The sequence below is a fragment of the Puma concolor genome, chromosome F2 (assembly GCF_028749965.1).
Source record: "Puma concolor isolate L17-30 chromosome F2, mPumCon1.1.hap2, whole genome shotgun sequence".
Lineage (NCBI taxonomy): Eukaryota > Metazoa > Chordata > Mammalia > Carnivora > Felidae > Puma > Puma concolor.
This window is the reverse complement of record NC_141684.1, coordinates 58,933,474-59,215,122: the sequence shown is the minus strand read 5'-3', so window position 1 is coordinate 59,215,122 and position 281,649 is coordinate 58,933,474. Positions and strand designations below refer to the sequence as shown.

General features: G+C 36.1%; 1 protein-coding gene and 1 non-coding gene across 4 annotated transcripts; both read left to right on the top strand.

Annotated features, from left to right (window-relative positions):
• Positions 1-97,937: 97,937 nt before the first annotated feature.
• On the top strand, positions 97,938-98,077 carry LOC112859807 (U4 spliceosomal RNA). The gene has a single exon (XR_003223544.2). It is a non-coding gene; the product is annotated as a U4 spliceosomal RNA (small nuclear RNA).
• Positions 98,078-124,054: 25,977 nt separating this feature from the next.
• On the top strand, positions 124,055-252,663 carry HNF4G (hepatocyte nuclear factor 4 gamma). 3 transcript variants are annotated; one of them, XM_086696002.1, is made up of 11 exons: positions 124,055-124,779; positions 172,663-172,882; positions 226,570-226,741; positions 232,502-232,596; positions 235,429-235,535; positions 237,092-237,247; positions 240,238-240,325; positions 245,164-245,316; positions 245,445-245,681; positions 246,741-246,863; positions 251,238-252,663. In XM_086696002.1, the coding sequence occupies exons 3-11, from the start codon at positions 226,596-226,598 to the stop codon at positions 251,357-251,359; spliced, it is 1,227 nt and encodes a 408-aa protein (XP_086552128.1). In that variant the 5' UTR covers positions 124,055-124,779; positions 172,663-172,882; positions 226,570-226,595; the 3' UTR covers positions 251,360-252,663. The 3 variants fall into 3 exon arrangements, with proteins under 3 accessions (XP_086552128.1, XP_086552129.1, XP_025778476.1); XM_086696003.1 differs by lacking the exon at positions 124,055-124,779 and adding an exon at positions 172,025-172,057; XM_025922691.2 differs by lacking the exons at positions 124,055-124,779; positions 172,663-172,882 and adding an exon at positions 223,458-223,665.
• The last annotated feature ends 28,986 nt before the right edge of the window (positions 252,664-281,649 follow it).

Genomic DNA, 281,649 nt, shown 5'->3' with positions numbered 1-281,649 from the left:
GTTAAAGAAGATAGATCAGGTTGGTCCCAGAGTGGAAAGTGGGGTGCCATCAGTAGCAGGGTATCCAAGACCTTTTGCATTGGTGTGAGTGAAATGTCGTGGGCGCGATGGAGAAATTTTATCAGAATTGTTCTATATGGCTTATAGTTTACTGTCATACCTAAACCTGCTAGTAAAAAGCAAAAAGGCAACATAATTAAGTTATGGGGATGTGGTAAATTTTATGGCTTGAAGTAGAAATTTATGAACAAAGATTATTTATGGTTGTGTATCAACTTTACCAGAATGTATTATTCGAATATATGTGACATTTGAATGGGAGGAAAGGAAAGCTCTTCCTTTACTCAAACAATTAGATAAAATGGGGCGCCTGGGTGGCGCAGTCGGTTAAGCGTCCGACTTCAGCCAGGTCACGATCTCACGGTCCGTGAGTTCGAGCCCCGCGTCGGGCTCTGGGCTGATGGCTCAGAGCCTGGAGCCTGTTTCCGATTCTGTGTCTCCCTCTCTCTCTGCCCCTCCCCCGTTCATACTCTGTCTCTCTCTGCCCCAAAAATAAATAAACGTTGAAAAAAAAAATTAAAAAAAAAAAAACAATTAGATAAAGAGATGTTGTAAAAATCTGCTCTATATACCGTTTTAATTGGGTGTACTAAATGGAAATCCTTAGAAAGATCTTACCCATTCTAGTGGTTAATTTAAAACAATATAGTATACCTGAGGGCCATCAATAAATTCTTGATTTGGTTAAGGATATGTTAGACACAAGTATAATATCACCCACAAAATACTCTTTACTAATCAAATATTACTTGTAAGAAAAGTTGAGGAATCCTGGAAGTTAATTGTAGACTATGGAAGACTGAAAAAAAAATGGCTCCTCCAACAGCATCAGCCATGCCTAATAGTATAACACCTCACATTTGCAACAAGCTAAGGAGGATTGGTATTCTGTGATTGATTTATCTAATGGTTTCTTTTTAAATTTCAATGATGGAAGAGAGCCAGAATCATTGTGCATTCCTACTGGCAGAAATGTAAAATTGCAGCCACTGTGGAAAACAGTAGTTATGTTCTTTAAAAAAAATAAAAATAGAAATACCCTATTATCCACTAATTCCACAATTAGGCATTTACTCAAAGAAAATGAAAACACTAATTTGAAAAGATATATCCACCCCTAAGGTTATTGCAGCATTACTTACAATAGCCAAGGTAAGGAAGCAATCCAAGTGTCCATCAATATATGAATGGATAAAGATGTGATATATATATGATATATATATATATCATATATATATACACACATATATGTATATATATGATATACATATGATAAGTATATATCATTATATGTATCATGATATATATATCATGATATATATATATATACATATTGCATATATATATATCATTATCAATATTACTCAGCCCTAAAAAAGAAGGAGATCTTGCCATTTGCAACAATATGAGTGGATCTAGAGGCCATTATGCTAAATGAAATATGAGGAAAACAAATGCTATATTATTTCACTTATATGTGGAATCTAAAAAAAAAACAAATGAATAAACAAACAAAAGCAGAAACAGACCTATAAATACAGAAAACAAGCTGGTAGTTGCCATAGGGAAAGGGGATTGGAGGGATGGACAAAAAGGGCAAGGGGAGTGGGAGGTATAGGCTTCTAGTTATGGAATGAGATAAAAGGTACACCATAGGGAATAGAGTCAATGGTATTATAATAGCATTTTATGGTGACAGATAGTAGCTATATTTGTGGAAAGTATAACATAGTTATTGAAGCATTATGTCCTGTACCGGAAACTAATGTAACATTGTGTGTCACTTGTGCTTAAATTAAAAACAAACCTTTGTCTATTCATATTGGACAGAATCCAATACAGGTTTACTGAGTTTCCATTAGGGATAATTAAATTCTACTTAGTGCCATAACTAGTTCAATTTGATTCAGTTGAAATGTGCTGTTACACATTTTATTGATGATATAATGCTGATCTCCATCTGAAGATCAAGTTAAGATAATTAAAAATGCTGATTAATCATATCACTACCAGAGACCAGGTAAAAATGCAGGTTCAAGAATACATGGTAACATTCATGGGAATTATGTGGCCCAGAGACATTAGCAACATTCCTCAAACAATGGAAAATAAGCTACTGTTTCTACCAGCTCAAAACTTGAAACAAAAATTAATTGGTTTGTTTTGCTTCATAAATTTAGTACCCACTCACAAAGTTACCAGAAAAAGAAAAGCTGAATGTGAATGGGACTCTGAACAATAGTAGCCTACCATGGAGTGTCAAAAAGCCATTACATAATGGATACTTCTGGAGTCCTACAACCTCAAAGATGATCAAATGATAAAAGTGCCAGCAACTCCAACCATACTTGCTGAGCCCTTGGCCAAAAGCTTGTTACTGCCTTCCAGTAGTAACCACTAAGATTTTTTACTTGAAATTTTCCTAATGTAATTCCCAGCTCTAGTCTCTGACGATTGTTCACTTGTTATTGTGCTTTAGTTAAACCTGCTTCTATTAGAAGGGTGTAAAATTATTTTGAGATCTGAAATACACATCATGGCATGCATCATGTAAAAACAACATTCTAACAGGGAAAGAAATCCAACAGATACTCATCAAATGGAAATGGACCACTGCAATACATAAAAATGTGGCTTCCATGCCTTTGGGCCCTTTGTTAGATTCCCCCCCCCCCCCACCTCAAATGACAACATTCAGTCTGGAAGGCATTGTGACAGGTAATTGGTTATACTTTGAATAAAGAAGGTAAAGATAAGTCTGCTTAATGCATGGAATTAAAAATTATGTTCCTTGTGGCATCAGAGGAACTAGATCATAAAAATAAGGATATGATATGGAGTTTTATACATTTTTGGATAAAAGCCAATGAACTGAAAGTATGAAAGGACTGGAACATAAGAGGCATTTTACTCTAGAGTGCTACATTATAAAAAACCTTATTAAGGAGGAAAGTCCAAGTTGAAGCCCATCAAAAACAAAAACACCTACAAATTTATAAACAAACACTACACAACTAAAGCCATAAATTGTACACCCACCTTTGGTCTTTGGATGGCTTCTTTGTTATAATAGATGAGCAGCCATGGAAGAATTTGAGCAATGCAATGATGGGCAGTAAAAAATGTATCCTACTATAGCCTGTCTGATGGGAAAGGATCCTGGGAGCTGCACCGGGACATCTCAGACCTCTTTAATGTTTGCCAATGCTTTGTTCCTACTGCTATATCATATTATTTAGCTTTATTTAAAGCTTAACATATATAATCTCTGAAGTCTTGAGATCCTGTCATCTGGCTCTGTATACTTAATTTAATCACACAAATCAAATTTTAAAGCAGGCTCAAACAATATTTCTGTTTTTTTAAGGACCATGATTATCTAATCTTGTTATGGTTGAGTCTTCTAAATCTTATATATGATAGACTTTCCTTCATGTGTTTATTTATTATAGGCTTTGAAGTGTGTGATAAACTTTAGTGGGCTTTATATTGAGTAATTTTGTAGAGCTAAGGTGGAGATCCCTCTAGAATGCTTTTGTGTTTGCTTTTGTAAGGTACCCCTGGCATTCCACCTCCAGAGGTTGGCGTTTTATATTAATTTCAAATTTTTCCTGATATTTTGAATTTTAAAAATTTATTTTTTATGTGCTGGCTGGCTTTCTTTTTTTTCTAAGTTTTTACTTAAATTCCAGTTAGTTAACATGTAGTGTAATATTTGTTTCAAGTGCACAACAGACTGATTCATCCCTTACATACAATACCCAGTGCTCATCACAAGTACATTCCTTAATCCCCATCACCTATTTAACCCATCTCCCCTCTGGTAACCATCAGTTTGTTCTCTATAGTTAAGAATATGTTTCTTGACCTTTGAAAATTTAAATATAAAATGCTTAACATGATAGAATATAAAACACAGCAAGAGTGAAGTCAGCATAAATTGAATAGCACGAACTCCAGGGGCCTGTTCCTGACCAGAAACACTGAAAAACTGGCAAATCTGTCAGACTCAACCTTATATGGAATTCTGGAAGATAGTCAAAGGTTTAAAGCAAACAAGTGACTGTTTAACTGGGAGGAAAGCCACTGAAACGTGTTAGGAGAGGTTTTGGGCATTTTAACTTACCTTGGTTCTACCCTACTCTCCAGGATGTTAGCAATCTTGAAGACTTCAGCCCATTTTGGTGGCATGGGTACTTGGCTCCAGAAGGAGCAGAATGGACTTTGTTCCCAAGGAATCGTGTCTGTCTGTTTTGACCTGTCTGTGGGTTTGCTGGAGGACAGATGCAAGGATCTAATCTTAATTTCATCTAACTTGGCACTAAGTACAGAGAAGTGCCTGTGTGGAGTATGCTCATCAAAGACACAAGTGAAAGGCAAATGAACAACTGTTCTTCCTGGAGAATAAAATAACAGTTGTGGAAAACAATAGACATGCTGAAAGCCTGGGTGGAAAAGCTGGAGAATGTGATATTTTGGGGCATCAAGATTTTAAAAGTTTCTGCATACACTGGGGAATCTAGAAAGCCATGTGCATGCACAGGGCAGTGTGCGTGCTTAGTAAATACCTGAGAAGAGCATATGCTTTCACTTCTGGCTGATCTTTATGGTCATTAAAAATAAGAAGTAAAGGATCAAATGGATAATTAAGAGCACTCTGCCATCTTTTCCCTAAGAGCATTGATTTTTACCATCATCCAAGTTTGAAGGTGCCTTTGTGAAAATCCGGCAGTTCAGCAGAGAACTTTTAGCATACTATTAGAGGGAAAAAATCCAAAATTAAATGCAGTGAAGAGGGGCACCTTGGTGGCTCAGTCAGTTAAGCTTCCGACTTTGGCTCAGGTCATGATCTCACATCTCTTGAGTTTGAGCGCCACATCAGGCTCTGTGCTGACAGCTCAGAGCCTGGAGGCTACTTCAAATTCTGTCTCCCTCTCTCTCTGCCCCACTCCTGCTTGCGCTCTGTCTCTGGTTCTCAAAAATAAATAAACGCCAACTAATCTTTGACAAAGCAGGAAGGAATATCCAATGGAATAAAGACAGTCTCTTCAACAAGTGGTGCTGGGAAAAATGGACAGCGACATGCAGAAGAATGAATCTGGACCACTTTCTTACACCATACACAAAAATAAACTCAAAATGGATGAAAGACCTAAATGTAAGACAGGAAGCCATCAAAATCCTCGAGGAGAAAGCAGGCAAAAACCTCTTTGATCTTGGCTGCAGCAGCTTCTTACTCAACACGTCTCTGAGGCAAGGGAAACAAAAGCAAAAATGAACTACTGGGACCTCATCAAAATAAAAAGCTTCTGCACAGCGAAGGAAACAATCAGCAAAACCAAAAGGCAACTGACAGAATGGGAGAAGATATTTGCAAACGACATATCAGATAAAGGGTTAGTATCCAAAATCTATAAAGAACTTTTCAAACTCAACACCCAAAAACCAAGTAATCCAGTGAAGAAATGGGCAAAAGACATGAATAGATACTTCTCTGTAGAAGACATCCAGATGGCCAACCGACACATGAAAACATGCTCAACATCACTCATCACCAGGGAAATACAAATCAAAACCACAATGAGATACCACCTTACACCTGTCAGAATGGCTAACATGAACAACTCAGGCAACAACAGATGTTGGCGAGGAAGATGAGGAGAAAGAGGATCTCTTTTGCATTGTTGGTGGGAATACAAGCTGGTGCAGCCACTCTGGAAAACAGTATGGAGGTTCCTCAAAAAACTAAAAATAGAACTACCCTACGACCCAGCAATTGCACTACGAGGAATTTATCCACAAGATACAGGTGTGCTGTTTCAAAGGGACACACGCACCCCTATGTTTGTAGCAGCACTATCAACAATAGCCAAAGTATGGAAAGAGCCCAAATGTCCATCAATGGATGAATGGATAAAGAAGATGTAGTATGGGGCGCCTGGATGGCACAGTCGGTTAAGCGTCCGACTTCAGCCAGGTCACGATCTCGCACTCCGTGAGTTCGAGCCCCGCGTGGGGCTCTGGGCTGATGGCTCAGAGCCTGGAGCCTGTTTCAGATTCTGTGTCTCCCTCTCTCTCTGCCCCTCCCCCGTTCATGCTCTGTCTCTCTCTGTCCCAAAAATAAATAAACGTTGAAAAAAAAAATTAAAAAAAAAAAAAAAAGAAGATGTGGTATATATATACAATGGAGTATTACTCGGCAATCAAAAAGAATGAAATGTTGCCATTTGCAACTATGTGGGTGGAACTGGAGGGTATTATGCTAAGTGAAATTAGTCAGTCAGAGAAAGACAGAAATCATATGACTTCACTCATATGAAGACTTTAAGAGACAAAACAGATGAACATAAGGGAAGGGAAACAAAAATAATATAAAAACAGGGAGGGGGGACAAAACAGAAGAGACTCATAAATATGGAGAACAAACTGAGGGTTACTGGAGGGGTTGTGTGGGGGGGATGGGCTAAATGGGTAAGGGGCACTGAGGAATCTACTCCTGAAATCATTGTTGCACTATATGCTAACTAATTTGGATGTAAATTAAAAAAATAAAAAATGAAACAAGTTAAAAAAAAAGAACCATGAAAATCACTAAAAAAATTGAATAAAAATTAAAAAAATAAAAAAATTAGCAAATGCAATGAAGAGGCTAAGAGGAACAGTTTCACTTTCCCTGCATCACCCCTTCCCTTGATGATACAGCCCAGTGCCAAGAGAAACTCCCTGAGGCCCACGGTTTCTCTCACATAGAAAAATGAGAGCATGTGACTGAGCACCTTGCTTCCCAGCTGTGTGGGACACTGGGAAGAGATCCATTTCCATTCAGAATACTGAGGTATGCAGATGACTGGAAGGTAGGAGCCATTGAAATCGTACCAAGTATCTTTGCTGAGCACAGTGGGATGAAACAGTAATAGCAGGTGGAAAACTGGAAAATTCACAAAATCTGAAAATTAAACAACATACTACTGAACAACCAGTGGGTCAAGGAAGAAATAAAATAAAATAAAAATTTTAAAGGCATCTTGAAGCAAGTAAAACTGGAAACAACATTCCAAAACTTAGTGGGTGCATCAAAAGTAGTTTTAACAGGATACTTTTGAGTGATAAGCACCTACATTAAGAAAAAAGATCTCATAAGGAAAACCTTATACCCAAAGGAACCACAAAAAGAACAAATGAAGCCCTGAGTTAGCAGAAGGAAGAAATAACAAACGTCAGAGAAGAAATAAAAGAAATAGAAAACAGATAAATAATAGAAAATAAGAATGAAAATAAAAAGTAAAATTGACAAACCTTCAGCTAGACTGACAAACAACAAAGACTCAAAATCAGAAATGAAAGAAGAGGCATTACAACTGATATCACAGAAATACAAAGGATCATAACAGAATACTGTGAACAATTATACATCAAAATAAATAACATAACTTAGAAGAAATGGACAAATTCCTAGAAACATACAATCTAACAGGGCTTGATGAAGAAATGGAAAATCTGAACAGAGCAACAATGAGTAAGGTGATTTAATCAGCAATTCAAAACCTTCCAACAAAGAAAGGTTAGGAAAATATGGTTTCACTGGTAAATTCTACCAAACATTTAAAGAAAAATTAATACCTATCCTTCTTAAAGTATCCCAAAAATTTGAAGAGGAGGAAATATTCTCAAACTCATTTTGTAAGGACAGCATTACCCTGATGCCAAACCCAGATAAGAACACTACAAGGAAAGAAAACTCTAAGCCTGTATCCTTGATGAATACAGATGCAAAAATTCTCAACAAAATACTAACAAACTAGGAAGGAAAAATAAGATAAAAACAGAGAGGAGGCAAACTATAAGAGACTCTTAAAGACAGAAAACGAACTGAGGGTTGCCGGAAGGGACGTGGGTGGAGGGGATGGGCCAAATGGGTGATGGACATTAAGGAGGGCACTTGTTGGGATGAGCAGTGGGTGTTATATGTAAATGATGAATCACTGGGTTCAACCCCTGAAACCAATACTACACTGTTTGTTAACTAACTTGAATAGAAATAAATGAACACATAAATACGTAAATAAAATACTAACGAGTCAAATTCAACAGCACGTTGCAAGGATCATACACTAGGATGCTGGGTGGCTCAGTCAGTTAAGCATCTGTCTCTTGATCTCGGCTCAGGTCATTATCTCATGGTTTGTGAGTTCAAGCTCTGCATCAGGCTTTGAACTGAAAGCACAGAGCCTGCTTGGGACTCTGTCTCTCCCTCTGTGCCCCTCCCCTACTCACTCACTCTCTGTCTCTCTCTGAAAATAACTTAAAAAAAAAAAGACAATCATACACCAGAATCAAGTAGGATATATGTTTTGAATGCAAGGATGGTTGAGCATATGCAAATCAATAAATGTGGTAATCACATTAATAAAATAAAGAATAAAAATCATATAAACATCTCATAGATGCAGAAAAAGGATTTGATAAGTTTCAACATCATTTCATGATAAAAACTCTCAACAAATCAGGTATAGAGGGAACATAACTCACCATAATATGACTGTATGACAAGCCCACAGCTAACATCATATTCATCAGTGAAAGGTTGAAACCTTTCCCTCTATAATCAGGAATATAACAAGGGTGTCCAATTTCACCACTCCTATTCAACATAGCACTGTCAGTTTTAGTCAGAACAGTCAGGCAAGAAAAATAAATAAGAGACATCCAATTTGGAAAGGAAAAGTAAAATTGCTTCTATTTGCAGATGATGTGATCTTATATATTGAAGGTTCTAAGGTGTCCAGCAAAAAGTTGTTAGAACTAGTAAATGAAGTTGCAGGACACAAAATCAACATAGAAAAATCAGTTGTGTTTTTATACACTAACAGTAAACTATCTGAAAAAGAAAAAAAAGAAAACAATTACAGTTACAGCATCATCAGAAATTTAAAGAAATACTTAGAAGTAAATTTAATCAAGGAAGTGAAAGATCTGTACAGTGAAAACTATAAGACATTGAAGAAGGAAACTGAAGAAGACACAAATAAGTGGAAATGTATCCCATGATTGTGGATAAGAAAAATTAATATTGTTAAAATGCCCTTCCTACCCAAAACTACCTACACATTCAATGCAATGTCTACTAAAATTTCAATGGCATTTTTCACAGAAATAGAAAAAAAAATCCTAAAATGTTTGTGGAATTATAAAACCCCAAGTAGCTAAAAATTCCTAAGAAAGAAGAACAAAGCTGGAGACACCATACTTGCTGATTTAAAACTTTATTACAAAGCTATAATAATCAAAACAGTATATAATTGGCATAAAAGCCAATACACAGACAAATAGAACAGAACTAAGAGCCTAAACACAATCCCATGTGTAAATAATCAACTAATATTTGATAAGAGAGCCAAGAATACTCAATGAGAAAAACATAGTTTCTTCCATAAATGTTGGGAAAACTGGATATTCATATGCAAAGGAATGATATTGGGCCCCTAATTTACCTTGCTCACAAAAAATAATTTGAAATGGATTAGCCTTAAATGTAAAATCTAAAACCATAAAACTCCTTGAATAAAACATAGGGAAAAAGCTCTCTGACATTGGTCTTGGCAACAGTTTTTTGGATAAGATATCAAAAGCACAAGCAACAAAAATAAAAATAAACTACCTTCTGAACACTAAAATAAAGAATCAACCGAATTAAAAAACAACATATGGAAAGGGAGAAAATATTTGCTAAACCATCTGAGGAGGAGTTAATATCCAAAATATATAGTAAACTCGCAGCTCAGTGGTTAGAAAAAAAAAAGGAAAAGAAAGAAAAAACTGATGAAAAAATTTGCATCGAATCTGAATAGATCTTTTCTAAAGGAGACCTGCAAATGGCCAATAGGTGAAATGTTCAACATCTCTAATCATCAGAGAAATGCAAATCAAAACCATGATAACTTCTCATACATGTGATAATGGCTGTTATCAAAAACCAAAAGAAAATAAATGTTGGCAACTATGTTGAAAAAACGAGAACCCTTGTGCACTTTTGAAGGGAATTTAAATTGGGACGCTACAGAAATCAGTTTGAAGATTCCTCAAAAAATTAAAAAAAGCTCTGCTGTGTGATGTAACAGTCCCACTTCTGGGTATATATCTGAAGGAAATGAATATACTATCTTGAAGAGATATCTGCATCCCCATTATCTCGCTCATATTTGGAATCTAAAGCCAAATTCATAGAAACAGGGCAGAGTAGTGGTTGCCAAGGACTGTAAGGTGAGTAAATGGAGAGATGTTGCTCAAAGGGTACAAACTACCAGTTATAAGTTGAATAAGTTTTGAGGGTCTACTGTATAGCATGGTGACTATAACAACACTGAATTATATACTTGAAAATTGCTAACAGACTAGATCTTAAATGTTCTCGCTGCAAAGCGTGTGTGTGTGTGCGCGCGCGCACACACACACACACACACACACACACACTTTTATTATGTCAGGCAATGGATGTAATAACTTTATTGTGGTAATCATTTTGCAATATATGTGTATCAAATCAATATGTTGTACACAAACTTGCACAATGTTATATGGCAATTATATCTTGGTAAAGCTGGAAAAATAAAGAAGCTAAGGCAGAGTTGTAAATTACCTTGCTATATGCTGAAGGAATGTTTCAACAAGAAGGATTTTTAAATTTTCTTATTTCCTTTTTTTTTTTTTTTGACTCAAGGCATTTATGGAAATCTATATTAAACCAATAGCTAGCGACTAAGCCAAAAGAAAAGAGACCAGAAACCACACATGATAAAAAAAAATCCAATGTGGCCCCAAGAAAGTTTAGAAAAGTTACTAAACAAATAATTACAACCCTACATAAACCATAAACAAAAAATTCTGGTACAATGTAGAACCTGATTTCCAGTGTTTTCTTCATATCATAACATTCAAAATGTCCAGTTTTCAACAATACATTAAGATGCATTCCAAGAAATAAGAAAGTATGACCCATTCACAGGAAATAAAAAGGAGGAGGAGGATTAACAGAAACTGTCCCTGATGTAACATAAACATTGGGTTTACAAGGCAGAGACGTTAAATCAATTATCTTAAATATGCTCAGGCAAATAAAGTAAACCATGGACAGAAAGCTAAAGGGAAGCCAGAGAACAACATCTCAACAAATAGAGAATATCAATAAGGAGAGAAAAATTATAATAAAGAGCCAAACAGAAATTTTGGAGCTGAAAAGCATGATAACTGAAATGGAACATTCATTGTGGGAGTTCAAAAGCAAATATGAACAAGCCACAGAAGCAGCCAACAAATTTAAAGTTAGGTCAATTAATTTGTCTACTCTGAAGTGTCAGGAAAAAAAAAGTAATGAAAATAATTGAACACAGCCTAAGACACTGTGGGACACCATCAAATACACAAACATACACATAGTAGAAATTCCACAAGAAAAGGAGATGAATGAGAATATTTGAAGAAATAAGGTACAGAAGCTTTCCGAAGTTGATGAAAATTATGGTTCTGGACATCCAAGAAACTCAATGCGTTCCAAGTAGGATGAACTAACAGACTTACACATATAGGCACATTATAATCAAACTGTCAAAAGATAAAGGCGAAGAGAATTTTGAAAGCCTCATACGAGAACCAAATCATAACATAAAAGGAAATCTACAAGAATAACATTTTATTTTTTTATCATTAACTATGGAGACCAGAAGGCAGTAGGATAATATATTTCAGGCACTGAAAGAAAATAAAAGAAAAAAAACTGTGAAAAAGGAATTTTATATCTGGCATAGTATCCTGCAAAATGGAAGAAGATTTGAAACATTCCTAGAGAAACAATAGTTGAGGGACATCATTCCTAGTAGCCCTGCCTTACAAGCATGCTACTGAGAGTCCTTCAATATTTGTACCTTTAGATACAAATAAAGGTAACTAAATATGTAAATATAAAAACCAGTATTATTGTATTTTTGGTTTGTAACTTCTCTTTTTGTTTCTGTATAATTTAAAAGACAAATAAATAAGATAATAATTATAAACCTATGTTAACAGGCACATGTCATGATGTAATTTGTGAAGATGACACTATAAAGGGAAAGGAATGGAGATGTAGAGCAACAGGGGAATTGAATACTATGGAAGCTAAGTTGCTATAACTTCAAACTAGGTTGTTACAAGTTGGAGATGTTAATTATAATTTCAAATGTAACCACTAAGAATATCACTTTAAAATATTCACAAAAATAACTGAGAAGGAATAAAAATGGTATGTGACAAGAAGAAATAAATACGGGTGCCTGGGTGGTTCAGTTGGTTAAGTGTCTGACCCTTGATTTCGGCTCAGGTCATGATCTCGCGGTTCCTGAGTTCAAGCCCTGCGTTAGGCTCTCTATGCTAAGGATGTGGAGCCTGCTTGGGATTCTGTCTCCCCCTATCTCTCTGCTTGCTCGCCATCTCTCTCAAAATAAATTTTAAAAATAAAAATAATTAATTAAAAATAAGTCATTAATGGAAGAATCCAGAACAACAGAAAAAGACATATACCATATTGAAAATAACTAGCAAAATGCAGAAGTAAGTTCTTGACTCTGTTATTAACTTACAATATAAATGGATAAAGTTTTTAGTTAAAAGACAGAAATTAGAAGAATGGTTAAATAAATAGGCCCCATCTATATGATTTTTACAAGAGACTTACTTAAGAGTCAAAGAATCTAATAGGTTAAAAAGAAAGAGATAGGAAAATATATTCCCTGCAAACCACAACCAAAAGAGCTAGGGTGGCTGTACTAATATTAAACCAAATAGACTTTAAGTAAAACATTGTTACAAGAGGCAATGAAGGACATTATATATTGATAAAAGGATCAATCTGTCAAAAATACATAATTATATACATATATGTACTTAGTAATAGGGCCTTAAAACATATGAAGCAAAACTTGACAAAATCAAAATAGACAGTTCTTAAATAAATAACAGTTGAACATTTCAATACACCACTTTCAATAATGAATAGAAAAATTAGATAGGAGATCAGTAAAGAAACAGAGGACTTCAACAGCACCAAAAACTAATTTTATCTAACAGTCATGTACAAAACACTCTACCCAACAATAGCAAATATACATACTCTTAAGTGCACATGGACCAGTCTTAGGATAGACTGTATGCTAAACCACAAAACAAGTCTCAATACATTTAAAAAGACTTAAATCACACAAAATATCTTCTCCAGACATAGTGGAATTAAACTAGAAATCAATCACAGAAAAAACATTGGGATGTTTATTGTAGCATTATCAACAATTACCAAACTATGGATAGAGCCCAAATGTCCATGGACTGATGAATGGATAAAGAAGATATGGTATATATTTATAATAAATACTATTCAGCCATCAAAACTAATGGAATTGACATTTGCAACAATGTGCATGGAGCCAGAATGTGTTATGCCAAGTGAAATAAGTTGGTCAGAGAAAGATAAATATATTATTTCACTCAGAGGTAGAATTTAAGAAACAAAACAGATGAACAAATGGGAAGCAGGGGGAGAGAAGAAAGAGAAACAAACTGCAAGAGACTCTTAACAATAGAGAACAAACTGAGGGTTGATGAAGGGAGGTGGGTGGGAGATGGGCTTAGATGAGTGATGGGTACTAAGGAGAGCACTTGTGATCAGCACTGGGTGTTGTGTGTAAGTGATGAGTCATTGAATTCTACTCCTGAAACCAATCGTGCACTATATATTAGCTAACTAAAATTCAAATAAAAAATAATAAATAAAAACAAATTCTCAGTATTAGAAATAAAAAAGGACTACCCTGAGGTAATTTTGTGGCTATATCTGATTATGTTTTTTTAATGTTTATTTATTTATTTTGAGAGAGAGAGAGATATGCTCAAGCAGGGGAGGGTCAGAGAGAGAGAGAGAGAGAGAGAGAGAGAGAGAGAGAGAGAGAATCCCAAGCAGACTCCCATGCAGGGCTTGGTTTCACAAACTATGAGATCATGACCTGGGCCAAAATCAAGTCTGACACTTAACCAACTGAACCACCCAGGCATCCCTATCCCTGTTTCTGTTAAAAAGAAGAATGATCCCAAATCAAAAACCAAAGTTAAACTGTAAATAACAAGAAAAACAGGAGTAAGCTAAAGTCAAAGCTAGCAGATGGAAAAAAAATAATACAAATTAGAGTGGAGATAAAAGAAGTAGAATAGAAAAACAATAGAACAAAAAGTTGGTTTCTTGCAAAAAATCAAGAAAATTGACAAATTTTTAGCTAGACCAGAGACAGAAAGAGAACTGGCATCAGAAATGAAAGTGGATGCATTATTAATACAAAAAGGCTATCACAAAGGACCACATATTACATTATTTCATTTCTATGAAAAGTCCAGAATAGGCAAATCTATAGACAGAAAATAGATTAACAGTTGCCTAGGGCTGGGGGGGAAGTAGGTTTGAGAGTGATGGCTAAGAGGTATTACATTTCTTTTCGAAGTGATGAAAATCTTCTAAAAATAGAGTGTGGTGATGGACATACACATCTGAATATTCTAAAAGCCATTGAATCATACACTTCAATAGGTGAAATGTATGTATATGAATTATATCTCAATAAAACTATTAAATACTTCTGAAATGGGGCGCCTGGGTGGCGCAGTCGGTTAAGCGTCCAACTTCAGCCAGGTCACGATCTCGCGGTCCGTGAGTTCGAGCCCCGCGTCAGGCTCTGGGCTGATGGCTCGGAGCCTGGAGCCTGTTTCTGATTCTGTGTGTCCCTCTCTCTCTGCCCCTCCCCCGTTCATGCTCTGTCTCTCTCTGTCCCAAAAATAAATAAACGTTGAAAAAATAAATAAATAAATAAATAAATACTTCTGAACTAAAATATATTAAAAAGAGTTTGACCCTTTACATTGGAATCTGGGGATGAAATGGTGACTAGAACTGAGCAAATGAAGAAATCAAAAAGAGATCTTTGTTACTTCCAGGGCCAACACAATTTTGTGCAAGAAAGGACATGATATAAAGTAAATATTACTTAGCTATGAATTGTGATTCACAAATAATTATAATGAGAGGGAAAATAAAGGATGTGGTATAGTGGAGGACAGAATGGGAGAGAGTGAAATCCTTTTCTTTGATTAGGGAATTTAATTAATAATATCTAAAAGAGAAAAAAACATCAAGATGTAAAAGTATATGTACATTAGTTAGATCTATAAATGTAAATACCATCAGTCTGAAAAAGTTAAATACCTCTCAGAGAGGGAATTAGAGAACACAGATAGGGACTCCTGTTTTTCATATGTATTTTTAATTTTATTTAATCACACTTAATTTTGATTAAAAGTTTAAATTTAAGGAATGCAGTAATGTGTACACTTAACATATACCTAACCAAAACTGTCTTAATGAATAGCAACACACACACACACAGATATATATCATCATAGCTAAGAAAGTAGTTTCCTTTGTATTCTCTAACATTTCTATTATTTTTTAATGTAAATAGACCAGATCTATGTCTAAGTAAAAGAAAATTAGGCCCCAGTAATTTGATTCTGCCTCCTGCCATCATAGCTTGCACCGTAAAATATAAAAGAGGCAAAGAAAGGGTAAGAAATTAACAAAGAGACTATTGTAGATGGTAATTAATCAAGAACACAAAAATAGAATTCTAATGACTTTATACTAATTTAGGAAATGGCATGCTGGGAATAATTGCAAGTAGATTGCCCTATGCTGACACCTAATGTTCACAGAGAACTGTAAGAAAATTTTGAGTGTGGACCTGGGCAGAAAGTCAAGTTGGATCATCCAGCTGTGTGGATGTTCTTACTCAGAAGTTCCTTAAAAAAAATTAAAAATAAAACAATGGGTCACATACTCAGCTAATACACATAAGCCATAACAATTAAACCCTAAGAATGCCACTTGTTTGTATGAATGAGTCTGTTTTTAAAAGTAACTTTTCCACAAGTCAGTAATACAAAGTATGGGAAAATGTAAAAATTAATCATTCTACTTAGTCTCACTGAGTGCACAATGAACAATTGGTACAGCAGACATGGATATGGCAATTAAAACACTTTATAGATAAACTTAGGTTTAGATACAGATATATCTTCCTTACAATGTATCATTAGGTCATTTCCACAGGGAATGGGAACGGACACAGCCTTCTAAGTTGTCTCTTAGTGCTAAAAAGCAATACAGGGGCATTAAGCTTCCATTCAAACATTTATCCCTGTAAAAAGGCTTTGCACATATTGTCTTTTGTTCAATATATAACCTAGTCAAAACTTATTTATCTTGAAGTGGCAAGTTTTTTGTTTTTAATTCTCTGCTAATAGAGTGACATATCACCGTGTAAACTGCTGATTAAGGTTAATATATGACTAGGCATTAAAGGAGATAAAAAGGAAACACAAACCCCCTGGACTTAAGGTACTTAGATGTCTCAGCTCTTGATTAGCACATCAGATACAGTGCTGCTGGACTCTTACTAAAAAGACATTGTCATCAGTCCTTCTCCCATTTCCATGGCAATAATATTAGACTTAGAAAAAAATGAAAAATCTTCAAATACCAGTTCTGTTCAGTCTGTGTTTCAACATCAACCTCAATTTTTCCAGTGATGTTGCAAATACTACTCCCTGTGGTAGACTCAGCTGGAATTTAATCAAATAGAACTGGAAAAATTGTTGAATATTCAGATGGGACTAGGAATATATTATATTTTCTCTGTAAGTAAAGACTTAAAGGGAACTCATTACATTGTATTTCTCTTCAGGGGTCTTCTAAAATACTGTTAATGGTAATAGATCATCATTGCAATGTTAAAGGATTTTGTTGTTTATCAGGAGCAAATCAGGAAACATTAGCACTTTTATACACTTTCACCATATAAAAAGAGATATTGTGTGTTAGTTAAAGGCTTGTATTTGAGTATAGAATTACCTAAAATGTATTGATTCCTAAAAGCTTTACACATATTTAATATTTGGAGCAAGTGAATCTCTATTATTAATGCTACTATTTGAAAAGGCAAGGCTGTTTAAGAGTATGAAGATATTGGCTTTTAAACATACAGTTCTTCAAAGAAGAAATATTTTGGAAATAAAGAAAGTTTTTATTTTCAACAGCGACTTACAGGGTGTTGTTTTTTCCTCTTGAACCGAGAGCAGCAAGGGTGACTGAGTGCTGTAGGAAAAACCTAATAAAACCCTGTCTCATAACCCAACTTCTTCTTAGTTTTCAGATCTTGCTTTGCCTAGTTCAATATTTCCCTATCCATCAAAGAATAGCTTTAAATAACTTGATTTATGAGCATTATGGAAGATTATTCTTTTCCTTTCCCCTCCTTTTTAATTTACACTAAGAATAGTGAAGGAAATCACTGTTTAATTCCTTTGAAAAGAAATGTCATTATTTCTTTTCAAAATATTCTATATAGTTTATGACTGAACCATAAATCATCATGCCCAGTGAACAGAGAAGCATTATTGTGGATAATAAAGAATAGTTGCAGATCCAAAAATTACAAAAAATATATGTATAAAGTCTATGTTACAGCAATCATAGATAAGAAGGTATCATTGATTTTCATTTCTTCCTCAACATCTGAAAAAATCCTACTCTAACCCCACTCAAGGAACATAATTGTTTGAGAAGCTGACCTTATTCTTCTAGTTAATTGTTCCCTGTTCTATGATTATTTCATATTACTTTGTAGATTACTTTGTACTATTTATGTCTGATTTATTTTAACTCCTGTCTAGACAATAAGCTCCTTCAGATTACTGTTCCTATTTTACTCTTATGTGCGTTCTTAGCAGGCATTAATTGGTTCTTTCATTAAACATCATTTGTTGAGTATTCATTATGTAGTGTTGAAGGTGAAAGTAGTGTTGAATAATTGTTACCTTCTTTCCAAAGCTTCAGTCTAGTGGAGAAGACAAACAACATTTATTTGTTTGATTCTTAATAACAACTGAAATGGTATAATGGTATACCATTATTATATATGGTATATAAATTGTATATATGGTATACCATATAAATGGTATAATGTTATAATGGTTATAAACAGAGATATATAAAGCTAGCAAAAGGGTTATAGCCTCAGCTGACATCTGTAGCATGATAATATGGTAATTAATCAAAACAATGGCAGGGGTGAGGTAGGGAAAAGTTTTAGGAATTGAGAAAGTGCAGGGAAATCCTATGTGGTGAGAGGGAACATGGCCAGCACAAGGCAGTTCCCAGAGTAATTAGAACAAAAACAGAGGTTTAGGGATGAGGAGAAGCTGAAAAGGAAGGTAAAGCCAAGCCAATTAAGGGTCTTGCTGGCCATATTAATGGTCTTGTATTTTACCCTCAGAGCAATAATAAATCAATGAAGGGACTAAATGAGGTGATGTTTTAATAAATTGTGCCATCACTCTCAATTTTACATATATTAATAGTTGCAGTATGGAAACCAGATTGGAGCAGAGTAAGAATAGATGATGGAAGCCAATGAATATAGGTCTTAGTCCAGTGCTGACATGATCAATGGATTGTTACCTCATCCGCAAATACATCTGGGTGGCTTACCCTCAAAAATTTTTATAACCCAATGAGAAAAATCTCAGAAACAGAAAGGATTGCATTGAGGATTTTTTTTTTTTAATTCCAGCCTAAAAGTAATTCACTGAGATTCTGGAAGTCTAGAGAATTTGAAGTGATAATGGTTGTTAAAAAAGAATATTTAGGGGCGCCTGGGTGGCGCAGTCGGTTGAGCGTCCGACTTCAGCCAGGTCACCATCTCGCGGTCCGTGAGTTCGAGCCCCGCGTCAGGCTCTGGGCTGATGGCTCAGAGCCTGGAGCCTGTTTCCGATTCTGTGTCTCCCTCTCTCTCTGACCCTCCCCCGTTCATGCTCTGTCTCTCTCTGTCCCAAAAGTAAATAAATGTTGAAAAAAAAATTTTTAAAAAGAATATTTAGAGGCTATTTAGATAGGTACTGTTTTCCCATCTTTTAAACACTGCTCTGTCCATTTGTTTTATATACAGTGAGACATAAAATATAAATGGGCAACAGTAAAATTATATACAATATAGAACTCTGACCCAAAGCCTACAGCAACGGCTGAGGAAACCAATCCATTATCTACAGTAACCAGCCCTTCAGGAACGCAGCCTGCTATTTGTAAGTCAAGCTTGTAAGAAGTCCGACTGCAATCTGTTGTAACAATCCAAGAGCCAAATAGTAACACTTAAGCCAAAAATACCAGACTTGATTAATACTGGAAGTTTCCATGATTTTTGTCTGACTTACTACCAACCAGAGAAAGCAAATATGTACCCCCAAATAATCACATAAAATGTCCCATTTCTTGTTAACTCATCTCCAGCTTCTGCCTACTAATAGCTTCCACTCAGGGCAGAATCCTTCCCTTTTTTTTTCTACTCCTCTGCCTGCCTTTGACTCTGCCAGCCTTTGACTCTGCCAAACCCATGAGTGATGATGGCTGACTTCCTTGCTAAAACTCTGAATAAGTACTTTTTGCTTCTGCTCATTTGGTTGGTCTTCATTTATTTCCACAATAGACTCTCTGCAGTAGTGAGTTCTGTTGTGGAGCGAAGTATCCATTTGCTACTTCTAGCTGAGATATTGAATGGAAGAGCTACTGTGTCTTTGAGTTAATATGTATGTGACTGTACATGTGTAAGAGAGAGAAAGAAAGAAACATAGAGAGGAATAAAGAAACAGAGAATGAGCAGGATATTTAGGAGTGGAAGGTTGTTATATTCATTTGTTCAGCTCATTTATATTGAGTGTCCACAATGTGTCAGGCACCATTTAAGGCCTTTTTGATACATAGAGGACAAGCCAACGATCCTTGTCCTCATGGAGCTTATATTGTAGAAAAGAAAAAGACAATAGGCAATGAACATAATTAAAAAGTAAATTTTAGGGGCACCTGGGTGGCTCAGTCAGTTGAGTGTCCGACTTCAGCTCAGGTCATGATCTCGCAGCTCCTGAGTTCGAGCCCTGCGTCGGGCTCTGTGATGACAGCTCGGAGCCTGGAGCCTTATTTGAATTCCATGTCTCCCTCTCTCTCTGCCCCTAACCTGCTCACATTCTGTCTCTGTCTCTCTCAAAAACAAATAGACATTTAAAAAATTTTTAAGTAAATTTTATAGCATTTTAGAAGATGGTAAGTTGTATTTAAAAAATAAAGGCAAGGTAAAGAGGTTGTCAGGGGTGTGGGTGGAGAGTAATTTAATAGGTTGTCAGAGAAAGCCACATTATGAAGCCGATAGTTGAACAGAAAGTTGAGGAAGAGGATGAAGAGTGAAATAAGTACATTTATCTGGGGCAAAACTCTTTTAGGCTGAGAAGAGCTAAACAAGGGCCTAAAGATAGAAAGATGCCGTGTATGTTCAAATAATAGCAGAGAGGTGAATGTGGCTTGGGTGAGTCATAAAGAAGAAAGGAAATGAGGCCAAGAGGTGGTAGGGTTTATATGGGGGAGAGAGAGAGAAAGCTGAGAGGCCATTGCAACTACTGTTGCTTTTTATCTGAGTGAAGTGGGGAGTGGTTGCCGACGGATGGGTGGTGGGCAGACGAATGGCATGACAGATTTTGAACAGACCCTCTGCAGCTGCACTGAAAATAGACTAGAGGGGACAAGAGTGGCTTTATGGTACACACTATACATTTTAATATTTACATTTAAATATTAGTGTGTTTAATAATATAAATATTCACAAAGCAACTAAAAATACAACTAGACAGTTCTGGAAACACCAATTCCAGAGGTGTTAGGGACTTGGGATTCTTTCAGTTTTCTCTTCCTCTTCACCTCCTCCCTGTTCCATCCAACTACTGTAGACTACTCTAGAAATTTCATAAGCCTGAAAGAGGACATATGGCCTCAAATAAAATTTCATTAGGACAAAACATTTTAGGGGTGCCTGGGTGGCTCAGTTGGTTAAGTGTCTGACTTCAGCTCAGGTAATGATCTTGCAGTTCATGGGTTTGAGCCCCACATCAGGCTTGATGGTGCAGAGCCTGCTTGGGATTCTCTTTCCTTCTCTGCCTCTCCCCAACTTGTGCACCTGTGCTCGCTCTCTCTCTCTTGCATGCTCTCTCTCTCTCAAAATAAATAAACTTCAAAAAGAAGAAGACAAAACATTACAATAACATCCCCTAAATTCAAGCCCAGTTTACAGATCACATGATGCCTGTGTCAACTGTATAATTTTCAGTCTCAGTGACAGTTATGTCCAATATCATTCCACCATAAGTAATTGAGCAAGATGCATTGGGAAAGAGTATGAACCATTAGAGGAATTTACAATATACACATTCTTAGACAAATTGTGATAACTTCTAATTTTTAGGAGGAGAAAAGTAGAACTGAAATAAATGTAATTTAAATCATAACATTAATATTGAAGCTCCAAGAAACTTGCTTCCTCAGAATCTTGCCCACGGCTCATGTCAGAAAATCCCTGCATTTTGATGTTAAAGCGATGCTGAAAAGTAAGATACTGGACTGATACCAAAAGAAAAACACATGCAGAGAAAGCTGTCATATGCCATAAAACAAAAGAAAATAAAACAACATCAACAACACAACAACAAAGAAAATGTGTGGTTCAGAGGAATTTATTACCTGAATATTCAATCTGTTTTCCAACTAATCATGTGAAGAGAAATTTGAGATGGAGGAATGTAAAATGTCTTACATTTTGGCATCAAGAAGCTATTCTGCCTTTTTTCTATTTTCATTGAAGAGAAAAATGTAGGAATCCAGAAAGAATGCATGTCCAGTTAACCTGGCTGTGGCCCACTGTCAAGTTATTCCTTTCCAACCATAATATTTTCTGATGGTTAAGGGATATTCCAAGAGTATAACTTATTTATATATTCAAATTAAATGAACAAAGAGCTATCTTCACTACTTTTTCTGAAGCCAGTTATCAATACACTTGCAGAATATCAAATTGCCGATTATCTTTTTTTCACATCCGCACATTTAGCGGCACTAAAATTATGTACTTAAATTTCAAATAATCATGAATTTCAACTAAAAACTGCATAAAAGTTAAAATAGATGTGCCTCTACCCATTAAATTCATGCAGTATGCAAATTAAAATATATTAAACTCCAAGGGACTAAAAATAGGTTTGTTGGAATTATTGTTTAAAATAATTAATTTTAGGGGCTCCTGGGTGGCTCAGTCGGTTGAGCATACGACTTTGACTCAGGTCATGATCTCATGGTTAGTGGGTTCGAGCGTCATGTTGGGCTCTGTGCTGAAAACTCAGAGCCTGGAGCCTGCTTCAGATTTTGTGTCTCCCCTCTCTACCCCTCCCTCACTCACGCTGTGTCTCTCAAGAATAATTAAATGTTTAAAAAAATTTTAAAAACTAATGATTTTATTTTATTGTTTAAAAATAATTTAATTTTAAAATGGAGTTTGCAACTCTTCTTTCCTTTCCATCTTTAAGACCTTTTACTGGAAATTGTATTAAATACACAAATGGGAACTCTTCAGACACCATTCAAAGAATCAAAAATTATTTCCCATTATATGACAAAGAATATCATAACCAGTTCTTAGGTCTTTTTTTGTTATTAACCTGTTATTGACTATGGCACATGGCCCCCAGAATGAAAGCTGTATTCCTAAACCTGGCTTACAATCAGGTGTGGCCATGAACTAAGTTTTTGCCAGTCTCTGAAACTTCTATTTTGGGTGTTTCTGTCTTCTAGGAGAAATTATGTTACCACTAACACACATTATAAACACATCTTATGTACCTGAGAGTACAGATATAAAAATTAATAAGTGTGGTATAGTGAAGGGCATATGGAATATGGATGGCGTCAGTGTATCTGAGTTCAAGTCCCACTTTGGTCAATTGCAATAGCTGTTTACTTCTGGCAAATCAGTTAATTTTCAGAGCTTTGGTTTTCTCATCAGTAAAGTTATGATAATAAAAGTGATCTTATAGTTTTGATGGAGTAAAAATGTCTTATAAAGTGAACCAGTCTATAGAAATTCTAGTTACAATAGTGATATGCCTATCTGAATATATAAATAAACGACTATATAAAAGTACAAATTCTCTTCACCTATGTACTGAAAGAATGCATATTACTAATGGTCTAAAACTAATAGTCTTTTTGGGGTTTGATTTTTTTCTAATTGATTAGCAAAAGATAGGTAATAAAGATGAGAAAAACTAGTGTGATTTTCCTTTTTGCATTTAGCCAACAGATAACTGGAAACATAGGTGTGTACTCAGCCTTTTATAATACGAATGTGAGGCAGTGGGAGAAATTTGATTGTGTTAAGTATGTGGTGAGATTCTTTTGTGCTGTTTCATTTACTGTTATAAGCAACCTACCTACAATTGTTGACCCATACATCTTGCTTTGATGTATAGAACATTCCTATAGAATATCAGATTGAGTTAAAACTCATTTAGCCAAGAGAACAGAATTTAATTAAAATCAAGAGAATTCCTTTAGTCCCTAGAGTCCTTAATAGGAGCACTGTCTCATGGAGGTAAGATCTAACCACACCCCACAAGCACTTGCTACTATATTTTCCTGCATACTATGGGCTTATTCCACTCTCATTAAAGACTGTAATAATTGAATGCTTCTATATAGGGAAACATTTGTTCTGAGTTCTGTTAGGTTTTGAAATAGGCACAGCATCAAAATATCTTGTCATTACTGGGTGAAAAGGGGAATAAGAATTAGTGCCCACGTAATCCTGAATAACATGTCTTCTTCCAGATTCCCAGCCTATTTTTCCCCATATGTGTGCATATTCTTACATGCATTAGTTGTGCAAACATTTTTTTGTGTAAATCTCTGTATATATTACCATAATTTTGCCAAATATGTCACTATTGGCTACGATCTTTAATGAAAACATTTCAACCTAATCTCATTTTCTTTCCATATATACACTTTCCACTATACACACATAGTCTACTTTGATGGATCCTAGTAGTTGAGTTGAGTTTCAGTAAAAAGTATAATTTAGTAGATTAGACCAGAAATACAATTGAATCCCTAAATCATCTCTCAATTGTCTGCAAAAATGGAGGTGGATAATTATATGAAAGTATAAAAGTATTTTCTCTGTGGGGCACCTGGATGGCTCAGTCCGTTAAGCATCTGACTTCGGCTCAGGTCATGATCTCACAGTTTGTGAGTTCAAGCCCCTCATTGGGCTCTGTGCTGGCAGCTTAGAGCCTGGAGCCTGCTTAAGATTCTGTCTACGTCTCTCTTCCCTTCCCTGCTTGTTCTCTCTCTCTCTCTCTCTCTCTCAAATATAAAATATAAAAAAGAAAAAAAAGAGGCATCATTAAAAGTATTTTGTCTGTGGGTTTGGAAGCCATTTTTTTGACCTATTATGCAAATATGCATGTTTTTAAAGACTCAGATATCATAGTACTTTATTTCATACTTCTTAACAAAAAGTAACTATTAAGGTCTAACGCAGAGAAACTTGGGATGGAGCACAATGCTACATTCTGACATTGGACATGAACTAAGTTCTGACTGTGTATAGCATCTCATTGTGGAGAGACAGGCAGCAAAGCACACATTAAATCAGTACAGTCACAGTGCCCACCACCCTTGGGTCATGAGGGAAGAGGTGTGGTATTCCCATGATTTTGACCTCTTTACATAGAGAAATTATTTAGGATTCTTGGATTAGTCAACAAAATCCTCCCCAAACAAGCTTAGCTGCAAATCCAAGCAAGTAGGCTAGAAAAATGCATTTAGATTAAGAAGCAAAAATAGAAAGGGCATATTAATTATCACTCTTCATAAAAATATTTAAAATATATATAAGAGATTAAAAAGATCCCGCTGTAAATTTACAATGTTTGGAATTCCAACCTTAGCATATTGGATGATGGAATGTCAATAAAGCTAATTAAATATTTCCATAAGCCGCAGAAGTAAAGGGACCTAGAGGAATCATCTGGTGACATTTAAATATCTACTGTGCAAAGTGGAAAGCAAGATTTGATCCAACAATGCCACCTGGTTAATCCAGCAGTTTTTATTACCTGGCAAATTGTTTTTGTGCAATAGTGCATTTTTATGAAATTAGCTGGATATTGTCAGTGTTCTAATCAACATTTTTTTCTCATCTCCCTTGCACTGGAGTAACTCCATTGTAACAGATGTTTCTCTCTTTAGTACTGGGGTAAAACTGCATGTATCTTGACATAGGCAGGCAGCACTTGGCTTTGGAACATTAAGTCTTCCATCAGGTTATTCCTTCAGTTTCAGTCATTGGCTTGAATAGGACTGTTTCGTCCAAGCTCAACAACATGGTATCCAAACACTGTTTCTCCATTAGTCACCTGGTTCCACACTCCAAAATGCAATTCAGACTTGGAAACAAGTGTGTATCCATGACCTTTTAGGTCTAACATGGTCTGGTGAAAGCATATTGGAAGAGTGTTAGTCTCACCAACTCACTTGGTGACCTTTGACAAATTACTTGACCCCAATGTGCTTCATTTTCCTTTCTACACAGGGAACAGGAGGTGATAATATATAGCTTCCTTCCTTATCTTTCAGGATTTTAAGGTTAAAATGAAATAGCTGTTACTTACATTTTGTTTTCACATGTTGATGCTGAAATGTCTTTTTCTGTGCTGGTAGAAACACGTCGCCACATTTATAAGAAAAATGTGGAAAAGGATTTAGTAGAAACACAATTTACTCCATTTTACTTCCTAGAACACATTTATTCCAGTAAATGATGATGCCTGGTATGTTTTAAAATGGTAAAAGCACAAGATTCAGAATTCAGAACTCGATTGAAATTCTGACACAGCTACTTTAAAGGTCTCTGCTTCATTTCCAGAGACTTTGCCAATACCTAGCTCCATACACTTGGGCATACTTAGCTCAATCAAATTTGAGATAAAATCTTGGCTGAGATGTAGAGCATTCTAATAGCAAGTTCTTACTCCCCAAATCCAGTGACTCATAAACATCTGCTGGCCTTCCACAGTGTTCAGCTTGTCTAGCTCCTTGCAAATAAGGTCCAGGAAACAGGATTACTACTTAGGATATCCAGGGAAGATGTGCTTCAAGTCACAGCTCTTCCAGACCTTGAGCCCCTTCTGTATGAGTAGTACAGTTTCCATTCAGGTCTAGAGTTCTAATGAAAACTCAACTCTGGCATATTTTCTGGAATACAGAATCATTTGTGAATGATAATGAGACTCTCTACCCTGCCTTTTTTTTTTCTGTCCTCCTACCTAAGACTGACTCCATTCCCTCATAAATTAAGGTCTGACAACTATTTATTCATGGGAAGACTGTTTCTGAGTTCTCTAAAGTTGTACTCCAAATTCCAAATGGAAATCTTTGTATCAGACCATTTACAGAGTCCTAATTTAGACTTTTAGGTCATCTGGACATGAATAGCCTAATCACTGAAAACTCTGAGGTAAAATTTTAAAGCTAGATCAATTCTCTTGTTTCTATTCCATTGTGATTTATGAATATCCTAGAAAGCAGGAACTTCTCCCAGACAGTCCACAACATGTATTGATTACGATGTGTCAAGCATAGTGTCTGGATGGAGTTATAATGAATTAACATTTATTTAATATGTGCTATGTATTAGGATTATTCTCAATGGCTTTTTTTCATCATCACAACAACATCATGAGTAGGTATTATTCCAATTTCCATTTTGGAACTTGAGGCACAGCAAGGTTAACTTATTTGCCTATGGTTACATACCTAGTTAGTGGTAGAGCTAGGATCTGAACGTGGACAGGCTGATTTCAGAATCCATGTTCGTAAGTGCTATGCTATCCTGAGTCCAGGGAAGTGATTAAATATTGTTTCCTGGGGAGGAGTTAAGATGGTGGGGAAGTAGGGGGACCCTGGGCTTTCCTGTCCCTCAAATACAGCTGTATTGAGGTCACATCACTTGGAACACCCAGGAAATCAATCTGCAGAATGGCAGAAGGATCTCCACAGTTGGAGGAAGACAGTTTGGCAGATGTAAGGGCATTGGAAGTGAATTGGGGGAGACAAAAATGGCAATGCTGTGGAGGGAGGGAAACCCTTTTTGTGGAGAGACAAAAGGGAGACAAAGAGGGAGGGGTTGAGAATGTACAGCATCAAGTGTGCACAAGAGGAAAACCATTGTGGACCACAGCGGAGAGAGAAGTACTGAGTGTCCCAGGTCTTTTTGTTTTGGTTTGGTTTTTGGTTTTGTTTGTTTGTTTTTGTTTTTGCAAACTGTTTGCAGCTCAAATTTGAGGTTTCAGAAGTATGCAACTTTCTTTAGAGTGGAGCTGTAGCATACACTCCTGGGGAGGAGGAAGCTGACCCCAGAGTGTATAGTGTGGTGTAGAGATCTCCAGGGTGCACTGGGAGAGAATATTCCCTTTCCTAGAGTCTTTTGGAAGCAGATTTATTGCCTCCCCAAGGACAAAAGACCCTGCAAGTGTCAGTAAAAGGCCTTTCGGCAGCAGGGGACAGAGGTGCACCCAGAGGGAATATAACCTTTACTGCTTAAATGGTGCTATACCATAGATTCTGTGCAATAATGTAGCTGTGGGCATGTTTTTCAGGGACAGAGGGCTAAAGACATAGCAAGGAAATGCTCTACTCTGGAGGAAGAGAGCAGATCTGCACAGTGCTTTGGGTTTTGTATCCCAGCCGCACACCGAAGGAAAAATGCAGGAGAGTTGTGTCGCAGGGCATACTGACTGTCCTCCCTACTCTGTGAGGGCTGCCTGAACAGCAGGGGGTGTGAGATCCCCTGTCTGGGGATGACTTATTAGGGTGGCACCATTTTTCATCCAACACCAGCATGGTGGTACTTCAGAGAGCAGCAGAGTGCCCCCCAGTGGAGTCAGGACCTGCTTACACTAATCCTGCCCCCCCACACGCATGCCTGGCAACTGCTTATTTACTGGGGCAAGACTGACTCTGAGCCAATGCAGCAAACCTCTTCTCCAGAAGACTAACACAGCCAGCACCCCCATGTACCAAGTGTACTGAAAACTGAGTGCTTCAAAATGACACCTACAGTTCTTTTTTTTTTTTTTAATTTCTAATTCTTTTTTTTTTTTCTTTTCGAACCGGGCTCATAGTTTCTTGTTTGTTTGTTTGTTTCATTTCCTTTTCTCTTTTTTTGAATCAGACTTTTTAAATTGTTCTTTTTACTTTTTTTTCTTTTATTTCCCCTTTCTTTTTCTTTGGACTCAACTTTATAGGTTTTTGATTCTCTGTTTGTTTTTTACTGTTGCTGTTGTTCCTGTTCCTCTTCTCTTTTTCTGGGTTCAGGCTTTTTCCCACCATTTTTTCTATGGTTACTTCAACAAACAATAAAAGCATAGCTAGTTAAAGGAGCAAATATTCCACCCCTGCAAAAAAAGAGGAACTCTGCATAGGACTGACCAGTGAGAAAGAGTAGCCCCAACACAAAAGAGTGTACACACAGCATACACCAGAAACACTTACGGAAGCTCCTGACCCCTTTTTAATATAGAAATGCTCCCAGATTTAGGGAACATAACAAGCTTTTAAAACACACAAAAGACAGAAACTTAACCAAACTGACAAGATAGAGGAATTCTCCCCAAAAGAAAAGTCAGGAAGAAATCATAACCAGGGACTTGCTCAAAATAGATATAAGCAATATATTTGAATAAGATTTTAGAACAACAGTCATAAGACTACTAGCTGGACTTGAAAAAAACATAGAAGACCCAAGAGAAATCCTTGCTGCAGAGATCAAAGACCTAAGAACTAGTCGGGATGAAATAAAAAGTGCTATAACTGAAATGCAAAACAAACTGGATACAGTGACAATGAAGATTGAAGAAGCAGAAGAGAGAATCGGTGATATAGAGGATAAAATTATGGAAAATAATGAAGTTAAAAAAAAAGAGGTAAAGGAAATTGTTAGATCATGAGGGGAGACTTAGAGAACTGATTCTATAAAATGAAAAAATATCTGTATCATAGAAATCCCAGAAGAAGAAGAGTGGGGAAAAGGGCAGAAGGTTTATTTGAACAAATTATAGTTGAGAGCTCCCCTAATATGGGGAAAGAAACAGGCATTCAAATCCAAGAGGCACAGAGAATAATCTTCAAAATCAACAAATCAGGTCAACACCATGACATATCATAGTGAAACTTGCAAAATACAAAGATAAAGAGAGAATTCTGAAAGCAGCTAGAGAAAGAAAGTCCTTAACCCACAAGGGTAGACAGATAAGGTTAGCAGCAGACCTATCCACTGAAACTTGACAGGCCAGAGGAACTGGCAGGAAATATTCAATGTGCTGAATGGGGGAAAAAATGTGCAGCCAAGAATTCTTTATCAGCAAAATTGTCATTCAGATAGAAGGAGAGATAGAGTTACCCAAAAAACAAAAACTAAAGGAGTTCATGACTATTAAATCAGCCCTGCAAGAAATTTTGAGAGGAAGTCTCACAGTGGAGGAAAAAGAAGACCAAAGCAACAAAGACTACAAAGGACCAGAGAACATCACCAGAAACACCAACTTTACAGGTAACACAATGACACTAAATTCATATCTTTTAGTAATCACTCTGAATGTAAATGGACTAAATGCTCTACTCAAAAGACATAAGGTATTACAATGTATATAAAAAAAATCGAGATCCATCTATATGCTGCCTATAAGAGACTCTCTTTGGACCTAAAGACCCTGGCAGATTGAAAGTGAGGAGATGGAGAACTGTCATGCTAATGGAGGTCAAAAAAACCATCTGTCATACTAATGGAGGCTAAAAGAGTAGCCATACATAGATCAGACAAATTAGACTTTAAAACAAAGACTGTAACAAGGATGAAGAAGGACATTATATCATAATTAAGGGGTATGTCCATCGAGATCTAACAATTGTAAATATTTATACCCACAACTTGAAAGCACACAAATATATAAATCAATTAATTAGAAACATAAAGGAATTCATTGCTAATAATACCATAATAAAAGGGGACTTTAATACCCCACTTACAACAATGGACAGATCATCTAAGAAAAAAATCAACAAGGAAACAATGGCTTTGAATGACACACTAGACCATATGAACTTAACAAATATAATCAGAACATTCCATTCTAGAGCAGCGGAATATACTTTCTTCTTGAGTGCACATGGACATTCTCCAGAATAGATCACATACTGGGTCACAAATCAGCCCTCAACAGGTATAAAAAAAATTAAGATCATACCATGAATATTTTCAGATCACAATGCTATGAAATTTGGAATTAACCACAAGAAAATATTTTTAAAGTCCTCAAATACTTGGAGGTTAAAGAATATCCAACTAAACAATGAGTGGGTTAAACAGAAAATTAATGAAGAAATGAAAAAATACATGGAAGCAAAGGAAAATGAAAACATGATAGTCCAAACCCTTGAGATGTAGCAAATGCAGTCTTAAGAGGAAAGTACATTGCAATCCAGTCCTATCTAAAGAAGCAAGGAAGGTCCCAATGCAAAACCTGACCTTACAGCTAAAGGAGCTAGAAAAAGAGCAGCAAATAAAGCCTAAAGCCAGCAGAAGAAGGGAAACAATAAAGATTAGAGCAGAAATAAATGATATAGAAACAAACAAAAAACCAAAAACAAATCAATGAAACTAAATGCTGGCTCTTTGAAAGAATAAACAAAATTGTTAAGACCCTAGACAGACTCATCAAAAAGAAGAGAGAAAGGACCCAAAGAGATAAAATCACGAATGCAAGAGGAAGAGATTACAACCAATACCACAGAAATAAAAACAATTATAAGAGAAAACTGTGAAAAATTATATGCCAACAAACTGGTCAATCTGGAAGAAATGGACAAATTTCTAGAAACTCAGACACTACCAAAACTGAAACAGAAAGAAATAGAAAACTTGAACAGGCCAATAGCCAGCAAAGAAATTTAATCAGTTATCAAAATTCTCCCAGCAAACAAGAATCTTGGGCTACATGGCTTCCCAGAAGTTAATCCTTTTCTTCTCAAACTGTTCCAAAAAATAGAAATGGAAGGAGAGCTTCCAAATTCATTCTATGGAGCAAGCATTACTTTGATTCCAAAATCAGACAAAGATCCCACTAAAAAGGAGAATTACAGGCCAATATCCCTGATGAACCTGGATGCAAAAATTCTCAACAAGATATTAGCAAATAGAATTCAACATTACATTAAAAAATCACTCACCATGATCAAGTATGATTTATTCATGGGCTGCAAGGATGCTTCAATATCTGCAAAACGATCAATGTGATACATCACATCAATAAAAGAAAGGACAAGAACCACATGATCCTCTCAATAGATACAGAAAAGCATTTGACAAAATACAGTATCCATTCTTGGTAAAAACCCTTAAGAAAGTAGAGATGAAAGGAACATACCTCAACATCACAAAGGCCACATATGAAAGACCCACAGCTAATATCATCCTCAATGGGGTAACACTGAAAGCTTTCCCCCTAATGTCAGGAACACAACAGGGTGTCCACTCTCACCACTGTTGTTCAACATAGAACTGGAAGTCCTAGCCTCAGCAATCATATATTAAAAATAAATAAAAGGCATACTAATTGGCAAAGAAGTTAAACTTTCACTCTACAGGTGACATGATACTCTACATGGAAAACTCAAAAGAATCCACAAAAACAAAAAACACTAGAACTGATACGTGAATTCAGCAGTCACAGGATATAAAATCAACATACAAGAATCAGTTGCATTTCTATATACCAATAATGAAACATCAGAAAGAGAAATCAAGGAGTCTTTCCCATTTATAATTGTACCAAATCCCATAAGATATCTAGAAATAAATCTAACCAAAGAGGTAAAAGATCTGTATGCTGAAAAATATAGAAAGCTTATGAAAGAAATTGAAGAGGACAGTAAGAAATGGAAAAACATTCCATTCTCACGGATTGGAAGAACAAATATTGTTCAAAATGTTGATACTACCCAAAGCAATCTATACCTTCAATGCAATTCCTAGCAAAATAATGCCAGCATTCTTCACAGAGCTGGAACAAACAATTCTAAAATTTGTATGGAACCACAAAAGCCAAAGTTATGTTAAAAAAGAAAACCAAAGCTGGAGACATCACAATTCCATACTTCAAGCTATATTACAAAGCTGTAATCATCAAGACAGTATGGGACTGGCACAAAAACAGACTCATAGAGCAATGGAATAGAATAGAGAACCCATAAACAGACCCACACATGTATGGCCAACTAATCTTGACAAAGCGGGAAAGAATATCAAATGGGGGGAAAAACAGTCTTTTCAGCAAATGGTGCTGGGAAAACTGGACAGCAACATACAGAAGAATGAACCTGGACCACATTATTACACCATACACAAAATAAATTCAAAATGGATGAAAAACCTAAATATGAGACAGGAAGCCATCAAAATCTTAGGGATAAAACAGGCAGAAAACTCTTTGACCTTGGCCACAGTACTTCTTACTAGACACCTCCAGAGGCAAGAGAAATAAAAGCAAAAATGAACTGTTGGGACCTCATCAAGATAAAAAGCTTCTGAACAGGAAGGAAACAATCAACAAAACTAAAAGACAGCTGATGGAATTGGAGAAGATATTTGCAAATGACATATTGTTAGTATCCAAAATCTATAAAGAATATAACAAACTCAACACCCAAAAACAAATAACCCAGTGAAGAAATAGGCAGAAGACATGCATAGAAGCTTTTCCAAAGAAGACATCCAGGTGGCTAATACACACATGAAAAGATGCTCAACATCACCCATCATCAGAGAAATAAAAATCAAAACTACAATGAGATACCACCTCACACCTGTCAGAATGGCTAAAATTAACAACCCAGGAAACAACAGATGTTGGCGAGTATGTGGAGAAAGGGGAACCCACTTGCACTACTGGTAGGAATGCAAGCTGGTGCAGCCACTCAGGAAAACAGTATGGAGGTTCCTCAAAATTCAGAAATAGAACTGCCCTAGGATCCACCAATTGCACTACCTGGTATTTATCTAAAGGAAAATATGCTAACTCAAAAGGGCACATGCACCCCAATGTTTATAGCAGTGCTGTCAACAATAGCGAAACTATGGAAAGAGCCAAAATGTCCATCAACTGACAAGTGAATAAAGAAGCCAAAGCATAAGAGACTCTTAAAAACTGAGAACAAACTGAGCGTTGATGGGGGGTGGGAGGGAGCGGAGGGTGGGTGATTGGGTATTGAGGAGGGTACCTTTTGGGATGAGCACTGGGTGTTGTATGGAAACAAATTTGACAATAAATTTCATATTTTAAAAAAAGCCAATTTAAATATGAAGACAGATTTAAAGGAAAAATATGAAAAAAATAAAGAAGATAAATAAAAGATGTGATACCACATCTTCTTTATGGAAGATGAAATCTTGCCATTTACAACAATGTGGATGGAACTAGAGTGTATTATGCTAAGCAAAAGAAGTCAGTCAGAGAAAGACAAATACTTAATGATTTTACTCATATGTGGAATTTAAGAACCACAACAGATGAACATAGGGGAAGGGAAGAAAAAATAAGATAGAAACAGAGAGGGGGCAAACCATTAGAGACTCTTTAGTACAGACAACAAACTGAGAGTTGCCGAATGGGGAGTGTGAAGGGGCCTGGGCTAAATGGATGATGGGCATCAGGGAGGCACTTGTTTGCATGAGCACAGGGTGTTATATGTAAGTGATGAATCACTGGGTTCTACTCCTGAAACCAATACTACACTGTATGTTAACTAACTTGAATTTAAATACATAAATTAAATTTTAAAAATATATATTATTTCCTGGGAAGAAGTGATGTTTGTTAAGAGATTTCAGGAGTAAGTAGAAATGGCCCTGGCAATAAATTTTGTAGAGAGCATTACCAAAAGACAAGACCATGGGCAGAGTATGTGAGTGTGAGAGTACCTAACTGGTTTGGGAAGTATGAGAAATTCAGCACAGAGCAAAGGTATGGATTGAAGGAACGATGGAAAGATGGGAAAGAGCACGAAGAGTCATGCCTAACATCTTAGCTGTTTGAGTTTTAGCATGATGTTAATGAGAAAAGATCATATCGTTCCAGCACAGGAGTGACATAGATACTACCACCCTTAGACATGGGCAAGACGGATCCCTGTGAATGGAATTTAGAAGAGAGATCTGAGTGATACATTTACAACTCTGTGTCATTAAAATTAGTAGGGATCAGTGTCACAAAGAAGAATGTTTATGCTATAGACTGTGATATGTCAGAGAGCAGGAAAGAGCTGGTTTTAAAAGAGAAGGGGAGCTAACCTATGTCAAATGCTCTAATATATCAGAAAAAAATAAAGAACTGAAACTTGTCAGCAAAGAGCATTGAGAGCAGAAAGCACATTGCCAGTGAAGATGAATAATTAGAAACTGTGAGATTAAACTGCTTTTCCCAGAAGTTTGGTAGTAGAGGACAGAAGGTTTTCTGCTGAGTGTCATTGTGACAGTGTGGCAGTGTTTGAGAGAAGCAAGAGTTCAAGAAAGAGAATGTTGTTTTCAAGGTTAGAGTGGTGAAGGATGTTTATGTTCTGAGTGAAAAGAGATAGAAGGTAAGGCTGAAGATATAGAGGAGAGAGTGTTGATAACTAACGGCATAAGAGAAGAGTGGATCCAGAGCACATATGGAAGGACTCACCCATGATAGAAGAAAAACTATTGTATGAAATTGGAGAGAAAGAGAATGAATTTCTACTTGCCTCAGTAGAAATTTTTTTGGTTGCAAGTAACTACAACCCATTCAAACTAGTGTAAACAAAGGGAGTGGGGGTAATATAAGCTTCAGAGGTATTTGCTAGGATCTCCAAGCAGAAGACACAAATCACCAGGGACTGGAAAGAGGAACCAGGGTCTCATTAAGATCCAAAATCAGTCTCTTCGGGGCTGTAGTTCCCTCATCTCAGCTTCCTTTGGTACCCCTGCTTCAATATTACTTTCTCTCTGCCTTTCCATGTGCACATGGCTCCTGAGTGTACATATGGCAGTTCAAAGCATCATCCAAAACTGCCTATGATCTCTGAAACCAAATTTCAAGTTCCCAGAAAAGATAATCTAATTGACCCAGCTTGAGTTATGGGCTGACACAGTCATCTGTGGTCAGGGAAACAGAGTTGTGTTTTTGAACAAAGAAGAACCCTTCAGCAGCAAAGAACCCATCTCTGAAAATTCTGAGTCTGCATCTGAAACCCCCGTCCCTGACTCAAATTATTTATTATTTACCATGTAGGCAAGTTTGTTAGTGAGGGAAGGACAAGAATTGAAAGAATTCCTGTCAGATGGCCTTTATTTATTGAGTTGGGAGGCAGAGTTTACTTAGTGTGATTATGGCAATGTTATATAAAATAATATTAATCAGAGTAAGAAAGGTTAAAAGTGGCTCTTTTGAGAAATAGGAGCTGGATTTCTATTGCAGCCTATGAAATTTCAGTAAGACACATTGGGTTTCCAGCTGAGACTAAAGACCATGAATCTATGATGGTGCCAATTCAAATTATGTGCGTATAGAAATTCTTGGCAGACAGGGTGTAAGAAGAAGCTGAATGAATGGACTAATCCTGGGTTAGAAAGTTTTTAGGGGGTATTGTAGAATTTTAAGTTTACTTAGAAGAAATAATAGACAAGGCAGTGAGATATGGGTGGCTTAGTGGTGTAAGTAATGAGGTTTTAGGGGACTGAGAGTCCGAGAGAGAGGGGGAGAGAGAGAGAGAATGGAGAAGAAAGGGGGGAAGGAGAAGAGAGGAAATCATGAACTTAGTAAATGATGTGTAAGCATAAAAATGTGAAACAGCTTGGTGGAAGTTGTGGTAGAGTTATGTATTTGGAATGTTGGATAATTCTTAGCAATGACTAGTTCCAAGTTACGACCATGGGTATAGTTGGCTGCAGTAAAGTTGAGGTGCAGGTGATTGACGTTAAGAAAGGCAGTAAATTGTGATACAAGGTTACTGGATAGATGAGCATAGATACTGAAACCGTCTTGGACGATAGTGTAATTTAGGGGTGTAAAAAGACTTGAGCCAGGTGCAGCAAATACAGTCTAACCATGAAGCCTTAGGTACCAGCATTGAGGTGGAAGGTAGAATAGCATAACACCATAAACCTAAAGAAGAAATTTTTATTTGAGTGTGGTGGGATACTGTCTTTGGAGAAAAGAGGTAGAATCCTAACACTCTTTCCTTCTAGCCTGCAAAGTATAGAATTTTGGATAATAAGCAATCCCCATTTAAAGATATAACAGGGGAAGCAGAAATTCTCACATGATCGGATTTTGACTTTAACAAAAGTCAGTAGCCTAGAATAGTTGGTTTCTTTGTCATGAAATTGAATTATATCTGGCTCAGTGGAATGGGATCAAATCAGGAAATTGTTAAGAGGTGGAAAGAGTATCAATAATAATGAAAATTAATATTTTAGATACTTCCTATTACCTAGACACTTCCAAGAATCTTAAATGTAATGCTATCTCATTTTTAATCATCACAAGAACCCATGCAATATATACTATTTTGCCTATTTTACAGAGAAGAGAACAGAGACATCAAAGGGTTAACAGCTTGCCCAAACTTGTGAAGACAGTAACAGGCAAAAACCAAATGATTCAAGCCAGAAAGGCTGATACCTGAGCATCCTCTTAACCGCTATGCTATAATGATGGAAAGATGCAGGCTAGTTGAGAGAGGAGGACAAATTTAGGAACTCAGCTATGGAAGTAAGGTGAAGACAGAAGGACTTGCATTTTGGCTAGTAGTACAAGATTACAGCAGTGCCAGGCACGGAAGGTTCATATGGTAATCACATTCCCTGAGAATGTAAGTGCCGTGTAACAGGTACAATGACTGCACCTCAAAACCTGCAGGCTGCAGAGTTTTCTCAGGGTTTCATAGAAACCTTTGATGAGAAAAACTCACATACCTCAGAAAGTAAGGGGTAAGGAACCCTAATTCTAGTCCAAGTATGTAAGTGGGACAATTAGTTGGTTAAGGAAACATTACCCTCTTTTCAAAGAGTCTCTAATCCCTTCTCCAAAGATGAGTTCACATATTGAAACACCTTTAAAAGAGCTCCAGTCTAATTGTGCATCTAACTAAATTAGTTGACTTACCTTTCCTACTCTTCCTTTCCTTAAATAGCTGCCAGACGTTTTTACATTTCATGAGGTGACCCTAGATTGGTTAAATCACATAATCTCTGTGAATATTAGTGCCCTCACTCATAAAATACAAAAAAAAAAAAATTACAAATATCAGAGTCATAAGGGAAAGTATCAAAACATACATATGAAAATTATTAGAAAAATCAAAAGCACTAAGTGAATAAATGTTGCTCCTGTTAATATATAATAGTGTCTTTCACATTTGGATCACTTGTGATATATCCAGCATTTTATTGTTTTTTATATTTATTATCTCATTAAACCCTCATCACAATTTTTAAACATGAGTATTACAGTATATCTACTTTATACATGGAGAAAATTATGCTTAAATACCAAACATTAAATCATGGAGTGGGATCCACTTTGACTTCAAAGCAATGTTCTTAATATATACTATCCTCTTAATATTAGTTCATACTTTAGGTAATCATCAGTGCTACATAACAGTAAGCATAATTATTATAGCCCTTTGTATAGCCATATCTCAAAATATAGAGCCCCTAGATATGTGGCTTAAATATAAACCATTTAGAGCAGAAAAGGGAAAAGTACTGTAAAACCTAGAATAGTCATTATTTCCAATATTATCTTTTGTTTCAGCCCCAACTGACTAAGCCTTCATGCAACAGACATATTTGGAGTTGTAGTTTGTGGGAGTATAGCTGTCAGCCCAAGTCAGTTTTTATCTGTGCTATTACCGTGGAATAATCAATTACCTTTTACTCCCCAAAGCTTCCTTGTTTGGACTTTGAATAATATGAACACCCTACTTGAATATTTCTCACTAAACCTGGAGGGCTAGACCCTGTCATTGCTGCTACAGGGACAGACTCTGCTTGTACTCATATAGACAGCACTGTCTCAGAGTCACTAGAATATCCATCCTGAGTATGATGCAACATTTACAAAATGCTTCCTGTATTCTACAACTCTTCTCGTAGGCACTTAGGTTAATTTACACTGGAAAAAGTCAGAAACCATGAAGTATAAAAAACTAATTCACATCCCTGTATTCTTACATAAATGTGATTTAAATATAATATTTTTATTTCTATCAAATGTCATTACATTAATTTTGAATTATATCACTAATATGGAGTAACCTATGGTAACCTATCTCTGGTGATACATTTTCTTTTTTTTTAATTTTTTTTTTCAGAGAAAGAGAAAGGGGGGGAGGGAAAGTGAGCAGGGGAGGGGCAAAGAGAGAGGGAGACCGAGGATCCACAGTGGGCGCTGCGCTGAGAGCAGTGAGCAGACGTGGGGCTCAAACTCATGAACCACAAGATTATGACCTGAGCCGAAGTTGGTCGCTGAACCGACTGAGCCACCCAGGCGCCCCTCTGGTGATACATTTTCTAACATAAAATATTATATTTTCTAAATTTTCACACTCAGAAAATTACTCTTTGTTTGACTTTATGCTGAATTTTGAACTTTTCCTTGTACTGTTCTTTGCATGGTTAGAATTGTAATCTCTCTTGCCTAACTGAATACAGTTCTCATTTTACAATGCTTAAAGTTTCATCATGTCACCTTAGAGATACTATTATATTTTCCTATTCTATAATTTTCATATATTTCAAATATATTGATACAAGGTTTTTAAGATGATGATTTCTGTCAACATAAAAGAATATAGATCAAGTGCCTTCAACAACACTGTTTTCTCCAAACAGAAAACGATAACAAGAATGTTAAGTTAACTCTTTAGACAAAGTACCTACGAACTGTTGAAATACAGATAAATTCCTAAGAAAAAGTTAAATGATATTTACCAATATAATAATTCACACTTAGATGGATTTTAAAAAGCAAAATACCTTTCTCTGAGTTTGATACACAGAGCTTTCCAGTAGAGGGCTCCACAAGACTGAAGGATGTTATATTCCACAAAAAATGAGGAGGTTCCTCTTATGAAGCCATTTTATGATTATACCCAACATAGTAAACTGTATTTTGAAACTCCACCCTTAGCATTTTCCACAACCCCCTACAGTAGATTGAGACTTTTTAAAATGGTAATCCAGTACTGATTACAGTGGGATCATTAGTTTGATTTTAACACTCTAAGGTATATGTGAACTAGCTGGCTTCTATGGACTCTTGTCTGGTGATACAAAGCAATCTACTGTCTGAACTGCAGGACGCTTGTGGACAAAAGAAGCTGTTTCCTTGGAAACGACTATGTGAAAGCTCTTGGAACATCTCCTCCCCAGGAGTTAATTTGTTTCAGATGGAGAAAGGTGATTACTTATGAGTCAGAGAGAGACAGAGAGAGAGAGGGAGAGGGAGGGAAGCTTCTAGGGGTTTATTTCCTATCATCACTCTTAACTTTTTCAAAAATGTAGAGTAGATGGCAACAGCAAGACTAAATATCAATGATCTTGTCACTATGTAAAATTATTCCTTTACAGCAATTTTTACCAATCTGTAAAAGAGACAGAGTAAGAATAGAAAAGGAAAATTTCCTAATTGAACAAAAGTAGTCCAAAGTGTGCTGCCTGCCCTTCCCAATTTCCCAACTTGCTGGAAGTTGTCCAATGCTCTGCTTCTAAATTTAATGTTGATCATTATAAAGCTCAGATGTTTACCACTTGGGTAGAATTACCTGTAAAAGATAACGACCTCATTTAATAAAGATGGGATTCCTGACTTCTTAGTTTTCCAGTCCACAGCTGACACTTTTATCTATTTGCCACAAAGAAGGACCTAAAATCTCAGTAATTGTCTTGCAAAGATACTTCCTTTTCAAAAATGCCATGTAACAAGTAGCTTAGTTCAGTTACTTAGGTCCACTTATAATTGGTTTGTTTTGGAAAGTACAATAAAAATTAACTGTAGCACACATGGAAATTCCATATTAAAATGTAGGGATTAAATGGCAGCTTTTCTGAAATTTCTTTTTGAATGGCTAAGAAGTAAGTTTGATTACACAGTTTTTGGCCTAAAACACTGGGTTTTGATCTCCTATTTGTATAAGGACTTATCTGCATCTACATTGATACCAACCACTTTCTTCTGCTAATGCACTGTTTTCTCTGGCTCTTTTATACTTTTTCATTCATGTTTAAATGTGGGCCTTTCCCATTCTCAAAGTTCTTTTGAGACTCTGACTTTGATCATTTCACACATCTTGAAGTATAACTGATATACAAATTTTATCCTAAAATGTTCACCAGTAGCTTTGATTTGTCACCACAATGTTTTGTTGATATCTTGCCTTGAAAGGTCAAAAATCAATCCTTGTCTTTTCATGCATCTCCTCTTGAATTCAGTATTTCTAAAGTTGTTTCGCTGTTTTTCCAGTATCCCAAGATTGAATCCTTGCAAGTGTCTTATCTCTCTCTTCAAGACTCCCACATAAAGTCAGTTGATAAAAGAAAAAAATTCTGTCACTTTTCTTTACCTTAGTCTCTCACATCTTTATTCTGTCACCTTTCCTCATGCTTTCTCTCCTGAACTTTTATATGGTCTTGCAGTAGTACATTTTATGTCTTTCCCTTTTCATTCATCTTATACGTTACTCTCAGCAAAACTTCCTAAAGTACTGCTTGGCTCCCTTCATGTACCTGATTTAACTAAATAAAATATAAATCTTAAACTTGACTTTCCAGACTATCTGTGATGTTGAGAACTTCAAAGTACTGTTCTGAATTCTCACCTCCATGCCACCTCCAAGCACAGTGTGCTCCAGAAAATTTACATAAGTGCTTTTCCTCAAAAACACCATGAAATTCCCTACCTCTCTGCATTTCCTATGCTATTCCTTTTGTTAAGAATACATTTTAATTTCCCTTCTTCTACTTAGGTCTATTTATCTGAAATTTTCTGCCCTTTCAGGGCCCTCGTTGTTGTTGTTAATTGTGATTGTATGACAAATTACTCCAAGACTTTGCAGCTGAAAACAACTAACAGTTATTATCTCATATGTTCTTTGCCTCAGGAACTCTGGGCATAATTTGGAGGATGTCTGTGTGTCAGTGTCTCCCTCTAAGCTGTAATCAAGGTGTCAGGCAGGGCCGCAGTTATCTCAAGGCTTGATCGGGAAGAGAATCACTTGCAGACTCACTCGTGTGGTTGTTGGCAAGATTCGGTCCGCCATGGACTGTTGACTGAGGCCCTAACATTCTTACTGGCTTTTGTTTTGTTCTGTTTTTCTTTTTTTAATACCTATTTTTATTTTTATTTTTATTTATTTTTTAATATAATTTATTGTCAAATTAGCTAACATACAGTGTATACAGTGTGCTCTTGGTTTTGGGGTAGATTCCCATGATTCATCGCTTCCATACAACACCCAGAGCTCATCCCAACAAGTGCCCTCCTCAATGCCCATCACCCATTTCCCCTCTTCCCCTGCCCCCAACAACCCTCAGTTTGTTCTTGGTATTTAAGAGTCTCTTATGGTTTGCTTCCTTCCCTCTCTGTTTGTAACTACTTTTCCCCTTGCCTTCCCCCATGGTCTTCTGTTAAGTTTCTGAAGTTCCACACATGAGTGAAAACATGATATCTGTCTTTCTATGACTGACTTACTTCACTTAGCATAATACCCTCCAGTTCCATCCACGTTGCTGCAAATGGCAGGATTTCATTCTTTTTCATTGTCAAGTAGTGTTTCATTGTATATACAAACTACGTCTTCTTTATCCATTCATCAGTTGATGAACATTTAGGCTCTTTCCATAATTTGGCTATTGTTGAAAGCACTGCTATAAACATTGGGATACATGTTTATGAATCATCACTCCTGTATCCTTTGGATAAATTCCTAGTAGTGCTATTTCTGGGTCGTAGGGTAGTTCTGTTTTTAATTATTTGAGGAACCTCCACACTGTTTTCCAGAGTGGCTGGACCAGTTTGCATTCCCACCAACAGTGCCAGAGGGTTCCTGTTTCTCCACATCCTCACCAGCATCTGTTGTTTCTTGAGTTGTTAATTTTAGCCACACTGACCAATGTGAGGTGTTATCTCAGTGTGGTTTTGATTTGTATTTCCCTGGTGATGAGTGATGTTGAGCATCTTTTCATGTGTCTGTTGGCCATCTTGATGTCTTCTTTGGAAAAGTGTCTATTCATATGTCTTCTGTATGGAGGCTGCCCTCAGTTCTTTGCCTCCGCATAGGTCCCCTCCCACTGTGGCAGCTTACTTCATGAGAGAAAGCAAGTGAGCGATCTAGAGAGACTGACCAAGGTGGAAGCCAGTGTCATTTTGCAATGTAATCTCAGAAGTGACATTCAGTCACCATTGTGGTATTCTGTCCATTAGCAGAAAGTGACTCAAGGGGAGGGGATTACATAAGGATGTGAATATCAGTAGGTAAGAATTATTAGATGCTGTCTACCAGTTTTCACTTCTTAATTGTCACCCTTTTCCTGTTTCTCTCAGGAAATATAAGCTTACTTTGTTGGTATTTGAATTCCTATACTAGTAGATTGGCTCCTTTTTAGTGCCACTAATCACTCTTCTGTTTTTATTAGAGTACATCCCTACATACTAGCTATTGACTGTAATATATTTAATTCTCAATTTATTTCTACCACTATGGCTTTTTTTATTATTTATTTATTTATTTACTTATTTTTAAAGTTTATTTATTTTGAGAGAATGAGAGCATGCACGTGAGCAGGGGAGAGTAAGAGGGGAGAAAGAAAGAATCCAAAGCAGGCTCCGGGCTGTCAGCGCAGAGTCCAATGTGGGGCTCCATCTCACAAACCATGAGAGATCATAACCTGAGCCAAAATCAAGAGTTGGCAGCTCAACTGACTGAGCCACCCAGGCGCCCCAATCAACCACTATCTATTATGTTTAGTATTTTTTGACTAAATATTGCTGAACGGTTCCTACCTCTGTCATCATCTCACTTAACAGGAGAATCAGTGCCTTGGTACCTTCCTGTTCAAACTCTTAACCTCAAATAGCATGAACACTCTAACCAGAAAAAGCAACATAAACTTCCAAAACACCCAGTGGAGGAAAACTGGTAAAATGATCCAAATTTTATTTTTACTTACAGGACTCTTGGTATGCCCTTGTGGTTTTTAAACAGTGGAATGTTTTTAAACAAAGTACTACTACAGCAAAATATTCTTGAAATCAAGAAATGGTTCTACTGGCACTTCATCTGTATTTGCATTACTTTCCACAGAAAGCACTTAGACATTGCTGATTAACACATGGTCCTGAGATAAGCACACCACAGGGTTCCTGTCTCTTGCCACATAGATGCAAACCTTGTACCCTGGAAAGTAATCTAAAACTCATAGTAATGAAGATTGGCTTATAAGGAAATGCTCATACTTTCTTACTGAAACTTCAATCCAGACAATAATTTCATAAAACATAGTCTAACAGTGAACAGATGTAACATCCTCACCTCGCAAAATAGGGAAAGGGAGTAATTACTTACCACACATTGTATTAGTCAAACAACACCCTACATTCTTTATTTCTATACATCATGCTGTATAATTCTTCATGCTTTTTAAAATATTTTACAAATACATTGCCTACATTAGCTTATACTATTCTCTTATCAGAAGTGCTTTACTTGCTTCAAGAGCATCCAATACTGGCCACTTACAAATGCGTGTATATTATAAACAAGTGCCAAATGCCAGTGATTTATTCTCTGCTTTGAATATAAATAATAAGTAGGCATGCAAATTGTGAATATATCATATTATTCAAGTATTTTTTACTATCAAAACATAGCACCATCATGCTTGATTTTAATCATTGATAATTTTTCCTTCAAAGACATGTTGTTTGGAAGGCCAGAGGAATTAGGTGATGCTCCAGAAACATTCAGAGAACAACATTGCCCCACATGATACACAGAAGTGTCATAAATTAAATGTACCATCTTCTGCTGTTTAAATGAACTAGCAATTTAAAGGCCCTACGAAACATACACAAAGTTCAGAAAACATTATGTGTTTTTCTACAAACGTAAGAACTGTAAAATTTGATTCCAGAGGTGGGGGGGGGGGGGAGGAGGAAACCACAAAATCCTTGAATTCCCTCTGAGATTAAGTTAGAATCCAGATCTTCCTGAATTCAATTCCTTTTAACATTTTGCATCAGATCTTTAGTTGATCTGGTTTCCCAAAAGATATAAGTTTCGCTTTCATAATTCATTCCCAGCTTGGCCTGGAATAAGATAGCTTACCTCCACATTCTTGGCAAGCGACATTTCTTTGCTGGAAGAAAAGTTCACCTCTTAACTGAATGTTTGGCTAGAGATCAGGAAAAAAGTAAGATCCGATTTCTTTTACACTTGACTTCCTTTTTCATGTGACCCTTGCACAGAATTGTCTTTATTCTTCACTCTGTCAGCTGAAATATAATAAATTATGCCAGTTCCTGTTGATCTAGCACTCTTAGGAATTCTTAAATATATTCCACAAATAATGTATCTTTCAGTTCATTGAAATTTAGCAGCTTGAGATTTCATTCATCTCAAACAAAGGATATGAAATGTGTCTTCTCTACTTCTTAAGAGGCCCAATGTACCAACTGCCTTTAAACTACTATTTGATTTTCCAGGCTTCTAACTAGAGCCAATGTTCCTTTACAATGTTGCTGACTCCTCCATTTTAACCTTCTCTCTTTTCACCTTCTGGACCGGCAAATTTTTCTCATCCAATTTTTAAACTGCTGCTACTTTCTATACACAAATTAACAATCCCCTACCAACTCTCCTTCTCTTACCTCCTCCCCCTGCCCCCTGCACAGCCTAGTCAAGAAGTGAAGGCATTCAGGGAAGAGGTAGAGAGAACTGTGCATTCTAAAACCACATTTGCATGAGTAGAGTGGTTATAATTGAACCATTTTAATATTAAATTCTTGCTATTCCAGTGTATATGTGAGGGAACCTAACTATCCATGTAAAATAAGTAAAAAATTAGATTATTTCAGTCTCAAATTAAAATAAAACAAACATGCCAAGAATAATGACATTCATTAAAATTTACCAAGTATTGAGACAATATAAGTGTTTTGTTGTTGTTGTTGTTGTTGTTGTTGTTGTTGTTGTTGTTATTTGGTTGATAAAGTATAATACAATATTGGAGGTCTTCTGTTATTGTTTAGATATCTATCTATGTACACATTGTTATACGTCTATATATATATTGTTGTATATATTGTTATCTATGTATATATTGTTGTATCTTTCAGTCATTCTCTCTGTCTCTCTGTCATCTATCAAGAGAACACTACTGCTCCACCATTGGTATTATGTACCCCTAATGGTGTCTTGTATAAGGTCTTGAACATTGGAGGCTCTCAGATTCTTGTGTAGTCATTTTGAAGTGCGTTTTTTTAAATGTTTATTTATTTTTGAGAAAGAGAGAGAGACAGAGCATGAGCAGGAGAGGAGCAGAAAGAGAGAGACACAGAATCAGAAGCAGGCTCCCGGCTCTGAGATGTTAGCACAGAGCCCGATGCGGGGCTCTAACTCACAAGCTATGAGATCATGATCTGAACTGAAGTTGGACGCTTAACCGACTGAGCCACCTAGGCACCCCTGAAGTGAGTTTTTAAGTAAAAATAAATAAATAAATAAATAAATAAATAAATAAATAAATAAAATAAAATAAAATAAAATAAAATATATATATATATATATATATATATATATATATATATACACACACACACACACACACACACACATAAAACAGAAGAATCTCTTGAAGTTTCAATAGGAACAAAGGCCCCTAAAGTGTTTTCGGCTGAATGTTTGAAGTGAGAAGGAAAATAAAGAAACCTATCAGAATCTAATCAAGAAAACAGCTTTTTGTGCCACCTATTAAAATTTAATAGAGGGGAATTACAAAGGCAACAAATGAACAAACAAAACTGAGTTAGCAGATAGTAACTTCAAGGGGCAGCCTTCGTCTGTAGGGCTAATGGAACAAAAAGGAACAACTGGTCTCAGACTCTAGAAGCTTGGAGCGGGCTTCAGAAGGGGTGGAGACCCACAGCTTCTAAAGAGAAGTGCTGTCCTGTTGATGCTGGCACCTCAGATATTCTGAAAAGGAACCCCAAGGAGCTGAATTCACACCTTTGAGAAGCCCAGCACCCGGAGGGTGCTAGTACCTCCTATATGGCTATTTAGGTTACAAAATAATTATATAAACAATGACTGAACCAACTGCTGCTGCCAGAGGGGGGAGGAAGAGCCATTCCTCAGGTGACACAAATGGGAATAGCAAACAAAACGGAGGGAGTATTTCCCTTCTTCCTCTAGCCTTCCAAGCTCCCTTCATTTGCAGAACCTAATAGGAAACAGCTGGTGAAGCAAAACTGTGGTTTGCTGAGTCCCAACCCCAGAATCACAAAACTGAACATGGAAGACTATGAGAGATGATAGCTTCATAACCAGTGCAAAAAAGTTAGAGGGAACCCACTGAACAAGAAAGATATGCAACATGACTGGAGCAAATTGTCTGAGTGTGTGTGATGATTGGAGGATATGGTAAGAAGGCTGGAGAAGGGTGCTAAGGTAATCTAAGCAGTCAGGAAATTTTTTGCCCATAGTAGAGCCTTGGCATCTGGTTCACATTTCTTTCTCCATGTCATGGATGCTACTCTCCTTACCTCAGGCCTTTGATGACTCCTTGTTGGCTGTAGACTGAAATTCAACTGTCTTACCCTGTGCTCATATCCCTTTATGGTCTGGCTCCTTCCTTCCTTTCCCATCTCATCTTCTCATCCTCACAAGGGCCCCTGCTCCAGTTACCTAAAATTATTTGCAATCTCCCAAATAGGACATGTTGACACATTGCACATGCTCTTCTCTCTTTCCAGTATGCTCTGTTTATCATTCAGAACAAAACTGAATTGTCTCCTCACACAGGCGAGCCCTGTCTGTGTAGCCAGGACCTCTAATAATTTATCTGTATCACTCTTTTTATTTTTCTGACCTCATGTCATGCTTCCCTCTCCCCAGCTCACTCTGTATCAGCCACACTTGCCTTTATGTTCTCAGGATTTTACACTAGCTTGTGCCCTCCTTGGAGGGCCCTTTCCCCACATTTCCATATGGTTCACCCCCTCACTTCTTTTAAATATTTGCTTAAATAGCTCCTTCTTGATGTTTACTTAACCTTAAGAAAATTGTGACTGCAAACCTATTTGCCCCACACTCTCTATTCCTTTCCTTGCTTTACTTTTCTACATAGTCTTTATCACTTTCCAATATACTATATAACTTATGTCATGACATCTCCTCAGTAAAGACAAAATTTGGTCTGTTTTGTTTACTGTTTGTCCACAGCACCTGGACAGGGTCAGCCACATGCTAGGTCTCAGAAAACATTATCAAGTTAATGAGTTGGGACTGAATAAGACATTACAGAGCACTAGGATGCTGGAAAATTTTAGCTGCTGTAGAAAGGTAATGAAACATGGGAGCAAAAGAGAGGTAGTGGATTTGGTGACTGTGGAAAAAGGAGAGTTGCAGAAAGCCTCTGAATGAACTAGAAAGTTAAACCATCTGCCCACAATGAGAAGGGACACGTGCTCTGCAGCACCAGCAGAAAGAGGACTTCCAAAGAGAGAGACAGAGAGAATGACAAGTGCCCAGAATACCTGTCTAGCTCTGTGAGGCCGTACTGGAGTACATTCACATGGTTCCTCCACTAGCTGTAGCTGCATTTCACAGAGCAAGCACACGATTAGTGGAAGGAGATTGGCATTTGTAAGCATTGTTTCTTAACTGAAGAAATGGCAGTGGTCTGAGAATAACTGATAGAAGAAGGCCGGTGTTGATTTGACCTTTTCTCTAGGACTTGGCAAGCAAGAAGTAGAAAAAAAAAAGAATAAGTGCCACTTGGTTAGATTTTCAAGGAACGTAGGATGTGTGGGTGAGAAAGGTCCACCTTTCATTTAACATAATGAGTCGAAAGAACGTTTGCAGCAACATTAATAAGAGATTGCCCTCCAGCTTGAGCCAACTCATACCACCCAAGCACACAGTGGAAAAAGATAGATAGCTGGCCTGCAAGGGGTGTTGGAAACAGGACTGGCCAAAGAGAATGAAAAGTGGACAGAGTAGAGTTGAAGTCAGTCATCTGGGGTGGTGATCGAGGTCATGATAATGAAGAAAAAAGTCTGTTGTGAGTAGTTTTGAGGGAATTTAGGAAAAAGATGATCTCAGAGTAATGCATTCAGATGATGTACTTGTGCAGTGTGGTGTTTCTTAGGTTTATTCATATTTATTCTGAATGTCTTATTATTCCCCACACTCACTGCTCAATTTACCTTGCAAGGCAGATTACTGATTCCGTAAAACTCAAGGGACAATGCCAAGACACCAGCCTGTTAAAATTTCTTGTTTTTGAGAGTAAGAGTTCCATTATTTAAAGTACATGATTTCTGTGATCATATGCTGATTGGTTTTTTTCAAACTAAGGTTTTAAATTATTTATGGGGGCACCTGGGTGGCTAAGTTGGTTGAGCATCCAACTTTGGCTCAGGTCATGATCTCAAGGTTCATGACTTCAAGCCCCGCATTGGGCTCTGTGCTGACAGCTCAGAGCCTAAAGCTTGCTTCAGATTCTGTATCTCTCTCTGGCCCTCCACTGTTCACACTCTGTTTCTCTCTCTCAAAAATAAATAAGCACTTAAAAAAATAAATTATTTACAAACAGTATTAAAGTGCTTAAACTCCTGAGGTCTGGGATATATACTTAATATGCAAGTAGCTTAATGTAATGTTGGGTATGGCAAGAAATAAGTAGAACTTTAGTTTGCATCTGTATTAACCCTTGAGTTATTTATCAGGCTTTTTATTTTTCTTTTAATATTAAATTCTGAGTATTTGAGACCACTAAATTCTGAGATTTGGTATTTTAAATGTGCTACTAATATATCTAATTTTCTCATTTATATCATTTCAACTTATTCAAAATGAAGTTTATCAAAAAAAATGGAATTTGTCCTTTTACAGATTGAGAGTATACAATTTTTTAAGAGGGATACAATTAAGAACTGTTGATAGGAAGCAGTATTAAATACACCTACAGATTTTTAAAAATATTATAAAACCTCTAAATTTTTGAAATCACTGTATTCTCACATATTAGGTTATTATGGGCTCAACTATTTCCAAAATTATACATTTGACCTGTTAATCCATTGGCCACATTTTTCCATGAACAGAATTTTATACAGTGAAAAAAAAACCATGCTATTCAAAAATGTACTCAACTTTAAGCCAGCCTTACAGTGCTTTTAAAAGTACTTTCTTTGACAATGGAAGAATCTACATAGCATGCCAGAGTACACATAGCCAGCACAGATATGCAAGATTTCGCTTGTTTGGTTATAATTTTTAAACTAGTCTAATTATCTACTTATCTGGTGTATGACCTGTATTGTCACCTAATATTTTCTCACCATATTCTGAATTTTAGAAAAACATTCTACCAGGATATAATATCGTCTATGGGGTAAACAATGATGTGCTCATTAAACTCCCCTACAGTATAACTACAAAGCATTCTTTGAAAACTTAGTACTTAATGTAATTAGATTATAAAGAAGCTCAATGTCACAAGGAAAGTTTTTGTAAATGTTGAAAGTACATATGGCTACAAAAAGAATGAAATGTATATAAAAGTATTGAATTCATAATGCATTTTTAGGTAAAACCTATCATATACTGGGAATGACCATAATTACTTGGATTTAAATCAAGAAGGACACCAATCCCTTCCGAAAATTTGATTCTCTCCTTAGGCATATAAATGTTATATCCATCTGTATATTTAACCAAAGACTCTCCCTCCCCAGAGAACATGCTCTGTAAGGGTAGATACTGTCTTTTTTTTTCTTTTGTGGCAATCTCATCCATTGTATCCCCAAGACTTATTACAGTGGTTGGCCCATACTAGGGGCTCAATATGTATTTGAGTGAATTAATAGAATAAATCTTATGAATCACCAAACATTTTAATGCCCACATGGCAAAGTTTATTATATTCTAGAATACATGGTTAGAATCAAAATTAGTTAAATATCTGAAGCCTGTTGAAAGAAAAATCTGGGGAAATTTATTTTATTGTTATCATTTTTTCAGTTTTTAAATCTTCTATTAACCCTAAACATCCATCCTCAGGGAAATGTTTTCCTAGGCTCTGGGTACATGACCACAGATGTATTGGATCAGTGTTGAAAAAGTAATTGAACAACTCAGCAAATCTGTTTTGCTAACGGCTGTTTAACATATCATGAGTTTCAGGGCCGGTACTTCTAGTTTCCTACTGATGAATGCAGGTTTATAGATGAGTCGTGATTCACTGTGCCAAGACAGTTTTCAGATTTTTCTGATTGTTAGTTTTAGCACTCAAACCATGATACATGATATTCATGATCATCTCACATTATTCACCAAAAATCTGAAAGTAACAGAAGTTACACTTAGAGATCTATCCAAGACCTTTGAACAATTACAGGACGAAAGAAAGTAGAAGAGCATTAGAGGCCAACAGAAGTGGCTTTCCTGGTATATTTTCTGACTTCAGACTTAGTTGCTCATGTTCAGTAGCTTTATGTATGTCCTAACACCTTTAAACAAATTTGTTGTCTTCTAGGGAAATTATTTATATCTAAATTTATTGGATACTTAGCCTGACCATAAAGCAAAAGAATCATAAAGAGGATTTGATTGTCATGTCCTAGTATGATCTACATAAAGCCAAACTGGTTTGTTTATGCCTAGAAGTCAGCCTGAAGACAGAGTTTTATTAAAATAACCAAGAGTCTGGCAATAGTAACAGATTAATGTAAAATAAACTATCTAATTGTCTTAGGTAGGATTCTGGAATAGAAAAAGCACATTGAGAAGAAACTAATGAATTTTGAATTAATTCTGTCGTTTAGTTAATAATAATGTATCAATATTGATTAATTAGGTGTAACAAATGTACTATAGTAATATAAGATGTCAATAAGAGAGGCAACTGGGTATGGGCCATTTAGCAACTCTCTGGACTATTATTATAAGTATTTTGTAAATCTAAACTTGGATTAAAGATTTTAATGTAAGACCTGAAACCATAAATCTTCTAGAAGGAAACCTAGGCAGTAAGTTCCTTGACATAGATGTTACCAATGATTTTTTAAATCTGACAGCAAAAGTTAAGAGTAATAAAGCAAAAATAAACAAGTGAGACAACATCAAACTAAAAGCATCTTCACAGCAAAGGAAACCATCTGCAAAATAAAAAGGCAACTTACTGAATGGGAGAAAATATTTGGGCTTCATATATCTGATGAAGAGTTAATAATATCCAAAATATATAGAGAACTCACACAACTCAGTAGCCAGACATACAAAAAAACACAAAAAAACAAAAAACAACAAAAAACAATCCTATTAAAAATGGGCAGTATATCTGAATAACATTTTTTCAAAGAAGACATGCAAATAGCTAACAGACACATGAAAAGATGCTCAACATTATTAATCATCAGAGAAATCCAAATCAAAACCACAATGAGATACAACTTCCTACCTTTAGAATGGCTACTATCAAAAAGACAAGAAATAGCAAATGTTAGCAAGGATGTGGAGAAGGGAATTCTTGCATACTGTTGGTGGGAATGTAAATTGATAGTCACTCTGAAAAACAGTATGGAGGTTCCTCAAAACACTAACAATAGAAGTACCATAGAGGTGCCTGGGTGGCTCAGTCACTTAAGCATCTGGCTCTTGATTTTAGCTCAGGTCATAGTCATGGGGATCTAGCCCTGTGTCAGGCTTTGTGCTGACAGTGCAGAACCTGTTTGGGATTCTCTCTCTTCCTCTCTCTCTTCCCCTTCTCCCCTCTCTCTCTCTCTCAAAATAAATAAACATTAAAAAAAATAGAAGTACCATACAATCCAATAATTCCTCTCTGTATATTTACCTGAAGAAAACAGAAACACTGATTTAAAAAGATTTATGTACTTCTGTGCTTGTTGTATTTACAACAAATAGCTATTTACAATAGCCAAGATAGGGGAATAACCTGAGTGTCCACTGATGAATAAATGGTAAATAAATTGTGTGTGTGTGTGTGTGTGTGTGTGTGTATGCATGTATGTATATATGTGTGAGAGTGTGTGTGTGTGTGTGTGTGTGTGTATACTCACACACACACTCTCACACATATATATATGCAGCTTTAGAATTTAAACTTTTTTTTAATGTTTATTTTTGAGAGAAAGACCATGAGCAGGGGAGGGACAGAGAGAGAGGGAGACAGAGGATCTTAAGCGGGCTCTGTGCTGACAGCAGTGAGCCCAATGTGGGGCTCAAACCCACGAATCACAAGATCATGACCTGAGTGGAAGTCAGATGCTCAACTAACTGAGCCAGCCAGGCATCCCTAGAAAAATTTAATGGAAAGAGGTACAATTTGAGATTGAGATTAGGCAAAACTGCAGTAAATACATACCATAACAACTGTAATTTAGTCCAAAAAGAGCGTGTCATCAAGTTTAATAGTAAGTGGGGGTGGAATGGGAAAGCTGGTAATCTGTGTTTTATCTTGTTTTTAATATAGGATGGATAATACATTCTTCAGGTTATACATATTTTTTAATTAAAACATTTTTTTAATGTTTATTTATTTTTGGAGGGAAAGAGAGTGAGAGCGGGGGAGGAGCAGAGAGAGAGGGAGACACAGGATCTGAAGCAGGCTCCAGGCTCTGAGCTGTCAGCACAGAGCCCAACTCGGGGCTGGAACCCACAGAACAGTGAGATCATGACCTGAGCCAAAGTTGGACGCCCAACCACCTGAGCCACCCAGGCGCCCCTAGGTTATCCATATTAATTAAATATGCTTTGGAAACAAAATTCCACTTCATATTTTGGCAAACCCACCCTACATTCCTTAGGTTAATATTTTTACACTATTAATTGTACTGCTATAGCTAAATCAACTAAATACCAGTTATGTAGTGTTGCTCGAAAGACCTACAGACAGCAAGGTCTATACTTACCTCAAAGGGAACTTTTTAAAATAAAGGAGGAAGCAATAATGTTCCATATGAGTGGTACTGGGCAAAATACATAATGAAATATTACTCAGCCATAAGAAAGAATGACATTTTGCCATTTGCAACAACGTGTGAATGGGCCTCAAGGGCATTATGCTAAGTGATATAAGTCAGACAAAGAAAGGCAAATACCATATGATTTCTCCTATATGTGGAATCTAAAACAAAACAAAACAAAACAAAACCAAGCTCATAGCTACAGAGAAAAGATTGGTGGTTGTCAGGGGCAGGGAGTGGGAAGATGGGGAAGAAATGGGTGGAGGAAATCAGAAGATTAAAAAAAAAAAAAGAAATTCAATCTTAAAAACCAACTTGAAACCACAGTTCTGTGACCCATCTTGACTGTTATTTTATAACATTAAAGTGGAAAAATGGAACGTAATATGATATTTTTAAAACCAAATAATAAATTGGTTAATTATAATTATACAGAATGCTTAAATGTACCTTAGTAAAGATAGATTATTTTGAATTATAAAAATGGTTTAATATTTATTATTTTTGGTCAATTTGTTTAAGTTTGGTAGGAAATTAAAATGGAAGAAAGAGATGTACAGAAAGATGATTCAATGCAATTTAAGTAGAATCAGTTCTAAACAAGTAACTCTGTGATACTTTAAAATAAAATTTTATTTTATTTTTTTAACATTTATTTATTTTTGAGACAGAGAGAGACAGAGCATGAATGGGGGGAGGGTCAGAGAGAGAGGGAGACACAGAATCCGAAGCAGGCTCCAGGCTCTGAGCTGTCAGCACAGAGCCCGACGCGGGGCTCGAACTCACGGACCACGAGATCACGACCTGAGCCGAAGTTGGACGCTTAACCGACTGAGCCACCCAGGCGCCCCTAAAATTTTATTTTTTAAAGCAAATTGCGTTGAAATCACTCTAAAAAAAACCACTAAAGATTCCATTAAACACACCAAAATGATTGAAATGCAGCATTTTTTATTCTTCTTTTCCTTAGTATTTTATGCATCATACCTGCCTCAAAAACTCTTTACACTGCCACATGAAGATTCCTAAATTCTTATCCCACAACAGACTGCTAGAGCTATTTAATTCATCCTCCTGTTTCTCATTTCTTCCCATCTATACCACAGTTTCTCTGTTATCTGCTTCATTTTTTTTCTTTTCTTTTTTCTCTTTTTTCTTTCTTTCTTTCTTTTTCTTTCTTTCTTTCTTTCTTTCTTTCTTTCTTTCTTTCTTTCTTTCTTTCTTTCTTTCTTTTTCTTTTTTCTTTCCTTCTATTAAAGTTTTGCCTCCCTCTGTTTTTATCTTTTTTTTTGCTTCCCTTCCCCTACATCTATTTGTTTTGTTTCTTAAATTCCACATATGAGTGAAATCATGATATTTGTCTTTCTCTGACCAACTTCTTTCACTTAGCATAATACACTTTAGTTCCATCCACATTTTTGCAAGTGACAAGATTTCATTCTTTTTGATCACTGACTAGTATTCCATTGCATATATACCACACCTTCTTTATCCATTCATCAGTCAATGGACATCTGATAGTGCTTCCATAAATATTGGGGTGTACATGCCCCTTTGAATCAGCATTTTTGTATCCTTTGGATAAATACCTAGTCGTGAAATTGCTGGGTTATAGGCTGTTCTATTTTGAATTTTTTGAGGGATTTCCGTACTGTTTTCCAGAGTAACTGAACCAGTTTGCATTCCCACCAACAGTGCAAAAGGGGGAAACCTGTTTCATTATTTCATCATATGCTCAGTCATACTTTTCTGCAATCATTGTGCAAGGCAAATTTTTGTATGTGTGTGAGAAAATGACTGTACATGTATTCATATTTTAGAAAGCTATAGATTATAGCACAAGAGGCTTTCAACAAAACAATATTTTATAAAATAGTTCAAATGAGGTTTGAAAAAATGTTTCTTTTATTTTTTTAATGTTTGTTTATTGATTTTGAGAGAGAGAAAGAGAGAGGCACAGAGAGAATCCCACACAGGCTCCACGCTGTCAGTACAGAGCCAAATATAGTGTTTGATCTCATGAATCGTGAGATTATGACCTGAACTGAAATCAAGAGTCAGACGCCCAATCAACTGAGCCACCCAGGCACCCCAACAATGCTTCCTTTACATAATCTAGCTGTCTTCCTTGACATGGAAATGAAAGCTTGATAGCATCATATTGCCAGTTCTCTACAAATTAATGTATGTAGTCATAGAAACTCTAAAGATATTCCTTCAAAATATTATGGAGCTTAAAAACTAATTCTAAAATCTGTATAGAATGGGATGGGTTCAGAAGTAGCCTAGGTAGTTCAGGAATGAGAATAAGGATAAAGAGCTGTCGTTGTAAGGTAAAGTTATCACCATCTGCTATACCTATATTTTATGGTTTTTTTCCTCTTTTTTCTACAAATAAAATATGTTTCTTGATGGAATATTGTCTCTCCATCCCATTGTTGTATCCCTTGTTTCTTCAGCAATGCCTAGCACATGATAGCACTTTATTAATATTTATGGAAAAAACTAATTATACACATATTATCTTTAGGTCAGTGTAGTGATTGTGGAAAGTAGCCAAATAGCAAAAGACCAAGAAACAAACACAAATATACTTGGGATCTTAGTATAAATCAAAGAAAGCATTAAAAGTCAGTTAGACTCAAAGGAATCAGGACTTTTTGGTCAATTTCATAACTGGGACAAGAAAAGAAAAAAAATGACATGAGCCTGAAACATCTTTTCTGCAAAAATAAGAGTAAGTAAAGATGTTAGGTAACTACATTAAAGACAGAACCAAAGAATGATGGGGACACCTGTAAAAGTCATAGAAGTCATCTTGAAGGGGCTGCCACTGGCCAAATTTGGGATAATTTACACATCAAAATAAATATGATATTAGGAGATAATATATTGAAGAAATTAAGAATCCATGAGTCAACATTGATATAAATGAATGAATGATGCTGAATGAATAAAGGAATGAATGAATAGTGAATGTTCTTCGTTGCAGGAGAATGCCATCTCATAAATGTAGAAGGAATGATAGAAATATAAAATTACCATTTGCCAACCATCATAAGGAATTAGATGCAAGAAGGGGTTGATGTAGGGGCGCCTGGGTGGCGCAGTCAGTTAAGCGTCCGACTTCAGCCAGGTCACGATCTCGCGGTCCGTGAGTTCGAGCCCCGCGTCCGGCTCTGGGCTGATGGCTCGGAGCCTGGAGCCTGTTTCCGATTCTGTGTCTCCCTCTCTCTCTGCCCCTCCCCCATTCATGCTCTGTCTCTCTCTGTCCCAAAAATAAATAAAAAACGTTGAAAAAAAAATTTAAAAAAAAAAAAAAGAAGGGGTTGATGTAAATATGTGTGTGAATCTAAATAAACATTGACTATATAAAATAATATAAATAAAATAATATAATCTAAAATAATAATATTATAGTCTAAATTGTTGGATTAAAATTTAATAAGACAGAACTAAAATGCTGGACAAGACCATAATATAACTTTGGACAGGTTGATTAGAGTTAAAGCATACTACACTCTTTGTATTAATCAGAAGGAGTAAGAATAAGGATTGGTTTTAGACCTTTAAAGTTAAATATGTTTTGTTGCAAAAATCTGCAAGAAATTTCGTTTGTCACTAACAGTTACAAACAAAATGTTGGTTGGGGTTATGGTAATCCAGACTAGGAAAACTGAAGAACTACTTGCAAAGCTCACTCATATGCCTGGCAAGTTAATGCTGACCATTGACAGGAGACCTCACTGCCTTGCCTCATGAACCTCTCTATAGGACTCCTTGGGTGTCCTTTCAAAGCAGCAGCTGGCTTCCTCCAGAACAAATTATCTAACAGAGAGAGAGATTGAGAGAGAGAGAGAAAGAGAGAGAAGCCCCAATGTTATTATGACCTAGCCTTGAAAATCATACTCTGTTTTTTCCATAATATTTTATTGGTTACATATGATAGCTTTATTACATATGGAAGGAACTGCACAAGGGCAGTGAATATCAAAAGGTAAGGATAATTGGGGGACATTTTCTAAGTTGACTTTTAAAAAATGTGTATTCTACAGTTGCTGGATATGATATTATAAATACACATTAGCCCAAGATTTTTATCTATATTAATTAAATCTTCTATATTCTTATTTTTTAATTAAAATAATGTATAGTATACTAATAATAAAGCATACAAATCTTGAAATTTGACAGATGTGTACATCTGTGTAACTAACATACATATCAAGAAGTAGGACATTACTGGGGCACCTGGGTGGCTCAGTCGGTTGAGCGACTGACTTCGGCTCAGGTCATGATTTCACAGTTTGTGAGTTCGAGCCCCATGTCGGCTCTGTGCTGACAGCTCAGAGCCTGGAGCCTGCTTCTGATTCTGTGTCTCCCTCTCTCTCTGCCCCTCCCCCACTCATGCTCTGTTTCTCTCTGTCTCAGAAATAAACATTAAAAAAAATTAAAAAAAAAAAGTAGGACATTACTAACACCCAGAAATCCCCTCCAGGCCTCCTCTGAGTAACTACTTCTCCAAAGAAGACTGGCTTTTGACACTGTAGTTTAGTTTTTCATGCCTTTTTAAAAAAGGTACATAAATATAATCATACAGTATACACTCTTTTGTGTCTACCTTCTCTTGCTCAGTTTTATGAATTTCAACCATGTGGTTTCATATAGCAATGGTTCATTCACCTTCAGTGCTATGTGGAATTAGACTATTTGATTACATGAAAACATTTCTATTGTAGCTATTAATGTTCATATAGGTTATTTCCAGTTTTCAGCTATTACAAAGAATGAACCTCTAAAAAGTTTTGTACTTGCATTTGGTGTACAGATGCTTATAATTCTATAAATGTATATAACTACAGTGAAACTGTGGAGTCAGAGTCCCAAGTGGTTTACCGAGTTATATTCCTTCCATAGGCATATGAAAGTTCAGTTGCTTCACATTCTCACCAATCCTTAATGTAAACTTTTTATATTTTAAAATTTTAGCCCTTCTAATGTATGCATAGTATAACTTGTTATAATTTTAATTTACATCTCCCTCCCTGACACTTAAAAAAAAGTTTGTGTATAATAAATATACATATCTATTAAATATAAACTTTTTTAATATAGAAGATATGTTATGCACAATTTAAAAATAAAAATTAAATATTTATTGTAAATTCTATATAAGCATTTGATTTTTATATGATGTTTTGGTGATTTGTATGGAACTCTTGTTTCTGTAGCTAATCTTTGGTTGTATTTCTTTTTTTTTTTAAGTTTACTAATTTATTTTTGAGAGAGACAGAGAGAGGGGAGGGACAAAGAGAGAGGAGGAGAATCCCAAGCAGGCTCTGAGTTGTCAGCACAGAACCCATTGTGGGGCTTGATCTCATGAACTGTGAGATCATGACCCAAACCAAAATCAAGAATCAGGCCTGGGGTGCCTGGGTAGCTCAGTTGGTTAAGCATCTGACTTTGATTCATGATCAAAGGTCATGATCTTATGGTTTGTGAGTTCAAGCCCTGCATTGGGCTCTGTGCTGACAGCTCACAGCCCAGAGCCTGCTTCAGACTCTGTGTCTCCCTCTTTCTCTGCCCCTCCCCTACTTGTGCTCTGTCTCCCAAAAATAAATAAATGTTAAAAAGTTTTTTAAAAAAAAGATAGGACACATGATATTTTTGTTTATTATAACATTATAAATGAATTGAAACTAATTGGAGATTAATCCTCCCCTCTTCATTTTTCTTTGTTTTTAAACGGTTAAGTTCATGGGGTGCCTGGGTGGCCCAGTTGAGGCATCCCTTTAGCTCAGGTCATTATCTCACAGTCTGTAAGGTCAAGCCCCATGTCAGGCTCTGCGCTGACAGCTCAGAGCCTGGAGCCTACTTCAGATTCTGTCTCCCTCTCTCTCTACCCCTCCCCCACTCACACGCTGTCTCTCTCTCTCAAAAATAAAATAAAAACATAAAAAAAAACTTTTAAAAAAGGTTAAATTCATCTTGTTATCAAGTTAAAAGAATTTAAAAATATATACAATAAAATATGAAAGATTCTTTTTATTTCACTTTCCTCACAGACAAAAGTAGTGAATTGTTTGGTTTGCATTATTCCAGAATGTTTTCCTGTAAATCCATTTCTAATTTATTTGGTGTATACATGGAATTATACACAGTACTCCACAACTATATATATTTTTTAATTGAAATAGTTTCATCAACATATATTCATGTCTGTACATTTGGGTCTCCTATATGCTTTTTATTTTTTTTTAAGTTTATTTATTTATTTATTATCCGACTGAGCCACACAGGCACCCTCATGTGTTCTATCTTATTCTTTAAATTTCAACCATATCTCCCACAAATTAGATATTTTATTTTACCTATTTATCTTTGTAAATAATTTTTTCACTTGTCCCAAAATAATCTTCTCTAATTCTCTTTTGTATTATATTTTTATTTTTTTTTTAGTTTTTATTTAAATTCCAGTTAGTTAACATACAGTGTAATATTCATTTCAGGCGTACTATATAATGATTCAACACTTCCATACAACACCTGCTGCTCATCACAAGTGCATTTCTTAATCTCTATCACCTATTTCACCCATCTCCCCAAAGTAAAAATTCTGCACAGTGAAGGAAACAATCAGCACAACTAAAAGACAACCTGTAGAATGGGAGAAGATATTTGCAAATGCCATATCTTATAAAGGATGAGTATCCAAAATATATAAAGAACTTATAAAACTCAATACCCAAAAAATGAATAATCCAATTAAAAATGGGCAGAAATGAATAGACATTTCTCCAAAGAAGACATCCAGATGGCCAACAGACACATGAAAAGATGCTCAACATCACTTATCATCAGGAAAATACAAATCAGAACTACAATGAACTATCACCTCACACCTGTCAGAATAGCTGAAATCAACAATACAAGAAACAAGTGTTGGGGAGGATGTGGAGAAAGTGAAACCCTCTTTCTTGTACTGTGGTGAGAATACAAACTGGAGCAGCCACTGTGGAAAACAGTATGGAGGTTCCTCAAAAAGTTAAAAATAGAACTGCCCTAGGTTCCAGTAGTTGCACTACTAAATATTTACCCAAAGAATACAAAAATACTAATTCAAAGGGATACAAGCATCTTGATATTTATGGCAGCATTATCAACAATAGCCAAATTATGAAAATAGCCCAAATGTCCATCAGTTGATGTATGTATACATATATACACACACACACACCACATCTTCTTTATACACACACACACACACACACACACACACACACACACACTAGAATTTTTACTCAGCCATGAAAAGGAATGAAATCTTGCCGTTTGCAATGATGTGGATGGAGCTAGAGAGTATTATGCTAAGCAAGATAAATCAGTAAGGGAAAGACAAATACCATTATGACTTCACTCACATGTGGAATTTAAGAAACAATATAAACATGCATAGGGAAAAAGAGAGATGCAAACCAAGAAGCAGACTGTTAACTATAGAGTATATTATATTTTTAAATTAAAAATAGAAAGACTTCACCACAAGGAAGATGCTAGGAAGACTAGGTATTCTGAATCATTGGAGGCTGTGATAATTTTTTTCAGTTATTTCTCTAAAGCCTTTTAATATGTCTAATTTCTTTATTACTGAATGGCAGCTAATGAGGAAGCCATTCTTTTTAATTGCATTCATTCTTACAGTCTGTTGTTCTCAACCCAATAATTGTTCTTCCAGATAATTCAACACAGACATATGTCAAATTTCTATTCTGGAAGAGCAAGGAAGGTATTTTTGAATATAGTACAGGAAAACTCCAGATGCATACTTATTTCTTGTGTATAGAAGAATTTATGTTAATTTATTAGGATGGGAGAATTAGGGAGATTTTGTTAAAGGGTACACATTTGTGACTAATAGATAAATTAGTTCTGACAGTCTAATCACAGCATAGTGATTATAGTCAACAATATATATTATAAACTTCAGAGTTGCTAAGAGACTAGATCTGAATTGTTTTCACTGCAAAAAAAAAAAAAAAAGATAATAATGTGACAAGATAGAAGCGGCAGCTAATGGTATGGTGGTAACCATATTGCAATATATACATATATCAAATCAACAAGTTGTAAAATTCAGTCTTACCCAATGTTATGTCAGTTATGTCCCAATAAAAATAAACTTTTAAAAATTTAAATAAACTGTTAGCTGTTAGATCAATTAAGAGTAAGAAAAACAAAAATCTTTATTTTACCTTCACTTACTCCTTCCTTTTCTAATTCTCTTCCTTTTTTTTTTTACATACATCTGAGTTTCTGACCTATATTATTCTCTCTCTTTCTGATGAATGTCTTTTAATATGTCTTGCAAGGTAGGTAGGTCTACTGGTAACAAATTCCTTTCATTTTGTTTGCCTGAGAAAGTCTTTATTTCTCCGCTTTTGAAGGATAATTTTATAAGGTACAGATTCTAGGTCTTTTTTTCCTTCTCTCAGCACTTTAAATATTTCACTCCACTATCTTCTTTCTTGCATGGTTTCTGAGAAGCTGGATATAATTCTTATCCTTGTTCCTCAATGGGTAAGGTGTTTTTTTTCCCTCTGGCTTCTTTCAGGATATTTTCCTTATTTTGTATTTACTGTAGTTTGAAAATAATATGCCTGGGTATAATTTTCTTGGCATTTATTCTGTTTGGTATTCTCTAAGCTTCCTGGATCTGCGGTTTGATGTCTGACATTAATTTGGGGGCGTTCTGTCTTTATTGCTTCAAATATTTTGTTTTTCATTTCTGTCTTCTCTTTCTGCTATTTCATTTTTCATATATTACACCTTTTATAGTTGTCCAGCAGTTCTTGTGTATTTTCTTCTTGTTTTTCAATCTTTGTTCTCTTTGCTTTTCAGTTTTGAGGTTTTCTATTGAGACACCCTCATACTCAGAAATTCTTTCTTTAGCTGTGTCCAGCTTTGATGAGCCTATCAAAGGATCTTCATTTTGTTACAGTGACAATGTTTTTGATCTCTAGTATTTGGTTTTTTTATTTGTTCTTAGAATTTCCATCTCTCTAGTTACATTGCCCATCTATTCTTACATGCTATCTACTTTATCCATTAGAGTTCTTATCATATTAAACATTGTTGGTTTATATTTCTGGTCTCATAATTCCAAATCCTTGCCATATGTAAATCTGATTCTGGTGCTTGTTTTGTTTCTTCACACTGTATTTTTTGCCTTTTAATATGCTTTGGAATTTTTTCTTGATAACCATACATAATTTTTAGAGTAAAAGGAAGTGTGATAAATAGGCCTTTAGTAAGGTGATGGTATGGTATGGTGGTGTGGGGAAGCATTTTACAGCCCTATAATTAGATCTCAGTCTTTTTATTTATTTAATTATTTTGAGAGAGAGAGTGGGGAAGGAGCAGAGAGAGAGGGAGAGAAAGAGAATCCCAAGAAGGCTCTGCACTCTCAGTGTGGAGCCCAACATGGAACTCAAATTCATGAACCATGAGATCATGACCTGAGCCAAAATCAAGAGTCAGATGCTTATCTGACTGAACCACCCAGGCACGCACCCTGCATCTCAGTCTTTTAATGAACTTGTGCCCCTTGACTGTGAACTTTCTTCCTCATCCTACCCCATTATATATGGGACATAATAGCTATGATGTGCTAGAGTTGTGTATTTCATTTCCCAGAATAGATTAGGCTGTGATGAAATCCCAGTAGTTTAGACCGTGATGGAATAATTTCTCCTGAGTATAAGCCTTGTTAAGAACCTGGAAGATATGCCAAGTGAATAAGCCAGACACAGAAAGGCAAATTTCATGATCTCACTTATATATGGAAACTTAGAAAGTTGAACTCAGCTATAGAATGGTGATTACTAAGGGTTGAGGATAAAGGAAATAGGGATATATTTGTCAAAGGGTACAAACTTTCGGTTTTAAGATGAATAAGTTCTGGAAACCTATGTACAGCATCATGATTATATACAATATACAATATATTCTATGTTATACTACATACAGTGTACTATATTAAATAATAATGATGTGCATTTGAAATTTGCTAAATGTCAAGTGTTCTCAGCACATACAAAAAATACAATATATTATATACTATATTATAAACAGCATACTTTAAACAACAGTAATAATAATATATTGTACACTTGAAAATTGCTAAGAGAGTAGATCTCAGTTTTTCTCACCCCAAAACAAAATGTGACTATATGAGGTGATGGATATGTTAATTAACTCGTTGTAGTAATCATTTCACAAAGTATACATATATCAAAATATCATGTTGTCTACCTTAAATATATACAATTTTATTTGTCTGTTATACCTCGATAAATCAGTGGAAAAAACAGAATGAACATGCATGGTCCTTACTCAGTTAGATGCAGATGTGATGGTGGGAGCTGAACTAGCCACTTTGGTAGTAGACACAGAAGCCAAGGGTGATAGTGACAGAGCTGCTCTGTCAGCCCAGGTCCACTGACATCTGGGCTCTTGTAAGTAAGAAATAAACTTCTATCTTATTTTTTTTTAAAGAACAAAATGCTACAGCATACATCCAAGTGGTTCCTTTTCCTCTCCTTCTGCTAGAAGCAGGCGGAGATTCTTCTCTGATACTCACTGTGAGAATCTGGTTAAATTCTTGAAGGTCAAACCCACGTAAGTATGGGAGCACCTTATGACTGCTCACCACTTGAGTTTTTAACTCTCAAACTAGTCCACTCTGAGCCTCCAGCAATTTGTAAAATTACAATGCACGGTTTCCTACCCCAGCATTGGTTCTTGTGGAGGTTCTTGCCCAGAAAGTTTCTGTTCTGGTAAGTTGTGCTTCTCTGTATTAACTAGTCTCTCTAATTATGAGGGCAGCAGTTTGTCCTGTGACCTCACTTCTCTGACAGACCTAAGAAGAGTTGTTCGTTTTTCAGTTTTTTCAGTTTTTACTTGGTGTTACAACGTAGTGATGACTTTTAAGCCACTTCCATGCTCTACCAGAATCTGGAAATCCCTCTGATTATGCTTTTCACTTCACTTTATCGGTCTGTGCTTCTACTCCAGACACACTAACCAAGATTTAGTTCTACTAATGTTCTTTGCTCTCGAATATGATTACATCAAAAGTGAGAAAACTCTTTCAAGAAAATTAGGTTTCCGTGGAAAAGAGAGTTATGATTAGTGGAGCGTTGATGGCGAGACTAGGGTCATGGTTCGATGAATTGGTTAAAGGGGATAAGGCAAATAGCAATTTTGAAGTCATTAGGCAAAGAGAACGTAAGTGATGGAGCAGGGCCCAGAAATGAAAATGAATTTGACACAACTTTCTTCCAAGGATGGCAGAAATTTAAATATCTCACTCTTGGGCAGCAATTACTGATTATGATTAGTGAGAAAGGAACTATAGTCTCAGAAAGTTTAAGTGACTCACTCAAAGTTACAGTGGCCAATTAGTGTAAGAAGATCCTGACATCCCAAACACACCAATGACTATCATAATATGATTTTAAATACTTTACCACCTCACAGAAATATGAAGCCAAAAATTTTATCTACCATGAGTTTTGTACCTTCGGATCATTGCTCTTTTTTTTTTTTTTTCCAAAAGTGAAGTTAATTTTGCAGCGTTGTTTTTAACAAAATTGACTCTGTCAGAAATATTTTTAAGAAAGCCATTAAGCCATCACATGTGTAGTACTATGGTTTCAGCTTGGGCCTTCATTCTACAAAACCATTTCTTCTGATTGTGAAAGGACTTCTATACTAAGCGCCATTTCATCTTGATTACTTTGGAAATGATATAAACACACATTTATATGCAGGAAAATAAGAGATGGCATTTTATTTCAAAATTATCATGATATAAAATGAAGTAGATACGAATAATGAGAAAACTGCATTTTAATACTAAAGGAGTAGCTGAAACCATAGCACTTATTCAGTAGATTGGCTTTTTCAGTATAATGATGAAATTGTGCAGGCACACAATGCAATACATTAAATAATATATCAACTAACTACTGTTAAATCACAATTTAAGTAGACTATCCTTGATTGCTGAAGTTCAGAGTATACACTAGGGAAATCAAGTTGTTTTGAACTAGTTATATGGTCCTTAAATAAGTTATGCTTTGCTAATGCATTTGCTTTTGTACAGAATTTTGTTCTAGACAAAAGAAGATTCTTATATAAATACCTAATATAAAATAAGATTACCAAAATATGCTCTTATCACAATGAGAAATGCAATCCTTCTCCAAGTCAGAAATTTGATCTTGGTAGTAGTCATAATGAAAGTGGCATTGTTTTAGAATCAAAAGGACATTAGATTTTGTTAAGAGAAGTGCATTATACAACAGTCTTTGTCATTAAGTAATCATACAGTTTGGGGATGGTCATCTAGCTTTGCCAGATTTCAGTTTCCTAACTGGAAAATGAGAGTTACATAAAAAAACTCAAAGATTTCTGGTTCTAATATTAAGTATCATTTGGAAAGAGCTTACCATGTGCTAAACAATTTATAAACCTTTTAATTTTGTGCATAACAATCTGTAAGGGAGATATTACTCTCATTTACAGATGAAAAGCCAGAAGTTCAGAAAGATTAAGTGTATTCACAATTAAATAGTTAATTAGTTGTAGAACCAGATTTTGAATCTCTCTTTCAGTCCCCAAAACCCACCTTATTCCCTTTCTGTCACGATAACTATTATTTTTGACTAATACTATTTGCTACCCATTTTTGAAATGACATTCTTTAAGGTTTGTAAAAAATAAAAGAAGCAAACACATTAATTCCTCTTGTCTTTTCTGAAGAAAAACAAACAAACAAAAAATTCTACAACACACAGTAGGAGGAAATCATCACTGAAGGGCTTGCAGTTGACAGACAAAGGCATGTCTCCCTCAGTCTCAGGAAGTATGTAACAATGTCGCTGTGAATATGCAAAACCTACAAACCAGAAAGTGACGACCTGTGCTGTTGGCACACTCAGCCAAGTCTACTCACAGTCGGACCTGCCCACAGTTATTTTCACATGCTAAAGTACGTCTGCAGGTGATTGATTTCTCCTTTTAATAATGGAGGAAAAGGAAAATTGACTTTGCAGTAACTGAGCACTCTATGTAGGGATTGTGGAGGTGATGTGGAACTATCCCATGAAGAAGGCAATAGTGAAAGGGAATGAAGGTATATACCTTCCTTGCCCTTCAGGTGGAAGCTGTTATGACAAGTTAAACAGATGACCTTGAATCTCTCTTGAGTTTTGCATCCAGTTTAAAATCAGAGAATATGGGGCCCCAGGTTGGCTCAGTCGGTTAAGTGTCCAACTCTTGATTTCGGCTCAGGTCATGATCTCACAGTTTATGAGTTCGAGCCTCACATCGGGCTCTGTGCTGACAGTGTGGAGGGATTCTCTCTCTCCCCACACCCCCTCACTCTGCCCCTACCCCACTCACACACACATTCTCTCTCTCTCTCAAAACAAACTTAAAAAAATTTTTTAAAAATTAAAATTTTATGAATAGAATACTCACAGGGTAAATTTTAATTGAGTGATTCTTATGATTCATATGAATATTTTTAAGAGATAGTCTTGGGCCTACCTGGCATGAATACATTTTTGCTACTGGGGGGCTGGACCCTCTGCTCTTCAGAGTCACCTGTTACCCAGTCAACCAGCCTCTGTTAACACTTCTGAACTAGAAGGAGACATTACACTACAGGTCATTTGATCTGGATTTCATGAAGCCTCCAAATGGCTCATCCCAGAGTGAGGTAAGAGCATGAACTACTCATAAGTTGAACTTTGACCAGTGGGAAAGCAAGAGTTAATGGAGCCATGCAGATAAAGTCCCCCCTTTAACCCACCTACCATGAATTACTCTGAGAGAGTATTGTCTGTATAGCCCATCCAGGAAAGTCCTGCATGCTGAGTGACATTGTGACTCTTCCCAGCCCATCATAAGATAGTAGTGAGCACAGTAATGTGCTTCACATGGCTTCACATCTTTCCTTGCCTCACTCCCCTTGTACTCACTCTTGCTTTTCTGGTTTTGTACTCTCCTCCAATAAAGCATCACCACTGGCATCCTTGCCTCTGATTCTGTTCACTGGGAAATGGTCTGTGACAATGGATCTGCTGAACTATAGAGATGATAGAATAATTTGTGAGAACCACAAAGAGTAACCTGGGTTCTGTCAGTTAGAAGGAGAAGTCAAAGTAAAACTAGTCTTTATAGATATTCAAGGTATGCTGGGCACAATGCCTCATTTTATCATATAATTCTCATTATAAAGATAAGGAAACAAAAACTTGGAGAGATCTGTTAACTTGCCCAAGCCACAGCTTTTATAGAAAAGTGCCAGGATTCAGAATTAGGGTTTTTTTTAATCCCTAAACTGTAAACTGTCTATAACTAATAAATGGAGGAGGTGAAAAAAGACACATTTTTGTATGCAGACATCCTAATTAAAATTTCAGTATGATAATTCACACATAAACAACTAAATTAGGAGTTCTTCCTTAGAAACAACAGGAGCTAAAGTAAAAATATTATAACCATCCTGCCATTGTGTTCCTTCTTCCAAGTTGTGTCAAATAAAGTAATTTCATTTAGGAAACATTTTGAAAAGAGTGCAAACTCTTAAAATATAACTAGTGTATAAAAAAATGACTCCAATAAAAAAGAATGAAAAATCCAAAGATTCATTGTACTGCCGGCATATTGTTGGCAGGTATTTTAAAATCCAAACTCCAGAACTGAATGTTCAAGCTACGTAAGGGAAATGCCCAGGGGCAGTTGGTCTGGGCCTGGACCACCACTCAGACCCGTACACTGGCAGCAGGTAGTCAGTGGTGAACTTTTCAGCACAGTTGAAGGCATTTACAGGAAAGCCAAGATTGAAGGTGAAGGGAAATGAAATGGAGGAAATGAAACAGCTGTATTATTCAAATATGCTGCAGACAAATCTTCAGCTCTGGAAAAATGCATTCTGTATTCCAGGTAAATGTATTAGGTTAACTGGTTCCAGGTGTTTTAAAGGATAATTGATTCATTCAAAAAACATTTTTTAAGTACCTACTGTGTGAAAAGCAGTGCCATTAAAAAGAATGTGTGAACAGCCTTCAGTCATTTCTGGAATTCTTCCCAAATCCAAATCATCAGTCTTTATTTTATTTTCATACACTCACAAAATCGGAATTTTCTCCAGTATAATTATTGCTTAAGGATCTGGGAGGTTAATATGCAGTCATTCTATTTACAATCTATACTTTACCTCAAAGGTTTTCTCTCCCTCTCACCCAATAACCTGAACGACATTTACTCTGGTATTTTTTGTGAAAAATTCCATATGTTTAAAATGCTTTGACTTTATTGTTTTCTACAGAGAATTCTCCAGATTTTACCTAGAGAATTCTAAGGTAAAGCACATTATGAATACTAAGAGAAAATTTCATTGTTTCCTGAAGTAGAAGATCTGGATAAAATAAAACCACAGAACATAGTATTATTCTTTGTCCTAGGTTTGTGGTGACTACAGGAAAATAATTAATACAACTGAAATAGAGTTGAAATTAAAACAACTGAGGATATTTATTATGATTACTTGCTTGTTACTTAAGCATATTTTACTATGAGAAAATTCTTTTGACAGAGGTATTGATCCTTTATAACTTCAGTTTCATTTCAATGTGCTGGAAGTGGAACATAATGTAGTGAGTTCATAATTGTAATATATATGAATATAGATGTCAGCCAAGATTCTTTGACCAAATTTTAGTCAGGCTTGTGAACCCTCTCCTAGGCTCATCTGTGCATTTTCTTGTAAAATCCAGTTTTAGTAAGAATTCTACTAACTTAAGTTAGCAGGAATCCCCCCACCATCAATATCTGATTGGGTTCCTCATCTTTCATGATCCCCAAGTGATGTCTGATTATACTGGTCTGTCTTCTGGGTAAGCCAGAATTCCTCTTACCACTGATGTTTTCTCTTAGTTCTTTTCCTTTTTTAAAGTGTTTATTAATTTTTGCAAGAGAGAGAGAGAGAGAGAAGGGGAGGGGCAGAGAGAGAGGGAGACAGACGATACGAAATGGGCTTTGCACTGACAGCAGTGAGCCTAATGCGGGGCTCCAACTCAATAACTATAAGATTGTGACCTGGGCGGAAGTCAGACACTCAACTGACTGAGCCACCCAGGCACCCCTCTCTTAGCAATTTTCTGCCCACTGAACTCCACCCTGCTTCTTGGCTATAAGTTCCAATTTGCCTATGCAGTATTTAGAGTTGAACCCAGACTGTCTCCTCCATTGCAAAATTGCATTGTAGTAGTCCCTATACCTATCACAGTGGTACCCCATCCCTTTAAATAAAGCCTTCGTTAATGTACTTAAGATGTATCATTAAACATTTATTCTTTGACATTCCTTAATTAATATTTAAAAAAATAATAATACTGTGATAAATATCCTGGAGGGCAAAACCTTAGGCACATCATTTATTCTTTTTATTCTTTTTTGCTACTCTGACAGGTTGAATTCTACTGCTCTGTCTTCGAGCTGACTGATTCTTTCTTTTGTTTCATCTAGTCTTACGTTGGACCCCTCTAGTGTTCAACTTTCATTTCCAGTTCAATTATCATTTTCTTCAGCTCTGTGACCTCTATTTGGTACTGTCTTATATTAAGAAGTTCTCACCGTGTTCATCCATTCTTCTCTCCAGTTCTTTATGACCATGACTTTGAACTCTTTATTAGGTACATTACTTATCTTCATTTTATTAAAGTTTTTTTTTCCTGAGGTTTTATCTTGTTCTTTCATTTAGAATGTATTCCTCTGTTTCTTCATTTTGCCTGACTCTCTATGTTGGCTCCTTTACAGTAGATGAAATAACCAATCTGTCTCTTACTATTGAAGGAGTGGCCTCATGTAGGAGATGAAACTTGTCTTTCAACCCTGCCTCAGTTCCTGGTTGTCTCACAAACTTCTGTGCTTATGCAAGCAACATATTACATTTTTTTTTTTAATTTTTTTTTCAATGTTTATTTTTATTTTTGGGACAGAGAGAGACAGAGCATGAACGGGGGAGGGGCAGAGAGAGAGGGAGATACAGAATCGGAAACAGGCTCCAGGCTCTGAGCCATCAGCCCAGAGCCCGACGCGGGGCTGGAACTCACGGACCGCGAGATCGTGACCTGGCTGAAGTCGGACGCTTAACCGACTGCGCCACCCAGGCGCCCGCAACATATTACATTTTTAATAACTCCTAGTAGTTGAGGATGTGCCAAGACTAATCAGTGTCCCACAGGGGAGGATGTAGCACCTAAATTCTGGCTGACAGGAAGCAGCATCAGCGTTTAAAAGTGTACACATACATACAGTCCTATGGGACTATAAGCATAAGCCCTACTGACCCCCAGAGCCTGGTGGTCTAGAGGCATCCCCTGAGCAGCAGTTACAGAAATTGTGGCTCCAAACTAGCGTATAGACTTTTTTTTAGTGATACTGGTGAACTGGAACAAGGCAGAGGGAGAGCACCAAGATGGCATCCATAGTCTATATTCCTTGAGAGCAGCTCCGTAGGCCACTAAATGTGTGCCAAACCTAAGGCCCGCCTGTCAGGCCAAAGTTCCAGGACAAAGTGGCTTCCTTCACAGAAAGACTGGGGAGGGTGCCTCAGCCCACTGTCTGTGCAGTGCCTGGGGGTGGTAACATGCCAAAAACTCTCTCTCCAATTTCCATAGTCCCATGGGACCCAAGAATGCAAGCCCCCATGAGCAGGCAATCAAGGGGTGTCCCCTCGGCAACAGCTGTGAAAACCACAGGAGCCAGACACAAACACCAGGGCACCAGACATGTGTAAAAACCCCCTTCTAGAGACACTGGAGCACTGGAGCACAGCAGAGGGTGAATGCTAAGATTAAGCATATAAATATATTGAGCAAAAGGTTTAACTCACATAAATATTCAAATATGCAGGAAATTAATGTAATAGCTTTTATTTAGTCTTTCAGTAATTGGGCTTTTTTTTTTCCTATGATTCTACTCACTTGCTAGCAGGAAGAAAATAAAAGGCCAATCTAAGTCATACGCTGTTCTGATCATTAAAATAATCCTAGGAAGAGTTCACTCTCCCCCAAGAAATAAACACATGTGGGGCAACTCTTAGGAGCTGCTTCCTTCTGTCTTCGCTAAATAATGCTATGTGGGGGTGGAAGATTACAGGAACTATGAGAAATTATCTTTCTAGGATGTAGTCTAGCTAGAAAATTCTATTTTGCTTATCAAAAAATGAACATAACTTCATGCCTTCTGTAGCGAAGTATAACTCTCTTCCATTTCCTCCTACTTCCACCAGATAGATGGACAAAAACACCTCTTGTTTACCAAGATGAAAGTCACCTCGAAGGAAAAAGAGAACTAGACTGAATGATTTTCATAATGTTACCACATGACAATGAAATTCCTAGGAATGCAATGCATTCCCTTAGCATGTGAGAGTGCCTTCATACTACTTTACTCTTTACATATTTCCACCTTTAAGACCAAATCATTTTTCTATTTTTTAAATTAATTAATTAATTAATTGTATTTATTTATCTTGAGAGAGTGAGCAAAGGAAGGGAGAGAGAAAGGGAGAAAGAGAATCCCAAGCAGGCTCTGCGCTGTCAGTGTAGAACCCAATGTAAGGCTCGATCTACTGGACCTTGACATAGTGTCCTGAGCGAAGATCAAGAGTCAGATGCTTAAAATAAATATTTTATTTATTATTTTTCTTTCTTTAACCCACCATTCCTTCTTCTGTGTAATGTCATAACATTTTTGCAAAATTTCCCACGAGATGCTACTTTGGAAATATTAATTTTTCCTTGCCATTTAATTTTAACTATGTTTGTATGTAAGTACTGTTTCTCCTTGTTACCATTGTTTGACTTGTACAAGGTAAAAATAAAGGGGGTTGAAGATAGGAAGGTGTGTGATAGAAACATAGATCCTCTTTGACTTATCAATCAAACTTAACTTACCATGGTATCAAAAGATGAGGACCTCTCATATAATCTGCTGGCTGCCCCCTGGCTTCCATTAACAGAGTCTTCTGCTTTTTAATGTATTTAAGTGATTAATGCCACATAATTTTTCTACTTTTGAAAGTACATTCACAGTTTTTGAAAACACCAATCCAAAATTATCTCAAAACCTAGTCTAAATTTAATATATCCATAAAATCAGGTTTACAAAAATCGAGACTTACCTTTCCTTCTGGTCTACCTAAAATATTTTACAATCACCACAACAAAAGGAAACATGAATACAGTACTTTTTTGAGCCAACTGTTAAACTTAATATATATTAATTTACTTAATCCTTAAAACAATCCCAAAAGATAAGTACTAAACTTTTACAGAACATACAGACGAAGAAACTGAGGCATGGTGAGTTTAGTTAACTTATCCATAGTTTTACAGTTAGTGCAACATCATTTTTTGTAGGATTTTGTAACCAGGATATATCTTAAATTTTGAAAGATCTCTGAATCCCATGAAATTCTATGAAAAATTTGGTTAGGTATTCAAATGTGGATTTTTCTAGGTAGAACATCTCTATCTTTGCAGTAGATTTTGAAAGTAGTCTGGGTTTCAAAAAATGGTTACAAACTAGCTAAAGAATTTCAAGTGTTATTCTCTAAGTTATCTAAAAGTATACTTTTTTGTAATTCTTCTCAATCTACATTGGAATTCAATAAATATTTTTTTTATTTGACAGAGCATCTGTCTTAACTTAGAAGTATTTAAATTGATAATAAGAGAACAAGTAAATTAACTGAGCAGAAATAAATGAAATCACAGTTCATTCATTAATCATCCTTACTAAATTATAATAATAAATGTAATCTAGAAATGGGTAGGCATATAGCAGTATTTATCTCAATATATGATTAAAATTATATTTCTCAAAGAACATAGCACAACAAAAATATATGTTATTAGATCAAGGTCAATATGTTTAGACAGTATATCATAAAAGTAGGTTTACTGAAATCCAAGATGATACTCTACCTTAAAATTGAAGATTTTTCTATAATTCTTGTAGAATACAGGTGATAATGAATATGTATTTGTTTTTGTTTTGAATTACAAAATTTTTTGAGTCTGTGATGTGGGGTTATTTGATATCCATTTCTTAATACTTATTTGACCTTATATTTGCTTGTCAACAAATATAATTTTGGCACTTGAGGTCATACGAGCTGTAATTATGACACAGGCACACACACACACACACACACACACACGAACATCTCTAATGTGTAATTTGTTTTTTAAGAAGCATATTTAGTAACGTCTTCTCTAGAATTTACTTATTTATATTCACATCAAAATGTGAACTCAAAAAGTATACTTTTAACAAAATCACTTTAATTCTTATCCAGTTGCTTTGATGGTTCATTCATAAATATCCAAACCTAGCATTCTGTGTTAGCATAATTTTATTCAATAGAGTAGATAAGAATAATATACATTTATTTTAGAAATGGCAGGATCTGATAACTAGACTGGTCAAGAATATCTAGAAATATGAAATGAGTCATTTAAAACAACTGAGGCTCAGGTGTGACATCTTTGGAGGACAAGATTACAGTCTTGAAATGGCAATGAGAATGGTTTATGTTTACAATTCTTCATGATTGCAGGCTTGTCATGAAAATAAATTGCCTGTAGTTCCTGCCATTTTCTATTCTTGTCTCATCATGATAATAAGGAATCAAGTTTTTTTTTATATTCAATATATTCTGAAATGCAATTTCATATAAAGATGTGTAGGGTACTAAAACGCTTGCTACCTATGTTTACTTGTAGATTTCACTTACATTCATATTTCTGAAGGTGTTTCCTGCTTTGCCTACTAATACATAAAAATTAAACCAAGATTCTGAAATATGGATACAAATGATAGTATCCCCCAATCTCACATTAATTTCTTAGACGTGAATTTTTTTTTTCTAAATTCAGAAATGCCCAAAATTTTATCCTGTAACCACTGGTAATTCATGAAGTAGAATGGGAAAAGGCAATATTATTGTCGTACTGTTTTTTGTTTGTTTTTTTTTTTCAAAGAAACATGAATGTTTTGTGTGGTTAGGTCACTTGCTATCTTATTATTGTTTCCTAAACTACTCCCATACATCGGTCTATGGTTGCAAGGTTCTGATTTTGATATGTAAGATAATTTTCCAGTCAATCTGAGCAAGACTGTAGTGCATAAATGCTGGAATTATCACCCTATTAAGAGAATACAATTGGAATAGAGCATGCTAGTATTTTTTAAACAAGAACGGGAAGCTGTTAGGTTCAAAATCTTAAGAACTATCATAAAGATCAATACTATGTGTTTACTCTCAACATGATCATGTGATTATATATTTGGGGACTAGAAGAATGTCAAAAAATGAGTAAAAAAAAAACGGGAATATTGTGGAGATTTAAAAAAACTCTTCGGAATCATAAATAAACAAAGGAATAAATAAATGTCAGGATAAAACTATCTTACAAAGTTTGAGTAAGAGCAAAATACCTGGTACTTTCTCTGTTATAAACCTTCTCGGAATTTAATCATTTAGTTAATTCTGTTGTATGTTACATCATTAGCTTCATGAGGACAGATATAGCATGGCTATATGTCTAGTCTCTGGGCACCTGTGTTCAACACATGGTGGACACTCAATAAATGTTCGCTAAACTTGTGAGTACTTATCTTGAATATCCAATTAAAAAAACTGAGTGGAGGCTATAGAAATATTAACAGGTTTTACAAGTAATAAGAATGCCAGCAATATTGTATCAAATATTGAGATAATTAGAGAAAAAATAAGAATGTATTGACAATACAAAAATATAAATACACGTATAGCTTATAGAATTGTGCCTCACTTTATTGTGCTTCAACAGGTAATTACATAATTGACAAAATTGAAGGTTTGTGGCAACTTCACATAGAATGGATCTATCAGTGCCATTTCTCCAACAGCATTTGCTCACATTTTGGTAATTCACACAATATTTCAAACTTTTGCATTATTATTATATTTGGTACAGTGATCTGTGATCAGTGATTATGACTTATGGAAGCTTAGATCATGGTTAGCATATTTTAGCAATAAAGTATTTTTAATTAAGGCATGTACATTCTTTTTGTTAGACATACTGCTATTGCACACCTTAGTATAATGTATACATAATTTTTAGTGTAAACATAACTTTTATATATGCATGGAGAAACAAAAAAATTCATTTGACTTGCTTTGGGATATTCACTTTATTGTGGTGGTCTACGATGGAAGCCATAATCTCTCTGAGGTATGCCTGTATAATATAAAAAATGGAAAATCTTATTGCCATTTGGGACGCCTATGTATCCTCCCACCCCTTAATATTATTATAAAAACTTTGTTTTAACTAAGCTGCTCTATTTTTGTTACCAATTTCCCTTATTACAAATTATATTTCCTTATTTAACTTTTGCACATATTTTCCTATCAGTGAAAATTGGCTTCACCCCTTATACCAATCATGATTGATTCGTATTGGCTGTGTTGAGGATTGCAGAGACTACTCTGTGTTTAGAGAGGAAGAATGCTTGACCCTATTAGCAATGTCTGCAGAGAGTAAAGGTATTAGTTGAGGCAGCCTGAACTCATATGTTTGCTGATGTTTAAAATCTTTGTGTACAATTGTTTCTCCCCTTCTTTTTTTTTTTTTTTTTTTTTTTTAAATTTTTTTTTTTTCAACGTTTATTTATTTTTGGGACAGAGAGAGACAAAGCATGAACGGGGGAGGGGCAGAGAGAGAGGGAGGCACAGAATCGGAAACAGGCTCCAGGCTCTGAGCCATCAGCCCAGAGCCCGACGCGGGGCTCGAACTCACGGACCGCGAGATCGTGACCTGGCTGAAGTCGGACGCTTAACCGACTGCGCCACCCAGGCGCCCCTCTCCCCTTCTTTATACTTACCCAAATGCCACCAAATCTTCAAGGCCTAGAATACATGCTATCTCTTCTATAATAGCTTTCATAAGCATTAATGCTAAATGATCTCATCTTTATAGGTATAAATATTTGCCTAATTTTATTGTTGATGTTGTTAATTATGTACCCTAATGATTTTTTGAACTATGAGATTGTAATCTCTTAAGACCAAAGGCTGTATTCCATGTAAAATCTCACTGTATCCCAATTGAAAGATAGTTTTATATGTAAAATTAATCAAGGCTGGTTTCTATATCGGTATACTGGTGTGTTCCCTTTTAAGGTTAATTATCAGCAATATATGCTTAAAATTAGTATGTAAGTTCCTACAGTTTTACATATTACTATAGTATTCTACTGTAAATGTGTTTTATTTTGTAAAACTGGTTTCAAGTTAAAACTTTTCCAATTAAACTTTGTCATAAAGTCTCATCTGCATCTTAATTCTTTTATTATTTTTATTGGCATCATGCTTGAGAATTTTCCCCAATCCCTATTTTTTTAAATATAACATATTTAAATATATTATAAAACAAAATTTCATTATTTTGAAACTCTGATATGTTTAGAATAATCCTTTGCATTGTGAAAAGTTTTCTCTATTCCAAAATTTGCTGTTGGTAGAACCAGTCTCTTTTAATAAACACAAAATTGTTCTTAGAGGAATGTTAGCATTAATATACTAAATGCAAAATGATCTTTCAAGTTCAGAGAGAGAGGGAGACACAAAATCTGAAGCAGGCTCCTGACTCCAAGCTGTTAGCACAGAGCCCAGCGTGGGGCTCAAACTCACAAACCATGAGATCATGACCTGAGCCAAAGTTGAACGGTTAACCAACTGAACCTCCCAGGTGCCCCCAAATTAATCCCAATTTCTAAGTTTGAGGTTGAAATGTCCTTCTGTGTATGCATCATCTTTGACAACAGGCATCACCTGACAATCTCATCCTCAACCTTAAGCTTAGCTGAAGCTTCAACTTCTTCTGGAATGTTTGATATAATCACCTAGATCCTCGTCCTGAGAAAAAGGTTCAAGCCTTTCCTCTCCATATTACCACAGCATATTCTAAGATCCTCCAGTTACTTCCATTAGTCTTTATCACCCACATTAAATTTGTTTGTTTACATGTATATCTACATCACAACTTGTATCTTTTTTGGAAAGCTATGCTTTTTGGCTTTTTTTTTTTTTTTTTTTTTTTTTTGCATTTTATATCCTCAGGGCTTGCTACTGATTAAATAATGAATAGAATAAATAAATACACAGAAAATTGATTCACTTGGTGCTAGTAGAACTTTCAATGCATCCTACAGTTAATGAATCCAGATCCAAAGCTATCACTGACACTTGAGAGCTTGGGAAAATTACTTAAGTTTTCTATACCTCAGACACTTCTTTGGGGAATGGAGATATATGAGATATATGGTTGTGAAGGTGAAATTGGGAAATGCACAAAACTTAATTGTAAGCACACAGTGTGTCAAACAAATAGTATGCTGTAAATAGGTAATTTGGGTTATTTTTCTTTGTTTTGATTTTGCTGTTATTGCTATTTAAATATAATAATTATACCACTAAGTGACTACTATAAACTAAGTATTATAAAGTATGTTTAAGGGGTATCCTGGTTAACACCCAAACTCTACATTCCCTAATCTCTCTTCTTGATCATGTATGAGGCAGAGAGATGAGGAAGCTCGTGGTGGGTTCCATGAGGTTTCGGAGTTAACTGCTTCTTATCCAGTATAGGGGAGAAAGGCCCTATATGGAAATGAGGCAGAAAGTCAAAGTCTAGAACAAGTTGGAAATCAAAGCAGATAAATCACAGAAACAAAATATGATCAGACAAATGTGGCCAACTGGAAAGAAGACTAAAGCACACAAATGAGAATTGACCCTACAGTAATACCAAGGATACATGGGTGTGCTATGGGTGGTGATTGTTTGCTTCTTTACTGGTATATTTTTAAATGTAGATTTTGGTTCAAATCATTTGGGGCATGACTACACGTTACACATGCATTTAAAAAGGTTGAAGCAGAATAGTATATTTGGGTTATTCTCTTGATCCAGCTAACATTTTAAAAATATTTTCAACCTACCTTTGAATGCTCAGGGCCCCTAATCAATCGAGAAATCAATAAAAAGTATATATTGATTACAAATATGTCCAGCCCGTGCTGGTCTTTTAGAAGTCTAACAGACACCATCAGGGACTATTTAGGTGATTGAGTGGGTAAGAACCTTACACACATAAAACAGATCTGAAAAATCTGACAGTAGAATTTCAGCATTTATTATTAATTAAACAACATTAATTGTATATCTTTCTTAAATGTATTGAACAATTTCCTAATTTCATAAAAAGAAGAAATTTAATATAAGTAAATGGCTCTTAATAATTAGCATCCCCAGTATAAACATTATTGACTATTCTCTAAGTATAGTACTCAGCAATTTTTTTTATATCAGAAGCAAAGCACTTATTTCTAAAGCACTCATTTGTAAAGCAAAGCACTCAATTCAGAATTGTTGAATTAAAGAATAAAGAATAAGGGCACCTGGGTGGCTCAGTCGGTTAAGCGTCTGACTTCAGCTCAGGTCATGATCTCACAGCTTGTGAGTTCGAGCCCTGCTTTGGACTCTGTGCTGACAGCTCAGAGCCTGGAGCCTGTTTTGGATTCTGTGTCCCCCTCTCTCTCTGCTCCTCCCCTGCTCATGCTCTGGCTGTCTCTCTCAAAAATAAATAAACATTAGCAAAAATTTTTTTAAAAGAATAAAGACTAAATTCTCAGGGTGCCTGGGTAGCTTAGTCGGTTGAGCATAGACTCTTGATTTTTGACTCAGGTCATGATCTCAAGGGTTTGTGGATTCAAGCCTTGCGTCTGACTCTGTGTAGACAGTCAGTGCAGAGCCTGCTTAGGATTCTTTCTCTCTCTTTGTTTCTCTCTCCTTTTCTCTCTGCCCCACCCCCACTCATGCATGCACGTACTCTTAAAACTAAACTTTAGGGCGCCTGGGTGGCGCAGTCGTTTAAGCGTCCGACTTCAGCCAGGTCACGATCTCACAGTCCGTGAGTTCGAGCCCCGCATCAGGCTCTGGGCTGATGGCTCAGAGCCTGGAGCCTGTTTCCGATTCTGTGTCTCCCTCTCTCTCTGCCCCTCCCCCATTCATGCTCTGTCTCTCTCTGTCCCCAAAAAAATAAACGTTGAAAAAAAAAATTAAAAAAAAAACTAAACTTTATTTAAAAAAAGAATAAATTACCTTATATTAAATATTCCTTATATAAAATATTTCATGTCTGAAGTGACATGTATACATTAAAGTGTATAATTAAATGCAACACTGTTGGATACAAGTTCCACAACTCAATCTCAAAAATAAAAATATCTATGAAGTCTGCTTAGTGAGGAAAACAATTAACACTCAGTAGTTATGTTTCTATTGTGTCTCCTTTGGCATGTGCTGCGTACTAAGGAAAGCCTGAAATACATATTTAACTGAAAGAAATCTGTGCAGCACTAAAGGCATTTCAGGCAGACTGAACTGTATGTACAAAGAAACAGATTCAAGGGGGAGAGAAAACTTGGTGAACTCAAGAGATGGCAAGGAATTTTGGTTTGACTTACATGAAGGGAAATAGAGGATAGGGCAGAGAAGAGAAGATGGATGGATCCAAATGGCCAAGAACATGGAATATTCTGCTTGGATTATGAATATGGTTCTTAAATATCAGTGTGTTTCATGACAGAAAGAGAAATTAAGGAATTGATCCCATTTATAGTTGCACAAAAAACCATAAAATACCTAGGGATAAATCTAACCAAGGAAATTAAAAATCTATACACTGAAAACTATAGAAAGCTTATGAAAGAAATTAAAGAAGACACAAAGAAATGGAAAAAGATTCCATGCTCCTGGATGGGAAGAACAAATATTGTTAAAATGTCGATATTAACCAAAGCAATCTACATATTCAATGCAATCCCTATCAAAGTAACACCAGCATTCTTCACAGAACTAGAACGAATAATCCTAAAATTTGTATGGAAGCATAAGAGACCCCGAATAGCCAAAGCAGTCTTGAAAAAGAAAAGCAAAGCAGGAGACATCATAATCCCAGACTTCAAGCTATACTGCAAAGCTGTAATCATCAAGACAGTATGGTACTGGCACAAAAACAGACACTCAGATCAATGGAACAGAATAGAGAACCCAGAAATGGACCCACAGATGTATGGCCAATTAATCTTTGACAAAGCAGGAAAGAATATCCAATGGAATAAAGACAGTCTCTTCAGCAAGTGGTGCTGGGAAAACTGGACAGCAACATGCAGAAGAATGAACCTGGACCACTTTCTTACACCATACACAAAAATAAACTCAAAATGGATGAAAGACCTCAATGTAAGACAGGAAGCCATCAAAATCCTCAAGGAGAAAGCAGGCAAAAACCTCTTTGGTCTTGGCCGCAGCAACTTCTTACTCAGCATGTCTCCTGAGGCAAGGGAAACAAAAGCAAAAATGAACTACTGGGACCTCATCAAAATAGAAAGCTTCTGCACAGAGAAGGAAACAATCAGCAAAACCAAAAGGCAACCGACAGAATGGGAGAAGATATTTGCAAATGACATATCAGATAAAGAGTTAGTATCCAAAATCTACAAAGAACTTATCAAACTCAACACCCAAAAAACAAATAATCCAGTGAAGAAATGGGTAGAAGACATGAATAGACACTTCTCCAAAGAAGACATCCAGATGGCCAACCAACACATGAAAAAATGCTCAACATCACTCATCATCAGGGAAATACAAATCAAAACCACCATGAGATACCACCTTACACCTGTCAGAAGGGCTAACATGAACAACTCAAGCAACCACAGATATTGGCGAGGATGTGGAGAAAGAGGATCTCTTTTGCATTGTTGGTGGGAAAGCAAGCTGGTGCAGCCACTCTGGAAAACAGTATGGAGGTTTCTGAAAAACTAAAAATAGAACTACCCTACGACCCAGCAATTGCACTACTAGGCATTTATCCACAGGATACAGGTGTGCTGGTTTGAAGGGACACATGCACCCCCATGTTTATAGCAGCACTATTAACAATAGCCAAAGTATGGAAAGAGTCCAAATGTCCATTGATGGATGAATGGATAAATAAAATGAGGTACACATATACAATGGAGTATTACTCGGCAATCAAAAAGAATGAAATCTTGCCATTTGCAACTACGTGGATGGAACTGAAGGGTATTATGCTAAGTAAAATTAGTGGGTCAGAGAAAGACAAAAATCATATGACTTCACTCATATGAGGACTTCAAGAGACAAAACAGATAAGCATAAGGGAAGGGAAACAAAAATAATATAAAAACAGGGAGGGTGACAAAACAGAAGAGACTCATAAATATGGAGAACAAACTGAGGGTTGCTGGAGGGGTTGTGGGAGGGGGGATGGGCTAAATGGGTAAGGGGCACTAAGGAATCTACTCCTGAAATCATTGCTTCAAAATATACTAATTTGGATGTAAATGTTAAAAAATAAAAAATAAAGTTTAATTACAAAGTTAAAAAAAAATATCAGTGTGTTTCAAAATCACCTGTGACATTGTTTAAAAATGCAACTGTAACCAAGGAGGTGAAAGACCTGTACTTTGAAAACTACAAAACACTGATGAAAGAAACTGAAGATGACACAAAAAGAAAATATCCCATGCTCGTGGATTGGAAAAATTAACATTGTTAAAGTGTCCATAGGGGCGCCTGGGTGGCGCAGTCGGTTAAGTGTCCGACTTCAGCCCGGTCACGATCTAGCGGTCCGTGAGTTCGAGCCCCGCGTCAGGCTCTGGGCTGATGGCTCGGAGCCTGGAGCCTGTTTCCGATTCTGTGTCTCCCTCTCTCTCTGCCCCTCCCCCGTTCATGCTCTGTCTCTCTCTGTCCCAAAAATAAATAAAAAACGTTGAAAAAAAAAAAAAGTGTCCATACTACCCAAAACAATTTATAGATTCAATGCAATCCCTATAAAAATACCAAAAGCATTTGTCACATAACTAGAACAAATACTAGTGAAATTTGTATAGAACCACAAAGACCCCAAAGAGCCAAAGCACCTCTCTCCTCCCACTTCTTTCTCTTTCTTTCTTTCCTTCTCTTTCTTCTTTTCTTTCTTTTCTCTTTTTCTTTCTTTCTTTCTTTCTTTCTTTCTTTCTTTCTTTCTTTCTTTCTTTCTTTCTTTCTTTCTTTCTTTCTCTTTCTTTCCTTTTTTTCTTTCTTTTTCTTCAGCTGCAATTTATTGAAGAGCTACTACCTACCAGTCATTTCCTTAGTGAAAAGATTCAATGTGAGCAAAACTGGGTACATTTCCTTGGAATGTCTTTGGTTTTGGCATTAGCACAATGCTGGATGGCCTCATAGAATAAGTAAGCAAGTATTCCTTCTGCTATCTTCTGATGGAGATTGTAGATAATTGGTATGATTTCTTCCTTAAATGTTTGATAGATTTCACCAGTGAGTATATTTGGGCTTTGTACTCTCTGTTTTGGAAGGTTATTAATTACTGATTCAATTTCTTTAATGGGTATAGGCATTTTCAGATTATCTGTGTCTTATATAAGTTTTGGCAAATTGTCTTCCAAAAACTTAGCTCTTTTTATCTATAGGTTATCACATTTGTGGGCATAGAGTTATTCACAATATTCCTTTATTATCCTTTTAATGTCTATGTGATCTGTTGTGATGTTACCTCTGTAATTTTTTCTTTTTTTTAAATGTTTATTTATTTTTGATAATAGAGAGAGAGTGAGCGGGAGAGGGGCAGAGAGAGAGGGAGATAAAGGATCTGAACCAGGCTCTGTGCTGACAGCAGCAAGCCCAATGCAGGGCTCAACCTCAGGAACCACAAGATCATGACCTGAGCCAAAGCCAAACACTCAACGGACACTGGGCTGATTGAGCCACCCAGGAGCCCGTACCTCTTTAATTTCTGATATTAGTAATTGATGTTTTCTCTCTCTTTTAGCTATCAAAAAGCCTTTTCAAGGCTTCTCAATTTTATTATTTTCAAAGAACCAGCTTTTGTTTTCTTTGATTTTCTCTTTTATGTCTTCAATTTCGTTGATTTATGCTCTAATTTTTATTCTTTCTTTTCTTCTGCTTACTTTAGATTTAATTTGTTCTTCTTTTCCTAGTTTGCAAATTGGAGAGTTAGATTATTGATTTTAGATTTTCAAAAATTTTCTAATGTATATGTCTTTTTATACTACAAAATTCCCTCTAAGTACCATTTACACTACAACTCACATTTTGGTAAGTTGTATTTTCATTTTCATACAGTTCAAGTTTTTAAAGAATTCCTCTAGAGATTTGTTCTCTGACATGTGTTATTTAAGAGTGAACTGATTCAACTCCATCTGTTTGGGGATTTTCCAGTTATCTTTCTGTTATTAGTTTCTAGTTTAATTCCATTGTGGTCTGACAACAGACATGGTATGATTTCTGTTCTTTCAAATTTGGTAAAAAGTGTTTTATGACCCAGAATCTGTTGTAAGTAAGTAGTCCTTGTGAGCTTGAGAACAATTCGTATTGTCCTGTTGTTGATTCAAGTAATCTGCTGATGTCAGTTATACCCACCTCACTGATGGTAGGTTGTTGAGTTCAACTATGTGCTTACTGATTTTCTGCCTGCCAGGTCTATCCATTTTTTTTTTAATTTAAAAAAAATGTTTATTCATTTTTTTTGGGGGGGGTGCCTGAGTGGAGGAGGGGCAGAGAGAGAGGGAGACCCAGAATCCAAAGCAGGCTCCTGGCTCTGAGCTGTCAGCACAGAGCCCGATGTGGGGCTCAAACTCACAAACCATGAGATCATGACCTGAGCCGAAGTCGGACGTCCAACCGACTGAGCCACCCAGGCACCCCTCTCTGTTTTTGATAGAGGAGTGTTGAAGTCTCCAGCTGTGATAGTGGATTCAAGTATTTCTTTCTGCTGTTTTATCAGTTTTTCCCGCACATATTCTGATGTTCTGTTGCTTTGAGCATTTAAATTAAGGATTGTTTTGTCTTCTTGGAAAATTGACCTTTTTATCATTATTTAATGCCCTTCTTGATCCCTGGTAACTTACCTTGCTTTGAAGCTTGCTCTGTCTAAAATTAATATACCTACTGTTGCTTTCTTTTGATTAGTGTTAGCATGGTATATTTTTCTCCATCCATTTACTTTTATTCTGTAGGTATCTTTATATTTAAAGAGGGTTTCTTATAAGAAAAATGTAATTGAGTTTTGTTTTTTTTATCCATTCTGACCATTTCTGTCTTTTAACTGGTCCATTTAGTATATTAACATTCAAACTATTAATATAGTTGGATTAATATCTATCATATTTGTTACTGTTTTTATTTGTTGTCTGTTCTTTATTCCTATTTTTGACTTCCACTCTTTTTTACCTTTTGTGGTTTTAATGGAGCATTTTATGATTCCATTTTTTCTCTTAACATATGTTATGCTATTTTTAATGCTTTTTATTGAATTCCTTTGACTTTGAAATATATATTTACAACTAATCCAAGCTCACTTTCGATTTTTTTAGTGTTTGTTTTTTTTTTAATTTTTTTAATGTTTATTTATTTTGAGAGACAGATACAGAGTGTGAGTGGGGGAGGGACAGAGAGAGAGGGAGACACAGAATCTGAAGCATGCTCCAGGCTCTGAGCTGTGAGCACAGAGCCTGATATGGGGCTTGAACCCACAAACCATGAGATCATGACCTGAGCCAAAATCAGACACTTAACTGACTGAGCTACCCAGGCACCCCAAGTCTACTTCCAAATAATATAATGTCACTTCACTGGAAGTGTGAATACCTTATAATGATAAAATAATTCCAATTCCCTGTACCTCTCTTTTGCTATCATTGCTGTCATTCATTTCACTTATATATAAGCTAAACATAAATATATATTTATACATAAGATATGCACATAAGCATATGTAATCTGTTAGATCAATTAAGAATAAGAAAAATAAAAGTTTTTATTTTATCTTCACTATTCTTTCTCTGATGCTCTTCCTTTATTTAGATCTGAGTTTATGACCTCTTCTTTTCGTGTCTGAAGACTTTTTTTTTTTTTTTTTTTTACTATTTCTTGCAAAATAGGTCTATCTGGAACAAATTCAAATTTTGCTCTGAGAAAATCTTTAATTTCCTTTATCTTTTAAGTCTTTTACAGGGTACACATTCTAGGTTGGTGGTGTTTTGTTTTGTTTTTTGTTTTCTCTTAATGCTTTAAATACTATGCTCTGCTCTTTTTGCCTGCATGGTTTCTGAGGAGAAGTTGGGTATAATTCTTACCTTTGTTCCTTCACAGGTAAGAAGATTTCTTCTTCTGGCTTCTTTCAGGAGTTTCCCTTATCTTTGATTTTCTATAATTTGAAATTTATATGCCTACATGTAGTTTTCTTGGCATTTATTCTGCTTGATTTTTCTTGAGCTTTCTGAATCTGTAGTTGGGTGTCTGACATTGATTTGGGGACGTTCTCAGCCATTTTTGTTTCAAATATGTCTTCTGTTCCTTTCTTTCTTCTTCTGGTATCCCATTAGGTATATGTTACACCTTTTGTGGTTGTTCCACATTTCTTGGATATTCTGTTCTGTTTTTTGTTTTTATTTGTTTTATGTTTTTGTTTTTTTTTTTTTTTCAGTATTCTCTTCTCTTTGCTTTTCAGTTTTGGAGGTGTCTATCAAGATACCTTAAGCTCAGAATTCTGTCCTTAGCCATGTTCAGTCTATTACTGAGCTCATCAAAGGCATCCTTTATTTTTGCTACAATGTTTTTGATCTCTAATATTTCTTTTTGGTACTTAGGATTTCCACCTCTCTGCTTATTTTGCTCATCTGTTTTTGCATGCTGACTACTTTATCCATTCAAGCACTTAGGATATATACCACAATTATCTTATATTCCTGGTCTGATAATTCCAGCATCCCTGTCATATCTGGCTCTGATGCTTGCTCTGTTTCTTCAAATTGTGGGTTTTGCCTTTTAGTAGGACTTTTAACTTTTTCTTGGTAGAGACACATGGTATACTGGGTAAAAGAAACTGCTGCAAATAGGCCTTTAGTACTGTGGTGGTGATGTGTGGGGGGGAAGAGTTCTATAGTCCTATAATTAAGTCCCAGTCTTTTAGAGTCTATGCCTCTGGGCTGTGAATTTCACAAGAGTTTCTCAGGCTTTCTCTCCTTCCCTTATGTAGAATAGAATGGCTAGAATAGGCTGGAATTGGACATTTTCCTTCCCTTGGGTCAGTTAGACTGATAATATCTCACAGGTTAGACTCTGGCTAACTAGTTTCCCCTGAGGGTAGGCTCTGATAAAAACAAAGAACTGTGGCATATATCAAAATGATTCTTTTTCTTCTCTTCTTGCCGGAAGCATGAGATGATTTTTCTCAGATTACTGTGATAGCCTGGTCAGGCTCCTGAAGTAAAAACTGACAAAAGTATGGGAGCCCTTTATAACTGCATCCCTCCAGACTTTTTTTTTAACTATGAGGGCTGTCCACATTGAGCCTCCAAAAACTTTTAGTGGCAGTTTGGGTTTTTTTTGTTTGTTTGTTTTACTCTGGTATTGGTCCAAAAAGCAGTTTCTGCTCATGAGTCTTTACTCTGGTTAAGTTTTTACTCCCTGTGTTTACATGTCTGCCTCCCCAATATTGGAAGCAGTGGTTTGCCCTGTGTCCTCCACTCTATCATGGATCAAGAAGAGTTGTTGATTTTTCATTTTGTTCATCTTTTTACTTATTGTTAGGGTGGAGTGGTGTCTTCTGGCTCTTTACATGTGGAACAGAAACTGGAAGTCTTCTAGATAGATATCCTATCTTGTAGTTTGCTCTTCCTACCTAGATGTCTTACAGGGGAGAAAACTAATGGGAAATTAATGGAAGTGGTTAAGGGCTAGGAAGAGGTGCATTAGAAACTAACCTCATCAAACCAATGTGATGTCTTGGTGGTGTGAATGTTGAGTGGGAAGAAAGAAGACACATTTATAGATAAGAATGATATGTTTCTACCAATGCAAAGAATTTTGAATCAGAAATCTTACATTCGAGTATAACCCCGTTCTTCCACCATTAACTTACATGAACTTTTTTAAGGTACTCAGTGCTCAAGACTTACTTATCTGTAAAGTGATAGCGTAAAAATGTTAAAAGGCCAGCCAGCCCACAGCATTAAAAGACCAAATAAGATGAAAGTGTTTTATAAATTATAACAGGCATGTTGATATTATGTGACACTATTAAACAAAGTACCATATGAAGAAATGCTTATGCTCTCTTAAGCTTAATCTATAAATACTCATTGGCGTTGATTTGTTTGCAAGTGTTTATTGTGACAAGAAGTGTAGCTATAAATTGCCCATCTCTTTGGCATTTAATTATCACAATAAAATGAGCAATGGTCGTAGAGTCTGCACCTTTAGAACTGATTTTTTTGGTGATTGTTGAAATTCCTTCTTTTAGCTTCTCACTGGAGGATTTTGAAGAACCAGCCAGTCTGAAATTCCTATACAAACAAATCTACCTTTAATGTAGTCACAGTTCCATACGTTAAGTTATGGAGTTAAACTCAGGTTTCCAAAAAAAAATCTTCCTTAACAAAAAACATAAATACTCTGGCTTTCCAACTTTTATAAACTGGGTCAAAATTAAATTTCAAGAGTGAGATGTTTCCTTAATGTTTCCTTAAATGAACTGTTGACAACTCTTTGGACCATTTCAGTATTAAATTTGGCTTCCCTCACAATAAGGCTTCTTCTGTACAGATTGTTAAAATCTAGTCACCACACAACCATAGATCCAGAATTCTCATTTTTGCTCCAAAATGTCACTGGAAGGGATTTTGTCCTTACAAACTGCATAAAATTTACAGTAGTATGTTTGTAAAAGCAGAATGCTGAAATAGATCTGCTTTGATTCCTTGGTAAAGAGAAAAGGGCAAGAAGCTTCAGCTTCTATTTACCCTGGCATTAGCTCAAGATAAGCCTTAAAATTGCTTTTTGGTGTACAAACAGTGTGGTTTCTCCATCAAAAGGTTATTTGTTATAAAAGGGCTTTATTCTGTAAGACATTGGGTACATTCACTTTTTAATTAGAGCTGCCAAACTCTAGGCCAGGGTGAGGTCAAAATCATCTTTTTATGACGCTCTTTTTCCTGATTATAAAAGTAATAAGTGCAACAGAACCAATTTCTTTCCCAGAGGATTCTCTCAAGTTAACTGCACCATGAAAAAAAAAAATTGACCACAAACTGATGCCCCAGTGTTGCCCTTTCATGTCTTGAAGACTTTTTTAAATGCTGCATTGTGGTACAGAGAAACTATGTTTGGGCTAAAAGTGGGGTTGTGTTGTTATTGTTATTTTTTCTGTACCTCTTTCTCGTAGTCCTCTGGCACTCAATGAATGAATAAATGAATATATGAATGAATAAGTGAATGAGCTTTTACATGAGACATTCTTTGTTTTCTCATGGCCTGCCAGATGGGCAAGCCACAAAATACAGTGGCAAATACAAATTTTATGCCACTTCAGTGTTTATTGCTGAGAATTATGGCGCAATATCAGGAACACAGTGACTAAACATGAGAATTTTTATCACTTAAGTCAGTAATGAAACAGTGACAGTATATTTGAGACATTAATTGGATTATTTGTGGAGTTTTTGTTTTGTTTTATTTTTGGTGATGAGTTTTTTTTAGTTCTTTATATATAGTTTTTTACATTAACCCCTTATTGGATATATTGTTTGCAAATATCTTCTCTAGTTCAGTAATTTGCCTCTTAGTTTTGTTGATGGTTTCTTATACTATGCAAAATCTTTTTTATTTTGGTGTAGTCCCAATATCTTATTTTTGCTTTTGTTTCTCTTGCCTGAGGAGACATATCTAGAAGAATGTCGCTAAGGCCAATGTCTAAGAGATTACTGCCTATGTTTTCTTTAAGGAGATTTATAGCTTTAGCCCTTGCATTTAGCTCTTTCTTTAGTTCATTTTGAGTTTATTTTTATGTATGGAGTAAGAAAGTGGTCCAGTTTCATTCTTTTGCATGTAGCTGTTCAGTTTCTCAACACCATTTGTTGAAGAGACTGTCTTTCCCCCATTGTATATTCATCCTCCTCTGTTGGAGATTAATTGACCATATAGCATGGGCTTGTTTCTGGGGTCTCTTTCCTGTTTTAGTGATCTATGTGTCTCTTTCTGTGCCGGTACCACACTAGTTTAATTGCTATAGCTTTGTAGTATATTTTGAAATCTCTGATTGTAATCCCTCTGCTTTGTTCTTCTTTCTCAAGATTGTTCTTGCTGTTTGGATTTTTTTTTTTTGTACAAATTTAGAATTATTTGTTATGATATATTTGAGATATGAAATCAATGTGGTTTTTTTTTCACTACAGATTCCTGTTTTTCACGTCCCCTTATCAATTTAATTCTTTAATTTCTCATTTTACACAAGTAGGGTGAACAGAGCTTAAAACAAAGACCATTCTTCAACTTTGAGTATCGAGCTTTTTAAGTATGCTTTCACAGATAAATGAAACTTTTGAAAAATAAAATCTTGTTTCAAAAATAAAAAAGAAAGAATATATTATTTCCAGTTCACAAAACACCCCTTTGCAAAGCCAGAGCAAAGCTTGAAAGTTTGAGCTTAGGGGTTTTCTATGAAAGACACAGAAGAGAGGCTGGAGCCATGTAAAAAATAAGTCCCTGCCATTCAAAGGGAAAGGACAGTCCTTTGGTGTTGGGATGGGATTGGAAAGATTTGGAAGAGAAGACATCATGTGCAGAATCAACTTTCCCTTCACTCAACCACTCAGCTAAACCCTGAAAGACAAGGTAGGATGTTCTGATAAATAATAAAGCCCAAAGAAGGTGATGGGGATTGAAAGTAAAGGCCCTTTCTGTGCCTGGCTTCCTATTTAAAAAGCTGAGTGGAAACAATGTTATAGGGCATATCATAGCATCATGGTTCTTCCAAAGCAGGATGAAAGTAGAAATTTCAAGCTTGGGCCAGTTCCCCATAGTCTGTGTGGCACACATATTGGTTCTTAAGGGATTAGAGAGGAAATATGGACATGATGAGAATCCTGGTGGACCATGACTTCCAGAGTAGCCCTATTGCAGGATACCAGTGATATGAAGTCACCAGGACATCAGCATGAGACAGCATGGACTGAACTAGAAGACTTTTCTTTCCCAACTCACAGGACAGGTACTGTTTGCCCTCCACTGTATCCTACAATATTCGTACAGAAAAGAGGAAGAAAAGACCCTTCCAGATCGGAAGAAATTTGAAATGTCCATCCAAAAGACACTGACAACAGGAATAAATATTGGCATACTCAGACTAAGGTTTGATTTTGCTTTTCTCTGTTTTTCTCTCCTTAATCAGTGAGAAAGAGTACTTCAGAGCAAGGTGAAATCAGATACAGAAAATAAATCATACCACATTTTAACATGTCTGAGTTGTATATAAATTCTGACCCCACTAAAATGGCATTACCCAGACTTTCCTAGGAACTCCTTAATCTCTGCTTCCATTTTTGGCTATGGGACTGTAGCAAGGTAATATTAACATTCCCAGGTTAATAGTTGCATATTTGGAGGAATAGGGCAACTTGTTCATTCTGAGGAAAATCCCATAATTGTGAATATGCACAACTATGCTGTCCCACACAAAATGATAGTAAAGGCTGATTATGGTAAATCGTTTCAGTATTATTGGTTACAATTTTAAATATAAAAATGTAAGTTATACTTAAAACCATAACCAAAACAAACTAACATAAATGGCTTGGAAATATTTCAGAAAAAAATATATCGAAATGAATGTTATTTTTGGAAAATAAAGGTGTGCTAAATTAATGTACCTTACACAAAGTTTTCTAAGAATCGATTATGTTAAAAACTAGTACTTGACACAGTTGTGGTACTCTTGGTTTAGTTATTTTCATTTAAAAAAATTTTTTTTTAAATTTTTTTTTTTAACGTTTATTTATTTTTTTGGGACAGAGAGAGACAGAGCATGAATGGGGGAGGGGCAGAGAGAGAGGGAGACACAGAATCAGAAACAGGCTCCAGGCTCTGAGCCATCAGCCCAGAGCCCGTAAAAAAATTTTTAATGCTCATTTATTTTTAACAGGGAGACAGAGTGAGAGTGAGGAAGGGACAGAAAGAGAGAGAGACACAGAATCCGAAGCAGGCACCAGGCTCTGAGCTGTCAGCACAGAGCCTGATGTGGGGCTCAAACTCACAAACCATGAGATTATGACCTGATCTGAAGTCTGTTTTGCCTAATTTTCCTTATGAATGCATTGACACAATGAAAGCAAAGTGAAATTTGATCATTTGGATAAATATAATTTCTTGAGTAACTTAAAGAAATAAGCCTCTTATTTTTTATTTTTAGAGTAGTGTTAGGGGTAGTCCTGATAACCTTTCCCCAATCCTGCATTTTAATTATCTGAATATTGTGCTTAGATTTTGCCAGTGAAAATAAAGCCCAAAGATGGAGAAATGTATATCACTTAGATCTCAAGTTCTTAACCTATAAAATCAAAAGTTTGGACCAGAAGAGAGTTAATATTTAAATGTTCAAAGTTTTGTGATTTGGACATTCTTTAAAATTCATCACATTAGTCTGATACTTACAATAAAATCAGAAGAAACAAACACACACACATAATTGCATTCATATCCATTATAGCATCACACTTAAGTTATTTCAAAACTCCATAAAAATTATGTAAGGAATTGCTTAAATCTTTGGTTTTGTAGAAGGAAAAAAAAAACCAAAACACTGAACTTTAAAATCAAGAAAGGCCCCACATAGCCATCTGGTGGCTTCTTAGGGAAATACATCTGAATCTTCCCATCAATATTTGAAAATTGTTATATTAAAGATAATAAATTATTCTAAGTATTTGTATGATAATATAATCTAAAACATTTTAATTACTTCTAAATTTATATTTGCTTTTATATTTTTCTTCAAAGCGTGAAGATTTTCCCATCCTAATATCATTGTTCTTTGCTATTTATTCTAAATTAGTTCATTGTTACATTGTTAAGATACAGCTTCTCTAAAACATCATCCCCACATAGACTAAGCACTTAAAGTTAGATAACTTTCTTCATTGTCTTTTTATAAATACCTATATGTATTACTTATATATATAGGATCTTTCAATCAATACAATATACTATTATACACACACACACACACACACACACACACACACACAAACTATACTTTTACTATTACTTATATTGCTTATACTTATACTTTATATATATATATATATATATATATATATATATATATATATATATATATATACTATTAAGTATCAGGCCTCATAATCATATGGAAGGCATAGCCCAAGTTTTATAAATAACACAAAAAAGTATCTGTGTAGTAATAGATAAACCTATGCTAACATTGTTAAGCTTCATGGAAGTATAAAAAAATCAGAGAAAGACCTCATGTAGCTCTAAATAAAGGTAATTACAGAAAAAAAAAGCCTATCTGTGTATTGCTTTCATATACTATATATCATTTACATAATTTTCAAAGATTCTGAATATGTGTTTTAAAAAAAAAGGCTTTGTTTTTAAGATAGTTGTTTCTAAGCAGTGACATAAAAAAAAGTTTATAATATAATATGAACATGATTAAATGAAGAAAAATTATAAATATTCTAACTGAGGTTTTGTAGGCAGAGACAAAAATATGTAAATTTATTAAAAGAATGTTTTGCTATATGCCTGTATAAAAAAGGAAAGAAAGAAAAATAAATTTAAAATTATGAAAAATAATCCATGTAGTATATTTTCCCAAAAGGCAACAATATTCTCAATATATTAAAATATAAGGACTGTTCAATAAAGCAAGTAGATGAGTTATCAGTTCATTTGCATAACACAATAATTCTATTGGTAACAGTGTTTTGCTAGGCTTTTATGGCATCATTCCTTATGAAGGTTAGTGTAATGTTCACTTAAATATGGAGGCTCATCTACACACATAACTGAGGTGAAAACTGCTTAGAATTGATTTTCAAATGTGTAATATCTTTATCCTGTATGATTTTATTGCCAATTTTATGAATAGTGAGTTTTTCAGTCAATAAAGCTTATAGAAGCAATATAGTGAGGTGAGGATACCAATTTAGAATACAATCACTCTGATAACTAAGGAAAACATTAAAACAGTCATCAGCACTTATTTTTCAATTCTAACATTTCAATCCAGAAATGTTAGTGTGAACAAGTTCTCATTAAAATTTGAGACTTTTAGGGTGCATCTGGGTGGCTCCGTCGGTTAACTGTCTGACGCTTGGTTTCAGCTCAGGTCATGAGCTCAGGGTTTCATGAGTTTAAGCCCCACATGGGGCTCTGTGCTGACAGTGTGGAGCCCGCTTGGGATTCTCTGTCTCCCTGCCTCTCTGCCCCTCCCCCATTCATGCTGTCTCTGTCTCTCTCAAAACAAATACAAGAAAAAAAAGCTTCCAAGGGTGAGTTAAAAAAAAAAAAAACACACACAAAACTAAAAAACTGTGACTTTTAAAATCATTGTAGTAGAAGTAGAACTTAGCTAAGATGATCAAGACTAGTTTCCTCAACGTCTGACTTCTCAGTGTAATTTGTCCTCCTCTCATCCTCAAGCCAAGAAAAATATGGAAACATTAATTTGTTTAGATTTTATTTTTTAGAGGTGTGTTAGGTCACAGAAAAGTTAAGAGGAAGGTACAGAGATTTCCCATATACCCTCTGCCTTCCCCCATTGTCAACATCCTCCACCAGAGTGGTACATTCATTAGGACTGAGGAACTTATATTGACACACACACCAAATCATTCAGTCTATAGTTTACCTAAGGGTTCACTTTCGGTATTGTACATTTAATGGTACATTTTATGGTTCTGACAAAGGTATAATGACATGTATCCATCATTATAATATCATACCAAATATTTTCCTTGCCATAAAGTCCTCTGTGCTCCACCTCTTTATCCTCCCAACCCCCACCCTCAACCACTGCCACCTCAACCACCGTCTCCACAAGGCTTGACTTTTCCAGAATGCCATATAGCTTGAGGCCTTTTCAGATTAGCTTCTTCCACTTAGTATTAAGTATTTAAACTTCCTCCATGTCTTTCATGGCTTGATAGTTCATTGCTTTTTACGGCTGAAATATATCCCATTGTCTGGATATACCACAATTTAATCCATTGACTGTTTTTGATTTTGACCATTCGAATAGGTGTGCAGTGGTATCTTGTTTTAATTTGCATTTCCCCGATGACATATGACATGAAGCATCTTTCTTCTTGATGCATCTGTGCATCTTCCTTGGTGATGTGTCTTCGGCTCATTTTTTAACTGGGTTGTTTGTTTCTTATTGTTGAGTTTTAAAAATTCATTGTATATTTTGGATAATAGTCTTATATCAAATATGTCTTTTGTGTATATTTTCTCCTATTTGTGGCTTATCTTCTCATTCTCTTGACAATATCTTTCCCACAGAGCAAACATTTTTAATTTCAGTGAAGTCCAACTTATCAATTCTTTCTTTCATGAATTGTGCCTTTGTTATTGTATCTAAAGTCATTGTCATACCCAAAGGCAGCCCTATAGATTTTCTCTTATGTTCTCTTCTAGGAGTTTTATAGTTTTGCATTTTATATTTAGGCCTATGATCCACTTTGCATTAACTTTTGTGATGGATGTAAGGTCTGTGTCTAGATTTTTGTTTTTTTTGCATTATGTTCATTTTGCATATGAGTCTCTGGTTATCCAGCGCTGTTGAAAAGACTATCACTGCTTCTTTGTGTCTTTGTCAAAGAACAGTTGACTATATATGTGTGTACCTATTCCTAAGTGCTCTATTGTGTTTCACTGATCTGTTTGTCTATTTTGCCAATACCACAGTGTCTTGATTCTTTAGTTTTAAAGTCTTGAAGTTGCTACCGTGTGTCCTCCAAATTTGGTCTTGTCTTTCAGTATTGTTGTTGGCTATTCTGGGTCTGTTTCCTCTCCATCTACACTTTAGAATAAGTTTGCTGATATCTACAAAATAACACTCTAAGATTCTAATTGGGATTGCATTGAATCTATAGTTCAAGTTAGGAAAAACCAACATATTGTAATATTGAATCTTCCTATCCATGAATGTGGAATGTGTATCCATTTATTCAGTTTTTTGTAGTCTCTTTATCAGAATTTTGTAGTTTTCCTCATATTGATCTTGTCCATGTTCTGTTAGCTTAATACCTAAGCATTTCTTTTTCTTTTCTTTTTTTTTTTTTTTTTTTTAGGTTCTAATGTGAATAGCACCATATGTTGATTTAAAACTAAAAAAATTTTTTTAATGTTTTACTTATTTTTGAGAGAGAGACAGAAATAGAGACAGAGACAGAGACAGAGAATGGGAGGAACAGAGAGAGGGAGACACAGAATCCAAAGACAGGCTCCAGGCTCTGAGCTAGCTGTCAGCACAGAGCCTGACACAGGGCTCGAACCCACAAACCGCAAGATCATGACTTGAGCCAAAGTTGGATGCTTAACTGACTGAGCCACCCAGGCGCCACAACCATATTTTGATTTTAAATCTCACTTCTTTATTGCTGGAATATATGAAAATGATTGACTTTTGTATATTAACCTTGTTACCTGTAACTTTGCTATACTTATTAGTTCTTGGAGTTTGTTATTATTGTTGTTATTGTTAATTCCTTAGGATTTTCTACATAAATGATGATGTTACCTGTAAACAAAAATAGATTTATGTCTTTCTTCCCAATATACATGCCTTTTATTTCCCTTTTTGTCTTATTGCATTATCTAACACTTACATTGCAGTGTTAGAAAGGAGTGGTATAAAGGGACTTCCTTGTCTTGTTCTTGATCATACCAGGAAACTTTTATTTTCTTAACATTAAGTATGATGTTAGCTGTAGGGTTTTTGTATATATTCTTTATTAAGTTAAGGAAGCCTCCTGCTATTCTACTTTGCTGACAGTATTTAATATGAATGGCTATTGGATTTTGTCAGATGCATTTTCTGCATCTGTTGATATGATCATGGGATTTATTTATTTTTATCCTGTTGATGGGATGGATTACATTTACTGATCTTTTTAAAAAATTTTTTTTCAATGTTTATTTATTTTTGAGAGACAAAGAGAGACAGAGCATTAACAGGGGAGAGGGGAGAGAGAGGAAGACACAGAATCCAAAGCAGGCTGCAGGCTCTGAACTGTCAGCACATGTCCCAACACAGGGCTCAAACCCACGAACCATGAGATCATGACCTGAGCCAAAGTCAGATGCTTAACCTACTGAGCCACCCAGGTGCCTCCACATTTATTGATTTTTTCATGTTGAAAACCAATCTTGCATACCTTGGATAAATCCTACTTGGTCATGGTGTATAATTATTTTTTGCATTAATGCGTTGAATTTACTAATATTTTGTTGAGGATTTTGCATCTATGTTCATGAGAGACATTGGGTCTGTAGTTTTCTCTTCTTGTAATGTCTTTGTCCAGTTTTGGTTTTAGGGTAATACTTGCCTCAGAGAATGAGTTAGGACGTATTTCTTCTGCTTCTATCTTATGAAATAGAATATAGGAAAATTGTATAATTTCTTCCTTAACTATGTGGTAGAATTCACCAGTGAACACATCTGGACCTGATGCTTTCTGTTTTAATTATTGATTCAATTCCTTTAATAGGTATAGACCTATTCAAATTGTCTATTTCCTTTGTCAGTTTTGGCAGATTGTGTTTTTCGAGGAAATGTTCCATTCATCTAGGTTAACAAATTTGTGGGCATAGAGTTATTCATAATATTCCTTTATTATTTTTTTCATATCCATAGGATCTATGGTGATGTCTTCTCTTTCATTAATATTGATATTGATATCTATGTGCTCTTTCTTCTTAATCTGGTTAGGGGGTTATCAGTTTAATTGATCTTTTCAATGAATAAGCTTTTGTTTTTACTCATTTTCTCTATTGATTTCCTGTTTTTAATTTCATTGATTCCTACTCTAATTCTTATACTTTATTTTCTTCTACTTACTGTGAATTTAACATTCCCCTCTTATTCTAGCTTCAAAGATGGAGAGTTAGATTATGACTTTAAATCTATTTTTCTAACATATTCATTAAATGCTATAAAGTTCTCTCTAAGCACTGCTTTTACTGCGTCCCACAAATGTTGGTAATCTGTGTTTTCACTTTTAAATAGTTCAAAATATTTTTAATTTCTCTTGAGATTTCTTCCTTAGAAGTATCAAATTCTGAAGATACAAAAAAAAATAAGCAAATACGTGTGGGAAGAACTGAAATCATATATATGATTCATATATATGAATCATATTGTTTTGTATTTGGGGGTTTTTCAGATTTGTTTCCTACACCTACCTAAGATTTTTGTCCAAGCTTTGCGGAGTGGCAGTATTGTAGCCAATGAGATTTACTGAGGCGTGATTATTGCTAATTGAAAGCTTTTCCCAATACCCCACCATGATGACTTGAAATATAGTACACACTGGCAATTTTTGATAGTCTCTAGGGAGACTGGGAAAAAAGAAAGATTTTTGTCCAAAATGTTGATATAAATGATCTATATCAAAAGGTTTATGCCTTTATTACTATCCTGAGAAACACGGGTTGCATTTGTTTTTGTGTGTGGTGTGTACTTTAAAAAAAAAAAAATGGGTGAGAGCGAATATTCTGGAGTAGATATTCCTAATCTAAATGCCCATTCTACTGCTTAGTAAATATCTCTTATTGAAAAATGTCTAGGGGCGCCTGGGTGGCGCAGTCGGTTAAGCGTCCGACTTCAGCCAGGTCACGATCTCGCGGTCTGTGAGTTCGAGCCCCGCGTCAGGCTCTGGGCTGATGGCTCGGAGCCTGGAGCCTGTTTCCCATTCTGTCTCCCTCTCTCTCTGCCCCTCCCCCGTTCATGCTCTGTCTCTCTCTGTCCCAAAAATAAATAAACGTTGAAAAAAAAAAATGTCTAAGAGTAGGGTAATATTGGTAATATTTTTTCATTGTGAAATAGGGATTGTTTTCATGTTTATAAGTCACATTTTTGTGCTTCTTTACTCTTGTTACTTTTGTTACTAGGCATTGTGTATAGAACAGTGGAGATTAAGATACAATTTTCTTTTATTTAGTTTTATGTATTTCTCAGAAAATTCAAGCATTTTTCTCTGCCTGACACTTAGGGTGAAGGGCTAATTATTTAGATACGTCCTAAAATTAAGTTGAATGGGGGTTGGGTTATACCTTTAAATTCAATTGACTTTGCCCATGATAAGAGTAATATCCAACCTTTCATGTTGCTACCATTTTGATCATATTATTATTGTTATTATTATTATTATCATTATTTTAAAGTTTATTTATTTATTTTGAGAGAGCGAGACAGAGAGAGAGCGAGAGCGAGAGCGAGAGAGAGAGAGAGAGAGAGAGAAAGCAAGTGGGGGAGGAGCAGAGAGAGAGGGAGGGAGGAAATCCCAAGCAGGCTCCACACTCAGGAGGGGCCCTATGTGGGGCTCTATCTCAATGCCAAGATCATAGCCCGAGCCAAAATCAAGTCGGTCGCTTAACCAAGTAAGCCACCCAGGGACCCCAATCATATTATTATTTGAGGCTGGAGTGCAGTTTCAGATATTTTTGAACCAAGTGGCTTTGGAAAAAAGCAGAATAAAATAAGCCTTGGCTTGGGTACACATGTAACAACCCATGACTGAACGTGGTTCTGTTATTTCATTCTGGTTTTTTCCAAAGCCACTTTTTTTCTTTTTTTTCTTTTTCCTTCCTTCCTTCCTTCCTTCCTTCCTTCCTTCCTTCCTTCCTTCCTTCCTTCCTTCCTTCCTTCCTTTCTCTTTTCTGTTTGTTTGTTGTGAGGGGTGAAATTTACATTTACATTGGAGGAGGCAGGGGACAATTGTTAGTGCTATTTGTTTTGTATTTGGGGGTTTTTCAGATTCTGTTTTGTCTTTCCAGCCCATCCTTTTTTCTAAGACCTAGATGATTCCTTCTCATCCTGCTCTCTTTTAATGACAGGGCCTTCCTCTGTCCATTCCTATCTAGACTAGATGCCCACTTCCAGTAATGGAAGCTGACACCATGGCTCTCTGCTTTCATATGGAGAGCTTATTTTGTCTGGAATTCAATTCATTGAATTCACTTTCCTTATATTCAATGTTCTTTACTAGTTGCATGGGACGCTGTTGTTGTTGTTGTTGTTGTTGTCGTTGTTGTTGTTAATTTTGTCTGTGTTTTATTGTTCTTGCTATAGAAGCAAGGGTTTCTCACAGCTCTACATGCTAAGAGGAATGCCATTTATCTGCATTCCATATTAGACACAACATCATGTAGATCCAAGTTTAAATGAGGTAAAATAAAAATTTAGAGAATTCTATTTATTAAAAATTTAAAAAGAATACATATGCTTAAATCAAGGCATTATTCCAAGTTGTCTGCTTATCTTTCTATGGCTGCACAAATATTTTCAGTGTCTCAATGTCTCAATGTAGCTTTAGGATAAGTATTGATAATTATTAGGGCAAGTTCTCCTTCCTTTTTCTTCCTCAAGACTGTCACGGTTTCTCTTGGCTTCTTGACACTTCATCAAAACACCCATTCCTTCAATTGTATTTTAAGAGGAATTGAAATAACCACATTAATATATGCCATAGTACAGTGACCAATAACCTTCTAAAAGCCTTAATGTCTTTTCAAAGACTTATTATCCCACATTAGACTCACATTAATGAATTTTCAGGTAATTTGATAAAATGAACTAACTTCTCAGCCAAAGGTTATGTATATAGTTGAAATGTGTATGTGTATTTTAAATAGTCTTTCTACCTCCATTTCTTTGCTTGTGTACTTACATAAGTACAGAATTCTCTTTCATTAAAAAGAGTTCTGTTTCATTTTACCATTAAAATCTTCTATTCAAAATTCTTAACAGGATTTAGTACTGCATGATTCCTTCTTTTATGGTTCTGTCCCACACATATCCCTTATTCATATGAACTTTTATTGAATTTTAATTGTAGAATTTTGTTATGTATTATTCTCATATTCTATAATCCTTTCACACATCTTGAATTCGGTATTATGAAACTTCTGGTTGCAAGTGACAGAAACCCAACTCAAAAAGCTTAAATATAGAAGTAAATGTATTGGCTCTACATAACTAAACCATAGAAAGACAGAGATAGAGCGTATTTCAGTAACACAGGCTGGAGCTTGGAATTCAAATAGCATTAGCACTCTCTCTTATTTTTCCTCCAGCTTTCTCCACCTGCAACCACCATCACTGGTCTAGACCCTATATATTTTTGACTCAGGTATTTCAGAGTAGTAGGTAACTTGTCTGGGTTTATATCTTAACCAGTTTATGATTCTAAAGGAAAGAGCTATTTTCCATCTACTGTAGAAATTTAAGGAAAGACTCGGATTGTCCCAGTTTGGATCACTTCCCCACCTCTTGCACACTATGACCAAGCGGATACAAAACTCTCATTAGCCCAGCCTGAGTTAGGTTCCTCTCTTCGACTGGAGAATGGGATAGGCTAGGGTAGAGTACTCTGACTGGCAACCCATCGTCACCTATCAGAACATGTAGGGTTCTGTGAAGTAGGCCCCAATGTCTGTATGTGTGTGTGGGAGTTAGGTGTGGGGATGTTCTGATATTACCCAGAAAAGAGGAGGATTTCTTGGCAGATGGAAATAACAACAAACTCTTGGAAAGCAGGAACTATAGCTTATCCTTTAGTGGCTTATTTTTCCTATTTCTCTTCTGAACAGAGAGATCATAGGAAATATGTATGGCCTAAGTTTATTGATTAACGCTATAGTTTTAAAAGATACTTATAAGAAATTTTGTTTTGTTTTGCAATTGTATTTGGACTGAATTGAAATGATCTTGTTTTTTATACCGTTTTTTTTTTAACATTGGTGAGGTATAATATTTATTTTTGAGAGAGAAACAAAGCATGAGTGGGGGAGGGGCAGAGACAGAGACAGAGACAGAGACAGAGACAGAATCTGAAGCAGGCTCCAGGCGCCAAGCTGTCAGCACAGAGCCCAATGCGGGGTTTGAACCACGAACCACAAGATCATGACCTGAGCCAAAAACAGACACTTTGCTGACTGAACCACCCAGGTGCCCCAAGAAAGAAAACCAGAGAATGATAGAATGTTTACAGGATGATGTAAAAATGTTGAATTCAAACAGTTTAAGATTCATATCAATCAGTGGTAGAGCATAGGAAAATATATTTATGTTAGTTGTAGAGCTGGAATAATTTTCGCTCTCTCCCCAAGTCTTATGCGTAATTCTAGGCATAACTTATAACCCTTCCTTCATAATCTTAGTGATCTGTGGAATACTAGCCTTTACTAGCCTCTCCTTTGACTGATCCTACTCTGCTTATTTGTTTTTGTACTGCTCCGAAGTAGAAATTTGATCATTAATTTGAAATCACAGAATAATGGGATGTTTATCTCCCTTAGGCACTTCTCACAAATATGTCTTAGCTGTTGGGGTGGCTCAGTCAGTTGAACGACTGACTTCGGCTCAGGTCATGATCTCAAGGTTTGTGAGTTCGAGCCCCGTGTCGGGCTGTATGCTGACAGCTCGGAGCCTGGAGCCTGCTTCCTTCGGATTCTGTGTCTCCCTCTCTCTCTGCCCCTCCTCCACTCATGCTCTGTCTCTCTCTGTCTCAGAAATAAATAAACATTTAAAAAAATTTTTACAAATATGTCTTAGCTGTCTCAATTAGGTTCTATATTTTTCTAAGAAAACAGCATGCCTTCTGCTTCTCTTTAAGTCTGTATAGTACTGATCATAGTTCTGAACGTACAGTCTTTCAGCTAATATTTGTGAACAGTAAGGAGTCAGAATAAATGTCAAGAACTTTCAATAGGATGTGTCTTGTTACTACTTTGAAAGTAGTTTGGGAACAAAGCATAATGCCTGCAAAGCATGCATTCTTATATTTACTGTTACAGATGCCAGATCTTTACCATCCTCCTAGAGATCTGGAAAAGAAGAGGATTAATGTCATAACCCTGGCTCCTTAATAGACAGGTGAATTTATGCCACTAGAAGTGTATAATCAGGAGAGGAGAGGATGGGAAACTCTGCTGGCTTCTGTAAATATATCTTCAATATAGGGGGACCAGATATTTCTCTTCTTACACCATTCAGGCTGGAACAACAATTTAGATCCTTCTGGAGTTCATCTTCAATTCTTTGGAGAAAATGACAGCGTATAAATAATTGAAAATAAAAGAATTCTTTCAAAAAATGACCAAAGTCTACCTTGCCTGTATTACCTGAAATAGAACAAAGAATATATCTATTTCCCTGAGAAAGCATCTGTGTTAGGGTCCTTTTCTCAATTAAACTTATTACCAGAGCCCATGAAAGTTATAAGGCAGGAGAGCCATTATTAGAGAGCCAATATTAGAGCAGCAGTACATAGCGGAGACTAGAACCCAGGTACTAGCCCTATGTAATGTGGTTTTAACTGGTCTGCCCTTACTGAGAGGAAGATGGAGACATAGGTTTTCTGTATTCATGAGAGCTATACCCTACGTCTGTGGCCTTGCTAATACACTGGATACACTTCCAACATGGCATAACTAAATCAAGCAAATCCATTTCTCACTAACTACCATGCATCACTCTCTTCTACACCTCATGATTTCAAATTTGGGTCACATGGGGCACCTGGCTGGCTCGGTTGGAAGAACATGCAACTCTTGATTTTAGGGTCATAAGTTTGAGCCCCATGTTGAGTGTAGAAATTATCAAAAACAAAGAAACCTTAAAAACAAACAAACAAACAGGGGCTCCTGGGTAGCTCAGTTGGTTAAGCACCCGACTTCGGCTCAGGTCATGATCTCATGGTTCCCAAGGTTGAGCCCCATGTCAGCCTCTGTGTTAACAGCTCAGAGCCCAGAGCCTGATTCAGATTCTGTCTCTCTCTTTCTCCCCTTCCCCTGCTTATATTCTCTCTCTTTTATCTCTCTCTGTCTCTCTCTCTCAGAAATAAGTAAACATTTACAAATTAAAAAATTGAGGCACCTGGGTGGCTCAGTCAGTTGAGCTTCCAACTTCAGCTCAGGTCATGATCTCACAGTTCATGGGTTTAAGCCCTGCGTCGGGCTCTGTGCTGACAGCTCAGAGCCTGGAGCCTGCTTCACATTCTGTGTCTCCCTCTCTCTCTGCCCTTCCCCTGCTCGTGCTTTGTCTGTCTCTCTCTCTCTCAAAATAAATAAACATTTAAAAAATTATTTAATTAAAAAATAAAAACAAATTCAGGTCACATAATTCTTCAGTCTGTAAATCACTTCTGTAAAAACTCAAATCAGTTAAGAAAAAGATAACATTTTTGTTTCCAAATATAGAGGAACAAGATCACAAAACAATATGACAGTGATAAAAGAACACAGTTGGCCTTATTCTTGAATTCCAGCACAGAAAACATTTAATTTCCTAAAACATAAAGACACACAGATAGTTAGCAGCTGTTTTTATTGTAATGCAGACTAGTAAAGTTTAGCCCGATTTCTAACTTAGAAGTATGGTTCTTCTTGAGGCCCAAGCATGGCCCCTGGTAGTGGCTTATTTCTCTTTGCACCATTTAGACCACAAGTTTTTTGGGTGGGGTGTATTGACTGGCCATATCTGATTCCCTTCAGGAAGATTTGAAACCCAGAATTTCCCTTGGTCAGTAGGGAGTAGAGGCAGAAGAAAAGGTCGTGTATCTATGCATATATGAGTCTGAGGCAGCCTTAGAGTGGCATGGCCCAGAGTGAGATCCAAATGGACCTTGTGCCCCTGAGAGAAGTGTGGAAGTAGCCAAGAGAAGTGATTCTAGAGAAAGCCTGCAGTCAGGACCCAGGAACAGTGACACAACAGCTGGTAGGTCAAGGACCAAGAATTTTCGGGGACCACAGGCAGCTTAGGAGAAGCCAGCAGGGACAGATGGATACTAGGTACTCTTTATTGTTCAACGTTTGGTGTTAAGAAAGCTACTGAGAATTTTGATGAGGTGAAGGTGAAGGATTGAGGAAGGATCCTGAATTAACTAAGATCACCTGGAGTTGACTAAGGCTAATTTTCTCTCACAGAGACTGGAAACTTAAAAACACATTGTTTGCTATCAAAATATAAATTTCCATTTCCAGTACAACTGGTTTTGTGGACTGAGAGTCACATCTAATACATTTGCAAAGCAAATTTGTTCCAAGAAAACAGATAATCAGTGGCAGTTACTTTAGGTTTTAAACTTTGTCTTTTGTGAGTTTCCATTATTGTGGGAAATGATTTAGGAACACAGCTGAAGAAAAGCAGACAGCAGCAGTTCCAGAGCAAGGCCCTAAGCTCTTCAAATGTGAAAGCAGACATGCCCAGGCCTGTAAGGACTGTAGGCAAGAGGAGCGTTGAGAGGCCTGTCTGCGTCGGGGGTGGAAATGCTTTGTGGGAGGAAATGGATATTAATGAAGTGGCGTTTTGTGACAAAATTTCTCAGTTTTGAAGAAGACAAAGGACAAAGTCTCCTCAGAAATTCAACCTAAATAGAGTCACAGGAATCTGGTTAAAGGATAGTTGAGGGACAGAGGCCCAGGGAGATTTGAGTATAACTTCTGCATGACACACAGATGGACACAAGTGGCTAAGAACAATTAATTCTTCTGGTCTTAGTGATGGTGGGTCCATCAGTTCACTTTTTCGTCCCCTCCTCTCCCTGGTGGCCACTTGATGTTCCAGCCAGTTGTTCCATAGGACACGAATCACTGTGGCCAGTGTGAAACAAGGGGGCTTATAGGTTAGGCCTACATGAAATGTGAAATAGAAGGTGAACAATAATGTTATAAAATATGTCATAAAATAAACTGTTTCCTTTTACAATAAACACTTTTGGCAACAAGAAAGCAAAAAAATCATAATTGTCAAAAAATTTAGTACTGAAATTTGTTTCTCAGGACAATTGATGATAAATATATAACTGGTCTAAAATATTTGCTGACCCTATCATCTACGGTGGGAGTATAATGATATTACTAACCACATAAAAAACAGAAGAAACAAACCTGATCAAAAAGCATTAACAACTATTTCAAAAAGCAGCAGTTAAGTTAAAAAGATTATGCTTGGGGCGCCTGGGTGGCGCAGTCGGTTAAGCGTCCGACTTCAGCCAGGTCACGATCTCGCGGTCCGTGAGTTCGAGCCCCGCGTCGGGCTCTGGGCTGATGGCTCAGAGCCTGGAGCCTGTTTCCGATTCTATGTCTCCCTCTCTCTCTGCCCCTCCCCCGTTCATGCTCTGTCTCTCTCTGTCCCAAAAATAAAATAAACGTTGAAAAAAAAAAATTTAAAAAAAAAAAAAAAAAAAGATTATGCTTGAAGACAAAGACTGAATGAGTGTGGCTGCAGAAGGTACATTTACCTGTCACACTGTGATACATGACTTTTCTTATGGATCAAAAATCTGGGAGCGCCTGGGTGGCTCAGTCCCTGGGTGCCTCAGTCGGTTAAGCATCCGACTTCAGCTCAGCTCATGATCTCATGGTGAGTGAGTTCAAGCCCCAGGTCTGGCTCTGTGCTAATGGCTCAGAGCCTGGAGCCTGCTTCAGATTCTGTGTCTCCCTCTCTCTGTCCCTCCCCAGCTTGCACTCTGTGTGTGTCTCTCTCTCTCTCAAAAAATAAACATTTAAAAAAAAATGTTATTCTGAATCAATTTCAACTCTTTTATATTGGAACTATGAGTAATCATTGTTTAAGCCAATTTTAATAATAACCATAATTCCTTCATACAATTTATAGAATCGGAGAGCTTTGAAAGTTTATTTTTTCTGAAGTGAAATATTTGATGTTGTTATGAATGCCACTGTGAATTCAACTAAGAAGATAAGGTTAAAGATAATTTTTTTGTATTGATAATGTAAACTAATATGTTTTCATGAGATTTGGAGTCATGATCAAACAATGTAATTTTTCAGTTAGAAACCTATGGACCAGAACTATACTTGGAATTAGTTGTACTGCAAATGTAATTCACAATTGCATCTGTATTAGTTTTCTATTCCTACTGTAACAAATTACCACAAACTTCCTGGCTTAAGCAACACACATTTACTCTCTTATAATTCAGTAGATTACAAGTCCAACACAGGTCTCACTGGGTCCAAATTGAGGTGCACCAGGGCTACATTCTTCTAAGGAAGCTCCAGAGGGGAATCTATTTTGTTGTCTTTTCCAGACTCTAGAGGCTGCCCACATTCCTGGTTTGTGTCCCTTTTTCTCCATCAGCAAAGTAGCATCCTTTGGACCTGCTTCTGTCACCACACCTCTTTCTCTGAGCAGAAAAGGTTATCCATTTTTAGGACTCATGGGATTAGATAGGGTCCATTCAATCCAAGATAATCTCCCCATCTCAAGGCCCTTAACTGACTTAATTTACACAGTCCATTTTGCTATATAAAATAACATGTTCGCAGCTTCCAGGTTAGGGCATAGAAGTCTTTGGGGGACCAATATTTTGCCTACTACAGCATCCAAATAAACTGTGATATCCTACCAACCCAAATATAAGCTTCTGTAAAGACTCTGAAGTTTAACAGTCTCACGGTTACAAATCTAGAAACAATAATAAGCACTATAAAACAAAATCAGAAGGGCCAGGAGAACATAGAGCAGAAAATATTTCCTTGAAGAAGTTTGAGCTGATACCTGAAGGATGAGTAGAAGATAAATAAGCCAAGATTGTTCAGCCATGTCGGCTATAGATCACAATGCTTTCAAGAAACTAAAAGAAACCCAATATAAAGGATGTCTAATGAGTAAGGGGAAGAGTGCCATAATCTAATACCCACACAAGAAGCAGAGAACAGATCAGACAGGCTTTTTAGGTTGTTAACTTTTTTTTTTTTTTTAAATCTTAAGTGCAGTGAGAAGTAATTTAAGAGTTTTAAGCAGGAGGAAAAGTGTGGTAATCAAATTTGGGATTTTATAAGATGGTTCTGGCTTCACTGTGGAAAATATGGGAAGACACAAAAGTAGATGCAAGTTACTCAGAGGGTAGACACAGGTGCTATGGACTCATAATCTACTCTTAGACATCTGAAGGTCACCTTGATCAATCTCAGGGCTTCTCACACAAACCTGGTTTTCTTTGGCATCCTCCATGTGAATAAAAAACTATCTAGTCCTGCAAGCCAAAACCTTGGAGACCTCTATGCTATTCCCTCTCCCCACTTCCCAATATCCAAGTCCCATTAGCTTTGTCTCCTAAATAGGTCTTGAATCTGTATCCATCTTTCTATCCCCACTGCCAGACCCTAGTAAAAACTGCTTTCATTTCTTGCCTGAAATCTTGCAATAGCCTTTTAACTGATATCCACATAGATTCTCGCCCTATCTGGTATTTGTACTGCAATTGGTGTGATTTTTCAAAAGCGCATATTTTATTAAAATCCTTCAATTATACTTTGCATTCCTCACTTCCCCCTCTTCACATTCACACAACACACACACACACACACACACACACACACACACACACACACACACACACCATACACACATTTAGAGCTCATAGGTATACTAGGCTCTCTCTGTCTCATGATAGGGCCTTTTCATGTGCAAGTTTCTCAGTCTTTCTTTCTAGAATGTTTTTCCCTATGCCTAGATCACTCTAATCTCTTTCATATCCAAATAACTCAGGGAAGCATTTCCTAATATTTTCTTTTTTTTTTTTTATGCTCTCATTAAACAGTAATGTGGACATCTGGACCCAAATCCAGCTGAATTTGATTCCTAAGCCCTTGTTTTTAATCGCTAAGATATACAACCCCCCTCTAGTATAAGTTCTCTTCTCCATTGTCCCATAGTTCAAGAAAGGCTACACTATTGAATATGTAATCGGTTTTCAATTTGATTTTCAATAAGGACATGAACCTAAAAAGCAAAAACCCGACCAACGTTGAATGAACTTTTTGTAAAAGTAATTTTTTAACTAATCTTTGTGCCCAACGTGGGGCTCAAGTTCACAACCCTAAGATTAACAGTCACACGCTCTACCTACTGAGCCAGCCAGACACCCCTTTTTTTCTTTTTCTTTTTTAATGTAAAGGTAATTTAATGTTTAGTAGTTTTTGTTAACACCTCAAGTAGACACTTAATAAATGAGAATTAATGATAAGGATTTCCAAAGTCATGCTTTAAGAACAGACATAGCAAGCGTATTCGTTAGTGCTTCCGTCTGGAAGCAGTACAAATGAACCAGTGCCACTGGGAGGGCTCTCACAGCCATTAACCTTCATGAAAAAAAAATTGCGAACTCAATAGGTAACTCTGCAAGTCGTCTTAGCAGGTAAAAGAATAAGTAAGAAATCCTCTGTTCTTAGAGAAAAGAGGTGAGATGTACTAATGAGGCTGCTTAGAGAGGTTTGCATTTTCACTATTTGTGCTGAGATAGATAAAAAGGGCTCCAGTCTCCAAGGCTGTCACTCCATCACCCTTCACAACACTAAATTCTCTTAATTCTCTTTTTTTACTTTAACAACTAAGGATGTTATCACTTACTCTGAGGTCACTGAGAGGGTAATACCACTCTTGGTGACGCTAATGAAAAGGTACAGTGGTGTCATGAGTTAATTGCATAGTTACCACACAATTACCAATTTATGCTCTATGGATGTTAACAGAGAATGGAAGGAGCTAACATTATGTGTACTGAATACTGCCTTATATATAAGAACAGTGCTTGGTAGCATGTGACATTTGCATGAACAGGTTTAACTCACATAAATAGAGAGGATTGAGAAAATGTATGCTTTCCCATATTATTGTTCTAAAGCCACTTAAAAAAAGACCTTATAACAATGATCTTTCTTTTAACTATCTCCTTCCAAATCATTCAGATTTCAACTACCTGGTTGCTACATTTAAAGAAATTAATATTCAGCGACAAAAGTAGTTGTTTCACTCCTGAATATAAGCTTCAATTCAACTTTGCTTTTCTGTAAGAAAAACATGTAAGTCATATGATGAGTAAGATGTACAGAAGGTAGAAATAGATTAGGCTACACAGACTCAGTTTCCACAACAGAAAACAATTCATTAAAATACCATTTTTGTTAGATGTAAGTAAATCTCTTTTTCCAGTATTTGGTTCGTTCTTTACTTCCACCTAATTTTCAGGATGTTTGTATGTGTTTTCCCTTTTGAATCAAGTTTATTGAGGTATAATAGGCATATGGTGGAATTAATTTATTTGAAACATACAATTCAGCAAAACCCACCAAATTTAAAACAAGGCTTGTTTGGTGACCCTCTGAAAGGTGGCTTCACTAAAAGCTAGGAACTGATTGCTTCTATAAAATGATCCATGGCATCTCTAGAGTGACCTCTTCAGAAATTTTACCTGAACACTAAGCAGAGTCCATATCTTACCTATAACCATACAGATGAAGAGTAAATATATGTAAAATTTCTATCAAAGAATGTCATGTTAAACAGTTTTCAGTTATACCCAACTTTAATCTACACGTTTGCTAATAATGAGGCACAATGAGCAGGGTGATAAGAGGCTGTGATAAAAGTTATGAATTCCTGACATTATTCAATCAAATATATGCATTAAGTATGAGGCACTTGTAGGAAGTAGAGATACAGTAGTGAACAGGACAGAAACAGTGCCTGTAATTTGTTTCTTCATCCTTCTTAACATTTTCATAAGCTATTCAGTACTGTGTACTAAATCAGTTCCCACTTAAACTGACTAGAGTAGATTCTGTTCTCTGAATGCTGACCATTACAACTACTAATGCTTTCTTTTATATTTGCATGGTCCCAAAGTCTTCTGTCTTTCACTGAATATGCCTTGACTGCTGACTCAGTATACTGCCCACACTGTAGAGTACATATGGGATTACTTCCCATTTCCATCGATGGGGAAAGCAATTTTCCAATTGTTTAGAGGTTGAATAGAATCTCCATTGTGCAGAAAAGTGACCCCCATTATGCTCGTCCTTAAACAGCTTCATGCTCATGGTTACATAGGCTGAAAAATAATGTTAAGGTTGATACTTGTACACATCAGGATCAAGATTGATTAGAACAGGTTCTCAAGTGTGGTCATTGGAGCAGCAGCAGCAACATCACCTGGGAATCTCTTAGAAATGCAGATTCTTGGTACAACCCCAGATCTAAGTCAGAAACTCAAAAGGTGAGGTCCCAAAATCTGTGCTTTAACAAATCTTCCAGGTAATTCTGGCACACACTTAGTTGGAGAAACTCTAGACTGAATTATGTTCAAATAATAAACTTGTAATAACTTAAAACACCAAAGGTTTATATCTTGCCCATGCAGGATACTGTGGGGTGTGTGTGTGTGTGTGTGTGTGTGTGTGTGTGTGTGTGTGTATCACCTGGGTGCTGTCTTCTATGATGTCCTTGCTTCAGAACCCAGGCTGAAGGGATGCTGCCGCCACCATTTTAGAGGGAAAAATATATCTGGCGATTAAATGTCCTGTCCTAAATTTATGCAAGTTGCTATCACTTACTTAGAACTCACTAGCTAGATGTGGTTACTTGGTCCCACACAATTATAAAAGCCTCAGGAATGCTATCTAACATATCCCTGGAAGCTTGGATTCAGAAATAGTTAGTGAAAAGCTTTTATGATGACCACAACCCATATCTGAGAATCAAATATTTGACTCATTCTCATTTATGTAGTCAAAACATACTCACCCTCTAACCAAGGGAAATAAAACAAAATTCCCATCCAACAGAGCATCAGGCTCAAAGTCTATATTCTTTGGGTGATGCCTCAGTTTTTAAAGTTGGGGGTGATGTGTGATAGTCTTTATAGCAGACCTGGATGTAGTTCTTCCTGATCTAGACACCTGTGCATAAAAGACAGAGTAACCTCACCCCAGTACCAATAGTGGGACCCTACACCCTATGAATAGTGTGTTCCTTCAGGCTCTCCAAGAAACAGATGCCAAGTTGCAAATAAACACATAATTATTTTGTAAGGGGTAACGCCTATGAAAGAGAATGGGGATAGATCCAGAGAAGGGGAGGAGAGATATCAGAATGAAATGTAAATCTGACCCTGAATGAAGGAGAAAGGAAAGAAGTGTTGGGTATAAGCATCCTAGATGGCTGTGCTGTCAAAAAAAAAAAAAAAAAAAAAATGCTCAACCTAGGCTTTTAGGAGTTTCTATAGCCAAAGTCAGCTGTCAGAGTAATTCTTTATCTCCTAGAAATGGGCTACCTTTGTATCCCTGGTAACTCAGTCACCAACTGTGAGAACACATGGGAAGAGTGATACAAAGGTAAACATGGAAACAGATATCAAAGTGGAGCGTGTGTTCAATCAAGATCCATGTAGTCAGAGGTCTGTAAGGCATAATCTCATGGACACCACAATCTTCAACCTGTGTCATACAAATACACTTCTCACACAGGTTCTAGGTACAGCTCTTCATGGTTCCTAGGGACCCCTTTTCCTGAATGGAACTTCAGGAGAGGGAGTTTAGTGAGATGAACTACACTCCTATTGTTGCATTTGATCCTGGGGACAGAACTGGTAAGCTACCTCTCCCTCCTCCACCCTCCATTCTAATAACCCTCACCTTTAGCTACCACTTTGGTATTTACAGGTGGAAAAGCAGCCTTACCTTCTCCTGATAATCCGGATTTGTCCAGCAGGATGATTCCTTTTATCTGCTGGCCCCTGGAAACAAGGAATCCCAGCTGCTCTGATAGCAGCCATGACTTGTAGTTCGAGAGGAACCTTGCTATGTCCTCTTCAAGAGTATACCTCTTTAGGTACTAGAACTTCCAAACCTACAGATACCAGAGTTGTGGGGATAGGAAACACTGTATTTCTTAGTGGGTCATTGGAATGATATAGAAGCCACTTTTGCTCTCATTTCCTGATTCCTGGACACAGGCATCTTTCCACGTGTAGACATAAGACCATGTAGAGTTCTCTGATTTGATAAATACTCCTTTCTTGAAGGATGGCACTCCAAGCTTGCAGCTGTTTCTTCTAACATGGTGTTTCAGTTGTGCCTTTGGAAGGCTGATACACCGTTCTATGAAGCTGGCTGCCTCCGAGTCATGCGGCATGTGACATGACCCATATATCTTCTGGTAATGGGTCTGCTCTCACACCTCTGGTTAGATAAGCTGGTGTGTGGGTTTTACTGGAATTTAATTCTAGTTACCAACCTGGCATACAGAAAGGAAATGTGGGAAGCTTCTAAACTAGAAGGAAAACATTTTTTCTCTTGATTGGGAAAGTTTTCTCCAGCATCTTCTAGCTCTTGCTAGAGAAGCCTGGGCCACTTCTGTAACCCCAAAGGGTCCAGGGGGTTTACAGAGACACCATCCTTAAGGCCATCCAACTAGTTGTGCTGTGTGTTCCAAGTATCATGTGTATCATGATTCAAGATTCAAGGTTTTTTTCCCTATAGTGTCCTGACCTTTATGTAACAGACTTGCCATGGCTGTGCATTCAAATGTGTTTGATGTCCTATAATTCTACCAGTTAAGTCTTCAGCCTTCCCTCAATTGTAACTGTATTTCTACTACAGGTAATAAGGGTCTTTTTGTAAGCTCTTTGACTTTCATACTCAATTTCTAACTGCTGGTTAAAAGCCCTCACTCCCTCATCATTCTTCTGCATGATGTGACTACAACTGAACAGAAATAAGTGACCTCGGCTGTCCTTTTAGGCATTGTTCCCTTCATATTTTTATGGATACCTGAATCATGATCATCTGTTCCATAACATTCCCCTACACTGGAAACTTTTTCCAGGTCACCTCTTGTGAAGTCTTGAGCAGTTGTTCAGCCATTTTGTGCCAGTGATTATCTCTATTCCATCCACCAACCAATATGGTGTCCTCCTCACCTGCCTGGTGATAGGTATACTAGTTTATCTTTTACTCTATGGAGTTAAGAAATATTTGAATCTTCCAAATTTACATGTCCCGAGGCATTTTTATTCTCTTTCAGTTCTTCTTATAAATCAGAAAAATCACCTTTTAGTCATCTTTTTTCTTGTGATAGTCAAACATATTTAACAGCAACAGGCATTGTACCTAACTACTACTTTCTGATCGTGTTTCCTAGCACTCAAGTTAACTAGGCATATAATCTGACTTCCAAGTTAATACAATCTAATTTACAAAATGCTTCACGGACACACTTCATGGATCCCAGTTTCTGAAACCAGTTTGCTCACCATAAATGTATGCCCAGCCCTTCAACTACTGCCACATATTTTACAGTCTTAGTTTCTCTGTAACGCAGCATCCTACCACTGGTGCCACCTTGTTTCAGTTAAAATTGGCAGATTATACCGCATTAACAAACAAACCTACAGATCTCAGCTTAAAAACAAGGATTTTTCTCTCACTTATACAAATATCCCCAGTGGAGCAGCTGCAGATGGTATTCTGCACTGTACTCCCTTTTGCAACCCAGGCTGATGGAAGATCCACTATCTGGATCATGAGTGAGAAAGAAAGCTCTTAAGGATGTCCTAGCACCAATTAAATGCATCAGCCCACAAGTGGCACTGCTTCTGCTCACGACTAGTTACATGGTCCCACCTACCTATGGACATACAGGAAGTGCAGAAAACAGAATAAGAAATATTCAGAAGGTATCATCAATAGCTATCATAGCACCAAAAGAATGACAGAGGAAAAAAAAATGTTTCTATAAGAATTTGAGAAAAATAGAAAACTCTTTGAATTATGGTGATTGGAATATTTTCTTCCCCCCGAATGTACAGAGCTTTTATTGTTATGCCTTAAAAGAGAATTGGAATAAATATTCCAGGAGAGTGAGACAACCAATACAAAGGGATGGATGGTTCCAAGCTTTATTTTTAAGAAGTGGCAAATACCATGAGTTTACTAAGTTCCATTTCATCTTTTTCTTTTCATCCCACACAACAATTACAATTCCTTGTTATTCACTGTTAGGTGGGGCCATGTAGCTATTTCTGGACAAAGGGATGTGTATCTGTCTGAGGCTGAGGCAGTGAAAAGCTCCTTAGTGATTCTCCAGTCTCTCCTAGTTCATGCTGTAGTGAATATGGAGGTATCTTGCTGAAATGGAGAGCCACAAGTTCTGAGTAGCACTGATAATTGTCATTTTTTTAGAGCACACCTTCGCTGAAGCAGCGTTTACATGGAAAGTATACTACTTTTTTTTTTTTTTTTGTAATTATGCCACTGAGATTTTGGCCTTTTGTGTTGCTGCCACCCAGCCTACCCTAATATAATTAATATAGGGGGAAAAGCTGTAGAAAAAGTTGGGACCAGATGTGAACATCCATGTGTGCTTCCGTTAGAAGTTTTAATAGTTCTTTTCAGTTATTCAGATATCATTTAAAATATTGGACACACAAAGCTTAATAAACAAAGTAAATTTTGTTGTAGGGAAAAAAATACATTTACAGCATGTTGGTTGGCTTGGGAAAGGCAGAAACTAAAGGCAAAGAAACCGGTTAATGTATGACTCCATTGATTTAATGGAAGGGGAAAAAGAGACACAAAAGCTTTTGTAAAGAAAAACACCAGAAGTTTGTGAGCAAATGGCCATGAAGAACAAGGATTAGGGAGATTACTCTGAGGTGTCATGCAAACATGCTAAGGAAAAGGGTGGCAACTTTCTCAGAAATAGGAATTTTGTGGGGAGAGGATATTTCAGTGAGTTTATTTGAGGTGATGGTAAGGGTACAATCGGATGAAGATTCCAAGCAGATAGAAATACAGAGTTGGAATTCAAGAAACGTAGGCCAATGAGATTTGGGGTATGGTTAAAGGTGAGTGAAGGCACAAATAATAAATAAATAAATAAATAAATAAATAAATAAATAAATATTTATATACACATATACATATATACACACACATATATGTATGTACATATATATGTACATATATACACACACATACACACATATATATGTGTGTGTATATATATATATATACATATACATATATGTGTGTATATATATATACACACACACAGATATATATATATATATATATATATATATATATATATATATATAAAACGGGGGTGCCTGGGTGGCTCAGTTGGTTAAGTGTCCCACTCTTGATTTTGGCTCAAGTCATGATCTTAGTGTTCGTGGGTTTTAGCTCCTTGTCAGGCTCCACGCTGGCAGCATAGAACCTGCTTGGGATTCTCTCTCCCTCTCTTTCTGCCCAATTTTTAATTAATGGTTATTGCCATTATTAGTAATTGTGGAGACATAGTAATAGTAGGGGTAGTATTTTTAGAGAATCACAAATGCATCTGCAAAACTTGACAAGCAGCCCCACAAAAATTCACTGGTTCCTTTTTTTTTTTTTTTTTTTTAATTTACCATGTCTGCAATGTGTAAATTGGAACATTGATAACCTTATGCATACGAGAAAGAGATAGACAGAAATATGGTTAAATTTAAGGGAAATCCCACTGCCCTGACTCTTGATGATGCCTGAAATTCCACCATTCAAGGTTTAGTTCCTCGATTTAAAATCTTTGCCTGGTGGAGCGCCTGGGTGGCGCAGTCGGTTGAGCGTCCGACTTCAGCCGGGTCATGATCTCGCGGTCTGTGAGTTCGAGCCCCGCGTCAGGCTCTGGGCTGATGGCTCAGAGCCTGGAGCCTGTTTCCGATTCTGTGCCTCCCTCTCTCTCTGCCCCTCCCCCGTTCATGCTCTGTCTCTCTCTGTCCCAAAAATAAATAAACGTTGAAAAAAAAAAAAATTAAAATCTTTGCCTGGTGGGGCGCCTGGGTGGCTCAGTTGGTTAAGTGTCCAACTTCAGCTCAGGTCATGATCTTGTGGTTTGTGAGTTTCAGCCCCGCATCTGGCTCCACGCTGACAGCTCAGAGCCCTGAGCCTGCTTCAGATTCTGTGTCTCCCTCTTCCTCTGCCCCTCCCGTGCTCATGCTCTGACTCTCTTTGTCTTTCAATAATAAATAAACGTTAACAAAAAATTAAAATCTTTGTCTGGTACTATTAAAATGCAGATGGTCTTGGAAGAAATAAATCATTAAACTATCAGTAATTATGAATTTGTTTCTCATAGTCCACCAATGGCTTATCTATATGGACTAAGATGAAGAAATTTAGAGCATGAAGTGCTTTCTGAGGTAAGGCTTTGGCAGCCAAAGGGCAAGCAACTACTACTACCTCCAAATTTTATTGAAAGGAAATGTAAAAGGAACCTCAAATACATATTACATAATAATAGAAGAATAAAACGTTCTAATAGGGAAAGCCAAATTTATTTGCTAATAGTCACAAAACCTGTTTTCAAGATTAAAGACATGTAAAAATTAACTTCAAGGGATGAAGAAATAAGATGAGTATGGTATATATAAGGAAACTGAGGTAGTGCAGAGGGGAAAACTGATAGACTGTTGGAGGGAGCTTGATAGGGGGCTACAGGAAAAGATTCATTTACAGAAAAGGCAATGTGCATAACAATGAGTGAATGCTCATCAGAAAGCAAATTCTGTTTTTCTTTCTCTTTCTTTCTTTCTCTCCTTTTTTCTTTCTTTCTCTCTCTCTTTCTTTCTTTCTTTCTTTCTTTCTTTCTTTCTTTCTTTCTTTCTTTCTTCTTTCTTTTTCTTTCCTTCCCTTCCTTCCTTCCCCTCCCTCTCTCTCCTTCCTTCCTTCCTTCTTTCCTTCCTTCCTTCCTTTTCTTTTTGTCATAGTTTTTAGTTTGTTGGTAAGACAAACATATTTATAGCCCTCAGGGAAGAAGCCACTGGAGAGACAGAGTTTGAAGATACAAGAAAAAGAAGTAATTGATAGAACAGGCCAGGCATAGACAGGAAGGGGTGGGATCAAGAACACAGGTGATGGGATTAACCTTAAACGAGAGCTGAATCTCTTCTTCCTGTGACAATATCAGTATTTATTCCTGGGAAGGGGAAGGTGCACTTAGATCTACATGGATACACAGGAGAAATACAAAGGGCCTGACTGCTGTAGTCTCCAGCTTTTATTTGTTGTCTGATCTTGATTGGAGGTATGCAAGAGATCAGGAAGGCAGAACTGGTGACTTCATTTGTGAGTTATTAAACCATGGCAGGAATCCCAAACCAGCTGCTATCAGCTTTTGAAAACATTCACTACTTTTAATTCATACCTAGGTAATACAGTGCTACTTAATAATTAATATTTCAAATCTTAGGGATTAAAACAAACAAACCAAAGCAGGACACACCTTGGATCAAAGACTAATCATTCATCTACAGTTTCTAAAATGACCAATATACCAACCTCGTTCTCATGTCACAGCCATATGCAGAGAATTTGAATACATTAATTGTGATGATTTAAGATTCTTGACTCCTGAACTAAGTCATACTTATAAAGTAGCTGCCCTGAAAAGAGGAGAATATTTTGCGTAATTAGAAAAAAGATAAAGTATGTTTGGAATGTATATACGTTTTGTTTAGGAAATGAAATTTGAAATTAGCATGAGGTAAGGAAGGAAGATAGTTGAGCTGACAACGCCAGTTAAATTCAGGGATAAATCTTTGGCAGTATGTTGGAGGGCTTTTCATGCAGTTTTGCTTAGCATTGGTAACTTCATTACTTGAAATTAAGGAACCTGTGGACATAAACTATAGGACAAATCTACAGAAAAGGTTTGCATATCTGTCAAAAATTATACTCAACAGATGAGGTGAATGAATATGTTATTTACTCACAACAATACGTTTTTTTGGTACTTGATGTTTGTGAGTGCTAATTTTTTTTTCTTTTCATTTGGATGTCCAATATTCTGCAGACCAAATTTTAGCATTCAAACAAATGTTTCTTTTGGATGTATTTCATATCCACTGCATCCCATAACATGAACTTCGATGGTCTCTTCTTGCCACTTTTCTCTATGGGAGGCAGTATGACCTGAAAGATGCCAGCCTTGACTCTGGAACCAGATCAGCTCTGCACTTACCAGCTTTATAATTCTGATCCTCAGCTTTCTCACCTATAAAATTGTGTTAATAATACAAATCTTCTAAGGTTGTTGTAAGCACTCAAGTGTTAACTGACTGAAAGCCCATAAAACTGTGCCTGGCACAATGTAAGCACACACACACACAAGTCAGCTATCATTAAAATATGATGATGATCTTTTAATGACTATTCTATTCAGCAAACTTTCTTTTTTTTTTTCAATAAACTTACTTGTCAAAAACTTTCAATGTAAAATTTTTTTTTCAATATTTTATAGTGCGAACCTCAAGAAAATATAAGTTGCCATAACCAAATAGATTTTAACCTGTCCTGTTTTTGATACTTTGTGAAGTCAGTTTTTAGAGAAGTATAATACTTGTAACAAGGCATCAAAAGCAAGTGTATAAATATAATTAACTTTATCTTCTCTATTTTTTTCTTTCCTTCCTTTCTTTTCTCTTATTGTCTTGCAAAATGGAAGATGTTAATTTAAGAATCCAAATAGGAAAGATATTAGCTTCCTTTTCATTTTTTTTAAAAATTTAAATATCAACTGAAACCAAAACTGATAGTGAGATTAATCCAAAAGAAAACAACATACAATCTATGTGAAGAGGATATGCAGAAGAAAAACGAGTATAATAATAAAATGATTATCTTAGCAAAGCTCAGTAACCTTAATGATTACTAAAAACAAAAGGAAATGGAGTTCAATTGAATGATTATGTTACAGACTCCCCAATATAATACAATTATTTATTTCCTTTCCTTCAGCTTTAAATTTTCTTGTTCATTTCTTAGACTTGTTTTGTTTACCATTAAGAAAACAGCTAGAGGAGACTTTAAAGGATGTCTTCAATCAGCATTTTCTTTTATGCCCACTAGATGGCAGGTATAGGATTCTGAATACCTTTCAGAAGCTATGTGTCTGCTATTCTTATTTGCAGCACTAGATGAGAAAACCGATTTGGTTCAAAGTACGAAATTTTAGAAATTAGACTCTTTTTTACTTTTCCCACTCATCTCCTACACATAGTCTTAAAAAAAAAAAAAAAAAGAACTGGTAAAACCTGTAAAGGGGTATAAAGCTTCTATCTACAGTTAGAGTAAAACAGCCCTCTTGCATGTTTGTTTTCTTTATTGAAAAACTATAAAACTAAAATATAACAACAAATCTGTACGTAACTAGACATGTATTCTCATGTAAAATGTTTGAGATTTTTTTCCCCTCCTTTGGGCACATACAACCTAAAAGAGTGTGTTGTCTCTCTATGATCTCAATCCTTTTATTTTCTCTCAGTGGAAGGATCCGTGGATCCCTGTTTTGCAAGGGGCAGTTAGAGATTATGTTATAACTTGGTAATTGATTTTTTTTTCTTTATGATAGGAGATAGTAGGGATGTAGGGAACGTTAAAAAAATTCTTTTTCTTTTTGCCCCACTGTTTTGATTAGAATTTTTTTCCCCTGGTTTAAAACGAAGTTGAAATAATCAAATTTTCTGGTTTGAACACGTGTGCCTTTCCACTGAGGGGTCAAGGCCTTGGAAATGTAAAGGGCCAATCTTTGTTACAGAGGGGTTCATTGCAGAGAAGGGCGTGTTCTGCAAAGACAAACAAGTCCCACAGATAGTTGCCAAGGGCACCAAATACATCTTTGCATTACACCTTGAACTAGCATGCTCATATCACTTCTTTTTTATTGCATGCACCATAAATGACTGTAAAAGTTTGCAAATCTTGCAGAGACCTTGGCAATCAATACTTCAGTAGGACATCTACAAAGAGAGGGGGTGGAGAAAAGAGATCCAGCCTAGCAGTTTGCTTTTTATTTTGGCAGGGGAAAAACGTTTGGAAGGTTGATGCTGAGAATCATTTAAGGTTGGATTTTCATAGTGTCTCAGCCAAATTAGTAACACAAGCAGTGCAGTTTCAATTTAGACATTATATCTGAAATGTTGGCTTTATTTATGTTCACAGGTGAGGTAGTCTGGAGACACTCCTGTGGCCTTACTTACAAGGGCTTACTCTGGGTGCTCCTGGTCTGTGACTTGAGCATAAAATAAAGACTAATTTTTATCTGGATCAGTGTGTGACCAAGCAGGGTGCCTAGCCCTGGAGGCCATGCCTTTTCCCAACTGTTTTTAAGCACCTGACTCCCCCAAAAGGGCCAGGCAAGGTTCTGGAAGTTGCTTTTTAGGATCTATCTGCACGGTATTGGTGTTGGTGCTGCTGGACAGATGCTGGACAGATGCTCATGAATCCCTCCTCCGTATTCAGTCTGCCTGTTCTACTGGTTTTGTTTTACCACGTTAAATTCAAGGCATTAAAGGTGGGTGTTCCATGAAAAGTCTGGCAAATCAGATAGCTGACGAGGGTACCAAAGCCCGGAATCCAAGTCACAATCCCCTACCGCTCTAGGCCCAAGGCGCAGACCTAGCTGGAGGCTAACTGCGCAGGGTCGGAGGAGATGAAATAGCTCAACATTCCCCTTCCTGGGGGCGGGAGCCTGCAGCTCTACAGCTCCGGAGATCTGTGCCCTCGCTTTGGGCTGCTCTAGGGAGCAAAAAGGCTGTTCTTTCCCTAAAAAGGACGGGGACAGCGAGCGGCCCTGCACCCGAGGCCTCGCTGGCTTCAGGGCTGTTCCCGCCTCCACCCCCACCCCCGACCTTGCTGACAGAGCCCTTCCCCCGCTCCCAGTCCCAGTGACCGGAATCCCGGCCTTCTCTTCTGATGCATAAAACATTCAGTGGCCTCCAGGGAGTTTTTGAAATTCTGGCGTAGGCTGCTTTACCGGTGCTTTCGCCCCCAGGGTCAAACACAACTCCAACGGTTTTGTTGGGGACGCGTTTAGCGCCTCTCCAGAGTCTTTAATTTCACCTGAGTCCCCGTGGCCACATCCCGCCCGCGGTCCTTTACATTACGAGGACCTTGGAAGGGGTCACTGGGCTTTGCCCAAATCCAGAAAGGACCAGCAGGTGGAGAATTGTATGAGTTTTTGATTTCTCCTTTTCTTTCTTTTTCCTTTTTCTTTTTCTTTTTTTTAATATCCTGGGTGCAAACGCGCGTGAGCGTGGTTGGTAATCCCCACTGATTGCGCCCGTGCGTGCGATGGCCGGCTGCAGTGTGGGTGTGACTGCGATCGTGGAGGGGCTGGTGCTTAACCAGGTCAGCAGAGGTGGAGAGGAAGAGGGCAGTTCCCGTTTGGGTCCTGTGATGGTGTTATGTGCAGGGCGAGGGGAGTGGAGCTGCCCTCCGAAATGGGGTCTCTGAGTGCTGAAATCTGGAGCACTTTTCCGCTCGAGGTTCCCCGCGCCTGCCGGCACTCTCCCCACCTCCTGAGAGCTCTGCCCGTGGCTTCTGCTTTAATTAATAGTATCAGAACCGCTCGTGGGAAAAAACCGGAGCTCTTATCAAGATGATCAGGTGCCGCTGGGAAAAAGAAACAAAACAAAACAAGACAACAGTCTAAAAAAGATGTTCCAAGCGGAAAAAGAACAGGCTAAATGAGACATTTAACAGGAAAGTGAAGTAAAGGGGTGTTGACTCTACATTTTCTGCTTAGTTTTAGGTTGAAAGAGTAGATGTGACAAATACACATGTGTATAGTCTCCTTCTAAACGCTAAATATTGAAACAGAACTTTGTCTTCTGAGAACCCTTCCCTTAACATTTATCCTTATCTCTTCTCTATCATTGTGTTCCTCCCACACCCTCCTCAATGCATCAGGGACAACTCTCTGTAGAACACATTTTTCATTTTCAGCATCATAAACCCATGCCATGAAAACTTGTAGTAAATTAGTTTCAGGGACAATATAAGTGATGCTCTAAAGTTTTGTCAGTTGGCATTGGCTGTTCTAGTAAAGACTGCTGAGCCAACTTCTCCTGCCTTCCTTTAGCTCTTAAGGTCCTTTTTTGTTTGTTTGTTTGTTTGTTTGTTTGTTTAGTCATCTGAAGCCACCCCCTTCTTGCAGTGGGCGAGGGAAGTTTGGCCGTGCTACAGAAACTCTTGGAGATTTTTCTAAATTAAACAAATGCAGTGCTTCCTTTAAATAATAACTAAGTCTTAACAGAGTTTATACTTCTTTAATTGCACTGTCATTTCTCTCACCGCTAGTCAAAATCCTTGTGACAAAATTCTCTGGCAAAGGTTCTACATGTTGTGTCAAAATAACTGTGAACACAGAACATGGTGATGATCATTTCCTGGTAGATCAGTGAATCTACTACACATCGATGATGAATCGATCACCCCAAACCGAACCCATTCACATCACAGATTGTTAGTAGTGAAGTAAACGGAGACTCTTGAACTAAAATATGGCTTCTCTGCTGGAAATAACGGATGGGATGTCAGGTAAGCATTAAAGCTTCCGTGAATGGGGACGGAGAATTTGTCTTCAGACTGTTAGCGTTTTGTGGGAACTATATTTATATTTTCACATGATATGACAATATTCACTAAGGAACTGGGAATAGTTTTAAGGAGAATGTCCACAGGTGATCTTTAAACAGCACACCTATGAAAGACTTGTGTAACAAGCATAAGCCGTTAATTGTTACCCTTCTGCCTCAACTGTCTCTGGACGGTTTCCTGGAGCCCACGTGGACAGAGGCCGCTTTGGTGACTCGGTTTGCACACGGCGTGGGCAACAAGGACCCAAAGAATGTGTTTTGCTCAAGAGGGTCGATTTAAAGAAAATAGTATATGATTTCTCTCCTTTGTTCTGATTTCTAAAACAACCAACTACTTGTTTTTAAAAGAGCCTTTGAGCAAGAGATTCAGAAGGAGGAAACTGAGAAAGTTTTGTAAGCCCGATCTAAAAAGAAAAAGAAAAAAATACCTAGCTCTTTGATCTCCTTGGCATTGTTATTACAGTCTTAAAATAACCGCCACCCCCCTGGTCGGAAAAGAAAAACCTTACGGATTAAGTAACTATTTATCTCATGAGGATAATTACTTGTTTGACCTGAAGTCATTCATTCCCGAAACCACCAAGTTAAATTGTTGAGATGTTTTTTAAAGCCGCAGCTTTTGGGCTATACTGCCTAGTGAACAAAAGCCTGACCCAGATGACCAGCAAGTGCCGAAAGGGTCTGAGCATCATTTCGTGAAGTCTAAAGCTTGAGAAGGCGCCTAGGGTTTGAGAGGGAGAAAGAAAGCTTTCCATCAGATACATATGTAAAGAGGTACTTAATGACTGAATCCACAGGTGGCTGGGTAGGCAGGGGAAGGGGAAACTAGTCTCCCACCTCTTCCCAGAACTCTTGCTGAGCAAGGTGGCCACAACCATCCGGGCAGAAGTTAACCCCAGCGGCCAAGGTGCAGATTAATGAAATGGTTGCGGCTTCCCCTAGTGGTGTGGCCGCAGTGCTGTCCCTAGGAACCTATTCAGTTCCCTTCAATAATACTTCCGGCCCTTTTCTGGACCTCATTGGCTCAGAATTATATCTGCATTCTGGGGTCAGCAGGCTTTCTCCACCAACGTCGGTCCAAACGCACTGCCTCAAGGTTGACACCGCCCTAGACTAGGCGTGACCGGGAGAGGACGGTGCCCGCGGTGCGGGCCGGGCGCGGAAGCTGGTGGGGCTCCCCCAGTGCGGGAGGCTGGCGAGGACTCCAAACGGTCAAGCGTTGGAGGGCCTCACCGTGATGGTGGGAATTTAGGCATGTGGCGTGTGGCAGTTACCTCCGGGCGGCCTCGGGGAGGCCCCGGTGAGCCACTACGGTCAACGGGAGGCCGGGGTTCGGGGCTTGCTGGCCCGCCCGCCGGTCACCCAGGGGCCTTGGGAACAGGGAAATGCGCGCGCCGAGGCGGTGGCGGCCTCGCCGCTTTCAGTTTTCATTGAGGCTGCTGGTTACTGTTTAACATCCCCACCCACGTTTCAGTTTGTTTAGTAAATCGATCGTTCGGTGAGAGTCAGGCCGCTGCCTTGTCGCCATTGAGCAAAACTAATATCCTTCAGCATACGGTCAAAAGTCTTTGCTAGAGATCAAGACAAACAAACAAACAAACAAACCACAAAATCCTTAAGCCTCCTCTCCCAGCTCCCCCCAGCCCCACCCCCACCTCCCACCTCCGCGCTTTCAGCCAACTTCCCAGGCTCGGAAAAGTGCGGCACGGGACGCCGCTGCTGGGGTGGGTGGGGGGAACGTGCCGCCGGGAGATGCGGCGGCTGCGGCGCAGCTGACTGCGACGCGGGAGCTCCGGGAGCGCCTCCGCGCAGGTAAGTTTCTCTGCCCGCGCCGCGCGCGCCGGGGGCCGAGCCCGAGTCCACCGCCCCCGGCCGGTGTCGGGCGGGAGGAGTCTCGGGGCCCCTCGGGCTGCTGAAGGAGGGGCGCCCGCCCGCGAGCGGCTGAGCCTTGGGCTTCCTACGCCAGGCAGGGATGAAAGGAGATACCTCGAGGCCTCCCCCAGCCTGCGGTGGAGGGAAGAAGAAAGGGTTGCAGGAGGGGCGGTGGGGGGCACGCGCAAGCCGCTCACCCAGAAAAAGTAAAAGAAAAGTTGGATTTGTTTGGGAGACAAAGCTTTGGTGTCGTCGGCGGGTCACATGGTTGCCAGGTCTCCGGGGGCTTCGGTGGAGTTTTGTTTTTGTTTCCCCCCCCCCCCCCCCCACCTTGGCCTGGGGCAAGGCCAGGGCAAATGGATATCTACGGGCCCCTGAGGTTTGTGGGGAGGTGCTTGGTCCTGGAGCATCATCCCAACGCCTTGCTCCAGTCTCACTCAGTTCTCCCATAGAGACGTTTGGGGAGTGGGCATCTTCCGGTGAGGCTGCTGGGAGATTATATGGGAAACATACATACATAGTTGTATATATAACTATAGATATAACTATAGATAATCTATAGATCTATAGATACAACTATAGATAATCTGTACATCTATAGTTATAGTTATCTGTAATATATATCAATAGTTGTAGTTAATATCTATCTATAACTATAGATAGGTATAACTATATATGCACATGAATATATAAAATTCTATCTAAACCAATTTTGCTTCCTTTGGGCAGAGATCCCTTGCAAGCTTGTTTGAACACTGCGCCATTTGAGTGTTTCCGTGTCTAAGGAGAATAAGCCAGCACGTGATGTGATCTTTGAATCGAATATAGTATGTGCTTCATACCTGATGAGCCTGTTACTAAGGCTTGCTCAAAAAGTCCAAGGACCCGTCTCCAACCTGCAGTCTTCAGTAAACTTTCATTTGACAACAAGGGCTGGAGAGCACAGAATACAGAAGCTCTAAACCTAAACGGTTGTCCTGAAAGTTTACCACCTCATAGACAGCAACATTTCCTGGTTTTGTTCTCTTCCTTTTCCCACTTTTCCATCCGTTTTATCTGTATCTTCTCCCTCTTCACAAACATTTACTCCTCATTAAAATACTCTTCCTCTCCTGCTATCCCTACTTTTACATAATAATCCCGCAGTTCCCACCCTCTCACCACACCTTTCTCTGTTTTTCCTCTTTTGTGGACACATCATCAAGCCACCTGATATATTATTGTGTGTTGAAGTCAGTGGCCCAGTAGGGTTGGCTCCTCCCTGGGGGAAGAGGAGACAGAGGTGTGAGTGTTGCTAAACTACTCAGTTTTCTCTTTTCAAAGTGGAGAAGAGGGGTTCTTGGCTGGCTCTGTTGGTGGAGCATGTGACTCTTGGTCTTGAGGGTCCTGAGTTCCATCCCCTCATTGGGTGTAAAGATTACTTTAAAAAAAAAAAAAAAAACTGGAATGGAAATTGAGAGCCATTGTTCTCTTTCCATTTCTCCTAAGCTCCATTTATGGGCCTGCAAATATGTAATTTTTCTCAACATGCTTTAGGAGGGTAGTACAATGCTTAAAGTACTATATGGGTCTATTAAGATCTTTTAAGCCTTTTACTCTGTAGTTGTTATCTAAGCATATGGGACAGTGCAAATTTTGGGGGGATTGCTAAGCTTTTTTTTTTAATACCGTCATGCAAATAATTTTGGTTTTGAGTGCCCCATTTCTTTGAAATTTTTTGTTATTTCTGTGAATTCTGAAAATAGTACTTGCTTATAAAGCAACATGAATATTATAGTAAAATATAAAGTGAACCCCCTTCCCTATTCCACTTCATATGTGTAACTGCCATTGATAGTTGGGTTTGTGTCCCTTCATGTGTGACCACAGGAATTTTTCTTTCATTATTGCAAAAGATTGGCTAATGGCTCATATCAATATCATACTAGTGTTTTGAAGTTTATTTTTCAGTTAATATTTATCAAATATTTCTCTGTCAATATATGAAGATTCTTCTTTTCTTAATGTATCTACCCAGTGTAGCCAGCCACCGTATCACAAAATATTCACTTGGTCGTAGGGTTGTTCACTGCGCAGAGGTGACCAGCTAAGGGGGAAGTGAGGACTGAAACCTTGATCTTACAAATAGTGATGCAGTGAATGTCTGTGTACATTATCTTTGGAAGGGTACTGCAGAAGATTTATTCTGAGAAGAGAATTGCTGGCTCTAGGGGGATGTTCACTTCAAATTCAATAGATATTGCAAGGAAACTTCTTAAGTACCCACAGCGTATTTGCTATGCTCTTGCCAACACTGGATAATATTGGTGTGCTTAAAATGTTGCCAATCTGATAGAAAAATTGATTTCTCCTTGTTGGAGTTTTAGAATTTGGAAATTATATAAACCAGTCTTGGAACATCTGACTTGGAGAGCTTGAGAATTTTGTTTTAAAAATATAAGCAAGTAGAAAAGGACTTGACTGCATTTCAAAATACCATCTCATTTTGAGCTTGTAAATGATACCACTGCATTTGCTACTATCTTTCCATTTACTAAATGGCTAGAGATGCTGATACATGGTAAGTAAGAATTCCTGGGTCACAAACATGTGGCTCTGGTGTGCCTTGTAGCTGCTGTTGGGATTTTTGGCTCTTGACTTACATGTTTGCCACCTTCGTTAAAGAGGTTTCACACTCCTGGAAATGAAAGCTCAATTTTAGACGAGATATCATAGCTTTAGATCCTTAAGCTATAGATGCAAACAAAATAACCAGATGTGCAATGATACCTTCAGGTAGAATCTGTTGTGTTCGCTCTCCACATAGGAACTGTCACCTGCTAATATTGATCAGCTCATACACAGACACAAGGAGTGTTTCAAAAATGGCTTACTCTTACAGCTGGACAACTTGTTTAGGAATATCAAGAATATATATAATATATACTTATATGTACGTGTAATATACATATTTAGCTAATACTGAATTCTTAGTATGTGCTATAAACTGTTATAAGTTATTTATATGCGTTTTTTTTCTTTCTCGTATATTCTTTAAACAAATTTCTGTAGTTCATACTAATATTGTCCCCATTTTCAAATGGGAAAAATGAAGCACAGAGACATTTAAAAACTCCACTAAAGTTACACATGTCCAGGTGATAAAACTGGGGATTCAAATCCAGTCTCCATGGCTCTAGGCCATGAGAGTAACAATGGCTGCTCTACGGGGTCATCGGGTTGCTCACTGCACAGGGATAACCAACTGAAGGGGACGTGAGCACTGAAACCTTGATCCCACCCTGCAGGCCAAACTATGTTCCTTTGCTTTCATCTGAGTGTTACCTAGGGAAGGTACTTTTCTGAGTCACAAGTCTGTAAGGGCTCATAGAAACCCTGCTCCTGATGTATTGGGAGCTGTATGTATACAGATGTGCTCGTGAAACTAAGTGCTTTTGTAACTCAATACTATTGTGCCCATTCATTATGGATACACCTTCAAGAACAGATCTGCCCTATTGCCTATACTTCTTAACTTATATTTAATACATAATGGCACAGTATGATCTCTGCATGGGAGAATTAGCTCATAGCCTCTGATGTTGTGTTGCCATGAAAACCATTGGTTTTATCAAGATGGTTTTCTGGAAAATGCATAAGGACTTCATTGTCTTTTTCTTTTTTTGTGATTTTTCTTAACATTTTGATGGACATGAAGGTCTTTGAGGATGACCAACTCACGACATATAAGCCAAGAAAGAAGGCTTTGTTTCATGTAGAGAGGTTTTTATCCCTGCCCTACCATTTACTAATAGGGGAGTAGGGAGGAGGGGACGTGGGCAAGTCCATCTTTTTTCATTTTTGAAGTGTATGGGATTATAATACCTATCTTATAGAATTGGTATACTGATTATATATGTTAATACATGAAAACATTTAGAACAATGATTTGGCATACATTAAGTACCCACTATGTATTCTGTGTTGCTGCTGTTGTTTTCATAGAATGAGATAATGCATCTAAAACACTACTTGATTTACAGTAAGTTGTTAATAAGTGTCACCTGTTTTTATTGACCTTCTCTCTAGAGAAATTCTATTTGCATACACAAACAAATTACGTATGTCTTCAAGAGTTTATAGAGCCCTAGAGACCTGGGTAAGCCCTCTAATAGGCCTCAGAGATACAATGATGAATAAGATAGACATAGTTCCTGACTTCATGGTGCTTTTAGCTAAACAGGGTACAGGGATTGCCCTGAGTATGTTCAGTGATTAGAGCATGGAGTTTGGATCATTAAGATCTGTGTGCAAATCTGTTTTGCTCTCTGCCAGCTTTGTATCCCTGAGTAAGTTACTTAATGTTTCTGTGCCTGAGTTTAAAAAGTTGTAACATGAGAATAGTTGTTACTCTCAAAGTATATGGGTATTAATGCTTGTATTATTTATACCAAGCATTTCATTTTTTGAAAGTTTGCTACTTTCTCTATACTCTATTTCAGTATAGCAGAATCACAGTTATATATGATAGCAAAAAGTCAACATAAGCATCTAGGCATTGTGTCCTCATCTCATTTTTTTTTTAAGATTTTTTTTCAAAATTTTTTTACGTTGATTTATTTTTGAGAAACAGAGTGAGATAAAGCGTGAGCAGGGGAGGGGCAGAGAGAGAAGGAGACACAGAATCTGAAGCAGGCTCCAGGCTCAGAGCAAGCGGTTAGCACAGAGCCTGATGCGGGGCTCAGTCACTAACTGTGAGATCATGACCTGAGCCGAAGTTGAAGTCAGAAGCTCAAGTGACTGAGCCACTCCGACACCCCATGTTTCCCTTCATTTAAAACAATCTGTTAACTTCTTAATGCCCTTAGCATGAAGTGCTATGTGACTTGGTCCATGATTTGCAATTAAAACTTCACTTCTCTTTTCTTGAGATCCCTTACTTTCCTTCAGCTGGAATAGATGTTTTAGTTCCTCAGATGTACCATACTCTGTGCCTTCAGGGTGCTGCTTCTATTCTTTGGCACTCTTAGCCACCATCACCATCAGTTTTCCCTCAGCATTTTAGCCAACTTCCACTTATCTTGTAGGTCGGTGCTTAAAAAAACACCTTCAAAATCTTTCCTGACTCCTGATCCAATACATCAACTTCCTTGGATCTTGCTCCCTCCCTGACGTGATGCTTACCAACTTTATCACACATCATGTTTGGATATTTGATGATCATTCTTCCAGACCAATTGTTGGGCCTCTGAGGGCAGGAACCGTATTGCTCTTGCCCACTTCTTTAGTTGGGCATTTAGCTAAAGCTTAATGAGTATGTGCTCACTGAATGAAATAACTGTAAGGGAGGAGGAAGTTGAAATACCAAGAATAGAATTAAACTTTTTGTTAGAAACCTGATTTTCCAGCACTATATTCTCTATTGGGGATTAAGCAATGACTGGAAATGATTCTCTCCTAAGTTTTTCATGTCTAGTTGGGGATACGAATAAAAACACTATTCCTGTGATAAGTGCAAATATAGAGTACCGGAGAAGGATTACAGAAACCTACCAGAAAGCCCACTAACTTTTCCTGGAGTAGGTTGCACAAGAGATGACATAGTAATCCTTTATCTTTAAGTTAAGAGGGATATAATCTATTGATATTGAGATATAATTACATTGAGATAATTGTATTGAGATAGAACTTCCATTGAGTAAAATCCATCCTTTTCAGTGAGTTTTGACCGATGTATGCAATCGTGCAATCACTACCACAATGCAGATATAGAACATTTCTGTACCCACTTTACCCCAAATTCCTTCATGCCATTTAGCAGACAGCCCCTTCCATCTCTCCACAGCAACCAATGATGTAATTTCTATCTCCAGTGTTGCCTTTTCCAGAATAATATATAAATAGAATAGTGTAGGGGCACCTGGGTGGCCCAGTCAGTGAGTGTCCAACTCTTGATTTCTACTCAGGTCATGATCCCAGGGTCATGGTATTGAGCCCTGGGTTGGGCTTTACACTGAGCATGGAGTGTGCTTAAGATTCTCTCTCTCTCTCCCTCTGCCGCTCTCACCCCCCCACCTCAAATAAAAAAAATTAAAAATAATAAAAAAGTAAAATAGTGTAGTAGTGTATAGCCTTTTGTGTCCTGCTTTTTTTCATTTAGCATAATAATTTTGAGATTCTGTCATGTTGTATGTATCAGCTTATTTATTCCTTTAAAAAAACCAGATATATGAGGTATAATTGACATATAATAAGCTGCATATATTTAAAGTGAACAATTTAAAAAGCTTAGACATATGTATATGCCAGTGAAGCAATCACAATAAAGGTAGTGAATGTAGCCAACACCTGAAAGGTTTTTTCAGGGTCCTTTATAAACCCTACCTCCCGCTCCTACCTCAGATAACTACTGATCTACTTTCTGCCCTTGCAAATTAGTTTGCATTTTCTAGAATTTTATATCCATGGGATCACACAGTATTCTTTTGTGTCTGACTTCTTTAACTCAGCATAATTCTTTTAAGATTCATTCATTCTGTTGCATCTCTCAATTCTTGTTTATTTGTTTGCTAAATAGCATTGTTTATATTGACCTGTTGATGACCATTTGAATTGTTTCATTTCTGTTTCAGTTTTGGCTTTTGCAAGTAAAGCTGTTATGAACATTCCTGAACAAAGTTGTTGTGTGAACATATCCTTCCCTTTATTTTGTATACAGTTGACCCTTGAAAACATGGGTTTGAACTGCACAGACCCACTATACGTGGTACTTTGAATATATTTTCTCTTCCTTATGATTTTCTCAATAACATTTTCTTTTTTCTAGCTTACTGTATTGTAAGAATACAGTATATAATAAATATAACATACAAACTGTGTGTTAATCGACTATTTATGCTATTTGTAAGGCTTCCAGTTAACAGTAGGCTGTTAGTAGTTAAGGTTTGGGGAAGTAAAAAGTCATATGTGGAGTTTCAACTGCATTTGTGTGTGTGTGTGGCGGGGGGGGGGGAGGGGGGGTCAGTGTCCCTAACCTCTGTTGTTTAAAGGTCAACTGTAATTACTTAGAAGTATAATGTCTAGGGGCGCCTGGGTGGCTCAGTCGGTTAAGCATCCGACTTCGGCTCAGGTCCTGCTCTAACAGTACGTGAGTTCCAGCCCCGCATTGGGCTCTGTGCTGACAGCTCAGATTCTGTGTCTCTCTCTCACTCTGCCCCTCCCCCACTCGTGCTCTGTCTCTGTCTCTCTCTCTCAAGAATAAATAACATTAAAATGAATGAATGAATGAATGAATGAAGTATAATGGATGGATCATATAGAAGAGACTGCAAACTGGTTTCCTGAGTAATTGTACCAATTGATGTTCCCACCACTAGTTCTAGTTTCTTTGCATTCTTGCCAACACTTGGTATGCCCAGTCTTTTAATTTTAGACATTCTAAAAGATATGCAATGAGATCTCATTGTGGTTTCAATTTGCATTTTCCTAATGATGAATGTATCTGAGCATCTTTTCATGAGCTTATGTATGTGCATGTACTTTGATGAAGTTTTGTTCAATACCTATGCATCTCCCTACACCTTTTAAAATTTGAGTTGTCTTCTTATTATCAGTTATAAGAGTTCTATATATTTTATAGCTACAAGTCCTTTATCAGATATGTTTAAAGTATTCTTCCCCGTATGAATTTATGTTTTGTACAAGGGGTACAATTTGACCAAGAGATGAAGAAAATAAATGATAATTCGATTATAAAAAGAATAATGTGCAAGTGAAAAAAATAAAGCTAGTTTTATGGTTTTATGAGGCTCCAATGTATAGTAAAGCAGGAGAAGGTGGTAGAAAGTGATTTTACAAAAATAGGAAGAGGCTTGAAAATAGGTACTTTTTAATGTCATGTATGGAACTTAGACTGTCTTTTTTTTGTGTGAGCACCAATATTAATAAATACCAGTGTAATAACAATAATTACACTAATATGTGACCTTTGCAGTTTATGGAATTCTTTTATATGCACAGTTTATACTGTTTTCCCATACATTATTTTATTTAACTCCTCTGACAGCCATGGGAAGACAAAGACTTGGAGGTGTGTGTAGTAATGTCAAATATAAATTTTTGGATTTTGAGCCAATTCTTTTTAGCTAATGTCTGTGTGTGTGTGTGTGTGTGAGTTTAATGTGTGAGGCAAGAATGACGCTTGGGTTGGTCGCAAGGGCTCAAGAGTACACTTTCCCAGTGGGGCAGAGGGCAGTGTCCTACTGAGCTCTGGGAGAGGGTATAGTAGACCCTGGTAAAGGTTGGGGAGTATAGTTATACTTTGAAAATGACAATTCACAGTTAATGTAGAAATGTTTTACAAAAATTCCAGAATCTCAGAGGATTTTCTAGACTCTGTGATTTTTCTTTTAATTTTCCTTTATTTGTAAACTGATTCTAGGTGAATAAAGTAAAACTGTATGTATTTGTTAGTGAATTTGCTAAGGAAACATATAGTGTGACCTAGTTTTTTATTTTTTTAATTTTATTATTTTTTTAGTTTGGGGAAGTTCAAAGATAATGGGAAGTTTTTAAATATCACCTGTATATTTTGGTTGAGTATATTCTGTCTCCATTGTCCTGTCCAGGGCCCTGACTTCTTTTCCCATACCAATCACATGTACCACTTGTCAGCTTCAGAAACAGGAAAAAAATTACATGCTGAACAATCTCACAATTTAGGATTTCTCTCTCTTTCTTTCTCCCTAACTTCCTTCCTTCCTTCCTTTTTCTTTCTTTTCTCTCTTGGAAGTTTTGGCATTTCCCCATTTGCTCCGTTTTTTGCAAGTTTCATCCATTTCTAACTCCTGTGGGTTCTTTTCATGGTAAAGAAATAACAGGATGGTAAGCCAGAGTAACTGAAATACTCATATTCTCAAGTGAGGGATTTATTCATATTCAAAATACTCTCTTACCAAGAATGTAAAAGTGAATTAAAATTGATTATGTTTAATGTGTCCATACATATTGTTGTATATTACCTGTATATCTTTTGTGTAATCATTCCAAATTCACTTTAAGAAATGCTCTAGTGCTGTGTAGTATGTCTATGCAGATTTAGCATGGGACTGCAGTTTTCTCACAGATTAACCTGGAATGCCAGAGTGTCTTTTAAAGCATATTTGCAAAATCTTTCTCATCAAGTGTATACTACTTAGATAGTTTGGGGCATTGGAAAGACTATGCAGGCTTTGGAGTCAATTAGACTTAATTCAAAGCTGTAGGGCTTTGGGCATGTTAGCCAACTGACCAGAGCCCCACCTTCCTCATGGGCACGGTGTGTTGTTAGAGTTAAATGAGGAACTCCTGACTGGCTCAATAGGTAGACCATGGGATTCTTGATCTCGGGATCATGAGTTCAAGCCCCACTTTCGGTGTAGAGCCTACTAAAAAAAGAAAATAAAAGTTAAATGAGATAGCATTTAAAGAGTTCAGTATAGAGTCAGACACAAGGCATATAATGAGATTGCTTCATAGTTTGCATCCTCTTTCTATCAAATTAATATTTCTATATATTTATCCCTATTTCTGTAGGTTTTATATACATACATATAAATATAAACACGTATACACATACTTATTACCATCATTAATCACTAGGACTAGTTAACATTTATTAAACACTTTCTGTGTGCTGGGCACTAAGTGCCTCACATAAATCATTTAAGCTTTACACTAACACCATAAGATATAAACTATTATCATCTCCATTGTGCAGAAGAGGAAACTGAGGCAAAGAGGTAAATACCTGGTTGAGACTGCACCGCCAGGGGTGTTAGGGGTGAACCAAGGCCATTCAACACCAGAGCTCAATTTCTTTTTCTAATAGAGTTGTTATTCAATTAATCTCATCTCAATTTTCACAGTATCTTTTAAGTCTAAATGAAAGAAGTTAATTTTATTTTCCTTATGTTTTGGAAATAATTATCATTATTTATATGATGCATGTAAATGATTTCAATGGACTCATTTGATCATCTATCAAGTTAAAGTAACTTATCTGATACTTCATATATAAACAAATAGCATGGTGGATTGACGTCTGAGACAGAATAGATTGTAAAACACTGAATTTAATAAATTAATTTCAATTAAATTTAGCTTTTAATTGAAACTAATTTATTTAAAAATTTTTTTAATGTTTATTTATTTTTGAGAGAGATAGAGACTGAATTTGAGTGGGTTAGGGGCAGAGAGAGAGGGAGACACAGAATCCAAAGCAGGCTCCGGGGTCTGAGCCATCATCACAGAGCCCGATGCGGACCTTGAACTCACGAGCTGTGAGATCATGACCTGAGCCCAAGTCGGACACTCAACCGACTGAGGCACCCAGGTGCCCTGAAACTAATTTATTAAATCAAGAATAACAATTATAATAGCACATATTTGATGAAATAAAACGTGATGCTTATGGTATTGACTAAGAATTTTAACTAGTTTTTGAGAGGGTGCAGTCGGGGGTGGGGTGGGGAGGAGCAGAGAGATGGGGACAGAGGATCTGAAGTGGGCTTTGTGCTGACAGCAGCAAGCCTGATGTGGGGCTTAAACTCATGAACCGCAAGATCATGACCTGAACTGAAGTCAGATGCTCAACTGACTAAGCCACCCAAGGGTCCCTGTTGAAAAGTTTCTTAGGTCTTGATTATTTGTTAAAGAAATTTCTTAGGAAGCAAGACTTATACAATTTAGAAGACCTAGAGTGTTTTAAAAGATGATTTTCCTTTCTTAGTTTAGTTGATAAACTTCTTTCTGGACAAAGAATTCTGCTACCTGAAATTATCTTCGTTATAGATATGTCAAATAGGAAATATAAAGATATTTATACCTAGCATATGTAGTATATATTGAAGTACTTTCTGTTACCACGTGACTTATGAATTTCAATGGTCATATTTTTCTTCTATTTATGCACTGATTCCCAGAAAGTTGAATCTTACTACAACTTGCGAAGTAATTGTTATCTAAGTAGAGAGTATTTTTGATATATGTCCTCAAACTGCATGAAACACTTAAATTATAATGGAGAACAAACAATATGCATGAGTAACATACTTCTCTTATTTAAGCCTAGAACAATTTTAATGACACTGCCATTTTCTACCTATAGAACACACGTATTTTTTCTTATGAGTCTGAAACATGACATTTCATTTTGTGAAACGGAATTGATAACTTGTATATTTGAAACCAGTAGCTATGAAAAAATGTATCCTTCATTAATAAGTGTTATAATTTGGGGCACCTGAGTGGCTCAATCCATTAAGCAGCCGACTTCGGCTCAGGTCATGATCTCACAGCTCCTGAGTTCGAGCCCCACGTCAGGCTGTGTGCTGACAGCTCAGAACCTGGACCCTGCTTCAGATTCTGTGTCTCCCTCTCTCTCTCTCAGACCCACCCCCACTCATACTTTGTTTCTCTCTCTCTCTCTGTCAAAAATAAATAAAACATTAGAAAAAAATTTTTAAAAGCGTTGTAATTCAATTAAGCAAGAGTTTTTGAGTGAGTATTATGTGCAAAACATATAGTGGCTTAAGTGATATAAGGAATAAATAGAATTTCTACAGTTTAAGAATTAGCAAAATAGTTGGGAGAAATAAATACAAAAATAATTCTCATTCAAGTTGGCTTGTGGTAAATGTTGTAATATATAAATCACTTATTCCTGGATACTGACATATATATATATATATATGTATATGTAATAAATGAATTATATGAATCCATTTTTATACAAATATATACACCAAAGAGACTGCATAGTTCCTCTTGTTGATATAGTGTATGCCAGATATAAGGAAAGTATACAGAGCTTATCTCAAAAATATTTTTTTGTCTAGTTGAAGAAAACTAGTGAATAAAATCTTTTTTTAACGTAAGTGTTTTAGTATGCTGGGGCTGCCATAACAAAATGCCACAGGCTGGGTGTTTTGAAAACAGAAATTTATTTTCTTACAGCTTTGGGGCCTAGATGTCCAGGATCAAGGTGTTGGCAGATCTGGTTTCTTCTGAGTCCTCTCCCCTTAGCTTATAGATGGCCATCTTCTTGTGTCTTGGTGTTACTTTTGTGAGTGTCTGTATCCTAGTCTTCTCTTATAACTACACCAGTTTTATGTTTTGGCTCATCCATATGATCTCCTTTTACCTTGATTGCTCTTTAAAGACCCTATCTCTAACTATAGTTGTATTTTGAGGTACTGGGGGTTAGGTTTGGGGGTTGGGGGGGCACAATTCATCACATAACATCAGGGTAACCATAAGGTCAGTTAGCTTTATCACAGTCTTATACATTCACATCTTCCTTATGGAAATGCATACATTTGTTTTAGACTATAAATTAAATCAGCTCAGTCCAAAACCAAAACCATTTGTGTTGACATCTAGAAGGCCTTCTTGTCTCTTAACACTCACCTCCTATCCATACCTCTGTCATTATTGCCTTCATGCATCTTCCCTTTTGAGCAGTCTGTCCGTTTGGGACAAATGGTAAACATTGATGTGGCTTGTGGATACCATCTAGAATCACTGAATAATACATAGAAGGATGAATCTTTTATGAATAATCTGGACTATAAATAATAAGTCTGTTTCTTTTTTAAATACTTCTATATGCTCTGTATGTACATATTTCTATTTCCCATGTTGGCCTTTGAGTAAATGAGGTGATGTTTTGATTAGCAGTGGAGGGAAATTCTGTAGGTATGTATATTTGCATCCCTGAGACTACGAGAAGTTAAAGAGCTATGCCCAATTAAGCTGAACTGCAAAATAAGGCAGGTACTGTGTTTGCGTTTTGGGAAAAACATTTTAAATATGTCTTTCTTTCAGATTTCACTCTCTACTGTGTCCAAGGCCTCATGTATGTAAGACATGCATACCTCATCTTAATTTGGAAGTGCTGAGTTTAAGTGAGAAGTGTTGGATGTACAAAGGAATATATGAAATAATTCAAGGGTTGCTAAACTGTGTAATTCATGAATTAATGGGAAAGAGACGTACAGCAGAGCACCACTGATGCTGATGGCAAAAGCACGAAAATGCCAGAGCAGTTCTGAGGGACACTGTCCATGGCTGCGTCCTCTCTTCCCTAGTTGAGAGAGAGAAACAATTCACAAGGCCTCTAAGGTACAAAGGGCAGTGTCTGTATTTGAAGTTATGCATTAAACAGATTGTTTCAGAGTTTCTCAGGTAGAATCCTAACAACTCAGCTCACAGTAAAAGCTCCAGGATTCATTCTCACAAACACTTTCGTTTTACTAACAATATAATTGCAAATTACGGGCGTTTGGAGCAGTGTGCTCACTCCAATGGGTCTGTTCTCAAATCTTAGAAGATTGGTCGCATTATGTCTTTAGCCATCTTGCAATAAATATCTTAGGAACAGTAGTTCACTGATTTAGAGAAAATGATCAGTCTTGGTATGGGGTGGTATGTGTAAAGCATTTAAGACAGAGGGAATTAGACAGTAGACTAAGCTACTGAGTGACCCTTGACAAGTTATTTAACTTGTTTGTGCTTTAGTTTGCCTGTCTCTAATCTAAAGGATTACTACCTACTTTCAGAGGGTTCCTGGAAAACTTAAATTGGACAACATATATAAGACACCACCCAGCACCATTTTCTAGTACTTGGCAGTTTCTTAATAAATGGAAATATCCTTTCTTTTCATCTTCATGATTCCTCTCCATCCTTCTTGTTACGGTGCCGGAAGTAGATATTTTTAAAAAGAACCCTCTAAATTTTTCGCTTAAACCATAAGCCAGGAGTTATCCTGAATTTCTGTTTTTTCCTTACACACCTGGTCTAATTTGTTAGCAAGTCAGAGACCTGCCAATATTACCTCCAAACGAGCCTTGCAATTTCCACTTACTCTCCCCTCTCTGCTGCCGTGTCATCCAAGCCACAGTAATTGCATAGCTGGGCAACTCCACCTGTCTTGTTAACCGCTCTTTTAGTTTCCATGTTGTTCCCTGCAAGGGTGATCTTAAAACATAAATAAGAACCTATCCTCCCCTTGCCAAAACCAATCCAATTGGTTGTCCATTGTGCCAGGAATAAAGGCCAGACAATGTCGTGGCCTCTGAGGCATTTGACATTCTGCCTTCCTGTGGCCACTCTCTTACCTCTGCCCATATCCAGCTTTAATCAGTTCTCAAAAAGTCTAACTTTGCCCTTTTCATGCAAAACACCCTCTGAACTCACCCCCACCTCTCACACATAAACATGACCTGAATATCTTCATCCTTCCCGTCTCATTTAGATATCACCTACATAGAGAGGGTGCCAGGAGTTTCCTCTGATTTGTGCCTTCTTCCATACTTATGGTTTGCAGATAATCACCTCGGCCCAGCTGGCTGGGAGGTCTCAGCAGCAGAAGCTTGAGTGGACATTGTAAAAAGGGATAAAACAAAAGGCCAGGAGGAAAAGAGAAGAAAGGAAATACTAAATATTTAATAAACTAAAAAAAAAAAAAAAAAAAAAGAGAGACATTCTTTAATCTACTTGAAAACTTTAATAACTTGAAAACTTGTTTCATGACATACATTTTTGTTTGGATTAAGATACAATTATTGCTAACTGCTGGTTTAGGACACTACAGCAGCACTCTGCAATAGAAATGCCATGCAACCCCATGTGTACTTGTTTATATTTTTAACATAGCCGCATGGCAGGAAGGTTGAAACAAGGGACAGTAATTTTCATAATCCGTTTACTTAACCCAGTATATCCAATATATCATTTCTGTGTTAATCAATATAAACATAAAAATTATTAATTATATAGTTTACATTGTTTTTCATAGTAAACTTTCAACATCTAGGAGGTTTTTATGCTTGCAGCACATGTCTGTTCCCGCTAGGCACAGTTCAGGTACTCAGCAGCCACATGTGGCTAGTGGCCATGGTTTTGGTGAGTGTGGATCCAGTGGTGACTCCAGTAAGATCCAATCTATATACCACTCTTTCATCATGTCGGATGAGTTTTTACTTAATTTTGTGACAATCTAACTTTGAATTGGTTTTTTAGATTAGATATGTCAAAGACTTTTTTAAAAAATGTTTATTGATTTATTTTTGAGAGAGAGAGAGAGAGAGAGACTGCGCTTTTGTGTGTGCGTGAAGAGCCCAGTGCAGGGCTCAAACATGCGTATTGTGAGATCATGACCTGAGCTGAAATCAAGAGTCAGAAACTCAAGCACCTAAGCCACCCAGGTGCCCGTGTCATAGACTTTTTAATCAATTTATGGGACAATATTTTCTCACACTTATGAAAGTGAAAAGCCTATCATTTTTCTCTCAATTATATTTGAAGATAAAATAGAGTTAAAAAGGGTTAGTTTACACCAGAGAGTTGATGGTTCTTCTAGACTTTCTGCTACTTGTAAGATTTAGTTGTGAGGCAGTTTACACAGAATGGCACTTACAAGTGATTCTCAAAGTTGAGTGGACATTGGAATCACCTGAGACCTCGTGACCATGCAGATTATTGGGCCCACCAGCAGAATTTTGATGTGTGGATGGAGCTGAGAATCTGCATTTCCGGTATGCTTCCGGGTGCCACTGCTGTAGCTGATGAGGGCTGTCCCTCGTCTGCCCTCGGGCACAGTGCCTGTCAGGACAGTTCTGAGCTGCACCTTTCACTTCTTTGTGGTTGGTGATGGAGACCTTGGAAACCACTACTTTGATTGTCTGTGTGTTTTGTGTGTTGGGGAGTGGCGGTGATAGATGGAGGACATTACCTATCCATTCATTATAGTGCTGTATTTCATTTGTAGAGTAGAGGTGCAAAAGAACCTTAAAGGTAGTGGAAAGAGAACCAAATAACAAATTTCAGAACAGACCACTAAGACCGGGGGGGGGGGGGGGGGTGACAATACAAGCTCCTTGGTGACTATTTTTTTTGTTTTTTCTAAATATTTATTTTATTTATTTTTGAGAGGTGGGGAGGGACAGAGAGAGAGGGGAACAGAGGATCTGAAGCAGACTCTACTCTGACAGCAGAGAGCAGGATGCGGGGCTCGAACTCACAAAACATAAGGTCAGATCGTGACCTGAGCCGAAATCACACGCTTAACTGACTGAGCCACCTGGTGACTATTTCTTATGTTTTACCACTTCTGCTTAGAGGGGTAAGGAAGTGTGTCTATATTCTAGGTCCAGATGATAGACTTTTACTGAAGCAATAGTAGCTCTGTTGAATCCTTAACCAAAAGTTTAATGTGTCCCCTTTGTAGCTTATCTATTTTTCTAGACATTGAATACCCACTAAGTTCCAATTCTTAAAATTAGCTTTGAAGCTCACGTGGAAACAAGTACCATTGTTTATATGAAAAGAGTAATGCTCATATAGCTACTGTATCATGTTGAAGTTCTACAAAGCTGAAATTTGTGTGAATCATGCCTCTGAATACTAGATAAAATTAATATTAAATTTCTGAGTAATGGGAAAAGTCATTATCAAACTAAATATAACTTTGATAATGCTTTGTGTTTGAAAAATCTCTAAATGCTAAACTTAGAAAAAAATCAGATAAAATTAATCTTTATTTCTTCTGTAAGCTTGAATTTTCCTATTGCATTATCTAATATTTATTGAGCACTTATTATTGGCAGGCGTTGTTCTAAATGCCTTACCTGCTTTAACTTGTTTAGTCCTCAGAACAGCCCAGCGATTCCATTCTTATTTTATAGCTGGACATTATTCAACTAGTTAGTAGCAGAGGTAATATTCTTTTCTTTTTTAAAAAAAAAGTGTTTATTTTTTAAGAGAGACAGGGAGAGAGGGAGGGCCAGAGAGTGAAGGAGACAGAATCCCAAGCAAGCTCTGCGATGTCAGTGCAGAGTCTGATGCAAGGCTTAAACTCACTAACTCTGAGGTCATGACCTGAGCTGAAACCAAGAATCAGCCGCTTAACCAACTGAGCCACTACAGGTGCCCCCAGAGATAGTATTCTGAAACACTTAACTGCTATATTATATTCTCTTATCTGCTATTCAGCTGCCTTAATTTGTTCTTTTTTTATTTAAAACAATTTTTTTAATGTTAGTTTTTGAGAGAGAGAGGCAGAGTGTGAGTGGTGGAGGGGCAGAGAGAGAGGGAGACACAGAATCCCAAGCAGGATCCAGGCTCTGAGCTGTCAGCACAGAGCCTGACACAGGCCTAGAACTCACAAACCTTGAGATCATGACCTGAGTTGAAGTCAGACACTTAACTGACTGAGCCACCCAGGCACCCCATTAATTTGTTCTTTTGAGGCAGGAATTCTCTCTTCCTTGGTCTCCTTCTATTTTACAGATTTACACCCAACTACACATCCATTTCAATTTTTTTGCCCAGAATCTTCCCCCTTTTGGATAATTTAGTACTTTTGCTTTCCTCTGTATCTTCTCTATGCCACTGACCTTATCTGAAGTAAAATCCCTTTTCATTTTGCTTAGATCTGCCCCTTAGTAACATTTTACATTAATTAGTTCTTAAGTTTTTGAATATATTTATACCTGTTCTTAGTTTTATCAGAACAGAATTATAACGACTTCAAGGAATTTTTTTACATGAAAATTGAATTGCCTACTATTCAGCACACACACATTTCCTTTTTGTACATTGCTACCTAGTCTTTAATACATGTGTGTCTATGGGCATGCATATGTTTAATATTTATTCACTATGAGCAATTTGTGTTAGGATGTTTTCACTGACTATTTAATTAAAATTTTTTTCTTACTAGAGAAATTTTTAGAATTATTTTTATAATGTCACATAAAATCCCATTAAATTGAAAAAATACAATCTACCTAACATTTTCCTATTGTTGTACAGGATGATTTTAATTTTTTCCTATTCATGTGCAATGAATGTTTGTATATGAAAACAGTATTTAAAACATTGATTTATTTCCCTAGTGTTAATTTCCAGAAGTTAATTTAGTAGGTCAACAAATCAGCCTTTTTTAGCTTTTGACACATATTGTTGTATTGTTTTTGCTTTTAACTAAAGTTTTTTTTATTGAGTTTTAACTAAACTTAAGCATCCATTCAAATTTTTAGATATATAAAATGTAACCATTGACACCTAAAGTATTTCCAGTTAAAAAAATACCATTGTGCTCCTACTCACACGTAGGTTAAATTTACCTATTAGCTATGTTATTGTATATATTAGTAGCTTATTCTTTTTCATTATTCTGCAATATGCCGTTGAATGAATAAACAGCAATCAATTAAATCTACTGTAAGTGGACATTTGGGTTGTTTCCAGTTTGGGACTATTACAAATAAAGTTACCTTGAATGTATTTTACATGTCTTTTGTTGGACCTGAGCCCTCATTTCTGATGAGTGTATTCCCAAGGACAGAATTACTGGATCATAGAAGATGTATATTTTAGCTAACATTGATTTTTTTTTATCATTTAAAATCAATTTAAAATACTAGCACAAATAATTCAATGTTGTAAATTGATAAGAATATTACACTCATCATACAAAAGGGGAGAGAATAAGTAATTTAGGAAAACAGTAACCAAGTTGAATCTAGAAATTCTGTCTTTCGTTCATGGCAAAACTTAACAAGTTACGTCTACCTTGGATGATTCCCTTTCTTTCTGAATGAATTTATCATAAATGTAACTGTATAATTATTAGTCCACATACATATATTCCTAAACTGTTATGGTTTTCTTAGAATAATAAAAATAGTGATAGCTATTTTTTTAATTGAGATGTGATTGGCATACAACTATTATTACTACTTTGGCTATATAAACGTCTTTTACTTCTTCTCTTCATGGAGTTTGCTCATGTGTGTCACCTCACATTTAGTTAGAACTGAATACGCACTACCAACTGACAGGTAGGTATTTGTTTATGTTAATGAACCTCAGGAAACTATCCCCTTGCACTGTGTTTAAGATACGGTGCATGTAATTAGTTTAGGTAAGCGTAGTACACACAAACACTACACACACAAATCCTGAGCTTTATTGTGTGTTAGTGACTACGATTTTGTAAACATGCTTTGTATTGAAGTAAGGTTATGAGAACAAGAGTTTTAAAGAACTTGAGCTATTCTTATAAATTTTATCTTCTGCTTGTATTATGGCAAAAAATTGCTCTAAATCAGATGATTCTTTTATATCCTCTCTTGCACCTCTGAACCAGGAAGTGAGCACAAAAAACTCCTTTAACACAGGCTTTCATGCATAGTCATTAAGCAGCTTTTATTTGTTAGGGTGTGTTGGCAATAAATATCTTCTCTCTGGGACACCCAAATTATAGCCCGGTGTGAAGCTTAATTATATCATTGAACTGCAGACCAGACAATGTTTCCATTATTGCAATTCTTATTTATTGGAAGATTAAAGCGTGTAAAGTGAAAAGAGTAGTTGGGAAATGATAATGATTGGCTAAGTACTAGGGAACTCGCTGCCACTGATCCAACTATGTTAATGTTTATTTTAGGACTCAGGAGTATTATAGTCACCTGTTAAAACTTCATCATGTAAAGCCATTTCTAGACCTGGGGGTTATGATGAAGTAGGAGAGAAATAGAATGATTTATTTTAAAAGCAAGACAGAAATCAGATTTAAACATTTAAAAAAAATTTTTTTTTCAACGTTTTTATTTATTTTTTTGGGACAGAGAGAGAGCATGAATGGGGGAGGGGCAGAGAGAGAGGGAGACACAGAATCGGAAACAGGCTCCAGGCTCTGAGCCATCAGCCCAGAGCCTGACGCGGGGCTCGAACTCACGGACCGCGAGATCGTGACCTGGCTGAAGTCGGACGCTTAACCGACTGCGCCATCCAGGCGCCCCCAGATTTAAACATTTTAAATCTGTGTGTTCTTTCCCATATTGTTATATAGGTAACTTTACTTTTGGGGAAACAAAACAAAACACAGTGTTGGGGGCAATGTTCAAAGATACTGCTATTACATTGGAAGTGAAGCAATAATAGGTAATTTTTTAAGGACAGTTTTAGCAACAAATTACAACATACCACATATTGGCTCTTTGTAGGTACTTTTTTACTCATGCTCTCAACTCTGGTTCTTAACATAAGAATGAACCCCACCTTCTGAAGACCTGTGGGTGGGCTGTGGTGTTGAGCTTCTAACAACTATCCAGATTCTGTCTGTTGGAATAATTATAACAAAAATAAGAATATTGTGGCATCTGGTATAGTACCTACCAGTTGGTGAGTGTCTTTAATATTTGTTGAATAAATGAATATATTAATGGAGGAGGTAAACAAATTTTAAAAAGTGTGTGCTTTGATTTAGATAACAGCAGATATATTGAGAAAAATATAGAAAATAAAATTTACATAATACTTCAATAAATGCATATGTATAGCAAAAAATAGAATTCATAATTTGTTAATTTAAATGACCTCAGAAGGTTTGCGTAGCACTTTAAGCCAGCAGCTCTCTTCTCAGCTGTGTACCCTAGCCAAGCACTTGCACACATGTACGAGGAGCCATGTACAGCACGACCTAAAGTTTGTTTACTTATTTTGAGAGGGAGGGAGAGACTGTGTGTGGGGAGGAACAGAGAGAGAGGGAGGGAGAGAGAACCCCAAGCAGGCTCTGCACCGTCATCACAGAGCCCGACGCAGGGCTTGAACCCATGAACCATGAGATCATGACCTGAGCTGAAGTCGGATGCTTAGCCAACTGAGCCACCCAGGAGCCCCAGAGAATGATATACTGGGTATGATTTCCTTTATATAATTTCAAAATCTAGAAAATCTAAACACTTTTCACATAATACCTAAATATGAATGTAATTAATTCTATTCTGTTAAGGGAAGAGTGGGAAAAATGATCAAAATCTCATGTTAATGCTTATTTTGGCATATACCTGGCAGGTGGATATATGATTGTAGAGAGGCACAAATGAGGCTTCCACAGGCTGTCAGTGTGCTCTTTCTCTATTTGGGTAATGCTATTCAGTGTTTCATTTACTATTAACATTTAACCTGTGCAAGTGCATTATATACATGGTTCCTTTTCTGATATATTTTACAATTAAAAATGAAATGAACTGCCCCTTCGAGGCAGTAGTATGCTAGATAATATCCTTGAATTCTTGGAGTTTTCAGCTAGAGTAAAGGTAGACATTAATTCAATTACTGCAATTACTCTAGGCTTACTGAGTGCAAAGTATGTGGTGCTATAAGGCTAGGCAATAGGTGATATGATCTAATCAAGAAGTGCAGAAAGAGTTTCACTGAGAAAGTGGGAACTGACCTAATATCTAAATAATGAGTGGAAACTAACTTGGAAAAGAAAAAACAAAGGTAAGAGTATTTCTTATAGGGAAACTCATTCATACAAAGGCTTTGTGGTGCAGGAAGGAGCACTATGGATGTGAAGAAAAGAAAGGACAATGTAGTTGGTGCAGAGAGAAATGAGTATTGGGAAGAATATTATTAGCCGAGATCAAAACATCGATCTTATAGATAATATTAAGGTTTTTGTCTTTTCCCAGAATGATGAGAAGCTATAAAGATGTTTTAAGTAGGGAACAGATTTACATTTTGAATATATCACTCTGGCTGCAGTTGGGTAGGGGCCAAGGTAGATATGGGTAGACTGGCGGAGAGATTATTGTAGTAGTCCAGGTAACACATTATGAGAGCTGGGATGAAGGTACTGGTAGAGGGGACGAGAAGACATAGATTGATTTCAGAAAAATTTTGAGGGCAAAATGTAGGGGATTTGGTAATGAAGTGGATTTGGGAAGTGAGTGAGAAATACCTCAAGAATGATTCTTAAGTTTCTAGCTTGGCGAAATGAATGGCTGGTGGTACTCTTAACTGAGAGGGAATAGAGGAAGAACACCATTGGTTATAGGGACTCTGTACCTGTCTATTCATGTTTGTACAGATTAAATATGTGCATGTTAGACCTCGGAGAGCAGATACTGATCTAATTTAGACAACCTTTCAAAAGTGTGTTTCTCTGCTGTGTATATTATGTCTTGCTCTGAATATTCAACAGAAGACCAGTTTTTTCTCCTTCCTTTTTCAGACAACAGACAGACATATGAATATAAAGGAAGTCTTTTTTGTCCCTTCCTCTCTTCCATTTCAATTTCCAACCATCACCCTTTCCTTCTAGCATAGGAATCTCTTACTCTAGATTTAACATAGTGGAGGATTATTGGTTTTTTGCTGCTCTCCATGGTTAAAATAATACCTTCTCTCAGTAATGAAGCAAGTAATGCCCAGTGTTGGGCCTGTTCCAGTATTAGTGAAGATCTTGACATTTCATAAAGGTGTAATGATTTAAAAAGAGTAGTTCTGTGCTGTCACCTTTGAAGAGGAAAGGCTAATAAGGGCCTTCTTGAGTCTGAATTTAAGATAGTAGGCTAGAATCATAATATGTCATTGCTCTCTTCCAACCAGAAATCCCATGTTCGTTTTTCCCTTTAATTTCTGGCAATATGGTAGATGTGTGTCTATAGAAATCTTCCCATTAGTGAAAACTAAAAAAAATACCAACAGAGTATAGTTTTCAAAAAATCTATTTTTTAAAAAGATTATTTAATTGTATAGCTGAGTTTGCGGGAAAGCAAAGGGAATTTTAAGAGTCCATGAACACCATGAAGTCACAATTCAAGAGAAGTTAACAAGCACTGAAGCAGACATTTTTCCTGGGATATTTGGCAGTTCCTCATGGCATCCAGTTTAGGATTTGAGAACATTTTTGATTAACAAAAAATACCATTGACTGGCAAAAATTGGTTAGATTGTACTGGAAAACGCTTTGCATAAATAGGATCTCTGGAAGAAAACCCTTCTTGTGACTTCAATTGAACAAATAAAACAGATATGAAAGAGTGAATGAGAGAGAGAGAGAGAGAGAGAGGGAGAGAGAGAGAATATGCTCTTGAAAGAGAGAGTCTTAATAATTACTTTTCTTGGCCTCGCTTCTGGGTGCAGTGTAAGCAAAGGAAAGTTTTACCTGAAAAAAATTCCTAACTTCACCTTCATGTAATTCAAATTCACATCTGAAAATAAATTTCAGTTTTAAGGTTGATAATTTCCCCAAGTACTTTGCAGAAGCAAGCAAATTCCCGCAAAAAGAAAAGCACTTTAAGTCAAAGCCTTAAATAATTCTTACAGATAAAATTTCAAAGGGCATGAGATCATATCAAAAAATCAGCATTAAATAAGGCAGAACAAAAGGTAAAGTTATTCGGAAAAACAAACACCAGAAACAGATACAAAAAGATTGTAGCTACTAGAACTTTCATTTATAAAATACAAATTAGTTATATTTAATATGCTTAAAAATAATATAGATTATCTAAAATATAGTAAAAACAAAAGACTGAAAACAAGTATAAATTTGAAAAAGAACCAAACAGTAGTTTGAGATACAAAAAAAATGAACAAACAGTACTTGAAATTCACTTTATGGGTTATACAGTGGATGAGACACAGCTGTAATGGGAATTTTCTGAAATAAAAGATAGATCTGAAGAAATTACACAGAATATAGAACAGAGAGACAGCTAGAAAATATGAAAGAGATTTAAAGAGCAATGGAGGATAAAAAAAAATTGTCACATATACCTAATTGAAGAACCAGATAGAGGGAAGAGAGAAAATAAGGGTGAGACAATATTCAAAGTAATGATGGCTGAAATAGATTTTGAATTGATGAAAGACACTGATCTTCATATTCACAAAGCAAAACAAATCTCAAGCCAATAATACAGTGTAGTATAATCAACAGAACACTTTAATATATTATAGCAAAATCACCGAACATTGATCAAGATGAAGACCAAAAAAAAAGTTAACTGAAAGCAGAAGGGTAGTAGTAGATGGTAGAAACAAATCTAAACATAGCAGCGGTCATTATAAACATGAATGAATCACAGTTTCCAGTTAAAAGACGTTATTAGGCAGAAGACAAAACAAAAGACATCCAGGTTCTATTATTAATAGGAAAACTGTTAAACTGAAGAATACATAAAATGTGAAAAATAAAAATTGGGAAAGATATACAACAGAATTGGTAAGCAACAACAACAAAAAAGTTTACTTTTTAAATAACAGATAAAGGAAATTCTAAAAAATATTGTTCCATGTAGTAGCCAGCCTCTGAGCTGACCCCCAGTGATCCTTGCTTTCTGATATTCATGGCTTTGTGAAGTTTCTTATCCTAATGAATAGGCATGACCTATATAACCAATAAGGTATTCCAGAAATGATAATGTGAGGTGGGGAACACGGAGGGAAGAAAGGAAAGAAAGTTATTAAGCTTTGAGAGGAAAGAAACGAATTATGATTTGTTATGTAGGTGACATGATTTCCCATTTAGGGAAAAAAAATCTACAAATTATTAGTCATTTTTAACTATAAAATCAAAATAACAAAATTCAAGTACAATTCCATATATTAATACTTAGTTAATATTTTAATTTGGGAAGATGTTCTATTTTAATAACAACATAAATTATAAGGTATCTTAAGAATAATGAAAATAGTGCAATATTTTTTCATGGAAAATTATAAAATTGTGTTCAAAAACATTGAAATACATCCAAGTAAAGAGAGAATCACACTATAGATAAGAAGATACTATTTTTAAAATGATACTTTTCCTCAAATTATTGTATGATTTAATGCAATTCCTATCAAGTTTCAACAAGACTTTTCATGAAGACTGACTAGCTCATTTTTACATTCACATGGTAGATCAAAGGGACAAGAATTACTAATTCACCTCTGAAAAAGTAGTACGGGGGAGCACCTCTTGTCCTATCAGATATCAAGATGTTTTAAACCTATTGTAATTATTACAGTGTGTTAGTTCAGGAATAGATTGCCAGAACAGAGTGCTTAGCTCATAAACAACCCACACGTATATGGAAACTTGTTCTGGCCAGCATTGCAGATCCCTGGAGGACACTTGGTCCTCTGGCAAAAGGTGTTGGGAAAATTAGCAATTAGTATGGAAAAGATAAATCTGGACCCCACCTCACTCCTACTTAACAAAAATCAAGTCCAATTGGATTAATAAATTAAATTTAAAGGGGACATTATAGAATATCTTTCTGATCTCTTTCTATGAAAGGATTACTTTTAAAAAGATGCACAAGATTCTGGACAGTTTGATAACTTTCACTTCCTTCAGATTAAGGGCTTCCTCTATTGAAAGGCACTGTGGAAGTTGTGAAATGACAGTTCCCAAAGCTGGAATAAAATATTTGCGTTGCCCATGACCAACAGAATTTATAATCTAGAATATATAAAAAGTTGGTATTATTAACGAAAAAGACAAACAACCAGTAGAAAAGTGGGGATAAGGCATAGATAGTCATTTCATAGAAAAGAAATCAAAACAGCCAGGAAGTATTTGTAAACAAACATGCTGATACTAATCTGTAACAAGGGAAAGGCAAATTTAAACCCCAATGAATGTTATATCTCACCTTATTTCCAGGAATAAATGACAATGTCAGTATTACTGGACAACCAGAACTGGCACACGCTGTAGATGACAGTGTATCATTGCACAATACTGTAGACAACTATTTGGAATTGATGGTAAAAATCAGCATTAATGGTGAACAGCAGTTCCATTGCTAAGTGTACCCCAGGGTAGAGCTTCTTGAACTATCCAGGACAAAGGAATCCTAGTTCTGAAATTTTCCTCCTTCCCTCCCTTTCTTTATTCCCTTTTCTCCTTTCTCTCCTCCCTTCCTTTCTTTCTCCTCCTGTAGGGTTATGATATTCATTTGAAATACAATTTAACTACATTTGTTTCACCTTGATTTCAGGTTTCTGCACCCCCTGCTTCTTGCTCTTAATTATTCAATTTTATTTTTCCAGTATGTATGTTATGCTTTCAAAAATAAAAACTATATATAAAAAGGGATTCCTTTCAGAAGCCACACTCTCTCCTGTTTCCCTTCTACCCTGTACCCTTCCCATGTAACCAACTGTATTGGGATTTTTTTTTTTTTTTTGCCATGATTAGAAGATATATGTGTACTAATGTATTTTTCTTTCTTTCACAAATGGGGCTATTATGCTTTTTGCATTTTGATTTTCTTTCACTTCATTGTTTTTTTACATAGTACTCCATTGTGTCTATACATCATGGTATATTCAACTAACATCTTTTGAAATCACTTCTTTTGTCTTTATTTTGTTTATTGGTACTACTACATTCTTGAAAGGTATGTTTTGTCTTAACAACAGCAAAAAATCAATTGGGGGCCCCTGGGTGGCTCAGGAGGTTAAGCTTTCGACTTCAGCTCAGGTCATGATCTCCTGAGTCATGGTTCAACCCCACATCAGGCTCCCTGCTGACAGTTCAGAGCCTGGAGCCTGCTTCAGATTCTGTGTCTCCTTCTCTCTCTGCCCCTCCCCCACTCAAAAAATGAATAAACATTAAAAAAAAATAGAACAAAAACAAAAAATCAATTGAAGCTTATATTGCTGTCAATAAATTAGGCACAAAAATAAATGACACAAATTTTACTTCCCTAATTTAGTTATAAGGTTAAATGATATATTTTTAAAACAGGATTAATTACAAATGAAAAGAATGTGCAGACATTTATAAAATATATATGTACTTATATCTTAGCCAAATCTATTCATTTTTGGATTACAGTTGCCAATGTAATCTTAAAAATATCACATGATCAGGGGCACCTGGGTGGCTCAGTCGGTTAGGCACCCGACTTTGGCTCAGGTCGTGATCTCACAGTCCATGAGCTCCAGCCCCACATCAGGCTCTGTGCTGACAGCTCGGAGCCTGGAGCCTGCTTTGGATTCTGTGTCTCCCTCTCTCTCTGCCCCTCCCCTGCTCATGCTCTGTCTCTCTCTGTCTCAAAAATAAATAAAACATTTAAAAAAAATTTTTTTAAATATCATATGATCATAACTGCACTTGACTCGCATGTGGTTTTTGTCATAGTGTGACTCACCACAAGAGCTCAACACCATCAAACTGGTAAAGCCCCATTAAATGAGATGAATTCACTGATCATCTTGGGTGTTATAGCAAAATCCAATTACCATTAAAGTTTCTAACTGCTTACCCTCCATTTCTGTACTTTTCCCATCATGCACTTATAACAAACAATTCATGAACTGGCTTGTGTCTACAAACCACGTGTTTATATGTGTGCCTGGAAACATTTACCAGAATATTTATAGCAGCACTATTTGTAAAAGCAAATATTGGAAACACCCCAAATGTATATCAATAGTAGAATGCATAAATGCATTGTGGCATGTTCACATGGTGATTTATCATAAAACAGAAAATAAATCACTCCTCTATCCATCAACATAAATAAATCTCATAAACACCAAGTCCAGTTAAAAAAATCAAAGAAGAATACATTATAGTAATATTTTCATTTATATAAAGACCCAAACAGAAACAATAGTACATTGTTATTAATTTATAGATATGTGGTAAACTCAAAGAAATGTAAGGAATTATTAACTCTAGGAGTGGGGTTCAATCAAGGAATGGTATCCAGGGGCCTTCAAAGTCATGGTTTATGTTCTACTTCATAAACTCAGTACTGGGCATATGGATATTTGTTTTATTATTATTACTAAACTGAACAGAGTCAAGTGCAGTTACGATCATGTGATATTTCTAAGATTACATTGGCAACTGTAATCCAAAAATGTATAGAAGTTGGATAAGATATAAGTACGTATATATTTTATAAAGGTCCAGTCATGGTCTCACAGTACCTGAGTTCAAGCCCTGGACTGGGCTTTCTGCTGTCAGCATGGAGCCCACTTTGGATCCTCTGACCCCGCCTCTCTCTGCCCCTTCCCCGCTTGCACATGTGCTCAATCTCTCTCTTTCTCAAAAATAAACATTAAAAAAAAAAAAAAAAAAGATATGAATAAATAGGAAGACATTCCTGCATGGAAAGACTCAGAATTATAATGATTCTAGTTTACATGAATACTACACATTTGATCCAATTCCGTTCAGAAAAGGAAACAAAATAAAATTCAAAAATTCATATCTATAAATATCTTAGTATCTGGGAAGGGTAGGAGGTCATTATTGCATACTGAGTTTCAATATAAGTATTTGAAAATGACAACATAAAAATTCGGTTGTTAGGGTGTTTTGGGATAAAATATATAACAAAATGCCTACATTCAGTGAGTTGGCCAGACCCAGTTTAGAATTAATACTCAGACCTCTGTAACTGAAAATCGTGACAGAGAGCAGGAGTGCTGAATCTCAGGCTGTACTATTTACTGACCTCATGTTTTTAATTAGCACACTTAACTGCATTATCCAATTTGCTAGCATCTAAAGTGAAAATAATAATATTTGTCTATTACTATTACTTGTCTTGGCCTCACTGTAATGGAGAACTCTAGGACATTAGATTATTTGCAGGTTTACTTTTGAAAATGAGAACATATGATATGTAATGTTGTAGTGTGATTTTTTCATCCATAGTGTGAACATCCATGTTGATCTTTTTCTGTAGTTGTGATAAATAAATTAAATAAATTATAGTTTATTTTATATTTATACCTTGACAAAATAGAACTTTTAAAAAGCACCCCATTCCCCCAAAAGTTAAAGACTAAATATGAATGAATAAGAATGACTTGACATACTAGATATTAATTGAATTCTAAAACTATCATTAAAGCTTTATGATACTACTTTGAGAAAAGAAGAATAGAAAAACGGAATAACATAAAACTCTGAAATCCTAAGGCTTATAAATTTATAATATATGGTTATATAATATACATCTGAATAAATGTTATAAGATATAAATAATTATAACACATCTATGGGGGAACTATTCAATAGTACTGCTAGGTGCCATTTGGAATGAAAAACATAAGTGAAATATAAAGATTATAAAAAAACACACCAAAAAAGGGCAAATATCTACATATGCTTGGAAAAAGGAAAACTATAACTATAGAACAACATGAGAAACCCTAAGAGGAAGTAATGTTAAGTTTGATGGAAGAAATATTTTAAAAATTATATGGAAATATCATTAACCTGAAAGTCAAACAATATATGGATATTATTTTCCATAAATATTTTGACATAGGTTTAAATCTCTAACATACCAAAACTTCATAAATTAAGAAGAAAAATTCTCAAATTTCAATAAAAATGACACACATAGCATAACTTCATAAAAACTCAGCTTTCCTGGTGTATTAGTCAGGATGAAAATTATGCTGCTAGAAGTAAATGGCCCAAAAGGGTTGCTTAGATAAAAGAGAAGTTTATTTCCCTCCCACTTAACAATCCCTAAGTCTCTGGTCTAGGTTGAATGATTACTTATGTTTCATATGGTCATCTGGGGACTCAGATTGTTTCTCTCTTTTTGCTTTGTTGTCTCCTACGACAGCAGTTGACCGTTTTTGTTTTGTTCTTTTCTGTAAAGGGCCAGATAGCAAATATTGTATGATTTGGGGGCCATATGGTATCTGTTGCAATTACTCAACTCTGCAGTTGTAGGGTAAAAGTGGCCACAGACAATGCATAAACAAATGGGCCTGGCTGTGCTCCAAAAACACTCTTGTTTACAAAACAGTCAGCTCTGTAGTTTTAGGACCCTTGCCCCAGGGCATTGTCCTACTCTGCCTGGTAGAAGGTAAATCACAGACACATCTGTATTTCAGCTTCAGGAAGGCGGGAGCATGGAGATCCCATGCACAGTATCTTAAAGCCTAGCCCTGTAAGTAGCAGGCATCACTTACGATCACATTGCATCCTTGGAAACTTAGCTATACCCAGCTGCCAGGGTGGCCGAGAAATGTGACCTCCAATTCCAAAGTGCCCATTACTTATCTCTTGCTGTGAAAGGAGGAACATATCTAAGGGAACTGCTAGTTGCCTCTGCCAGACTGTAATCAAATACGTTCAAAATTACTTTAAATTTTATACTAAATGCTATAAGTAATTATTATCAAAGAACAAAAAAGATAATATCCAGTGTTGGCACTATACCATTACTAGTGGGTGCAGTAATAATCTATGCAGTTTTAATATGTGTCCAGCATCCTTTGGTCCTAACATAACCTCAAAGCATTTATTGTCACCACTTTGCAAATGAGTATCTGAGTGTTAAAGAGTTTAAAGACTAAAGTATGCGATTAGTGAGTGGTTGAGCCATGATTCCACTGTGGGCACCTCTGTTCCAAAGCCTATGCTCTTCACTAATGGATGATGAAACAAGACCACTTTTGTGAAGAGTACATTGACACTATAGGTCATCATCTATAAAATAATTCATACCATCTGACAATTATTCCACTTCTAGGATTTTTTTCTCTTTTAAAATAATTAGTGACATAGTCAAAGTCAATACAGTTTATTTACTATCCAGCCATTAAAATAATGTTTTCAAATAATAACGATAATAGGACAATGCTCAGGGTGTAATACTGTGTAAAAACAAAAGGTTGAAAAAACTCCAAATAGAGAATAATCTATATAGAGGGAATAATGTGTATTGTACATTTGCTATATGTGGAAGCATATGCATGTATCTGTATAACATGTGTATGTATGTGTGTGCGTATAATGTACGTGCACTTACAAACATTTGTAAATATCTAATGTAAGACTATATTAAAAGTGGTACTTCAGATGGTAAAATTATAGGTTTTTTAATAGTTCTGTATATTTTACAAAATTTTCAATAACAGGTATATATTTTGTTTATAATCAAATATCAAATTTAATAATTAAAAACTAGACTTTCTAACTATTAAACCTCTGATTTTCTAGTTTCTTTTTTTTTTTTTAAGGTTTATTTATTTGAGAGAGATGTTGTGAGCAGGGGAGGGGCAGAGACAGAAAGAGAGAGAGAATCCCAAGCAGGCTCTACACTGTCAGCACGGAGCCGGATGAGGTGCTCCAATTCATGAACCGTGAAATCATGACTTAAGCTGAAACCAAAAGTCATACACTTAACCAACTGAGCCACCCAGGTGCCCCAAATTTTCTAGCATTAATGATAATGCCTAATATAATTACTCAAACAATAATTAACAGTTAAAAAAAAAACTGATTAAATCAAGTAAATTAAATTTAGACTGTATTCTGTGTGTACATGTGTCACTTATATTATGAGTGCATTTTCCTAACATATGTATGTCTTTCTTTTTATTAGTTTTTAGTCCTATATATGTACCATTGGTAAACCACTTTATATTCTTCTTGGTTTTAATTTCTGCCAGGAATGACATATTTCCGAAGTCCTTTCTGTTTTAGTGAATAGAATAATACCAGTAGGATTTCAGCTTATTTAATTGAGCATTCAGTTTTAGTTGACGAGAGAGTGGATCAGTGGCACAAAAAGCATTTGAAATGGCTCATTAAATGATATTTCAAAAGAAGTAAATCTTAATTTTTTTCTTTTCTCTCTCTGATATTAAATTTAATTATTATTTATCACACTGTTTTTTATTTTAATGTAAGCACTATGCTCTATGTGGGCTTGAATTCACAACCCTGAGATCAAGAGTCAAGATCAGAGTCTCATGCTGTGCAGTCTGAGCCAGCCAGGTTTCCCATGACACTATCTTAAGGCTTGAGAAAAGTGACAGTATTCCCAACCATCACTTATCTTCCAAATCAGGAAACTTTTGAGAGTAGCAAGGGAAGCTATTATTGAGCATGCTTGGGCAACACTCTTGTATCACTCTTCTGTGCAAATTTGGGCTACTGGTCACCGTAAAAAGGGTTAACTATGACCGAATTAAATTTTAATGTTTGAATGGAAGATTTCTTAGTCAGAAATTGCAAAGTAATCATAAGCCCCTTTTATTTATTTATTTATTATTATTTTTTTTTAACATTTATTTATTTTTGAGACAGAGAGAGACAGAGCATGAATGGGGGAGGGGCAGAGAGAGAGGGAGACACAGAATCCGAAGCAGGCTCCAGGCTCTGAGCCGTCAGCCCAGAGCCCGACGCGGGGCTCGAACTCACAGACCGCGAGATCGTGACCTGAGCTGAAGTCGGACGCCCAGCCGACTGAGCCACCCAGGCGCCCCCATAAGCCCCTTTTAACATGGCATTTCTGTTAAAACATATTTGATTCTACTGATGCTCTCTTTTAGAATGGTAACAACATTGTTTCCATCTTTATGATATATTATTTCATTTCCAGGAAGGTGGAGACTATAGGAACTGACTTTTCTTTGTTTCCATTGGGAACATTGGTAAGTTTGTGTATGTCATAGATCCAACCTAAAATTCAACATTTTACTTTTGAATTTATCAAAAATTTTAATTTTCTGGCTCAGAATTATTAATTTCTTAGAATTCTGCATGTTTTCTCTGTTTTACCGGCACTGTGGTAGAGAAATAGGATTTTAATTCCTCAAGAAGGATGGCATCTACTTTATAGAGAAAGCTGCTTCAAGATGGAGGTACTGAGTTCAGCTTAATTCGCCCTCCAGTTCATTGACCTGCTCTTACATTTAGTCTCTTATCTATAGTTTCGTTATGTAGGCCTCAGTATATAATTTATCATTGGGCAGACTCCTTTCTTATTCTTGGGCTTATTCAAACCCTCAGTAGCTAAATTTGCAGATGTAAATTATCCAGACTAGTTGTTACTGAAGATACATGTCACTGGTTATGTAAGTTTGAGTCTTTCAAGCTTAATGCCTCTAAAATTATACTGTAAAAAACCTGATTTAATTAAAAAAAATTTTTTTAATGTTTATTTTTGAGACAGAGACAGAGCATAAGCAGGGGAGAGGCATAGAGAGAGGGAGACACAGAATCTGAAGCAGGCTCCAGGCTCTGAGCTGTCAGCACACAACCCGACGCGGGGCTCAAACTTGTCAACTGAGAGATCATGACCTGAGCTGAAGTCAGACGCTCAACCGACTGAGCCACCCAGGCACCCCCTGATTTAATTTTTTAATGTTAAAGGAAAGTAGAACATGCATAGTTTCCCTATGCACGTTTCATTGTTGAAATACTTATATACTTAGGTTAAATTATTTCCATCCACTGTTGTTGTTATCAATGAAGAAATTCATGACTTGTGAAGATTTCTGAGTATATGACTTATTATTAGAGAAATATTTTAGAATTACAGGGATTATTACAGGAAGGAGAGAGAGGGGAACCCAGTATAGCCTCATGTCTGCCAAAAAATTTTTAGGTTTTATGATGGGAATTTATGCAGTATTGTTTCCTCACAAGATGCACAGACTATTACTCAATGACTGACAGAATAAAACATTAGAGGTGAGGAGGTCCTAATGTGATCATGTATCTTCATTCTCCAATTTTCCTGGCTTTGTATTTTTATAACACATTTTCTACTTATTTATTGGACTTACATTGTCTTGAATGATATGTCCATAGGTGTGCTTTCCACTTGAATGGGGGATCTGTGAACATGAATATTGAATATGAGTAACATTCAGTTATTATTCATTATAATTCTTGATCACGTTGCCTACTCCATATTGGGCCTTTAATAAATATGTTTAGAGTCAATTAATGAAGAAATGGATGATTATATAGAGAGTTTATGTTCACATGGAACATTTAGAGATTAAATGATTGCTCAAAACCATCCAGTAGGGTAGCAATGATGTCAGGCCTCCAGAATTTAAGCTTTCTATTTTCTACACCAGCAGGCTGTTCTAGTATCTGCAGCCAGATTCCTTGTTCCAGGACTGTAGGTTGTGTCTGTGTTGTTCCTCCCGGAATTAAGTGATTGATCTGCCTCAGTCATGGGCTAGTTATTCCATATTTCTGATCTTAATGTTTTATGTTTTGTTTTGTAAAATGAGGCAAATGATGTATATCACATGTGATGGTACTGAACATCAAGTAAGATAAATCTTTAGTATGTTTGCTAGTACATCCTAACTTACCCTCCTGTTCTCCAGCTGCACTGGCCTACCTGACGTTTGCAGAATGTACAGGGATTGTTGGTGCTTGGGTGTTGCTGCTGCTGTGCTCTCCCCAGAAGCTCTTTTCTCCCTGCTTATTTGCTAGGTCTTTTCCTAAATGCCCAATTCTTAGAGACTCTTATCAAATCAGCCTATCAAAAGTAGCCCCACTCATGCTATCCTCTCATCTTGTTTTATCTCTCTTCCTTGTACTTAGCAGTCCCTGACATTTTGATATATCGATTTTATAGCGCCCCTCTTGTTCACAAGAATGAGATCCACGAAGGCAGGGACTTTGTGTTCTTTATTCACTGCTCTCTAACCCCAGTGCTTAGTAGAGAACTTGGTCTGTGACATCATGAGATATCTATTTTTTCACTGAATGAAAGGAATGGTATAAGAAAATGCTGCTGTTAAGAATCAAAACTACTTAGAAATGCTTGCATATGTGCATATCACTATAAATGTTAGCATTTTGTAGGGAATAACAAAATTGTCAATCATACATGGAAAATGATATGTAGGTCTTCAGTCCTTCCCTGTTGCTCCCACACCCATACCTTTTGTGCAAATAATGTAGTCCCATAAATGCATTTTTCTGTCTCATCAAAACCCAAACAAGAAAATTCATCTTCAAATTACATATATCAACCCTCAACAGAATAAAACACTAACTATACATTTTTGGGAAATTAACTTCCTAAAAAATGAATGTCAGATTACTATATGCTATTTGAGGACACAGAATGTGGTTTTTAAGAACATAAAAATTTATGAACTTTTTAAAACCTAAGTGATATATTTCATATAGCTCTCCCAACTGTCTCTATTTAGAGATATTTTATTTATTTTGTTGTATAACATTGCTTCTAGATGATTAATAATTAAAAATTACATTTCACAGCATATTGGTATCTTTAGTTACACACATTTCCAACAATGACAGTCAGTGTGGGAAGTAATGTTCAAGTAGTTTATACTCTAGAGAACAATTAAATCATCTGCTACAACCTGGTGTTTTCTGTTTGCATGAACATGGAGGACTATAATTTTCTGGGTAGTTGTTCTTAAAGTATAGCAAAATGAAATGTGCAAGTCACTAAAGAAAATGTTTTACTAACATTTATCTTGATAAATTATTTCAGTTCTACATTTGATTTTGCAGACACATCCACAATGTCATTTAATTAGTGAAATAACTGGAAAGCTCATGAAAGTGGTAATTACCTTTATAGTTTTGGGGAGGATATTAAAAAGATTTTTAGAGATAACCATGATGCTCTCTTTTTTTAAAAATTTTTTTTTCAACGTTTTTTATTTATTTTTGGGACAGAGAGAGACAGAGTATGAACGGGGGAGGGGCAGAGAGAGAGGGAGACACAGAATCCGAAGCAGGCTCCAGGCTCTGAGCCATCAGCCCAGAGCCCGATGCGGGGCTCGAACTCACGGACCGCGAGATCGTGACCTGGCTGAAGTCGGACGCCCAACCGACTGCGCCACCCAGGCGCCCCCATGATGCTCTCTTAATACACTTTCTTCTATAAGTTACTTTTGCTGCTTTTAAAATACTAGTAGTTGTAATGTTTGCATATTTTCTGTATGCAAACTTATTTAATCTCATCTTCAAAAAACTATAGCTCTATGGAATTAGGTATTCTAAATCAGAGCTAGTTATAATGAGTTGTATGGACTTTTCCATCTAGTGAACATTATTGACTAAGTGGTTATGGGAACCATAAAATGCACTCCTTATCTGGGACTTCTTTGTCCAGAAGTACACAAAATTTTACAAATCTGTCCAGAGCCACATGTATCTAACAGGTGCATTTTCTACACTTTGGAGATCTCAGTTTTTTGTGTGAGATCTTAGTTGAATCATTCAAAATTCAACATAAACATTATGAGGAAATAGAAATGTGGAGTTAATATTGAATGCATTGAGTATCTACTAAGAATGAAATTACAAATGTTTGAGAGTGGTATGATACATAACACAATTCAAGACTGGATTTCTGGAGATATTATAAGAATTTGTTGATTTGTATACATGAGATGTTTTAAAAAAATCTTTTTTTCTATTTCCTCGAAAGCACAGTCCTGTGAAAAATGTAATTCTTTCTGTGTTTTATTGGATAACTTAGTTTTCATTTCAAGTTTTGTATTTGCTATTCTATCTTATTTGGGCCTTTTTAGGCCTAATTCCTTTAAAAAATGATGCATAAAGAATTGACTTCAATATTTCCTTAGAAAGTATAAAAAATACAGTTTTTACCAGGATGGTAACTGAAAACCTCTTCTTGGTATTGTGAAGGTAAAATTAACACTCTATGTCAAAGCCACATAGAATAAATAACCTATTTTAGTTAATTTTTAAAAAATATTTATGAAGCAATTGTCTGATATATCCAGAACAGATCTATTGATTAATTAATTTAGTCATTTACCAAGTATCCGAAGTATTCAGAGCAGATTCCAAGGCTCCATATTAATAGCAATGGACTATTCTGCAGACTAGTTGTAAAAGAATACATGTGCATCAGTTTTCACAATGAAGATCCGTATCTCTTACGTGTCTGTTCATCTAAAAGAAAGTGAGAAGATGAGGATGTGCATTAACTCCCGCCTCTCTGCTCCTTTTTTGGCATAATAAGGTAGCCTTGATTAATCAGGTAGCTTTATATGACCCGCTGTGTTGGCCTGAAGATAGAAGGGAAGTTGGTGTCCACCATGGACCATATATTTTATGCCTGCCCCTCACCATACCCTGGGTAAATCTTTCTTTAGATGAAGAAACTGAAGTTGTCCACAATGAGGTAAGTAGCAGACCCAGGATTAAAACCTGGGTCTATGTGACTCAAGCCATTCCCTTAGATTTCACTATGAATTATTTGAGGAGGCAGGTAATGTCTTAGGCTGAAACGTTCACGGAGCATCACATATAACATTGAATATGCTAGGTGGATCTTCTGCTGTGTGCTCTAGAGAACATGTCTGAGAAGGTATGTGGAACATCTGGGGTGAAGGAGTGGTGGAGGTAGGGTAGGTTGGTGGCTGCTCAGGTCTTGTTCAGCAAAAAGATACTTACTCATGGGAGCATTACTGTAGGGTAGAGTAGGCTCCTTTCTAGAGATGAAGAGGCAGGATCTAGATCTTAAATCTAATGGAGTCAGAGCCTGAGCGGAGCATCTGTAGGTGAGCTCATGGACGCTAAGCAGCTTCAAGGGGAGCCTGGTATCAGCATGAAGCTGGATTCAAGATGAAATGGTTAATTAAGTGAGAAGAGTGACCATAGTGAGGAAGCATTCATCATTAGTTAAAATTTTTAAGAAAATAAAAACTTGCTGTCACTGCTGCAGAAATGAGCTTTTTCTTCCTAAGGAATTATCAAAATGAGTTTGTGACAGGTGCAGTATATAGAATGAAAGACCTGCAATACCTTTTAAAAAAATACAAATATATATATATATATATATATATATATATATATATATATATATACTTACAATTTTGTGTGTGTGTGCGTGTGTGTGTGTAGATATATACATTGCCAAGAGTGAGGTGATAGACATTTTCAGTAGAGGACAAATTGGAGAATGATGCTAATTTTAAGGAAAACATAATGAGCTGCTATGTTTTAAGACTGTTATGTTTTAAGACTAACACTGGTACGTGGTTAGGATTAGAAATATAAATTTGGGAGGTAATAATAATACTAGGAGGTCCTGTTTTTCATAAGGTGCATGAATTAATGTGTATTTAGGTAAACAAGATAAAATTAAAGACCAAGTCTTGCATTAAGGATGGGAGGAAAATGTATAACCCAACAGAAGAAATAAGCAAGGAAGAAAATAAGAGAAAGAAGACCAGTGTTTGTTTGTATTTAAAGGGCTAGACTTTATTTACTTATCACAGAGGAATAGTTGTCAAAATGAGAGAAACCCTGAGAACAAAGAGATACTCTGACTCATTTTTAAAGGCTTCATTTTCCCAAAGGGAACAGGAATCAAATTTAAATTCATAATTTCCACTGGAGACCAAAAAAACAAACGAACAAAACAAAACAAAGCAAAAAAACAAAAGAAACAAAGAAAGAAAGAAATAAAAAAAAAAACCCAAAACAAAAAACTTGTTCTGACTTTGACAATTAAATATACATGTATTATGTAAATGTCTCCACTATCCTGTAAGCTCCTTGAAGGCAGAGGAATTGTGTCTTCTTTCTTCGTTTCCTAAATGCCTGGTACATGTGGTACATTTGTTTAATTGAATTTACACCCTCATAGGAAAAGCAATAACCTCCACTTACAGGTTGGCATTCGGGGGCAGAGTTCATGTTGCTTCAGCATTGCAACTGGGTCAAAGTTAAGAACGGTTTTAATCTCATGTATGCTTTTTAAATCAAAAGCGAAAGCTAAAGAGAATAATGCTAATCACTCTTGCTCAATTTTATTTTTCTAATGGCTTTCTGACTTTTTAACTATTTAATGGATATGATATTAATGGAAAAGAAGTTGATTATCTTAAAATACATATTTTTAAGGGACAGTAATGGTTTCTGTCTCAGGCAGGCAAGATTATGAAACAAACTATTATAATTATATTCAAAATACAGCAATATAAAATATTAGGCATTTTTAGTTTTCTCATTTATTTTTTATTCACTAATAATGACTACATTTGTTTGACGTTCATTGAACAAATGTCTATTATCTACCTATCTATCTATCTATCTATCTATCTATCTATCTATCTATCTTTCTCACTCTTCTAGGCAGGGTGGGATTATATAAAGAGACATAATTCCTATTCTCTAATAGGACGGAGCTTCATTGTAGCTGGGCAAATAACATATAAAATTGAACAGAATGCATGCTAAATAATAATGCCAAGTGTGTCTTATAACAGTATATGGTCGTGTCCCTAGTCATTAGGATATTCATAAAGTGTCATGAGTTCTTAGGAAAGAGAGATCACTGTAGCCTGTCAAGATTATGAAACCTATTATATGTGCAGAATTTTAAACTTGTGCCTGAATTGTTCTCATTATGTGGAAAAAAATAGTCTGATTTTTCTGTGCTAAACTATTTAAAATATGATCAGGAAACTAATAGGAACATGAAAAATATAGTTGTTTTGTTGGGTGATAGGATTCTGAATAATGAAATAATTTATTCTAGTCTTCACTTCAAAATGTTGCTTGTGTAGTGGTGTTTATAAATGAACTGTGTACTTTGGCTTCATGTAGGCAAAGAGAAGTAAACTCTGCTCTGTCCTTGTGTAAAATCAAGTAACTAATTCATACATATGTTCGTTCAGGAAATGTTTGCTCATTTATGCATTGAATCATATGCATGTTTATTCATACCCCCTGTCTTAGTCAGTTTAGGCTGCTCTAACAAATTACTGGGTGGCTTCAACAACAAACACTTATTTCTTACCGTTCCGGAGGATCATGGTCCAGTTCCAGGATCATGGTGCCAGCATGCTCGGGTTCCGGTGAAAGCCCTCTTCCGGATTGTAGACAGCCCACTTCTTGCTGTATCCTCACAAGGCTGAAAAAGAGCTAGCTCGCCCTCTGGCCTTTTCCTATGAAGACACTAATCCATTCATAAGAACCCCTGCACATAAGACCTAGTTACCTCCTGAAGGCTTCACCTCACCTTTAATGTTTCCTTAAAGAGTGGATTTTCAGATAACATAGGTCATATCTCAAAGGGATGCCCATACCAGTGAAGAACCATACACGATGGAATAGGGGGAATGATGTCGTAAATTATTTTTTCTTAGTCACACTTTATACTTTTTTGAGTGATTATGGTTTTCAGTGAGAATTCGCCTATTTGTGAGGCCCCCTGGGTAGTAATTAACTGGTGCAATGTTACAATACGTACACAGAAAGCTTAAGATGTTGCATCTGAGGAGAAAAATATCCTTAAATACAGTGTGAACACAAAGAATTCCTGCCAAATGGCTGGTGTCTAAGTGGTTTGAAAGAGTTAATATAGTTCCCTACAGGCCTAGTTAATGAAGGAGTATCTATCCCTATATTGACAAGATGGACATGGTTTTCAAATATAGTCAATTTATGTGGGGAGACTGTGGTGACGGAAAATACCTATTTCCTTTAATTCAGTTTACCATTTAATCTATAAATGCAAACTATGTTAAAGGATACTTGAAAAAAATAAGCTTGAAATCTACCTTAACCTCCCAAGGACCAGCTGAAGGTGCTCAAAAGACAATAAAAGTAAAATTTCATTATACAGACTTCAAGTGGGTTTTTTAAAAAACACATAGCCTTTCCAACTAAAATGATGAATGCTGTCCTGATTCTAATTGACAAGTATCATATAAAAAAGAGTTCTTGCCTTCGTTCTTATCAAAACTGTGGGGATTTCCAATGATAGGACAATATTATGTGGGTGGAAACTTCTCAGAAGAATAGAGAACTTATCAGTATTTACTTAAGTTCTATTACATTCAGAGCCATAAAAGCAACTACACTCATAAATTTATAGCCAGTCAAGGATATTGCCTCTTCCCCAAAGAGGCTAGATATTAAAGGAGTACAGTGAATAAGCTCAAATCATGAAGTGGTTTCAATATTGGAAGAGTTTTCCTCCTTCATATTTCAACTTGTAGCCAATATGTTATGAAGAATCACTGGCTAGCTAACTTCGGGAGTTTGGAAGCAAAAAACAATCTTAACCATTTTTTTTTTCTTACAAATTTTGTTTTTCTTCTATTGTTAGTACTTAATAATAGCATTTACCCATTAATGAGCTCTAACCACAGATGAATGATCACCACACTTGCTATTTATAATTTCAAAATGCAGATAAAGAAACAGAAATTCATAGAGGTTAAGAATCTTGCCCCACATCACGGCAGAGACAAGACTTAAGCCCAGATCTTTCTGATTCTGAAACTATTTCTGAATTAGCTTCATATGTGTGTTGTAACAAATTACCACAAACTGAGTGGCTTGAGATAACATTTATTATTATACGTGTTATTATTTTACAGCACAAGAAGTTCCAAGGGGTCTCTTTGGGCTGAATTTAAGATGTCAGGAGGGCTGCATTCCTCTGGAGACTCTGGTGGAGAATCCATTTCCTTGCTTTTCCAGCTTCTTGAGTCTTCCTCCATTCCTTGGCTCGTGGCCCCGTCTTCCATCTTCCAGCTTCAAAGCTAACAATCCCATTCTAACGTCTGTTTCTGTCACCACAACTCCTTTTCTGATTCTTCTGACTCCTCGTTCCATCTTTTTTACATACTCTTGTGATTCCATTGGGCCCACCTGGCTTAGTCAGGATTCTCACCCTGTTTTAAGAGCCTCATCTTCATCACATCTTCAAAGTCACTTGCCATGTAAAGTAACATATTTAGAGCTTCCGAGGACATTTTTGGAAGGCCATTACTCTGCTTACCACAGAAACTAAGGAAGATCTAGGTAAACATAGTACAATTGTGTGTGTATTTTAAGATTAGTATTTTGATATTATAATTTAGTAGACTAAAATGATCATCGGTAGGATTAATGATCACTAAAATGATTATAGTAGTCTAATATAATAGAAGTAGTTTTGGATCCAGAACACTCCTTACTCCATCATTTACCAACCTCAGATAAATCTCTTAGTGCTATTGCTTTAGAGTTGATATGGTGGTAAAATTATACCAAATTTCAGTCCTGAGAACAGAGACATATTTAAACACTTCACTGGTAGGTGTTTAATAAATGCTTATTTCTTCTCCCCTATTTTTAGAAAATAAAAAAGAGAATACAGGTAAAATGGTACATGCTACGTGTAAATATCATAAGTACTGAATGATAATAAATATGCAAAAACTTTATTTTCTAAATATGTTTAACATTCTGCATTAAATATATTAAATTTGGGCATTTGAGTTAATTCATTAGCCTGGTGATGGCTTTTTCTCATTCCATTTTAGGTTCTTAATTTTTAAGGTGAAGGTTTATTATTATTTGTTGCTATTATAAGTGTGCAGCTAGTAGTATTATGGGACGTGAATTCTGAGTCATTCTTTTAAAAATCTTTTTTTTTTTAATTAATCACAACCCCATGTTACAGGATGGTTATAATAAACAGTACTCTCTCTACCTTGTCATTCCTTCCCTCTCATCAAATTCTCAGGGCAACTCATAACTGTTGTTTTTTAATTCCTTCCTGTTGCAATGCTACTCTATAAATGGTGATCACACGCTTGTCAACTTTAAAGCAGAATCATCGACTCCTGCTCTGATAGTTGAGGATCTGTCCCCCTTAACTTACCCATCTTTCCTTGCCCTTCCTTTCAATATTGAACATTTTTATTTTTCATTTTGTTCTTTTACTGATTACTTTTATCACTTGAAATAATGTTGTTAAGAATTCTCTTTTTTTTTTTTTAACAAGTCTATACTTTTAATTTTTTAAGACAAGTTGTTATTACTTCTGCTAATTTCCTCAACTTTTCCTTTCTCCTGTGGCTTACTTTTGGTCAGCTAAACTTTTATGTTGTCAAGCTTACTTATATTTATATTTTTTTCTATAACCATCACCAAGTCTTCCTTTTTTTTAATCTATTGCCTCTAAAAGTTGGAAACGGGTAAACAATATGGACAGTCCAGAAGCATGTCTAATGTGCAGTGTGCTCTTCTACGGGGATATACGTTCACCCCTAGAAACCTAGGAAATGCTTGGGAAAAATTGTTATGTGTTCAAATGGAGTCTCGTTCTTTCTGTTTAATATTTAACTCAATTGCTTGAAATTATTCCAAATTTACATCTGCTTTATGTCTGGGCTTTGATTTTTTTCAGACAACTTTGAAATTTCAAATTCAGTTTCTTTCTGTTTTCTCCTCTAAATTTGCTGTTACTTTATCCTCATTTTTTTTTAATGCTCAAAGTCTTAGGTTGTCTCAGATTTTCTCCCCCATTCCAAAACTTCCCTTGTGGGGCTCTGCATGTTTTTGAAAATCTTAGGATGCACTGTGTTACAAAATTTCAAAAGTGTGGGCCTTTTTTCATTCTTTGTCTTGACGTCCCCATGGTCCTGTTCAATTTTGAAATCTTATATTTTGCTTTAGTTTGGGGACATTTTCTAGTGTTGGTTTGTTTTTTTAAATGATTTTTTCTTTCCTATTTCTTTGTTTTCATTTTCTTATTTTTGTTTAATTTTCTTATTTTGTTGGACGTCCCAGATTAGTTTTGTCTCCTGACTTTTATTTCATATTTTCATTCTCTTTTTGCGTTTATTTTTTATGTAAGAAGTATTTTTATTGTTTACTTTTTAGGCTTCTGATGCATTTTGCATTTTGGTTATTATATGTTTAATCTCTAAGATCTCTTTTTAGTTCTATAATTATTTCCATTATTTATTTTAATATTTTTAAATATACATGCATAAAAGCAAATAAAATAGTGTCTTCAAGATTGTCTTGGATATTCTTATTCTTTTGTTTAGAATGAGTTTATTAATATTCACTACAAATCATGCATGAATTTCCATTGATATACTGTAACTTTACTGATAAATTTGCAGAGTTGAAAACCTTGATTTATAGAGTCATCTATCGATACCATCTTCAACTTTGAGGTCTTCTGCACCAAAGCATTATATATACATTTTGCAAATATATTATGCCTTGGGGCACCTGGGTGGCTCAGTCGGTTAGGCCTCTGACTTTCGCTCAGGTCATGATCTCGCAGTTCGTGGGTTGGAGTCCCACGTCGGGCTCCGTGCTGACAGCTCGGAGCCTGGAACCTGCTTTGGATTCTGTGTCTCCTGTCTTTGCCCCTCCCTTGTTCGTGCTGTCTCTCCCTATCAAAAAAATAAATAAATAAGCATTAAAAAATTAAAAAAAAGCCCACCAAGTACATTATGCTTGTATAGCAAACCATAGTCTTAAGGGAAAAAACACACACCTCTGTTTCCTTTACTCTGAGGTAAGGGAAAACCTGTTGTAGTCAGCTGTTGCTACAGTAATGCTGCATAACAACAACAACAACAACAAGCCATAAAATGCTTAGTGTCTTACTGTTATTTTATTTATTTTCATACTCTCAAGGGTGTAACAGGGCTGATCTAAGCGAGGCTCCTTAGGATTAGGCTATACTGCAGGCTTCTGACTACATTTCAGGTATGAGGTGCAGTTGAAGGAGCAGTAGATAGAGTGGCATATTCTTTTTGTGACAGATCACAGGTACACAAGAGAGCAAGCCAAGCCATGCAAACAATTAAAGCTTCTGTTACATCATGTCCACTGACATTCTATTAGTCAAAGCAATTTCGTGGCCAAGCTCAACATTACTGCGATAGGGAAGTATATTCTACCCACAGTGCAGGCACTGTAAAATTACTTAGCACAGGATGTGGATGTCTAAACCTAGTGAGAGAAACTGAATGATGGGGACAATAACCCAGTTTATATCAGAAGGAAAGTATATGAATATAAGTATGAGTATTCTTGATGTGTGTGATTTTTTTGTTTGGCCATTATTAGAAACTTCAAACTTTTTAAAAACATTTTTATTTAAGAAAATTGTTTCTTTAATTTTTTTTAATGCTTCCTCATTTTTGAGAGACAGAGAGAGACAGAGTACGAGCAGGGGAGGGACAAAGAGAGGGGGAGACACGGAATCCAAAGTAGACTACTGAACTGTCAGCACAGAGCCTGAAAGTGGGGCCCGAACCCAGGAACCATGAGATCATGACCTGAGCTGAAGTCCGACCCTTAATCAACTGAACCATCCAGGCACCCAAGCTTTTTTGTTTTTGTTTTGTTTTGTTTTGTTTTTAAAGAATTTCACTTATAAGGTTAAAAACATGGGGTGCTGGGGTGGCTCAGTTGGTGAAGCATTCGATTCTTGATTTCAGCTCAGGTCATGATATCTTGGTCCATGAGTTCCAGGCCCACATCAGGCTCCATGTTGACAGTGTGGGCCTGTTTGGGATCCTCTCTCTCCCTCTCTGCCTCTCCCTGCTCCCTCTCTCTCTCTCACTCGCTCTGTCTCTTTCTTTCATAAATAAATACATAAATAAACATTAAAAAAAGATTAAAAGCATTACTTACTTGCTAGTGATATATAATTAGTTACTTTACTGTAACGATGATGAAAATCAGAGGAGAAAGGACCTCAGTCTTTCTCTTGGATAGAAAACCTGTGTTCAAACTGTCCGTTGAATAATCCTCAGTATGCACCAGTGATTTCATTAACTCTTCACTTGCCCTAATCCTGCTCTCCCTGAGTTATCCGTTGGTTTTTCTTTCTTCTCACCCCTCTCTGCACTTGGTGGACAGGTCCTGTCAGTTCCAACTCAATGGACCTTTCAAACCTACTGACTCAATTTTTATTCCATTAGGAGTTTTCATCCTCAACCAAGAGTTTTATCTCACAGACTTTTGAGTCAGAAACATCTTAGAAAAGAGAAATCTGAGAGTGTCCTAGGTTTAGAGGCCCCAACTGCTAGAGCCCTGGCTTCCCATTGACTACAGGATAAAATCCAGATGTCATTAGGTTGGCATCTAAAGCCCTTGACAGCTTGGTCTCCTTATTTTTCTCTCCTGAGGACCATTCAGTTTCCCACACTTCTCCCTCATCCATCACTCGAACTGTATGGAAAGCTGACTTTAAAACTTTTTCTTCTTCTAGATGATTCTCTCAGTACTACAGCTATCATCCACTGTCTTCTACACTGTCATTGACTATCCAGAGACAGTTCAGAAGTCACTTTTGCTCCCAGGGTTTGTCTTACTCTCAGTCAGTAGTGGTCTTCTTCTGGGATTTTTACAGCATTCTCCCCAGACATTCGTTAAAGAATTTCTCTCTTGAACCCTTTACTTTTGATTATAAGTGTACAAAAAAAATTGTTCCAAAAACCAGAAAGCAGAAAATAAAGTCTAATAATCACTGTTCTCCTCTGCTTAAGAGAATGCAGTTAATGTTTTGGTACTGTTTGGTTTTAAAGGTCAGTTTACTTCACTTAACAACATGGCAGAGGCATTTTTTCAGTGGCATCCCATTGTAAAAATTAACTTAGCTGTTTCTTTCTCACGCTAGATTGCTCATTCCTCCAAGGAGCATCTATTCTCAGTTTATGCCTTTTTTTCCAGTGAACAGTGCAACGTCTGGCAGATAGGAAGCATTTAATAATAGTTTTGTGAATGTTAAATGAAATGGGAATATGTTTCTAAGCCCAAATACCTCAGTGAATCTAAAGAAGTTTAACTATAGTCAATGACAGATTCCAAAAGTTGTAGTGTTTACTAATGTCAGGATATATTGTTATGTTAAATATCATTTTTTTGGAACGCTGGCACTGTGGCAAGGCAATAATTATGTTGTAATTGTTCGTTAATCCAGTTTCTCGGTTTTGACCTTTGGAAGTGATTTGCCATAAGGAATTCAGTCACATAAGGTTTTAATATTGATCAAATAATGCTGCAGCTTTAATGCTGGTAAAAGATACAAAGGGTTAAATCATTCTGGTCTTTTTAAAAGACATGTAACTCTTTTGTCTGATCTCCTTATGGTCCTTGTCACAACTGTATGGCTTTTAATCACTCATACATTCAGTGAGTTACTGCTCTGCTGGAGCTTTAATAATGTTCTAGTTTGTTTGGATGATCTTCCTGATAAGGTCCTGACAATCTCTCAGTATAATGGGAAGACAATCAAAATAAAAAATGTTCTAAGAGTTCAGGTAGTAGAGCATGCTATTATTTTTCACATGGTACAAGGATATTAAAATACTGACTTCCATGCTTTTGATTGAGTTTGTGATGAAATTCAAGAAAAATTGAAAATTTGAATTATTCTGCTGCTGGTAGGGATTGTATATCATGAACAGAAAGCAGGCATATATAACCAACTGTTGTATCATAATCTCAAGAGTGTCAGATCGTCCTTCTTTTATAGGAGTTTCTGTAGTATATCTAAGCAATTAATTCATTATATAGCTCTTTTATATTTGTAATTACCACATGGAATTTTACAAAAACACAAAATGTCAATGTCAGTGCACACTGTTTGAATAATTAATAATAATGGCTGATATTGATTATTTCAGATTTTTCAAGGTGCTTTCCATGATCTCATTTTCATTATCTCATTTAACTCACTAGCCCTCTTAAGTAAGCAGTGGAATTGTTATAATTGTCCACTTGTGCCATCCATTCTGCCTCCTTCCCTCTTCCTGTTTCCTTATTTTTCTTTCTTTCTTTTAAAGGAGAAAATTTGGTGTATGGAAAGAGCACAGAATATGAATTCAGGTATTGTGCTCCATGCTTGCTCCCATTGAATTATTTTACCATTGGGCAGGTCACTTTCATTTCTTAGAACCTTGGTTTCCTAATTGGCAAAATAAGAATAATGCAGAACTATATTCCTCAAAGTTGTGAGGATTAAGGTGAAATATAGGAAAAGCAAAAAAAAAAAAAAAATAAAAATAAAGGGCATATGTAATGTCCTTGTTAGGTTCTTTTAAGGGTAGCTTGGGATAATGGAAAGAGAATATTTTGGCCTCCCTGCTTCTTAATTGATCAGTACCTGATCAAGTTATCCAACCTTCCTGAGCTTCATTTTTCTCATGTGTAAAATGAGCCTAATAATTCCTATCTTGTGAAGTTTTTAATAGAAACAATAAAGTAACATATATACTGTTCCTAGCAATTTTTGAAACCCAGTAGTGTATAAACTCTATTAGAAGTATTTTGTCTTCTTTCCTGCCTCTTTCCTACCTCATTTCCTCCTACCTTATTCTTCTTCCCCCACCTCAACTTGTATGGCAGAGAAGGTAGAGCACACGATTGCAAACTCTGGAGATTTAATAATTAAAACTTTTTTTAACACTGAGACCTGTCTTTTTTCCAAACAGAATTGTAAGCTGCAACTGAGGAAGGAGAAGGCGATCCAAGCCCTGATGTCCCTTTTTTGAGTGAAGACCCTTCTTCTCATGCTTTGGAACCTGCACTGAATCCTGAAAACTTTTTGCAGTAGCATTTGAAAACCACTGGCCTAGCCCAACCCCCTCATCTTACAGATGAAGAAACTGAACTGGAGAGAAGTTGAGTGACTGGCCCACCATTGCAAAGCTGGTAGGTGGTGCACTAAGGCTAGAACCCATTGTGTTCTTACTTTACCCCATTGTTCCCCCTACTAAATGAAGGTACAGAGTGCAAATATGTGTAATTAAGATTCCTTTCTTAAGTGGCCTGGGTGGCTCAGTCAGTTAAGCATCTGACTCTTATTCTTGGCTTAGGTTCTGATCTCGGGGTTATGAGTTAGAACCCCATATTGGGCTCCACACTGGGCCTGAAGCCTACTTTAAAAAAAAAGGGGGGGGGGGAAGGGATTCCTCTCTTGAAGGAAATTATAGTTTATTTGTGCAGATAGGATTTAGATTAAAAAGATGAAGAAATGTAAAGTAGCATGATATAGCTATGAAATGGATAAATTAGGTAAATATTTTAAGAAGAGAGGAGCATGGATGATCATTGTCTTTTGGGATGGACTCTACAAACTCCATGAGGGTAGGGATTTGTTTGCTTATATTTTATTCCCAGTGCTGACAGAAATGCATGACTTCCAACAGGGCATTATTACTTATTCTTTTAAATTTTGTTTTTAACATTTATTTTTGAAGGAGAGAGAGACAGAGCGTGAGTTGGGGGGGGGGAGCGGGCAGAGAGAGAGGGAGGGACAGAATCCGAGCAGGCTGCAGGCTCTGAGCCAACAGCACAGAGCCCGATGTGGGACTTGAACCCACGAACCGTGAGATCACGATCTAGGCCGAAGTCAGACGCTTAACCAACTGAGCCACCCAGGCACCCCTATTACTTGTTCTTTTGAATGAAATGAATGATGGCATAATGAAGTACATAATTGAATCAAATTTAGAAAAAGGTTAGGGATGTAGATAATCTACATCAGGGTGTTCAAACTGTGGGTTGCTCTTTATTACTGGGTAAAGAAGTTCAGTGGATCGTGATTTACATGTAAAAAGTTACAGAGTGTCATTATGTCAAGAAATTTTTTGGATTTATATGTGATACTGACATACATATGTTTAATTGTGTGTATACTTGGTCACAATTTTATGTCTCACTTTAGGTCATGGTTAAAAATGTTTGAAAAATGCTGTTTTAGACAAAGGGAATACTAAAATTTGAGGCAGGCATGTAAATGTTTTGTGGAAGAATAGTGACTTTTACAGTTTTGTTAAATCAGAGGTGAAAAGAATAGTGAAATGAAATAAAATTTATCCAGAGGAAGAGGAATCAGTTTGGTTCTGTAGCTGCTGAAGAACCATTGGGAATCCTTTTTGCCTTCCACTATCACCACACTTCGCTCTAAAAGGATTTAACCAAACTATGCTTTAGAAAGATTAATTCATCAGGAAGAGTGAATGTGATTGGAATTGGCGAGACCAGAGAGAAGACTATGTAAAAGTTGACATGGAGCCCAAATAGCAAACAATTTCTTAGAACTGAGGGGGTAAGATTAAAGAAAAACAGTAGGACAGTGGAGTCAAGACAAGATTTTTGTTAAGATGGGAAGAAGGTGAGAATCTCTGTGGTCAAGTAGGGAGACTCAATAGAGAATGCTCCTAGACATGACTAAAAATGTATCTAGAGAAGACATCAAGATTCTAGCTAAAGAGAATATATTGAAAGGAGGAGAAGTCCCTTGTTCTAAAATACCAGAGAGGGGTGCCTGGGTGGCTCAGTCTGTTGAGCCTCCGCTTTTTTATTTCTGCTCTGTTCATGATCTCAAGGTTCATGAGTTCGAGCCCCACGTGGGGCTCTGCATTGACCATATGGAACCTGCTTGGGATTTTTTCTCTCTGCCCCTCCTTGCTCCTGCTCTCTCTCTCTTTCTCTCTCTCTCTCTGAAAATAAATAAATAAACTTAAAAAAATAAAAATAAATAAACATTGCTTTCTGTAAATTGAAGGTTGACCAGGGACAACTATTTTAATCAAGGATATGGCATTGATTTACTAATTTCTTTTGTTACTAATAAGAGATATTTTTTAAGTGTGTGAAAACATTTTATTTGTCATGTAAGAAACATATGCTTTATTCACCCTAAATTTGTCTAAGACACTACTGTCACTTGAGAGATTACATAGTTTTGAGCATTCTCCATATTATGGGTAAGTTAGGAAGTTAGAAAGAAGGTGAGTACTGTATGAAAATTTTGGATTCCCTGTCCTTAAAAACTACTTAAAATGAATTTGATAATGATAAAACAAGTTCAGAAACCTAGAAATGTAATTACAGAGGGTTATAACATATTCATATTAGTTGAACCTTTCTTTCTGGCTTGGGTTTATCTGCCATTCATAGGAAATTTAGAGGCTTCAAATTATAACTAATTATAATTTAAAGAGAAAGCCATTGCTTGGCTGATTTATTTAGTAAAGGAAACTAAATAATACCGCTTTGCTGTTTACTAAAGGAAAGATATGATGGCATTATAGATGTCCCATAAATGTGTGTCTGTGAGTTTACATAATTAGAGAGAGAGAGAGAGAGAGAGAGAGAGAGAGAGAGAGTGTGTGTGTAATGAAACTGTCTCTAGGCATGGTCAGGTACAAAGGTCCATCACTTAAGTCTCAGAACTAAATAAACATGTGAGGTTATGATTATTTTATTGAGCTTTCTTATTTTATGAGCCACTAATGGCCCTTGGATCAGTTATTTTCATGAGCACTGGCAACCTACAGCTTCATGAAGCTTTATTTATTTATTGTTTTTATTTTAAAGTGCCAAGAAGAAAATGCCCAGTTCCCTGTCTTATTTTTCATTTACGATAAACCATAGAAATAAAATTTTTTTTATTATAGAGTAAGAACTAAAATATATGTTAAGTGTTTATAACTGGCAATTTGCTTACGACTTTCTAATTTACTTTCAATTTCCAATGCAATTAGTTGAACTTCTGAGTTTGAGTATATGTACTGTTATCAACTTTAACGTCAGGCTCACTTATGTTGCTTTTTACACTTGTTAGGCTGAACATGCTGGCAAAATTAACAGGGTTATGTGGTTGAGCATTTGTGAGGAAATGCTGTGTAATGAAACACAATATTTTAAAATTTGTTTTTATTTTGTTCTTGCATCTACTGTAGTGTATTCATGTAATTTATATGTATTCATGTAATTTATTCATGTCATTTTTTCGAGAGTTCCTTTCTGTGTAACCTTCTGTGGGAACTTGCAGGCAGAAACAGGGTCTAGAGAGAGCTCTGCATCCCACTTAGTCTTTCCAAATTTGCCAACCAGGTAAGTCCCTCACCATTCTAGTGGTGGGTAAATAAATCAATTTTACTGATTGCACCTCTCCTAGACTTGGTCGGGTAAAATAGAGGCATTTGCCAGTTTAGCTTCAAGTATCTTAACTATTTTGTGTTTTTAGATTATCCTAAAACGAAAAAGGAAACTATTTGACTTGATATGTGCATGTGTTCCCTGTGGCCAAAGCCTACCATTAAATTTTGAAAGGATTCTTAGGTTAATTTTTTAAATCATGGACTTTTAGCATTAAAATATTTATTAAAATCACACTATGGAGAATGAGAAGTATTATCAGCTGAATCCGGTATATTTAGAATTAAATCCTTCAAGTTTCTTTATATGTATAGAAGTTGAAGAACAGTTGGTTTCTGGTGACCAAATTTGGAGTGTAAGGGCAAAGGGTATCTAATCAGAAGAGAAATACCTATTTTTCTAAGTATATAAATATTCTAAATAGGATTTATGTCCAAGTCAAATAAAACCAAAATCTAGGGTTTGTTATTCTGCTAACCCTTAAATTTCTTTGTATTTCTTGTTATTCTACTAACCCAAAGAATTTCTTTGTATTACTATTTGCACCATTATAAAAATTACTAAAACAAATTCTCATGATTCATGACCTTACATAAATTCAAATGATCTTGAAATTCAAATGATTCTGGGGATAGAGGATAAAGACCTTATAAGGGAATTCCTGGATATGAGAGCTCTAGTAATATTTCCACAGGAATTTCTAAGGTTCTAAAACTTGTTTAGATTCCAAAATCCAAGTCTTGTAGAGTGGATTTTATAACAAATATTTTTCTTTCCGTAAAGATGGTAAAATTTATAGTAAGGTAAGAGCTACATGTTGAGTGTGGGAACAGAGTAGCTAATGAGCCCACTCTAAAAACTAAATGAAGTGGCTTGTTCAGACTCTGGAGTCCCCAGATGAGACGGTGACCCCTGAAAATGCATTTGGTATCAGGTACATTTAGGTTAGAATCTTGTCCTTGTCAGTGGTGCGTGTCCCTGCTCAAGTTCCTGAACCGTTTTGAGTGTCAGTTTTCTCATTTATAAAACCGGGACAGTAACACATCTCAGTGTAAAATCTGGTTAGGATTAAATGAGAAAAGGGCCTCCTAAAAATGCCTGGCTCAGAATTGACCCCTCCTATCTGTTAAGCACAGTACCCGCCTTTCAAATGCAACTCTCTGAATTGCCCTGCCCAAGCTCCAACCCTTTTTAAGAGATAGATTGGCTTCTTAGATTATTCTCCTCGTTTTGCTCATGAATGAAGGCAAATGATTGTTTTACTTAAAGAAATAGAAATGATTGCCTTTAACAGCTGCTGACATATACACTAAAAAAGCTGGGGGTGGGGGTGGGGGTGGGTGGTGGCACTGTATTTCCTGCAAGTTAAACTTTTTATTTCTTTCATATCTTAAGAATTTTAAAATCTACATTTTTTTTTGTTTAGTTTTATAATCCATATAGACTATCTGGATTTTCTTCTACCTTTGAAAAAAGAAATTTGTGAATCTTTCATTTGTTTATCGTTTAGGACTAATAATAACACACTGAATATTTTACAAATGTCAGTTACAATACTAAGCGATTCACTGTATTAACATACTTTTTCCTCAGTTACATATGAGATATTATTTCATTTTTACACGTAAGGAAATTGAGGCAAAAGGAATTTAGGTACATTTCCCTGAGGTCACATAATTAATAAAGGGTAGAGCTGGGATTTGAACTTTCAGAGACTGTCTTTAGAGCCATATGCTTATCATGTCACAGTAAATAATAAGACATAAAGTCAGTCTGGAAAATAATACCAGGCTATGTCATTAATGAGGTTCTGTCACTTGTTTTTAATGTTTTTTGGTGTGTGTGTGTGTGTGTGTGTGGGTGTGTATTGTGTAAAGAAATTGTTATGCTGTGTATAAGTATTATTTACTGAATGAATGTTTTGTTTATTAGAAACTGGATAACAAGAGGGAATATAATAAATGTAATGGATGTGGACGTGAAGGAGCATTTTACCATAAGCTGAAAGAATTTGAAACATGTATTTTTTGAATCCCTGATGTTTAAATATTTTTTGGTGTTTGGGTAAGAATTTTCTTATTGAAAACAAATTCTGTGCAATTTAAGAACAATGTAATTTTTATTGAATGCATGTTTACTTGCCTTATAGCTCATATTTGACTTATTTATGTTATATATAAGGGACTCATTTTATTCATCAAAATAATTTTATTTTTTATTATTTTTCTAATTTTTAAAAATATTTTATTTATTTTTGAGACAGAGAGAGACAGAGCATGAACAGGGGAGGGGCAGAGAGAGAGGGAGGCAGAATCCGAAGCAGGCTCCAGGCTCTGAGCTGTCAGCACAGAGCCCAGTGCAAGGTTCGAACCCACGAACCGTGGGATCATGATCTGAGCTGAGTTGGACGCTTAACCAATTGAGCCACCCAGGCACCCCAATCAAAATATTTTAGAAGCTTATCAAGAATTAATAACACAAAGCCTTAATAGGTAAACTAGAAAGTATCTAATGTGCAGTGAATTAAATCTGAACTTGGGCAAAATAACCTTCATTTCTTTGAGCAGGACACAAATTGATCGCCCATGTTGGAAGTGTCCAAGAGAGCAAAGCTGGAAGCTCTGGCAGAATCCTACAATATGACTGCGCTTTAATGTCCAGCTACAGGTCTTCTAGGGGATTTTCAGTTTTACATTAAAAAAAAATTTGTTCATCAGGGAAATTAAGAATGAACAATAAAGATCACATTTAAAATAAAACAAAATTCAGCTGGAGGTTAAGAAACGGTTCACCACTGTTATTTTTCTTCATATCGAAGTATGGTATCTGAGTAATATTTTACCTTATTTCTCGAACCTTGCCTGAAAATTGCTTAGCTAATCCGTAGTGCTATACATGGATAGCAGGGTAAGGAGAGTAAGTAAAGGATTCTTGGTCTCCAATTCTAATAATGACCTTGAGTGAGTAACGTCATTTCTCTGGGTCTCATTTTCTCCTCAGAGGACAGAATTAGGTCGTTAGTTTTCAAACAGTGCTCTGCCAAGTCTAACAGATCTGAAGTGCTTTAGTTTCCCACACAAGTCTGTCTTTGATATTTTACCTATTGGTTGCACGCTTGATATTTGTTTAGAAGATACTTCCATAAGTAAAGATTTGAAAAGCTCCTGGACTAGATTACATCTGGAATTCCTTCCACCTTTGACGTTTTATTATCCATTTCTCCATTTCTGCCTTTCTAATCCCTGTGCTAGAATCAGACACACAAATTACCACTGCTTTATACTCCAGCCTTTTCATGAAATGCCCATTTACCCCATTTTTACCAGTTCTACTTCTTTTTTCAAGGTCCAACTCTATGGCCGTCTCTAATGAATAGCCCTAACAAGCCAAGGAAAAACTCTCATTCTTTGGAATTTTAGTGAGGTATTTTAGTATCTTTTTTTATGAGGCACTCACCTGGTCTTCATTCTATCATGGTTATTATATATTTGAAAAGTCGCTGTCTCTAATTCCTGTAGGGGCTAGCAAGAGTATCAGGATGAATAAAAGATAATGATGGGATGATAGCGCACTCCCTGGAGAGCACGTGTGTCACCAGGAGGGGTCAGAACCTTAATGGGCTTCCTGGAGAGTGTCCACAGGGAAATTTAAGATCAATATTACCAAATTGTGTTTCAATAAAAAATAAAAAAAAATAAAGAAGTACACTCGAATGTCTTATGAAAGTTTTAACTTTTTGGAATTTACACAAAAAATAAATAAATGAGAACCAAATAATGCCAGAACAACAAAAAAGTATGTGATGACCGCTTATGTATACCTCTGGACTGAGCATGCATGTGTGTCTTCCTTCCCTAACATGAATGCAATCCATTTACCTGTATTTTTGTTCACCAAAATTTAGTGAATCCTATTGGAAATGGTCAGATAGCCTTTCTATATAGGCTGGAATAAAATCATCATAGTGTAAGCTTGACTGTCAAGAGCAATATGACAATGTCCTCAAAATGATAAAATTGGAAGTAGGTCATCTTCAAAGGTAAAATCTTTTGCTCTTAACTCCAGTGTCCCCTACCTGATGCTTTGCAGTATAATGTAAATACCTTCCAGAACCAGAAGGACATTAAAGAACATTTCACAGTTTTACTGCAGTTAAGCAGAGGCAGATGGATTCTTCTAGTTGCCTAGAAGAAAAAATCTCATCTGAAAATTTAGGTGGGTTTTTAATGCAACCTCCTTCGGTTCATCTAAAGGAGATAATTTCTAATTAGAGCTTGTTTTTCTTTTTGTTGCTTTTCTTCAGCACCTTTGGTACTCACTAAATACCCCAGAATGCCAGAATGCTGACGAGTTTGTATTCTTTTAAACGTTGATCTGCTGGTGATCACATTTACTTATTCTCATCAAAAACAGTTTTAATTTTAGACTATCCAAACAAAATTTTAAGCACTCATATTTTCATTCTCTATATAATAGTGACAGTGTTTATATCAGATTCACACTATTGTTTCCTATTTGAAGTAATCCCCAATTAAGTTTCCATATTCTAGTTAAAGTTTTAATCTAATCCTTTATTCTGTTTATGACTAAATAACAGAGTATTCAGTAGTGACTGGGGGATCTGAACTCAATGACCTATGAACTTACACACACACACAAAATAAAGTTTGAAATGCTGTGTTTATGATAAGATGATAGTGTTTCAATTATGAGGAAATCCCTATTGTTTATCATCTTACATTTTACTAAACTTAAGTATAAAATTGATTATATTTCTAAAAAAGTATTGATTTATTAAAATATTCATTCATCTGTTTCAAATAGTTTGAATAAAATTTTTCCTAATTTTATTTTAATAAATCAGCCAAGTGCAGTTCACATTTTCTTTCCAGCACAAATGAAATTCTTTAAGTGGTTTTCATGGTTTAGAGCTCCCTGCACCACTCAGTACCTTTTCTTTTTAACAGTCCCATTAACGAAGTAGGCAGAGATGCTCTCTCATTAATAAAGAAGAATAATCCACCTATTCTGCCCAGGGAAATTCCCACTGGAGCAGGGCCCCTCCCTGCACAGACTGCTACAGGCCTGACTCCTTTCCTCAGCCTTTGTTACACTGCCCCCTGCATCTCACCAAGTGGCCTCACAGTGTATATTGTTCAGGTTGCTCATCTGTTTTTTTCTCCCTAAAAATGTGTACAGTCTGTGCAGCTTTTCATTGAAGTTCAGTATCATTGATCGAAAGTTGGGTTTATTCAGTGATAAGTCTACTCTCTTTAAATCTAAGGAAAAAGATAATATATAAACAAAGTAGATAATATTTTTAAACTCAATTTGCAATAGCTCAATATTTGCAAATGAATCACCGTGATTCATCACTGTAAGAGAAAGAATAAGAACCACATAATCATCTCAATAGAACCAAAAAAAAAAAGCATTTGAAAAAGTTTGACAAATATTATCTACCTTGCTTAAATATTATCTTTTCCCTTGAAAATTTATCACAATAACGTCCATTACAGGATTAAACAGGCTAAGATCTTATTGCATATTATTAGTTATACTTGCTTAGAACTATTATCCCTATGTCACTACGCTTGGTCAATAGTAACTAACCGCATTGATAAAAGAATAACCAATGTAACACAACTTTCTATACAGATGACCCTTTCATATGAAATACCTCATTGAATTATATCTACCCTAGTATTCATAGTTGTAGTAGTAGTAATAGCAGCAGTAGTAGTATTATTATATATATTATTAAAGATTCAAAAATAAAGTTGGGGCACCTGGGTGGCTTAGTTGGTTAAGCATCTGACTCTTATTTCAGTCAGGTCATGATCTCCTCGTGAGTTCGAGCCCTGCACTGGGCTCTGCGCTGACAGCACAGAGCCTGCTTGGGATTCTTTCTCTCCCTCTCTGTCTGTTCCACTTGTGCATGCATATATGCTCCCTCTTTCAAAGCCTGTAAACCTACTTTGTTGAGGGTTTTTCTCATGAATGGATGTTGAACTTTGTCAAATGCTTTTTTTTTTTGCTTCTATGGAGATGATTATATGGTTCTTATTCTTTCTCTTACAGTGATGAATCATGGTGATTTGCGAATATTGAGCCACCCTAGCAAGCCAGGAATAAATCCCACTTGATCGTGGTGAATGATTCTTTTAATGTGTGGAGTCTGTTTGCTAGTATTTTGTTGAAGTTTTTGCACCTGTGCTCATCAAGGATATTGGCCTATAGTTCTCTTTTTTTAGTGGTATGTTCATCTCATCTTGGTATCAGGGTAATGCTGGCCTTACTGAATAAATTTGGAAGTTTCCCTTCCTTTCTATCTTTTTGGAATAGTTTGAGAAGAATAGGTGTTAACTCTTCTTTAAATGTTTGGTATGATTTGCCTGTGAAGCCATCTGGTCCTGAACTTTTGTTCGTTAGGAGTTTTCTGATTACTGATTGAATTTCTTCACTGGTTATTGGCCTGTTAAAATTTTCAGTTTCTTCCTGTTATGATCTTGGTTATTTATATGTTTCTAGGAATGTATCCATTTCTTCCAGGTTGTCCAATTTGTTGGCATATAGTTTTTCATAGTATTTTCTTATAATTCTTTGTAATCTGTGGTATTGGTTGTTATTTCTCCTCCCTCATTTGTGATTTTATTTATTTGAGTCCTTTCTCTTTTTTTTCTTGGTAAGTCTTGCTAGAAGTTTATCAATTTTATTGATTTTTTTCAAAGAGCCAGCTCCTGGTTTCATTGATCTGTTTTGTTGTGTGTATGTTTTTTTTTTTTTTAATTTCTACATCATTTATTTCTGTTCTAAACTTTATCATTTCTTTCCTTCTGCTAGTTTTAGGTTTTGGTTGTTGTTCTTTTTGTGGCTCCTTTAGGTGTAAGGTTAGGTTGTTTATTTAAGATTTTTCTTGCTTCTTGAGATAGACCTGTATGGCTATAAACTTCCCTCTTGCAAATGCTTTTGCTGCATCGCAAAAGTTTTGGACCGTTGTATTTTCATTTTCATTTGTTTACATGTACTTTTTTATTGCTTCTTTGATTTCCTGGCTGACCCATTCATTGTTTAGTAGCATGTTATTTAACCTCCATGTATGTGTGGTCTTTCCAGATTTTTTCTTGTTGTTGACTTCTAGTTTCATAGCACTGCGGTCAGAAACGATGCATGGTATGACTTCAGTTTTTTTTAATTTTTTGAGGCTCCTTTTGTGGGCTAATATGTGATGAGTTCTGGAGAATGTTCCGTGTGCACTTGAAAAGAATGTGTATTCTACTGTTTTAGGATGAAATGTTCCAAATATATCCTTCTGTTTCAGTTAATCATTCAAAGCCACTGTTTCCTTGTTGATTTTGTTTAGATGATCTGTCCTTTTTGTAAGTGGGATGTTAAAATCTCCTACTATTGGGGCGCCTGGGTGGCTCAGTCAGTTAAGTATCCGACTTAGTCTCAGGTCATGATCTCAGGTAGGGTTCATGAGTTCGAGCTCCACATAGGGCTCTGTGCTGACAGCTCAGAGCCTGGAACCTGCTTCAGGTTCTGTGTCTCCCTCTCTCTCTGCCCCTCCCCCGCTCGTGCTCTGTCTCCCTCTCTCTCAAAAATAAACAAACATTAAAAAAATTTTTTAAATAAAGTCTACTGTATTATTATTGTATTATTATTGATTAGTTCCTTTTTTGTTTATTATTAATTGTTTTATGTATTTGGGTGCTGTTGTGTTGGGTGCACAAGTATTTACAATTGTTATATCAGAAAATGCTCTCAGGTAATGATAAGTGAAAAGAGCAGGATATACAAATATATAATGCATATTATCACAATTATGGAAACATACCTCTGAGTCCTGAGCCTGAAATGCTCCAGTACGCAAAGCATCCACTCATCTCAGGGCTTTTTCTGGAATTCTCTTGGTCCACTTCTTTGCTCGGCTGCTCCTCCTTCAGGTTCCAGATTAAATGTTACTTTCTCAGGAAAGCATTTGCTGGTCCTCAGGGTCACTTCAGACTGGGTATGCTCCCTCTCCAGTTACATATTTTCATAACACTTAAATTTTCCTTCGTCACACTTATGATTACAGTTAATCACCTTGTACTATCTTTTGAATATCTGTCTTCCTCAATAGACTGTAAGTTTCATTTGAGTAATAGCTATGTCAGCCTTGTTTGCTCAAAAGCCTGGCATAGAATATGGGACATAGAATGAATTCAGTAAACACTTGTTGAAGAAATGAATGAATGAATGAATGAATGAGTGAATGCAAGGCACTGTGCTAAGAACTTTTCACGTAATCTTTTTGAGACCCCACAAAAAACTTAACAGAGTAGGGAACATCTTTATCACATTTTATGGATATTGTATAACTAAATCTAAGAGAAAATTGTCCAGTTATATAGCAAGTAAGTGGACAGCCTAAATTTAAACGCTGATATTTTGGGATGTAGTGCCCAAGCTCTTAGACACTGATTGTGTAAAAGTGGTTGCACTGAAATTTTTAAAATTTCCATTTGAAATTCTATGTAAAATCTAAGACTGCAGAACAAGAAGCCACATTACGTCTTTGTCATAGAAAGTCTTAATTAAGGTTTTGAGCTGGTATATATATAAAATACCAGCTCAAAACCTTAATTAAGACTTTATATATATATAAATATATATATAAATATATTTATATATATAAATATATATATAAATATATTTATATATATAAATATATATATAAAATAAATATATATAATAAATATATATATATATATTATATATATAGATACCTTTTACTTTTCCCAATATTTTCTCTCCCAGACACTGTTATCAATCAAATTTGTAGCATCCAGTTTTAGAGATACATGTTTTATTTATTACAAGCATTAGTATTTAAGATAAACCTGGTTTTCAAAAGTTAGTTTTGATTCTGAAACCTATCAAGGCAACATAATTTAAACTTTATTTCTATAGTTTCCCCATATTTTTTCTTTTGACTTCCCTTCCTATGATTGTATCTTGATTGTCCCTGATCTTTAAGTAGGTACAAATGAGCAAGGATTCTGAATAACAGCAAGTTCAGGCCACCCCAGTTTGTTAAATACTTTCAACAGGAAATGGTCAATTATTTTGGGATATGGCATTTGATGGGCATGGAGTTAGGTCATGCTACCTAAACACAGAACCTGAAGATTGTCACAGCTGTTGGCTCCATATAAGTTGGCTCCAGCAGCCTATTATTCATTAGGTCCAAAAAATCAGATATGAATCCTAAGTGATTATACAGGGCCTTGTCTTACATATGTCTCACCAGTCTTGAGTGAATGGATGAATGAATGAACAGCCCCCACCTTAACTGGATTCTGAATTTCCAACTATTGTTTCTTGACAATCACATTGGACTTCTTGGCCCTGCATTTATAAATGAACCCGATTGTTCTTCCTGTGTGCATTTTTCTGAAAGACCAGCCTTTGCCAAAATATTTCCCCTTAAGCTCTCCACATGTCTTAAAGTATAACTTTCATTGTCTCTCTTGAAGGGACCCCAGCATAACTTCTTTTTGAACATTGACAGTAATTTTGATATATTTTAATAACTGGATTTAATTAACCGGATTTGGCTTTCCTTTTTTCCTTCATTGATCATATGCATGTTGAATGTGTATTATCTGCAAAGAAGTGAGCTAAGTCTTGAGAGAGAAGACAAAATACGCTTAAACAATTTGCTAATGTTTCATTTGCAAAATCAGTCTGTATCTTTATAGATGGAACCTGGCCAACTTCAAGCAAATAACAAACAAAATTTTAAAACCGTTTCTAGGCTTAAAATTTCAATGTTGATTTTGAAAATTCACTCTACAAAAGTCAATTCAAAAACTGAGTAATTTAAAAATCTCACTTAACATCTCAACAATTTAAAGTATGATAAAACTAGTAACCCATTTGTTTGTTTACTCACTCTTTTTTGAATTATGTCAATGGTTTAAAACTTATTTTCAAAATCTTTAATTTCCTTCATGTTTATCTTAGGGCAGACTCCATTTGCCAACTCACAGACAGGCTGTTCTTTCACATGTAATTGTATGTATGGATCAGCCATTCTTTTTATATATTATAATATATATAATATACAATATATAAAAATATATAATAGTATAATATAAGATAATGTACTCAATAATAAAATGTATATTATAATATATTATAATATTTTATACATATATATCCTGCTCTTGGCTCCAGGACTTGCCACATTGAAGACTTCCATGATAGATGTATATTTGGTCATTATTTTATCTTTTGATTTATATACATATTTGCTCAAAAAACCTTTAATGCCTTCTGATCATTCGTGGAAACAAGTCTGAAAATTTCTGCCTAGTTCTCTCTAAACCTCCATAATATGGTCCTACTCTAAAAGTCCAATGACATTTCTCACACACTCTTTAAAATATCCATCACTTGCTTTGCTTTTTACCACAAAAGTCTCTTTTTTTCACCAAGCAAAATTTGCTCATTTTGTAAAGCCTCACTTAGACCTGATATCATTGATCCTTGTCATCTTCAATTATGAATCATCCTCTGAATGTCAGAAGCAACTAGAGTTAGAATAATGTGATTGCCCAGTTATTCATGCTAATTATTCTTAACAGTTCTCTCTACAAATAGGTTAACACTCGTTGAGAGCAGAAACTGTGTTTTCTATCTTTATGTCCTCAGACCCTAGCACAATGGTATTCTTTACCATTAAGGGCCCCTTCATAGGGAGTTTAGAAATTGCTTCTGTTATATATAATTTGACCAAAGTGAACATCTGGACATTCTAAACCACAAGCTTAGAATCATGCAATCTTAGAACTTTTAAGCAGTACGGATCTTAAAGATTAATATACCAGATTCTTCATTTTACAGATAAAACTGAGATTTAAATGGGGACAGCATGGATCAGCCATTCCTGGTAGATTTTATCTCAGTGTCTTTGATATCCTTTCTCACTCTGTATCATCAAACTTTAAGTGGAAAACATGTGTTGTGATGTTTTTGGTCTATTAAAAATATTAAAAGTGTCTCATGCATGATTTGGTCAGAAAAGCAGAAATCACTTTAGGAATTTGAAGCAGGAAGGGATTAAATTGAAAAAACAAAGTGCTCACAACACAATTGGGAAGCCTAGAGAAACAAAATTCAGGAAGGAAAGCTATTAGCTTTCAGGTTCACAGCTAACTTTGGAGTCAGGGAGCTGCCATCATGGATCAAACTATCTCCAACATCAAAGGTGGCTGAGTTCCAGGAAAACAACACAGGCCATTAGAGAAACTTCTATACGGTGAAGCCCAAGCATTTATTTACCTCCTACTGCTGCATGAGTAACAGCTTCTACATTTCTTCCACCTTCTAAATGGCAGAAAAAAGAAATGCATTCTTATGTTTGCATCTTAATTTTCTATTTGGCACCTTTCCACGCACCTCAGTAGCTTACAAATGATGAATCTGAACAATAATTGATGTTTATAATAATAGAACTGTTAGTGCCGAAAAGAACTAGAAGTGCATTGAACTCATCTTCTCATTTAAAAGGTCAAAGTCACATATCATTGGGGTTAGAGAGCCAACTTTTTAAAACCTACCTCCTTGGCTAGACATGGAGGGTTTTCCACCTCACGTCGCTCTGAACCTCCCCCTTGCTCTATGCTTATGGTCCATTTAATTTTATGACTTTCCTGATTTAATGAGATAAGTACTTCTTATGCCTAATTATTTACTGCTAAGATCATGTTTTAGTTTTATAAGACACACTTCAAAAATTGTTACTTGATCTTTGTCACGTAAATACATACTAAAAAGGAGTTAAGACTGCTCATTGCTGTTCCAAGATGAAATCACCGTTCTACCTGATGACTTACAAACGGGAAAGTTGACCAATAAATCTAGTTAATCAGATCTCTCAATATTGTGAATGATCCTCCTGGTAGCCAGACATTATAAGTCTATTGTGGCCACTTCTCATTTTTACTTGTTGTTCTGGATGGAACTTGCTGTGGCACTAGGGCTTTCTTAAGAATAAACCATTCCAAAATCACACTGTTATTATATGTTGCTTTGTCCTCAGGCTTTCTAGTATTCCTTTTGGGCTATTGGTCTTTCAACATGCAGTTAGGGGATTAAAGTAAATCATTTAATCCATGCAGCATGTCACTCAATAGTATACTTTTGGAAATTGTTTCCACAGGAGCACCAGTGAAAGCAGCCAGTCTGAGATATTGACACTATAGAAAAAACTGACAGCTTACTCCTTGTATTGATTCTGCTCTTCCCTACAAATATAGACTCCGTTCCCTACCACAGCCTTGTAAGTGGTGACTGCTGAGGTTTCTAAATTGCTTTGTAAATTATTTATTATTTGACACCTTGTAAAGACCTCTTTTCTTCTTGTCTGACTTGCTTGTGATTTCTAAGGTCTCATATATATTGAAAGGTCTCAGTGTATACTGACCATACCTTCTTATAGAATGATTTTTCTTATTATCTTATATTGGAAATGTGACTTTTTCTACCATATTATGATCATACCTTTTGTCATTCTTATTTCTGATGCATTTTACACACTGTCATAAATGCTTATATACATATGTTCCCAACTGAGCACTAGACAGGCTGGCCAATTTGAAGCCTGGAATTGGGCCATTAACTAACGCATTTTCAAATTTAAAAAGTTTTAAGTATTTGAAGACTGTTTATTTAATAATGGAGGAAACAGCTTTCATTAATAAAAATTATTTACCAGATCAGATACATATATTTAATTCACTTGCACTGATGTAGTAGAGTCAGTGTTCTGAAAAAATTTGCAAATGCTTTTTCAACAATTATTCTCTTCTTAGATTTTCTTTTGTGATTTTGTGAACCATAAAATTTTTAATGTTCGTAACTTAGATCATAAAAAACAGAGATTTGTGTCGAGTAATCGGAGCAATTTGAAGATTGACTGCCTACCTACAGCTTCCTGAAACCACCTGTATACATATAAATATACTCAACAGAAAAAGGTCTGTGCTTAATAACATGAGTTTGTCCCTCCCTTTCCCCCTGGCTTTCTACATTGGTCCACTCAGGACCACTATACACTTTGTGAATTAGGGCTGGAGTTCTTGCAGCATCCCTTATAGTTTGGAAATTCGAGAAACTTTTTGTGCCATCCATTCCTCAAAATTCATATGATTATATCTGAAGAGTATGGACTTTTCAATGTCATCTCCACCATTTATGAGCTTCTGTAACTTGAGGAAAGTAATTTAGTCTTCATAAAAATAGCTTCTTCTATAAAATGAAATGACAATAATAATATTAATAGTAACTACCCAAAGGGCTGTTGGAAGAATAAATGTGATGATGTAGAGTTTTAGCACAAGCACATATTAGTTATCTGTAATGGTTATGACATAAAACTGGAATATAATTTTTGCTAAAGAATTTAATTTTATGACTGTTTTAAATATAATACCAATAGATCTTGGTGAAAATCAAGAAAACATGCAGTGAATAATGGTACGTGAAAACCATAGCCTCTTTTAGGAAATTTTTTCCAATTATAGAAATTTAAGGAACATGGAAACATACTTCTAAGATCACTGTAATTCTTAATGAGATTGGGAATATAAATCTGTTAGAAGACAAAGGTTTATATTCATTATGAAGATTTAAAAGCAGAGGAAGCCAGCTACTTCCACACAGACTACTGTGGGCAAGAGAAAGCACAGGAAGAGCAAAGCTGAAAACCAGCAAGCATCTTTGGAAAATGAGGCCATTGTAGCCATATGCGTCACTCCCGTTTCAATGATTTCCTTTCCAGGCAGTGTGCTGATTTTCTTGTCCACTGCTTTGTGCCAACATATATTGTTATGACCTTGTTTCGTTCTTTCCCTGCATACTGAATGCAAATGCTTTTAAAAGGAGTTGTCTATACCTATTTTCATTCTCCATTTCTGGCTTGGAATACTGTTCGTAAAATTATTTCAATGTTTCAAGGTCTAGCTAAAGTGCCACCTTCCCTATAATCTGTCCCTATGGTTTCCACCCACTTGTTTCTTTTCTTTCTAAAGTCTTTCAGCCTTGATAGTATGAACCACCCTAACTATTATCTGAGATTAGATACCATTCTATTTGGTTAAATATTTATTTCTTGTGAAACTGTTCTTCCAGCTAGAAACATGTAAGGCAAAGAAGATTCTTTTATAGTCCCTGCAGTAGATACATAATGAAAGATTAAAAGGAGAACAGAAAAGCTGTTTAAAGCAGAGAGTATTTTCAGATAAAATGCACATTCTATCACTAAATTGGAGCTTTCTAGTAATCCTGTATATTGTGCAACATTTTACATATATATCTTCCTGTCACCTAATGATAACTGACTTTACCAGACTACTTCTTAGATGACATGAAGCTTTCACATAATTTATTTCATTTATTTTTCAAAACAATTTTCTGAGATGAGCCTCATCCTCATTTCATAGAGAAGAACCAAAAACCATAAGAGGTTATGTGATTTGTTCTGAGTTGCACTGAAGTTCACTGCTTTTCTGTCCATCCCAGCTGATCTCACAGAGTGGCTCCTTCATCCCCACGGTAACCAAATGAGGAAGGCCAGAAAGACATAGTATGGCTTTGATTGGTAAGCAATGAGGCTGATTTCTCTTGAGAAAACGTGAGAGGATGAATACCCATTTTGAGCGGTCTCTGCCTGTTCTTTTTTGGATATAGCAGAGGAAGGACGGGCAATTCTCTGAACAGGATTGATTTGGCACAAAAAACAGGTGGCAGCCTGCAGACTTACTGTCTGCAAGAGATGTGTGATGGAAGAGAGTTAGGAGACGATTAAATATATATACATATATATACACATCCACATATGTGCATAATATATATGTATGAACAATAAAATATTAAAATATATGTTAAAACATGTATATCTGTCTATATTTCTATTGTTAAAAATAAACTGAGACACATAAAAATTTTAAGAGTTTATTTGAGCAAAAATCAACTCTTTGCTACTAATTTCTTTAAGCCTGATTATGTTTTTATTATGATTCATTTCCAAAAGAAATTTAAACATTTGTCCCAAGTTACTAGGAGGATGTATTCTCTTATTTCCTCTGTTGCTACATTTCCTACTTCAAGCAAGCTTGCAGACATAGACATCAATGCCAAATAATAGAATGACCACCCTCACTATATTAATATTTTTTCAAGGTGAGTCTTCTGAGCAGCATCCCATTGATAATTAAGTTATAATGTTTAGTAGGGTTACTAACCAAATGATTATAAGCTTTGAGTTCATTCATGAAAATTCATTGAGTCCATACTTTATTGAAAAAAAATGTGGGCAAGTCTGAGTTGTATCAAACATTGAACCTTTCTGCAAAAACCAGAGTACAATGAGGCTGTGAACATGTATTTAGTAAGTTAACAGCATGAAATAAATGATATAATAAAGTCAGACAGTGTTTTTGCAGGGAGTGAGGAAAAAGCGTTCCCTGTCCTTCTAGCACACATGTGCGCGCGCACACACACACACACACACACACACTCACACACACAGCTGACAATGTAGGAGACTAAGGAAAAATCATGTGGTGATGAGTGAAAATTTAAGTCATTTTTATTGTCTAAAATAATGAGACAAACACTAATAGGGTTTTTATTATAGTTGCATAAATTGGGCTTTAAATTTGTGACCATTGAGAATACTGCTACTGACTGGAGATTGAATTTGTTTTTATTGAATGTAATAAATAAAGACTGTACATTCAAATATCATGAATCATGTGTATTTAGAAATGGTTTTATCAAGTTCAGGTACTATAACTTATTAATCCTTGAAATGATTGCCTAGATTAGTGCCTAGCACATAAAAAGTGGTCTTTAACTTTTTTTTTTTTTTTGAGTAAACAAATGATGGTAAAATGTAGTCATTGAAAAGGCCAAATTTGAGATAATGCCATTAACTTAGCATATGTAGAAATAAGCATGCACTCAAACGCAAAATCATAGAAAGATGTTTTAGTTTAACAATAAACATCTACCTTAAGGTGACAATAGCCATTTCTATTTAAACTGATTGTAAATTATGCCCCGCCAGGTGTGCACAAGGTAATTGTTTTGGTGGTGTGGAAACTACATATTTTCATGAAGTTGGGTCTCCGTCAGTGAATAATTGTGATCCAATAGTAAGCTGGTATATGTCACCAAATAACAAAAATTGAAGACAGACTGAGTTGAGTGTCATAGAAGAGGGAGAAAAGGCAGTGATTTGGGGGCAAAATGGATTTGTGCTCATTTTACTCATGCTTGTGAGACTCACAGAGATTATATTTTTAAGATTTAAAGATTAAACCATGTCCTCCTACCCCTCTCATCTTCTTCTTCTTTGAAATCAACAATAGTATTTCATATCACACAAAGTCATATGGAAAACTCTAATATAATTGTCATGTCTCTGATCTCCATTTGTAATATCCCCATGTTGTGGCATTCACTATTACCACTTTTATTACAGTTGTTACGAATAGGAAGTTATTGTTAAAGAGGACTTTGTGGTACTAACCATTAATATTAATGTAGACCTCAGAAATCACCATGCTCAGAAGCTGGCAGGTCCCTGAGCATGCTGTCACTTTGGAATTCATATAAAGCAAGTATAACTTACATAAAGACAGAGCACTTCACATTTTTCATAATAAAATAATTAATATATACAAATGTATTGCATATATAGTATAAAGAATAATACTAAAATAGGCTTGGGATAACAACTTCCCTACTTAAGAAATAGAACATTACCGGGACGCCTGGGTGGCTTAGTCGGTTAAGCATCTGACTCTTGGATTTGGCTCAGGTCATGATCTCCTGGTTCATGAGTTCTAGCCCCTGTCATGCTCTGCGCTGACAGCCTGGAGCCTACTTGGGATTCTGTCTCTCTCTCCATCCCTCCCTCTCTCCCTCTCCCTCTCTCAAAATAAGTAAAACTTAAGATACTCTTTATTTTTAACGTTTTTATTTAGTTTTGGGACAGAGAGAGACAGAGCATGAACGGGGAAGGGGCAGAGAGAGAGGGAGACACAGAATCGGAAACAGGCTCCAGGCTCTGAGCCATCAGCCCAGAGCCTGACGCGGGGCTCGAACTCACGGACCGCGAGATCGTGACCTGGCTGAAGTCGGACGCTTTAACTGACTGCGCCACCCAGGCACCCCAGTAAAACTTAAAAAAAAATTATCTTTAAAAAAAGAAATAGAACATTTTCAATATTTTTATATTTCCCTCTTTGCCCTTTTTATTTATCAATTGCATATCCCATACCTCCTCAACAAAACATTTGAATTTTGTGAACTCTTTTATTTATACTTATAAATATGTACTTATTAATAATTTATAATTTACAAACATACAAAATACCCATGGGAAAATGAACATAATATCAAAACTAACATGTAAAATCTGTTACTTCTTCAAAAATAATTTTATATTTATATCCAATATTAATATCATTAGTGACAATGCAGAAAATGTGGAAGGTATGGAAAATCATTCACAAGATAAAACTAAATTTACAAGAAAATGTACTTCTTAAAGGTAGTTATTTTTAAAAATATTATTCTAATAACTTAACTATTAGCCTTTATTCTTTTGCTTTGTGTCATGAACTCTACTTGACACTGGCAGGGTTCTAGAAGCTTCCTGAATGTATCTTAAAATCCTAATTTATTTTCAACTTTGTGGATGTTACTTTACCTTCACGACACTTGAGATGTTTTTATTTATGCTCCCTGCAGCCTTCAACTATTAGCCAGTCACAAAAAAAGTTCACTTTTACTATAGATTCTCTTAGCTTCCTAATTATTTTGGGCAGCCTGCACCAGAATTCTCCATCGCTTAATGTTAGGAGGAAATTTATTCTCAATGAATCCTGCTATTACCATTTACTTTATAAAGAGGGGGAACTTCCCCCTGCAAGTTTCAAAAACATTTAACTGGTTGTCATGAAAGAGTTCCTATAACATTTGGCTTTTGTTTCACAAAAATCAACAGGACTTAATGTTACTGCAATCAGAGAAGTGGAGAAAAGATACAGGAAACATAGGAACAGTGTCATGTGGAAATTATACTACAATGGAGCAACATCAAATATATCATTGCTGCAGGTGTAAATGACCTGAAAATAAGTATAGAAAAAGTTTGCTTGTCTCAGATAATCAGCATGATATTTTGTGACTATGAGAATTGCAGAGAAAATAACAAGCAGTGTCTACCAGATTTTGACATGTTATATCAATCAAGTACAAATTTTGTTGTAGAAAGTACATGTTCATTGGGGCGCCTGAGTGGCTTGGTCGGTTAAGCGTCCAACTTCGGCTCAGGTCATGATCTCACAGTTCGTGAGTTAGGACCCCACATCGGACTCTGTGCTCTGACAGCTCAGAGGCTGGAGCCTGCTTTGGATTCTGTGACTCCCTCTCTCTCTCTGCCCCTCTCCTGCTTATGCTCTGTCTCTCAATAAATAAATAAATGTTAAAAAACATTTTTTAAAAAGTACATGTCCTCAGTTCCAATAACCTCTCATTAAAATAGCCTTGTTAAATTGAGTCCACAGCCCTTTGCTTGCTCATCACTAGATTTGACTGGGTTTGATTGGGTATATAAATGCTGTGTAGATGAGAAGGTTTAATGACTGAGAATCAGAGCTGTGTATTTGTATTTAAATATACATTAAAGCTATCCAAAGTTCCTGAGGTACATACAAGAGCTGTTTTAAAACAAAATCTGTTCTCTCTATTGGCAGAAAGAAATGCTTTGTGTGTTTGTGTGTCACTAAAACATATTTAACTAAAAAAGTTAATAAAGGCAGAGGACATCACATCTGATTCATTATAGAAGGAAGTCCTAACTGCTGGACATAATAGAAAAATTAAAAGAGGTGTAAATCTCAGTAAATAATATAACTAATACATATCACTGAGGCAAAGATAGCATTGTTTCCTATAGCTATTAAAGAGGAACACATCATTATAAATTCAGGGCAGAAAATCTTTATTTCATCTTAATTCCTATTATCACATATATTTTCCTTCTGGTTGCTCACTGATCTTTCCTAGATATTTTTGTTTTCATTACAGAACTGAAAGGCTCTCTCCAAAAACTTCCATGTTTTTACCTTTTGTTCCTCTGTTTGAATTTATTCATAGGATTCTTTAGAAATTATTCTTTTATTCTTTTTAAATGTTAGTTTATTTATTTTGAGAAAGAGTAAGCACAAGTGGAGGAGGGAGGGATGGATGGAGAGAGAGAGAGGGAGAGGAGAGAAAGAGAGAGAGAGAGAGAGAGAATTTTAAGCTATCAGTGCAGGGCCTGACGCAGGGCTGGATTACACAAAACATGAATCCTGACCTGAGCTGAAATCAAGAAGTCAGACGCTTAACTGACTGAACCCCACAAGTGCTCCAGAAATTATTTTTTTAAAGAAGATTATGCTATGACATGCCAAATCAATTTAGAAACTAAACTTAATTGCATTTAATATTGGCTTGCTGTCTTTGTTTTCAGTCAAAAATTTTCAAAAAAAGTACAGATACTCTAAAATGTATATTATAATATTATAAGTATACATGTTAATAAAGACCTCACTGAATTTTTTAAATGAAATGTAAAGTATTTATACTGGAAGCAAACATGAAGTCATTTGGGAACCACATAAGTTCCTTAAATTCATTACATAATTACTTAAATCAGAGTATCAATACATAACTCTTAGAAAAACCATGCTTAATGCAAAGGATGCATATATACTCTTATTCAAACAACATTGTATATAAATCAAATTTCTCTGAGAGAATTATATTTTACCAATTATGATTATTTATTTTAGAGTATGCTATTCAAAAGCCATGTTCATCTTTTGGATCTTCTGTGTCAAGTTAACAAATAAGAGAGAAAAAACAAGGAAACTACAAAAGCCATGTTCATCTTTTGGATCTTCTGTGTCAAGTTAACAAATAAGAGAGAAAAAACAAGGAAACTACACTATAAGCAATTGTATGCCAACAAATTTAATAATCTACATGAAATGTATAAATCCCTAGAAAGGTACAAAGTATAGAAACTGAGTCAAGAAGAAATAGCAGATCTGAATAGACTTACATTAAGTGAAAAAAAAAAAATCAGTAGTCAAAAACTTTTTACAAAGAAAAGCCCATAACCAGATGGCTTTAATGATGAATTCTGACAAGCGACCTAAAGAATTAACTCAAATCCTTTGAAAACACTTCCAAAAGCTGAAGAGGAGCAAACACTTCTAAATATATTCTGAGTTCAGTATATTACCCTTGTACCAAAGCTAAACAAAGACATCACAAGAAAATTACAGAACAATAATTCTACGAATGGATACAAAAATCTTCAACAAAATACTAGCAAACCAAATAGAGCAAAATAAAAAAGGATTATAAATCGTAATCAAGTCTGATTTATCTCAGAAATGCAATGGTAATTCAGCATACAAAAATCAACACACATACAATCAATGCATATGAAATGGTAAAGGACAAAAACACATAATCATCTCAGTAGACATAGAAAAAGCATTTGACAAAATCCAACACCCTTTCTTGATAGGGGCACTTAATTTTCTAGAAATACAAGTGAAGTTCGTCAACCTGATAAAGTGCATTTATGAAAAGACCACATCTATCATCATATTTAATGCTTAAGGACTGAAAGATTTTCTCTAAATATCAGGAAGACAAGGATGTATGTTTCCAAAACTTCTACATAACATTTTATTAGAGGTTCTAGTCAGGGCAACTAGGCAAGAAAAGTATTGAAATGCATCCAGACTGAAAAGGAGGAAGTAAAACTATCTGAATTTGCAAAGCATGATGTTGTGTATAGACAATCCCAAGGAATCCCCAAAAAGTTTTTAGGCAAATGTAAGTTAAATAGGGTTACAGGACACAAGATCAATATAGAAAAAAAAAATAAGTTGTGTTTTTATATACCAGCACTGAACAAACCAAAAACGAAATCATAAAACTGTTCTATTAACATAGGATTAAAAAGAATAAAATATAAAGAATAAATTTAACAAAGGAATGTAAGATTTGTGCATTAAAAACTCTAAAACATTATTACAAGAAACTGAAGGCCTAAATAAGTGGAAATATATACCATGTTCATGGATTAGAAGACTTAATATTGTTAAGATGGATCAAATTGATCTACTGATTCAATGCAATTGTAACACACACATTCCAGGTTTTCTGTTTGGTTGTTTTGGCAGAATTAGACAAGCTGATTCTAAAGTTCATGTGGAAATGCAAGGGACCTAGAATAGACCAAACGATCTTGAAAAAAGGGACATAGGAGGACCCACACTTTCTGACTTCAAAACTTACTACAAATCTACAGTAATGGATAGAGAAGATGTGGTACATATATACAATAGAATATTACTCAGCCATATAAAAGAATGCAATCTTGCAGGTGGACTTAGAGGGTATAATGCTAAGTGAAATAAGTCCGTCAAAGAAAGGCAAATACCATGCAATTTCACTCCTGTCTGGAATTTACAGTACAAAACAAATGAAAAAACAAAAAAGAGACAAAAAAAAAGAAAGAAAGAAAAAAGAAAACTGACTCTTAAATACAGAGAAAATTAGTGGTTGCCAGAGAGGAGGTAGGTAGGTGAAATAGATAAAGGGAATTAAGGGTATTATCTTGATGAGCATTGAGAATTGTATAGAGTGTTGAATCGTTATGTTGTACACCTGAAATTAATATAGCACTATGTTAATTATACTTGAGTTAAAAAATGTTAAAAGAAGAAAAAAACAAGACTGTTGATATTGGCATAAAAATAGATATGTGGATCAGTGAAAATTTGAGAGTCCAGATAAAAACCTATAAAATTACAGTCAATTGATTTTGACAAGGACACCAAGACCATTTAGTTTGAAAAGAATTGTCTCTTTAACAAATAGTGTTGCGACATTTGGAAATTTATATGCAGAAGAATGAAGTTGAAACCCTGCTTACACTATATTTAAAAATTAACTTAAAATGATCAATGGCCTAAATATAAGAGCCAAAACTATAAAAATTTCAGAGGAGAACAGCTTTACATCATCATGATCTTGGATTAGGCAGTGAATTCTTAGATATGATACTAAAAGCATCAACAAAAGAAAAGAAAAATAAAACAACCACCCCCAACAAAAAATAAATTCGACTTCACCAAAATTAAAATCCTTCGTGCTTCAAAGGCCACTATTAAGAAAGTGAAAAGGTAACCCACAGAGTGGGAGATAGTATTTGCAAATCATATATGTGATAACGGTTTTAGTATTCAGAATATAAGAACTCTTATGTTGCAGTATATCATAAAAAGCCAATTACAGGTGGGCAAAGGATTTGAATAAGTGTTTTTGCAAAGACCATCGTATATATAAATAGCCAATAAGAATATGAAAATATACTCATCATTAGTCATTAGGGAAATGCAATTTAGAACAATAATGAGAGAGATTTCATACCTACTATGATGGCTATCATGAAAAAGACAGACAATAACAAATGGTGGCAAGAATGTGGAAGAATTGAAACCTCATACATGTTACTGGATGAATGTAAAAACTTGCAGCTGCTCTGGGATAACGTTTGGCAGTTCTCAAAGTTAAACATGTAGTTACCATATGACACAGCAACTCCATTCCCAAGTAATGTACCCAAGAGAATTTAAAATATATATTCATATACAAAACTTGTATGTCAATGTTCATAGCAACATTATTCTTAGTAGACAAAGTGGAAACGATTCAAATTTTTATCAACATATGGATGAATAAACAAAAATAAGGAATATCCATTAAATAGAGTATTATTTTTTCATTTCATCATTTCATTTCATCTCATTTATTTTATTTTTGAAAGAAAGCACATACAAGGGAGGGACAGAGGGAGAGAGAGGAACAGAATCCCAGGCAGGCTGTACTCTTAGCGCAGAGCCTGATGCAGGGGCTCGATCTCATGACCTTGAGATCATGAACTGAGCTGAAATCAAGTGCCAGACGCTCAACTGAGACATCCAGGTGCCCCTAAATAAAGTATTGTTAAACCGTAAAAGGAATGAAGTACTGATATATACTACAACATAGATGTACTGTGAAAACGTGCTAAGTGAAAGCAGGAAGACACACACACACACACACACACACACACACACACACAGGCACAAATATTGCACAATTCCATTCATGTGACGTGTCCAGAATGGGGAAATAAAAAAGAGAAAAAAAAAGCATAATTAGTTGTTCCCAGGGGCTGATGAGTATGAGTTTTTTGGGGTGTGATATGTTCTGGAATTAGTGATGATAATACCACATTTTGAATGTTACCAAACATTGAATTATAAATAAACATACATGTATAAAATATATATTTACTACATATGTATACACATATTTATTTATAAAATTTATGTATACATGTGTATGTATGTATGTAAAATGTCTGGTCTATACAAATAATTAAAGAAATACAAGTCTAAACAACACCATAATATTTCTCCTATTCAGTTTAGTAAAACTAAGAATGTCTGCTCATATTAGTATTGATGAGGTTGTGAGAAAACAGGTATTCTGTTACCGTATAGTGTTGGTGTATGTGTAAATTATTACAATCACTTTGAAGTAATTTGATCTTATCTCTTTAAAAAAAAAAAAAGGCTATACCTGTCTCTACAAAAACACATGTTAGGAAAGTTGTTTGTAGTTGTTCATGATAACATTATCTATATTAGGAAACCCCTGGGGACAACCTAATTGTGCACTGGACAAGTGTTTGCACTATAGATGATGATACAAAAGCAAAAAAGACATTTGCAGAACATAATGTATATTATTACTGATTTGCATTTTAAAAGTGCATAAACATACACAGTTTTTATATGCATAGACTTTCTCCAGACAGACACACAATAACTCAGAAATAGTGGTGGAGCCACTAGGAGGAGCACTTTGGGGTCTGGAGGGAGAGCGAGATTATTTTCCATAAAGAAAACTTCATAGGTAAATCATTATCAAATACTTGAAGAATTTTCATATGGTAAATGAAAGCATTGGTTAAGAGAACAGACTTTGACATTAGATTGCCCTATATTTGTGTCTAGTTTTGTCACTGACTTCATTTGGGGAAATTGTTTAAACTCTGTTTCAATTTTCTCATAAAATAAAGACAGAAATGATGGTCATGTACAGAGGTAATGTAAATATTAAATAAGATATGGCATGTAAAGTAATACAAGGCCTGGCAAAAAGTAATCATCTAATATATACTGTATAATATTTTTATTAGCCGTAGCTAATCAAATCTGAATGTACAAAGGCTTTCACTCCTAGTGAGAAATGTTGTCAAGATATTCTTGCAGTGGCAGTTGATCTAGATCCGAGTTTTCAATTCATGGTGCCATAACAAACTGATATATTGTAATTATTGTGTTTTATAAGTAATTTGTTTCTTTTTAAAAAATTAATTTAATTTATTTATTTAAATTGAATTTAATTAACATGCAGTGTAGTATTGGTTTCAGAAGTAGAGCCCATTCATCACTTACATACAATACCCAGTGCTCATCCCAACAAGTGCCCTTCTTAATCCCCATCACCCATTTAGCTCATCCCCCCCACCAACCTCCCTTCCAGCAACCCTCAGTTTCTTCTGTGTATTTAAAAGTCTCTTATGGTTTGCCCCTGTCTCTGTTTTTATCTTATTTTTCCTTCCCTTCCCCTATGTTCATCTGTTTTTTTTCTTAAATTCCACATGTGAATGAAATCATATGTTTGTCTTCTCTGACTTATTTCGCCTAGCATAATATACTCTAGTTCCATCCATGTTGTTGCAAATGGCAAGATTTCATTCCTTTTGATTGCTGAGTAATATTCCATTATACCTGTATGTGTGTATACACACACACACACACACACACACACACACACACACACACACTCATACACACATATACCATGTTTTCTTTATCCATTCACCAGTCGATGGACATTTGGGCTCTCTCCATAACTTGGCTATTGTTGATAGCACCGCTATAAACATTGGGTGCATGTGCCCGTTTGAATCAGCATTTTTGTATCCTTTGGATAAATGCCTAGTAGTACAATTGCTGGGTCATAGGGTAGTTCTATTTTTAATTTTTAAAGAACACTGCGTAGTGTTTTCCAGCATAGCTGCACCAGTTTGCATTCCGACTAGTAGTGCAAAAGTGTTCCCCTTTTTTCGCATCCTCACCAATACCTGTTATTTCATGAGTTGTTAATTTCGGCCATTCTGACTGGTGTGAGGTGGTATCTCGTTGTGGTTTTGTATTACCCTGATGATCAGTGATGTTGAGCATCTTTTCATGGGTCTGTTAGCCATCTGGATGTCTTCTTTGGGAAAGTGTCTATGCATGTCTTCTGCCCATTTCTTCACTGGATTGTTTGTTTTTTGGGTGTTGAGTTTGATAAGTTCTTTATAGATTTTGGATACTAACTCTACCCGATATGTCATTTGCAAACGTCTTCTCTCATTCCATCAGTTGCCTTTTAGTTTTGTTGATTGTTTCCTTCTTGCAGAAGCTTTTTATCTTGATGAGGTCTTAATAGTTCATTTTTGCTTTTGTTTTGTCTCCAGAGACATATCTCATAAGAAGTTGCTGTGGCTGCGATCAGAGAGGTTGCTGTCTGTTTTCTCCTCTAGTGTTTGGTCATTTCCTATCTCACATTTAGGTATTTCATCCATTTTTAATTTTTTTGCATGTATGGTGTAAGAAAGTGGTCTTGTTTCATTCTTTTTCATGTCTCTTTCCCGTTCTCCCAGCACCATTTGTTGAAGAGACTTTTTCCTTGGATACTCATTCCTGCTTTTTCGAAAATGAAAACAGGACAACCCAAACTCTTTGGAATGAAGCAAAAGCAGTCCTAAGAGGAAAGTACATTGCAATTCAGGCCTATTGCAAGAAGCATGAAAGGTCCCAAATACACAACCTAACTTCACAGGTAAAGGAGCTAGAAAAGGAGTAGCAAATAAAGCCTAATGCCAGCCAAAGAAAGAAAATAATGATTAGAGCGGAAGAAAACAATGTACAAAGAAAGAAAGAAAGAAACAGTAGGATAGATCAATAAAACTAAATGCTGGTTCTTTAAAAGAGTAAACAAAATTGATAAACCCCTAGCCAGACTAAAAAGAAGAGAGAGGACCCAAATCGGTAAACTCATGAATGAAAGAGGAGAGGTCACAACCAACACCACAGAAATACGAACAGTGGTTAACAGAATACTATGAAAAATTATATGCCAACAAACTGGGTAATCTGGAAGAAATGGACCAATTCCTAGAAACACACTACCAAAACTGAAACAGGAAAAAAAAAAAAAAAATAGAAAATTTGAGTAGGGCCATAGGCAACAAAGAAATTAAATCAGTTATCAAAAATCTCCCAACAAACAAGAGCCCTGAGCCAGATGGCTTCCCAGGGGAATTCTACCTGATATTTAAGAGTTAATACCTATTCTCAAGCTCTTCCAAAAAATAGAAATGAGAGGAAAGCTTCCAGGCTGGCTTCTATGAAGCCAGCATTACCTTGATTCCCAAGCCACACAAATATCCCACTAAAAAGGAGAATTACAGGCAAATAGCCCTGATGAACCTGGATGCAAAAATTCTCAACAAGATACTAGCAAATCGAATTCGACACTATATTAAAAGAATTATTCACCATGATCAAGTGAGATTTATTCCTGGGCTGCAGGGCTGGTTCAGCATATGTATATCAATCAACTTGATACACCACATTAATGTAAAAGAAAGGATAAGAACCAGATGATCCTCATCCTTTCTTGATAAAAGCCCTCAAGAAAGTAGAGGTATGAGGAACATACCTTGACAACATAAAGCCCATATGCAAAAGACTCACAGCTAATATCATACTCAATGGAGAAAAACTGAAAGCTTTCCCCCCAAAGTCAGGAACATGACAGGGATGTCCACTCTCACCACTGTTGTTCAACATAGGACTGGAAGTCCTAGTCTCAGCAATCAGACAGCTAAACAGATTAAAAGGCATACTGATTGGCAAAGAAGAAGTGATACTTTCACTCTTCTCAGATGACATGATACTCCATAGGGAAAACCCAAAAGACTCCACCAAAAAACTGTTAGAACTGATCCATGAATTCAGCAAAGTTGCAGTTGATACAAAATCAATGTACAGAAATTGGTTGTATTTCTATACACCAATAATGAAGCTGCAGAAAGAGAAATCAAGGAATCAATCCCACTTACAATTGCACCAAACACCATAAGATACATAGGCATAAACCTAACTAAAGAGGTAAAAGATCTGAAACTATAACTATAGAAAGCTTATGAAAGAAATTGAAAGAAAGACACAAGAAATGGAAAACCATTACGTGCTCATGGATTAGAAGAACAAATATTGTTAAAATGTCAATACTACCGAAAGCAAACTACATATTCAGTGCAGTCCCTAGCAAAATAACACCAGCATCTTCACAGAGCTAGAACAAACAATCCTAAAAGTTGTATTAAACCAGAAAAGACCCTGACTAGCCAAAGTAATGTTGAAAAAGAAAACCAAAGCTGGGGGGATCACAATTCCGGACTTCAAGCTATATTACAAAGCTGTAACCATCAAGACAGCATGGTACTGACACAAAAACAGACACATAAATCAATGGAACAGAATGGAGAACTCAGAAATGGACCCACAAATGTATGGTCAACTAATCTTCCACAAAGTAATTTGTTTCTTACAATACTTTATCAAAGTTTGAGGATTGTTCCTGTTAGAACTGAATTATTACTGTGCCTGTAAAAACTGTCTTACTCTCCTGAGTTTTGAAGTGAATTTTCGAGTGGGATAGAAAAGGAGTTAATTACAGCATAGTGCTGACAATTCTGGGTGTGCCAGTGGGAGTGTATGAGGACCTATGAGAAAATCATGTCATCACAAACTATAATCCTTTGCTATGGATAGGAACTAGTTTAAAATCAGTAAACACAAAGTTGCAGGTGATCTAAGGACCTAGGAATCGTTGTAGACTATTTTCAGAATACATGAGCCTAAGTTGCCTCCAAATTCTGAAGTCTAATAAAATTCTGGACATGATCAGGAAAGAAAACATAACTTTACTGTTTATATTAAACAACAGTGTTTCTGCTTTTAAAATACCAGTGTGGTTCTGGTTATCAAATCTCAAGAAAGAGATTCTTAGAACTGGCATTATTAGGTCAAAGTTTATAAGCATTTTAATAGTTTTTGATATATACGTGTTCAGCAAAAGGTGGCTTGCATTGTTATCAGCATTGTAAGAGTCATACTGGTTATCTGTAGCATATAATGTAATTTACCAAATACACTATTTACTAGGTATAAAATTATATTTTAAGGTGAATGTCCTTTGATTATTACCAAATTTGGACATTTCCCCATATATTAGTTTTCTATTTACATTTCCTTTTGTCTAAATAATATATTTATGTTCTCCTGATGACTAATTAGGTTATTGATATTTTTATAACAAATTTAAATGATCTCTTATTACTTACATATAAGTAACCCTGAGATATAGTGAATTATGGATTGTGCAAACTAGTTTGAGTCTTATCTGTCTGACTCTATAATGTTGTGACTTTGAATTATACCTATTATATTTGGTGGTCCATGAGTGCAAAGGAGGGTAGATATTTTTAGTTCCATTTACTCATGAAGGTGATTATAGAAATTTAATCAGAATCTGTAATATACTCAATTCCTAACATTATGATTATCATGGAGAAATTACTTTTCAGAGGATTTTATTAGTAGTTTATTAGGGTTTAGAAAGGAGGTCTCTGTTTTTGTAGGGTGACATTTTCTGAAAGTATGTTAGTTTTGGGGTGTACTGATTTTACCGGCTAAATATTTGATGTAGTTAACCGATTTCTAATCCCGATTCTTCCACTAACTTATTAGTGAACCTATGACAAGTCACTTAACCTTTTTATTTCCCTCAACTGCAAATGAAGCATTGGTCTTAGCTGACTCCATGCTTGCTGACTCTTTCTGATTCATTTATACTATGCATTTCTTGCTCCCAAATGCACCTTTGGAATTTCCAAATGAATTTGGGACTGTCCGTGATCTACCATGAGCTGGCTTCTCTCTTTATGTAATCCAGCACAAGATAAGTAGTGCAAAGGTTTCAGAAATTTGGAACTCAAAAACCACAATGTATTGAAATTATATTCATTCAGTAAAATAAGGACAAAGTTAAGGCAAAATATACAAGAACATTGTTTTATCTTGCAGTCTTTTTTTATAATGTTTATTTATTTTTGAGAGAGAGAGAGAACACATACGTGCACACTCACAAGTGGGGTAGAGGCAGAGAGAGTGGGGACTGAGGACACAGGCTCTGTGTGGGCAGCAGAGAGCCCTATGCGGGGCTCGAACCCACAAATCATGAGCTCATGACCTGAGCCGAAGTTGGAGGCTTAACTGACTGAGTCACCCAGTCATCCCTGTCTTGCAGTCTTATTGAGCCAATTTCACTGTCCAGTTACTCATAAACAAATATAAATGTGCCTCATGCTGGAGAGAGTTATACTCTAATCTCCATAATACAAAAGTCGGGAAAAATACATGATACAAGAGTTGCAAATAAATATATTTGGGGTTTCTTGCACTTGTTCGGCTAGTTTAAAAATCATCTGAAGAAGAATGTGATGAATTCATTAAACTCTGTTACATTTTAAATATTTTGTAGATACACAGACTCTGAATAATTAACTCTGCTTGCTACTCAATGATTTAAGTGGAATGACCCTTGACAGCCTGTTTGTAATAACTAACACGATGCATTTTAATTATTTATTTTTAATTGGGAAAAGATATCCCCAGAGTCTGAGATTCTCGGAGGTAAAATTGTACTTTTAAAATTAGTAATGATATTTCTCTTTTAATGAAAATGGAAGTGCCTGCGTTCCAAAAATGTGAGCATGCTTTTAAAAATGATTATGTGGGGCGCCTGGGTGGCGCAGTCGGTTAAGCGTCCGACTTCAGCCAGGTCACGATCTCACGGTCCGTGAGTTCGAGCCCCGCGTCCGGCTTTGGGCTGATGGCTCAGAGCCTGGAGCCTGTTTCCGAGTCTGTGTCTCCCTCTCTCTCTCTGCCCCTCCCCTGTTCATGCTCTGTCTCTCTCTGTCCCAAAAATAAATAAACGTTGAAAAAAAAAAATTAAAAAAAAAAAATAAAAAAAAAATGATTATGTAAGTAATTCAAGATCAGGTGTATCTTATAGACTGTTGTACCCTTTCTTACTACCACAGCACACACATCTAGTGTATCACAAACTGTAGAGTCTAAAAGCTAAGTAGGTCTGAAAGCAGATTTAGTGATTTTGGTATAAGAATCTGAGTTTGAAAGTTCAAACAAATACTAATTTCGCAAACATAAAAGTTATAGATAGCAAAAATAAAATCTATCATAAAATTTACAAGCAGCTTTAGTAGTTATTAAATACTAGGTTTAGTAAGCAGGGAACTCTTATCTTCCATTTTAAGTGCCTGTTTATCATGTACTTGAACTCTTCCCTCATTTTATCCTTTTGAATAACACTGTGCTAAAGTGGATCTCTGATTAATATTTAAATGTACATGGGGATAAATAGGTAACCTAATCAGAGAAAATAATTAACAAGCCACCTCATTCTCCTGTCCCTTAATTCCTACAAGGTAGCATATATCCTGATTACTAGAATATCATTTCCTTTGACCTCCTTTTTAATTCAAAGTTTAGTAGATTTCATGATTGAACTGGCTCACTAACACTTAAGTATAGTTCCTAAATATTTTCTGAATATGCTTCTTATTACACACTGGCTTTTCCCAAATTCTACTTTTCTCCTCCTTTAAAATATCAAGAGGTAATCTTGTGAGGATTATTTTCCCCTTCCAATTCTGCCATTTTTTTTTTTTTTTTTGATGGGTACAAATCCACACAAAAGTTTAGGTGGGAACCACTGAAATATCCTTTTGGCAAAAGTAATTTTATTCAGTGATTAAAAATGACATAGATCTCTATGTATCAATGTGGATACTCATGTCTCAATAGTTGAACATTGCAGTTCTATTGGGCTGAAAATTTCTATAAGCATATGAAAAGCTTATATGTGTAAAAAATTCTACATGTGTGTGTGCATGTTGTGTATGTCAGTGAGTGTTCATGTCACATGTTATTTATTTATATCAAGCTTATCTATCGAAATAATTATATTTTTTTATTTATAGCCCATCTACTTGCCTTTCTACCCATTTTATTAAAATCTTTCTCTAATACTTCTGTAACTGGGGAGTGAAATTGGGAAGGGGAAGGATCAACTTTTAAATTTTAATTTACATACATTGTAAAATTTGCTTTGTTTTTTTTTTTTTTACAAGTCAGTCTTCTAAGTTTCATAATTAAAGATACAAGGAAAATAAGCATTTTTTTACAAATCTATTTTATAAAACTATTATTTATAATAACGTTTCAAAACCGGTTCAAAAAGTGTTAACTAATTCCATTAAAATTTAGTAATATGTTTTCAAAATACATAGTGTTTGGAAATAATGGTGAACAGAGATGTCAAGTTTAAGATGATTTGATACTTATGTGCTTTAAAAGAAAACATAAAAAGTAGTAAATGGAATTACCAGGTATTGGGGTAGGAAATCTAAAATGTGTAAGAATTGAGAAGCTTTTGAATTTATTTATAGGTTTGGGTAAAACTTGTCCCAAGGATTCTAAAGTTAACATTATAACATTATAAACAGAATGAAGTAGTAATTTTGAAAAAAGGACAAAAATGAATGGAGACTAACCAGATTGATATTAAACAATGTTATTATAAGGCTACAATGATGATGCTAGTGGTAGGAATACACAGAATATTTTAACAAATAGACCAGATGGAGACTCTCTTCTAGAGATGAGAAAATGCATTCTCCTGGGGCACCTGGGTGGCTCAGTTGCTTAAGCATCTGACATCGGTTCGAGTCATGATCTCACAGTTGTTGGGTTCGAGCCCCGTGTCAGGCTCTGTGCTGACAGCTCAGAGCCTAGAGCCTGGTTCAGATTCTGTGTCTCCCTCCCTCTCTCTGCCCCTCCCCTGCCTGTGCTCTGTCTGTCTCTGCCTCTCAAAAATAAACAGTAACAAAAATTTTTTAAAAATAAATAAAATGCCTGTCGGACAGCTATTATTAAGTCTCCTAGCTCCCTGTCTCCTAGCTGTTGTATGTCTCCCTTCCCAGTACTTCTTTATTATAATTGACTTTGAGGGTGTCTGGATGGCTCAGTTGGTTGAGCATCCAACTTCACCTTAGGTCATGATCTCACAGTTTGTGAGTTAGAGCCCCACATCAGGCTTTGCACTGATAGCACAGAGTCTGCTTTGGATTGTCTCCTCTCTCTCTTTCCCTCCCCCACTAGTGTGTGCTTTCTCTCTCTCAAAAATAAATAAACACTAAAAAAATAAAATTAAATTAACTTTGGAGACAACAAAGTCCTTTTTCAGTGAAAACCAAGAAAGCTGTGTTTTTTTAGATTTCTATGTAAAAGATTCTGCCCAGGAATTACAATTGTTATGCTAATACAATAATTCATTTATTAAACAAACTTTTTAATGTACTGCCTGACTATGGAGATACTGGGATTATGATAATGTATAAGAGGCTGTGACTATATAGCTTAGAGTATACCACAATATATTCATATAAACTTTTATTTCATAATAATAAATTTAAATAAATGATTAAACAGTCCTTTATAATTTCCAAAAGGCTCAAGTAGATGATCACAGCTGATTCTTGTAATTTTCAGAATGCTTAAATACATTATTCTTATTGATTCTCATTTAAAATATTTTTAATTTGGGAGTGTCTGGGTCGCTCAGTCAGTTAAGCATCCAACTCTTGATTTGGGGGAACCTGGTTAAGATTCTCTCCCTGTCTCCCTCTGCCCCTCCCTTGTGCTCTCTGGCTTTCTCGAAAATAATAAAATAAATAAAATAAAATAAAATAAAACAATAAAATAAAATAAAATAAAATAAAATAAAATAAAATAAAATTTTTGAATTTTAAGTGAGGACACATAACTCAGGTGTAGGTCAAAGTTTCCTAACCTCAACATTATTGACATTCAGCCTGGTAATTCTTTGCTCTGAGCCATCGCTCTGTCACTGTAAGATGTTTGCAGCATCTCTGACCTATACCAACTAGGTATCAGTATCACCATTCCCCTCAGTTGTCATAACCAAAAAATGTCCCCAGACATCTTCACATTTTCCCTGGGCAGGGAAAATCACCACTCATGGGAATCCCTGCTATATATATCCTAATATGCCACCTAAGCTTTAGTGAAGTGCTATTTCAGGAGTAATATTTCATATAAGTTAATATAGATGTGTAATTACGCCATGCCTATATAATGGAAATACTTTCAAGGAGTTTGGTTATTTACCTTTAAATAGGTAGACAGGTGAATTGAAGCATACCATGAAACAGAGGGCATAAAAAAAGGAAAGCCTTTGGCACTGTAAAGACTTGTTTTGAATTCCAGCTTTCTGTCAAAGATGCAAAGGAATGGTAACCTCCTTGAATCCAGGATGATGAATTTCTTCTCCCTCCTGCTTTTCCTAGATGCTAATTCAGCCTTCTAGAATCAAGGATTTGAACATTATACCTCCATCATTCTCTGATAGGCTCTTTAAGTAGCCCCTAAGTCCCATTGCTGCAATCACTTCTTCCTATCGAAAAAAAAAAAATTCATTTTCTTCTTCCCTCAATTATATAAGCAAAACACATTGATCCCACTACTAGATATATAATAAATTAATTATCCTAATATTTTGGACCCCAGTGATGAGCAATAAATGAAGAAGTGGAAAATTATCTGTGTGAATCTTCTTTGAGTACATTAATGGGGAAGCTGGTATATACAATAGCAGTATATAAGAAACTAGTAGAGGGGCGCCTGGGTGGCGCAGTCGGTTAAGCGTCCGACTTCAGCCAGGTCACGATCTCGCGGTCCGTGAGTTCGAGCCCCGCGTCGGGCTCTGGGCTGATGGCTCAGAGCCTGGAGCCTGTTTCCGATTCTGTGTCTCCCTCTCTCTCTGCCCTTCCCCCGTTCATGCTCTGTCTCTCTCTGTCCCAAAAAAAAATATAAAAACGTTGAAAAAAAAATTTCATAAAAAAAATAAACATTTTACAAAAACATCAATAATTCGCTAATTCCTCATATACTACTAGTTTCTTTCTTTTTTTTAAAAATTTTTTTCAACGTTTTTTTATTTATTTTTGGGACAGAGAGAGACAGAGCATGAACAGGGGAGGGGCAGAGAGAGAGGGAGACACAGAATCGGAAACAGGCTCCAGGCTCTGAGCCATCAGCCCAGAGCCCGACGCGGGGCTCGAACTCACGGACAGCGAGATCGTGACCTGGCTGAAGTCGGACGCTTAACCGACTGCGCCACCCAGGCGCCCCAAAATGTTTATTTTTGAGAGAGAGAGAGAGCGCTCACGCAGGCATGAGTGGCGTAGGGGCGGGGGCGGGGTAGAGAATCCGAAGCAGTCTCTGTGCTGATAGCAGAGACCCCGATGTGGGGCTCAAGCCCACAAACTGTAGATCATGACCTGACCCAAAGTCAGAGGCTTAACCAACTGAGCCACCCAGGTACCCCTGAAGATTTTTTTACGGGAAAGAGATTCAATGGATTTTTAAAAACTTCTCTAAAATCCATAATACTGATTAGACTATTGAGCTTAGTAAAAAGGTTACATTTCATTAACAAAATTAATTGATTATAACTGACCAGAAAAAAATAACTATGTATTTGCTTGTCTGTAATTTTCATGAGACTGTCAATAACTGTTACTTTTCTAAGAATATTCCTAATGGGCTGCTGTGTGCTGTATAATGAAAACATTTAATAGAAGATACTTTATATGGGCTACCTTAAACTGCTAGAAATAGTAACACTTCCTTAAGATACAATCTTACAGCAGATTAATTTTTATACTCTTTATTGAAGTATAATACAGATACATAAGTGTACAGCTTGATAACATTTTGCAACTATACACTCCCATGAATCCACAGATTAGAATTTGAACATAGAGATATGAGCACCTTTTAGAGACCTATAGCATACACACATTTCACGTGGGTTGACTTCCTATTAATATATTTACTAAATAAAAATTTATGCTACACATATGCATAGTATTGTGCTAGGCACAATAAGGAATATGAATAGGTAAGATTATAACTCTGGAAAGAATTGCTGTAAATTTGGAGACAAGTAAAAGGAAACTTCAGTCACCATTTCAAAACATTCTGTAATTACATATTCAACCTCATCTTCCTCAGTAAGGAGCAATGACTCAAGAAATTACAAGATCAGTCTGTCTGATTAAAATGATTGTCTTGAGAAATATTTCATCATTTAGGGTTGTATCATAAGTAGTCTTGAAAACATACTTTATGTATTTATGTCCATATCATATGCTTTTTAAGTTGTTGGAGTCATTACATTTTTTTATCAGAACAATAACATAAAATATGTATCTTAGGAATAGTAGCCTGTATACAGAATAGAATACACATAATGAAATGGACGAGGGAGAGGAAGGAGCAAGTGAAAAGATTGGGAGGCTGTTGCAATAGTTCACATAGGAAGTGATTCCATCTTGAATTAGGAAGACTGTGGGGATGAATAGGTACGGATAAATGAAAAATGTGTTATTTAGGATAAATCTGACTTGGTCATTGAATCAGTAAGATTAAAGTGGGCTGAATTTGCTGTCATTGTTAAATGTGTGTGTGTGTGTATGTTTATTACTAGAAGAACAATTTCACCAAGATAAAGTTAGGAAAATCAGAAAAGAAAGCTTTTTGTTTTCTGTGGGTAAATGAGTTCCATTTTATATATAAAAGTCTTTGTATATATTTATATATATGTATATAATATGCAATGATATATTTATATATATGTATATAATATGCAATGACCTATTTCATAATATTGAGAGTTTGGAGATAATGTTTTTGACCATTCTAGTATTCTTGGTGTCATTCTAACCAATGACAATATCCAGAATCTTCTCCATTAATATTTCAGCCTTGATGGTCAGATGTTATCATGTCCAAACTACCTCTGAAACCTGAAAAGACTTGGATTAAGGCACCTGACATTTCACCTCTAAGCCAACGAGGCTCACCTGGGTAATTTTATTGACCTCATAGTAGATTGAAGTTTTTGGTCCCCACTTATAATACTATGGAAAAGTTTTACTCTATGTGACAGAAAAACATTCTAGGGTGAAAAGGATTAATTAAAAAGTTAAAGATGCAGGGACACCTGTCTGGCTCAGTCGGTAAAGCATGTGACTCTTGGTCTGAGGGTCATGAGTTCAAGCCCCACATTGGGTGTAGCTCTTACCTAAAAAAAAATTGAGGATCTAAAATCATATTTTAAAATGGAGGAATCATTGCAATAAAAATTTAGAATCATATTTCTAAATAGTGATGGTAATTTTAAATGCATGAGACTCCAAAATAAAATAGCAGCAAACTGAAAAAAAAAATGAGTATTATGAGGAAGAGAAAAAGGAGTTGCCTCTTTTTCAGTTGTATTTAGTAAGTCAGGGTTAGATTTCAAGGGAAGCTAATGAAACTTCAATTTCAAGGCACATCTGTTGTATGAGCCCCTTTTGGACCCTGTCAGGGCCTTGGCAGTGTGTTTCTAGAAATTTAATTTCTCTTCAAGAGTCCCCTCAAAACTGTTTAAGCTTCAGCTCTGTGAAAAATATATCAGATACTGTATAGTTTTACTATATAGTTTTTTAGTATATAGTTTACTAAATAGTTTTTTCTACTTGAAAGAGACTATACTAGTGAAATTATTCTATTAATTTTTAATCACTTTAAAATATAGTAGTAATACCATAAAAATTATTATGATGTGCTCTTAACACTTAAGCAAAACAATTTTTGCTCCTAGTATTCTGATACAAATATGTATTTAAATAGTACATATTCATGGCTTAAACTTTTCCAGAGGTCCATATTTCTAACCTAAGTTGTTCTTTTCATTTTCTTTTCTTTTCTTTTTTAACCACAGCTAAAGGGAGAACAGTAGGAAGAACATTATTTCTGCTATCATGGTGAATATTTATCACTGAAAAATTAAGTTACCCTAATTAATGCGACTGTAACAGTGTTTGCCTGAACAAACGTTCCATTTACTATCATAACCTAACATCACAGTGAAATTACTGGCTGATTTTTTTTTTATTATAAATTTAGAAATACAGTTTTTAATTTTAGGGGCTTTGAATTGAAAACTTACTGTTCGGTTTCTTATATCGAATAAAATGACTTATAGGGGGTCTGGATATCTGTCAGTTAAGCGTCTGACTCTTGATTTTGGCCCAGATCATGATCTCATGATCATGCGATCAAGCTTCAAGATGAGCTCCACGCTGGGTGTGGACCTCCTTAAGATTCTCTCTCTCTCCCTAAGCCCCTCCTCAGCATGTACATGTGCACGATCTCACTCTCTCTCTGAAAAATAAATAAATAAATAAATAATAAATGAATAAATAATAAATAAACAAGATAAATAAGAAATAAACATTAGGAGGTTGGATCAACAAAAATGGACAAACCTCAAAGGGAAAAAGTTTATATATATATATATATATATATATATATATATATATATATGTAAAATTTTTCTTTACATTTGAAACCCAAATACTAGTAACAGAAACATAACTTTTTAAAGATTTAATTTAAAGACTACAAAGGACTTTGCAAATCTCAGGAAGTTTTATTTCAATATATAATTAATATGTTACACAACCAATGAATAGTTTTCTTTTTGCTGCATATTAAAAACCTCAGTAATAATTGCATATCTGTATATATAGCAGATCTTCATCATTTGTGGGTTCCATGCTTGCAGATAAGCCTACTTGCTAAAATTTATTTCTGACCTCAAAATCAATACTCAAGGTACATTCGCAGTCATTTGTGGGTCTGCTGACTGGTGAAAAGTTTGAATTGCTCCAGAAGCGTGTTCTCAGTTGAGATCATACAAGACAATGCTCTGCCTTCTTGTTTCCGCTCTTGTACCAAACAGTATCCTTTTCACATCTTTCATGCCACGCTTTTCTCATGTTTGTGCTTTTTGTTGGTGGTTTGGCTATTTAAAATGATCCCCAAATGTACTACTGAAGTACAGTCTAGTATTACAAATTGCACGAAGGCTGTGATGTGCCTTGCAGCGAAAGTACATTTTAGATGAGCTTTGTTCAAGCATGAGTTACAATGCTTTTGGCTGTGAGTTCAGTGTTACTGGATCAACAATATATACATATATATATACATGTATATATATTACATAAATATATATATACATGTATATATATTACATAAGGGATATATATATGTGTATATATATATATTACATAAGGGATATATATATGTATACACACACACACACACACACACATATATATATATATACATATATATATATGTATATATATATATTACATAAGTGATCTTTGGACAGAAACTCACATAAAGTGAGGTTGCAAATTGATTGGTTGATAAAATTGTGACCAGAAGCTCACAGAAATTTAACCCCATTTCCCCTAGGAGCAAAGGTTCTATTTGCCCATTCAGTTTTTGCAGCATTGTCCCTCTGAAATACCTAAGGATAAACAACAATGTAAATTAAGACAGTCAGTGGGGAGTCACTGAATAAGAGGGTTTACTTATACCTATTTGTATTTACCTGCAAACCAGTAAGTTAGCCATTTCAAGGTCTAAATGTATAAAATACTAATTATACTTTTCATTCCAGTTTTGTGGATCCACTGGAAAGACAATGGTTTAATTATCTCTTTATGAAAAAATATGTAATTATTATTTATTATAATAATAATTAGTATTATTATTTGATTATAAGTTTCATGAGAGTAGGGACTTTCTCTATTGGTTCATATAAAATTACTCAGTGATTACAAAAGTGCTTGACCTACAAAATGTACTTATATGCTCAATATGAATGCTGTCCTGTGTCAAAGTTAATTATTTGCATCTTTATTTTATTCATATATTCAGTAAGTATTTGGAGAGTGTTCGCCATGTGGCAGACAATATTCTAGGCCCTGGAGATACAGTAATGAATAAAGAATATAAGGTCTATGCCTTCAGGAACTTTTAGACTTTGTGGCACATGGGAATCACCTACAAATTGCTTAAAAGACTGACACCTGATTCCACTCCCAGACATTCTAATTAAATTAGAATATGATGCAACTCGGGCCTTGAGGTCTTTAAAACTTTTCCAGATGATTCTAATTTTCAGCAGATTTTGTGAATCACTAGCCTAATGTATAGGTTAAATATTAAACAATTACAAATTACTTACTTGAGAGTGATAGTAACTTGTGTTAACTTTGAAACTTAACACATTGGGGCGCCTGGGTGGGCAGTCGGTTAAGCGTCCGACTTCAGCCAGGTCACCATCTCGCGGTCCGTGAGTTCGAGCCCCGCGTCGGGCCCTGGGCTGATGGCTCAGAGCCTGGAGCCTGTTTCCGATTCTGTGTCTCCCTCTCTCTCTGCCCCTCCCCCGTTCATGCTCTGTCTCTCTCTGTCCCAAAAATAAATAAACGTTGAAAAAAGAAAAAAAGAAACTTAACACATTGCCAAAAGCCACGACCTTACCTACGATGTGTAGTTCAAGTTAAGTTAATATTTGTTTGCTATTAATATCACTTTAATTTTGTTCTGTATTTTTATTCTAAAAGAAACATTTCATTATGGTATTTTCAAAAAAACAATTGCTTTTTTCAAAAAGAAATCTATATAAAAGGAAGTGAAATATTTAACATTTCAAATGAGTCAATCATATACCTACCTTTACTAAATGGAGATGCAAATGTTGTTTAGTTTTATCTACATAAAATATCACATTGATATGTTGTTTTTCCATGTAGATAAAAAAAGCTTTAAGGAGGAAGGTTGAGTTCTTGACTCTATGACTGTGGGGATAGTCTGTTACTACATCTTTTACATGAAGAAACAGTAACTCTTATGTGTGTATGTGTGTATGGGTGGGTGGACTGATAGATTTGGCTCCCAGATGCTAAAGTTTATGATCACAATACATTTGTTCAAAATGTTCAAATCTAACTGTGCAGTCAGCATACTAAAACTGCTGCTATTTTTATTTAACATTATACCTCTTCAGAACATATTTGAAATAGGTACTGGCCCAAACTGATAACTTCCTTCCCTTCATTTTGCATAATGCAGCAACTTTGGTATCAGAATGCCACCACAATCTTAAATATTCTGACCAACTTTGCTGAGTTTGCAGTGGCAACAATGATAATACCCATTGTAAAAAGGAAATGCAGAAGTAGTGACTATCGAATCCTAACGTTCCTTATACCCTGGCTTTTTTTATTTTCCTTGCCAGTATAATCTATATTCCAGTTAATAATTTAGTACTAATCAGCTCCTTATCTTTTGAAAAGGAGAGTCTGTTTTGAATCACAAGGCAACTGACCTTGAGGCTAGGTTTAATATATGCAGATTTCTCCTATCACCTCTACGCTGTTACTCAGAGTGTTTTCTTGGTTACATTTAGGTCTCAGATGTGCAGTGCTCCTTTGTCTATCCTAACAGTAACTGATTTCATTCTAATACAGCTTCCACTCTTCTTTAGTTGGGGTTTTACATTTATTTGTGTAACTACTTTTAAATCATAAGCTGATGTTTTAGTGAGAAAATATGAACAGTTGAGAGAATAGAGGAAAAAATATGAATAGTTGAGGTAATTGCTAATATTATAAAGAGTAGCAACATATTTTTAACCTAAGTCAGCTATTTCATAAGGTGTTGTGTATCTTTGTGCAATGTATTTAGATTTTACTATCAAATGGCATCTTTTAGTAGTGATGTGAGCTATTTTCATTGATCAGATACAAGGTGGATCTAAAATAAGGATTTACAATTGTTTCCTTAGGCTACAGTCATGAATTAGAAAGCAGCAGAAATTTGGGGTGCCTGGGTGGCTCAGTTGGTTAAGCGTCCGACTTCAGCTCAGGTCATGATCTTCCGGGTTCAGGTCATGATCACATGGTTATGAGTTCAAGCCCTGCATTGGGTTCTGTGCTGACAGCTCAGAGCCTGGAGCCTGCTTTGGATTCTGTCTCCCTCTCTCTCTCTCTCTGCCCTTCCCCTGCTCATGTTCTGTCTCTCTCTCACTCTCAAAAATAAATAAAACATTTTTTAAAAAGCAACAGAAATTGAGCCATGGATACTTAAAGAGAGATTTATAAAAATATGTAAACAAAATCTATAGAAGTTCAGTTTAAATTTTAAAATTTTTTGGCAATTTTAAGATAGAAGTGTGCTTCAAAAATAATAATAATAGGCATTTTTTAATGTTGGGAGTGGCTTTGATTAAATGAGTTATTTGCATGGTCGTCAGCTAGATCTAAGAAGAAAGAAAAAAAACAAGGCCAAAAAAGACAAAAAGCTTTTGTTTATATAAAAATGGTATATAATCTGGACTTTAAGAGAGGATTTATGAAGCTCTTTGAAAACAGAATCCCATCATTACAGTGAATTCCAAACTTCTTTCTTTGCATGTCGGTGATAACAGCTTGCTTTGAAGATTCAAATGTCTATTTTGTTTGTTTTAATTTTTTAACGCTTGTTTTTTGTCACTAAAGTAGAGAGAAGACACAAAATTTCTATTTCAAAAGAGCAATCAGAGGTCAAGACAGTGGCAGCAAGGAAAATAATGATTTTTTTTTAATGAAGTGATTTTTGAGATGTGAAAAGTAGCTTAATAAGTCATTTTCCTGGGCAGATCCTCCATTTAATAATAGTGTCCTTCCATTGAAAACCACACTGAGCTGATGTGGATGGTTATTCACATTTGTGATCGCATTTGTGTAATCTTCCTACTTGAAAAGGTGGAATATGGAAACAAGAGGGACTACTAATGTGCTTTGGGGATTAATATAGTATTTTTGGTAATGAAAAGTAACCTCAAAGAAATATGATCACAGAACAAATTTTATTAACTCTGACTTTAAAATAAACTGTTTTAATATTGGTATTAACATCCCAAATTATTCTCATGAAGATTGTTTTATGGAATGTAAACTAGAACAGAGGCGAATAAAAATCAAAATCATTTTCATGAAAATTCTTTTATGAAAATAACCTTGATTTTTATTAACTGTGTTCTAGTTTAAATCATGCTATGAAGGGATGATTAAATCAAATATGAAGTATAGAACAATTTAACAGGCTTAATAGTCTTCCAGATAAGATAGAAATGTTTCTACTAGTATCTTGAGTCAATAGTGAATTGAGTTGATGTCTTCTTCTTTTTTTTTTTTAATATGAAATTTATTGTCAAACTGGTTTCCATGTAACACCCAGTGCTCATCCCAACAGGTGCCCTCCTCAATGCCTATCACCCATCCACCCCTCCCTCCCACCCCCCATCAACCCTCAGTTTATTCTCAGTTTTTAAGAGTCTTTTATGGTTTGGCTCCCTCCCTCTCTCTTTTTTTTTTTTTCCTTCCCCTGCCCCATGGTCTTCTGTTAAGTTTCTCAGGATCCACATAAGAGTGAAAACATATGGTATCTGTCTTTCTCTGTGTGACTTATTTCACTTAGCATAACACTCCTTTAAACGCCCTGTAGTTTTCATCTCGTTATGTTGCTCTAAAGAAATTTAAATACCATATTTCATATGTCAGTTTAGAAAACCATTGCTAAGAGAGAAACCTTTCTCAAGAACATTAGTTGTGCTTTTTAAAATCGACCTTTTAGCTACAAGTAATATTCTCTTTCCGTCTGGGGTATTTGCCTTGACTAGGACTAAGAAGGTCCATCTTTGCCTACAAACCATGATATCGCACTAAAGAACAGTAACATTTTGCTCAGCTTATAGAACGTTACTACAAAGTGACCTCTGTTAAGAGAGATTTTCAGTAGGTCATAGTTTACCATATATATTTATATTTTTAGGCCTAGATTAAGTTAATATATTTCTACTTTAGAAAATGTATGCTACTTACTCTAAATTACTGCCTTAGGAATTAGCATGAATATTTGATGTTTTCCCCAATTAAACCTTTAAAAGTAAGCTTGAAAGTACTCATAAATTTATGCTGAATATAGGGTTACTAAACCCATTTATGTAGGATAATTGTTTCTATGCCACCTAGACATAAAATTAATATAGTTTTTTAATAACGATTTAAGCTTTTAATCTAATGTAGCCTTAATGAATGTTACCCATAAGAAGGGCTTGGGGAAACAAGAATGAAAGACTCCCTGTATGATGTCCATTTGTCTTTTTCCTGAAAATAAATGAATTTTAATGTGAAAATATACAAATACCATAACTGTTTTATGTATCTAAAGTTTATACAATTAAATTATGTTTTATTTTGTTCAATTATGCCATGGATGTGTTTCCAAAAATCACATTTACTGAATTATGAAAATTCCACAATCACTATTGAGTGGAAAACACAAAAAATACTAAAGAATGTGATACTTGCTTAGATTGTGATGCATAATTAAAAGTCTAAAAGTAACCAAGACTAAATGTTTCTCTGTGACACTTTCTTCTTTTTCTTTTTTTTTCTTTTCTTTCTCATCCATCTGATTGTCCTTCCCTGTTCTTCTTAAGCAAATAAAAATATTCTGAATTTAGCCTAATTAATTTTAGAAGTAGAGAAAAGGGATTGGTCATAAGGAGGAATAGAAATTACTTAACAAGTTATCTCATGTTAAAGTCAATACGACAAAAACTTTAATCTCCATTTAGCCAACTCCCTGAGTTAACTCAGGTTTTCAACTTCCTTTGTGGAACACACTAATTAGTTTCTAGGATGGGCTAACTTCCTTAAGTAGTAGACACTTTTTTGTTTGTTTTAATAGCATTGTTTTATCTTACATTTTTCTAATTGCTAATAAGGTTGATCTTTTTCCCATGATGTAGTTTAGATTTTTTTCATAAATCTGTTTTATTTTATTTTACTAAGAACACTTAACATGAGATCTACTCTTTTAACAAATTGTTAAGTGTACAATGTTATTGACAGTCGCAATGTTGTACAGCAGATTATCTATAGTTTATTCATCTTGCTTAGCTGGAATTTTATACTCTTTTATTATCAACTCCCCATTTCTCCCTTCCCTGGTCCCTGGCAACCACCATTCATTTTTTTAAATCTATGAGTTTGACTCTAGATTTCTTATATTAGTGTAATCATGTAGTCCCTGCCTTTCTGTGACTGGTTTATTTTACCTAGCATAATGTTCTTAAGGTGTATCCTTGGTGTAGTATGCATCAATACTTTTTTATTCCTTTTTGAGGCTGAATGGTATTTTATTGTATAGCATACTTTCTTTATCCATCCATCCAGTAATGGACATTTCTATTGTCTCCACCTTGGCTGTTGTGAAGAGTGTTGCAATGTTCCCTGACCATCTCTCCAACTATATATAGTTATCAAAGGTCAACTGTATTTGTTACATAGCATGGTTATATCATTTATGCTTATTATTTCATCATGCTTTAGTTAAACATTGCATAATCTGATGAAACGTGAGTATTAAAAAGAGATTTTTTTCCCCAATAAAAACCTAGGGAAATACTTTGGAAGTGGATAAAAGCAAGTTGATTAAAACATATAAAATATTTTGAAAAAGTATAAAATTCTAAAAGGCTTCTGCACTTAGTGTTTACATATAGCTTTGACTTTTTTCCTCCATTAAGACAAAAACTAGACATCAAAGACAGTGTATGAGATTTATACAAACAAAAAATTAATAAAGAATCACAAGCAGTGGGTTCTTATTCAGACAAAAACTCTTGGTTTTCCAACAAAACACTAGCAATTTAGGGGAGCTTGGGTGGCTCAGTCGGTTAAGTGTACAAGTCTTGATTTTGGCTCAGGTCATGATCTTATGACCTCACATTATCTCCACTGACAGCTCACAGCCTGCTTAGGATTCTTTCTCTCTGCCCCTCCCCTGTTCGCACGCTCTTTCTCTCTCTCTGAAAATAAATAAACATTTTAAAAATGTAAAAATGTGTTGAAAAGAGCAATTTACATATTCAAGTCAAATATGCTATTAAGTATGGATAGCCATTTTCACAATTCTGTTTTAATTATTTTATTTGCCATCCAGTTACCAATCCTCGCATTGAAGAAAAGAAGACTTCTGTACTTTGTGATTTCTTTGAGAATAACAAAACAAAAAAAGCAAACAAAAAAAAAAAAAACCTAAAGAGAGTCTGTCCTTTACTAGACTGAGGCTGACTGGACTTTGTGGGTGTTTCCACATCTGAATATCATTAGGAAGACAAACTGCCTATTTGAGGAGATATGCTTGCTATTTGAATCTGCTATATTTTCTGGAAATTCTCAAGTTTTTACTCTATAAAATGAAGAAAATGATTTACAATAACATGGATGAGAAACAGGTTTCATCTTGAAAGCTAGCTCTGATTAATTGCTAGTGACTACTTGAGGATCTGTGCTGAGATGAATGTGTAGCTCCTTTCCCCTTTGAGGAAATAGCACTGATCCAATAGCGACGGCACCCCTAGGCACAAGATGGAGTAGAACAATAAATTATGATAGTATTGTTTTCCTGAGCTGTAGTCACATTTCTTTTAGTGATTTGAATCTTATATATGAATAACTCTCTACCTTTTTCTTTTCTTCTTTTCCTTCTGTCGGTACACTTTCACGGGTGACATTCCTCATCGTTGTTTAGTTACTACATAGATGGGAAAGATGGTGGGCTATGCACAGTTCACTGCTTTGGTTGACACAGGAAACATGTCTGTGTTACTTCACCACAAGTGGGAACTGCCTCATGAGAATGAAAACCACGGGATTCGCTTGCTGTCCACTTCTCCAAAAACTGAATAACTACCAATAGCTCTTACTAAAGAGACTCAGTCACTTAAATGTATCCCTCAGATATCATCCTCACAATTAAGAGTGCTACAGAATATGAAGGCAAGTAGACAATTCCAGTGATTGCTGTTTGATTTAATGAATTTGGTTGCTAACGTGACTCTGTTGTTTTCATCAACAAATGCTTCACATAGTTTCGAGTTTAAGAGGCCAGCCTTCCCAGAGGAAAAGATAATAATTTTTAAGATGCAATATTCACAAGGTTTATTGTATTAAGAAATTGAATAAGAAATACTACTTTGCAGGAATCTTTAACAAATGTAGGAAATGACATTCTGTGTTTATAATGTAAATGTGGCTGGAATTCTTTCTTGGAAGATAAAATCAATAGACGTATTCTCAGAAGTAAAATATAATCATTGGCTAGGATCTTCTAAATGTTCCCTGAATTCTAAATGCTCCTTGTCACATGTGCTTGCAAAAGTTATAGTGTGCCATGTGGATGCTAGATATTAGAAGGTGGATGATGGGAATGTGTAGACGCACACGTTAAGGATAGGTTTATTTCCGTGTAAGGCTTAGAATGTAATAGCTGTCAGAAGTCAGAAGAAATGATACCTTAATCATGTAGCTCTTAGTCACAGAATGCCCACAATATACTAGCAACTTTACTAGTTCTGTCCTTGGGCAGTTTACAAACATTCAAAGGACACAGATTCATAAGTAGATAGTTAAGGAGGATATGTTAAACCATATTAGGGTAATGCCCAGGCTGCTACTGAGCATATCATAAATCCCTGTCACTTCAAATTACAACATAAACACAGTTGGCTCTATTGTACAGTAAAAAAATTTGAAATTAAGAGCTTATGTTAAGTGTTAACTTATAGTCTTGACACAGTAAAGTCCCATCTTTTAGAATCCGTGGTATGTGATTTCAGCCCCTTACCTGGGATAAATCCTGTTATAAATTGTTGAAGACTGAGAGATTCTCTTTTCTATTTTTAACTACTTAATGACATCATTTATTGTCTACTGGGAATCAATTTAGGAAATCATGTTAGTCCACTAAGCACTTCAGATAAGGTGATTCCACGAAGCATTCCAAGATTATCACAAGGAATTGCTTTCGTGTGCCATAAAAGAGAAAGAAATGAGCAGAATATGGCCTGCTGAGGAGTTTACAGTTTTACAGCTCCTCCCACGGCAGTGCATAAGTCACTCAGTTACAGTTAACTTTGGATTATCACTCACAGATTGAAAGCCCAACAGCCATCACACACGCTGGCCTGTGGCGCCACTTGTATGTGTGTTCCTAAGTCAATGATGAGGGTATCGGAACCAATACTGGACATGGATATGGCAAATTACAGTGAAGTTTTGGACCCAACGTATACAACCTTGGAGTTTGAAACTATGCAGATTCTATATAATTCAAACGGTGAGTTCTCATCTGCTTGTAGATCTAGAGAAAAGTAGGTATAACGGGAGGGTTAAAAGTGAGCTACCGCTCAGGAGGTAGCTCTGAGTTTTATTGCTGAAGAATTCGGAGCTTGTTTTTTAAGACCACAGATCTGAGCTTTTGCATTTCATCACAAAATTTAAATTAAGAATGCTATGGCCATTTTATGTGGAGGCTTTTAAAGAGTCAAGCTATGTGTAATAAAGTGACCTCAGAATTCTGTCATGGGCCTGTCAGAGTAAAAAGAACAGTTTCAGCATTACTTTATTTACTGTAAATCACAGCAGTAGGTAATATTGGCAGATTGGCTGTGAAGTACATTTTCTATGCAGTATTTAAAATGACATACGGAAGGCGGGAGGCTTTACTGGCTGCCTCCCCCTGTCATTTCAGTTCTCAGTGACTACTGATGAGAAACTACATTTAAAATGACTATCAAGTGTTAACACCGAACACAATATGAAAGGAAATAAAGGCTTATATTATAACCTTACTACTTGACAGGCTAATGTTTAGCCTCACAGAGCCCTTGGTATTTATCTACTGTAACATTTTAACTTTAAAGAAGGCATGAATTGTCTAGAGTTCGCGGATTTGAATAATAAATACAACAATTTACTGTTGACTTTGTATTTAGACTTTAACTCAAGTAAAAATCTTGTCCAAGATTAGCTGTAATTGTTAGAACTACTAAAATCCGGTGATTATGTATACTTTGAAAGGGGTGTGTGTGTGTGTGTGTGTGTGTGTGTGTGTGTGTGTACTTCAGGATTGAGAATGTATCTTGTACTCAGGATATGGTAATGTTCTGCTATGCTCCTCAAGTTTACAACTGCTATTCTTGCTATATTTAAATAAACAATAGTTTATTAGTGGGAAATTTTTTTTTAAACCACCAGAAAAGGAATTCTGAAATTTTAGCACAAAGAGAATTAAAAAGAACATGTAATCTTAGGTTCAAATCTTAGGAAGTCACTATTTTTCTTCCTTATGTTTAGATTTGATTAGAGACATTTAATAATGGGTTTGTCAGATTAATCATGATTTTTTTTTAAAAGACTATAGATTACTAAATAGTAAGGGCAGGTTTACCCTAAATATTTAACACTACTGACTTTTCCAAGTGTTGTCTATGTTGTTTGTTTTAGAATAATGTTGTTAACAATATATTAAGTATAGCATTAAACTGGAAACAAGAGTTGAATTTTTTCCTACTTCCAAAAGCTTCCTAGAATATAATCAATCCTGATACTTCTAGCTGCCATATTCCTAATGGCTCTTTTATTTATGTTACCAAAAGAAAAGTTCCTAGATTTAAACTCTGTAATGCCACATGATTAACCCTTAAACCTATTCCCATTGAGGTTTTTCTTAACTTGGTGAAATTATATATGGTAATGTCTTTCTACTCAAAAGTATCAGTAAGTAGAATATATGTATTTTCACAGAATATAATCGGATGTCACAACCTTTAATTTTACCTTTTGTTATATTCAAAATATAATGAGCTGTTACTATGTTGATATTTTCATACAATTTTATGTTGGTTTATTAAGAAATACTTAAATGAAAACACTTATGTGGAGGTTTTTAAGTCTTTTCCTTCAAAACTATGCATTAAATGTTCACTTTACACCAGGCACAGTTCTGAGCTGGAAGACGGGGGTGTGTGCCTACAACAGATCTGCATTCTCTAACATCATGAAGTTTATATTCTGTAGTTAAAGAGGGGCGATAAATGAACAGACCCATACGTAATATAGTTTTAAAAAATGAAGCAGCTATTTAAAAAAATAAGCATGGTTCTAGATTCTACTTGAAGGGCAGATTAGAGCTAACTCTTTTAGATGGGTGTTCAGAGACTATTTCACAGAAAAGTGTGAGATTGGAGCAGCTCACAGACATCCTTGGGGAAGAACGTTTCTTGGCGGCAGAAGGAACAGCAAATGTAAAGACTGAGATGGGAACAGACTTCAAGGGAGTAAAAAAGGCAACATTGTTGGAGAACAGCGAACAGGATGAAAAGTAGTACCAAGGAATGGGATCAGAGAGGTAGGAGGGGGCTTTACCATGCAGGGCTTTACATGATGTATAAACTTTATTCTGTTTCTGAGGGTTCGGTGCAGAAGGCTAATAGGAGGCAAATTTCTCATTCCAAGAGCACTTTCGGGTAATAAACAGTAGAGGAGGGAGCAAGGGTGGAAATAGAAAAATTAGATAAGAGGCTATTATTGCAGTAATCCAAGTGAAGGATGATAGTCGATCGCTTACGACTTGCCTTGGTGAAAGGACGAAAAGTTGTGGATTTGATATGTGTTCCAAACACGGACTTACTATTAGATTGGATACGAACAATGAAGGAGAGAATCCAATGAAGACTACCATGTCATTGATCCCAAGTACTGGGTACCATTAACTGACATAAGGAAGACTGAAAAAGAACAAGTTCAGGGGAAAAATAAAGAGTTCTCTTTTTGATACATTAATTTGCAATTCCTATTAAACTTCAAAGTGAAGTTGTTAAGTAGGTATTTGGGCATTTCAGACTGATACTCACAGAAGGCATCAAGGCTAGAGATAAAATCTGGGGATTTTTCATCATACACATATTTGACATCATGTGACTGGATGAGCTTTCCTTGGGAAAGAGTATATTTGGGGGGACTGAGACCTCTGGTATCCCAAAGCTTAATGTGCAGAAATATGAGAAGGGAAACTGGAATGGAGACTGGCAGAAGTGGTCAGCAGTTAAAAGGACACCCCTGGTGCACTCCAAGAAGCCAAGGAATGGACTATTTTGAGCCTGTGAATCATTAGTAGGGTAATTTAAACAAAGAAATACTTAGTATTAACTTGAAGGCTACTCTGCTTTTTCTTCAACAGAGAGCTCTGCTCCAGAGACAACAAGTATGAATACCACAGACAATGGTGTCAACTGTCTATGTGCTATATGTGGGGACAGAGCGACAGGAAAGCATTATGGAGCATCAAGCTGTGATGGGTGCAAGGGCTTCTTCAGACGCAGCATACGCAAGAGTCACGTTTATTCCTGCAGGTACTTGAGATGCTCCCTTTAAGAAAGTTATCTTTAGAGGCGTTTCAAAATGGTGTGCAAGAAGTAAGGGAAGCAGATGAGTCCTTTCATATTTCTGTAACTCTACAAACAAAATCTGTAAGCTACATTAAGAGTAATATGTGGGGGCACCTGAGTGGCTCAGTTGTTAAGCTTCTGACTCTTGATTTCACCGTCATGATCTCATGGTTCATGAATTCCAGCCCTGCATTGGGATCTCTGCTGTCATCACAGAGCCAGCCTCAGATCCTCTGTCTCCCTCTCTCTGCCCCTCCCCCATTCATGCACGTGCATGCTCCCATGCTCTCTCTCTCCCACAAAAATAAATGAACATTAAAAAAAAAAGAATCCTTGGGGCGCCTGGGTGACTCAGTTGGTTAAGCGTCCGACTTCGGCTCAGGTCATGATCTCGTGGTCCGTGAGTTCGAGCTCCGTGTCAGGCTCTGTGCTGACAGCTCGGAGCCTGGAGCCTGCTTCGGATTCTGCGTCTCCCTCTGTCTCTGCCCCTCCCCTGCTCCTACTCTGTCTCTCTCTCTTTCTGTCTCAAAATAAACAAAACATTAAAAAAAATTTTTTTTAAGAATTCATTAAGAGGATATGTGGGTGCCTATGCAGGATGCATTCCTACAGCGTGGATTTTTTTTATGAAACATTTTAGACACAAATGTATTAAAAAAACCCACATACTTACCACCCAACCTAGATCAATATAGTTGAAGCATCTAGTGAACCCACCTCCCCTATCACTTTCTCTTTCTTTCCTCTCTCCCAGAGGTGACTACTGTCTGAAATTTGGTGTTTGGCTTTTCTTTGTGTTTCTTTATTGTTTTACCACATGTTCACGTACCAATAGACATATTTAAATCTATATTTAAATGGATTCCCAATCTGTGTATTTTTCTGCGTAATAATTTTATTTTCAACATCTCACAGCCTGAGTCTTTTAAAACAAAATTACAAAAGCGCAGATGATTTTGGTAGTTTGTTGATGTCAGTGAATGAAATTAAATTTTCAGTCCCAAAATTTTAAATATATTTGTCATGCCACAATTTTGCCATTGAATTTAATGTTTTGTCTAAAACATATTTAACTGTACTGTGTATGTCACATATTTCTAGTAGGCCTTTAAAAAAATAATATCTAGTTAACATCATAGTACAAGTTAGGGTTAGATGTTCCACCTTGAGTGTTCAGAATGACAGTTCTTTTTTTTTTTTTAATGTTTATTATTTATTCTTGAGAGAGAAAGAGGGAGCACAAACTGGGGAGGGGTGGCGAGAGAGAAAGGGAGACACAGACTCTGAAGCAAGCTCCAGGCTCTGAGCTGTCAGCACAGAGCCTAATGTGGGGCTCAAACCCACAAACTGTGAGGTCATGACCTGGGCTGACGTCGGCCGTGGTTAACCCACTAAGCCATGCATGCACCCCAAGAATGACAGTTCTTGAGTGCAGATTAGGTCTCTTAAATGTGAACTATTAAAGAATGGCTGATGGTAAGAGAAAAATATCAATGCTTGCTCTGTTGATGAAAAGCTTGTATAGAAAAGCTATGTTACTTTAGGAAAAATTAGACCTTTAGGAAAAAATTAACTCTCTCACAATATGGTGCAACCTGATTTCTAGGGATCTGGAAAAAGTTAATAACTCTCTGAATAGCCAACTAGTATCCTCCCGTAATTTTTCCAGGAGGGCTTAAAGTTGGTTTAAAAAATGTGAATACCCTACTTTAAAATCTTCTTGATAAACAAAAATGTATACATAGTTAGATGACTCTTGCTTTTATATATTTAAAACTCTAGAGGTAAAAAGTAGACCAAGTAAATTTCCTTCGTTAAAATGTTTTCCTCTGATTACATTAAATATTGAGTGCTTTTACAAAATTAACAGCTAAAATAAATACAAAATTACACGTATTGTAATCAAAATTACAATATATTTTGAGTCATGTGTTCTGTTAAAGGTGTAATACATACATATGAAAAATGGTGTGATCCAACAGACTTGTAGGAATCAAAGAACATCAGCACCACGGGCTTCCAAGATTCCCTCCCTTATTGGACGGGAAAAGTGAGAAAGGAGTGTTCCCGTAGCAACTTTTGGAATTTAAAAAAATATTCCCACCACATATAGAGTTTAACTCCTCACACCTTCCCAACATGAGTATTGCTGCCAACTTAGCCTTCTTTACATATTTTGGCATTAAGCAAATGCTATGATTTTCCATTTGGAAAATAGTTATTATTATAATGATGAAAGTGTAGGACCATGAAGGTTTCTTAAGCTCAGATTTTGCTGGTCTCAAATTTATCCATTTCCTCAGATGTGAAAATTTCATTTCCACTCTTAACTCTTCCTTACATTAAAGTTGGGCTTTCCCTCCCAAAGCACTTTGTTTTTGTTTTGTTTTGTATATATATATGGGTGTGTGTGTGTGTGTGTGTGTGTGTGTGTGTGTATAAATGTTTATTTATTTTGAGAGAGAGAGAGTGTGTGAACGAGGGAGGGGCAGAGACAGAAAAACAGAATCTGAAGCAGGATCCAGGCTCTGAGCTGTCAGCACAGAGCCCAACGCGGGGCTCATGCTTACAAACTGCAAGATCATGACCTGAGCCGAAGTCAGAGGCTTAACTGACTGAGCCACCCAGGCACCCCTGTTTTGTTTTGTTTTTTAATTAGGCTCCACGTCCAGCATGGAGCCCAATATGGGCTTGAACTCACAACCCTGAGGTCAAGACTTGAGGTAGATCAAGAATCAGATGCTTAACCGACTGAACCATTCAGGCACTCCCCCCCTCCCAAAGCACTTTAAATTACTGTTTCAATACTTCTCACATTATGGTTGTTTTGGGTTTTTTTTTTTTAATTTTTTGTTTTGTTTTATTATGGCTGTTTGCAAATTTGTATGTATACTCTGTTAGACTCTAGTTTCCCTGAATAGAGGAGACAGGTAATATTCCTTTTTTTAAACTCTCTACACCAGAATCTTGTACAGGTGTTTAATAAAAATGTTTATTCAATTTTTTCACTAATGTTAATTGGGTGTGTTTTCCTCTTGTATTTATTGCTAATCCAGTTCCCTCTCCTGAAGCCTCCTCAGCCATGCATTCCCAAGTGAACAATTCTTTTCTTCTCACTCTGAAAATATCTCTCTTCTGACTCAATTCATTTATAGTAGGCTTTATATTCATTCGGTTTAAAGTAGCTACCCATCATTTTCAGAAGCAATATCTTCTTTTATTGATCACAAAATAGTTCTTTTATTCCCATCATTAATAATCAGCCACAAATAATCAGTAATATACCAATACATGTGGGCAATTTTATGATAGAATTTTGTTATTATTTTATCATTTTGTTATTATTATTAGAAAACGTTATTTTACTATATGATTGATATTTGCCCCAAAGCCTTAAAAATACCTTCTCACAACAACTTTTTACTGCAGCTCCTTCCTATTGGACAACTGTAAATTAATTTGGGAATGTTAAATAATATCCCCAAGTCCTACCAAGAGCGAATGGTGGGTGCACATGGGTGGTTCAGTCGGTTGAGCGTCCGACTCTGGGTTCAGCTCAGGTCATGATCTCACTGTTTGTGAGTTCGAGCCCTGGGTCGGTCTCTATGCTGACAGCACAGAGCCTGCTTGGGATTCTCTCTCCCTCTTTCTCTGTTCCTCTTCCACTCACTATCTCTGTCTCTCTCTCAAAATAAATAAATAAACTTAAAGAAAAAAAAAGAGAGTGAATGATGGACCTGAGAATCAAGCTCACATCTAATTCCAGAGACTGTATTTTTCTCTTTTTTTCAAGTGTACAACACAGTTTTGAGTATGTTCCCAGAGTTGTGTAACCATCACTTCAACCAACTTAGAACACTTTTTTTTTGTCACCATGCAAAGAGACGATATACCCTTCAGCAGTCACACCGCCCCCCCCATTTCCCTAACTCCCTCCTCTCCAATGATAGGCAACTACTAATCCACTTTCTATTTGTATAGATTTGCCTTTTCTGGACATTTGATCTAAATTAAATTACAGACACACCTCACTGTATTGTGCTACACAGATATTGTGTTTTTTACAAATCGAAGGTTTGTGGCAACCCTGTGTTGAGTAAGTCTGTTGGCACCATTTTCCCAACTTTGTGTCTGTGTGTCGCATTTGGGTAATTCCTCACAATATTTCAAACTTTTTCATGATTATTACATTTGTTATGGTGATCAGTGATTACAACTCATTGAAAGTTCAGATAATGCTTAGCAGCGTTTATCAATAAAGTATTTTTTTTTTAGGTTTATTTATTTGAGAGGAAGAGAGAGTGCGAGTGGGAGAAGGGCAGAGAGAGAGGGAAAGAGAGAGTCCCAACCAGGCTCCACACTGTCAGTGCAGAGCCTGATGCGGGGCTCAATCTCACGGATCATGAGATCACAACCTTGGCTGAAATCAAGAGTCAGTCGCCTAACCGACTGAGCCACCGAGGCGCCTCAGCAATAAAGTATTGTTAATTAAGGTACTACATCGCTATTTTAGACAAGGCTGTGGCACACTTTACAGACTACAGTATAGTGTAAACATAACTCTTATATGCACTGGGAAAGCAAGAAATTTCATTTGACTCACTTTATTATGATACTTGCTTTATTGTGGTGGTATGAAACAGTAGTCTGTCTCAGGTATGCCTGGGTGTAATATGTAGCCTTTGTGTCTGACTTCTTTCTCTTAGCATAGTGTTTTCAAAGTTCATCTGTGTTGTAACATACATCAGTCTTCCATTCCTGTTTATTGCCAAACAATAATAGGTATCGTGTCTGTGTACCACATTTTATTGATCTGTTCATCGGCTGATGGGCATTTGGTCTGTCCCTGCACTTTGGCTATTATGAATAATGGTGGTGTGGACATTTATGTACAAGTTTTTGTGTGAACATATGCTTTCATTCTTTTGTGTATATACCCAGGAGTGTAATTGCTGGGTCATAGAGTAACTCTAACGTTTAACTTTTCTCAAAAAACTACCCAACTTTCTTCCCAAGCAGCTCCATCATTTTATATTACAAAAAGCAATGTATTAAAAAAAAAAAGCAAAGTATGAGGGCTCCAGTTTTCCCCACATCTTCATCAACACTTGTTATTGTCTGTTTTTTCGTTTTTTTCCCCCTGATTATAGCCATTTTAGTGAGTGTGAGGTAGTACCCAATTATACAGAGACTACGCTCAATGCTGTGCCTCTGGTTATGTAACTGAACAGTTAGAGCAATTTCAATTGCATGTGAGGCACATTTAAAATTAATAGGAAAATATTTAAAGAGAGCAAAGCATGAAAGGAGCAGAGGAATGAAGTCCTGATATATTCTCCATTACACTGAAACCATTTAGTAATAAGCAATTAGAATTCACATGTCAAAGATTTTTAAACCAGATTTGGCTTTCATGACTCATGATTGAAGTGGTAATGTATACTGGGGAGAAGTGAGATATCATTCGGTTTTATTTTACTGTAAAGACTGCATGAGAGGTGAGGCCTTTATTTCCACATTTTATTGATCTATTCATCAGCTGATGGGCATTTCCATGCACATGCTGATCACTGACTGGAAATGTCGCAGGTAATTGTTCTTATACATTCTTCCTTTTGGGCCACACTTGACCATACTTATTCAAGTTTTATTTATCTGTTTATTTGTGTGTTTTTTGAATAAATAAATAGTTGCAAGCTAATCTTTCTTTGTTTGATGTTATAGGTTCAGTCGGCAATGTGTTGTTGACAAGGACAAAAGGAATCAATGTAGATATTGTCGATTAAGAAAGTGTTTTAGAGCAGGAATGAAAAAAGAAGGTAATAATATATAGTATAATAATGACAATTATTTAAGCAAAAGCGTTAAAAAATATACATCTTCATTTAATCACAATAACCTTTTCACTTGTGTTCTGAATTGCCTAAATGAAGAATCTATAATTCCTTGAGTGTAAGAATTTACCCAAGAACACTGACACCTAGTCTCTGATGACTGTCTGATTCTAGAAACTATTATCTCTATTACTGTCTTATCCCTGGAAACAAAATTATCATCTAAATAATATTCCAATACCACGTTCCAAAGATAATGTCAAAATTGATTAATAGGTTGAAGTTACAAATGTATTTTTAAACACATATTTATTGTCAATAGCAACTGAATATATTCATTTCATCAACATTGACTAAACATGAGCTTTTTGCTCATTCATTTGTTTATTTAAGAAATATTTATTGAGCACTTCTTTCTAAAAATTGTTCATGGCATTAAGGCTGCAGCGGTGAACATAACAGAAAAAAAGAGTCCTTCCTCTCAGGGAGCTTACATTCTACTGAGGAACAGAGACAATGGAGTAGATACTCTATTTTAGTGTGCATTAATTGCATTTCAAACATAGTAAATAATCTGATTATACTATCCTACATTCTAAATATGGTTATTTATTTTTTATGTTTATTTATTTATTTCGAGAAGAGAGAGACAGCGAGAGCAAGCACAAATGGGGGAGTGGCAGAGGGAGAGGGAAAGAGAGAGAATCCCCAAGCAGCCTCCCTTAGCATAGAGCCCGACATGGGTCTTGAACTCGCCAACTGTGAGATAGACTTGAGCAGAGATCAAGAGTCCAGTGCTTAACCGACTGAGCCATCCAGGCACGCCCCCTAAATATGGTTAATTCAGAAACAAATCTGGGGGATTTGTTGGGATGAGCCTCTGCAAGATTTTGTGCTTATTCAGTTTTGTCACAGGCTTATGCCTATCATAGACAAAGAAATATTTTTCAGAACTATTTTACAAACCATAAAAATTAAATCCGGTTAATACACTACAGAAGTATACCTATCTTGAACATAACTCATTTTTTCTTTGTCACAATATTTTAAAGAGACAAAAAATTCCATTAGTTTCATTCAGACTGCTAATCTCAAAAAAAAAAGGCAAAATAAAGTGTACAGAACTAAGGGAGAAGCACTTTGTCATTACAAAATGACTTATCTCTAATGGCATATTCAGTAGTTTATGGGATTAATTATATACTCTGTCAGTCAACTTCACCTATTTCTACATGAACCCCAGCATTACTCCTACAAAAGTATAAGCAAGTCTCCATCCTGTATTTCCTTTAAGAGTGTACAGGTTTTGAAATAAAATTACTTTCAAAAATAGTTAAATCATGTCTTCTATTGCTCATAGAATAATGCCTTGTTGTTTTTTTTTTTTTCCTAAATAGACTAGGAAGTAGCTTTTGGGTTTCAAAGTAGATATATTTCTCTTATTTACAGTAATAGCATAATATCAAAGTTAGTTAGATGGAAACATATATAAACATGGTTTTATGTCAAAAATGATAGCAGTAAGAAGATTACAAATGTTCAGAATTTCTTTTGGCATGTTTCCAAGGGTTGATCATGTAAATGAAATTCATAAAATCATAGCTTACATTTTAATTTTTTATCTCCACATATGCATTTCCACATGAGTCAGTCTGGGCTACAAATCAATGACAATTTCTGTGGGAGAAAAAAAGGAGTAAGCTACCAGTAAATATGATTTTAAAATAAAATATTAATGATTCACTCCAACTTAAACACTGCTCACTCTTAAAGGCAAAAGTCCAGTATATTCTCTTCCAAATTAATGAGTTGGTGGTTAATAGTACGTTTGGGTAGATAGTAGATTTTGGCATAGGAACTGATGAATCTCTTTAGTATTAAGGAGAATAATTGCATAAAAAATTCTAATAGTTTAATGTCTTAGCTCTCCAGCAATACAAAGTAGCATATTGATCTAAAAAGATTTAAGGACTATAGGCCTTGTTCTTGTTCTTTTTGGTTAACAGAAGATAAATTTATCTCCTAAGTTTTAAACACTAACTTTGATATTTGACTTGTATTTTTCTTTGTATGACACGTATACAAGGTAATACTCCCTTCTTCACTCTTGCTTATGTTTAAAATGTAGTTTTCAATAAGGAATTTGGCTCTCTCTTAGAAGCTTTTTGTATAATACTTAAGAAGTCTTCATCTTTCCAAAATGCTGATGTTCAAAACCTCATTCTTCTCGGGAGAGACCCCTTGCTGCAATTTTTGCTTTATTAATGTTAGTAAACTGTCCCAAGGACATGGTTTCACAAGAGATTATAAGACTGCAAGCTTAAATTCACCTTCACTAAATAAATTTAATTTCCATTTTGGCTAGTGTTTAAGGAAAAAAAAACGAATATGAAGTTTCAAAATCTATGACTCATATCTTCTAACAGTGGATACACTCTCTGACTTGGTCAATCTTATGGCGATACTCTTCATCTACTTATCTTATGGTTTTATTAACTTTGAGAGAATGGAAAGTCATCCTGTTATACAGCGTGGCTGAACTGGCTGACCCAACACTTTGTGACACGCATGCAACCATGAGGTTTCAAAAGGCAGTATTTTATGAGCTCTATTGACAGGCCTGGCTTTCTACTTTTTTAAAAGCAGTACAGAATGAAACATATTTTCAGTCATACTTCCCCCTCTGTCTTAACCCCTTCCCCGGTCTTTAAGAAATATCCATTTTTACTTTTTATTACTATGTTTTAATCTTTAAACTTATGTCCTGACGCGGACTGAAGAGAACTGACCAGTGAATACTGTGATTTTCTTCCCTAGCTGTGCAAAATGAACGTGATCGAATAAGCACCAGAAGGAGCACATTTGATGGCAGCAACATCCCCTCCATTAACACACTGGCACAGGCAGAAATTCGGTCTCGCCAGGTATGCAATGCACACCGGTACTCAATCCTGTTTAAAAGAATCAAATGTCTGTTTAGGCATAATTCTAAAATAATCTACGTTCCTTTACATGTGCTCACTACTTAAATCAGTTGCAGTTTTACTTTGAAAGTATTAGGTGGACTGTTGACTTAATTTTGACTTTCCCTGGACAACTTCCTGTTTTTAAACAGAAAAAAAACAAAAACCGAAATGCATTTCAGTGCACTATTGTTTAATAAAAGTTAGCTTATGAGGTTGATTTAAAATTCTGAATGAGGAGCACAGTGTTCTGGGGGCACTGTCTTGTTTCACTGATTACATCTGTAAAATTGGTTACTATGGCTTTTTGGGAGTTTGGTTGAGACCTATCATCAGAGCTTGCTTCCTTGAAAATGGTTTCTGGACTCAAGAACTCATCTTGGCATCAGCTTTGGAAACAAGTATTTAAGAGAAGAGCCAGAATTCAGAAGCCAATGGAGAAAGAGTTTATTATTTTAAACTTCTAGAATGAGAATATCAGTTCCAAAGTTTAAAAAATGTCTGTCATTAGTTATATACATAAAAATAAATCGTTTAAAATTAAGATGAAGAAACCTTTTGAAGACAGTTTATTTTGGCATTGCTGCATTAGAAAAGTTAATGGTATTTTTCTATTGTAAAGCAAATTATGAAATAGCTAACTATTAATCAGGTCCTATAACGAGTCAGTGCAACTACTTTCGTTTTTAATAGCATGAGAGTAGTATGATGAAGCTAACATCACCATTATCATCAGTATTTGAAGATTACTTGATAGTCGTATAGAGCATTTATGAAATGGTTTAAAGGGAAGCTGTGAGGAAATAAACATACACATAGAAAGACATGTATACCACGCAGACACATATTCAAAAATTAAGTTTATAAGGACTTTTAGAAAGAGATTTTCTTTAGTAGAAAAGCATTTTGAAGCCACTTATATTTTATATAGTTCAAAATTATATATAGTTTGAAAATTTTTTCATTCCATGTTAAGCTTTTCAATGTTGCTGAGTCAAAAGTTGGTTTCTTAATTTTATGTTGATGGGCTTTTATTTACTGCAGTTCTGGCTTCTCGTCTAAATCTTTTCTCCTCAGTTTGGTAAACTGTATCCACTGGAAACGTTTTCTTCGGATATTTTTAAAAGTTAAAGGTGGGCTTTCTTAGTGGAAATATCATTTTTTAATTAAAAATAAAATCGCAGAGTGTATTTCAGGTGAATACTGCATATCTTCCTGTATAGTCATTTTGAATTAGGAAACTCCCTGAAAGTTGAGTAACTTATTTTATGGGTTTGCCAGTAAAAGAAGGTAGTGCTCCCAGAGCCATGGAACTGTGCAGTGAATGTTTTCAATTTAACTTGTACTGGTTGGTATTTTTTTTTTCTCAATTTTAAAATGTTTCATATATTTCAAGATACTGTGGCAATGATAGTGTCCACTTCAAAGGGGTTTACTTATTGGAATCATAGAAAAAAGAGAAATGGTACTCAGGTGTTATTTGAAATGATAAATTAATGTAATCTTCTTAATGCCAGATCTCAATCTCAAGCCCTGGAGCAAGCACTGACATAAATGTTAAGAAAATTGCAAGTATCAGTGATGTCTGCGAATCTATGAAGCAGCAGCTCTTAGTCTTGGTGGAATGGGCTAAATATATCCCCGCCTTCTGTGAGTTACCGCTGGATGACCAGGTATAAGTTAAAGATTTTACGAATGCTTTCAGAAATGATTTTTGAACTTTGCCCAGTTTATGTGTTTTTTAAATTATATTTAAAATAGGTTTACCATAGTTGACAAGTTAAATTATCTTGTGAGGGAAAGATTGGCTTTCTTGTCCAGTCACCTTGTTCTATTAAGAGGCACAACTGTTTAACTTCTGTGTTAGGGGTCTTGCAAATTTATTAATTGGGTGAAGTTGAGGAAGACACTGATCTTCCCTCTTGGAGTTGAAAAAGCTTAAGTGAAGAAGAAAAACAGGATAGCAAGTAACTGCCATTGTGAGACAAATGTCTGGGAGGGAAAAGGTATACTCTCGTGTCTTGGTGTATCTTGGAAGGCGCCATATAAAATTCCATGGAAATACCAGGCCACTCCTAGACAGAAACCTCACAGGTTGTGTTGGTGTCTTGGTAGGAACTCTATGCAATTAACATAAAATTTTGCCTTTCATTTTGTCAATTCTATCCTAGCATTTACTGTATAAAAATATGGGTTCGGCAAAAACATCTCTAGAATCATGCTCTGAAGTCTACAGATTTCAATAGTATTTCAGACACAACAAACTTTTCCTAATACATATATTTTGGTATTTTGTCATATATACATTAAGACATTTTAATGAATAGTTAAGAATTTTAATTTCCTAGTCTGTGAAAATTAGATTATTAGCTTCAGATTCATTTTTAATGCCTCCATTTAAATAGTTTCTAATATTTTGTAGATGCATATAATTTGAAAATTTTTAATTCCCCACACTGAGTAAACCATGATATGTGTTATGCCCAGTGTATAGTTTTACACCCTCTGGCCATGTTCTTTATCACTGATATACAAAAACAAACAATTAAAGGGAAAGGTGCATATTGATTGTTTAAAAATCAGAGAAGGGCAAAATATTTATACAACCAGAACAAAAAGTGATCATAGGAAGTCAGAAGTTATATTTCTAGGACAGGTGAAATCCTGGTGACCAAAAGATAAAAAAATAAAAAAGTACTATGAATTCTGAAATCATTCTTAAAATGTTCTGTAACTGCCTTCCTGGTATGAGTCATGGTTATTGACATGTCATAAAGATAGCTAAGCTCAGAAGGTTATTTCAGAGTGAATAGTGCTAAATTGCTAAAACATACGTGTCTCACCCCAAGCCATATAAGTAGGTTACGTTATTTATCAGTTTTATATTTTTATTATCACTCCTCTTTAAAAGTTGCTGACTTATGTGTGAAGGCAATGATTTAAAAATTGGAAAATTAAAATCTAGTAACCTGTCAAAAATGGTTTTTATTTGCTAAATGACGCTTGAATACTAACAATATAACATTACTAGCCTTGGACGGGCAAATGTCCAGTGTGGTTAAGGCATTAGAGAAGTAGCTTTCAGTTGCATTAAATATTACATTATTTTATTGAATCCCCTCAGGACCTCTGACATAAATGTTATTATCTCCACTTAACAATTTTTAAAACTGATCCTAGATCAGTTAAATTCACTCAGAAAATTCATCAAACGAATATTTATTGGGACTACAGTTCCATTTTAGGTTCTGTGACGATCTGGCAGTAAAAATACAGACTCATCATGATTCTCATAAAGTCTGCACTCTATTTGGGAGAGACAGACAATAAAAAAGATACAGATTATGAGTAAGTTAATTCTAGGTGGGGATAAGTTCTATAAAATGGAATGGGGGGAGTTGTAGAATGACTGTGTTGGAATGGCAAGACATACTTTAAATTGGGGATCAGTGACTTTTCCTGAGACCTGAATGACAAGGGACCCAAACATACCAACATCTGAGGACAAGACATTCCAGGGATAGGAACAGCATGTTCAAAGGCTCTGAGGCAAGTTGAAATAATGAGTGCAGAGAAAAGAGAACAAGAGAACAAGGGATATCATAAGCTGAGATCAGAGAAGGGGGGGGGAAGGAGCGGGGGAGGACAAACCATTGTGCTGTTACCTGGGAGGCCATTGTTAACGACCTTGGGTTTTATTGTAAAGGCAATTAGAAACCAGTGAGGAGTTTTCAGGAGAGGGATGATAGTAAGTGACTATTGTTTCACAAAAGTTATCTGGGAAGCTCCGTCAAGAAGGATTTAGGATGGAGGAACCAGAAGGGAAGCAAGAATCAACTTATTAGCTCTGTGGAGCGCATTGTGGCAGGCAAGATGGCAAAGGCTCGGGCTGGGGTGGTAGCTATGGAGAAGCAGTACCCGGATTTGCTGTACAACTAGAAAGGAATCAAAATGGGCTTTGGATTCTGACGTGAACAAGCATTTTGGATGAGCAGACCAGTTAATAAGATGATGAAGATATTGGAGAAACATTACTTTGATGTTTTATATTTGGAATGCTTCTTAGTCTTCCTAGAGGTGATGGCAAGTAGTTGAGCATATGCATAAAGTTCAGTTGAAAGCTTAGTGCAATTAGCTTCAGTCTACAAAGTGTCAGCAATGAGGTTATCCATCCTCTTCTTAGTTTGCCACAAGTCCTTGCTTTGCTTTTGTTTATTCAGCCTATTATGTGTAATAACAGAGTGTTTTTTACATATGTTTTCTTATTTGGTCCTCATGACTACCTTTGAGATTTTTATCACTACCTCCATTTGACAGATGAAAACAATTGAGTCCCAAACATACTGGTTAATTTATCTAAGATTCAACAGGTATGACCAGGCAGCATTTGAACTCTGTTTGATTCTATTTCACTCCAGATCTATTTTGTTTGTTTGTATTAACTTCTAAGCTTTAGAATTATAAAAAGTAAAACTCTATTGACATGCTGAAATAGAAAAATAGAAGGCTTAATGATGGCAAGCATCTATGAATATTATAGTTATTGAAACCAAAAAAAAAGGTCCCAGGCTTAAAGAGCACTGAATTAATCAGATACATATTATACCATCTTTTAATCATTATATTTTATAATTAATTGTTAAACTTGAAATTTTTCATTAAGGTGGCACTGTTGAGAGCTCACGCAGGGGAACATTTACTGCTTGGAGCGACAAAGAGATCCATGGTGTATAAAGATATTTTGCTTTTGGGTAAGTTTTTTTTTTTTTTAATTTAAGAAGAAATTATGCATGCTTCATCTTTACACAGGATCTATTCTGTATGTAGCAAGCATTCAAGACACTGTCAAATGGTACTCTCATTTCACAAATTGGATTTAATTAATTGTATCCTCATTCAAGACCCTATGTTTCCTTGACTTCATTGCAGCGAAGTTCAGAGGGCATTGAGATGTTTCGGGTGCATTAACATTTAAAAATAAGAGTTGGAGAGGGGCACCTGGTTGGGTCAGTTGGTAAGCATCTGACTTTGGCTCAGGTCATGATCATGTGGTCTGAGAGTTCAAGCCCCACATCGGGCTCTGTGCTGACAGCTCAGAGCCTGGAGCTGGCTTCAGATTTTGTGTCTCCCTCTCTCTCTTCCCCTTCCTCTCTCACACTTTGACTCTCTCTCTCATAAATAAACATGAAAATTTTTTAAAAATATAAGTTGGAGATGGTGGTCAAAAGGTACAAACTTCCTTGGGGTGCCTGGGTGGCTCAGTCAGTCAAGCGTCCGACTTCAGCTCAGGTCACGATCTCGCGGTCCATGAGTTCGAGCCCCGCGTTGGGCTCTGGGCTGATGGCTGAGAGCTTGGAGCCTGCAGCCTGCTTCCGATTCTGTGTCTTCCTCTCTCTCTGCCCCTCCCCCGTTCATGCTCTGTCTCTCTCTGTCTCAAAAATAAATAAAACGTTAAAAAAAAATTAAAAAAATAAAAGGTACAAACTTCCAGTTACAAGTCAAATAAATACTATGGATATGATGTACAACATGATGACTAGAGCTAACACTTGCAGTATAATATGTGTGGACATTGTTAAGAGTGTAAATTCTAAGCATTTTCATTACAAGGGGATTTTTTTCCTTCTGTTTTCGTTGTATCCATGAGAAGATGGACATTAATTGAACCTATCATGGTAATCATCTCACAATATATGCAAATCAAACCGTCATGCTGTCCTTCTTAAACTTATACAGTGATGTATGTCAATTATTTCTCAATAAAACTGGAGGGAAAAGATTTAAAAATAAAAGAGAAATGTTGCTCAATAAACATAATAATGAAGTATCTTTAAATCCTATCAGGACAAATAACTGGTGATTTATGTGACCACTTTATTGGAGTCTCAGTGTTGTTTCCAACTCCTTCAGTGGCTGCTTAATACTTGTAACTTGTTTTATACACTTCCAAGGAACATGTCTATTTCCTATGATCTCATTGCCTATGATATGATGCAAAATCCCAAGTTAAAAAAATTATTTGGTGACTATGTCTGAAAATCCTGATAGTTAAGTAGTAATGCTGGAAGAGACAAAGTAGGATGGCAGGTTGAATGGGGGAAGAAGACACAAGGGAAAGCTTTTGTCTTCCTTAAGCAATTGCTTCCATCCACCCACCTTACTTACCTTTTAAAATTAGTTTTCCTGGGGCGCCTGGGTGGCGCAGTCGGTTAAGCGTCCGACTTCAGCCAGGTCACGATCTCGCGGTCCGTGAGTTCGAGCCCCGCGTCGGGCTCTGGGCTGATGGCTCAGAGCCTGGAGCCTGTTTCCGATTCTGTGTCTCCCTCTCTCTCTGCCCCTCACCCGTTCATGCTCTGTCTCTCTCTGTCCCAAAAATAAATAAACGTTGAAAAAAAATTAAAAAAAAAAATTAGTTTTCCTGTTGAGAGTGTTGAGATGGCTGTAATGATTGTTATCTCCACTTCTCTCTGGCTGTGTGAAATGATGACTAGATTGCTCAATATGTCTTTGTGTTAGATATTTTAACCCAAAATAGGAATAAATAAAATATGATATATTTTTCACATATAATATGATATAGCTAATATAATAGATATAGCTAATATCTTACTTACATCTTGCATAGGACTTACTATGCAAGATGCATTCTCTAAGTGCTTTACATATAAATACATGCTATCTCATTTAATTCTCATGATAACCCTAAGGGATAGGTACGTACTTTTATTCTGCAGGTGAAGAAATGCAGGCAGAGAAAGTTAACTTAAGGTCACAAAGCTAGTAAGGGATAGAGCCAGGATTCTAAACCACATAATGTGACTGCAGAGACCATGCTCTTAGATTCTATTAAACACTCTCCTGCATTTATAAGACTGCTATAATACTGCTCTCATTATAGATTGAATACAGTATACTTAAAAACTCAAATATATTTGCTACCTATTTCTAAATTGTTTTACCCTGAATAATTAGGTAAACTAACTTTTCATAAGAGCAAGTCTATATTTTTTTAGATCTTTTTACATGTTGTTACACTGAAGATTGTCTTTGCCTGCAATGAAAGAATTCAGAATATTGACTTCTTATAAAATCAGAAAATAACAATTTAGCTGTTATCTTAGGAGCTCTAATAACTTCTAGTTTCTAATATTTTCGAAGCTATACTATTTGTCACATACAGCCAGAGACATTCTAAATTGGAGCATCCTTAGGGATTAGGGAGTCTAGTCTCTGTTCAATTTCTGAACTTTCTTGAATTCATCTACTTAGGCCTGTTAAAGTTGTGTTTCAAAAGTTGTTACACCTACATATACCTAGACTACTAAAGGAGTCCTCTTTTTATCCACTGTAAGCAAGAAAGTTTCTTTAGGTTTTGTGTTACACTCATTAATGATTAAGACACTAATAGATAACTGACATAGTGGAAGGGTAATCATTATATTTTGTTTCTCTCCTGTCAATTATTAGCTTGTTATTAGTCTGCACTTTCGTGTTATCACTAGTGACTGAGTCTGTTAAAATGCATGTGATCATATTATCAATGTCATTTATCCTTGACGTGTTCTTAAGTTTTTCTTTCTTTTTTTTTTTAATATGAAATTTATTGTCAAACTGGTTTCCATACAACACCCAGTGCTCATCCCAACAGGTGCCCTCCTCAATACGCATCACCCACCCTCCCCTCTCTCCCACCCCCCATCAACCCTCAGATTGTTCTCAGTTTTTAAGAGTCTCTTATGTTATGGCTCCCTCCCTCTCTAACCTTTTTTTTTTTTTCCTTCCCCTCCCCCATGGTCTTCTGTTAAGTTTCTCAGGATCCATATAAGAGTGAAAACATATGGTATCTGTCTTTCTCTGTATGGCTTATTTCACTCAGCATAACACTCTCCAGTTCCATCCACGTTGCTACAAAAGGCCATATTTCATTCTTTCTCATTGCCACGTAGTATTCCATTGTGTATATAAACCACAATTTCTTTACCCATTCATCAGTTGATGGATATTTAGGCTCTTTCCATAATTTGGCTATTGTTGAAAGTGCTGTTATAAACATTGGGGTACAAGTGCCCCTATGCATCAGCACTCCTGTATCCCCTGGGTAAATTCCTAGCAGTGCTATTGCTGGGTCATAGGGTAGATCTATTTTTAATTTTTTGAGGAACCTCCACACTGTTTTCCAGAGCGGCTGCACCAGTTTGCATTCCCACCAACAGTGCAAGAGGGTTCCCGTTTCTCCACATCCTCTCCAGTATCTATAAGTCTCCTGATTTGTTCATTTTAGCCACTCTGACTGGCGTGAGGTGGTATCTGAGTATGGTTTTGATTTGTATTTCCCTGATGACGAGTGATGTTGAGCATCTTGTTATGTGCCTGTTGGCCATCTGGATGTCTTCTTTAGAGAAGTGTCTATTCATGTCTTCTGCCCTTTTCTTCACTGGATTATTTGTTTTTTGGGTGTGGAGTTTTGTGGGTTCTTTATAGATTTTGGATACTGGCCCTTTGCCTGGTATGTCATTTGCAAATATCTTTCCCCATTCCGTCGGTTGCCTTTTAGTTTTCTTCATTGTTTCCTTGGCAGTGCAGAAGCTTTTCATCTTGATGAGGTCCCCATAGTTCATTTTTGCTTTTAATTCCCTTGCCTTTGGGGATGTGTCAAGTAAGAAATTGATGTGGCTGAGGTCAGAGAGGTTTTCTCCTGCTTTCTTCTCTAGGGTTTTGATGATTTCCTGTCTCACATTCAGGTCCTTTATCCATTTTGAGTTTATTTTTGTGAATGGTGTAAGAAAGTGGTCTAATTTCATCCTTCTGCATGTTGCTGTCCAGTTCTCCCAGCACCGTTTGTTAAAGAGACTGTCTTTTTTTCCATTGGATATTCCTTCCTGCTTTGTCAAAGATTAGTTGGCCATACTTTTGTGGGTCTAATTCTGGGGTTTCTATTCTATTCCATTGGTCTATGTGTCTGTTTTTGTGCCAATACCATGCTGTCTTGATGATTACAGCTTTGTAGTAGAGGCTAAAGTCTGGGATTGTGATGCCTCCAGCTTTGGTCTTCTTCTTCAAAATTACTTTGGCTATTCGGGGTCTTTTGTGGTTCCATACAAATTTTAGGATTGCCTTTTCTAGCTTTGAGAAGAATGCTGGTGCAATTTGATTGGGATTGCATTGAATGTGTAGAGAGCTTTGCAGTATTGACATTTTAACAATATTTATTCTTCCAATCCACTACTGAAAGAAAGCACTATTCCTATTCCTTCAAGGGAAGAATCGTTTAAAATATTTATTTATGAAAACTGGGGCGCCTGGGTGGCACAGTCGGCTAAGCATCCGACTTCAGCCAGGTCACGATCTCACGGTCCGTGAGTTCGAGCCCCACGTCGGGCCCTGGGCTGATGGCTCAGAGCCTGGAGCCTGTTTCCGATTCTGTGTCTCCCTCTCTCTCTGCCCCTCCCCCGTTCATGCTCTGTCTCTCTCTGTCCCAAAAATAAATAAACGTTGAAAAAAAAAATTTAAAAAAAAAAAAAAAGAAAACTTAAATCATATCCGACAATCTTTTGTTGGGGTGTGCTGATCTTTTTTTTTTTCCTCCTAGGAAACAACTACGTAATTCACCGCAACAGCAGTGAAATTGAGATCAGCCGCGTGGCCAACCGGGTTCTAGACGAGTTGGTACGACCATTTCAAGAAATTCAGATTGATGACAATGAATATGCTTGTTTGAAGGCAATTGTATTTTTTGATCCAGGTTTGTTTTCAGATTTCCATTAAACAACAATTAAAATGAAAATTAACCATTATTTAATATTGGAATATTTTCTCTCACACTCTAGCAAGATGCGATCTCTTAGATTGCCCCTTTTCTTCCTTTCTTAGATGCGAAAGGGCTAAGCGACCCGGTAAAGATTAAGAACATGCGGTTCCAAGTGCAGCTCAGTTTGGAGGACTACATCAATGACAGGCAATATGACTCCCGGGGGAGGTTTGGAGAGCTGCTCTTGCTCCTGCCCACGCTGCAGAGCATCACCTGGCAAATGATTGAGCAAATACAATTCGTTAAACTTTTTGGGATGGTTAAAATTGACAACTTACTTCAGGAAATGTTACTAGGTGGTGAGTACATTTAAGAATTTATTATTTATTAGCATTGCAGTCTGTAATAGGTTGACTTGTTTGTTTGTTTGTTTATCTTCTTCCAAGTTTTTCTATTTTATTTTATTTATTTGAATTCAAGTTAGTTAGCATACATAGGTAGTATTGGTTTCTGGAGCAGAATCTATTTATATTTTGTCTGTGACATAGTGGATTCATTTTTTTTTTTTTTTTTAACATTTAGAAAGTCTCCAAAACCCATTTGATGGAGACAAAAATACTTGAACATATTGAAATCCTCATTCTTACTAGTCTCTGCCATCTTTGTCCCCCACAGTTCTTCTTGCCTCAGTTTCTATCCTTTCAAATATGGTGAATAGAAATGGATTTTCTATTTTTAGGACTCCTAGGGGTGTATTATATTTTTCTATGCCATGACTCCTTTAAAAGCTCAAGGATACCAGCATTGCAACAGAACCTAAAAATATTTCTAGTAAATACCTTAAAACTAAACACTTTGCTCCTGAAATAATTAATTGACATAACACAATGAGAAGGGAAAAATGAGATTTCATTGCTGCAATAAATGTCAGGAATAAGTTAAGAAATCATTTATTTTGTGTTCTGATCTAAATTAAATTTCCTTGTAAAATCACTTTATTTTATTTTAGTTTAGTTTAGTTTTAGTTTTCTGGTGCTTAATGTGTTTCTAATGACATCTTTCTGAAATAAAAGTTGTTTATGCTATTAGTGTGATCCCAAATACTATAAACTTGAGGTAAGTGATTCTTGGAATTGCCTTAACAACAGGCAGCAAACCTAATGATTCCAGGAAACAGCACACAAGGTCCATTATTAATATACAACATAACATGATACAACATTAATCTAGCCAATGCACAGTGAAAGCTGACATTGTCCTTAATATGGCAGCAGTTCTATTAATTTATTTTTGAAATCCCAAAAAGCACTTTGCAAAAATAGCAATATTCAAGCTGTCAATCAAAGCATGTGTTGCAAGGTAAACTTGCTGTCGCTGATTAAATGTCACTAACGCAAGCATCTTTTTATCTTCTGTAGGTGCTTCCAGTGACGCCAGCCATCTCCATCATCCGGTGCACCCACATTTGTCTCAAGATCCATTAACCGGACAAACTATACTTTTAGGTCCCATGTCAACACTGGTTCATACAGACCAGATCTGTAAGTATTTTGCCAACCATAATATTTTTTGAACTTAATTAAGAAAAAGTGGAATTTGGGGAAAGAATCTATCAGTACTCAGCAATAGCAAAATTTAGGTGCAGTTTCCTCTGTAGGACTCCACTGTGGGAGATTGTGATATTCAGCAAGTCCTTGTTCTCCTAGGGATCATGAGTTTGCTCCCTAAAATTGGATGTGAGTGCATAAAACAGAATGTACAGGCAGTCCTGGTTTGGCCTGGTAGTGCAGGGCTGTGAAAAGGACTGTGCAAGCTGGAAGCGTGCAAGGAAATCTTAATAATCAATAGGAAAATTATAGTTGATTGTGACCTTTAAAAATGTTTGCCGGGGTGGCTGGGTGGCTCAGTTGGTTAAGCATCAGACTCTTGGTTTCAGCTCAGGTCACGATCTCATGGTTTGTGAGATCAAGCCCCATGTTGGACTCTGCACTGACAGCACGGAGCCTGATTGCGATCCTCTCTCTCCCTCTCTCTCTCTGTCCCTACCCTGTTCTCACGTGTGTGTGTGTGTGTGTGTGAATGCTCATGCTTTCTCCCTTTCTCTCTCTATCTTAAAATAAACATTTAAAAATGAATAAATAAAAGTGTTTGCTGAAACATTAAGAACTCTCCTAACTACAGGTTGTAACTCTATAGTGAAGCTGAATAATAATAATCCTAATATCTATTTAAGACACTGTAATGTAAGCATTAGATACAATGAGAATTCACATGTTTTTGTTTGTTTGTTTGTTTGTTTGTTTGTTAAAAAATTATCAAGAAGGAGTGCCTGGATGGCTCAGTTGGTTAAGCGTCTGACTCTTGAGCCCCACGTCAGGCTCTGTGCTGACAGCGTGAAGCCTGCTTGGGATTCTCCCTCTCCCTCTCTCTCTGCCCCTCCCCTTTTGTGTCCCCTCTTTCTCTCTCAGAATAAATAAAAAAACATTTTTTAAAAATATGTAAAAAAATTATGAAGTATAGTTTCAACAGTGCGTCCTGCTTTCCTCTGTTCTAAATTGCAAGTGGAAGTGAGCATCTTTTCTATGCCTTGATGAATTTTACTCTTTTGGGAAGTTTGGATCAGCTTCCAAGATTTTACCCTTCGCAATTTCCATGTCTAAAATATCTCTGAGAAATTATTTAATGTGAAGTTTTTTCACTAATGTCCATCACTTTACCTTCACTAAGACCCAGAATGCAGATTTATTTTTATTGTTTTAATTTAAATTTCAGTGAACATACAGTGCAGTATTGGTTTCAGGAGTAGAATTCAGTAATTCCTCACTTACACACAAAACCCAGTGCTCATCACAAGTGCCCTTTTTAGTACTATCACCCTTCTAGCCATGTCCCCACCCCCCATCAACCCTCAGTTTGTTCTCTATCATTAAGAGTCTCCTGTGATTTGTTTCCCTCTCTTCTCTTCCCCCCCACTTTCCCATGTTATATGTTCATCTGTTTTGTTTCGTAAACTCCACATATGAATGAAATCATATGGTATTTGTCTTTCTCTGATTGGCTTATTTCACTTAGCATAACACACTCTAGCTCCATCCACGTTATTGCAAACAGCAAGATTTCACAGAATGCAGATTTAGAGACTCAAAGAGCAGCAGTGTCTGCATTCCCAGGGGAACTATTTCTTCTGCAGCTCCATCCATGTTCCATTCACTTCCTGCATTGTCACTTTTTGCTTCTTTTCTTTTATTTATTTTTGCCAATTCTGTTTTAATTGTCCATTTTTTTTGCAAGATGTCATGAGAATTTATCACTAGGAGATGAGGAGGCAACACAACTACACACTTAGTTGTCAGTACATGAACTGAATAAAATATGTTCAGTGACATCCCAGACAGACTTAAAGATGTGATGTGATTGGTTACTGATCACAATACACATCTGTTACTGAGGTGATTCATGTAGACCGAAGAGTTAGCAGTGAAGTTTGTATTTATGCAGTTACTCACAGTTAATTGTGAGTTACCATGCTAAATGAAATTTGAGCCATGTTTTTGCCAGACTGGTGCTATTTATCCAAGCTGTACTAACTGAAATCCGTGCATGTCAGATTTGTGCAAAGTGAGGGCCACTGGGAAAACACTTTGGAACTAAAATGATTACATAAGTAGTAGGGGTTAGTAGCAAAGTTAATATGATAATGTTGCAGATTTAACAAAAATTCTATTTTTCATAAGCTACTCCAGAGATAAAAATCTGTATTTGACAAAATACCTAGGATTGTTTCTGAGTTTATACTTAGTATTCCCACACTTACCATTGATCTATCTCCTCTTAACACTAAACCAGCTAACTCACTGAGATTCCTTGAGTTATTGTGATATAATTATTATGTGTGTCTGTATTACCTACTGAATTTACAGTAGCCCTCAGTAACTAATTACAGTGTGGTTTCATGGAAATGTTCAAACAAATGTGACAATTTAGTGAGTACCACCTGACTGCTACCTAGTTGTGTAGGGAAAGGGGAGGCCACAGAAATGGGTTTTATCCCTGTTGCCTTTTAGATACAGCCCCTGGTAAACCTATGTGTAAATAGTGTCTGAAACACAAAGTTCTTTGATTATATGATAAAGGCAGAAATAAAATTGTTAAAACATAACTCATATTATGGAAACAGAACTTGAAATGTGTTTGAAAGACATCAATTTGGGACCATCCTTGGAAAGCAAATGTTACCATGTTCCTTTCATAGTCAAGAGCAGACAGGGCAAGTCCAACATCATCTCTCTTAGGGATTAGTTATTCATAAACCCAGAAAACAAAACACTTTAACAACATATTAAACATTATAGGCATTGGCTGGCAAGAACGTTTAACAATTCTGCTGGTGGTTGAATCTTGTACTTTTTAAATGTTAATTTTCTAGTACTTTTTTTTTTTTTTTTAAACGTTTATTTATTTTTGGGACAGAGAGAGACAGAGCATGAACGGGGGAGGGGCAGAGAGAGAGGGAGACACAGAATCGGAAACAGGCTCCAGGCTCCGAGCCATCAGCCCAGAGCCTGATGCGGGGCTCGAACTCACGGACCGCGAGATCGTGACCTGGCTGAAGTCGGACGCTTAACCGACTGCGCCACCCAGGCGCCCCAACTAGTACTTTTAAAAGCATATTTGCTGACCCTAGTCTATTTAAAATCACATCACATTTCTCATTTTTATTTTACCTCTTTCAACATAATATTTATGAGAATCCATTTGTAAAGGAAAAATTTCCTCTGTTAGCACCTATTTGGAAGAGTTTATATTTTATGCAAAACAAAACATTACACATACACACAAAATAAATTTAAGTTCATGTGTATTTTCCTGGCCTTTTAGAGCAGGTCCTGGCAGTCTTAGATTCATCCCAAATATCCAGAAAAAAAATTTTTAAAGCAAATATGGTTATTCTTTTGTTAATTAAACTGTATGTAAATTGTTGTTTCCAACCATATTTAATAATATAAAGTCAATATGTGAAAGATCAGGCAAAAAGGAAGTGTTCTTATTTTTGTATCAATTTTTAAAAGCTATTTTGAAAAAAAAGTCTATACAGTTTGCAGTGCCTCAGGCTGATTATCAAACATTTTCTATTCGTTCTGTAAAATATGGAATTAAAATCAATGTGAATATTAAAATATTTCAAGTTTTAAAAAAATTAAAAATCTAAGATAGCTCCCAGATTATTTTATAATATAGTAAAAGTTTGCAATAGGAGGAAATACTATTCTAGACAATGAAGTATTCACACTGTAACTTCTTTTTTCAATTACTTGGGCTTGCTCTTTGATGAGGAAGGGATGGGTGAGCTCAACTGTAATAGAATAATTTTGAAGCAAAATGCCAGTATTTTTCAGATGTTTTTAATTCCGATATAGGTTTCAAAGCACTTGCAAAATGTCTTAACTTTTTATGTTGTCTATTATGTTTGAGTCAGTGGAATCCAAACCAAATATATTTTATGTGCATTTTTCGTTCTAAAAATTGTACAGTTGTTTTCAAAGATTTGAAAAAAAAACAACAACCTGGCATTCTGTTCATACTCTTCATTAACTTTTTTTCTGCTGGGTTTGTGAGAGAATCAAATGCTCATAAATGCTATTAAGAAAGACAGTATGTGACTGTTGAGTGACTATGAAGACGTTTAAGCATCTCTATTCCGTTTGGATGCTATCTGGGAGGGAAGAGGGCAGTGCAACTCCAATAGCACCTCAGTGAGCTCATAACGGATTAGATAATCATACTTTATATATGATCTTCATATATATGATAATATCTCCAAAGTGGAATAATGCATATGGGTGTCATGCAGGGCTTACTAGGCCGGGCCAGGGTGACTGTCACCATCACATACAATTCTCTGATTCTTTTTTTAGCAACTCCTGAGACCCCACTCCCTTCCCCACCACAAGGCTCTGGACAAGAACAGTACAAAATAGCCGCAAACCAAGCTTCAGTGATTTCACACCAGCCTCTCTCCAAACAAAAGCAATTGTGAGAATATGTTTACTCCTGAATGGCACTGCGTAAATGTGAAAACTTGTTGGTCTTAAAATAACTCAGGATAGTACTTTTGGCAAACTCTTAGCCAAGGCTTCTTCATGGTGCTGTTGTAAGATGGTATCCTCTTTTCTTGTTTATATGCTCATTTTGTTTGTTGTTGCTATTGTTTAAAACTTTCAGATGCAAATAATGCATATCTGAGTTTCAATATGTTTGTATAGTATATTTTTCCAACTTCCCTTGCACTGCTCTGGAACCAGTTGAATCTTATGTACTACTTTCATTTGTTGTCTCGATATTAATTTAAATCTGTAAATAATTGCTTCATTGTGATGTGATGCAGAACTGAGTGTTCTTTTGTGACTAAGAATGGTAGGTAGATCAGCAATTCCAGATCAGTGTAAAATGAACCATTTTTTTTTATTAATTTCAAACTTGCAAGTTAGAAAAATAAAGCAGTTGCTATAAAATAGGAAATATTTATTTGAAGAATCACTTGTGGATATCCAGTGGCTAAGAAGCATCTTTTTGGCCCACAGTTAAATACACCTCTATCTTAAGCTTAGAAAATTATAGTCATGCCAAGGCTGACTGGCTATTCCTTGTAATCCTGCCTATATTTGAAGATGTATTTTAACATAAAACATGTTTGTTTTACCAATTAAGATACAGGATAAATGGTAAAAAAGGAAACCCTTAACACAGTGGCTCGACCAAGAGAAACCCTGCCTTCTCTCTCCTAAAACAATCTGGTAGTCATCCATTGACTTGAATTTTAGCATATGCCTGCCTCTAGTTCCCAGGGACCCTGCAAGAGCAGTCTTTAGGTGATAAGCCTTGTGCCAACTAAAACGGCACCACTCTGGGAGGCTGATATTGGGAGACAAAATGGCCATTGTCACACACACAGTGTCTCAATCCTCACGGCAACCCCGTAAGAGAGGTATTATTGTCTTTCACTTATAAATGAAGAAACCTATTGCTTGGAGGGTTGAAGTACATAACTGAAGTTTGTAAACCTGAAGAGCAGGACAGCCACCTTGACGACCAGATCTGCTTGATTCTAAGGAGAATAAATCTGGTGTGGAATGAAAAATGTGAGCTTCTTACTATGGTTTTTAAATATATGCAGTTGATGTGATGACTGAATCCAGCCCATCTTGTTACCTGTAACACATATTTACATGTAATCAATGAGTGTAAATTTGTTGCAGCATGAATAAGAAACCACTGTTGTCGCTTTAATGTCTTCCCCCCAAAACAAAAAACAAAAAAACATGACAAAAACACAAAACAAAACCTTAAAACAAATTAAAGGAAATAAAAGACATACCAGATAGGTTATGATGAAAACACAAATGCAAATCACTGGCTCAGCGGATTTTCAAAAATCCAGTGGACTGAGGAGTACAGTTCATTGGAGCCCTATTTGATATCATCTAAAGCTGAAGTGTATTTGAAAACAATGCATGATGGGCCACCTCAAGAAATAGTGATCTCTCTCACTCTCTTTCTCTATCACACACACACACACACACACACATGCACACAGAAGCAAGGAAATATTACTGAGTAATTATGAGTGATACAAAAAATAGTGTCCCAACTTGTAAGAGACTAAATTAACTGATTTTTACAGAATCTCTCAAAATTTCTAAGATTTCATAACCCCCCATTTACCCTACGAATAAAAAAGGTTCTGTTAATATTAACTAACTTATTAAGTCAGTGTAGAAAAATGGTTAATTGGAAGCTATAATGGATTTAATAAAATCAAAATTCCTTTAGTAGCTGGTACCTGAAAACTGTAAAATATATCTTTGAGAGTGAGTGAGGGAAGAGGAAAGTTTACTTCACTCTTATTTTTTGGAAATTGACTCTAGCGTCTCAATTTCATGTATAAGAATGCTTTTGATCTTTATAAATAACAAATACTTTTGTAGGTTTCTGTTTTACTTGTTGTGCTGTTCTTTTAGTAGATATTAAAAAAATTCATTTTTAGTGAACCCTTTAACTTATCTGCATATATTTACTAAACAGCTTTGTTTTAGAAATTATTGCTAACGATTTTGTTTTAATAACTATGGTCAGGGAATTTTTAATATAATATTTTTGTATACTTAACTGCCAAAAATGCTGGACAAAGAGGAACTGAAGTTTTCAGCGTATTTTCAAAATATTGATAATGAAACTTATTGCTTTTATATAGCACAAAACTTTTTCAGGTGGTAAATATGAATAATTTATTGTGAAATAATGATTCATTTTATAAATGTAAAATTATTTTTATAAATTTTATTGTTGAAAATCAAAACTTACTAAATTTTTAAGTGTAAATTATAGTGAGATTAAGATATTTCTAAACTGTGATATGTTGTTTCACTGAACTTTCTAAATAAAAATTGAGAAAAAAAAACTGAAGTAGGGTGCTTCATTATTGTTTAAAATGATTTTGTACTTTTAGAGATATGGATAATATATTTTATATGGACATTTTTTTTTTCAACGTTTATTTTATTTTTGGGACAGAGAGAGACAGAGCATGAACGGGGGAGGGGCAGAGAGAGAGGGAGACACAGAATCGGAAACAGGCTCCAGGCTCTGAGCCATCAGCCCAGAGCCTGACGCGGGGCTTGAACTCACGGACCGCGAGATCATGACCTGGCTGAAGTCGGACGCTTAACCGACTGCGCCACCCAGGCGCCCCATTAATTAAATTCATATATAGTTCACTAATACTGGTCTTTAGAGGCCAGAGCAAAATTAATTAGCACATCTCCAAATAATCATAGAATTGGCTACTGATAGAAGGGAGAATCCTCACATTTGAGCTTTATGACGTAGTTATTCTTTAAAGTTTTGTGATAGTGATTAAAATAAATGAGCTAGCTTGGCTTAAACGTTGTATCCATATGCTCTGGCAATACATTTTTAACCTAGATGTTTTAATTGCCGTTGTCCTGTGTTCATATTTAATTGCCTACCATGTTTTAAAATGTGAAAGCATGTAATTTTTATATCTTTGTGGAGAATACAAGAAATATACTCTAATTTAATAGAGAAAGAAGAATTCTTGCTCTAGGCCACAGGAAGATTGCAACCTAGAATAAAGATAAAACATTGCATGTATTAGTAATAAGGTTTATTTTACTCTAGAGTCAAGTGCAATTTGACATCCATTTCAACCTGGGCATTTGAGCTGATCTTTTTATGTCACTTCCTTCCCTCCAAGATTTCACTAACTGCCCAGAGAAAGACTTTTTAAAAAATAAGAACCATCTATACATTTCCTGAAACTAAATTTTAAATTTTAAACTAAATTAAAAATTTTTTTTCTGCAAAATATAAGGCAGATGACATCAGAGTAAAAGAAATGCAGACTTGTCCATGATTAACCATGAGTATAATCATGCTGCTGTGAAAGTGATATGAAATTCCACAAATAGAGCCCTCTAAATCTTCAGGGCCACCAGAGTGGCTCAGTTGGTTGAGTGTGCGACTCTTGATTTCAGCTCAGGTCATGATCCCAGGGTCTTGGGAGCAAGTCCTCCATTGGGCTCCGTGCAGAGCATGGAGCCTGCTTAGGATTCTCTCTCTCTCTCTCTCTCTGCTTCTTCCCTGCTTCCTCGGACCCTCCCCAGCTTGTGCGTGCACTCAACCTCTCTTTCTCTTTTTAAAAACAAATATCAAAGTTGTAACACAAGAGGCTAAGACCAAGATAAGAGCATGTGATAGTCAATGAATGTCAAATCAAAGGACGTAAGGAGCTACAGCGGTGACCCACTGTGGAAGACTCACTATGTGATTCACCTGATTTCCCTTGAGGCAGATGGCTTGATCAGTGAAGGAGGGTCGGGGCCACAACAATTTCCAAATTAGGAGAGTCGGATTCAGTTACAGAAGAGATAGATCCTGATTTCAGAGTACTCTAATAATCTCGTGAAAGAAGGTACTCAATTCAGTAGTGAACTTCCTCCCTACCATGTTTCCCCCCACCTGTCAACCCCCCGAGAGTCTCCTTATAGACACAGATAACTGAGGTTTTGATATACATAGACTTATCTAAGTAGAGGTAATGCCTTGGGTGGATAGGATGCAATTGGATAGGATGAAGGACAAAGACAGTTCTATCTACCTACTCAGACACGGAAACTCTGAAAATTAGCAGTTACTGTAACTGTAAGTAAGAAATCTGTAACCTTTCCTGCTGTGACCATCTTTCAAAAGTAGCCAGTGCTCTATCTTGTATCCAGTTTGATCCCTTATCTGGAAAAATAATCATTGAGAAAATGCAAAGTTTGCCCTATAAGACAAAAAGTAAGTGCTTCGAAGAGGGTCCAGGGACAGGTGAGAGGGTAGAAGAAACTATACCAGGACTCTAATTTTACATAGGTTGCAAATAACAAGGTACAACTATATGTGTGTGTGTGTATTTCCTCTTGATATTTCATAAAATAAATGCAATTAAAAATGAATTTATAGATAACCATTAATAGAACAAAAATAAGATTCATAAAATACACTATTTAAAAAAAAGAATAAGGAAAATTGAGCAGTCTGGTGAACAAGTAGTTTTTTTAAAAAAGAAATTATCGGGGTACCTTGGTGGTTCAGTTGGTTAAGCATCTGACTTCAGCTCAGGTCATGATCTCGTGGTTCCTGAACTCAAGCCCTGCATCGGGCTCTATGCTGACAGCTCAGAGCCTGGAGCCTGCTTCAGATTCTGTGTCTCCCTCTTTCTCTCTATGCTCCTCTCCCACTCATGCTCTGTCTCTCTCTCTCTCTCAAAAAAATTAATAAAAAGAAAAATTATCAAGGAAACATAACTGAAAATAATATGAGAGATATATGACAAAACTCAGATATCAACTTTTATAAGTTAAAAACATCACCTAGTACCATATAATTACTTTTAGATTAGATTAGAATACAAATTCATCTGTTTTTATTACATAATTCATTACATAATTCTTTAGTACATAAATCTTTACAAAGCAATCCAGTAAGTGACATTTATGCATTATCCAATATGTATATATTAAACCTCTACACTTTGGCAAAAATTTATAGACATTGGAGCTCTCAAGTTTCTAATGGAATTTTGAGGCAGAAAAACATTAAGCCATAATCATACAAATAATTAAAGATAACCAATGATTACTTTCTAGTCCAGGAACTAGATGTTCTGAGAGTTTCCTAGATGAATTTACTTCTAGATCAGGAAAGAGCTCTCAGAAAAAAACTGAAAGAAGACTGTAAGTAAAGCTCAGTGAACAAAACAGTTAGGGCCAAAACCTGAGGGTATGAAGGTGACAGGAGGCAGGTGACAGGGGCCATGGTATTTTAGGTTTTAGTTTAACTATATCCATGTGATTCACCAAATGGTTTTAAGTAGAGTGGAACATGATCCAATTTGATTTTTTGGAACAGATCCCTCTGCTAAATGGAAATGAGTCAAGTTGGAGCAGAAACATCATCCTTAAAAGGAAGTAAGAAGAGATGTCTGTATTTTGGATTAGGATGAGAGTACCAAGTTTGGTACCAAATATATGCTACCAAATATATACTAATATATATGACTATCATTTGGAAGCAGACACAATAGAACTTCCAAACCTGATATTTGGTATGTCCGATGGTGTAGTTGCTTTGAAAAGAATGTTCATGTTCTTACGGGGGTTAAACACACAATTACCAGTAGGAGCCAAAAGAAATGAAAATTTGTGTCAAGGGGCACCCGGGTGGCACAGTCAGTTAAGCATCAGACTCCTATTTTCAGCTCAACTCATGATCCCAGGGGATCCCAGAGGTGTGGGATCAAACCCTGTATCAGGCTCCCCACTGAGCATGGAGCCTGCTTGGGTTTCTCTCTCTCCCTCTCTCTCTCTGCCTCTCACCCACCACTAAAAATAAATAAATAAACATAAAAAAGGAAAGAAAATATGTGTCAAATAAGGACCTGTGAAGTTTTTTGACACAAAAGTATATACTGTCAATTAAAAAAAAAAAAAAAAAAGGAAACTAGTCTATTGTGAGAGACTGCAAATCAATTATTGCCAAGGCTTGAATCTGATTTCAAAGAGGCAGGAGGGAATTTGTGGGTGGGAGGTGGGGAATGATACCTTTGCATATCTATTTTGGTGATGGTCATATTTGTATGCTTAACATTTAAATGTGTGTATTTTACTGTATATAAAGTATATCTCAATAAAGTTCACAAAAACAAAATATACTAACTGTATTATTTAAAAACTACAGGGGCTCTGGGTATCTCAGTCAATTAAGCACCCCACTCTTAATTTCGATCCAGGTCATGATTTCAAAGTTCATGAGATTGAGCTCCATGCCTGGCTCTGTGCTTTCAGTGTGGAGCCTGCTTCGGATTCTCTCTTTCCCTCTCTCTCTGTCCCTCCCCCACTTGTGCATTGCTGTCTCTCTCTCTCCTTCAAAATAAATAAACTTAAAAACATTTTTTTAATTACAAAAACAGCAAGAAATAAACATAATGCTGTAGAAAATAATATATAAATAAGAAAGTAAAAACATATAACTTAAGAAATAGAAAAAATATATGATTTGTAATAAATCCAGCTACTAGTGCTCTGAAGTGATAAATAAATTAGATGAAATTTTGATTAAAGAAAATGGAGCAAGTACAAAGAAATGTACAAGCCAACAACTTTTTAAAAATATTATTTTTAATGTTTATTTATTTTTGAGAGAGAGAGAGAGAGAGAGACAGAGCACAAGCGGGAGGAGGGGCAGAGAGAGAAGGAGACATAGAATCCGAAGGAGGCTCCAGGCTCTGAGCTGTCAGCACAGAGCCCGACGTGGGGCTCAAACTCACAAGATGTGAGATCATGACCTGAGCAAAAGTTGGAGGCTTCACCAACTGAGCCACCCAGGTGCCCCACCAGCCAATAATTTTATGAATATAACTGCAAAATGTCTAGACAAAATACTGGAAAATTAAATTTAGTGCTATAATGAAAGGATAACATAACATACTCAAGTGGGCTTTTTGTTCCAAAAATGAATTACTGGGTTAACATTTGAACATCAAGCCTTAATAGCAGAACTATCTCCACCGAATGTGCATCATAGTTTAACTTCTGCCAAAGTTGGCGTCCATCTTCCCTCTTGGATATGCACCCTTAAAGTCTTCCCTGCTGAGTATGCTACATGCTAACTTCAGAGTCTGATTCCTAGGTAACCCACCTAAAACAACCTATAGAATTCATTTATACTTATATGCTAATGTAGGTAACTGTAAAATGAAATTAATCAACCATATGGCTTACCATATCATCAAAAAAATTGGTGAAAATCAGATTTATGAAGCATCGATTACACTATCATCAGAAGTCAAATTTACAAAAAATAACCTAATGAAAAGGGTTACACTGAAATGCTGAAAACTCTGAGGCATTTCTGAAAGTTTAATTTATCTTCAGATAAATTAAGGCACCGATTAAGGCAAGGATGTTGATGAAGTAGAGTTACAGATGTATGGAAATAGACATGAAAATGAAACGGCTGGCCAGACCAGAGATTCCATTAGAAAAAGTTATTATACTTACAGATTTTGTAAAAGAGGAGTCCCAGATGACAAACATCCAGCTTTGCCTTTTTCACAGGCTATTTATTTTTCTGCTGGGGTCTTCTTCTTCTTCTTCTTCTTCTTCTTCTTCTTCTTCTTTTCCTTCTTCTTCTTTTCTTCTTCTTCTTCCTCTCTTGGTATATTCCCATGTGTCTTGTAAAATGTCATTAATATATCACCTTCACCCTTCTGTGAGCATGTTTAAAACTTTCTCAGGTAAAATTAAGGACTTCCTTACATGTTTTATTATTTGTTGTTTATACTGCTATTTTAACATTTATTTCAATGCTTTAATTATTGCTTATTGTCAGTTAGAATGAACCCCAGAAGAGCTGTTACCAGTTGGGTACATTTTGAATTACAAAGATTCAACAGAATTCCCAGCAATTAATAGGTGATCAATAGTGATTTCTAAATTAAATTTTTTTTTTCAACGTTTATTTATTTTTGGGACAGAGAGAGACAGAGCATGAATGGGCGAGGGGCAGAGAGAGAGAGGGAGACACAGAATCGGAAACAGGCTCCAGGCTCTGAGCCATCAGCCCAGAGCCCGACGCGGGGCTCGAACTCACGGACCGCGAGATCGTGACCTGGCTGAAGTCGGACGCTTAACCGACTGCGCCACCCAGGCGCCCCATGATTTCTAAATTAGACAAGAGAATAGCCACAACTATGAATTCTTGTTAGTAAAGCTGAAGAAGGAAATGAACTGAAGATAAAAATAGCATATTTACCTCTTATTCAATGGATTATTTTTAGATAATGGTAACTATTTCTACAAGACAGTTTATCATATTAATTTGTAAAAGTAAAAATAGTAAAAAAACCATCAAATTATTTTTATCAGTGAAACATTATACTTAATTCTTGTCTGTAGTATTTTGTGATCTTTTCTCAGATATGTTTTTTTAATATTTTAAAATTTACATCCAAATTAGTTAGCATATAGTGCAAAAATGATTTCAGGAGTAGATTCCTTAGTGCCCCTTACCCATTTAGCCCATCCCCCCTCCCACAACCGCTCCAGTAACTCTCAGTTTGTTCTCTCTATTTATGAGTCTCTTCTGTTTTGTTCCCTTCCCTGTTTTTATATTATTTTTGTTTCCCTTTCCTTATGTTCATCTGTTTTGTCCTTTAAAATACTCATATGAGTGAAGTCATGATTTTTGTCTTTCTCTGACTGACTAAAGCCACTTAGCATAATATCCTCCATTCCACCCACGTAGTTGCAAATGGCAAGATTTCATTCTTTTTGATTGCTGAGTAATACTCCATTATATATATATATATATATATATATATATATATATATATATATTAAGTAATACTCCATTATATATATATATATATATATATATATATATATATATATATATATATCTCACATCTTCTTTATCCATTCATCCATCGAGGGACACTTGGGCTCTTTCCATGCTTTGGCTATTGTTGATAGTGCTACTATAAACATGGGGGTGCATGTGTCCCTTTGAAACAGTACACCTGTATACCTTGGATAAATGCCTAGTAGTGCAATTGCTGGGTCGTAGGGTAGTTCTATTTTTAGTTTTTTGAGGAACCTCCATACTGTTTTCCAGAGTGGCTGCACCAGCTTGCATTCCCACCAACAATGCAAAAGAGATCCTCTTTCTCCGCATCCTCGCCAACATCTGTGGTTGCCTGAGTTGTTCATGTTAGCCATTCTGACAGGTGTAAGATGGTATCTCATGGTGGTTTTGATTTGTATCTCCCTGATGATGAGTGATGTTGAGCATTTTTTCATGTGTTGGTTAGCCATCTGGATGTCTTCTTTGGAGAAGTGTCTATTCATGTCTTTTGCCCATTGCTTCACTGGATTATTTGTTTTTTGGGTGTTGAGTTTGATAAGTTCTTCATTGATTTTGGATACTAACCTTTTATATGATGTGTCATTTGCAGATATCTTCTCCTATTCTGTCAGTTACCTTTTAGTTTTGCTGATGGTGTCCTTCACTGTGCAGAAGCTTTTTATTTTGATGAGGTCCCAGGAGTTCATTTTTGCTTTTGTTTCCCTTGCCTCCAGAGACGTGTTAAGTAAGAAGTTGCTGTGGCCAAGATCAAAGAAGTTTTTGCCTGCTTTCTCCTCAAGGATTTTATGGCTTACATTGAGGTCTTTCATCCATTTTGAGTTTATTTTTGTGTATGGTGTAAGAAAGTGATCCAGGTTCATTCTTCTGCATGTCGCTGTCCAATTTTCCCAGCACCACTTGCTGAAGAGACTGTCTTTATTCCATTGGATATTCTTTCCTGCTTTGTCAAAGATTAGTTGGTCATACGTTTGTGGGTCCATTTCTGGGTTCTCTATTCTATTTCATTGATCTGAGTGTCTGTTCTTGTGCCCATACCATTACTGTCATGATGATTACAGCTTTGTAGTATAGCTTGAAGTCTGGGATTATGATGCCTCCTGCTTTGGTTTTCTTTTTCAAGAATGCTTTGGCTATTCAGGGTCTCTTATCCTTCCATACAAATTTTAGGATTATTTGTTCTAGTTCTGTGAAGAATGCTGGTGTTACTTTGATAGGGATTGCATTGAATATGTAGATTGCTTTGGGTAGTATCAACATTTTAACAATATTTGTTCTTCCTATCCAGGAGCATGGAATCTTTTTCCATTTTTTTGTGTGTTCTTCAATTTCTTTCATAAGCTTTCTATAGTTTTCAGTGTATAGATTTTTCACCTCTTTGGTTAGATTTATTCCTAGGTATTTTATGGTTTTTGGTGCAACTGTAAACGGGATCAATTCCTTCATTTCTCTTTCTGTTGTTCATTGTTGGTGTATAGGAATGCAACTGATTTCTGTGCATTGATATTATATCCTGCAAATTTGCTGAATTCATGAATCAATTTTAGCCATTTTTTGGTGGAATCTTTTGGGTTTTCCATATAGAGTATCATGTCATCTGCGCAAAGTGAAAGTTTGACCTCCTCCTGGCTGATTTGGATGCCTTTTATTTCTTTGTGTTGTCTGATTGCTGAGGCTAAGACTTCCAATACTATGTTGAAAAACAGTGGCGAGAGTGGACATCTCTGTCTTGCTCCTGACCTTGGGGGGAAAGCTGTTAGTTTTTCCCCATTGAGGATGATATTAACATTGGGTCTTTCGTATATGGCTCTTATGATCTTGAGGTATGATCCTTCTATCCCTACTTCTTGACGGTTTTTATCAAGAAATGACGCTGTATTTTGTCAAATGCTTTCTCAACATCTATTGAGAGGATCATGTGGTTCTTGTCCTGTCTTTTATTGATGCGATGAATCACATTGATTGCTTTGTGGATACTGAACCAGCCCTGCATTGCAGGTATAAATCCCACTTGGTCATGGTGAATAATTTTTTTAATGTATTGTTGGATCCGGTTGGATAATATCTTGTTGAGGATTTTTGCATCCATGTTCATCAGGGAAATTCATCTATAGGTCTCCTTTTTAGTGGGGTCTCTGGTTTTGGAATCAAGATAATGCTGGCTTCACAGAAAGAGTTTGGAAGTTTTCCTTCCATTTCTATTTTTTGGAACAGCCTCAAGAGAATAGGTGTTAACTCTTCCTTAAATGCTTGGTAGAATTCCCCTGGAAAGCCATCTGGCCCTGGACTCTTGTTTCTTGGCAGATTTTTGATTACTAATTCTATTTCCTTACTGGTTATGGGTCTAATCAAATTTTATATTTCCTTCTGTTTCAGTTTTGGTGGTGTATATGTTTCTAGGAATTTGTCCATTTCTTCCAGATTGCCCATTTTATTGGCATATAATTGCTCATGATATTCTCTTACTATTGGTTTTATTTCTATGTGTTGATTGTGATCTCTCCTCTTTCATTCTTGGCTTTATTTATTTGGGTCCTTTCCTTTTTCTTTTTGATCAAACTGGCTAGTGCTTTATCAATTTTGTTAACTCTTTCAAAGAACCAGCTTCTGGTTTCATTGATCTGTTCTACTGGTTTTTTGGTTTTGATAGCATTAATTTCTGCTCTAGTCTTTATTATTTCCTGTCTTCTGCTGGTTTTGCATTTTATTTGCTGTTCTTTTCCAGCTCCTTAAGGCATAACATTAGGTTGTGTATCTGAGATCTTTCTTTCTTCTTTAGGAAGGCCTGGATTGCTATATACTTTCCTCTTATGACTGCCTTTGCTGCGTCCCAGAGGTTTTGGATTGTGGTGCTATCATTTTCATTGACTTCCATATACTTTTTAATTTCCTCTTTAACTTCTTGGTTAGCCCATTCATTCTTTAGTAGGACGTTCTTCAGTCTCCAAGTATTTGTTTTCTTTCCAAATTTTTTCTTGTGGTTGATTTCGAGTTTCACAGCATTATGGTCTGAAAATATTCACGGTATGATCTGGATCTTTTTGTACTTACTTAGGGCTGATTTGTGTCCCAGCATATGGTCTATTCTGGAGAACGTTCCATATGCACTGGAGAAGAATGTATTCTGCTGCTTTAGGATGAAATGTTCTGAATATATCTGTTAAGTCCATCTGGTCCAGTGTGTCATTGAAAGCCATTGTTTCCTTGTTGATTTTTTGATTAGATGATCCGTCCACTGCTGTGGGTGGGGTGTTGAAGTCTCCTACAATTATGGTATTACTATCGATGAGTTTCTTTATGTTGGTGATTCATTGATTTATATATTTTTTGTGCTCTACATTTGGCACATAAATGTTTACAATTGTTAGGTCTTCTTGGTGGATAGACCCCTTGATTATGGTATAATGCCCTTCTGCATCTCTTGATACAGTCTTTATTTTAAAGTCTAAGTTGTCTGATATATGTATGGCTACTCTGGCTTTCTTTTGTTGACCATTAGCATGATAGATGGTTCTCCATCCCCTTATTTTCAGTCTGAAGGTATCTTTTGGTCTAAAGTGGGTCTCTTGTAAACAGCATATAGATGGATCTTGTTTTCTTATCCATTCTGTTACCCTATGTCTTTTGATTGGAGCATTGAGTCCATTGATGTTTAGAGTGAGTACTGAAAGATATGAATTTATTGCCATTATGATGCTTGTAGAGTTGGAGTTTCTGGTGGTGTTCTCTGGTCCTTTCTAATCTTTGTTGCTTTTGGTATATATATATATGTATGTATATATATATTTTCATATTTTCTCCCCTAAGAGAATCCCCCTTAAAATTTCTTGCAGGGCTCGTTTAGTGGTCACAAACTCCTTTAATTTTTGTTTGTCTGGGAAATTTTTTATCTCACCTTCTATTTTGAATGACAGCCTTGCTGGATGAAGAATTCTTGGCTGCATATTTTTCTGATTCAGTACACTGAATATATCCTGCCACTCTTTTCTGGCCTGCCAAGTTTCTGTGGATAGGTCTGCTGCAAACCTGATCTGTCTTCCCTTGTATGTTAGGGACTTTTTTTCCCTTGCTGCTTTCATGATTCTCTCCTTGCCTGAGTGTTTTGTGAATTTGACTATGATATGCCTTGTTGATGGTCGGTTTTCGCTGAATCTGATGGGGGTCCTCTGTGCTTCCTGGATTTTGATGTCTGTGTCTTTCCCCAGGTTAGGAAAGTTTTCTGCCATGATTTGCTCACATAACCCCTCTACTCTTATTTCTCCCTCTTCCTCTTCTGGGACCTCTATGATTCTGATGTTGTTCCTTTTTAATGAGTCACTGATTTCTCTAATTCTTAAATTGTGCTCTTTTGCATTAATCTCCCTGTTTTTTTCTTCTTCATTATTCTCTATAAGTTTGTACTCTATATTGTTGATTTCCTGTTCTGCCTCATCCAACCTTGCTGCTGCTGCATCCATCGTGATTCCAGCTCATTTATAGCATTTTTAATTTCATTGGGGCATTTCTTCTTTTATCTCTGCAGAAAGGAATTCTAATCTACTTTTGACTCCAGCTAGTATTCTTATTATCGTAATTCTAAATTCTGGTTCAGACATCTTGCTTTTATCTGTGTTGGTTAAATCCCTGGCTGTTGTTTCTTCGTGCTCTTTCTTTTGGGGTTAATTCCTTCATTGTGTCATTTTGAAGGGAGAAAAGTAATTAATGAGGTAGAAAAATTGAAATTAAAAAATATTAAAATTAAAAATTATTAAAATTAAAAATTAAAACATACACACAGAAATCAAATAGATGTTGCTAGATTCTAGGTGTGTTTTGGTCTGGGTGTTGAAAGTGGTTTGACAGATTAGAGAAGAAAAAGGGTGGGGGGAAGAAAAAAAGGAAATCGTTTGAGAATTTGATAAAATTAATACACGGAAGTAGACAAAAATGAGATGATGGGGGCAAATATATAATTTGAAAAAATATACACAAAAGTAAAGAATATAGTAGAAAAAAATTAAAGAAAAATATTTTTAATAAAAATTAAAAATAAATATGAATTTTTTCTTTTTCTGCATTCAAGAAAAAATAAAAGAATTAAAAAAGAAAAAAGATTAAAAAAGGAAAGAATAAAAGGAAATCGCTTGAAAATTTGAAAAAGGGAATAAACTGTAGTATAATAAAATAAAATGATGCAAGTAAAATAGAATTTGAAAAAATTTACATAAAACAAAAATATAGTAAAAAATTAAATAAAAATATTTTTAAGAAATTGAAAGTAAAAATGAATTTTTTCTCTTTCTGCATTCAAGAAAAAGAAAAGAAATGAAAAAGAGAATAAAAGAAAAATAAAGAAAAAATAAGAAAGAAATGGTTTGAAATTTTGAAAAGGTGAATACACTGAAGTAGACTAGAATAAAATGATGGAAGTAAAATAGAATTTGAAAAAATTTACACAAAAGTAAAAAGAATAGATGAACCTGCTAACAGATTGACATAGGACTGAAATTACTCTGGTTTCCCCTAGAAGTCAGTCTATGTAGCTCTTTATAGACCATAAATTAAACGGGCAGTGAGACTTGTGTTCTTGAAGAGGGAAGTTGGCCCAGTTGGGCGGAGCTCAGTGTAATAACTCCGCTCTCCACTAGATGGCGCTGCTAGCCTACTGGGGTGGATTGTTGCGAGGCTCGCAGGTGCGTTTGCACATGCGCGGGATTGTTGAAAATGGCGCCAGCCAGCTTCCCAATCTGTTCTTCCGGATCAGCAATCGTGCACCCATCCTCTGTCTTCAGCTCTCCTCCACTCCCCGCTTTTTCACTCTCCGTGACCAGGCCCCAGGCAATACCTCTCTCCCAAGTTTTGTCTCCGATGCGGCTGTTTTCCCTGGCTCCTTACTTCTGAAGGACTGCGACTTTGACCCGTTCCGCCCCTGTGTGGGAGGGTCTCACTGAGCAATGGCTGAATGTCAGCTGCACCCAGGAACACTTGCTGGAGCCTGCTGCTGCCAGTGCCCTGAGACTGCGGCCAGGTGCCAGCCGCCCCAGAAAAAGTTCGCTATACAGTGTAGCAGCAGCATTTCAGGGATTATGGAAAATCACAACACACATCTGGCACCAGGCTTCACCCTTAATGACCTTACCCCAGCACCAGCGAATGTGGCTGTTTTCTGGGATCTGCTGGGACCTGGTGGCTTCAACAGTCTCTACCAAATGTCCTTCCAGCAGTGGAACCGCTTTTCCCCGTGTGGCCCGAGAACCTCCCGGACCCCACTCTGCTCCTGAGGATTCGCCCTTCCCACCAGAGCCCCACCAGGTATGGAGCTGCGGAGTTGCAGCCTTTGTTCTCCCTTTGTTTACAGTCTTAATGGAATTTAAACTCTCTCCTTTCTCCTTTCTCCCTTTTTAGTTTAGTCCCTGCGGCTGTTCCCAATTTTCCACTTTCTCTCCAGCCGCTTTTGGGGAGGGGTGCTTTTCCCATATTCTCCCCCCTTCCCCAGTCTCCATCCTCTCTCCCATCTCAGTGGGTTCTCTACCCTCAATGGCTTCTCACTCCCCAAATTCACCTCTCCACGCCACGTACCTGCTGAATTCTGTGGTTCAGGTTGTGCAGATTGTTGTGTTAATCCTCCAGTCAGTTTTCTAGGTGTGTAGGATGGTTTAGTGTTGGTCTGGCTGTATTTCATGCACACGAGACACACAAAAAACTTCCATGCTGTTCTGCCATCTTGGCTCCTCCCCTAATATTCCCCCAGATATGTTTTTAGCACAGATTTCAACAACTTATTTTTCATATTTTATAACAAAAACTTTGTTAAAAAGAACTTTTGCCTCACAAAACTTATTTTATAGGACAAAAAACAGCATCAAGACACAAAAGTTTTTTTTTTTTTTTTTAACGTTTATTATTGAGAGGCAGATCATGAGCCTGGGAGGGGCAGACACAGAATCTGAAGCAGGCCCCAGGCTCCAAGCTATCTGCAAAGAGCTCAGTGTGGGGCTCGAACTCACAAACCGTGAGATCATGATCCGAGCTGAAGTCAGACACTTAACTGAGTCACCCAGGGGCCCCAAAACACAAAAGGTTTTTTTAATTAATACATTGGGAGTTTGTGCTCATTCAGTCTAAATTTTAATTTACACAAGCCATTTACCTGCTTATACTAGACATTAGTGGTACAGGAAGGTTAGTAGATAGTTACAATATTGCCTGTTTATTTTTTTTTTAAAGCTACAGAATGATGTGGAGTTAACACACTGATAACTTAGGAAAAACATGTAAAGCCCATTTACCGTAAGATAATGACAGTAAAGGAGAGGAATGAAATTAGGTTATATTATTGATTATTTTATTTATAAGTCATTGGTGCCCTTGCACTGTATAATAATTCAATTTAAATACAAATGTAAGGATCTAATGAGCAGTTATCTGGCAGATAAATAAGATCAGAAACACAAATCAAAACATGTAGTGGTGTGTGTTTAGAAAAACACTGATCTTAATCTAGAGTTGGATTGCTTGGTCTAAAAAAGGAAAATCTGAAATGACCTCTAACAGCATCACAAGACACCCAACATGACAGTATTTCTGCAGCATAATTAAAGTGTTTATGCTATGGAATTGCAATAGATCTTTATCAATGTACAGGAAATACTTTTACAATAAAACATATCATGATAATTCTTGAATTAAAATAAGATTAAAGGGAATTTTCATATAAGCATTTTAATATCTCACAAATATTTATTTTGGACATACCAGGTTCAGGAAATGAATTAATTTACTAAGCTGGATTTGGTCAGAATAACAAAAATGAAGGAAATACATTTCTGTTCTCAAGGGGTTTGAAATTTAGTGAGGAAGATTGACAAGTTATTAATACTTATAGCAGAGAAAGCAGTAAGTGTTAGGATGCAGTCTACCATAGAGATGAAGGAGAATTTAGGCTTAGTTTAGATTCTAGTGTGTAATATCTGTAAAATTATTTGCAAGTTCTTTCTGAGTATCAATTTACTCATCTTTAAACAAAATAAAACAAGACAAATACCAACAAAAGAGTAATTATACTATTAACATCAGGTAGGCTATGATCAGGATGAATTGAGAAAGTTTATGAAATGTGCTTATCATGGGATCTGAGGCTTAGTAAACAGTAAAAAATAATACTAGCAAGTATTATTAAGGTATACACAAGGTCTGAGAGCACAGATTAAAAAAAATCAATGATTTCTGATTATGAATATCGTAATGATTAGTTCAAAATCATGATCCAATGCAAGTATTAAATATTTTCTTAAGTATATTTTAGCATCTACATATTCCTTCCCATAGTTTCTTAGAACATATTTTGGAGAAATTTCACTTTAAAATATCGTCTTGGAAAATAATGAAGTTATTTTTCATACTATTTATGATAAATCATCTTAATAATGCTGTAATGTGAATTTCAAGAGCTTAACTGAATAAATCCTTTTTTAAAAAATACTAATTTATTTTTTTATTTATTTATTTATTTATTTATTTATTTAGAGAAAGAGAGTGTGTGCGAGAGTTGGGGAGGGGCAGAGAGAGAGGAAGAGAGAGAGGGAGAGAGAGAAAGTCTCAAGCAAGCTCCACTCCATCAGCACATGAACCATGAGATCATGACCTGAACCAAAATCATGAGAAGGACACTTACCTAGTTGAGCCACTCAGGAGCTCCAATAAATCCATTTTTTTAACCAGTTAAATAAATTCTCAGGTTAGAAGCGATCCACGTAATCTAGTATTTATCATAGCTTGAATATATACAAGGAGTTCTTAAACATATTGCATATTCCTTTTTTTATATGGTACTCTAATATGACAATGCTATTTTCATATTGTGGTAAAGCATTGCAATAAGGAATTACATAAACTAGCCAAGAACTTACTTACCAACATTTTATAAACACGAGTTGAAACATAATTATTGAACAATTGCTTGTATATTGTATAACAAATGCTTTTTGACTTTATAAACAATAATTTAAAAGGGATACATAATATCTACTTTAATACATATTTCTATTATATAAGAATCTCCTGGCTGAAAAGGAAATGATAGACATGCAAGGAAGTGGTTAATTCTCATCCAGGAATTAATGGTGCACCTGAACCAGGTAGCAGAATGACCCCAAGTACACACCCCAAGGGTTCAAATTTTATGTGGCAATCTTTAAGATTCAGACAGTCTGAGTGACATAGTCTGTGCTCTTGGTGCCCTACGTGCCATAAATAATTACACAGGTGCAATTGCAAGAGAGCTATAAATGAGAATCACTCTAAGTTAATTCCTATAGGCTGGGAATTTTCCATAATTACAGAAAGCTCAGAGTGGATTTTGAGATCTGGCCAAGTACTCACAGCAATTCACTCTGGGGCCAAGACAGTCTGTCTCCTGACTCCCAGATAAGGTCAGATACAAAGAACAGCCTCCCCTAGGAAACCACCTGAAAAATTGCAAAATTATTTCTTCAACTTGTGCATTTGAGCAGCTAAAAAGTCATGAAATTTCAGTAGCAATAAGTATTAAAAGGAAGACAATTAGTTACAGTTATATTTTTTACAGTTACATTTTAATAAATGTAATTGTAATTCATGCAAGTGAAGATATTTTGGTTTGTTTAAAATAGCTTTAGAAAGAGTTGTTTTTGGCACAGAAAAACACCTCAACAAATTATAAACTTGGACACTTGATTAGTGATATTTAGGGCTTTGGACCATGCTGTTTTCTTTATTCAGAATACTCTTCACATGGTTAACATATTATTAATAGTTCCTGTGTCAGCTCTGAGTCACCTCTTCAATTTTTTAAAATATTTGTTTATTCATTTTGAGAGAGAGCAAGTGGGGGAGGAGCAGAGAGAGAGGGAGAGAGAGAATTCCAAGCAGGCTCCACACTGTCAGCACAGAGCCCTACATAGGACTCCATCTCACAAACTGTGATCATGACCTGAGTCAAAATCAATAGTCAGACACTCAACCACCTCAGCCACCCAGGTGCCCCTATGTCACCTCTTCAGAGAGATTCTCCTTGACTCTGTCCTCTGAGTTATCTTCCCTATCATCAGAATAATGAGTGCTTCCAAAAATGTATCTCCATGAACAATTATTTTATTATTTGTTCATTTGTCTTCCCTGCTTCCCCCCCCATTGATTGATTGATTGATTGATTGATTTCAACGTTTATTTATTTTTGGGACAGAGAGAGACAGAGCATGAAAGGGGGAGGGGCAGAGAGAGGGAGACACAGAATCGGAAACAGGCTCCAGGCTCTGAGCCATCAGCCCAGAGCCCGACGCGGGGCTTGAGCTCACGGACCGTGAGATCGTGACCTGGCTGAAGTCGGACGCTTAACCGACTGCGCCACCCAGGCGCCCCCCCCCCCCCTTCCATTTAGAATGTAAGCTATATGAGGCAACAAACCATGTCTAATTTATTCATCATTGTTCTACTAGAGTTACAGAGAAGGTAGCTTACATGGACAAATATTTGTTGAATTAACTAACTGAAAGACAGGCATTCAGCTTCAGAGGAATTGTACACAGCCAGTACTTTTTATCCCTAGAGCAACCAAAAGAAAGTGCTACAAAGAGCTGTAAGTAAAATGATAGAGATGAAAATGGAATCCTTAAAAATGCTAAATTGACTTATAGTAAAGCAGAAACAAGAAAAAGAGGGGAAAAGAACATAGGGATAAGTAAAGAAACAAATACAAGACAGTAAACTTAAACACAAACCCATCAATAATAGCCTTAAGTATAAATTAACTAAACATTTAAAGTCAGAGATACTCAGACTGGATATAGAGCAAGATTCAGCTAAATGTTGTTTATATTTTAAATATAAAGCCACAGATGTACTAAAAATAAAGGGCAGAAATATTCTTTCTTAAAAAATGTGTGTTTATTTTGAGAGAGAGAGAGAGCAGGGGACGGGCAAAGAGGGAGACAGAGACAGAGAGAGAAAGGGAAAGAATCTTAAGCAGATTCCACGCTGTCAGTGCTGAGCTGGATGTGGGGCTCAATCTCACAAACTGTGAGATCATGATCTGAGCTAAAATCAAGAATGGGGTACTCAAACAACTGAGTCACCCAGGGGCCCCAAAGATGGAAATATTCTTAATTCAATAACAAAATTATTATTATTTTTTTTTTTTTTTTAAATTTTTTTTTTTATTTTTTTTTTTTTCAACGTTTATTTATTTTTGGGACAGAGAGAGACAGAGCATGAACGGGGGAGGGGCAGAGAGAGAGGGAGACACAGAATGGGAAACAGGCTCCAGGCTCCGAGCCATCAGCCCAGAGCCCGACGCGGGGCTCGAACTCACGGACCGCGAGATCGTGACCTGGCTGAAGTCGGACGCTCAACCGACTGCGCCACCCAGGCGCCCCAATAACAAAATTATTGACTATGTTAATATAAGGGACATTTTGTAATATTAACAGACTCAATTCATTAAGAATGTAATGATCATAACTCTGCATTATGTAATAATAGAGCTAAAAACTAGAAATAAATTGATAACCAAAGAGTGAAATGGACAAATTCAGAGCCAAAGTTAGAGAAGTTTTAGACTCATCTTTTAGTAATTTATAGAGACAAAATGAGAAATAGACAAAAATGAGTGAGGATATAGAAGATATAAACAAAACTATGATCCAATTTTATTTAATTGAGATGTATTACACCTAATAACCAGATTAGGCACTCTTCCAAACCAGATGGACCATTCACAAAGATAAAAAATATGTGGTACCATAAATATGTCTTGATAATTTTCAAATTTCTGAAATCATATAGAATATGATTTCTGACTCCAACAAAATTAAATTAGAAACCAATAAATTTAGCATATCTAGGACGTCACAAATATTTAAAGTTAAGCAGCATGCTTCTGTAACCCTTGGGTCAAAGAAGAAATCACAAGGAAAATTAGAAAACATTTCTGCTGAAATTTGATAAAGCTTAACATGTCCAAACTTGTGGAATGTAGCTAAAACAGTGCTTAGAAGAAAATGTATAGTTTTCATACTTGTTTTATAAAACAAATGTTGAGAAACATCAAAGATGTACACTTGCTCTTTAAGAAGCTAGAAACAAGATAAATTAAACCCAAAAGTATTAGAAAAAATAACAAATATTGGAAGAAGAAAAATAAATGAAATAAGAGGAGACAAATATTCAAGAAAAATAATATATGTAAAAAGTTATTCTTGAAAAAATTTATGAAATTGATAAACCCCTAGAGAATAATCAACAAAAAAAAAAAAAAAAAGAGAGAAAACACCAATTACCAACATACGGAAAGAACAAATAGTTATCAATATAAGTTCTTCATACATTAAAATATGCAAAAAGCATTAACATTTTATGGCAACATAAAAAATTTATAAGAAATGAATGTTTCTTTTAAAAATATATGTAATAGTCATAAGAACTATAAGATTTAAGTAACCATATATTTATCAAAAAGGTTAAATTCTTAACGATTGAATTCTTAATGTGAAGACTTCTCCCAGGCCCAGGTGGCTTCAGTGGCAAATTCTGTTAAGCATTTAAAGTAGAAGTATGACTGACTTTGCGCAAAACTTTAAGAAAATGAATAATAACAAAATGCTTCCCAGCTTCCTTATGAAGGCAGAATAATCCTGAGACCTAATTTTGAAAAGGACCGTTTAAGTAAAAAAAAAAAAAAAAAAAAAAGAAAAAAAAAGCTGACAGACATATAGTTTTCATGAACACAGATGCAAAAATCCTTGACAAAATGATATCATATAAACTCCCGCAATATATCAAAAGGTAATATATCATGATGAAGAGCAGTTTATTCCAGGAAGGAATGGTTGTTTTACCATTTAATAAATGTAATTCAGCACATTAACAGAATAAAGGAGGAAACTCATCTGATAATCTCAAGAGATACAGAGAAAAACTGGTAAAATTAATTTCAAAACTCTCAGAAAAATAGAGTGGAACTTCTTCAAATCTGAAAACTATAATAGAATACCCATTGTTTTCCTCTTGAGGATCTAGTCAAAAATATCCACTCTTGCCACTTATATTCAAAATTGTACTGGAAGTTAAATCCAATGCATTAAAGTAAGAAAGAGAAAAAAATGACATAAAGACTACAAAGAAAGAAGACAGTCATTATCTACAGATGTCTTGATTGCATACATAGAAATTGCTGAAATTACTAGAACTAAAAATAAATGTCATCAGATATCAGTATAAAAATAAACAAAAAAATTCCTGTATAATATCAAGTAACAGTTGGCAAAGAAAACAAACATTCCATTTACAGGACTACCAAAGTTTAATTAAGAAAAAAAAATATGCAAGACCTATATAATCAGTACTAAACATATTTGTGAGAAAAAGTAGAAAAGAAAGAAACACCAGCGTGAAGATTGGAAGACCCAAAAGTGTTAAGACTTCAATTATTCCCATACTACTATATATCAATGCAGTACCACTCAAAAGAGAAGTAAGAGCAGAAGGAAAAGAATGAAAAAGAGGAGAGAGACAATTATTTTTCAGTATATACTTCTGTTAAATGAACAAATGCCTTATGTCCCAACAATTTAATTTCTAGGTAGATACCTAACAGGGTATGTGCATATGTTCTTAAAACAAGCTCTTCAAGAATGGTAATAGCACCACCAGTAATAGCTTCGAACTAGAGATTGCCAATTGTGGTATGTATATGGAACAGACTACAATACTCTGCAACAATAAGATAAGTGAACCACATGCAACAACACAGTTAATCACAAAAACATAATGTCGAGTAAATGCTATTAGAAGTCAGAAGAGTGGTTATAGTGGTTGAAAAGGGACATGCAGAAGGCTTTGGGCTATTGGTGATGTTTTATTTTTAATCTGAGTGTTATATATATGGATGTTTCTTTTATTGAAATTAGTCTATGTGTTTACGATTTGTGCACTTTTTTTTTTTTATATGTGGGCTACTCAGCAGTTGAAGAGTTTATAATTCAAAAATGGATGTAGGGATTTCTGTTCCATGTCCTGAGGAAGTCATTGAGAATGGATTTGTTCTCCTAACTGTAAAAAAATAAAAAAATAAATAAAATAAAAAGACAATGGACAAAGTAAATGCAACTGCTGTTTTTAGACATTGAAGAGCTGAAAGTGCTGGCTTGTGATGCCTTAGAAAGAAAAAAAAGTCATGTAATTCCTACAATTACCTCGGCTCTTTGCGTGGAGAAATCAGCCAACCCCTGTAGACCATGATGAAGGGAGAGAACTCCAAAGCAGACGAAAGTGGTCTCACTGAGTTGAGGAGGCCAGAAGGCAGGTATCAGAATTCAGGGCAGCTCAGATGGCTAAAATTTGCTAGTCTTATCTTTTTCCCCATACATCTGAGAAAAAAACCCTTGATTTGGGTTTTAGATGACCTCATGCACAGTACATGTTCAATGCTGAGCACTCAAATTATTCTAGCTAATCCAATATATATAAAGTATATTTAATAATCATCAATAATTTTGTCAGGTCATAAAACAATACAAAAACCCAGAATCGAGCTTGGACTGGAAAAGGAATGTGCTTTTAAGGTATCTGAAACTGGCATTGAATTTATTAAGGCTTTTTCTCTTTAGGTCCAGAAAGCACATAAACCAGACAAACAATCTCCGCCTGCCCCCTGCCATTACTATACCCCCCACATACAATGGACTTTGGAAAGCAGTGGCTTTTCTCTTAGTCTGAGGGGATCATTGTCACCTGTAACATATGAGTTAGTTGAGCCTCTGAGAGGCCCCATATTGACCTCAGTCATTTTGTTCAGCAATTCTTCAAAAGCAGGCCAGGGGCTCACTGGTGAACATGCGTGCAATACTGATGTTTGTGCTGTGGAAAATTTTAGGAAGGGAATTCTATTTCCCTGAGCAAGTTCCCAAGCACTAAACTCTCTTTCAAATAATAAAAGAGGTTAGAGACTAACTTAAGGAACAGATTCAATTTTTCAATGTGGCATTAATAGGGGCAAAGCAAAGAGCCGATTGCATTGACAAGGAAACAAAAATGGATAATGGATTTAATGGTTTGAGTTCCAATGGAAGAAATAACATCGTCCATGAGATTGTCATATATTTTTAAAATGTGGCAACCATTAATAGCTCATGCATGGACCCCCAAAATGAACTTTTATGGTAGTATATAAATCATTAAAAAGTTCTCAGCAAAATTAAGTAAATATTTCTGTTTCCTTTTATTTATTTTCTTCATTATCCATATCCTCAGTAATTTCTTAAGAACTCACTATCATTGATAGCAATATTTGCTGCATACTAACCTGTGGTTTTCCACTTTTTAAAGGGAAAACATCAATAGGAGGAAACAGAGCCAATGTGTATGTTAGAAAAATAATTTGTGGGGTTTTTTTTTGGGTAAGTGTGTATGATGAAAATTACTAGATTCAGTATGTGATCATATGGCTAATTAAAGGCCATTTCAGTTTATAATTTTGTTAATTGTCCCTGCCTGTTATATAAGATATTGATAAAAGGTCAACCAACTAAAAACTTTTAAAGCCCCATGAAAGTGATAGGCCCATACTATGTGACCACAACCCCAAATTTTCTACATAATTTAGGTGATGAAAGGAAATTTAGAAATATCAGATAAAAATCTTTGATTTACACTGTAGAGTAACAATTAAGTAGAGCGAATTATAACAATGGGTTAAAGGTAGACTTAAAATTTTATTTCCAACAATATGCAGAGAAAATACCTTAAGTATGACAATTGATCCTACCAGAAAAAAAAAAAGGCGTAAGGACTCAGATGGATACAATATAATAACAGGTAGATATTTAAGTGAATTCGGTTCTGTCAATGTATAAATGGTAATTGTGATTATTTTATGAGAGACAGACAGAGAGAGACAGACAGAGAAGACCTGGGCAAAGAAAAGGGAACCATGAAATTAATGTTAAAATGCCCAATAAGAAAAGACAGTGGAAAACTACAAATGAGAAAATTATTTTCAATTCTACTTCATACAATATTTGTTCAGGTACTTGAGGAGATATGCATTCACAGTATGGAATGGTCTATCAGCTGGGTTCAATGACTTTGCCACAGTGTTATTTTTCCTTCAAAAACAGTTAGATAAATTAATGACTACATCAATGAAAACAACTAAGAGTGGCAACAATTCAAACCTAAGAAACAGAGAAAAACATCTCAGTTGTTAGCGCAAGTCTTTTTTTTTTAATTTTTAAAAAATGTTTATTCATTTTTGAGAGACAAAGAGAGACAGAGCATGAGTGGGAAAGGGGCAGAGAGAGGGAGATGCAGAATCTGAAACAGGCTCTAGGCTCCAGGCTCTGAGCTGTCAGCACAGAGCCTGACACGGGTCTCAAACTCACAAACCGCGAGATCCTGACCTGAGCCAAAGCCAGATGCTCAACGGACTGAGCCATCCAGGCACCCCTATGTTAGCTCACGTCTTAAGGCATGAGTGTTACTCTGTTTAATTTGAATTTTCCATTGTAAGGATTTCTTTCAGTTTATGATCATTAAGACTTTATTTATTTTTTTTTTTAATTTTTTTTTCAACGTTTTTTATTTATTTTTGGGACAGAGAGAGACAGAGCATGAACGGGGGAGGGGCAGAGAGAGAGGGAGACACAGAATCGGAAACAGGCTCCAGGCTCTGAGCCATCAGCCCAGAGCCCGACGCGGGGCTCGAACTCCCGGACCGCGAGATCGTGACCTGGCTGAAGTCGGACGCTCAACCGACTGTGCCACCCAGGCGCCCCAAGACTTTAATTAGACATCCCTTGAAGAACTACCATGGGAAGCACTAACCAAAGAAATGTTATATAAATAGTTAGGACTTTAAAATATTCTTTGGGAAGCAAGTAAAGAGAATTTTAAATTAGTCATAGAAGCAACTCTTCCATCCTAATATACCACGTTCTTCAGAGTTAGATATATTTTTAATGGAACTTGGAGTTAGCTTCGATGTATTAGCTTACCACCTAATGACTAGTGACTAGTGACTGAATCTAGTAACTGAATCCCTATATATATCTCATAGATGTTTCCAAACTACCAAAAACAAAAATAAAGCAAACAAAAATTTTTCTTTTAGTGGCTGCATTTCTATAGAGGAGTAAATGTACTAAGATTATTAACTTATTGAGAACTTAACTAAAACTTGTGGATGGAAGCAGAAAACCAAAAAGAAGAAATGGTAAACTAACTTGGAAGTTAGAATAATTTTTTGTTGTTGTTATTTTGTTGGCAGGGTATACATGGTGAAAATTTTTAGATTCAGTGTGTCTTCAATTGGCTAACCAAGATATATTTCAGTAGATAATAATTTTAATTGACTCTTTCTGTTATGTAAGATATTCCAAAGATATCAACTAGCTAAAAAGCTTTTATTTGGTGACAAAATCTATCCCAATCTTTGCTATTCAAAAGTATCTATAAAGATCATTTTTCTTTTCCTCTGAAGCCCCATGGTCATTTATTGGTTTATGACTTTATAAAATCTCTGGTCTCCTGTGTTCTCTTGTTGCTTTGGATGGTAATGTTACTCAGATAGAGTTTTCTTTATTTTTCAGTTTTATTGAGCTATAATTGACAAATAAAATTTTATCTATTTAAAGTAAACAATGGGATGATTTGACTATAGATTAAATAACACATCCATCACATACTTAACTGTGTGCGTGTGTGTGTGTGTGTGTGTGTGTAATGAGATGGTTTAACGTCTACTCTCTCAGCAAATTCCAAGTATATCACACATTATCATTAACTATAGTCATGATGTTGTACGATAGAACTCCAGAGCTTATTCATTTTATAACTGAAGACTTGAACACTTTGACTAGCACCACCAGCCCCTGGTAACCACCATTCTATTCCATTCTATTCTCTGTTTTTATAAGTTCCTTTTTTTTTTTTTTTTTTAGGTTCCACATACAAGTGAGATGATATACTATTTGTCTTTCTCTGTCTGGCTAATTTTACTTAGCATAATGTGATTCATCCATGACTCTAGATTCACCTATGTTGTTCCAAGGGCAGGACTTCCTTCTTTTTCGTGGCTGAATAATAGTCCATCATATATTTTATTGTGTATATATTTCATATCTTTTTGTCTACTCATCATCAATGGAAACTTAAGTTGTTTTAGTTTTATATATTTTGGTTATTGTGAATAATGCTACAATGAACATGGGGGTGGGGATATCTTTTCAAAGCACTGATTTCATTTCCTTGGGATATATACCTAGTATTTTAATTTTTAGAGAAATGTCAGTGCTCTTTTCCATAGTGGCTTCACCATTCTACATTGCCACCATTTAAATACACGAGTTGTGGGGCGCCTGGGTGGCGCAGTCGGTTAAGCGTCCGACTTCAGCCAGGTCACGATCTCGCGGTCCATGAGTTCGAGCCCCGCGTCAGGCTCTGGGCTGATGGCTCGGAGCCTGGAGCCTGTTTCCGATTCTGTGTCTCCCTCTCTCTCTGCCCCTCCCCCGTTCATGCTCTGTCTCTCTCTGTCCCAAAAAATAAATAAATGTTGAAAAAAAAAATTTAAAAAAAAAAAAAAAAAAATAAATAAATAAATAAATACACGAGTTGTATTGCCTATTTTTAAATCAAATTATTTGGTGTTTTGCTCTTGTGTTATATAAGTTCCTTATATGTTTTGGATATTAACCCCTTATCAGATATGTGGTTTGTAAGTGTTTTCTCCCATTCCATAAGTTGCCTTTTCATTTTGTTGATTGTTTCCTTTGCTATGTAAAAGCTTTCTAGTTTGATGTAATCCTACTTGTTCATTTTTTAATTTTGTTGCCTGTGTTTTGGTGTCATTTCTAAAAAATCATTGCCAAGACCAAAGTCCAGAAGTTTCTTTTCTTCCCTAGGTGAATGGTGTAAGATAGGGATCCAGTTTCCTTTTGCATGTGGATATCCAGTTTTTCCAACACCACTTATTGAAGAGATTATCTTTTCCCTATTATGTTTTTACCAACATTGTCAAAATTTTTGGACTGTAAATATCTGAACTCTGACTCTGTTATATTGGTCTATGTGTCTATTTTTGTGCCAGTACCATTTTGCTTTGATTTTTATAGCTTTGTAATATTGTTTATGTCCTGCAAGTTTACTGAATTAATTTATTAGTCCCAACAGTTTTTTGGTGGAGTCTTTTCAGGTTAACTATATACAAGATAAGGTCATATGCAAACACAGACAATTTTACTTCTCACTTTCCAACTAGGATGCCTTTTCTTCCTTCTTCCCTTCCTCCCTCCCTCCCTCCCTTCCATTCTTCTTTCTTTCCTTCCTTCCTTTTTTCCTTCCTTCCTTCCTTCCTTTCTTCCTCCCTTCCTCCCTCTCTCCCTCCCTCTTCCTTTCTCCCCCTTCCTTCCTCCCTTCCTTCCTTCCTCCCTCCCTCCTTTCTTCCTTCCTTCTTTCCTCCCTCTTCCTTTCTTTCTTTCTTTCTTTCTTTCTTTCTTTCTTTCTTTCTTTCTTTCTTTCTTTCGAAGCCTAAATAGACTTTGAATACTATGTTGAACAGAAGTGACAAGAGTGAGCATCCTTGTCTTATTCCTAATCTTAGCATGGTGTGAGCTGTGGCTTGTTATATATGGTCTTTATTATATTGAGAATATATATTACTATAGTCCTTTTATACCTAATGCATTGAGAATTTTTAACATGAAAAAATGTTGAATATTGTCAAATGCATTTTCTGCACCTATTGATGTGATCATGTGATTTTTATCCTTCATCTTATTAATGTGGTGTCTCCCATTCATTGATGTTTATATGTTGAACCGTTCTTGGATCCTAGGGATAAATCCTACTTGCTAAGTCCCATTTGATCATGGTGCATGTTCATTTTACTATGCCATTGAATTCCGTTTGGTAGTATTTTGTTGAGGAGTTTTGTACCTGTATTCATTAGAGATATTTGCTTGTACTTTCTTGTGGTTCCTTGTCTGGCTTTTGTATAAGGGTAGTGCTGGGCTTATAAAATGAATTTTTCTGGTCTCTATTTTATTTATTTCTGCTCTGATCGTGGTTACTTCCGCTTGGGCTTAGTTTATTCTTTTCTTTTTAATATTATCATGTTCTAATATTAAAGTATTCTAAAATTATATATTACATCATGCTAAGATCTAGAACCAGACAAGGAAGGGCACTTGAGTGGTTCAGTGGGTTGAACATCGGACTCTTGATTCCAGCTCAGGTCATGATCCCAGGGTTGTGGAATTGAGCCCTGCATTGGGTTCTGCCCTGAGTGTGGAGCCTTCTTAAGATTCTCTCATTGGGAGCATCTGGGTGGTGCCGTCAGGTAAACATCCAACTCTTGATCTCGGCTCAGGTCATGATCTCACAGTTCGTGAGTTCAGTCCCCACATTGGGTTCTACCCTAATGGTGCGAAGCTTTCTTGGGATTCTGTCTCTCCTTCTCTCTGCCCTTCCCTTGCTTGTGTGTGCATGCTCTCTCTCTCTCCCTCTCTCTCTCTCAAAATAGGTAAACTTGAGAAAAATGAAAAACAAATTTTAAAAAACGATTCTTTCACTCTCCCTCTGCCCCTCTCCCCCACTCACTCTGTCTCTCTCTAAAACTTAAAAAAATAAAATAATAAATAAAATAAAATAAAATAATAAAATAAAACAAATTAAAAGAACAAGACAAGGATGAACACACAAGGATTGAGGCTAAATGATTAAATGACTTTGGGACTTAAAAATGTGAAAAGCTTTTGTTCCTACTCAATATATGGCAAACCATCCCAGCTAGCTGTTACACCCTCAGCTACCCTTATCCAATCCACATAGAAGAAATTCTATTAATAATGCCAAAAAGTCCCATGACAAATACAGCTTTGCATGAACTCTTTTACCCTGACAACTTTTTATTTGTTACTGAACATGTTCAGAATCCTGCCTGGTAGCCATCTTGCTTTTTCTAGTCTCCTGCTCTTGCCTTGCTTGTCAATCATCCCCTCAAGCACAGTTCCTGTGTTTTGGGAATTCACTGTTAAGTGTCTTGTAGCCCTGGCTACTGCCTGAACATAACATCTGTCAATGCAAAAGAATCCAGCTATATCCCAGCTATTTTCCTCTAAGGATACAAAACTTGCCTGCACCATATTGGAGACTCTCTCAGACTCATGCCTACCTTATATCATCACGTGACTCTGTAGAGATCCTCCCAATTTTGCCTTTGCTTTTCATTTTTCAAACCAGATAGATAAGCTTCTGCTTGTGTTGGCTTAATATTTTGCACAGCATCAAAATGTATTTTGTCTTTTCAAGTGAAATAAATAGGAACTGCTGTGG

Bases quoted from the DNA above. Each gene is read 5' to 3' on its own strand.
- HNF4G (XM_025922691.2), top strand. From the start codon at position 223,530: ATGTGTGTTCCTAAGTCAATGATGAGGGTATCGGAACCAATACTGGAC. The intron at 226,742-232,501 runs GTACTTGAGATG...TTGATGTTATAG, and splicing joins AGTCACGTTTATTCCTGCAG to GTTCAGTCGGCAATGTGTTG. The intron at 235,536-237,091 runs GTATGCAATGCA...TCTTAATGCCAG, and splicing joins CAGAAATTCGGTCTCGCCAG to ATCTCAATCTCAAGCCCTGG.